A 262647-nucleotide genomic window follows, 5' to 3' on the forward strand; every position below is an offset into this window, starting at 1 on the left:
AGGAAAATGAGGGGGGTGAGGGGAGGGGAATGGGCAGGTGGGTGATTTGCACCTCTTTTCTAAAAGAGGAGAACTGTGGGCTTGACTATGTGTTGTTTTTGCGTTTCTGCCAAGCTGTATGTGAATGACTGTGTCATAAGGATGTGTGTTGAAGGAAATGGGGTGGGGTGAGCTGTGAGTTCTTCATTGTGTGTAGAGAGAAGGTTTGGATTGAAAAGGGTAGCCTCCCTTCTGGTTGAAGGAGGAAGTTAAGGAATCTGAATTCCTGAATCTGTTTGACTAGGAAAGGGATAGAGCTTCCTGGCAGTGACCCAGGGGCTGATTAGAGAAGTGGTGGGAGGATGGGGCCCAAGGAGACACGGGGTTGTAAGAAGCTCAGAGGGGAAGATCAGCATGGAAAGTCTTTCAGGACAGGACAACGCTTTGAAGACAGACTGAATGGTGGGCTCTTGGAGATGGAGCAGTACAGGGAGTCCTGGCACTCAGAGGAGGCCCTCCCTCCAACCCATTAGCAAACTCCCCTAACTCCACCCTGGGTTATCCCATCCTTGGCCCCAGCCTAATAGTGCCCTGTGTCCTAGAGTCCTATTTATCTTGGCTGGGCTGCATGTTGGGAGTATTGGTTAGGGTTCTATGGGCTTCCAGCCTCCATTTTCTTTTTCAATATTTGCTTAGCAAATTGGAGGAGGAACAGCCAAGCAGAACTTGCCAAGATAACAGGTTAGTGCATGAGGTAACCCAGCTGGGCCTGAGGGATATCTAAGCACAACTTGTCCTATGGAAAGTGAGAATGGTGGGAATTTTTTTGTGAAGGCGCACTGGACAAACTGGTGGGATCCAAGGGCTAGAATAAAAAGCATTCAGTTTGGAGTCAGAAGAGTTGAGTTCCAATCAGTTCGGCTATTTCCTTGGGTTGTTTGATCATTTTCTGTGTCTGACTCAGACACATCCTGTGTCTGACATTTCCTGACCCTAATTGGGGGTGTCTTGGCAAAGATACTGAAGTGGTTTGCCATTTCCTTCTCCGGTTCATTTTACAGATGAGGAAACTGAGGCAAACCCAGTTAAGTGACTTGCCAAGGATCACACAGCTAGTATGTGTCTGAGGCTAGATTTGAATTCAGGAGATGAGTCAGCCTGACTCAAGCCTACACTTTATCCACTGTGCCACCTACCTGCCCCTGAGCCAAATGTTTCTTAGTATCTCAAATTTAACCTGTTTCTTCTCAGATCCACCCTCTTAAAATTCTCTGTATTTGTCAAGGGCACCACAGAATGGTCCTAGTCACTCAAGACTCAAAACCTCAGAATCACCCCAAATTATTCTCCCTCAGCCCCCATATCCAGTAAGTTGCTGAGTCTTATTGATTCTACCCCAACAATCTCATTCCTCTCTCTCTCCCTCCTTCCCAGAGCCACTACCTTAGTGCAGGCCCCCATTGCCTAGATTACAGCTAGCTCCTGATCAGTGTGGAATAATGAACTTCAAAGTGGCCACATTATATGAATTTGCATTTCCATTGGGCTGGAACCAATTACCATATTTTATACCATTATAACTTCAAATAGTCTGATTTCAAATACATGGGACCACTTCACAGGATTCATTAATTATCCACACCATCCTAATTGGTCTCCCTCCCTCAAGTCTCCAATTCATCATCCACCTGTCTGCCAAAATGATATTCCTATACCTCTGGTCTGGCCACATTATTCCACTTATCAGTAAGTTCTACTGGATCAGCACAGACTCTGTTTGACATTTAGTTCAACCCCTACAATTTTACAGATAAGGAAACTGAGATCCAGAAGTAAAGTGAATTATCCATGGTTACACAAGCAAGCAAACAAACAAAAAGCCTGTCACAATATGGTTCCAGTCTACCTTTGCAGGTGATCTCCCACTGCCCCACATTCCCACCCCACCCCAGAATTCTGGAATTCATTCTTTAGTCTTATACTTCAAAAGCTCCACTCAAATGTCACCTTCTATGTGTCTCATGTGACTGGATCTTTCTTGATCCTGTCCAATCTGCTAAGGTCTCCCCGATGTCCCCCAAAACTTCATATTGAGATGCCTTTTTTTTTTTTTATCCCAAGCCCCCTGGGATAGACCTGATGGTTTCTTGACCCCTGTATGAAAAAGAAATAAAAGAACAGAAACAGGTGGTGCTAGCATCTACCAGTAATGGTGTTCCTGCTTTGATATATCAAGCATTTCACAACTGCCAGCTCTAGGTGACTGGGCTATACAGACTGCCTAGTAGCTTACTCTGGAGACTGCCTACAAATAGCAGTGGGGAAGATATTCCCCTCGGAGGTTTTGACCCACTGCCAAGTGATTATAGATTCAGAGCTGGAAGAGAGCCCCGAGGTCATCTAATTCATCCCTTCATTTTACTGGTAGGGAAACTGAGGGCTTTAGAGGTCAAATGAATTGTCCAAGGTCACATAGATCATAACATAAGTGACAACTGGGATTTGAACCTAGGGTTGTTTTCAAACCCAGTGCTCAAAGTGTTTTGCCTACACATAATGTATATGCAACAGTACATGAATGAGTGAATTAATGAACAAATCAATGAAGTATTTGGCTCCACCTCCTCATATAAGAATGAGAGATAACCAGAATTTGTTTTTCCCACCAGCTCAAGCAATTTAGACACTCCAGATTCATCTTCATCAGAGTAATCTCTATCTGAAACATGGAAGGGCTAACTGGGATTTGCAAAGCAGCCAAAAGGATCCCAAATCATAGAATACAGGGCTTTGGCTATTTCCAAAGCCAGTGGCCTCGGGGTCTGCTCCCACCATCCCCTGGGACTGGTTCCCTCTAATTTTCCCATTCAAATGGCCTGAGATTTGGTTTATGACTCACTCCCTGACTACCCCTTGACCATACCAGGGCAGAGGTTCAAAGTCTTTTCCTCCCTCTTCCTTACTCTCTGGGCTGACCAATGAGAAGCAACCGTGGAAGCCAGGTTTTGGTTTGGGGTGCTGGGTATGAGGGCATTTGTTTTTCATCTTGCTTTGCAAAGCAAACCTGCACCCCCACACACACCCTCAAGTTCCCTGGCATTAACATGCGCCATAAATCTCCAGGATGCTGCAGCTGTGACTGGATTATTTATAGCTCTGGTCTTACATTTCCAACTTGAAAACATCACACAAAGAGAAAGGTAATGAAATCTCGACCTCTCCTGCCATCTCCCTCTCTCTAATCTGCAGAGTCTTTCCAGGAGCCAGCCTGACTGAAAGGATGGAAGAAACAGACTCTCTTTCCTTCTTTCCAACCCCTCCACCCACCCACCATGCTCCTCTGTCTTTCTCTCACACATTTTACATACTTGATCACATACATGCACATTCACACATAGAGTCTCTCTCTCCTTCATACACTCTCTCACATATATAATCTCCCACACCTACATTTTCTCAACTAGCACTTTCACAAATAAATTCTCTCTCCCAGACTCATTCAAACCTTCTCTCCCAGACGCAGACTCTCACACTTACATTGTCTCTCTGGAACACACACATGTTCTTGCTTTCTCACATATGCAATTTCTGGGGCACACACCCTCTCTCAGATCCACACAGACAAAGCAACTAGTTCTTGTTCCTTCTCATTTCCACCTCCCCATATCTATTGGCTCTGCACCATTAGCACTGTTGGCACTCCTTTTCCTGATGCCTCTAATTTACACAAGCACACACAAACACACGTACTCCAACTCTTCCTGTGTCTATCATCTATCTATCTATCAATCTATCTATATATCAAACCTGCAATAAGTTTATAACTCCCTCTTTTCTGTCACTCCTAACTTACAAACACACAAATACACTCCAACTCTTCTTGTGGCAATATACATCAAACCAGCAATGGGTTTTAAACCCCTCTTTTTCTGTCACCCCTAATTTACACACATACCCCAACTCTGCTTGGGTCACCCTCACTGGGGTTACCATAGTCTCTCTTTCCTGTCACCTCTAATTTACATGAACATATATGCATAGGCATATAGGAGCAAACCAGCTCTTCTTGTGCCTGCATATGCATTAGTAGTGCAATGAGTGTAGAATATTCCCCCCCCCCCCGCCTGGTTCCTCTAATTCTCTCTCTCTCTCTCTCTCTCTCTCTCTCTCTCTCTCTCTCTCTCTCTCTCTCTCTCTCACACACACACACACACACACACACACACACACACATTCATTACAAAACCTGAGTTATCCCTCTCCTCAACACAACAAAGAGCCCCACACTGTCCCTGTTCTCCCAACACCTTCTGTCCTCATGAGTCATTCTGGCAGTGGAATACTTGGGTCCACTGGGGTTTTTTTTTGCTTTGTCAATGAAGATGGCTTAGCATTAATTATCAAACTTGTCCTCCACTGAGGCTCTTTTGGCTCCTTTTCCATGGTGGGTGTGAGTGTCAATTTACATTCATCTGGCTCCTTCCAAAACATCACATACACTGTCTACATAGGAGGACCCATTTGGTGGGTGAGCGCAAATGTGATTCTCTGCTTTGACATATGGATAGAAAGGCACATGTGACTGTGTGTGACAAGGATGGGAAGTCTCGCAGAGACTTTGTATCCCTCTAATTATGGAGGTTTTTTTAAAATAAATTTTATTTTATTTTCAGATCTTTATTCTCTCTTCTACTCCCACCCTGCCCCCCAAATGAGAATGTATCACTTTAAAATGATACATGTGTGCCTTGAAGAAGCCCATACCATGTGACTGGTGTACCTTAAATGTACATGAATGTCCAATAACAACCTCCTCCCAGGTATAATGTTAACAAAGAATATTTGACAATATTCTCTTACCCAGTATAATATAGTATAGTTATACCTTCCACATCATGCCTTTCTCCCCTCCTTGTTTCGATATATCGTGGGTAGGCGTAAAAAATTAAATGGGAATTTGGAGGGAAATTTTCGGAACTCACAGATGACGTAGAAAATGTTTAGAAACTCAGAAAGGCATATAGTATATGTATAATATTATGTAATATCAATTCAAATCTTACAATAAAGTATTGAAATAGCCCATAAAAGAAAAAACATTCAGACTTCTCTGGCATGAAGTGAGGGCCAAAAAATTTCAAGTCAATTTTCTAGATCTGGAGGTTGCCACACCCCTAACTTCTCCCCACCCCCCACATGGAAGGGAAAACTGTAGTAACAATTAGTTTTGCTATCTCGCCTTCATTTTGTACTAGTTCTGTAGATATCACCATCTTAGACCCTTCTGTTGCACCACTCTAATGTCATTGTGTCTAGGGAGCATTCCCTGTGCAAAGCACTACATTTAGACTCCAGAGTTGACACACCAGGGTCTAGGCAGAAATAGGTTCTAATTACCCATATTGGGGTAGAGGAAGGGACCAAGGAAAAACTATGCAGAAGTCTATGTCCCAAGCTAGAACTTTAAAAAACAAAAAAAAGGTTGCCTCTAGAATCAAAGAGGTCAAAATTGAAACTGGGAGTCTGTGTGATTTATGATTGTGTGTTCATCCTTCGTTGCCAAAGAAGACTATGCCATCAGAGAAATAATGACATGACTTGCACTTGACTTTTTTGGGTTTTTTTGTGAGGGAGGGCTGTGCAGGTCACCAGCCTCACTTCTCCTCCAGAGCCATCTGAATCCAGTGACCAGATATTCATCAGGATGACTGGAGATGACCCAGGATGAAGAAGTTGGGGTTAAATGACTCGCCCAAGGTCACACAGCTTGTGAGTGTCAAGTGTCTGAGGTGAGATTTGAACTCAGGTCCTCCTGACTCCTGCACTGGTGCTCTATCCACTGCACCACCTAGCTGCCCTTTCTTTATGATTAAGGACAGGTTGAAGGTCTGGGGATCAAAAGGTCAAGGCAGGGGAAAAGAGAATTCAAGATATCATTTGTCTGGGAACCCAGAGATCAAAGGAGGTCTTAGTAACCCAGGTAGAGAAGGGTCTAGAATCCAAGTGACTGGATAGAGCGAGGCAGTGACCAGGGCTTAGAATTCAGGAATAAGCCTCACTACTGCACAAGGATACTTTGTTCTCTGGTTTTTTCTACAGCTGCTACTGAATATGTGTTGTTCTTGGTCTACAGTCACTGAAGCTAAATAGTGAGCAGGTCACTTTGGATATACTTTGAATGTAAGTCAGATTGGAACAGGAGAGGCAGAGAAGGTAATAGGGTGTTCTTACAAGAGTCCTTAGAGTAAAATGCGTTCACCGCTTTGTACCATTTATCTTAATATGAAAGCTGGTGGAACTTGAAGTCAGGGAAGTTGGGTTCAAATCCCAGTTCTCCTACAGTTAGTCATTCCACATCGTGAATTTCCCCATCGAGGTTTCGCTATGTTGCAGAATTTGGGGGGAGTTTTGCACATAGGAAAGCCAACAGATAACACAGAAAAAGTTCAGAAACTCAGAAATATATAAAATCAATGTATGGTGTTATATAACATCAATATATTTTTATCTTTTAATAATGTAATAATTCAGACTTCTTTGTTACAAAGAAAAGGCCAAAACTTTTATTCAGATATTCGAGATTGCAAGGACACTGCACCCCTAACCACTGCAATGTGGAAGAAATAAACTGTATTTAATAATAATAGCATTTATAAAGTGTTTTAAAGCTTGCAAAACTCTGTAGGTATATTTTCTCATTTGATCTTCTCAACAACCCTGGAGGTAAGTGTTATTGTTATACTCATTTTACAGATAAGGAAACTAAGGCAAACAGAGGTTCAGTGACTTGCCCAGCGTCACACAGCTAATAAGTATGTGTGTCAAGATTTGAAACTTGGGTCTTTTTCATTAAAGGCCTAGTACTCTATTCACTGCACAACTCTCAGACTCTACTTACTGTCTGGGTGGCTTTGTACATTTCAGAAAACCTGTTTGAACCTCAGTTTCCTTACGCATAAAATGAGGGGATTAGACTACGTGATTTCTCAGGTCCTTCTTGTTCTAAAGTCTATAATTCTATCTATCCTATCCATAATAAACACACAAAACTCAGTCTCTGGTACTGTCTCTATTTCTTCCTTCCTTTTGTCCCTGTCCACAAAAGATGTAGAATCCAAATTAGGCAATTCTGAAAGAGTGAACAAGTAGACCTGGGTTATGTAGCCTATTGAAATGCTATTTTTTTCATTCAACAAAAGATTGATTTTGGCCTCCTAACATTCCCCACTTCTGTCATTATTGGAAAAAAAATCAAAACCCAAACCTTGTAGTGAATCTGCATAGTCAAGCAGAACAAACTCCTTCATTGGCCATGTCCAAAAAGTGTCTGCGTCATTCTGCACCTTGAGTCTATCACCTCTCTGTCAGAAGGTAGGTAGAATGCTTCATCATAGAATTGTGATTGGTCAGGTTTTCTCTCTTGACCTTGGCTCTTCCCCGGAGATTGATCTCACTTCCTGGTGTTCTGTTTATTCTAGTTGAGGGGTAGTAACAGCTAAGACACTTGAGGAAGGGGAGCTTCCCATTCTCATATACCCACCAGGAAAGTTTGGGTTGTGGGGCAAGATTTTTTTCCTCTGAGAAGGATCAAACTGAGCCTAATTAAGTTGACATCAAGAACTCCTGGTCTATGGATTTCAGAAAAACCTGGAAAGACTTATATGAATGATGCAAAGTGAAGTAAGCAGAACCGGGAGAATATTGTACATAGTAATAGCAATACTGCATGATGATCATCGACGAATGACTTAGCTATTCTCAAAAAGAACAATGAATCAAGATAATTCCAAAGGATTCATGATGAAAAATGCTATCCAACTCCAGAGAAAGAGCTAATGGAGTCTGATTGCTGCAAATTAAATACTATTTTCCACTTTCTTTATTTTTTATGTGTTTTTTTCCCTTTAGGTCTGTCTTCTTTTCCAACATGACTAATGTGGTAATATGATTTGCATGATTGAACATGTATAACATATCAAATTGCTTACTATCTCAGGGAGTAGGGGAGATGAGGGAGGGAGGGAGAAAATTTGAAACAAAAAAATTTTTAAATGAATATTAAAATTGTCTTTACATGTAACTAGGGGAGGAGGAATAAAATATTTTAAGAAAGGAAGTCCTGGTCTGGTCATGAGAGAGAGCTCTTATTCCTGAAGCAGGGGCTTAGGTTCATCCATTGAATCTCTGCAATGCTATGATACTTACCCTTGTCCTCTGTTGTTTTTGCTGTAAGGAAATTGGGTCATTCAGTACTTTTTCTTATGGTATAATCTCTGGGGCCACTGACCCTTTCGTCCCAACTTCACCTCTGAGTCCAATAAAGGTCTGCAGTTATGATTGAAATGTACCAGTCAGCAAAATAGTATCAAGAAGGTTTTTCATTGGGCTGCAGCTAACCTTTTCTCTCATATGATGACCCATGATATCCCAAGGTTTCAAAGCATCTTACCAAAACATATTGATTCTACTATGTACAGACATTTTCTTTTTACCTTCAGTTAATAAGAAAATTATATCTGGAGGTGGCATTTGACTTTCCCAGAATTACCCAGTTAAGAAAGGGTAGAACCCAGGTGTCCTTACTCCAGGGCCCTAATTACTCCCTCTGTCTCTTCCCCATAACTTCAGCAGCCATTAAGTTAAGATAACCCAATTTACCAGTTTGATTAGGACAGTTCCATTTTTTATGATCTCAACCAGGTAAATTTCTCTCTTAAAAAACTTTCTAGGCATGTGTTGTTCAAGGGCAAAGGGAATCTACGCACACAATGGAGTATATTAGTTGTCTTATTACCACAGGTAAGTCAAGTAAGTGAGACAGAAGTTTGCAAGTTATTCCTAATGTTTCAAAGTTTTTCCATAGTTTAAGGCCTATAACTTATCCCATCCTTCAAGCACAGTCTTGACCATGTCAATACCCTGCTCAATAAACTCCAGCGACTCCCCACTGCCTCTATTCAGGAGTTGGGAACCTGTGGCCTCAAGGTCACATGTGGCCCTCTAGGTCCTCAAGTGCTGCCCTTTAACTGAGTACAAACTTCACAGAACAAATCCCCTTAATAAAAGGATTTGTTTGGTAAAACTGGAACTCAATGAAAAGGCCACACCCAAGGACCTAGAAGGCCACATCCAGGTGCCCTATCCCTGTTGTAGGATCAAATAAAAACACCTTTAGAGCTCTTCCCAAATTGGCTCTATTCCCTGAGGTTGGAATGAACTATCTCTCTACTTCCACCTCTTAGAAATCCTAATTTCCCTCCAACACTGCATCCTACTTGAAGCATTTCCTTATGATCCCCTCTTCAAGCTGTTAATGCCTATCCTCCACCAATAACCTGATATTTTGTCTGAGAGGCAGCATCTCCTCATGGATATCCGACCTTCCTCAGAGACAGGAAGACTTGGGTCCGCCCCCCAGGCAACCCCCCAGACTATAACTTGTCAAGCCTCTGCAGAGCTGCATTGGAAGATGGAGTTTCCTCAAGAGGCCCCAGTTCTGCCACTGTGGTTTTAAGTATACATATTAATACATGTATAGCTTGAAAAAATCAAAGTCTTTTGAAGGCAGAAATTGGTTCATTTTTGTTTTTGTTTTTCGCTTTTGTTATCTCCAGCCATGATGAGTGCTTAATAAATGCTTATTGGTTGACTCATTGATTTCCTAGTATACTTACCTGGTGGGAAAGAAATCCCCACCAGCCCAGCCCCAAGAAGTCAAAGGGAACAGGTGAAGGGATTCCTTTGATGCCCTCCTCACCACCATCGCTAATCTGAGGATCAAATTCTTTGTTAAAGTTGTGCCCTCCTCCCTCCCCCCCGCCCCCCAATCCTCCTTCCCTCTTGATTCTGCTACTCCCAGACTGGGGACTGTTGAGAAAAGAAAGAAATTCTGCCCCTGCATCTAAATTCTATTCATCCACTTCCTATATTAGCTATGTGACCCTGGGCAAGTCACTTAACCTCTGTTTACCTCCGTTTCTTCAGCTGTAAACTGGGGATATCAATATTACATTCCAGCGTTGTTGTGAACTCAGTCTCCCTGACTGCAGGGTGCCAGTGCTCTTATATGCTGCACCAGCAGCAACCTCTACGTGGCCTAGCCTTAATCCAGGAAGTCTAGAGTTCTAAACCATCCTATGACACATACTGGCAGGATGACTCCAGCAAGTCATTTTATGTCTCCAGGAAACTCTCCAAGACTGCAAATTACAGAGCAGGTGCCGATCTCCATTGATAGAAGTAGATTCCTCAAAAGGAGGAAAATCATTTGCAGGGAAAAGTGCTGACTTGCATTCACAGAGGGGAATTTCTTCACCTGAGAATTCCCTCTACCATTCCCTATCCCAATGGGATGATAGCACTGCCCATGGACTATCATCAGGACACAGTATTTTAATGCTTAAGCCAAGTCCTTGATCTCCAGTGCTGGAATAAGGCAAAAGGGCACACATAGATGTTTCCATCTTGAACAAACTTGAGAAAACTACTTTACTTTGAGGAGTAGGACAAGTAGCCTAGGGCCAGGTCTGGACTTGCTCAAATATCCGTAAGGTTAACTTCCTTCTGTTTTCTCCCATAATTCAGAAGCATATTTTTAAACCCTAGCCTCTCAAGTAAAACTTTGCAAAATTCTGTCAACTATCCTCACAGTTTAACCTCCAATCCATTCCAGAAATACTTTCCTTTTTCATCTTTTTTCCTATTTTCTCCTTTTGTACTGGTGATGGTTCAGGCAATTGCTTGAGAGTTAGTTATACCTGTGTTTATGAATCAATATTTTCACTCTTTTCATTTGGGCTGTAAGTTATAGAAGTTTAGAGGTCAGGGAGATGTTGCAGGTGAGAACAATCTATGTCTTGGTTATCTATCTTCTAGCTCATTCCTTTACACATCGTAGGGACTTGATAAATGTTTGTTCAATCAATCAAGCAGGTATAAAACCTTTATGGAGAAGGTAGGGCTGAGCTGGGCCTGGGAGAATGGGTAGGATTTGATTAGGTAGAGTGGGAAGGATAGAGCACTCCAGATTCCTAGCTGTGTGTGTGTGTGTGTGTGTGTGTGTATGTGTCTGATTTGTGTGCTGATACATGCGTGCATGTTGGCACTGGGAAGGGTAAAACAGTATAAATGAACTCATGCCATCAGGCAAAGAATTGGAAATTGAGGAGATGTTCATCAATTGGGGAATGGCTGTATACGATAGTATGTGGTATATGATAGTAATGGAATGGTATAGGATAGTATTGGTATATGACAGTAATGGAATACTGTTAGGCTATAAGAAATGATGAGCAGGTTAATTTCAGAAAAACCAGAAAAGACTTACACAAACTGATGCCAAGTGAAATGAGCAGAACCAGGAGAACACTGTGCATAGTAACAGCACTATTGTACAATGATCAACTACGACTGACTTAGCTATTCTCAGCAATACAATGATCCAAGACAATTTCAAAAGACTCACAATGAAAAATACTATCCACCTCCAGAGAAAGAACTGATGGAATCTGAATGCAAATCAAGGCATATTACTTTTCACTTCATTGTTTTATGATTTTTTTTCTTTTGGTATGTTTCTCCTTTCAGAACATGACTAATATGGAAATGTGTTTTACATGATTGCACATAAATAATCTATATCAAACTGCTTACCCTCCTTAAGGAGAGAGGAGGTGAAGAAGGGAGGGAGAAAATTGAAAGTCAAAACAATTTTTTTTAAATGAAAGTTAAAAATTATCTTTACATGTAATTGGGAAGAAATAAAATATTATTTAAAAAAAGAAGAAATCATTCTACCTGGGAATTGGTTGAATAAACTGAAGATACTTAGCCTGGAGAAAAAAATGAAAGTCTTGGGGTGGGAGGTGTGAAGAGGAGAGAGAGTAAATAACCACTTTCAAGGTCTATCACATGGAAGAGGCATTAGACTTGTTTTGCTTGGCCTCAGCGGGCAGGGCTAGGACCAAGAGATGGAAGATGCAGAGAGGCTATTTCCAATTTTGGCTTCATCTAAGGAAAAACTTCCTAACAATTAGAACTATCCAAAGTGCCAGGTGCTGCATTGTTCACAGTGACTGTCACTAGAGGTCTTCCAGTAGAGATTATATGACCGCTTATCGAGGAAGTTTTGTAGAAAGAACTCATGCTTTGGATGGGGGATATACTGGATGGCCTCCAAGGTGTCTTCTAACTCTATAGTTCTGATTTTACAAAGCATGGGAAATAGTATAACCTGTTTGTGGGATAGTGATGAGGCAGACCTAATGAGCAGAGGGCACAGGCTAGGGAATTTGAGAAAAGAAAACTGGGCCAATGGGCAGGCTAACAAACAGCAAAAATAATGAGGCCTTCAGTGATTTCCCCCTGTTTTTGGCACACTCTGTGTTGAAATGAATTTGCATTACAGAGCATATACTTTGGATTTTCTTACTTGTAAACGGGTTATCAGTTCCTTAAAGGCATGAACTCTTTCATTATTTTATACCTCTGTTCCCCCATACCTAATACAGCACCTGGCACGAAGTGGGCTCTTTATGAAAGTTTGATGAATTAAATTTTTCCTTCCCTCTCTATGAACTTAGTTATCCCTCTTGTAAAAATGTTTATCCCTATTTTTAAAAAGGCAGGCAGCTAGGTGGCATGATAGCTACAAACACATGACTTAGCATTAGGAAAATCCAAGTTCTAATCCTGCCTGAGATCATTATTAGCTGTAGGGCTATGACCAAGACACTTAAAAAAACAAGCAAACAAATCTCTCTGTGCCGCAGTTTCTTCATCTGTAAAATGGGAGGGGGTAGTCTTAATGACCTCTAAAATTCTTCCAGCCCTAAATCTAAATCCTAGGTAGAAAGGGAAAAGTAGGAGAGGAACTGTGGTGATGTGGAAATCAAAATATTCAGGGGCATCAGAAGGCCTGAGTTCAAGTTACCAGCTCTACCGTTAATTACAATGTTCAAGTGATCACTTCTCTGGTCTCAGTTTCCTCATCTGTAAAATGAGAGTTTCGGATGAAAGATCTATAAAGTTCCTTTAAGGTCTAAAGTCTGTGATATTTGGTTTGTCTGGCCAAGAGACTTTTCATAATGGACAATACTGTCTCCCTGTTCCAGGGTTTCTTAGGAGCTCCTTCCTTCTCCCTCACCAGCCCTCCTGTCTTCCCCCTCCCTTCCCCTCTCATTTGCTGGGCCTCATGGTTTTATTTTTAACTCAAGAGTTTACAAGTAGGAGCTAGAAAAACTGCAGAAGCAGAATCCATCCCAGGAGACAGGGCTCCTCCCTTCTTCACCCCTTCTGTAGGGGCAATCCCAGGCTATGCTGGGACATGCCCGCCAGGTGCAGGGTGAAGGTTGTCAATCAGGCTGAGTGAATCATACACCTCGTGCTCCTTGTTGACTGGAAGGAGGCCAGGCCCTGCATTCTGTTGTTGACTCAGGCTTGCTGGAGGGGAGGAGAGAAGGACCACCCCCATCCCCACCTCCCATGCAAGGGCCAAGGGAAGACTTTCCAAACTCCGAGGCCATTGGACCCCCGACACCACCTCACCCTCCCCTGCCCCCCACTTCCTCTTTTCTGGGAAAGTTTCCATGCTGAAAGCTGATTGCCTCAGGACAGGCCAGCTCCCAGGTCTAACCCACTTAACCAAGAGAGTCACCAGGCAGCTTGCTAAGCATAGTAAAGATACTCATGAGGTCTCAAGGAAGTGAAGGACAATGCAAGGATAGGAAAGGAAAATGGAGACAGTTAGAACGCATTTATTAAGGGCCTACTATGTGGCAGGTACTGTACCAAGTGCTGGGAAGGTAAAAGAGAGTCAGTCCCTCTGCTGAAGTTCACAATATAAGGATAGGCACCTAGGCGGTACAGGGGATAGCGTGGCTCCTGGATCAAGGAAGACCTGAGTTCCAATCAGACCTCAGATACTTACTAGATGTATAACCCTGGGCTAGTGGCGTAAACTCTTGTTTCCCTCTGTCTCCCTAAAACTGTAAAATAACACCTACTTCCTAGGGTTATTATGAGGATCCAGTGAAATAATAGTTGTAAAACATTTAGCACAGTGTCACATAGTAAATGATATATGATATATGAATGTTAGTTTTTATTATTAATGGGGAAGACAATGTACAAACAATTACATATAGGATAAATAGGAAATAATCAAGGAAGGGAAGGAACTAGGATTAAGAGGGAATTGCGAAAGGATGAGATTTTAGCTAGGACTTGAAGAAGCCAAGGAAACCAGGGGGTAGAAATGAGGAGGGAAGAGGTTTTCAGGCACGGGGGACAGAGCGTGAAAAAGGCCCAGAGTTGGGAGCTGGAGCATCTTATTCAATGAAGAACAAGGAGACATGTTGGGATGATACTGGGATATCATAGGATATATGGGGGGGGGGGGCATTGTTAGAGTATAAGGTGTAAGAAGATTGGAAAGGTATGGGAAAAGCAGTAACACTGGGCTAGGAGCATCTGATAATACCCAGAAATCACTAGGGACTAGTCCTATTGAAAGAAGGAGAAGGAAGTTTTAAGGTTTACAAAGCACTTTACATATCATAGCTGACTTGATAGTTACAAACACCCAATAAATTAAGTACTACAGATATTATTATCCCCATTGTACAGATAAGAAAACTGAGGCTGGGGGAGACTGGTTGATTTGCTCTCCATGACACAACTAGTGTCCAATATGGGATCTGAACTAAAGCTTCTTCTGATTTCAAGTCCCATTGGGTTTTTTCCACAATACTACATTACCTCTCAGGGCAGCTTCCTCTTAAATTAACATATCTCTCCCCTACCATTAGCCTTCACAGAAAGGAGCTATGAAGCTAGTAATAGTAAAGGTGGAGGGAAACTGAGGCACAAAGAGGGGAAAATGAGTCATCTTAAGTCACATGGAAAGCCTGGGAACAGAGCCCAGAAGTCTGGGAATTCCACCCCTACATTGCCCTTTGTATTACGTTGCCTCCCTTTTAAGCTGGCAAAGTCTTTGGCAAGATGTGGGTGAAGATGTTGGCATCATGCCTGTTTGGAGGGTGGAGTTGGCAGCCTTTTGGTAGAAAATGGTATGCAGTCATCATGGAGGGAGTCAGGGTTTAGTACCTGCCCTCCCAGCAGAATAAAGGGTAGAGACTGGGTCATCCCTTTATCTTCTCATCCTGTAGAGGGGGCTTTCAGAGAGGGCTCCACAAATATTGACTGCTGACTGCTGGCCTAATTGATTTGCACCAAATGAATCTAACAATCCTTATTTCAAGGAAGTAAAGTTTAAACCAATAATTCTGTTGTTATCCAAATATGAAACCATTATCTAGGTCAGTAAGTATCTATCTGGTCAGTTCACAATATTTCAAAGGTTGATTCTCACTTTGGATCACAAATCGGTCTCCTGAGTTCTAGTTCAAAGCCCATTCCATTACACTAATGAACGTATCCAAAAGTCAATAATTAAAACTTTCTCCTTTCCCTTTGCCCTACCTTCGGGTAGCACTGATTAAGCCAACGTCAGTCTTTCATCCCTTGTGACTAGACCTGAGGCCCTGCCAAGGCACCTGATATAGACCTTGTAACCTCTTTGTCCATTAGAAATGGGTCCAGTTTGTATCAACTAAAGCAGATCGAAGTGAACAGAACAAGGACAATGTATACTGTATCAAAACATTGTAAAGTCAAGTCAAGAAAAATTTATTAAGTACTGACAATGTAACAGGCATTGTGCTAATCATTTAGGATACAAAGAAAAGCAAAAGAGGTCCCTATCCTCAGTCAAATGAGGGAGACAAGGTGTAAACACCTATTTACAAATAATATATTGAAAGTAGTTTCAGAGGGAAGGCTCTAAAATTAAAAAGGTTTGGGAAAGGCTTCTTGAAAAAGGTTTAGCTAACACCTGAAGGAAGCCAGAGAAGCCAAGAGGCAAAGACAAGGAGAGAAAGTGTTCCTGGGAGAAGGGACAGCCAATGAAAACACTTGGAGTCAGGAGATAGAGTGTCCTGTTCGAAGAACAGCGAGGTGCTGTTTGTTGTAAAAACAAACAACTGAAAAATTTAAGAACTCTGAACAATGCAAGGACCAGTCCCAACTCCAGGGATGAGGCACACTGTCAGCTTCCTGAAAGAGGCAGTGACGAGCTCAAGGTGCACAACAAGACGTACAGTTTTAGACATGGTAAATGTGAGGATTTGTTTTCCTTGACTATATCTATATTTATTACAAGGGTTTTTTCATTGGAGTGTGAGGGGAGCTGGTTTGGCTGGGAATGAGGAGTTAGCAGTAGTTTTGCCAGAAGGGGAGAGAGAGGGAGAGAGAGAGAGAGAGAGAGAGAGAGAGGGAGGGAGGGAGGGAGGGAGGGAAGGAAGGAAGGAAGGAAGGAAGGAAGGAAGGAAGGAAGGAAGGAAGGAAGGAAGGAAGGAAGGAAGGAAGGAAGGAAGGAAGGGTCATTGAAGAATTTGTTAAATTCAGAGAGGAAAACAAAACAAAGTTCAGAAGGCTACATGGACAAGCAAGCCAGCCCTGAAAGTAACATTGAATTTAGTACATATACATAATATAAATATATAGAAACATAGTATATATAAACACATACATATATGCACATACAGTACATAGAAACATTTAGTACATTTATAAACATTTTTTTCAAAGCAAATTGCCCATAATAAATTTGTAGGTTCAAATATAATCCTTTTTCTTTTCCAATCTAATTGTTATATAGAAATATTCTTTTGCGTACATATGTATGTATTCCTGAGGTCCAGAATTGTAAGAAAAAAATTAAAGAAAAAAAAGAAATGGTTCCAAAAAAAAGAGGTGACAGAGGGATAGCAAGAGAACCAACGCTCAGTTTTGCTTCCGTTATTCTTCTTACTTAAAAAAAAAGGTCATAATGAAGGTCTCTATAGAGCTCCTTCTAAAAAGAATCCTCCATAATCTCTAAAGGAGAAGAGGACAGGCATTTTATTAAATGCCTATCATGTGCCACTGACAGTGCTACGGACTTTATAAGGGCTGATATGTGTGTTTCTGACCTGAACCTTCAAGGAAACTGAAGAAATCCCTCATCTCTTAGGGTCACCCCAAGACTCCTCCTTTGGGATGAATTCTGGGCAGTGCTTTCTCTTCCTTCTCAAAGCTGATAACAACATAGGTTCACTGCATCCAGGCTCAATATGCTGCAGTGGAAAACATGCTAAAGTGGGCTTCTGGACATCTGGGGCCTGCTGTTGGCCATCCCTCTAAGAAGTCCACATGAACCTGGGAAAGTCACCCACCCACTTCCTCATTCCACTAAGGCCTAGAAAAGGTAAAATGTCAGTTTCTTCATGGTTCATGTTTGGATAGTGGCTCCTCAATGTATTTTCATAGACTTGTAGATGTAGAGAGAGAAGGCTGTCATTGAGGGGAGTGAAGCCTGGATGAAGCCTAGGTTTAGATGAAGTAGACAACCGTTTTTTTGTTGTTTACTGTTGAGTCGCTTTAGCTTCAGTCCTGTCTGACCCTTCGTGACCCCATTTGGGGTTTTCTTGGCAATAGATACTGGAGTGATTTGCTATTTCCTTCTCCAGCTCATTTTACAGATGAGAAAACCGAGGCAAAAAGGGCAAAGTGACTTGCCCAGGGTCACCAACTAAGAAGTGTCTGCAGCCAGATTTGAACTCAGGAAAATGAGTCTTCCTGATTCCAGAACTACTGCTCTATCCACTATGCCACCTAGATGACCCAGCTTAGTGACTAAGGCAACCACAAATCAGGACAGGGGATAGGACCTTGGCCCTGGCCCAGGCCCAGAAAAGCTATTTTATTTAGGGACAAGGGAAACAGAGTTGTCTAGTCACCAGCAGAGGTAGGCCTGAATGAATATTGGATGAATGCTGAAGATAACAATCATGATGGATGGTTTCTATGGGTTCTTTTCCCCTCTATATCTACCAGTTTACCTTCCCAAGAGATCAATACTATTTCCTAATTCAGTTTTTCCTTCCTACCTGCCTATGATATACCCCACTCCATTCCTTTATCCTCTGTTCTCATGTAGTGGGTAGGAAGAGTAGAGTCCTTCTTTAAACTTCTGCCTCCACTGCCTTCATTTCTGGGGGAAACAGAACTTTTCAAGAAGAATCCAGGCCTTTTTCCTTAGGCTTAGAATTTAGGGTAGCCTCTAACCCTAGGAGTTTGGGGGGAGGTAGAGAGGACAGATAAAGAGACAACCATTAGGCTTCCTTTGGATCCCAAGTAATAGCAATCAGACACACACATTTTTAAAAAATGCCTACTAAGTTCCAAACACCATACTAAGCAATGGAGATACAAATAAAAGCAAATAATATGGTCCCTACTCTCAAGGAACTTACATTCTAGTAATGAAAATATCATGGTAAAAATTGAACATACAGGATATCCCATTTAAAGGTTTACAAAATGATTGTTTTCCTCACAGCACTAGGAGGTAGGGAGTTAGGTATATTATTATTCCTATTTTACAAATGTAAAAACCAAAACTCAGAGAGATTAAGTGTCCTTGGTCACAAAACCAGTAAGTGATGGGGCTGGGTTTCAGACTCTCAAGTTCAACCTATTTCCATGACATTACACTGTAGACTCAAACCGTCTTAGGCTAGAGATTCCTGGACAAAAATCTAGAAGTCTAGGGAAGGGTTAAACTATCCCTGCTTTAATATCCTGCCTTAGTGCTAGAGACTCACAAACCTCTGCCTGCTAGCCATACTTAGGTCATTAAATCCAATTGATTGATGTCTTAATTGATAAGAACCTAATTGAGGCCCTACACCTCAGACTCTAAACAAGAGCACTGGATCTGATAAAGTGTGAGGCAGCAGATTATAACAACCCTGGTGAGTCTCTTCCCAGCCACCCCTCCCTGTGACCCCAGAATTCTGGTCTAGGGTTGTCTCCAAGCATCTCCAGGCACAGTGGACCTCACACTGGTTATTCCACTTAGTCACTTAACAATCATTTATTAAGTGGTCACTGTATGCCAGGCACAATGCTAAGTGTTGGGGAGGCAAAGAAAGGCAAAAGAGACCCTCCTGTCCCTAAGCTTATATTCTAACAGGAGAACTATGTGCAAACAACCATGTATGTATACAAGGTGATGCCATGGCCACCAATTCTCAACTACCCCAGCTTCCTGTTCCCTCTACCCCAACTAAAAACTTGGAGTGGGGTTTGCAGCCCCCAACTTTCCTCAAAGGAAAATAGCATATGTGGGAGGTCATCTCAGAGGGAAGGGGTGAGGGGCTATGGCAGAAGTTAGGATTTGGCCTGAGTCTTGAAGGAGGCCAGGGAAGTTGATGCAGATTGCTCTGACTCACTTGGATGGAATGGGAGACCATAACTAACCTGACCCTTTCTCTCCAGGTGGCACAGCCAGTTACTATTTAACCCAAAGTAAGGAGCATCTCCACTGGTTCCTCTCTCACTCCTTTCCCCCTTTCACCTACTTAGCAGCTGCTCCTTGCCCTCTCCTCAGAAATCATTGTGATTCCAAACTACTCCATTTCTGAGTCACTGGGGCTATTTTCGACTCTGGCTAACCAATTTTCTCCACTACCACCCCCTCCCCTTCAGCCTCTTCCTCCATGTCTCTCCCACCCCCACACCCCAGCTTCATCCACAACCACCACCACCCTCCCTGCCCTGTTCAGGGTCCTATTATACGGATCACAGGACCAGGTATTGGTCTGCTGCCACCATTCCCTGAGCCTAGCACGGAGAGGAGGGGTGAGGGCAAGGGAGGGACAAGGAGTGGAGAGGAGGATTTTTGTGGTGTGACTGGGATCTGTGCAGACAAGTTCCATGTTGTCCCCATTCTGGAGCTTTGGCCACCCAGGCAAAGGGGGCCTAAGGCAGAGGGCACCAGATCCAGGACAAGTAAGGAAGGGAGGGGCGATTCTGGAGCATCACATGACTGTCTAGGCTGGGACCCAGTCAAATAGAGTTAATTCCATCTGTGTTCACATGCCCCAGCATTCCAGAGCGGCCTCTCCCAGAGTTTTGGCTCAGCAACACAGCTCCTGCTGCTGCTGCTGCTGCTGCTACTGCTGCTGCTGCCGCCGCTACCAACACAACCACCACTATTGGCCAACCACCTCAGCTTCCCCCCACCCCCACCCAAGTCAGAAACTTGGGGTGAGGTTTGCAGCCTTTCAATTTTCCTCAAAGAAAAACACAAACAAAGCAAGAAAACACTGTCAGACAAACATTCCACCTTTATTGGCTCCCTCGGGGTCTCTTTCCCCAACCTAAATCATTTTTGATTGGGGAGAATTTTCAAGGGGTGAGGACCTGTTCAAAGTGGGAGACAGCTATGGAAGATGCACCTCTGCAGCATAAAAAATTAGACTCCCAGAGAAGGCCCATCTCATTTAACCCTGACAACATCAAGGTCTTGAGTGTCTTCCCTAACGCAACCCGTACAACCCAAATGATGCTGATGATTAGTTAACATGTATATGACACTTTTAAGATTTGCAAAAGACTTTACAAATATATCACTTCATCCTTACAACAATGCCAAGAGTTGCTTTTATTATGGCCATTGTACAGATGGGGAAACTGAGGCAGACTCTTATCCACTATACCACCTAGCTGTCAGGAGCCACCTAGGCATGAGCCTAAAACAAGTGCCTATTCCACCTCTGCTAGAAAACCTGTAGTGTATATGTTTGGTGTGGAGAGCAGAGAAGACCCATTAAGACCTCCAAAAGCAGCCTATTTCCATTTTGGGGCAGCTTTAACCTTAGAAAGTTCTTCCTGACCTCCAACCTAATCTCCCTCTTTGCAACTTCTACCCTTGTTCCTGGTTCCAAACAGAATAAATCTAATCCCTTTTCCACATAGCAGCACTTCAAATACTGGAGGGAGCTAACATGTTCCCTTGGAGTAATAATGACAGCTAAAAATCTGATAGTTCTTCAAGGTTGACAAGGAGAACTCAGTTGATCCACACCACCATGCTGTGACATAGGTGCAATTATCATCCCCTTTTCTTGATAAAGAAACTGAAGTCAAGGAAAGTAGTCAGTGTGGGAGGGTAGATTCCAACCCTGGTCTTTAGGACTTTAAGTAAAGCACACTCTCCAGTGTGTGACCTTGTGACCTCTTCTCCAGGCTAAATGTCCCTAGTTCCTTCAACCTATCTTCCTGTGACATAGTCTCAAAGTTGCTGGGCATGCTTATTGCCCCCTTATATACTCTTCAGTGTGTCAGTGTCGTCTTTCAGTTATGGGGCTCCAGAGCAGTTATAGGGGAGACAAAAAGATGGATGAGTGCAAGAGGCTATGGGAAGGTATATTCTGGGTGTGTGCATGAATTTACACACATACACACACACACACACACACACACACACACACACAGAGGCAGATGTGTGAAAGATATCTAGCTTCAGTTGCTACTCTCCCTAGGGCTACCTTGGGAAACAGAAACTGTGACTTGAGGTAGGGGCCAAGGAAGGGGAGATGGGGGAAGGAAGAGAAATACCTTTAAGGTAAATTGTCACTACCTTTCAAGGCTCTGGTCTTTCCATAAGTTGGTTAACTGGACACGCTAAACTCAGAATCTCTGACCTGCAAAGGCATCACAGATGATCCAATCCAACCTTTCACTGGCCAAGGTTACGCTGTTCTTTATTTCAAAATCCATATCAGAAAGCAGGTTATGTATATAACCTATATCACCTTGCCATCTTGGGGAGGGGGAAGGAGAAAAAATTGGAACTCAAAATCTTATGAAAAACGAAGGTTGAAAACTGTCTTCTCATGTAATTGGAAAAATAAAATACTATTAAAAATTTTAAAAAGAAGGGGGGAAAATGGCAGAAGAAAGGCAGAGACTCACCTGAGCTCTCTCCAAAATCCCTCGAAATACCTTTAAAAAATGATTCTAAAAAAGAAAGCAGGTTTCCTTACTACTAGTTCAGTGTGATTTCTACTCCACAGACCTGGTCAGATTCTAGCTGTCTTATTTTCCTGGTCTATCCTGGAAGCCTCCAACATGGTTCCCAAGCCAAGGATCAGTTGCAGTGGGCAGATACATATGACATTGGTACTACAGGTGGATAGATACACTTTTCACTCTCCCTGTGCCCCACATCCCAAGGTCTTCAGAAACAACAATCCAGGGAACAAGATGGTAGCTTTAGTGTCAGATGGAACTTTAGACCTGGTTGAGTCCAACTTCTTTTGCTCCACTGAAGCCATTGGGAGAACTATGTGTTAAAAGCTCCACCAGCCCCCTATCTAGTGCTGTCTTCGTGGACCATGGATAAGATTCTCTATTCACACACCACAAATAAGGCCTTTCATTCCATCCTAATATGATCCGTATTTGACTTGAGGAAGCTTTTCTTAGTTCATGTAAAACAAATAATTGCATTCTCCAAGCACAAGGGATCAGGGTCCCGCCTGCACTTCTGAGAGAAAGTTATTTGCTCATTTATTAATGGTAGGAAGCAGTAGAAGGAAACGGAGAGAGGAGAAATCACCTTCCAAAAAGGGCCTTTTGGGTGGCTATGGGTCTACCTACCTATGATTGCCACAACCAAGGAGGCTGAGGCTAGCGAATCTCTTTAGTTCAGAAGTACTGAACTGAAGTAGGGAAAAAGCTATTAAATATCCACACTAAGTCTGACACCAGTGTGGTGAACCCCCAGGAGTAGGGAGCTGAAGGGAACTGGCCCAAGTTGGAAATGGAGCACATCAAAGTTTCAGTGCAGATTAGTAGTGGGATCCAGCAGTGAGTACCAGTTACATTTCCAACCTGGGCAAGATAGGAAGAACCAGTCTCAAAACAAACAAAAACCAAATGTGGAAAAGTCTCTTACTGAGAATACTCAGCCTATAAATATAGTTCAATAACAAGGTCCAATATCCCCAAGAATGCTGAGCTAGTAACTTTGTTCGTGTTTCTAAGTTTTTTTCTTAAGATTTCCTGCTATCATCTCCTTCTTACCCTAGCTTTCCCAACAGTGGGGACTCCTATCTAGTGTGGGAGGGAATTTTTGGTAAAATCTCTTTTCCTTATGGTCTTTCTGGAAGGGGAGAAGAGAGACTCAAAGCAAAAAGCAGGTCTACAACTAAGGACGGGAGCCACACATTAAATGTCTGCTGCAGCTGTATGGTACAATGAAAAGGACTAGTTTAGGGTCAGGAAAACCTGAGTTCAAATCATGTCCTAGACACTTTCTAGTTTCATGACCCTGGGCAAATCACTTACATTATTTCTAGGTAAAGTGCCTTCATAGCTTCTCTTCTGGCATGAACTGAAAACTAAAGGGCTTCCCATAATTGGGTAAAGGATGAAAAAAATTATGGTATATGAATGTAACAGAGTTCTATTGGGTCATAAGAAATGAATGAAAGTAAAAGTTTCCTAGAAATCTGGGGAGATATATATGAACTGATCCTGAGTGAAACAAACAGAACCAGAACAGTTTATACAATAATATCAACATTGTAAAGACAAATAATTTTGAAAGATTATTAACTCCAATTAATGCCATGAACAAATATGACTCCACAAGACTGATATTGAAGCATGTTACCCACTTCCTGGCAGAGGTAATGGGGTGCAGAAGGAAATATGTGTGTATGTATGTGTGTGTATGTGTGTGTATGTGTGTGTATGTGTGTGTGTGTGTGTGTGTGTGTGTGTGTGTGTGTATTTCAACCTGGTCATTGTGGGAAATTGGTTTTGGGGTCAGCCAGGTAGCACAGTTGGTAGAGCACTGAGTTTAGAATTGTTCAAATATGCTCTCAGACGCTAATTAGTTGTGTGATTCTGGGCAGGTCAGTTAAACTCTGATTGCCTCAGTTTCCTCAGCAGTAAACGAGGATAATAACAGTGATAGCACCTCAGAGTTGTTGTGAGGACCAAATGAGATGATATGGAAAAGCTTGTCCTATAGTTTTGTCGTGCCTCACTCATTTTTCACTCATCTCTGATTATTCATGACCCTATTTTGGGTTTGCCTGGCAAAGATACAGGAGTGGTTTGCCATTTCCTTCTCCCGCTCATTTTACAGATGCGGAAACTAAGGAGCTGAGAGGGCGCAGTCACTTAGATAGAAGAGAAAAGAGAAAAGAGAAAAGTACCTGCTGTGTGCCAAATACTGTGTTAAGTACTTTGCAAATTATTTTCTTATTTAATCTTCACAACAACCTTGAGAGTTAGCTGGTATTCTGATTCCCATTTTCATAATTGAAGAAACTGAAGCCCATGTTAAGTGACTTCCCCAGGATTATGTAGTCATTATCTGAGGCTAAATTTGAACTCTGGTCTTTCTGATCCCAAGCCCAATGCTATATCCACTGCACCACTTAGCTGTACTGTACCCCCACTAAAAGGAGGAGAAAAATGTCAGAGAAGCTAACTGACAAACATTCTTAAAGTGCTTACTGTGTGCTAGGCATCAGAGTGACAAAGATAAAGTAAAAACAGCCCCTGTCCTAAAGGTTACCTTTCATCTCATCTAGTCTAGTGTTTCTTGTGAGTAGTAAACAAGGTTAAGTGACTAGCCCAGAGTCACAAAGCTATTAAGTGTCTGAAGACAGATTTGAATTTAGGAAGACGAGTCTTCCTGCCGCTAGGCCCACCACTCCATCTATCTACAGCACCACCTAGCTTCCCGGGTACCTCGAAGGCACTAACTAAATGCTAATCATTATTGTTCTTATTTTGGTTGACTATGCATCTTTGTTATAAGGGTTAGGCTTTTCTTCTCTCTTTTTTACAATTTGGAGGGGGAAGATGGGTGGGAGAAGAAATAGATTTTTGTTAACTCAAAAGTTTGGTTTTTTTTTTAAAGGAAGAGGGGGAAAAAGTATTCTGACCGAAGTCAACACTACTCTGATAGATCTCCTGCTTGCCATGCCCCTTTGGCTGGGAGAAATAAACTAATACCCTTCAAAGAAACTAATAGCCACACTCAGGCCTGTTACAATGGAGAGTTGGAAGAGAAACGTCTAGCACAAGACAAGAAGTAGAGTCTCAGGCAGGGCTCAGGGGACTTACTACCTGGATAAGACTTCTGAAGGAAAAAACTTGATAACACTTTCCTCCTAGCAGAAGAAAATTCAAGTAGAAGGGACTTCTAGGGGAAATCTCTCTCCTCATCTCTCCTCCTTCTGGATCTGGCAGTATCTGCCCTGTGTTTAGAAAAACTTGGCAGCATCCCTCCATTAACATGAGATGTTTGCAACCAATGAAGGGCTGGCTGGTCTGGAGGTGGGTGTGAGGGCAAAGTTCAGAGTTTAGGAAAGTCAGAGGTGTGCTGGAACCTGCTTCCCAATTTACTCAGCAGATGGTTAAATCTTTAATGTGAATCTTTACACATGAGAAATCTGCAGATGCAGACTGTACTTGATTTATGGTTTTATTGGTTATTTGGACTTAAGAAAGTGATGGAGAAAATATTAATAACGCAGATAAAACTTAAAAGTGTTTAGTGTGTATACCCCGCCTACAGCTGATTGTTAGGTCCCTGAAGTCCCATAGCTGTAGCCCAAGTTACCTTTATACTCATTCATGGAATTGAATTTAGTACCACAAGATTTAGAGCTGGGTGATATCTCCCTAACCTTAGAGATCTCACCTAGTCTAACCCTCTCATTTTACAGAAAAGGAAATTAAGACCCAGAGGAATGAAATGGTTTGACTGCTACCCTGTTGTAACAGCCCAGCGTGAGGCTGTGACTTTCCCAAGGTCACACAGGTTGATAAAGGCTCTAAATGGCAAAACCAGGATTGGAAATGAGGACCTTTGACTGCAAATTTAGTGTCCTACCAGTGTTCTTTCCACCACAGCACACTGCCTCAACAATAAATATTCCACCCAAAAGGGAACTGAGCCAAAAGGGATAAAAAAGGTACACATTGTACTGAGATTTGTCATTATTTGTTCTTTAGTCATTTCAGTCATATTCGACTTTCTGTGACCCCATTTGGGGTTTTCGAGGCAAAGCTACTGGAGTAGTTTGCCATTTCCTTCTCCAGCTCATTTTACAGATGAGGAACCTGAGGTAGAGAGGGTTAAGTGACTTGCCCAGGATTACACAGTTAGCTAAGCGTCAGGTACGAACTAAGGCAGGTGAGCCTTTCTGACAACTCTATCCACCTAACACAGAAAAGAGAAAGGCGACTATAGAAAGATCAACCTCCCAGCTTCCTTTCACTTTAAGAAGCCATATTCCTAATGTTTGTTGAATTTCATCAAACAACTCCTAGGCCCCATCTCGCCTTGCTATCCTCAGTAGCAGCAGCAGCCTTTCCCTTACAAAGCTCTGCTTAATAAAATTCACATTAGTTATGTCCACATAAACCCCTACATAACTGAATTCTGCTCTCACCTCTCCTGCTGACTCACTTCATTAGACCTCAGTTTCCTCATTGGAAACATGAAGGGTTTTGGATTAGTGAACTTTAAATCTCTTTTCAGCTTTAGAATTCTTTAATGTATAAAGGTAAACACAACTGAGAAACACTCATCCATGTGATACTCACCACCGCAGTGCCAGCAACTGGGAAACGTTACCTGAAGAATGAATGAATGAAAAACACTTATTAATCACCGACCGAGTATATTTGTCATTCAAAGCCCTTCATAACCTTGTCCCCCTCCTACTTTCCAGTCTTCTTACAGCTTATTCTCCACCCCTCCACCTCCCACAAACTCTGAGATTTATTGACACTGGACTCCTTTTCATTTCTCAAACAAAACAGTCCATCTCCCAACTGTGGACATTTTTACTGGCTGCCCCTGATGCCTGGAATTCTTTTCCTCCTCATTCCCTGGCTTCTTTCAAGTCCCAGCTAAAATCCCACCTTACACAAAAAGCCTGGAGAAGGAAACAGCAAACCACTCTAGTATCTTTGCCAAGAAAACCCCATGGACAGTCTCGGCATGCTGTGGTTCACAGGGTCAGGAAAACTAGAACATGGCTGGACGACTGAACAGTAACAGCAAACGAGAAACCTTTCCCCACTTCTCTTAAAGCCTAATTCCCTCTGTTGATTATCTCCAATTTATTCTGTCTGTATCTTGTTTGTACGTAGTTGTTTGCCCGTTGTCTCCTCCATTAATTAGACTGTGAGCTCCCTCAGATTAGGGATTATTTTTTGCCTTTCTTCCCATCCCAAGCACTAAGCACACTACCTGGCATATAATAGGTGCTTAACAAATGCTTGTTGACTGACTGACCGCCAAGCCCTATGATGTGGATGCAAAACAGTCCCTGGCTACAAGGAATTTACATTTTAATGGGAGAGACTACACATAGGGAAAGTGGTGATCAGGGAAGGAAATTATGGTCAGAGGAATCACAGAGACAGTGAGTAGAACAATTGGGCAGTCAGTTGACACATCCTTTCTAGGATTATTGATCAAGTTGATTTTATTCCATTTCTTAGAGCAAATGGACAAGAGAGTTGAATGTGAAATCAGAGGATTTGCATTGGAGCTCCAGCTTCAATCCTCATCATCTGTCTGATGTGATTACCTATCATTCAGCCTCTGTTTCTTCACCTGTAAAATTAGAACTTTGGATGGACTAGAAGGCCTCCCAGGCCCTTTTTGGATCTAAAACAATGAATATCTTTAAATAGACACAAACATATATTTATGTTTGGATACATGCAAAACGTGTGTAGAAATATGCTACTTATATGTGTACAAAGTATTTTTTGGACTGCTATATCTATCTGCTCTTCATTTAACTGGTCCAAAGTCACTTAAAAGAAACAGTCAAAAAAGATTCCTGAAAAACCATTTAACTAAATGCTCACAATTATCCCACTCTTTTTCTTTATGGAAAGAAATAATCCAATCTGGAGCAGCTGCACAATTTATTAAAATCAATTTAATATGGATTTTTTTAAAAGACCTTGATTAATGACATATTTATATATCACTTTCAGGTGCCTCTCTAAGGAATTTCGAATATTGCTAAGGAAGGATTGGCAGGGCTGCTGAGACAGTAAGAGAAAAGCATGAGGAGAGAAAACTGGGCACCGGTGCCTGCCTCTGCTTTGCGTCTGGTAAATCCTTACTAAATGTTTGTTGAATTAAATTGGATACAAAAAAGAAGTGAAGCTCAATGAGGCCAAGACTGCTCCTGTTCATTTTGCTAAACCTCTGTCACCAAGAACATTCTCCACGTGTCAGAAGAGAGAAAAATAAACTGCCTGTTTGTCAGCTGTTTAAAGGAAGGGGAGAGGAAGAAGGAGAAGAAAAAAAAACTATGTCAAAGGGATAAAAGAAAGACTGGTTAAAACGCCCAGACCGGCTGCTGAATGGATCAGAGCAAAGCGAAAGGTCACATGGTTACAAAAAAGGAAGAAAAAAAAAAACCTTCCTACAACAACTGCCCTCTAGCTATGGTTAACTTTAATTAACTGCAGTATTATAATTCACTTCCAGCTCAGGTTCCACCCTCCCTCACTCCCCTCTTTCCTAGGTCTGATTAAAGCAGCTTCCTCCTTTGGAATATTTTGTTTTCTTTTTGTTTTTAAATTATGATTTATACCATTAACAGGGGAAAAAACAATGAAGTTCTTGAGGGGCCCTTAGTGATTGTTTCCTTTTACTACAGACTGGCACTAAAGCACAGCTTTGAAGAATGCTTTGCTGACTGCAGAGCTTACACTGAAAAGGCCGATTACACTGTCAGAATTGTACATATATCCATAGATCTTTGCTTCCAAGTATGTCTACAAACACACTTGATGCATAAGCATGAAGCCTGTCTATTTCAGCTAATATGCATGGCTAAAACTGTGTATGCAATCAGTAATTCCTATTCATAGTGGGTAAACATATGGGCTTCTCTTTGTAGCAAGTCACTCGCTTTTAAATGCAAGCTTTTTAATATGGGGGGGGGTCATCCTCCAAGATTATCAGGCCAAATGGATTTCATTTTTATATTAATGAACTTTTAAGAAAAATCAATCCAGACCTTAGTAAACAAAAGGTGCAGCTGATAGTCAAGCAAATGAGTTTTCAGAATTAACTGTGTGCTATGCACTGTCACTCCAAGTTAATTATCTCAAACGATGAAAATAGGTTTTGTGACTCATAAGCGACAATAAAACACTTGGCATTAAATAAAAATGCAAGGACATAAGTCTCGGGATACACACACACACACACACATCTATTTGTATTGGTGGAAGAAATGAGAAAGGCACTTACAAAAATAGAAATCAAATCATAATACTGGAGCTACAGTGACTTGCCCTGATATAGACGGAGTCTGCATAATCATCAAGCTCTGTGTTCAAGACTGCCATCCTTTCCAGTATAAAGGCTACTGGGAACAGGAATTAAAAGTGAGCCTTAAGGCCAAACTAGACCTTTCCCTATAGCATCTGGCAAGCCCACAGACTTTTCCCCCCAGGAGATTCTCCCTCCCCTCACCCCTTATAACTCAAGGCTCTACTAATTCCAACTGGCTGCACTGAGGATACTCTGGTCTTCCCTCCCCCCCAAACCCCATCCCCAGTAATGAGGAGTGGGGAAAGGAGTGCTGAGTGACGCATTTCAGATAGCATCTCAGGGCTTTATTTTGTTTCGCTAGCTGTGGTTTTCTACCCTTCTTCCCAGGAAAAGTAGAAAGTTTCAAACTAGATTTGCTCTCTTTAGCCTGGAGCAAGAAGGGAGACGAGCCCCAGGGTAAACTCTGCCTCCGGATCTCCGTCCTAAAACGTCCCCCTCCCCCGCCCCGAACCAACACCAAGAAACTGTCACTAAAAAGTTAATTAGTTAATTTGTTAATTTGTTCACTACCAGGAGGAATGGATCTCATTGGATGCTATTAGTGACCTTCTTTCCCACTGGAAGTGCTTCCCACCCCCACCCACCACTCCCCAACTCCCACTTGCTGGTCAGTTCAGTTTTCCACCTTTAGAAATGCTTATCAAAGCAAGAGAACAAAAGTTTTATAAATAAGGTGAAAACCGTTCCTTTCCAAATAACAAACTGTATCAGCTAGAAGCTGCCAAGAGCCCCCTCTTGGGCTTAGCACAATTACACGCTTCTCAGTAGTCTGCATTCCTCCCTCTCTGCCGCCCCCCTCGCTCCTTGTCAATTCTCAGTTCTGAAATCCTTTTGTTTTTAAAAGCTGAGTATAAATTAGCTCCTCCTGATATATTGGAAGTTAGGCCCACCCTGGTTGTGCCCAGATTTGTTAGTGCTCCCCAGTCCTAGACAGATCTTGCAGAATACTACTACTAATGATGATGATGGTGGTATTAATAAGAACTACAGGTTGAGAAATCCCTACGGCTCTAGGGACAACGCCAGTTGCAACTGGAGAGCTTCAGGACGAAACAAAGTGGAGAAATCAGTAAACGGAAAATGCTTAGTCAGCAGTTGCTACCGCTGCATTAAAAGGTGAAATGTAAATAGGCATGGTGCCAAGATGTAGATAAGTTTAGATAACACCAGCACAGCTTTTTCGTAGATGCCACAATTAAGGACTTCTCCAAGGCAGACATGTTTTTGTTGCATACTTTGGAGGCTTTTAAATAACGAAGGGTGGGGGCAGCCCATGTTTTGGAGCAGTCTCCTTAGCACTGAGAAAAATAAACTGGCTACTCAGGAAGTATTAATATCAATTGAATTTATTACAAGTTACTAAGCTCCAAGGCACATTACAGTGTTCTGTTAACTACAGAAATGTATAAAGGACAAACAGAGCATGTTTTCCATGTACAGCATTTTGCTCTACTCCTCAAAAGCATCCGTGCATCAATAAAGCAAAAACAAAAACACATGAAGATTAAAAACGTTCAGATCAATAGAAACAAACTGAAACAGTTTTTTCCCCTTACAAACTTGCAACAAAAAAACACCCTCCCCCCATCCCCACCCCAGACTCCCCCCCCTCACTGTTTTGCAAACAAAACAAAACAAAACAAAATTAAGTGAAGACTAAACACTCAGGGCTCGGTAAAACAGAAGCTGATCACCATTTTTGTAGCAAGTTTTTTTAGGCATCAACACTGGCCTTGGCAAGAAGGAAAAGGTGTTTTTTTTTTTCTTTTTTTCCTTTTAGAGAAGTGCATAACATTTACAAAAATACACAGCAGCAGCAGGTAATTGCTAAAGGCTAGTAAATCTTGTACCTAGGCAAACACACTGCCACCAAATAAATGAGAAAAACAGGTATTGTGTAAGTAACCAAACAATATTATATTCTGTTTAACAAAAACCAGCTCTATCCTTCAAATGAAGAAGAGTTACATACCTTTGTTTCAAAATATAGAAACATACGACGAAAATAATGTCTATACATAAGACTAACTTTTTGCAGTTTTGTTATATTCACAATTCTACATCTTCGTGGTAGGGGGAGGAAGGGTTGTAGACTAGGAGGGGGTGGGAGGGATCTGGCTTGGAGGGGAGTGGGGGTAAGGTTGAGGCCAAAAGGGGATTTTGCTGGGTTCTAAGGGTCTCTCTCTTTTTTCACTTTAACGTCCCCAGCTAAGATAGTCGCGATTTCCCCCTGCATGAAAGCCCAAGGTACGTTAGAACCGACTAGGGGGCATTTCTCGCCGCTGGGACAGTATACCTCACCGGTAGCCCCCTGGGCCTTGATGCTCTCCCTAGAACAGGGGAAACAGAACTTGTGGCTGGGCACGGAGGGGCACTGAACAAAGTGTGTGTCCTCCAAACGTTCGTGGCAAATGGTACAGCAAAGGGGGCCGCTGTTGGCCATGGGGGAATCAGGAATGTTTTGGGGGTGCACTTGGTCCATGCCTGGGTGGGCACTGGGTGGTGGGGGTGCCACTTGTAAGTTTATATCCCCATTGCGAGATGCCAAGCGGCGTTGGGCTGGCACCGAGGCCGGCGACACGGGGCTGCTGCTGTTCCTCCGAGTGGCTGTAGTGGAATGCACCGAGCTGCCGTCCTTGGGCGAGTGGGCATTACCCAGCGTGTCCGCCACGGACATGAGGGCCGCCATGGGGGACTGGCCGTTCTGGGGGGCCGATTCGGGTGGGGTGGTCCGATTGGAGAGGGGCCCCAAGGGAGGGGGCGGAGGCGGGGGAGGACCCCCAGCTCCGTGCACTGCCCCGAACCCCCCGGCCGACATGGTGAGCTTCAAGGCCTCGCTTTGGCTGGCCATCCACTGCTGGCGCTGCTGCTCCTCGCTCAGCTTCAGCGCCCCCTCGGCCGAGTCCGGCGGCTCCGGGGACGCTTTCCTCTTACGCAATCCAGCCGTTCCCCCGCGGCTGGAGGCGCTGGCAGGAGGGAGCACCCCAACGACTCCCCCAGTTCCCCCGGTGCCTCGAGGATGGGTGACCAGGGCGGTGGGCAGCATTGGACAGCTAGCGTCCAGATAAGGTTGGGGCAGCATGTCTGCCCCGGGGACCCCCTCTTTGAAGAAGCGCACTGACTCGGGCAGCAGGTCCCCCAGTAGGCGCCAGTCTCCCGAGCCATGTTTCTTTTCGTATTCCAGGTACTTGAAACCTGAAGACAGGCCGCGGCCGAAGTCCTTCATGCAGTCCTGATACATCTGCTTGGCCACCCCGGAGGCGCTGGAGAACACGTTGCCCGAGCCTGTGGGGTATTCAATAAAGAGCTTGAGTTCGTAGTCCAGACCCGGCTTGGAGACCGCGTCGAAGGCAAAGACACGGCCCAGCAACGAGTGGTCCTTCTTGAAACGGACTTCGTAAGGGGTGCAGCCGGCCAAAGTCAGCAGGGTCTCCCGTACCATCTTGGGCTTGCTGGCCCAGTCTTCCGCCCGGTTGCGGAGGCTTTCGCTCAGTTCTGCCAGGGCCTCCGCGTTGCGCTGCTTCTCTTTTAACTCCCGTTCCTGGTCGGTACTGGACACCGAGCCGGGCCGCTTGCTCCCACCGCAGGCCTCGGAGGACGAAGAGGAGGTCGAGGACGACGAAGAGGAGGAAGAGGACGAAGAGCCAGCGGCCACGGTGGTCCCCCCGAGGCAGGAGGGACCCCCGCCTCCGCCCACGCCGGAGCCCTGCGGGGGTGGGCGGCTGCCGAGCCCGTGGGGAGGGGGCAGCACGGCTGCTCCCGGCCCATTGAGCAGCGTCTGAGGAAGCAGGTTGGGCGGCACGTTCAGGGGACCCCCGCCACCACCACCACTCCCACTCCCGGGGGGCAACCCCGTCACCAGCCCCCCGTGTGCCCCGCGGCGGGAGGATGCGGAGTTGGGGCTTTGGCGGTTCAACTCCGGGGGCCCATCCTCAGGGGACGGTTTGGGGAAGCCATTGGGGCCGCCCAACCCGTTGGGGAGCCTGGCGGCGTGGCCGCTGCCCCCGCTGCCCCCTAGGCTTCCCGGGGGCGGAGGGTACTCGAAACGGTTTCGCTGTTCCACCGCGGCTGCCGCGGCGGCAGCTGCCGCGGCGGCTGCGCTCAGACCGTAGCGCTCTAGGCCGGACGGCGCGGCCAGGACGGCGGCTTTTGTAGAACCGTCAACGTGGTTGAGCTGCTGCTGCTGCTGCTGCTGTTGCTGCTGCTGCTGTTGCTGCTGCTGCTGCGCCGCCTCCTTAGCGGAAAGGGCCACGGTTTTGACCCCGACCGGTGGTGGCGGCCCGGGGGATCTGCCGTCTTGGAAGCAGCCGTGGGCTCGCTTCAGCTGCCGGGCTGTCTCGATCACGAACTCGATGCGGTCTGCACCCTCATAGTTGACACAGCCTCGGCACACTGGCTCCGTGAAGTCCCAAATCATGGCCCAGGGCATGCGGGGCAGGTCGCACAGGTAACACGACTGTCTCCGAGAGGAAGCCACCTGCGCCGAGGACATGATGCCGGCCCGGGGGAGGGAGGGGGAGGGGAGGGGGGAAGGGCAGATTGGTCCCTACCCGCCCAGGCTGCTGTTGCTTTTTCTCCTCCCGGGAGGGCCGGCGGGCGGGGGAAGGAGCAGAAGAGGAAAGGGGAGAAGATTCTGCCTCCTGCCACTCGCTGCCGCTGCGCCTCTCGGCGGTTGCTCCACCACCTGGGTGGCAGAGTAGCTGCCTCCTTGCCCCCGCCTCCTATTGCAGCTTTCTGGCAGGGGAGGGGAGATCTGTCGACTTCTTCCTGGTGTTGTTACCCCTGGGACAGGGGTGCTGGGAACGGGGTGGGGGGTGGGGTGGGGTAAGAACGTAGTGCCCCGCTGTTACTGTCACTGCTGTCTTTCCTCCCTACGGTTTCTGTCCTCCTCCCTGGGCAAGGGGGCAGGGAGGCTTGGAAGGGCTACCGTACTCTACCCTCGGCTGGTCTCCGTTCTCGCCTGCTGCCGCTGCTTCTCCGGAGGAAAGAGGAACGGGAAGAGAAAGGGAAGGGAAAGAGGGTTCAAGGGGAGCCACCGGCAGCCGTCCTGGGCCTCCCGCAGCGCTGGATGTTCCGCCTGGTGGCTGTAAGATTTTGCACACGCTGAGCCGCCGCCGCCGCCGCCGCTTCCCGGACGCACACACCAGATGAAAGGAGCAGCCTGGGGTTCAGCAGCGCCCGGCCCGGTCCCGGGCTGCCGCGGCTGCCGTAGCTCACGTAGGGTGCATGGCTCTCTGTCGGTTTCTGCCTCTTGTCACATCCCGTTCGGAATTGGAATGTGGGGATTGTGATTGTTACTCTACGTTCCAGAGGCGCGTCTCGCGCTCCCGCTCGGGCTGCAGCTCGCGCTGTCCCCGGCTCAGCCGCGCGGGATGCCGCCCGGGCGGAGCGGTGACGTCACCGCCATGCTCTGCACCAGTCCCCCCCTCCCCTTTACACTTCCTCTGTAGAGCCCACTTGTTGCATAGAGAATGCGCATGCTCGGCATGCAGCCCAGATTCCTCTCAGCCTTTCCCCTCCTCCCCCTTCTCCCCGCCCTCCCCGGACTCTGTGTGTGTACAACAGCTGAAGCAATGCAAGTTAATGCTGGAAATCAAGTGAAGAAATACCCAGGGCTATGTTTGGAAATTAAACAGAAGATGATCTTTCTCTCCCCTCCCTTCCCCAGCCGATGCCCAGCTTTCCAATGGGAAAATGCATTCAGGAAACATGCATCATTTTTCCCCCTTGTGAGTTCAAACGTCTCATTTCGGAATTTTAGCTGTAAATTTCATAAGAGGCATTACCCATCACATTTAGAGTTTTCTAACAGGGATCAAGCCATTTTCCGTGCGGTTATTTTACATAGTTTTCCACTGTTAATGCCAAAATGCACAGCACCAACAAAATTAGCTATTTAGCAATCTCATTCTGTGTTTCCTATTTAATGGTTTCCATTCTTGATCAAGGACCTTGGGAACTGGAGTTTCAATGAATGATGGTGGTGGAGACAGACTGAGCTATCCCATTTTTCATTTCTGGCACAGAATGGCCCAGCAGATGCAGAGTTGTGAAACCAGGGGGCTGTGTAACCTGGGCTATTTGTATAGCTGAAGGGTGTTGGAGAGGCCAAACAGGTGAGTAATTTATGTTTTTGCTGATAGAGAGGGAAACAGGATTCCCTCCATTTAATAACAATAATACATTGGATTTTTAGAACTGAAGCTCATTTGATAGTGCTGGGAGAAAGGCAAAACTTGACCATTCTGCCTTGTTTCTGAGAATGTCCTTTGCCCAGAACATTTACCTTATAGCAAAACCAACACTCTGCTCAGATCAGCCCATGTTAATGTACTTAAGAGGTTCCTGCCAAATTATGGATGGGGGGGGGGGGGGGGGGAGGATTTCTCTTGAAAAATGCACTATTGAAACCAACAAGAAAATACTCTTTTGGGAGGAATTCTTTATAACATATGGCAATCTCATCCTGCCCTCCTCCCATATGCCACTCTCAGGAATACCTTCTCAGAACCTCAGCCTTACTGCACCACCCTGGGGCTTCAGTTCCCAGGGAAAAGATTTTTATAATCATAGGAGCAGTAGGGGCAAAGATGGCTCAGGGGACTCCTGCCTTTTATTCCCTCTGCAGTCGGTTTCTGTTTTTGCAAAACAATGAAATTGCTGTCCATTCCCCAACAATAATAAACTTTCACTGCCAGGCCTGCTTGGATCATGGCAATTATTTTTCTACAAAAGGCTGCAAGCAGAGAGAGTATTGCATCACTCACACATACTTCAGCCATTGCAATGTAACCGGTTACCCCAGGGTGAGTCAAAATATATGAGGGTGTGTGAAGGGGGAGGATTGTGTGACATTCCCATGAACCTGGAGAACATTAGTTACTTGTTTAACCCACTTCTGTATCTTAGTATGTATTCAGCCCATACTTATATTTAACCAAAATGTTGGAAAATGACAATTTACCTTCTCTTTGTCAAGATTTACGTGAGGTCATTTCATCTCATGATGATGTTTGCTACGTGCATACACGACTATATATAATAACTTTGGGGACATAATGTACCATATATGTACTCACATATGCAGACAGACATATGCACACATGTAGGAGGTCGAAATGAATTCTATTTCTATTGTATTATTATAATCTTTTAATTTAAAAAAGTGTTATTTCTCCAGATGAAGCCCTCCCCCCCCCAGGAATTGCCACTATTTATCATTCCTGCATCTTAATTGACTGAGGCATCCTCAGCATGGGGGGCTGGGGGCCTTGGTGTGATAGCATGAGGAGGTTAGGGACACATAATTCGTACAGGAACAGGAGTATGGACAACCTACAGCGTATTTCGGTGTCGGGTTTCTGGACAAAAGGGGATACTCTGAGAATCTTGCTGCAGAGGCGGGTGGAGGAAAGGGGTGAGAGAGAGTGGGTTTCAGGCTTAAAACAGCAGTAGTGCACCTTACTGACGAAGTGAGATAGCTTGGTCTCCGAGGATACCAAGTGAGTGCCACTCTAGTCTTGAAGCATAAATCCTACAGCGGCCCTAGGTGAGGTGGACTCCCATCAGAATAGTCATTTCAAACACTTCTGAACCTAGTCTCGACTCTTTTCCTCATCCTAGTTACTTATGGAGTGGGTTGTTTCGGCTAGGGAGAAAGTTGAGGGTGCACGCAATGACATCTCTGCGGGAGGGGCCTCCATGGGGCACTCGGGAGAGCTCACTCTATTAAACCACTGTGCTTTGGGCCCAGAATCCGGGTAAAAGGTTGCCCTAGAGCTCTGGAGGCTGGTTGGTTGATCTTTAGAGGAGGGAGCGGGCTAACGTTTGGGGTAGAGATGTAAACATTCTAAAAGCCCCTTCTGAGTCCGGCTGCCCACGAGTCCAGCTAGCTCCCTGGCCCCATTTCCGACTTCAGGCACACACTGGATCCTGTCATCTCTTCTTGCCCTCCACTCTACTGCAGGAATGGTGCTCTCCTGCTGACTTCTCCACGCGGCGCCACTGCTTTATCCGGCTGGCATTAATAAAAATATTTTTTTAAAAAAACGCACTCGCTCTCTCTCTCCTCCTGAACCTCCCGTCACCCTTGGGCTATTCACTCGGCTGAGAGCTCCTTCGAGAAAGGCCTTTTTTGGAAACACTCACCCCTCTGTAAACGAAGCCGACTAAATTCACAAGGGCCGCCTTTATAGTGAGTGTAAATAATAAGCGCCTTAGATAGGATCAGGCCTCGCCGATCCCTCCCGGGCTGTGTCAGCTCCTAGTGGCCCGGCAAATGAATGCAGGAGCCTGTACATCCGTGGACATATAGGTTGGGGGAGGGGAGGGAGGGGTTGGGGATTAGCAAACGTGAGAAATCAACAACTGGGACGAGACCGAACCGTGATTTACTTTTACTAACAGGACGTGTTGTGGGGCGGAAGTGTATTTGCTTTTCCGTAATGATTAATCTCGGATTTTTTTTTTAACTTCGGCCAGGGCCGAGGTTACGCAAGAGCCACTCGAGCGTGAAATCTCAGCAATAACACGGGCTCGCAGCAGGAGCTGCGATCTCAAAACCAGCAAGAGAGGAGCCTGTGCCTCCGAAATGTGCCAAGCCAGTCTGCGAGCTAGCGGAGCGGGGGCTCCCGGGGGGTAAAGTCGCCTGGAAGGAGAAAATGAAATCTTGATGGTGGCGCTGGCCGTGCAGCTGCAAGAGAAGATCAAATCTCTGACTACATTCTTCCGGGGGGGCTGGGCGGAATGAGGGAGGGGGAAAGAAAGGGGGCGTCGCGTCTGGTTCCTGCCTCTCGGTCCTCCCTTCTCAGCTTCCTCCTCTTGCCACTTTGCCAGGGCATCGAGGGAGTCCAGAGCTGTCCTCAGCAAAAGCTAGTGTGTTTATTTAGATCTGAAAATAAAGAAATCCTGGAATGAGCCTTACGGGATGGGGGGGGGAGGTGCGGTGAGGGAGGAGCAGGGAGAAAAGGGAAGCACTAGACAATGACACTATTCAGACGCTTGGTTGAGTTAAAACAAATACACAAGGAGAGGGACCAGTGAGGAGGGGGGAGGGGTAGTAAGATGGGAAGGGGGAAAGACAACACTGCAGTCGGTTTTTGAAGATAAAAGAGGTGGAAGGGTATAGGCAGGGTGACAGTCGATCCACGTGCCTTCTGGGTCTGAACCCCGATTCACTACCGAGAGCTTGGGGAGGAAAGAGGCGGAGAAGATGCAAGGACTCCCCAAACAGCCCTGGAGCTAAATAAGCTCGGGTCACAACTTCACTGTGACGGGGGATTTCCGGGGTCACTGTGTCAGAGGCCTTTCTCCTCAGAGTCTTTCAATCTCGGGCGGAGAGAGTGGCCTCAAACTGGGAAACCCAGGCCCCCTCCCCCCCCCCACTCCCTGAGTGCTCTCCATCCCCTTTTTGCTTAAAAATCTCCAAGCAGCAGCTAACTAGTAGGGCGATCTAGGTAGGTGCATTAAACATTCATATAGCCCCAACTAATCGGGTGACTTGGAAACGGCGAATCTGTCCCTAGATAACTTGCGCGGTATCCCCTCATGAAAGCCCCAGGGGCAGCAAAAAAGGCACCAGTTCTTTTGGCCAGACTAGGGCTACCATAAGGTGATGTTAGGGACTTAAGGGAATGGGGCGGGGGGAAGAGGAGATGGAGCTGAGATTTAGGATCTCCATTATTTTAAATTAACACCATGCAAATTAGATCCAAAGAGGGGGTCTAATCACCTACTATTTTTGAGTCGTTAACCACACTCGGATGGCTGGCTCTAGGCAAAACAGTGAAGCAATAATTTCACATTTATATAGCGCATTAACGCTTGCAAAGAGCATCCTTTTCGAACCTAGCACCATCCCGCATACTCTTCCCTCGGGCGGAGTGTTCTGAAGAATTTGTTCACACTGAAGTGTTAGGGACTTTTTGTGTTACACTCCTCCATCCCATTTTTGCATTTTAAAAGGGGACCCCTGGGTGAGGGAGATACTTAGCAAAGGAATGAATCCTAATGATGGCATTTCAGGGAGGGGAGGGGGAAAAGGAGGACGTTTATTTCAGGGAGGAGCACCGGTCTCAAGCTGCAAGTCTCCGGTCACCTCTGCCCAACCCTTTCTTTAACTTGAACTTAGCCGCTGCTTTTGAATGACAAAAGGAAATAAATCTCGGGTTGAGCTAGTGAGAAATAATGATTAATGAGAATGGGAAAGAAAATTGGCTTTCTGCTTCCATTCCAGCCCAGAGAGTCACCACCATCCCACCATCCATTCTTCTCTGCAGATTCCCCACCTTAAATTTAAGATCAACGAGAAACAGACTCCATTCAAGGCTTAAGTGACTTTTGCGCAACTGGACTATTTGCCCAAGAGTTGAAGATCTTGAACCCGTCCAGCAACTTCTGCAGTTCCTACTGTGGTCTTGGGTTTAATCGCCAGACCTTCACATCCTGCCACCCCTTTAGCAATGAGGTTACCTTCAGAAGTTCTTTCCAGTTCTAAATCCTGGGAGCCGAGGTTCTTTATTTGGTGATCTTTAGATGGCCCGGTTTGATCTGGAGATTTGAGATTGAGTAATCTGTCTCTAGATGTACTTCCCTTCCCTACTAAATCCCCTACCAAAAAGAGCAACAGACTACTTCTGGGATCTGTTTTGTGTTTGTTTCTTGATAATGGTTGGAGAAATCCCTTAATGGCCTTTATGGTCCTCAGTTTCCCGATAAGGTGAATGGAGATAATATTACCTGTTCTAGCCACCTCCAAGATCAAAAGAGATAATAAATGTCGGCGAAAGCACTTTGCAAAGGTTAAAGAATTATATAAATGCAAGGTGTTAATTATCTTCTCAGCTCCAGAGACTGCTAGGTAAAATTGTTGCGTAGAAGTTCTCTGTAGGCACTAGCCGGGGCACAGTATTTTTCAAAAACACATTCTTAGTGTTAGGTACCTGCAGAAAGAGCATTTTCCTCCTAGGGAGACTGACGGCTACAGGTTTGTGGAGGGGATATCAGGGAGACTAGTATTTGGAGGCTAGCCTAACCTCTTTTGTGGGCTTGCTGTGTTGAGGGCAAGTAAGAAAACCTGTCCCCTCCAGGACTATGTCCCATAACCTCGGGGCTTTAAAGAAAATGCCGAAATTACAAGACCTGAGATTTGTCTTTTTCTCTCCCATCTCATCCCATCTTCTCTCCCATCTGTCCCCAGATTGAGTGAGGCTTTTTCTTTTCCACAACTCCCCTGGAAATGAATCTAGGGATTGATAAATTTGCTTGGGGTTGTTTCTTTTTGCTTTGGTCAATTTAAAGATGAATAGTCAGCGACCTCTTCTATAAAAACAGAACTGACAGGAAGTGTCAAAACAGTGAGTGGCAGAGAATAAGGATGTAATTATGTGTTTTATCTTTATCATTCTCGATTTAATTAAATTCAGCAGAGAGTACTTCAGCATTTCTTGGGCCCAGGGCAGTAAAGAGGTCCTTGGGGTCAGAGGGTGAGTGGGTGGATAGAGAAATGAGGGAGGGTAGTGGTTGGATTTGGGAAGTGAAGTTCGGAAGTTCAAGTTTCCCTCCCTTTGCCCCATCCCTTCTCTGCTATTGGGAAGGTTTCTCTCCTGTATTTCATTTTGTTTTTAATTCCTTTTGTATATGGTAGTCAATTAGTTATCCTTTTATTCTGTGGCATTGCAGTCTCCTCAGTGACATTTTCTAGCCTGTCACTGCACATTTTTTTTATTACCAATTCTCTCCCCCCTCCCCTTTTTCATATTACTGGTTTTCTGCCTCGTTGCCCACACAATAACCTTCAATAATGCAAAATCCTACTTCCTTGCCTAACAAGTTCTGTTACCGGCAGCCTACATCTACCAACACAGAACAGTTCCCATCCTTTTATTTTTTTCCCCTTTACTTTCTACAAAGCTCTGGTTTTTCCCCTTATGCCCTACAGAACTTCTACCTCCATCCCACTCTGATATTTTCAAGGCTGCCTGGGTCCTCTTTCTGCTAAGCAGACTCCCTGTGGATCTGGACTCATTTCATAGACTTTATAGAAAAATAACTTTAGATTTCAGGGCCTTCAAAATGAGCCATGCGCCCCCATTCTTGGGCATTCAGTCTGTTGATCCCCACTGCTTGTGAGCTGGAAACTTCAGGTGGTTCCCCACCTCCATATCCTTTCCCAAATTGATAGTGTTCATTAAAAGTCCTGAATGAAGTGAACATGACATTCTAGATTCCACTATTAAGAACGGAAAACTTTAATGCATTTGGAATGAAAAATTAAGTTTAAAATGACCAATAATTTTGGTTATTTGACATGTATAATTTTTACTATAATAGAATGAGTTTCTTTTTCCCAGGTTTCCCTTTTGGTGAGACTGAGAAAAGAATTGAATGTCTCATTAACACTCATCTTTTCTTCCCCCTCCCCCATCTTTCTCTACCAAGTCACCCATCTGATGACTTAATAGTATTGACTGGCTTTTAATTCTGATTAACACTCTCTGCTGTCAGAAGGGAGATGCCAGCAGGACACATACCCACAGACTGTACTATCCAACAGATACATGGACATTTGGGGAATTTTCTTTCGCTCCCTTTTCCCCACCCCTTTAAAATGGCATTATGTTGGGCAAAGACTAGGAGAAGAAAGGTAGAATAAAGACAGAAGGGAGGAGGGGGTGGAGGAAAGGAATAACAACAACCAAAAAAGCAATTTACTTTCTTTTCTAAGGCAACTAGTAAAATTCCTAAGGGAGATAAAATGCCAAAATTGACTGTCTTGGTATATTTTTGGACCAGATTGCTTGGGTGAATCATGTCAGGGTTTCAAACTGTACCCTAGAGAGACTGGGAGTCATGAAAAAGGGCACAAAACATCTTTGAGGTTGGGAGGTGGACCCTCCAGAAAGGCAGGGGAATGTGTGTACTTGCTCCCGCATTATCCCATCCAATCCCCCTCAGGATCATTTCTCCCCTAATTCATTGCAAGACATGCTGGGGGGTGGAAAGAAAGGAATAGAGAATACTTAAACTGGCGAAGGCAAAAAAAAAAAAAAGCAACAGGAAAGTAGCTATAAAACATGGTCCCCAAAGGAAAGGTGCAAAATCCATTTGAGCCAGAGATAGAGATATCTCCACCCTGTTTTTTTTTCCTCATTTGCTTTACAACTCTGCAGACATCAGGTTAGCAAAAGGTAATAAATAGTCTTTGCACAGTGGGATCCAGACTAGTGAAAACAGTTTACTGAAATTAATGGGCCTGGCTTGAACCAAAACCTCCACTTTGGAATTAATGCCAGACATAGTTTTCCTGAACTCTTTCCAATTGCCTGAGCGACAGACAATTTTCATTCTATTTGTACTAAAGGCTTATGACTAGTGCTGGAAAATAAAGCCTGGGCCCTTGATCTCCCTGTACATTAAAAACATTTTTAATTATATATTTTAAAAATTAAGAACAGTGAGAGTATTGTGCCAATTCATGGATTCTGCCAGCAGAAGTCCTGGTGTTCTGGGCAATATGTGGTTGTCAGAAATTCTCATGAAAACTCCATTTAAAAGCCAGTCTTCGTTCTCCTCCACCCCCACCCCCACCCCCCCACTTCCTTTTCTACTGCATTCACTCAGGGATTGGTCTCAGAGATTCTCTCCATCTCAGCACAACACTCAGGAGGGAGGGGAGAAAGATTAGCCACCACTAAGACACTGCCCACTTGTCTCAGGAAAGTACTTGGTGATACTTTGTAATGAATGATGCCTCCATGATACTGTAAACAGAACCAAAGCTGGTCTTTTCTCTTTATCATCTTTCCCCCTACCCATTTTCCCTCCCTAATGTCCTTGCTGGAGGGCTACATGCAGTTCTAGGCACATCTCACTGGCCTCTCCCCCCCACCCCCCACACAGAGCCACGGCAGCAGCAGCAACGTTTTACAGGTACAGGGCATCCACTGTGCTGCCTTCAGCTAGCCAGTTAACCTGAAACTGCTTTTCCTTTTCCTTTTTTCCCCCTTCTCCCTGGATTATTAATAAAAACAGAATCCCAGGCAGCCGGCTGGGTTTTTGCTTTCACTGTACAATCTGCACTTGTGACACAGGACATGTGGAAAATTTTGAGTGCACTGCAGTGAATGGTATGGGGAGGGAGAAAGAGAAGGAGCGTGAGGAGAGGGAGGAGTGGGGGGGGGAGTGTGGAGGGAAAAGGAGGAGGGAGGGAGTTACTTTTTAGCTTCCGCTAAGTCCTTGGCAGCTTGCCAGCCCTGAAGGATTGTGGGAACTGAACGCCTCCCAAGTACAAACTGCCAGTTTTAAGCAGCCCTGACAGTCCTGCTCCTTCCAAACTTGGCAGCAGTTCAAAGTGCTCTTTCATTTGAAATTCTGGAAGCCTGCCATGTGCAATGCAGATTTGCGGTGCCTGCTCTCATAAGGAACTGATAAATGCCGTACAGTTGCCATGGGGACAGGAGGCTATCAGAATGGCCCTGTGATCTACAGCCTCTCAGCTCTGCAGGGTTTCTCTCTCTCTCTCTCTCTCTCTCTCTCTCTCTCTCTCTCTCTCTCTCTCTCTCTCTCTCTCTCTCTCTCTCTCTCTTTCTTCCCTCCCCCCGTTTCTCTCTCCCTTCTTCTGTATCTCTCTATTTCTGTCTCTCCCTGTCTTTCTGTTTCTATCTCTCTCGCTGCTTCTGTTTCTGTCTCTCTCTCTCTCTCTGTCTCTCTCTCTCTCTCTCTCTGTCTCTCTCTCCCTCCCTCCCTCCCTCCCTCCCTCTCTCTCTCTCTCTCTCTCTCTCTCTCTCTCTCTCTCTCTCTCTCTCTCTCTCTCTCTCTCTCTCACACACACACACACACACACACACACACACACACACACACACACTCACTTTCCCCCTCCCCTCTTTCTGTGAGATGGTGAAATAAATGTTCTGGAAAAGCTTAACCCTTCCCAGCTATAGTTCTGATGAATCAGCCAGACAAAGCTGGAATGGGATGGAAAGAAGGTGGTTTTGAAGTTTGAACAGAGCTTTAACTCTGCCTGTCAGTCACCCCTTTGGCCTTTTTCCGAGCCTGGGAGGGGAGCCTCTTCTCCATTCTCTCATCTCCCTCCCTCCTCTCCCTCCCCTTAGTCCTTCCTTAGCCCTGGCTTATACAATGCTGTGTTTTTCATAGAGCATTTCAGCAAAAGAGAAAAACCCCAAGAGCCGGCTTGGAGTCATTAAAACCCGGATGTAAACATAACAGCCCCACATTCTGCACAGTTTGAGTGTATTTTATCTTTTTTAAACAATATTTAGCTGGCAACCTCCCTCAGCATGTATGCCAGATATTTTAGCCAGCAGCTGACGTCATTCAGCATCCATCTTACTGTGTTGTTGCCTTTCCCACATTTCCCCTGCTCTGGGGCTGTGATTCTGCCCAAAATTGGGGTTCTTTCTGAATCTATCTCTCTACAGAAGTATACATCGAATCCCTTCAGAACCAGGGCCATGGTGAAACAGGATATTCCCAGGGCAGTAGTGTCAGTTACCTCCTGGTCCATAGCACTGATTCAGGACCTCACCCTGGGAAAAGCAGAAGCTGAAATAAGACTGCATTTACACTATTTCAGCCTGATCAGTCAGTGTGAGTGTGTGTGTGTGTGTGTGTGTGTGTGTGTGTGTGTATGTGTGTATGTGTAAAAACCTAAATCATAGGCAACACATTTTGCACATGTCTAGTCCGGTCCAGTATACAAACACAGAATAACATCAGCCATTGGGTATATAGTAAGATCTATACTGCTAACTTGATGGGTGGCCTTTTATAATGGGGCATGGAGAGGACAGAAGGAGAATTTCTACTGGTTGGAAACCAGAAAGGGCTGGTGATTTATTTGTTTTGAGGCAAGAATAGGGAGAAAAATATCCCCTCTACTGAGCTTACAGTTTCCTGGACTTAAAGGTCCTTTAACATACCAGTGAAGGAATGTATTTTCCATTCATATTTTCCTGTGGTTTTCAATATTATCTGCTAAATATATTGCTCCACATTGCTTACTTTGGGGCTTCAGCCTGCAGACCTTGGTCTACTCTCAACACCTAAGGCTTTTCCACAAAAAGATTAGGTGTGTGTATGTGTGTACTTAAAGAGTTTAGACTTGTTTGAGAACATGAAAGTACTGGGAATTTGTATTTGGGACTGTCCCCAGGATAATGAGGGCTCCAGAATCCATTTGTCCAGATTTCTGGAGCACTTTCCACATGGTAAGCCATCAGGACAATACTTTCACAAGCCCTCATGCGCTGCATCACATTGGAGCCAAAGTATATATTTCTTCAAAGGGGAAAAAAAAGAGCTCAGAGTGTGTGAGGCTTCACTATCATTTTTAACTAGATTTTCTTTACCTGCCTTTCTCTGGGTTCCTGCCTCCAGTTGTCATGGCAATTTGGGGTTGCTCTACGAATTCTGTTTGTCTCCTTGGAATTTCCTGATTCTTCAGTAACCCCTTCCAAATAAATAAATAAATACCATCTGCTTTCCATCTTTCCAGCAGGCTGAAGAACTAGATCCATCAGTACTTAAACTCTGCTACTGGGTACATAAGACTTACCTGGAAAAAGGGGGAGAAATGGGGAGATGCTTTTGGAGTAGAAGGGCTAATAATTTAAATTTCTCTTGCTAGTTGAAATAGAAGAGGAGGGGGCTATTGGGCAAATATTAGAAAATAGCAAATATTTTATACTGTAATTCAGAAAGACCTATTCCACCCAAACCTGAAAACTTTCAGGCTAAACTAGGCCTTTGTGGGGGAGGGGGGGTTGGAGAAAAGGGAAGGCTCTTCACTGCTGCTAAGCTTTTGATAGCAGAAAGTATATTTAGAATTGGTTGTTTCTTTTCCCAAGATGACAGGCGAGTATCTTTATTGAGCGCCAGGGAGACAGAGCTTTAAACACTACCTGACTGTATGCTCTGAGTAGGAGGCTATATTTTTATCAAGGGTTTCTGGTGACAATTTTCAACTGGAAGAACAAAGCAGACCATGACATGCTCATATCACCAGAAACCAGAGATAAAGAGCCCTGCACAGCAGCATAGTGGACAGCCTGGATGTATTTTTATATTTTAATACTTGGGGTAACCATGAGCAGTCAATGCCTCCCTTGCTTCCTCTAACCACCCCACCCCCCCACCCCCCAGCCCTGCCACTCCCCATCTGCAGCCAACTTTCACATTTCAATCCCTAACCTTCCCCTTCGTTGAATGTCCTTGGCTGTATTTGTTTCTAGGTCAACCTGGCAAAAAAAAAAAAAAATCCTTCCTTTGCCTCCCTCTCCTGGGCCAGGCAGAGAAATCTGGAGATTCACAAGTAGCCATTTCAGTGTGATTGAATGACCATCAAATCTGTGGCAGGCATAGTAATTCCAAACAACCTTGACATTCTCTTTTTTTATATTATTGCAAAAGACCCGATAACATCAGAAGAGTCCATGGCATGACCCGTTTGTGCCGAAGGCCTGAAAAGCCTGTTACTCTTCCAGGTTTCCCAGAAATCTATGATTAGGAAGGTCTGTTGTTAGGCAGGAGAGATGGGGGTGGGGTGGACAACAAAAAAATTTTGTTTGTTTCATAGCATGTGACCCAGAATGTTGTTCTTTTTTTTTTTTTTAAAGCTAATTTTAACCCCACTAAAGTGCTTCTGGGAAAGAAAAAAAAAGCCAACAACTTGCATCTGGAGAGAGAGAGTAACTGTGGGCTGGATAAAAAGCTTTTTCAGCCTCGTGCTCCTTCCTGTTTCAGTTTCCAAACTTGCATTATCAGTAACCTGAAAAAATGATGAGTTTCACCAAATTCCTGGATGTTATGCAGAACAACAATGAGTCTATTTTAGGTATTATGTGTCTTGCTCACTCCCTGGAGGTCATTGTTTTGGGTAATGTGAATGCTTTGGATTTCTAGTGCTGGCTTTCTGGGATCTAAGACACCCTAACAAGACTAGCCTTATCATAGCCCTGGGAGGGAGCCTGAGGGTGTCAGTGGAGATCCAAAAACCACCTACCCTTACCTTACCACCAAATAATGAAAGTGCTCTGGGTCTGATGGCAAGACAAGATACCAAAGTACAGATACCAAAGCAGTGATGTTTGTAATATTTTATTATTTGCTGGAGTGGAGGAAGAAAGAGGGGCACAGTGATATGATAATTGTAGCCTGTGAACTTTTGAAGAGCTAGAATATTCTTGGTACAGTGAGCAAAGCATGGGATTTGGCTCATTGGACATGGGTTCAAATTCTAGCCTTGCCATTTAACTTTCCCTGAGTGACTTTGGACAACCAATCAATCAATAATGATTTATTAACAAGTTATTGTGTCACTGAAGCTATTTTAGGGGTTGGGGATATAAAGGCAAAAGTGAAATTGTCCCTGGTTACAAGGAGAAAGCAGGCATATACATAAGTTTATACAGAGTCATTATATGGTAGTGGAGAAGGGGAAGGGAAATATTAACAACTTAGGGAGATCAGCAAAGACCTCATGAAAAGTACTAATTGAGACTAGCTTTAAAGGAAAGTATTCTAAGAGGTGGAAATAATGAGGACAAAACCATGGAGAAGGAGATGAAGAAGAAAAAGAAAATCAGGCTGGCTGGACCTTAGCATGGAAGGATAATCTTGTAAAAACACGTTGGAGCAATCTTGTGCAGGGAAAGCAATTTAACTTCTTTGAGACTCGGTTTCCTTCTTTATAAAATGAGGGTGTGTTGGATTAGATGATTCTAAGGTCTCATTTCTCCAATTCTGTGATCCCATAACCAGTGGTGGACCTTTTTTATTCATACCCACATGTTTTTATGTATATCCTTCTGGTAAGGCCTAAGAATCAGGATAGCATATTGGGTACCATTTTTGGTGATGGTTGGACCCAGGTTTGAATGGTGCTCGTGACACATTAATGATTTGACCTGGAGGTTACCTCTCCCAAGCCCCAGTTTAATCATCCATAAAATGAGAGAGAGGGTATAATTATGCCTCCTTCACAGAGTTGTAGAAAATGTAGAAAAAATCACCATAGAAACTTTAATGTTATCAAAGGCCTGGGACCCCTTTAATCATTTTCATGCCCTGGACTCAGAATTTTTAAAGATATGACCTACTCTTTCTGCCTTCTTCTCAATCCTATTCCCTAGCTCCCTCAATAAAATACATCCTCCATAATTACTGTATATATATTCTTAGGTTTTTAAAGCTAGAAGGGACCTAGTTGTAATATAATCCAATTCCTTTGTTTTGAAGCTAAGAAAACTGAGGTCCTCAAAGGGTATGAGACAGCCAAAACCACACAGTCAATTGAACTGGGACCATACCCTCTGACTCCCAGAACAATCTTTTCTTTATCCTATCATGGCGCTAATAGTCACTGCTGGGTCTGCCAGCTAGTGATTACCAGCCCAGGGTTCTATAGTCTAAATGTAGCTGGTCCAAATCAAGAAGGTTTATTCAGCTGTATGGTCAGGGACATGGTCCATTGGGTTAAGTGGATCACTGTTAAGCCAGGTAACTCAAGAGGAGTGAATGGACCTGGTCTGAGGGTCCTGGGTCTGGGAAGATTAAAAAAGGGAACATCAGGGACTCTAGCCTGAGGGTGAATACAGCAGAACTCCAGGACATTGGCTTAGTCACTGGGAGAGGCCTGGGGAAGTTGTTTTGACAGCTCCGTGTGGGTTTCCACTGCCTTTTAAATTCCCTGCACAGCCCTGCCTTACCTGGTTAATTCCTCTGAGGTTTTCAAAGATATTCACTAGTCTCTCACCAGGTACCTTTACTCTTTTTTTATTTTCAGCAGAGCACCATCTCCTGACAGACAGGAAGGCTTAGAAGGAAATTGGAATTCCCTAAATGACTTCGGACCTAGAGCTTCAGTCTCCTCTGAAGACAGGACACAGTCCCAGGTCACAGGTATTCTGACTTTAAGAATTGCAGCAAGATAACAGCAAAAACTTGAATTATATTCTGTTTGGGGCAGCTGGGTGGCACAGTGAGTTTGGGAGACCTGACTTCAAAATCTGGCCTCTGATACTAGCTGTGTGATCCTGGGCAAGTCTGCCTCAGTTTCTTCATCTGTGAAATGGGGATGATAATACCTCCCAGCATTATTGTGAGGATCAAATGACTTAGTAATTGTAAAGCACTTAGCAAGGTGCCCAGAACAAAGCAGGTGCTAAGAAATGTGAGCTATTATCATTATTATTATTTACATATATATCACAAGAATTAATCATTTTCTTGTTTTTATAAAATTTTCTGTTTTCATTATAGTGATCTGTTACCTATAAGTAAGTGAAAGCATTTTAAGATGTCATTGGCCTTGTATTTACAGCAAGAGAACTCCTTTCTATCAATATTTTTGCCTCTAATCAACCCATAAAAAATATGTCATGAGTTGAAAAGTGGTTACCTTTTATAAAGAAATATAAAGATGGGCACGCATCATTCATTGTTTGTCCTTATTTTTACACACAGTGATTCGGAGCAAGGGTTCCCCATTTGGGGTAAATGTAGCCTAACGGGACCAAGAAACTGGTCAAAGGAAGCATTTGGTAAATAATCATAATATCCTATTGAATTTGATTAAATTTCCTGCATAAATATGATAAACTATAGAATTTTATTATCTTTCATAGGAGGCACTGGGAAGACTGCTGAAAGGCAAGGAGTGTGGGAACTGAAAATGGTTTGGAAGTGCAGCAGTCAAAGCATCCTGGAGGAGGGCTGGGATTGGAGAAAGGAGGATTCCAACTCTAGTTCCCTAAGCTGTGTGACCCTGGGCATGGTGGGAAGGAGTTTACTGCCAGCTGAAATCAGAGTTCTTTCACTTGAATACCATAGAACTTAGCCTTTCTTTCACTTTTTAAGCTAAAGATCCCACAACAACAACTACAACAAAATTTTATGTGGCACTTTTTAGGTTTTGCAAGGTACTTGCTGCACCAAGTTTCCTTACTAGAATACAGCTGCTTCTGGGATGGAACTGACTAGTAAAAACTTCACTCTTTACCAGCATGGTGGGAGTGATGGAAGTTAGGGGAAAGTTTTTTGTTGTTTTAAAATCTGTGCTCCGTGGGCTTTGGAATAGGCAGGATCTTTGGTATGAAAGAGATCCAGATTGGGGGAAGGGGGAAGGAGGGAAGGAAGCCTGACTATCTTGCCCTCTGGGTGAGTTTCAATAAACAGCTCTGAGGAGACTGAATATAATTTAGCTGCTTTTTTTTTTTTAAAGGACAAATGTTTAAATTGACCTGGAAAACCCTCACTTTTTCCCCTTCCCTACAATCCATGCCTGTGCTCCTGAACATAAATCAACAAGAGCTTTTACCCAAGTTCTCTCTTTTATTATTATTATCTTTGGTTCAGGAAACTTTTGGAAAGTTTCCCAGACTGTGTCTATAGAATGTTTCCAGGGAAAATGCATAAGGAGAGTCTGTGTTTTGAGTTACACTGAAGGGGCCTGAGCATGTTTTTCAGCACACTGGGGCTGGGCCAGAGCCAGGAACTGTGCAAGAGGCCAGGAAGGAGGGGGGCAGGGGAACAGTGCCTAGGACTAGAGCTTTTACCATCCAAAAGCTATTTGAAACAAAGGTGTGGTTTAGCAGGCCTGCATGCTCTTGACCTCTTCAAGTTTCTTATTATTGCAGCTGGTATGATGTAAGGCTGAGTACGGAGGAGCTGAGATATCCAAGACTCCAGAAGAAATGCTGAGAACAGCTGTTTGACTGTAAACAGTAACAAGGATTTGAACTCCATTTGCAAGCTAGGAACGTTCATGATTTTTACATAAATAATTCTTCAGGAATTTGATCTGAAAGTGTGAGGAAACACCGACCCGAGCAGAAGCATCACTTTGGAGGGACAAATACTCTTGGGTAGCCCAGGCAAAGGACTAGAGTTTTAGCTTGGGTAGCCTTCCCCCATGCCTAGTCCCAGCTCACAGCCAGGCACTGAAATCTACGGAAGATCAAGCCAGCATATAGAGATAAGGATAGAGACAGATGTAGGGGGATAGATATAAAATGCAAAGCACACACACAAAGACATCCACATAAAGAAATGCACAAACGTACATGCACTGCAAAACCACAGAGAGATTCATGGGAGTGCCCACTTCTATATCCAACTCTCTAACATAAAGGCAGAGCGCTTTTCTAGCCTCACAAAGGCACGACTCCCCACCCTCACCCTAACAATACAGAGAAATCCAGGCAGGCTCTCATAAAAAGGGTCACAGAACTACTGCATCAGTCGGTGGTGCAGCGGCAGACTCTGCAATTTTGCCAAGTTGCTGAGCTGGGGTACCCACCCTAGTCTCTAACAGAGAGAAGGCTTTCCCCTGGAATCTTCTGCTGATGCTGCAGTTGTAGCTTCTGTGATTCAGGGATTGTTGTGGAGAGCAGGAAACAAGAAGGAATCCAAGGAGTGAGAAGGGACCTCATGCAATGGTGGAAATGGGGGAAACTAGTCCCCAGCCTTTTGGCCTCACCAGTATGCATGTGAGTTACTGTTAGCAGCTGTCAAAGTTCTACAGAGAATTAATTCGACTTCATTTCTACTGTTAAAGCTTTCTGTGATTCTTTCCCAGAACCTGCATAGCTATGTTAGACTAGAAGATCAAGGAATTTCTGAGGTCCCTATTCTATCCAGGGTTGACCATGGGGGTGACCAGTGTTGGTGCCAAAGGAAGAGTGTTGATCTGTGCCTTCTTCCTCTTGGCAAAGAGGTGGCAAGTTATGACTGCTAAGGTTTCATATACAGACAGACAGCATGACTCTAGGAGTTGGTTTGGTTGGGCTTTGTCCTAAATGAAGAGTCCATGAGGTTGGGGAATGTTAGGAAATGATTGTGGCACAAAAACAAACAACATCAATAAAACATTTTCAAAAATCACATTTGGGGGACCTTGGGAGAAGGGATAATATTAGAAATGAGGATTAGCAATTGGTCCCTTTTGGAATGTGTGCATCTTCCTTTCCCTAGATCAGCTTTGGCATCTGTACCTCCTTTTCAGAACTTACTGTCACCACCATGCCAATTCAATAAATATTTATTAAGGACATGTTATGTGCAAAGAACTGTGCCAAGGATTGGAAGTATGAAAATGAAAAAAATTGGTATATCAATGAGTTTACCATATGATGAGGTAGGGAGGGGGGATATTCTCTCTCTCCATCTCTCTCCATATATATATAATATGTATATATGTGTATCATATATCTATGTATATATGATATGAGGTAGAACGTGTGAAGGCAACAGACAAAAAATGGAAGAAAATATAAAGAAGGGGAGATCGCATCATTTAGGGAGATAAGAGAAGCCTGCTAGAAGAGGCGACACTTGATGTGGAACCCACTTGGAAGGAGTGTGTTATAGATACTTGTAGGGTGGTAAAACAATCCAGGTTGATATCAGCGAATGGGTTCAGTTTTTCTGGAAGTTAGAATACTTGAAGGGAATAGCATGAAATAAGATTGGAAAGGAAAGTTGGAGGAAGATTGTAGAGAACTTTATCCTTGAGATTCTGAGCAGGGATATGACATGGATAAGTGCATTACAAAGATTATTTTTACAGATGTGTGGAGGGTGGATTGGAGAAGGGAGGAGTCTGGAGGCAGGGAGATCAACTTAATTTTGATTCATAGTACCACTGGGGTAATTCCCCATTCACATTCAGAGCTCTGAGCCCCCACTGACATATCTCCGTATATCAAACTAACGCAACATGTAGATGTAAAACACACACACGTATGTCTTTTGAAGCATTCACCCTAGTTACTTTTTAACTTTTCAATATCTTTAACAGAGTAACAGAAGGACGCATTAGCTCACTTACAAAATGACGCTAGGAAAAGTCACTGCTGCAGCAGACCTTGAAATACTGGCTTCTTGCCAGAGCAACCAGAGAGTTTTTGTAGAGATCACTTTTGACCTCTCTTGATGCAACAGTTACAGGAGAGACTGGGTTGATCACTCTCTGTGCTGCAACCTGGAGAGTTCTGACTTATGGATCCTATACAGGTAGACCTCAGAGATGTTGTAGATTTGGTTCCAGACCACTGGAATAAAGCAAAAAGCAAGTCACGCAATTTTTTTTGTTTGCCATGCATATAAAAGTTAATTTACGTTCTACTATTGTCTGCTACAGTGTTCAGCAGTGTTAGATCTGAAAAAAAAACCAATGTACATACCTTAATTAAGAAATACTTTATTGCTAAAAAGCTAACCATCATCTGAGCCTTCAGGGAGTCATAATCTTTTTGCTGGTAGAGAGTCTTACCTAGACATTGATTGGTTGCTGACTTAGGGTGGTGGTGATTGCAGCTTGGGGTGACTGTGGCAATTTCTTAAAATAAGACAATAATGAAGTTTGCTGCATATATTGGCTCTTCCTTTCACTTGAATGCTTAGAGACCATTGTAGGATTACTAATCAGTCTAATATCAATATCACTTAAACTCTATGCTCTGGAAGCATGCCTGTTCAATTCATAGTTCATACTAAGTAACATACCATCCTGTGGCAGTCGTGGACAGACTTCTGAGAAGTATGGAGGAGTATGGTATAGGAAATTTCTCCATGAGCAAGGTTCTCTCTAAGTCTTAAGCATTTTGGGTGTCCATTCATGATATGCCTTCCTATGTGCAAAATGACTGGATGATCTTTGAGGTACCTGACGACTCAAAACATCCCCGGTTTCTAAAATCCATCATATTGAAGCAACTAGGTAATTCAGTAGATAGAATGCTAAGCCTGGAGTCTTAGAAGACCTGGGTTCAAATTTACCTTTAGATATTTACCAGCTTTGAGATCCTGGGCAAGTCACTTAACCTTTATCTGCCTCAGTTACAAAAAGGGGATGATTATGGTACTTACCTCTCAAGGTTGTTCTAAGGAAAAAAATGAGATATTTGTAAAGAGCTTAGTGCAGTACCTAGAAAATTATAGGTACTTAATAAATGCTTATTTACTTCCCCTTTCCTTCTTTTGGCTATAACCCTTTCCAACTTCTTCACGTACCTTCTTAAACATAGTAGCCTATTAAATTCCTGCCAAAGGGCTGAGTGCAGTAGGCCTTTGGAATGTCATGTGTTGTATTTTCAATTGATGATTTCCAGCGCCCCCAAATCATTCTTCTTGTTTTCACATTTCCTTTCTTTGATTTCTTTTTAAATTATAGGTCTCTATTTTTGTATTTCTGATTCATGCTTATGTTTGCCCAGGCTAGCAGCTTTTAAAAATGTATTGAATGTACAGAACCATTCCATGAAAGAAAGGAAGTTTTTTGCAACTCCCATCAAGTGGGAAAGTTAAAATGATATGTGTAGAGTATGTCCCACTGACATACATGTGACAAATGGTAATAAGACAAAGTTTATTCCTGCTTATAGTCAACAATCTATGTTAAAAGAGGGTCCAAAATAATAATACCTCAAGAATACTTTAAGAACTAGGAGGTGACTGGAGAAGAGAACTTGTAAAGGAAAAAAATGATAAAACTTCAAGGATCTATAATTCTTTCTGCATGGTTACTCCTTGTGCCAATGGCAGCTCACAGATTATCTATGACTTGCTAGACAGTCTTTGAGAGTTGTAGTGGCCAATAGATTCATCACTATGCAGGTATTTTGGTGATGAGTCTCTTTAGATAACTATCCAGGTCATCCCAGGTCCATATTCAAAGCCTTTCCAGTTTGGCAGGAGCTGCTAGATCTTGTGCATTACTAGCCCAGTTCTTAAGATCTCAGGGTGAAGAGCCTTTAGGTGAATGAGCCATTAGGAAAGGACTTAAGGTAATCCAAAATAATAATGATAAAGCAAACAAGCAAGGAAGGAGACAAATATTGATCAAGTGTTTACTATGTGCCAGGCACTGTGTAAATCACTTTGCACGTTTCTTCAATTGTTTCTCACAACAACCCTGGGAAGTAGGTGCTATTATTATCATCCCTATTTTACAGATGAGAAAACTAAGGCAGACTGAGGTTTAGTGACTAACTCATGATCACCCATCTAGTAAGTGTTTAGGACCAGATTTGAACTCAGGTTCCTGGATTTCAGGACCAATACTCTATCCACTGTTCCACCTAGCTGCTTCTATTGCATAAATATACATATCCAATACCTCATCATGGCATGGAGATGACTGTTTTCTCAGGAGCCCAAACCCTGGCAGGTTGACTACACTTGAAGGAGTTCAAGTATAACAGATCAAATCCATTTCCCAAAGACTAGCCTAGAAAAAATATGATAAAGATCATCCCCTCTAGATGGACCCAATTAAGTATGAATTCTTTGGCCATGACAAGACATAAAACATAGAAAAGTATAAAATCTCTCTCAGTCTTGTTTGGCCCCATCTGCAGGGAGGGCTGCAGAGTGGTAGAAAAAGGGGTAGAGGGTATGAAGAATCACATAGCTTTTAGATAGTCTATAAACTTTAACTTGGCTATTGGTACTGTAAATGTACCATCCTTGTCCAAAACCAGTGAGCAAGCTATTGGAGGAATCGAATCTTATCAATTTAGATATTATTGCTCTTTATGAAACCGGAAGAAATGAGAGAATGGCAGCTAAATGAAGGGATGGCTCACAGGTTGTCCTTGGAGAAGCAAATAAAGGAATTGGTGAAGCTGATTTTACCAATCGTCTGAAGACAACCAACAACATCATTTCCTGGGACAATCACAGTCTCAAATGTGCTTGTAGAGGAGGTAGAAATGGAACTAAAATGGGAAGAGCAGTTGGATTGTATCAAATGACTTGAGGATGGCATGACTTTAGGACATGAAGGGTATTCACAATGTATCTGATAGAGGAGGAGATAACAGAACGGAAAAGGCTCTTTTTCAACATACTTTCATTGTTGTTTAGTACTTTCAGTCGTGTCTGATTCTTTGTGACCCCATTTGGGATTTTCTTGGCAAAGATACTAGAATGGTTTGCCATTTCCTTGTCCAGTTCATTTTACAGATGAGAAGCTGAGGCAAATAGGGTTAAGTGACTTGCCCAGGTCACACAACTAATAAGTGTCTCTGGCTAGATTTGAACTTGTGAAGATGAGTCTTCCTGATTCCAAGCCCAATACTCTATCTATTGTGCTTTCTAGCTGCCCATATATACTCATACATACACAGATATGTATATAGATCTGTGTATGCATGTGTATATGTACATATATGTGCATGTATGTGTACATATGCATGCGTATATGTGTGCATGTATATGTACATGAGCGTGCAAATTTGAATACAAAATTAATCAAGAAGAGGAAAGTGGAAAAATTTACCTTTGGGAAAATTGAAAAACCCCTCTAGTCTAGCCCCTTCATTTTATAGATAAGGAAACTGAGTTACAGCTCTTTTTACCCAGGGTTACACAGCAAGTAAGAGTCTGAGGTGGGATCCAAACCTAGGCCTTCTTGATTCCAAAACCAGTGTTCTATCCGTTATACTTCACTCCCTATCAAGTCTTACATGTGGGTTCAAAAAAATAAATAAATTTTACAAATACAAATCAGGTGAGGGTTGGCTAGACAACATTCTAAGTGAAAAGAATTTGAAACTCCTGGAGGATATATAGCATAATATGAAGCAATACTATGAGATGGTAGCTGCCCCTGCCCCCCCCCCAAAATAAAAATTGTGATATGATCTTAGGTTGCATGGAGAGGTATAGAATCCAGTACTGGGAAGGCAGTAGTCCTTCTGTCCTCAGTCCCAGCTACAATATGTCAGAATTGATATTGTGTCCAGTTCTGGACACTACATTTTAGGAAGAAGGCTGCTAAGCTAGCAAGTGGTCCTAGGAAGGCAGACAGGATGGTGAAAGGCATTAAAAGCATGGCATGTAAGAGCTGATGCTGATATCAACTCTTAAGGTGTGTGTAAACCATTTTGCACACATCATCTCATTGGATTCTCAGTACAGCCCTGGGAGTTAAGTACTAAAGCATTAGCCCCATCTGTAAGACAAGAAAACTGAAGCTCAGAGATGTTCCTTGGCTCATGGTCACATAGCCAGTAAAATGTTGGAAGCAGGATTCAAATCCAAGTTTATCCTGACTCCAAATTCTGTATTCTTTATGCTATAACATGCTTCTTAACATAAAAAAAATTTTAATTGAATTTTATCATTATTTTTAATAATTGTTCAGTCATTTCAGTCATGTCTGACTCATTGTGACCCCACTTGGGGTATTCTTGGCAAGGATACTGGAGTGATTTGTGATTTCCTTTAACTCATTTTACAGATGAGGGAACTGAGGCAAACAAACTGAAATGACTTGCCCAGGGTCACACAGCTAGGAAGCATCTGAGGTCAGATCTGAATTTAAGAAGATAAATCTTCCTGACTCTAGGCCCAGCACTCTATCCACGTTGCCTTCTAGCTGCCTAACTTTATTTTGTTTTTTAGTTTTTTTAGTTAACAATCATTTATTTTCCTTCCCTCCTAATGGAACCACAACTCCCAAAAAGAAAAGAAAAAGATAACTTTCATAACACATATGAATAGTCAAGCAAAGCAAATTCCCTCATTGGCCTTGCCCAAAAATGGATGTATGTGTCATTCTGCCTTTTAAGCCTATCATCTCTCTGACAGGAGAAACGGAGCAGGCTTGTCATTGGAAGGATCAGAGTTCTAAAGTCTTTCAAAGCTCTGTTTCTTTATGAGATTGCTGGCATTATGGAAGCTGTTCTCTTGATTCTGTTTACGTGGTTTTGCATAAGTTAATAGAGGCCTTCCCGGTTTCCTCTGAAACTATCCATTTCACATTTCTTGTTGACATAATCATTTTCTATTACATTCCTATACCACACTTTGCATAGCCATTCTCCAACACATAGGCACCCCCTTAGTTAACTGTTTGGGGCTGATATAAAAGGAACTCTTAAATCTATATGATGAGGAGTTAAGGGAACTGAAGATCTCTAATCTGTAGGAAAAAAAGCTTTAGAGGGAGAGGGGACAGTCAAATATGCCTTCAAATGGGTTATTGTCAAGTGGAAGAGAGCAGACTCATTCTGCTTGGGCTCCGCTCCTACCCCGGAGCAGAACTAGGAACATTAGGCAGGAAACTAAAAGAGGCAAATGTGAGTTTGCCAAGAAAAAAGTTTCTCATAATCTTATAATTAGTATATATGATTTTAGTTTGTATATATAACACATAAATTTAATCTTTTTTATTGTTAAATTTCATTTTTAATTTATGGAATAAAACAAGCATTTCTATAACATAGTAAAATAAAAAAGATAATTGCACATGAAACTGTAAGCCTACTATGCACAACTTGATATCCCATTCAAATATACAACAAAATTAACATGTAAATTTTTTCCTCCCTCCCACCCTAGAGATGGCTACCATTAGACACAAATACGTACATACACACATACACATGCACACACACATGTATATGTAAAATTATTCTATGCATACTTCTATTGATCAGTTCTTTAATTTATATATAAATATAATCCTATAATTAAAATTTATTATGAAAATTTCTCATGTAGTGTTATCTGAAAGTTATTTGTTTTCTTCTCATTAGAGATCTTCTGTTGCAGGCTCGATGACTACTTTCCAAAAATGCTACAAAGCGAGTCTCATCCAATTACAAATGGGTGAAGTGGCCTCTGTGGCCCCTTCTAACTTTGAGATTCTGTGATCTTATTTGCATAGTGAGTGTCTCAGTGTAGATATGTGTTGTATGCATGCACATATGTGTATGCATATGTATGTATCTTGGACATAGAATGAAGAGGGATCATGATTGAGGCTCAGAACTGAATAGTAAGAACTCAGGCTTACCACATTTAGGAAGTTATGAAGCACCATTAATTATCTCAAGCTTCTTTCTATCATCAAAGTCCGTTTTTAATATTCTCCCAGTTGTATGGTTCAGAACACAGAATACTGCAATTTTGTAAAAATACAAACTGTAGGGATACCAAGGGCAATGGAAAAGGTACATGTAGGATTTACTATTTTACCAGCAAAGGCTTGTACTAAAGGCGTGGCATATAAAAGAAACTTCTAAGGACATGCATGGTCAGAAAATAGGAAGGCATCTTATTTAGTGAGATTGAGAGATGACAGATGGACTGCCCATATGCTGCACTGTTCCCTCCCCCCCCAAAAAATATGAAAAATAAAAACAACAGAAAGACCTTCAGCTCATTGACTGACTTCCTTTACAGAAGATTTACAAAAGACAAAAACTTGTATTACTCAGTATAAAAAGCTGTGGAAAGACTATTCTCTATTGAAGAGTAGTTACATTAATAAGCCCACTCATTCAATGAAATAATGAAATTTAGATGGGATTAGAACTTTTGAAAAAGTTTTGGAAGGGGTTCTCCAAGCAACATAGTCCAATCATCTCATTTTACAAGTAAGGAAATTGAGAGCCTAAGGACTTGTTCAAAGTTCTACAGCTAACAAGTGGACTAAAATTCTGGACTCCTGATTCTAGTCCAGTGTTCTTTCCCTGTACACCACAGTGACATCCCCAATAGCCTGGAAATTCTATTATTTTTATTATCCCTAAGTATAGAGCTTGCCCTCCCTGCCCCCTCCATGCCACCCAATTAAGGAACTCTTGCAGCAGATGTTCCAAAAGTAGGGCAGCTCTAATTTTCACTAGGAAAACATAGCCACAGGAGACCTGTGAAAAACCTGAGAGAAGGCAGCCTTTCTTTTCCTAACCTCTAGGCATGTCCCTTCAAAGGAGTCCAGGGATTCAGGAGAGTTTCTATAGGGAATGACAAATACATACTTCATTGTAGGGCCATAAAGAAAATTTTCTCATTGATGGTTTCCCCAGGTACAAAAATACCTGGAGGTGTGAACCATGTTTGCCAAGGAGGATGAATTGAAGGAAGTGAAAATCTATAGTTTAGAAAAGAGACTTAGAGGGAATATGATAGCTAGCTTCAAGTATCTGTCACTTGAAAGACAGGAAGTCCATAGGTGACCCTAGAGGAGTGACTTTGCAAAGATGTAGGTTTTTATCTCTCTCTAAGGAGATCCCTATCACGATTACAACTGTCCAGATTACTATTGATTAGAGAAATGCAAATTAAAATAACTCTGAGGTACCACATCACACCTATCAGATTGGTTAATGTGACAAAACAGGAAAATGATAAATGTTGGAGAAGATATGGGAAAATTGGAACACTAATGCATTGTTGGTGGAGTTGTGAGCTGATCCAACCATTCTGGAGAGCAATTTGGCACTCTGGTCAAAGGGCTATAAAACTGTACATACCCTTTGAGTCTTTTCCCAGCAATCTAAGACAATTCCAAAAGGCTCATGATGGAAAAAGCCATCCACATCCAGAGAAAAAACTATGGAGTCTGAATGCAGATCAAAGCATGTTGTTTTCTCACTCTCTTTTCTTTTTGTTTCTTCTTTCTTGTGGTTTTTTCTCTTTGGTTCTAATTCTTCTTTACAACATGAATAATGTGGAAATATGCTTTTAAAAAAAAAAAGAACTGTCCAGAAGTGGAAATGATTCCTTCAGAAAATGGTTCTTAGTGGATGCCCTAACACTAAAGCTCTTTAGGTAGTGGATAGATGATCACTTTTCAGATATTGTAGAGGAGATTGGTTTGTTTAGGTATGGGTTGGGCAGATGAGTTCTGAGGTCCTTTTCAAAAACTGAATTCTGTGATCTTAGCATCTAAGAAATTTCCTCTCCTAAAGAGACCATCTCACAAACCTAACCTATGAGGAGAAAGGTTCCTGTTTCTAAAACAGAATGTTAGCCTGAGAAGGAGCTCACAGACCATCATCATCCTCAGCCACAGTTCATATTTCTGTGGTGCTTTACAAATACTCTACTGCATTATCTTATTTGATCTGTACAATGACCCCATAGGTAATACAAATAGGATAATACCAACAATTATTATTATCTCATTCTCATTTTTTTTATGTGAGTTCAGATGGAAATGATGCAAAGACAAGTTGCTATCCTGCTATTATTCTTATGTGGTTAATGTTCTGCAGACAGTCACAAAGTGGATAAAATGACTGCTTTTTGGAATTAAATGAGAATATCAGGATGTAAGTTCATTGTAGATTCACTGCAACATCTTTGAGACAACTGAAGTTGTAGATAGGGGTGCAATTCTATTTAGGGGTGCTGATAACCAGTTAGTAGAAACATAGCAGAGTTAAACTGTTGCCATGTATATTGCCATATTTTGTATTAATTGTTCTTGGCATTATTGTATTGGTAACCTGTTTTAAATCATTGTCAGTTTTCCGCGTAGTCATCAAATATTTAGTGTACTTTACTTGGTTTGGGTCTATTTATTTATTTGCTATACATGACTTTTCTACTGCTACTATTATTTCTTCCTCTTTCTCCTTCTGCTTTCTTTTCTTCTTCCTATCTTTCTCCTCCCCCTTGTCCTCCTCCTCCCCCTTTTCTTCATCCTCCACCAGCATTCTGTGGGAGCAGATTATGGGCAAATCTACTGTGGCAGAAGGATAAAGAGAAGAATAAAGGATTTGAGTTGACATGAAGATAGAAATTGTGAAGGTGACTTAGAGGGGTTTGGACTTGTGAAGGAGACCAGTTATTAAATTGGGGAGAGAAGTTTTGGAGAACTTGAAGATAAACTGAAGGAGGACAACTTGAATTTAAGGAGGAAAAAACTCATTCTGAAAGAGGATTCAATCTGAAGAAAGAAAAGGATGATGGAATAAGGATATGAAGAGAAAGACTCAAGGAGAAGGAAAAGGAGAAAGTATTTGGCAAGGTAAGTAGTAAAAAGGCAAGTAAAACAAATTGGAAATAAAATTGCTGAGTTAAAAAAGTTGTTGAGACATATGGAAGAAACAGGAATTACTGCCAAGTTGTTAAAAGGTGACAAAAGGTTGTTAGGGTCTTAAGGAGATACATAGAAAGTGAGTTTTAAAATAGATTAAAGAAAAAACTGAGAATACTAATAGTATAAAAAGCATGGGAGCTTTTGCATCTACTTACATTGAGTGTATTGGAGATGTTGGTTTTTGCATCATCAACTTCCAAATGTAGCCCAGTCTCCTTTAGAGAAAAGGAGAAAGCACTTGAGGAATGAATGGCTCTCCACACTGAGGTTATCAGGGGCAATTAAGTTTCCCTACCTGCAAAAAACCCACAAACCTAGAAGTGGGGCTTCTAGGGGGGAAAAGATAATCTGAAGTACCAGAGAGAAAACTTAATCGTTATCAGGGGCCAAGTAGAAGAATGCTATGAAGAAAAGGAAGAGAATAGTAGAATACTTGGCACTAAAAAAAAATGGATCTGGAGCTTTTATCTGGAGGTATTAGTGTACTATAAAAACTGACATTGGAGGGAAAAAGACCTGTGTTCAAATCCTTCGTCTGATACATATTGGCTAGGTGACCTTGGCAACTCATTAAACCTCCCAGTGATGTAGATAATTCTCTAAGATTGTAAGTTGTAGAGAAAGTACCAATCAGTCTTGATAGAGGGAATTTCCTCTCCCAGGATCTCCCTATACCAATGACCACAGGTCCAGTCAATATCATTGTCCTATCTCTCTCTTGACAAGGAGAGTACCGGACCCTTTGAGGAGGAATCAGGTACTTGTCTTTGAAGGAATGATAAAGTAGAACTACAGAAACCAGCAGGTAAGAGAACACCTAGTAAAAGTCAGCGGAAGAAAATGAGTGAGGGTGGTCCATGATGGCTTACTCAGCGATATTTGTATAAGTAGGTATTTATTGACTTGAGAACAAGAGTACAGAGGCTGTTGTTCCTAGTTTCTGTAACCAAGACATAGCTAACGACCAAGAGAGATGTCAAAAAGGATGACTGCTACCCACTTTTGGTGATTCACATGGGTATAAATGATGCTTTTCTAAGTGACCTAATAACTATTATTAAAATCTTGGGAGATGATAATAAGATCATAAAATCACAAGTTATATTTTCCTCACAGCTGACCAGTGAATATAAGGGAGATAGAAGACAACAAGGGGTAAAGCAACATCTGGCTAAGAAACTAGTGTCTGAGAGTGAGTTTAGAACTTTGGAACTTTTTAGAAAACAGGAATGACAGATTCCTGAGGATTGCTATTCAGTCATTGTAGTCATGTCCGATTCTTCATGACCCCATCTGGGATTTTCTTAGCAAAAATACTTGAGTGGTTTTCTATTCCCTTCTCCAACCCATTTTTACAAATGAGGAAATAGAGGAAATAAGGATTAGGTGATTTGCCCAGGATCACACAGCCAGGAAGTGTCTGAGATCAGATTTGAACTCAGGGAGATGAGTGTACCTGAATTTAGACCCAGTGCCACTTACCTGACCAGAAATGGAGCTTAGCAAATAAAGGCTGATAATAATATATCTGTTTGTCATGTATGAAAATATTTACAGCAACTCTTTCTGTAGTGGCAAAGAATTGTAAACTAAGAGGGTCCTAATCAATCAGGAAATAGCTGAACAAATTGTGGCATAGGAATACAATGCAATATTATTGTGTCATAAGAAATAATGAAAGGAACAATTTCAGAGTATCCTGGGAAAACTTGTATGAACTGATGCAGAAAGAGATGAGAAGAATCAGAATAATTTATAAAATAATATAAAGACAAACAATTTAGAAAGACTTAAGAACTCTGATCACTTCAGTCCAATCATCATTCCAAGAAATCAATTATGACTGATGTTGCCTTCCTTTGAACATGGAGGCAATGGATTCAAGAGGTAAAATGAATCATATTTTTGAACATAGTCAAAGTGGACATTTTTGTTTTTCTTGACTATATATATTATGTATATAATACATATTATATATTATGTATATATAATGTGTGTTACATACATTATATATATATATACACATAAGTTACAAGGGTTTGGTTTTTCGCTTTCTTCAGTGGGAGAATGTGGGAGAGAGAGAAAAAAATGCTTCTTAATTGAAAAAAAATATATTTAAGAAGAATACAGATATTCCTTCCTCATCCTGGGGGTTATGGGCATGGTGCCCCCACAAGCTGAAAAACTGGCATAAAATTTTTTGCCCCTCCCTTCATACCAGAGAAGAAGTCTGAATTATTACAGTATTAAAAGATAAAATGTTGATATATTTTATGCATTTCTGAGTTTCTAAACTTTTTTGATGTCATTTGCTGGCTTTTGTGTGTTTCTACAGCTTCCACAAAATTTCCACAAAATTCCCTTTTAATTTCTTATGCCAACCCATGATATATCAAAATCTTGATGGGGAAAGTTGTGATGTGGAATGGATAACTGTATTTTGCTTAATATCTCAAAAATCTAATCAAGATAACTTTTAAAAGAAGGATAAAAAAGAAAGAATACTGCCTATTTATGTATACATATATACATATACTTCTATATATAAAATATATATGAAAAACTAGACTGCTACATAAAACTAGATGATTATACAGTATATAAATAAATATATATTATAAATTATATATTATATAAGTAAATATAAGTAAAAAACAATAATGAACTAGATAACATCGAAAGGAGCTACAATGAAGGAAAGACAGCAGGTAAGAAATTTTATAGGAGATAATATTTAAGAAAGAAGCCAAAAGTAAAACTTATAGTCTCAATTGTCTATGCAAAATGCCCCTCATTTAAGCAACAAACAAGAAGAACTATGGGATACGTAAAAACGAATCTGACCTCATAGGTATCACTGAGGCTTAGTGAGATGAAACCTATTACTGGCATATATTGATGGGTATCCATACCATACCTTATTAAAAAAAAAAAAACAGGAGGCATAAAACCAGATTAAGGTAGCATTATCCAACAAGGAAGTATCTTGTGTAAGGAAATCTGGGGACCACAGCAGAGAAACAAGGTAGAGAGTATTTGGGTGAATATCAAAGGAAGGGGAAGCAAGAACAATTTTGTCATTAGAATAGACATACTGCAAACCACCCAGACAGAAAGAGGAAATGAATCAAGAGTTCAGAAAGCAGGTTGAAAACCTGGCGCAGAAGTATGATATTGTAACAATGGGATAATTCAATTATCTAGACATCTGCTGGAGTTCTTAGCCAAAAGCAGAGCAACTAAGAGCTTTTTGACTTGTCCTAATCAGCACTTCATCCTTCAAAGATGGAGGGAATAGTAAGGAGAAAGTTTGTTCTGGATCTGAGAATGAGTACAAGGAAGGACAAGTTGCTGGGGTGAAAATAATGGGAATTTTGTGGGAGAAGTAACCATTTTCTACCTACTAGAATTTGTAATAGAGAAGAAAAGGAAAGCTGAGCCTAGTCTGACAAGCACCCTAGTTTGGAGGAAAGTAGATTTCAAAGGCACCAAGGTACTTCTGAATAGGAATAAGTAGACTAGTTAGGATCCCAGGTATTAAAACTTCATAGGGAAAGTCAGCCTGAGTTAACTGTCAAGAATGAAATTCTAAAAATTTCTATCTATCAAAGGGAAACAATTCCAGTGAAAGAAAAAATGAGAGTCGTTTGAAGAGTCCAATATGAATACACAGGGTTGATGAATACACATCAACCAACTTAGATTTTTAAAAGAAATGTATAGAAGATGATAGCAAGGACAGTAAGACAGATAACATTGAATAAATAAAAGACCATTGTACAATCCTGTAAAAAGAATGTCAAGTTTACTAATCTTCAGAATAAGATGAAGCTGTTAAAGAAATCAAAGGACAACTAAAAGGTTGGATTTTTTTGGGTTTTTTTTTTGAGTGGGAGGGTTCTCTCTAGGAAGAAGGGTAGCTAGATTGATTCCTGTCTGGAATCAGGAAAACCTGAGTTCAAAGATGGTCTCAGGCATTTACTAGTCGTGTGACCCTAGGTAAATCACTTCACCTCTGCTTTAATCCACTAGAAAAGGAAATGGCAAATATCTTTGCCACCCCAGTATCTTTGCCAAGAAAACCCCATGGACAGTATGGTCCATGGCAACAACCCTAACCCTAACCCTAAATCTAGGGAGAAAGAGAAGGATCAAAGAAGTGTGGGGCTGCAGCTTGAAACAGAAAGGACATCAATAAGAGATGATGGAGAGAAGGCAGACCTGTTCAGTCTTGATTTTTCATGTCTTCTCTGACAGGGAAAATTATTTTTGCTTGGGAAATGATGGAATAAAAATGGTTAATATGGAGAAGATGAGTAAGGATGTGGCAAAAAACACTTAGTTTACCTTGACAAATGTAAATTACCTAGACCAGAAGAAGGTACATCCTTGGGCATTGAAAGAACTGGCAGCTGAACCACTGTCCATGATTTTTTTAAAGGTTCCCACCTCTCCTGGAGAACTATCAAAGAGCTTGCATCCTAATTTTCAAAAAAAAGGGAAGCAAATGGAGTCTGATCACCACAGGCCAGTGAGCTTGACTTCCATCCCTGCCCAAGGCCTGGATGGATCATTAAAGTCATGGAACATCTAGAAAAAGATGCAATAATTACAAAGAACCAACATGACTTCATCAAGAACACATCATGCCAAACTAATTTCACTTGCTGTTTTTGATACAGTTACTACACTGGTAGAATGCTACTCTGAGAAGAAGGCTACACAATTTACCTCGATTTTAACAAAGTGTTTGAGAAGCTATCTTATACTATTCTTACATAAAAGATGGAAGAGAAGGGAACTAGATGAAACTAGAAACAACTGAGTGGCCAGACTCAACAAGTAGTCAATGACAGTTCAATGGCAACTTCGCAAAAGTCTAGAGGTGAGGGTCCCAGGAATCCATACTTGGCCCTGCACTGTTTACCATTTTTATTGATGATTTGGATAAAGACATGTTTATCAAATTTTCAGATGACCCAGAGCTAGAAAGGATAGCTAATATACCAGATGAAAGAGTTAGAATTCCAAAAGATCTTGAAAAGCTAAGACATTAGGCTGAACCTACTTAGGTGAAATTCGGTATGGATAGATGTAAAGTCTTAACACTTGGGTTTAAAAAGTCAACTTATAAGTACAAGATGGGGATTGAGGAAAGGGAATAGTCAGACGGCTGTTTGAAATAAATCTAGGAGATTTAGTGAACTGTTAACTCAATGTGAATCAGCAATGTGATATGAGAGCCAAAAAAAAAAGTTATTTTGATCCTGAGTTATATTGAGAGGCATAGCTTCCAAGAACAAGGATGTTACAGTCGCTCTGTACTCTGTGCTGGTCAGACCCCTATATGAAGTATTGTGTCTAGTTCTAGATACCTGGAGGATATCCACAGGAAGCCAAGCAAGGATGGTGATGTCTTAAATCCATGTCGTTCATCTGTCGTTCTCGCCAATGACATCAGAAGGGGGAGATCTGGAATGGTTGGTGAATTGAATTTAAATAATAGTTTGAAGGAAGTGGGGAAACACGATAGCTGTCATAATGTATTTGAAAGGCTCTCATGTGAAGGAGGGACTAAACTAGTTCTGTTTGGCGCAGCGGGAAACACCAGCAGAAGTGGATGGAAATAGCAAAGAAACAACATAAGACTTGATGTCAGGACAAACTTCCTAACCATTAGAGCTACTTAAAAAAATGGAAAGATTGAGAGGCAGTAGGTTTTCCTGCATTAGAGGTTTCCAATCAGAGTTTGGATGAGTGACATTTGGGTATACTATAGTGAGGATTACTTGTTTTTGGCATGAGCTAGACTAAATGGTTGCTTGGGTCTTCCAGCTCTAAAATTAGGTGATTTTGTGATCTCTGCTTTACACAGGAGAAAATTAAGTATTGGAGAAGTTTAATGATACATTCAAGGTCACACATTTAATTATGAAAACAGACTTTCTGAATTTGAATCCAGGGATCTTTCCATCCAGCCATACCCTATCCCCTCAATTTACAGGTGAGGACATTGAGGCACCCAAAAAGAGACTGTACTGGGTCTTCTACTCCGTTAATGGTGGCATCATAACTAGAAGTGAACTCTCCTGACTCCCTATTCCGTATCTTCTTTGCTGCGTCATAGAGGACAGTCTACTGGAGAAGAATTCCTTTTAAGTGAGAGCTTCCCTAGCTGACAGAACCCAACAAAAACATGCTTGGTTCCTTGAATGGAATGAAAGCTCTGAAAAGCCCTCCTGAGTTCAAAGCAAATTCAATTAGAAAACAATGTGTGACCTCCCCCTGCTGGCCAGCAGCAGAGGCTTCTAAAGAAGTGCACTTTCTACTACATGCTATTGAAAATTGTAATGACCAACTTGACCCTGAAGAAGAGAGAAGAAAATAAACCACCTTCCCTTCTCTGTTGAGGTGGGGAACTATGGGTGTTGAACACTGCATATACCGTCAGAACCTATTGATGCAGAAATGAGTTTATTTTTTATTACAAGGGATGTTTCAATGGGTAGGGGATAATGGAGGGATATATTTTTTAAAATGAAGGTAAAAGGAAAATCAAAGATAGCAAAAACATTTTTTTCCAATTAAAAAACTGTCCATTCCTGAGTTGGACCTTAACAGGTGAGAGACTAGGGGTCCCTATATTAACTGTTATTGGGTAAAGCAATTAGACTAGATTTATGGGAATTTTGGACCTTTGCTTTGTGGCCTGTAAGAGAAAACTAGACTTTACTCAAGAAGAAGGGGTAGAACACGAGTCCTGGTTACAAAGATTTCATTCCAATCATCTTCCGTGCATTCCCTCCTCTTCTCCTCCCACCAGCAAAATTACACATAGGACCACAAAATTGGGGTCAGAGGGATCTTTGAGGACATCTAATTTAATGTCCTGGGCGAAGCTAGGTGGTGCAGTAGATAGAAGGCTTGCCATGGAGTCAAGTCTTCCTGAGTTTAAATCTGGACTCAGACACTTACTAGCTGTGTGAACCTGGACAAGTCATTTAACCCTGTTTGCCTCGGTTTCCTCATCTATAAAAAGAGCTGGAGAGCCACTCGAGTATATGCCAAGAAAACTCAGAGCAGGTCATGAAGAGTTAGACATGACTGAAATGACTTCCATTGTGCTGATCAGTTATGAAGCCTTTCAAAGTTGCTGATCTTTACAATGTTGCTGTTAATGTGGAAATTGTTCTCACTCTTCTTTGTACTAGTTCATAGAAGTCCCCCCAGGTTTTTCTGAGACCACCACTTTCATCATTTCTTATTGCATAATAATAATATTCCATCATATTCATATATGGCAACTTATTCAGCTATTCACCAATCTCAGTAGATGCAATTCAATTTTGTAAATATCCATCTTGAGCTGTTTAGATGTGGTGTTGCCTGTAGGTCAGGAGAGAGTTGAAGAAATCTTTTAGTGCTCATATGGCATATGAATTTCCACATAAATACATGCTTTTCTTTCCTGAGGTCCCTTTCAACCCTAGGATTTCAAATTTTCTCTTATTCACAGAAGGATCATACCTATGACAGCAGTGATAAGGCAAGAATAAAGACTACTTGGAAATCCTGTGGCTTAAAGCCATGTCCTCTGATGCACAAAAGAACCTGAAAGGACAATTAACTCAGAGGATGCTTAGGGGCCAGTTTTCTCTGACACTAGTATTATTCCTATTAGTCAAATTCCATTTAGATCATTTATATTTTTAAGAAATTAAATAAAAATTTCTTTAATGAACAAAAATCTATTTCCTATCCTCCATTTCCCTCTCATTAAAAATGGAAATAAAAATAAAATTCTTATGACAAACCTGCAAAGTCAAGCAAAACGTTCCTGTGTTGTGCATGTCCCCCAAATTGTCTCATTAGGTCCTTTGAATTCATCACTTCTGTCAGGATCTGGGGAGCATGCTTCATCATCATTCTTCTGGGGTCACGTTGATCATTGCAACAATGAGAATTTTAAAGTCTTTCAAAGTTGTTTTGCTTTATAATATTGTGGAGTACAAACTGTTCTGGTTTTGCTACCTTCATTTTTATATTAGCTCGTAGAGGTCCTCCTAGATTTCTACTTCAGAGAATTTATCAAGTCACTGCTCTGTGCAGGGGATTGTGCTAAAAACTAGTAATACAAACCTATATCAAGTAGCTTGTTTTCTCAATGAGAAAGGAGGGAGAGAATTTGGAATTTTAAAAAACAAATGTTAAAAATTGTTTTTATGTGTAATTGGGGAAAAAGTAAATGTAAAATAAATAAATAAAGGGATAATAACATAATAATATTAATAAATATTATTTATTTAATAATAAATAAATAAAAAGAACACTAGTAATACAAAGCCCCCCCAATAAAACAAAACACTTAACAATCCCTGCTGTCTACTTCTCTTATAATTCATATTTATTTACATACTGAATTATACTTACAAAGATTCATGCATTCTTAATCTAATTTGATCCTTGCCACAAACTTTACTTTTATTCATTTTATTTGAAAAAAATTATTATTTTAAATATTGCTTTCTCTTTAAATTTTGAGTTCCAGATTCTCCTCCCCCAAGAAGGTAAACAATATGATATCAATTATACATGTGAAATCATGCAAATCATATTTCCATAATTGTCATATAGTTTTTTAAAAGGAGAAAAAAATTAAAAGAAGGAAATTTACTTCAGTTTACACTTAGAGTTCATCAGTTCTGTCTGTGGTGGTGGACAGCATTTTTTCATCGAGTCCTTTAGTGTTGTCTTGGATCACTGCATTGATCAAAGTAGCCAAGTCTTTCACAGTTGATCATCATTACAATGTTGCTGTTACTTTGTACAATGATCTGGTTCTTCTCACTTCACTTTGCATCAGGTCAATAGGTCTTACCATGTTTCTTCTAAAACCACCCTCCTCATCATTTCTTATATAGCACAATAGTGCTCCATCACAACAATATGTCACACCTTGTTAAACCATTCCCCAATTAATGTGTATCTCCTCAATGTCCAATTCTTTGCCACCACAAGAAAAAGCTGCTATAAATATTTTTGTACGTATAGCTTATATTCTTTTTCCTTTGATCTCTTTAGGGTAAAGATGTAGTAATGGTATTTCTGAGTTAAAGGCTATGCACCATTTTATAACCCTTTGGGCACAGTTGCAGATTGTCCTCCAGAATGATTGGACCAGTTTACTACTCCACCAACAATTCATTAATGTACCTATTTTCCCTTATCCCCTCCAGCATTTGGTATTTCTGATAGGTGTGAGGTAGTACCTCAAAGTCGTTTTAATTTGCCTTTAATCAATAGTTATTTAGATAATTTTTTTTCATTTAACTATAGATAACTTTAATTTTTTCCTCTGAAAACTGCCTGTTCATTTCCTTTGGCCATTTATCAATTGGGGAATGGCGGCTATATTTATAAGTTTGACTCACTGCCCTATATATCGGAGAAATGAGATCTTTATCAGAGGAACATGTTCTAAATTTTTTTATGTTGCTTCATTATCTATGCTACCTTTTAGCAAAATTTAGACTTCCTTTCTTTCAATTAAGTCCAATTTTGCTTTTGCTTTGTCTGAGATCTTGATTGCCACCCCTGCCCTCTTCACTTCAGCTGAAGCTTAATAGTCTCTGCTCCACTCCTTCCTTTCAACTCTGAGTGTTTCTTTCTGTCCCAAGTGTGTCTCTTGTATACAACATATTGTTGGATTCTGGTTTCCAATCTATTCCACTATTTGCTTCTGTTCATTGGGTTAGCTCATCCCATTCACATTTATAGTTATGATCATTAAATGTACATTTCACTCCATCCCATTTTCCTCTTTTTTATCCTTCTCTCTCTTTTTATTCTGCCCCTTCTCAAGTCTGTCTTGCTTCTAATCACTGTCTCATCCAATCTGCCCTCCCCGTTATCATTTCCCTTTATATCTCTTATCTCCTGCCCCTATTATCTTCCTATTGGGTGAGATATATTTCTATATCCAACTGAGTGTGTGTGTGTGTGTGTGTGTGTGTGTGTATCTGTGTGTTCTTCCCTTATTGAATCAGTTGCAATGAGAGTAAAGATCAAGCTTTGCCAGCCATCTTCACCCCCCCCCCCCGCATTTTTCCTTCCCCTATAAAAGCTCTTTCTTGCATGCCTTTCTATATGAGAAAATTTGTTCCATTCTACCTCTCCCTTCCCCCTTCTCCCAGTGCATCCCTCTTTCTCACCCCTAAATTCTTTTTTGGGAGATCATCTCAACATAATAAATTCATACCCATTCACTCTTTCTCTTTTGACTCCTTCTAACTGCGCTAATAATGATTAAGTTCTTAGGAGTTACATGTATCACTTTCCCATATAGGAATGTAAACAATTTAATTCCATTGATTCCCTCATGATTACTCTTTCAGTGTTTATTTTCATATACTTCTCTTGAGTCTTCTATTTGTCATATTTTCTATTCAGCTCTGGTCTTTTCATCACAATGCTTGCAAGTCCTCTATTTCACTAAATGTCTGGGGTTTTTTTTTTTCTCAGAAGGATTATACCCAGTTTTGGCTGGTATGTCATTCTAGCTTCTTTGCCTTCTGGAATGTCATATTCCAAACCCTCTGCTCCTTTCATGTGGAGGCTATTAAATCTTGTGTTATCCTAACTGTGGTTCCATGATATTTGCATTATTTCTTTCTGGCTCCTTGAAATATTTTCTCCTCTGAATTTTGGCTATAATGTTCCTGGAAATTTTCATTTGAGATTTCTTTCATGAGGTGATTGATGGATTCCTTCTATTTCAAATTTATCTTCTGGATCTAAGGTATCAGGGAAGTTTTCCTTTGCAATTTCTTGAAATAGGATGTTTAGGATTTTTTTTATTATGACTTTCAGGTACTCCAATAATTCTTAAATTATATCTGTTCAGTCTGTTTTTCAGGTCAGTTGCTTTTCCAAGAAGATATTTCACATTTTTCTACTTTTTTTTCATTCTTTTGGATTTATTTTATTGTTTCTTAAAGTCTCATGGAGTCATTAGCTTCCACTTGTCCAATCCTAATTTTTAAGGCATTAATTTCTTCAGTGATCTTTTGCACCTCTTTTTTGATTTGGTCTATTCTGATTTTAAAGGAGTTCTTTTCTTTAGAGAATTTTTGTTCTTCTTTTACCATTAGGCTAAGTCTGTTTTTTAAGATGATATTTTCTTCAGTACTTTCTTGTATCACTCACATTTTCCCCCTAGTTTTTACTCTACCACTCATCTCTTTTTTTTAACTCTTCCAGGAATTTTTCCTAGCCTTGGATACAATTAGCATTTTTCTTTGAGGTTTTAGTTGTAGGTATTTTCACATTGTTGTTTTCTTCTAAGTTTATGTCTTGGTCCTTCTTTTCACCATAAAGGTTTTCTTTTATAGTCAAGTTCTTTTTTTTGTTGTTTGTTCATTGCTCTAATGTATATCTTGACTTTGAATTTTATGTTAAAGTTGAACTTTGCTGACCTGGAGGTGGAGAGGCACTGTATCAAGCTACAGCTTTTTTTTTTGTGCTACTATTTGAAGAGGTAGTTCTGGTGCCCTACAAGTTTTGGGGACTTTCAAGGTGGTGTTGATGGGGTGCTTGGGCCCCAATTCTAAAATCACATTTCTCTTTAAAAATCACATTTCTCCTTAGGCTCAAAACACTGTCCCAGGCAGTTTTTTCCCAGTCCAAGGACACAACCTGCCCCTGCAACAACCATTATCTCCCTTCCTGATACAGCAGCCAGCTGCACCTATAGAATTTATTAGTGTGAACTAGCTGTGTACTGGCCGAACTGGCTATGTACTGGATCATAATGACATTTACTACTCACTGACCAATCATATGTATCCTAGACTTTGACATACCTATACTTCCTTACATTTATCTTGTCTAACAAGACATTGATGAGGACAGCCTGGTGATTCCTTAGTCAGCCCTGACCATTAGTTGACTTGGTGACATGTCAGGCCTAAAATCACAACTCCATGTAGCCTGCCTCCCCTTTCAGCTATTTCCCAATGAATTTTGGGTAAAATACCTGTGCAGTGGATACCAAAAGTGTATGTTCCTTTAAGAACTAACCACTCTTTAATTCCACCCTGAATCACTAATTAGCATGTTTGTCACATATTTCACTATAGAATATTCTATATAAACTTTACCTGTACCCCTCTAAGGTTGTAGGTTTATTAAGAACTCTTGCCCACTGAAAAATGTAATAAATCTTTACCTTGACCTCAACAATGCTTGAGTCTATGAATTCTTCTCTAGATGGCCCATGCAGGGAACTGCTCTCCTGGCCTGTGCTCTGATTTTTACCCAAGATGGGTTCCTGTTCCCCTGCAACTGCAAGTGCCTATACTTCCCTTGGCATTATAACTGTGACCAGGGTCCCTACTGCCTTGTGACCAATCATAAGTGCTCTTCTTTGTCTTGGAATGTGACCTAGAACTTTTTATAGGCAATAGAGTTGCCAGTCAGCACCAGCTATACACAGTGCCAGCAAAGGGTTCCCTGTCATGTCTTTCTAACCAATTGCCTGACTCCCATACCATCTCTGGGTTGAGTTCCTGAAGTTATTGCTATTGCTGGTGCTGCGCTAGTTGCCTCTAAGGTCTGCCACTGATACGCCAGCCACACTTTAGGTTTGTGCCCACAGTAGTGTTATGGACCTCTCTTGTGGACCTCCTTAGTTGTCTTAGCCAGGAAAAATTACTCCGATGACCTTTTGTTGGCTCTGCCACTCCAAAATTTTATTTGAGGCATTATTTTTAAATTGTTTATAGGGGAATGTTGGGAGAGTTCTCCTGGGTCCTCATCTGTACTCTCATGTTTCTTACCACAAACTTTAAAGGTAAATAGTATGGATATCAAGACAGCATAGAGTGCCAGGCCTGAGTGCAAATCTGGTTGCAGGCACTTACTTACTGTGTAACCTTGGTCAAGTCATTAAACTCTGCTTTAGTTCCTCATCTAGAAAATGAGCTGGAGAAGGAAATGGCAAACCATTCCAGCATCTCTACCAAGAAAACCTCAAATGGGGTCATGGGATGTTGGACACAACTGAAAAACAACTGAACAACAACAGTAGTCTGAATATTATCTATATTTTCAGAACAGGAAACTAAAGCTCATTGATATGAAATGCTTGACCCATGGTCATATAGCTATAGAATGGAAAAGCTGGAACTTGAAATCAGGATTCTTGACTTCAAGTCTAGGTCTCTTTAAAGAGGTGCCCTGGGATTATGATTGTTGTGTTCATCCTTTGTTGCTGAAAAAGACCATGCCATCAGAGAAATGATGACATGACTTGCACTTGACTTTGTTTTGAGTGAGGGAGGGCTGTGCAGGTCACCAGCCTTACTTCTCCTCTGGAGCCATCTGAATCCAGTGACTAGATATTCATCAGGATGACTGGAGATGGCCCAGCCCTGGGATTATGAAGGGGAAAGCACTAGGCAGAAGGACATAGGGTAAGGATTTCCAAGATTCACAGAAAAAGTTCTAGAAACAATAACTCAATTAGACACAAGGTTTACATCTGAGTTGATATCCCAGATTACACTGAGATGAAAAAAGGAAAACCAGCTGAATGGGAAGCTGTCCTCCTTTCAGTCCAGAGGAGAGGGAGGCCACAGGCAAAGAAGGCAAGCTAATGATGTTCTCATGCTCTTGGGCAGGGCAGAACAAGCCTATAAGTAAACAAGCCCTACCCAGTATCTGACCAGGGATTTCTTGTTAGTGAATCTTGAGTTTGGGAGATTCCAATCATGATTTGGGGAAAATGTAAACAAGGCTCAGAAAGGTAAGGCACATTCATGCTGAGATTTGACCTTAAAAGAAAGAACTGGGGGTAGCAGCCATAGCAACAGAGAATGAATTGTGGGAAGTTTTTGTCAGTAGGGATTCAAAAGGATATGGAGTTTTCTTGTGAGTGTAGAGTCTCTTTATGGATGAGGATGAAGTACAACTCTAACTAGTAAGACCTTTAGACCACTCCCACCAAGAGAGAGCTAGGTAGAGCAGCTTCCTATTTTTTCACATTTATTTATTTTATTTTTAGGTTATGAAATAAAATAAGCATTTATATAACATAGTATAATAAAAATTTGCACCTGAAACTGCAAATCTATTATGTATAACTTGGTGTTCCTTTTAAATATGTAATAAAGTTATCATATAAATTTCTGTTTTTCTTTTTTTCTTCTCTCTCCCTGTCCCCTACCCTAGAGATGGCTACCATTAGACACAAACAGGTATACACACACACACATATATATATGTATATATATAATACATATATATACAAATTATTCTATATATACTTCTATTTATCAGTTCTTCTATGAGTGCAGATATATCATATGTCCTTTATAGTTAATTTGTATGTTTATCATAGTCAAAATGACTTATTCACTCAAAGCAGCTTCCTTTTTTAACTAATTACTCTTGGCACAGTTTCTATGTTGTTCAAATAGTGCACTGCTTTCAGTCATCACTAAATTTTGGCTCCCTGGGGTATTGGCTTGATCACCCTATCCAAGTTATGTTCTTGAAATGGTGTGTACACAAATAAGGAGGAATATCGAAAGGGATGCGGTTGTTGTTTTTCAGTCATATCCTACTCTTTGCGAGCCCATTTGGTGTTGTCTTGGCAAAGATGCTATAGTGGTTTGACATTTACTTTCCTGGCTCATTTTTACAGAAGAGGAAACTGAGGCAAACAAAGTTAAGCTGACCAGGATCACACAGCTAATAAGTGTCTGAGGTCAGATTTAAACTCAGGAAGATGAGTCTTCCTGACTTTAGACCTAGCACCCTATCCACTGCACCACTAAGCCTGAAGGGAATAGATAGGGGAGTAGAGGGAGGCATATGTAGAAGTCTAGAGAGACTGGAGGGAAAGGTGTCAAGCTTATTTTAACCTTGCTCCAGTGTTGTTACCGCTACTGCTTCAGATGGTTAATTGAATCAAAGTGCTGGTTGGTTTTGCCTAACTTTCTTCTGTGTTACATGAAAGGGTTCCATGCAAGGATGGGTGGTGCTTCTGGGAAAGGACTGTGAAGTACAAATAGGAGGCAGAATTAAACCTTTTAAATAAGTAAATACATTTAATTCAATTCAAGAAGTTTACAGTGGGGGGGGGGGGGCAGTGTTGGATGTGTCATGCACACAATTAACTATGCTATAAGGTGAAATGTATTAGGGACAAAGTGCTGTGAGATATCAAGTAGGGAGGGAGACTTTTCACTTGACCAGTTCAGGAAAGTCTCCTTTGGAAGAAGGGATATCTGAACTGGACTTTGAAAGCGGGAAAGGAATTTCAATAGACGGGAAAAGGTGAGGTCTTTTCCAAGCATGAAGAATGCTGTTAACAAAGACCCAGAGAAACAGAACAGGGCCAGAGCAGATTAGGTGGCAGAGAGTTTTCCAATTGTGCTGTAATGCAGAATATGTGAAGGGAAAAGAGTGAAAAGTGCTTTTTTCCACTGATATTCATGTAACACTTTAAGGTTTGTTAAATGCTTTATATTCATTATCTAGTGTGAGCTTTGTACCAACCCCATCAGATAGGCAAAAATACTTATCATTAGGTCCACTTTCCAGATGAGGAAACTGAGGCTCAGAGTTGTTAGGTGACTTGCCCATGGTCAGAGCCCCATAGTCAGAAATAGAATTTGGTTCCATTTCCTCCCTATTCTAGGACCTGCCCTCTCTAGCCACTATATTGTGTTATCTTAAATAAATCTGCACTACTCTGTTGGAGCTAAATTGAGGAGGGTTTGGAATGCTTATTGCTAGTGGTGAATGGAGGAGTGAACAAACGGAGAAGAGTGATTGATACCTCTGAAAGAAGGGATGAAAAGTGAGAAGGAATTTCCAAGAAGTATAGGAAGGAGAAAATGAAGGTCAGAACAAGGCAAGGAGAGGATAGAACAAAGAAGGTGAGGCTGGGGTTTAGGGAGAAAATATTGGAGATTAGTCGAGGGATCTAATACCTGAAACAAGGGAGTTGTTGAATTTTAGAAGCAGAAGGAACCTTAGACATCCTTCAACATCCAAATAGATTCTAGAACTGAGAATGAAGCATGCATGTTACTCACTTTTTGACAGAAAAGTGATGAATTCAAGGAGCAGAAATGAAACATTTTTTTTAACCTGGCAAATGTGGGAATTTGTTTTTGCTAGACTGAGTATTTATTATGTTTTTTTTTCAATTGAGAGGGAGATAAAAAGAAGGAAAAAAGGATCTTTGAAACCTTTAAAAATATATAGAATAGAAATTACATGTTCAATTTGTTAAATACTTGAAAGGAAACATAATTTGCATTTTTAGGTTCAATCCTCTTTTTTTCATTCTAGTTTTCATGCAGAAATGTTCATTTTATTTGGTATTTGTAAAATTCAGAATAAAAAAATTGAAACCAACTCACAGGCACAGTAAAAAGTGTTTGAAGAATGAATGAGTGACAAAACATTTATTAAGTTCTGACTTTGTGCCCATCACTACGCTGAGCATTGAGGCTACACACATAAGCAAATCTTCAGAGGAAAAGGATCTAGAAGGGAAGAGTGGCACACTCCAAGATCCATTTCCAAGAAATACTGGTGAATATTTTACCTATCAGGAAAGCTATTTGTTTATTCCTTCTTGTTCTAGGTTCTTTATCAATCTGGGCAAACAATACCACATGTGTGATGTATGGACCACCGAGATCCTTATCAGATCTGACACTATCATTCAACAATTCTTTGACTTATTATTTCCCATTTATCCTGTATATAACTTGTCTTGTATATATTTGTTTTCATGTTCTCTCCCTGTTAGATTGTAAGCACTTGGAGGGCAAAGATTGTCTTTTTCCTCTTTTTTGTATCCCCAGCACATTGACCCTCTAGAACACCTTCAAGGCAAAAATACTACTTTTAGAGTCGGAAGTTCTAGGTTTGAATTCCCAATCTGAGACCTTGAACTAATGTCCCTTGCTCTCTCGGCATCAGTTTTTCTTTCCTTACTTGAGAAATGAAGGGACTAGACTAGAACAGAGATGTCAAATTTGGCGTAGACCTCCTAAATTTTCTGGAACCACATTAAAATGTTATTGGGAAATACTTAACCAAATAAATAAAAATATAATAGAACATAGATAATGCTACTTTGTGGTTTTCTAAGTCAATATGGGCATACAGCTGTGTTTCTATTTATGTCTAATACCATTGGACTAGAGGCTCACTAAAGTGAGCTTCCAGCTATCCTTAGAACTATCTTGATTTTAGTCAAGACAGCTTATGAAAGACAAGCCAAGAAGTTGTTAGAATTAATGGAACACTATTTAGTTTTTTAAATTCTACATAAGAGATGCAAGAGAACAGACCTTAAAGATGTTCTACTATTCCACTGCCTCATTTTACAGATGAGGAAATGAAGACACAGAAAGATTGTGATTGACTCAAGGTCACTTAGGTAGCAGAGCTGGGATTGAATCCAGATTCTCTGATTTTGCAATTAGAGTCCTTTCCACTGAGAGGAGAGGAAAAGGGGAGTCAGAAACAGTAAAGAATGCCTTCTGAACGATAATGTAAAAGCAAGCTAGCTCGGGACGGAGACAGGCTTGACAAGGTTATAAAGAAGGGAAGAAAATAGGACAAGCAGGCCTTGATCCTTTGCCCTGTAGGACCTGGGTCCTCACATGGGAACTATCCCAGTTTACAGCATTGTATTCTCTTGGCAGCCTGGCAGAGTTGAAACCAAGGGTCACTGAAGAAAGGAGTGATTATTGTCTCATACTTTCTGGGTTGTTCCATTAAGCCACTCCTATTATTTCTCCTTCAAAGAGGTTCAGGGTCAAAGAAATGTTGGGAGCCAAATAGAAAGAATTTTGGGATTAGGAAAAGTCTTTTTTTTGTTTTTTTAACTATATTATCAAAATAAGATCAAGAGAGGGCAACTTTGACCCACGAGGAAGAAAGAGGAAATCGTCATGCTGGAGCAGATGGACAATCTAGTCCAAATTACCAGTCTTCATTTTCTTTTTAATAAAAATTCATTATTTTTATTTTATTTTCCCCAATTACATAAAAAGACAATTTTTAGCATTAATTTTTCTAAAAAATGTCAAGTTCCAAATATTCTCCCTCCCTTTCTTACTTCCTTAGAGACAGTAAGCAATTTGATATAGATTATATATGTGCAACAATGCAAAATATATTTCCATGTTAGTTATATTGTGAAAGAGGACAAACTAAAAGAAAGAAAGGTAAAAAAATAATACGTTTTGCTTTGCATTCAGGCTCCATCATTTCTTTCTCTGGAGGTGGATAGCATTTTTCATCATGAGCCCTTTGGAATTGCCTTGGATCGTTGGTATAGCTGAGAAGTGCTAAGTTATTCACAGTTGACCATCATACAATATTGCTGTTGCTATGTACAATGTTCTCCTGGTTCTGTTCACTTCACTTTGCATCAGTTCTTGAAAGTCTTTCCAGGTTTTTCTGAAATCAACCTGGTTGTCATTTCTTATAGTAGTATTCATTTTCTAGAGGAGGAAACCAAGGCCTAAGAAATGAAGTGATTTGATAAAGACTATGTAACAAGTGTGTGTTAGAGCTGGCACTAGAACCAGGATCTCTTCATTTCCCAGGGCAAAGCTTTACTCTAGAGGAAAGAGAGCACTTCAAAGGCTAATAACAATAGATTTAGAGATGGAAGAAAATTAGGTCATCAAGTACAACTCCCTCATTCTGCAGCTAAGAAAACTTAGAAATGTTAAATAACTTGCCCAGGGTCACACAGATTATATTGTCTGAGGCAAGATTTGAACCTAAGTACTTCTTACAATTCAATATCCATTTATTATGTACCTACTATATCCAAAATACTGTGGTAGATGTCATGCACAGTCCCAAATCCAGACCATAATTAAACTCAACAAATATGTATTAAGAGTATTTAGTAAGTACAAAGTACATACTAGGCCCTGGGGTTACAAGTAACAACAACAACAAATGATTCCTGTACTCAAGGAGCTTGTCTTCTAATATGAGGATGCCACATTAACTGATAAGTATAATACAGAGTAGGAAGTCAAGGGGTCAAAGGAGAGATCACAAAAGAGGTATCATCCTATTTGAAGAGGGAGAGAGCACTAAAAGCTGGGGAGGGGGTGGCAATTAGGGAAGGGCTCATAGAAAAGGGATACTTTAGGCCTAGATCAATGCCTGACACCATATACCAGAATAAAGTCCAAATGGGTAAATGACCTAGGTATAAAGGCTGATATTATAAACAAACTAAGGGAGCAAGGAATAGTTTATTTGTCATATTCATGGAGAATGGAGGAATTTATGACCAAACAAGAGAAAGAGAACATTATGAAATGCAAAATGGATAATTTTGATTTCATCAAATTGAAAAGTTTTTGCACAAACAAACCCAGTGTAACCAAGATTAGGAGGAAAGCAGAAAACTGAGAAAGAATTTTTGCAGCTAGTGTCTGTGTTAAAGGTCTCATTTCTAAAATATATAAAGAACTGAGTCAAATTATATAAGTCAAATACAGGTCAAATGATAAATGGTCAAAAGATATGAACAGGTAGTTTTTAGAGGAAGAAATTAAAGCTATACTCATGTAAAATGCTCTAAATCACTATTTATTAGAAAGATGCAAATCAAAAAAACTCTGAGGTACCACATCACATCTATCAGATTGGCTAACATGGCAAAACAGGAAGATGATAAATGTTGGAGAGCTGGAACATTAATTCATTGTTGGTGGAGGGCTGTGAGCTTATCCAACCATTGTGCAGAGCAATTTGAAACTGTGCCCAAAGGACTATAAAAATGTGCATACCCTTTGACCCAGCAATACCGCTTCTAGGGCTGTATCCCAAAGAGATAATAAAAAATGGGAAAATGACCCACATGGACAAAAATATTTATAGCAGCTCTTTTTGTGGTGTCCAAGAAGTGGAAATCAAGGGGATGCCCATCAATTGGGGAATGGCTGAACAAGTTGTGGTATGTGAATATAATGGAATACGATTGTGCTATAAGAAATGATGAATAGGAAGACTTCAGAAGAACCTGTAAAGACTTCTATGATCTGATGCTGAGTGAAGTGAGCAGAGCCAGGAGAACATTGTACAAGTAATAGCCATATTGTGCAAGGACTGTTGTTGATAGACTTAGCCATTCACAGCAATGCAAGGACCTAAACATTTTCAAAGGACTCATGATGTAAAATGCCATTCACATCCAGAGAAAGAACTATGGAGTTAGAATGCAGAATGAAGCAGATTATTTTCTCTTTTGTTATGTTTTGTTTTGTTTTTCTCATGGTTTCTCCCATTCATTTTAGTTCTTCTATGCAACATGACTGATGTGAATATGTGTTTAATAGGAATGTATGTGTAGAACCCATACAAGACTGTATGCCATCTTAGGGAGGAAGGGGGAAGGGAAGGGGAGAAAATTTGAAACTTATGGAAATGATGGTTGAAAACAAATAAATGAACAAATTTGGGGGAAAAAAAGAAAAGGGATACTTTAGTTGAGTCTTGAAGGAATCTGCTGGGAGCACAAAGGGTAGATCACTGGGCCTGGAACCTGAGTTCAGAACTCAGGCACTATCTTTGTGACCCTGGGGCAAATCACTTAAACTCTGTTTGCATCAGTTTTATCAATTGTAAAATGAAGGTAATAATAGCACCTACCTCAGAGTAGTCATGGTGATCAAATGAGATAATTGTAAAAAGTGCTTTGCATAGTAGGTGCCGTGTAAAAAATATTTATTCCCCTCCCGCCCCTTATCTGTAAGGTAGAGATGAGGAAGGAGTACTTTCCAAGCATGAGGGGACTACTTATGAGAATTTGTGAAAGCAAGAAATGGTATGTTGAGTTGTGTTTGTTTTTCATTTTGGAAGAGGACCATGACATCAAGATGATAACATGACTTGCAGTTGACTTTGATTTGAGTGAGGGAGGACTGTGCAAGGTCACCAGCCTCACTTTCTTCTCCTGAGCCATCTGGGTCCAGTGGCCTGATATTCATCAGGATGACTGGAGATGGCCCAGGATGCAAGGTATGACCCTAGCCATTTTAGGCTGAGGTTTTATCAGATTCTAATTTTGAGTGAGATACATCCATTCAATAAATAGGCCTCTTTCAGCTATTACTTAAAGGGATGTCCCCTTTTAATAAAGAAAAAGATAATTAAAATTATTAGGGTCCCTGCCCACCTAGCACAGAGTGAATGTAAATACTAAATAGTAACTGTTTATCTTTTACCCAGGAACCCTGAGGGTCTGCCCCTCCCTGTTTGAGGTGTCCAGTAGGAGGATTGGGGTGTCTTAAACAGGGAGAAAAGTTTACAGGAGGAGAAAGGTTAGGGGAGAAGGTGATAGCCTTATTTTTGCTCCAATTGAATTTGCGATGTTGGTGGAAGGGAAGAGAATAAGCATTTCTAGAATACCTACTATGTGTCAGACCCTATGCTAAGTGATTTACAAATATTGTCTCATTTGTTCCTTTAGGTGTAGGTAATATGCTCCTTTTACAGTTGAGGGAATTGAGACAAACAGAGGTCAAGTGACTTGCCTAGGGTCACACAGCTAGCAAGTGTTTGAATATGAATTCCTGATTCCAGACCCAGTGCTTAATTCACTGCCCCACCCAGTTGAAACATTTAGAGGCTGAAGTCAGGAAGATCTATATTTAAATTCAACCTCAGATACTTGCTAGTTGTGTGACTTTGGGAAAGTCACTTAGCCTCTGTCTGCCTCAGTTCCTGGACTACAAAATGGGATCATAATAGAACATAGTTCCTAGGGTTGTTGTGAATATAAAATTAGATATTTGTAAAGCATTTTGCAAACCTTCATTATATAAATGGTACCTGTTGTTATTACAGAGGTAGTAGCAGTTGTTGTAGCAGCAGCAGCAGTAGTAGTAGTAACACGAGTTCTGGAGAGAGATTAGGGCTGAGCATATGCATCTGGGAATCATCTGCATCCAAATGATTGAACCCATGGACGTAGTTGAACTCACCTAGGGGAAGCGTATTGTGAGAAAAGAAAAGACAGTTCTTTAGCAAACCTTACTAGAAGATTTTTGACTAGTTCTTTTTCTAATTTTTTCACTTTCTTTGCATGTTTTCACAAGAAACATCCAATGGCCAGTGACTGGGTCAAACCTCCCAAAACCCATAGGACTCTTTTCCTTAGATATCTATTACTATCTCTTTGATCACCTCCTCGCTCTCAGGTTATTGATTTTCACAGATTCTGATCTACTTTCTATCTTCTAAAGTTCATACACATGACCTCAGAAGCAGGTAACATGAAAGCAGACACAGTTGTAGGAAATCTCACCCATTCATAAAGCTCCTGACCCACAGCAGCCCTTCCAGATGCAGGCACAAGTGCTAACAATCATACCCCTCTCACATAGGCATGTAGACCAGATGTCAGGTGTGTAGATCAGATATGAATGTGCATATACATTTGGCCAGTACTCTCCATGTCCATCCTTCAAACAATATTGGTAAGAAAGACAATCTCTAAACGCTGGGAGCTATACCCAAAGGGTGTCCCTTGCCTATGGATTAAGGAAGGTTACATAGCAAAACTAGGTGGGCCTGGGCCAAGTTTCCAGACCCAATGACCTCAGATTCTTCACTGTGATTACAGTCTCAGGAAGAGTAACCTCTTCTTCATTTCCTGCTGAATCATAAGACTATAATATCATAGATGTAGAATTGGAAGGGTCTTCAGAGGGCATTGGGTCCAACTACTTATTTCACAGTTGAGGAAAACTGAAGCCCAAAGAGTTACTTTGGGTCACCTAGCTAATAGGTATGGATCCAAAACCAGATCTCCTTGCCTCCAATCCACTTCTCTATTCACTTATACCATGTTGCCATATTTAAATTATTTTTTAAATTTTCAGGTCTTTTAAAAGAACTATTTCTATTTTCAGTTCCAAATTTTCTCCCTCCCTCCACTCATACCCCCATTCATAGAGAAAAACAAAAAATACAATAACCACTATACGTATGAAGTCATGAAGTATTTCTGTTTTAGCCATATTCCAGGAAAAAAAAGGAAGAAAAACAAAACAAAATGCTTCAATCTGCATGAATCCACCAGTTCTCTATCTGGAGATAGATAGCATTTTACATCCTTTGGAGTTGTGGTAGATCATGGATAAGAATGACTAAGTCTTTAACAGCTGATTATCTTTACACGATTGCTATTACTATATAGACTATTTTCTTGGTTCTGCTCCCTTCACTTTGCATCAGTTCATCTAAATCTTGCTGTTGTATTTCAATTAATCAATCAACAAATATTTATGAGATGCCTTCTATGTGCCAGGAACTATGGCAAGGACTTTGGCTGATTATAAGCACTTCTATTATGAAGTCTTTAAGACACAATATATCCTTTAATTAATTTTCTTACGTACAACCAAAACTCTTCAGCTACATGAATGAGGCTGTTATAAGGCTACCAAAGCACACAGATAAGTCATTAAACAGATTTAGTGCAGCACATTCCTTAAGCTGAACCAAAAGAGCATATGTAGACAATCTCCATCACAAATATACTCAAAGTAACATTTATATAGCAGCTTAAAGTTTTTGAAATACTGCATATACTTTATCTCCTTTGATCCTCACAACATTCCTGTGAGGTAGGTACTACAACTACCTCTGTCTCTTTCTCTCTGTCTCTCTCCCTGTCTCTATCTCTCTCTCTCTCCCATTATCTGGAATTTGTTTCAAAACAAAATACTACTTTCAAGGTATGGGCTATGACTGGTATGCCTTCTGTGTAGGCTTCTCTATGTAGGCATCTGTTGTATTGTACAGTAATAATTGATGTTTATGTATTCAGTATAAGACACTACAATATCTTGAGTCATTTTTAAAATTTTAATTTTATGTTCAGTCCCAAATTTCCTGTCTTCCTCTCTCTACTTCACCCACTAAGAAAGCAAGAAAAAACAAAACTCATTGCAAAATAAATTACTGTATTAGCTATGTCAAAAAAAGAAAGAGAGAGTGAATGAAAGGAAGGAAGGAAGAAAGGAAAGGAGGGAATGAGGGAGGGAAAGGAAGGAAGGATGGAAAGGAAGAAGGGAGGGAGAGAGGAAGGAAGGAAAAAAGGAAGGAAGGAAGGAGAGAAAATAAAATATGTTTCCATCTGCACTCTGAATCCATCAGCTCTCTATCTAGAGGTAGATTTTTCATCCCAAGTCCTTTAGAGTTGTAGTTGGTCCTTGCACTGATCAGAGTTCTTAATTCTTTCAAAGGTGTTTATCTTTACAATGCTATTGTTATTGTGGAAATTGTTCTCATTCGGCTCACTTCGCTTTTGATCAGTTTATCCTACAGATCTTTCTCTTGATATGATATTATCCCCTTACATTATCAATAAAGTGACAATAGCAGTTCTTAAAAGATGAAATGCAAACAGTCAACAACCAAAAGAGAGAAAAAATATTCCAAACCACCAATAATTAGAGAATACAAGTTAAAATAATTCTGAGGTTCCATCTTCCATCAGATGGGATAGATAACAGAAAGGATAACAGAAAAGGAGAATAGCTATTCTTGGAAGTACTATGAGAGGACAAATGGATTCAACCATTGTAAAAAGCAATTTGGAACTGTATACCAAAGGTAACTAAGCTGTTTACCCTTTATCCTAGCAATATAGATATATTACCCAAAGAAATTCAAGATAGTATTAAGGGACCTAATTATAACAATGTTCATATAAGTACTTTTTGTTGGAGGAAAGATATTGGAACAAAGTGGGTGCCCATCAATTAAAGAATGGCTCAACAAAATTATAATAATGGAATATTATTGCAATATAAGAAATAACAAAAGGGATGGACTCAGACAAACTTGAAAAGACTTATATGAATGAATAGAAAGTGAACATAGAAGAACAATTCACACTTCTAAAATATTATAAAGGAAACCAACTTTGAAAGAGCTGATGGATGATGAAACACACCTCCTCCCTCTTGGCAGATAGACTACAGGTATAGAATGAGATGTACATTTTCAGACATGACTCATGTGAGTTTGTTTTGTTTTATTATATTTATTTGTTACAAGTGATGGCTTTTATTTTAATTTATTTTTTCAGGGGAGATTTGTGGGAGGAAGGGAAGAGTAGTGATAGTGATACAAAAAAAATAGAAAAGAAAGAAAATATCAATGAAACATTAAAAATACACACAAAAGAGAGCAAGAGGAAGTTCAGATGGGCACACAGACAAACAGGACAGTGTTGGTATAGAGTGTCCAATTTAATGTATACTTTAAAAAAACCAAGCTGTACATAGTAGCCAGTCAGTAAACATTTCCTAAGCACTTGCTATGTGCCAGGCATAATGCTAAGTTCTGGGGATACACAGAATGGAAAAAGACAATTCCCGACCTTGAAGAACTCACAATCTAATGGGGAAAACCACATGCAAACAAGTATATACAATCTATATGCAGGATAAACAGGGAATGATCAACAATCAATCAATAAACATTAATTAAGCACCTACTACGTGCCAGACACTGTGCTAAGCTCTGAGGATACACAAAGAGGCAAAACACAGTCCCTGAGAGACAACATGAAAACAAATATATTCAAAGCAAGCTATATTTCAGTATAAACAAGAAATAATTAATAGAGTGAAGGTACTCTATTAGAATTAAGAGGAGTTGGGGAAGATTTCCCTGTAGAAAGTGGGATTTTAGTTGGGACTTAAAGGAAGCCAGAAAGGTCAGTAGTCAGAGTAGGAAAGGGACAGTGCTCCAGGTATGGTGGAAAGCCAGAGAAAATGTCAGTAGGTCAGAAAGTTGACATGATCAAACCTGTGCTTTAGGAAGATAATTTTGATAGCTGAGTGGAGAATAGATTAGGGTGGGGAGAGATTTTTTGTCTGGGACACCAACTAGAAGACTATTGTAAATCTAGGTGTGAGACTAGGTGCCTATACCAAGGTGGTGCCAGTATCAGAAGAGAAAGAAGGGACTACTTGAGGGATACTGCAAGGGTGAGTAGCTAGGTGGTGCAGTGGATAGAACACCAGTGCAGGAGTCAGGAGGACCTGAATTCAAATCTCACCTCAGACACTTGACACTCACTAGCTGTGTGACCTTGGGCAAGTCACTTAACCCCAATTGCCTCATCCTGGCTCATCTCCAGTCATCCTGATGAACATCTGGTCACTGGATTCAGATGGCTCTGGAGTAGAAGTGAGGCTGGTGACCTGCACAGCCAGCCCTCCCTCACTCAAAACAAAGTCAAGTGCAAGTCGTGTCATTATTTCTCTGATGGCATGGTCTTCTTCAGCAATGAAGGATGAACACGCACTGCAAGGGTAAAATCAGCAGGCTTTGGAAACAGATTCGATATGGGGGGAGGGGGGTAAGAAAATGAGGAGTTGAGGATGACACCTAGGTTTTGAACCTGAGGGACTAGACTGTGGTACACCTTAGACAATAGAAGGGAGGATTGGAAGCAGAGAGGGTTTGAGGCAAAAGAAAATTAGTTCAGTTTTGGACATGTTGAGTTTAAGATATCTGCAGGACCTTCAGTTTGAGATGTCTAATAAGCAGTTGGAGATGTGAGAACAGAGATCAGCAGAGGTTACGGCTAGATAAATAGATTTGAGAATCATCAGCCTAAAGAAAATAAATGGGACATGATGAGACCACTAAGTGAAATAGTAACAGAGGAGAAGAGGGACCAAGGTTGGAGCACTATGGACAACTGTGGTTAGTGACTGTAACTCAGGGTGAAGATTCAGCAAAGAAGACTTAGTACTCAGATAGGTAGGAAGAGAACCGAGAGAGCAGTGCCCCAAAAACCTAGAGGAGAGAGCATCCAGGAGAAGAGGGTGATAGTGTCAAAGGCTGCAAAGAGGTCAAGGAAGATGAGGACTGAGAAAGGCCATTAATAACTAAGAGATCACTAGTAACATTGGAGATTGCAGTTTTGGTTTAATGATAAGAGTAGATGCACAAAAGGCAAAAGAGATATGGTATAATAGTGGGGATGGATGGATAAAGTGAGAGTTTTCTGATAATGGGAGAACTCATGGTTTCAAGTCCAATCCTATATTTCAGTTATTCATGTTCGGAAATGTTTACGCTTGTTGATATTTATCAAGTGCATAATATGAAAAAAAGGCACAGCAATGTCCCAGAGTGGACAGAAGGCCAACCTTGGACTCAGAAAACCTTGAATTCAAGAACTGCTGATGAATACTGGCGATCTAACTACAGGCAGGCCACAATCTCCCAGAGGTCAGAGCAACTCTCTAAGATTCTAACTTACAGAGAAATTGCTGATCTATATTCATGGAGGGAGTTTTCACACCAGGAACTTTACAGATGAGGAAATTCAACTATAGGTATTATTAAGCGACTTGCCCAAGGTTGCTAAGCAAACACAAGGCAGAGACAGTGTTCAAAATCAGTCTTCTGACTCTAAGAAACCAGTATTCTTGTTATCATACCATAGCTCCATAGACCACAGTCTGATCCAGTTTCTTGAGCAGGTTAAATGGGCTACTTAGCATTAATTGTCACAAAAACAAAATCAAAACCAGAGTAGAAGATATTTGGAGATGACAAGGGACTGACCTTGACTCTCAAAACTATAAGTGGCTTCTTGTGGATTATAAAGAAAAATTATACTCAAGTATTCCTGGGTTTAAGTTTTGATTTTTACATTTTGGGTCTGAACTTGGTATCCTAGAGGTGGCAGCTGGGTGACAATAATCATACTTGTACTGGCCATCGCTCCTCACAAGGCTATTGGAAAGTATTATTTAAACCCCTAAATGCGAGTTGTTGTTCATTATTGATGCTGTTATTAATATAGTCAAGAGGCGATGTCATGGGTGGTGAACTAAAAAAAAGGTACACCCAACAGTCATTTCTTTTCCAGGCAGTCCTTGGCTCTTTGTAGCATGTTTCTTCACTTATTCAAAATGGATTCTCCCATACTTCAGGGACAGTCAAATTTCCTCAGATTCCCCCACCCATCATTTACCCAAACACAAGCCTTACTCCAGGCCCTTCTGCACTAGGGTAATGACAGAGCCCTCCCCTTTAATGAAAGGCCATCTGAATGTGGGGAGGTTTATATAAACAGGAAGAGCCCTTCTGGATAACAGTTTAGATGATAAATATGTGAAGTCTTTACATTGGACCTCCTTGTCACCATCTCGATTGTTTCTGATTTGGTCCTTTGCTCCCCACAGACAGTCAAACCAGACCAGTCTCAGGGCCTCTGTCTAGGAAGTTTCTATTTTCAGTTTTCCAGCTTCAGCATAACCCAAGGCTCTAATGGTTTGTGTTATACCCTACTGGAAATCAGGGAACAAGGACATGTTCTTAATGAATCCTTGTTAACATCTCTGTCCTAAACATCCATTTCCATTGGCTTTCAAGACATACATACACACACGGTGTTGTTGTTATTCAGTTGTTTTTCAGTCATATCTGACTCTTTGTGACCCCATGTGGGGTTTCCTTGGCAAAGATTGGAGTGGTTTGCTGCTTCCTTCTTTAGTAGCTCATTTTATGGATGAGAAAACTGACCCAAGCAGGGTTAAAGTGGAGAATAAACACAACCCAGAAGGAACAAATACACACTGACACACACTCACACACACTCACACAAACACCACTATCACTTCAATCATAAACATTTATTAAGCACCTACTATGTACTAAGCACTGTGCTAAATGCTAGCCATACAAAAAGAGGCAAAAGGCAGTCCCTGCCCTCAAGGAGTTTACAATGTAATGATCACCACCCCCATGAAGCAAAGTTTGGAGTCTTAGAGTCAACTAACAATGAACAACTCATAAAACCTGCATCAGTATCCAACATCTTGTTAAGAGGCTGGGCCTCATGCAGAGAGCCAACAATCAGAGGACTTGTGTTTGAATCTTGGCTCTGTCACTTATAAATTGTTTGACCTTGGACAAGTCTCTTATTCCTTGTTCTCCTTTTTTGTAAAAGTAGTGGTCTGGTCTAGATGCCTTCCAAATTTCTTCCACATCTTATTTTTATGTAGACAAAAGACCTAGATTTGAATTGCATGTCAGTGTCCCATTTTTAATTGCCCTAAGTCTTTCTGAGTGTATAAATAGGGATGTAGGGATGTATAAATAGTGTATGGTGTGTTCAGAGAAGACTAGCACCTCTGTCTTTAGGGCTCTATGAGCCGTTCTCAGGGCTGCTCATCCAACTTTGGTGTCCACCTTCACTCAACTCTCTCACCAGTGAATCCAAGAAACTGAAGCCTGCACAGCAGCCACACCCCAGTAAAACTATCTTAAGAACAATTTCCTGTAGCAGCCATGAAGGCAGCTGAAGTTCAGCTTAGGGCTTGGTTGGATAGGAAGAGGCCAAGGTCATCCACTGCATCCCAGGGCCATTACCAGTCTTCCTGACTGCTCTGTTGCCACTGGACTTCAATGACTCTGGAAGACAGAGTGAGGCTGATGATTTTGTGTAGCTCTCTCTCACTTAAATCCAGTTCATGTGCAAGTCAAGACGTGACTTTGTGATGTCACTGGTCCCCTTCAAAAATGAAGGACAAATGACAACAGATGGGGATAATGATACTTGTGTTACCTACTTTATAGGGCTGTTGTAAGTAACAAATGAAGTACAGGAAGTAAAAGCATTTGTAACAACAAACTTCAGCATAGAAACAGAGCGTTGTTATTTTTGTTTGTCTTTTTTATTTAAAAAAAATTATAATTTATCTTTTTTACATCACTAAAATTTTCCCCATATCTGAGGGAAGCGGAAGGAAGATGTGAGTTGTCTCATTGGATACAGAGTGTGTCTATTTGCATAAATCAACTGCCACATGTGAGCTACAGTGAGAAACATTTCCCTTACTCACTTTTATGCCTTTCTGCCTTTAAATCCTTGTCTTATTGAAGCTTCTAATATGTGCAGAGCAGGAAAATAAATACCCAGCTGAAGTCTCTTCTAAGCTGAACCAGTGCAGTTCAGTTGGACACAACCTCCAGACTGGTGCATCTCTCCTTCTCTCCTCTCCAGGCTGCACTCCTGACTCTCCTGGACCTTGTCTGCACTGCCATAGAAACCTCTTCTCCTTGCAAGCTCACTCTCCCCCTGCACTTCTTACTTTGGAAGCACCTTTTGCCCTTGGAGCCTTTCCCCCTGATTTTTGAGTTCATCCCAGAACCTGCATTTTCAGGAAGATGCCCAAGGCAGCTACATCTTCTTCAGATTGCATTCCTGACTTTTCAAACCCTTTCTCTACAATGCCCCGTGCTGAATACCTTCACCTCCCAACCCTCATTTTCAGCTACCTTTATATGTTGTCTGAATTACCCCCAATTTAAAGCCTTCAAAAGACAATCCCTATCTTCCTGTTTGTACTTGTATTCTGAGCCCTTAGCACAGTGCCTGGCACATAGGAAACCTTAATAAGTGCTTGTTGACTTGATTTGACTCATATCATCGTGAAAGCATTGTAAATTAATCAATCAATATTTTTAAAGCAACTACTATGTGCCTGGCACCGTGATAAGATATACAGGTACAAAAAAGGGGGCAGAGTCCCTGACTTTTAAGGAGTTTACTAATGGGAGAGACAACATGCAAACAAATATATACATATGTACATATGTATATTATATACACACACATATCATAAATAGGAAATAATTAAAATTTAAACACAATTTTAAAAAAGATAAATTAAAAGAGGGAAAGTATTAGAATTAAGAGGGGTTAGAAAAGGCTTTCTCTATAGAAAGTGGGATTTTAGTAGGGACTGAAAGCCAGAGGGGGTCAGTAATCAGAGTGAAGGAGGGAGAGAGTGTTCCAGGCATGGGGGACAGTCAGGGAAAATGTCTGGAATCAAGAGATTAAGTGTCTTGTTCCTGGAACAGCCAGGAGGCCAGTGTCACTGAATCGAAGAGAATGTGTTATGGAGTATAACGTAAGAAAACTGGAAAGACTGGGCTAAGTTTATGAAGGACTTTGTATACCAAAAAGAACATTTTATATTATTTGCTCCTGGAGGAAATAGGAAGCCACTGGAGTGAATAAGGTGGGACAAAGTCTTCCCCACTTCTTATGCACATGCATAAAAGAGGGATCAGTTACAAATTAATGAGCCATCAGTCAATTTCTTTAATCTCCAAAGTCTTCTGTTGTACAGATATAATACATTGTTTATTGGAACAGGAAGGTAAAGAACCATGTGAAGATTAGAATAATTCCAAATCTCTTTTCAGAACGATTTTCCGCAGCTCTGCCAACAGTGTATTAGTATGCCCCTCTTTCTGAACTCCCTCCATCACTGACTATTTCTGTCTTTAGTCATCTTGGTCAGTTTGCTGGGTATAAGATGAAATCTCAGAATTGTTTGGATCTGCATTTTTTATTATTAGTAGTTTGGAGCAATCTTTCATATGCTGTTAAAAATGTGCAATTCTTCTTCTGAGAACTATTTATTCATATTTTTTCCCTTGTCCAGACATATGAGGATCAGTTTAGAAAGCAGGTTTGAAGAAACTGGAGATGTTTAGCTTGGAGAGGAGAAGATTTAGGGAGTACATGATGGATTTCTTCAAGAATTTGAGGAGCTGTTATGGAGAAGAAAGAAGTGAAATGGTTATTTCTCTTTTATATTTAATAACTAATTATTGTATGGGGACCAAGGTTTTCTCCTTTTTCTACTCTCTCATCTAGACATCAAACAGTGCGGCAAATCTTGACAAAAACTTGCCCATACTCAGATCTAGTCAAAGACAGTAAAAGAAATACTAAGTTTAGGTGAATGGGTGGATTCCTGCTCCTTGTGTTAACTCAGACAGGTCTGGGGAAATGTGGATTCACCTTTTTGTCAGAGAGGGTGATATGGAAACTGATAAGTCTCTTTGACCAAGACTTAGGTGATCCAGTTCACAGTACCCTCAAGATCTCATTAGAATGAGCTCACATTCATTATGATATTAATTTTTTCATTAATTGTTAATCAATTATAGTTGACTGCCAACCTGAGGAACATCTACTCTTCCAAGGGCATATAAACTGTGAGCCCACTACCATAAAGGGTCTTTGACATTCAAGAGCACCACTTACCTCTTGTATTAATAACATGCTAGCATTATTAATAAAATAATTAAATTACCCAGAAACTATGGCACTTGAACTTTTTAAACATCATGGAAGGGAGGAAGGAAGGAAGGAAGGAAGGAAGGAAAGAAGGAAGGAAGGAAGGAAGATATAAATATAAGCTAAAAGATAGTTCTGTCTACAAGGAACTTATAACCTAATGGGGGATGACATCACATGTAAAAGAACTGAAAAGCTGCATGATAGAAGGTAGGGGCTGAGATGATGGTGGGGAGGAAGAGATGAAATCACCCATTGCAGGTATATGGTTATGAAATCCAGTCGGGAAAACAAGACCAGGAGAATGAAGTCTGATCTGTACCCCTCCACAAAATGGAGGCCCTAGGAGGAACTTACCAATGGGAGAAGGGGGTAGGCCTTGCAGAGAGATATTCATAGGGATAGAGATAGGTAGGTGTTACAGGGTGGGGAAGTCCCAGGTGTTAAGAGAAGTTCCAGAAAGAGGAATTAGATTGGCTCTACTTGGTCCCTAGGCACAACTAGAAGCAACGGGTAGAATTAATAGAAAGGCATATTTTTGGCTTGATGTAAAGAAAAACTGCACAGAATTATCCCAAAATGGAATGGGCTGCCTTAGGTGGTGATGGCAGTGTTGGTCATCATTATCGTCATCATCATCAGTGATATTTATATAGGGCTTAAAATTTTGTAAAGGGCTTTATATAAATTATCTCTTATGAGCTTCTCAACAACCCTTGGGGACAAAGTGCTATGGTTGTAACTTACCTAGGACCACATGACTGTAGAATACTTAATTCAACAAGCATTTAAACATATTTTTTAAAAATTTAATGATATTTCTGTTTTTATATCAACTCTGTTTTGAACAAATCCCCTGCCCACCCCCAACCAGTGAGTTATCCTTTGTAACAAAGAATAAAAAATAAATAAGGGAGAAAATCAGTTTAGCAAAACTAATGGACATATTAACTAAGTGTGACTATTTTGCAATGTTCTACACCTATAGGTCCCTACCTCTACAAAGCAGGGACAGAGGTAAACTTTCTTATATCTTTTTAGTGGTCAAGCCTGTTCATTACAATTAGTTCAGCAAGCGTGTTGAGTGACTATCATGTAGTAGCTACTGTTCTAGGTGTAATCTGAAAGTACAGAGGCCAAAATGAAAGTCTCCCTACTCTTAGGGATCATGTATTTGAGGGACACAAGGTAGAATAATCTTTGAAATCACCCAGTCCAACCTTCTCATTTTACAGATGAAGTAACTGAGTCTAGGAGAGGATGAAATGATTTCCCTAAGGTTGTCGTGTTTGTCCTTCATTTTCGAAGAAGACCATGACATCAGAGAAATGATTACATGACTTGCATTTGACTTTGTTTTGAGTGAGAGAGGGCTATGCAAGGTCACCAGCCTTACTTTCTTCTTCAAAATCATCTGGATCCAGTGACCAGATATGCATCAGGATGACTGGAGATGGCCCAAGATACAATAGGAGACCTTGGCCTTTTTAGGCTAAAGCCTAATCAGGTACTCACTTAGAGGGAGGTAATGCCCATTCAGGGAATAGGCCTTTTTAAGAAGTAGTCTGGGAATGCCCCTTTGATGAGCAAAAGAAAAAAATAACTAAATCAATCTGGGAGGGAAAGAGCAACAGTTACTATTGATAATCACTGTTAAGGCAGGAGGATCCAGAAAACAGCCCTTAAGTGGAGCTTGGGCAGGGACCTATTGTTGTCCAATCTATGGGCTTCAGAGTGCACTAGGTTTAAGGTTTTTAGAAAGACAAGAAAGACAGAAAGAAAGAGAGAAAGAAAGAAAGGAAGGAAGAAAAAGAAAGAAAGGAAGGAAGGAAGAAAAAGAAAGAAAGGAAGAAAGAAAGAAAGAAAAAGAAAGGAAGGAAGGAAGGAAGAGATTTAGCCAGTAAAGTCCAAGCTAACTGGGCATCCCCTGGCCATCCAAATTTACCTTCCTTTGGAGAGGAAAAGGAAAGGGAGGGGGAGACAGAAGGGAGAGGATGAACTGAGTTACCCAGCTAGCCAGGTCCCCATTCAGGCAGCTCAGTCTACTCACAGGTTGTGTTTGTTCTTCATTTTCAAAGAAGACCATGATATCAGAGAAATTATGACTTGCACTTGACTTTGTTTTGAGTGAGGGAGCCTCACTTTCTCCTCCTGAGCCATCTGGATCCAGTGACCAGATATCCATTCTCCTGATTCCCAGTCCAGTAAACTTTCCTTTCCATCATCTTTCCTGCTCTTTGCCTCCTCCACTGAGTTACATCAAAGTCTGCTCTGATAACTATGGTCATCAGCAGCCTTAAGAATTTCAGTCCCAGTCCTTTGGCCCATGGCTTTGATTTTCATGTGATTTCTTACTCATTCTGTTGCATTTCTTCTTTTAAGGGAATTCTGAATTAGGAAACCATAGGACTGAAAACTAAAAGTGACCCCAATTTGGTAATAAGTACCATCTCTGGAGAAAGAGAAACTGGATTAAAATCTTGTCTCTGATGCTTATTGCCTCTGTATTCTTGGGCAAATCATTTATCCTCTCTGGGCCTCAGATTCTCCATCAGTAAAATGAGTGAGTTGACATAGATGACCTCTGAGGTCCCTTCCAACCCTTATAGCTATGACCTATGATTCAGAACTTTGATCATTCAGTCAAAGACAGTATAACAGCATGAAAAAAACCATGATCCTAACGTCAGAAGACTTGAATGAGTCACTGAAAGAAATTCTATAGATCATTAGTCCCATCTTTTCATCTTATAGATAAGGAAACTGAGGCTCAGAAAAGAGAAATCAGTTGTTTGAATGGCATGGGTCAGTTGCATGGATAGTCAGTAGTAGAACCAGTTTTAGAACCAAAGTCTTATAACTCCAGTTGAGCGGTCCTTCTATTAAGACTTAATGTCTTTCAACTTTATTTAGGACAGATTCCTGTTCAGTCTTCCCAGTTTGAGTATCGTACAATTTAGACAGCTAAGTGTCACAGTGAATAGATCACTGGGCTGAAAGTCAGGAAGACCTGAGTTCAATGCTTGCTTTTGTCACCTACTAGCTGAGTGATCCTGGGCAAGTCACTTAACCTCTCTCTTAACCTCAGTTTCCACATCAGCAAAATGGGGATAATAAAAGCACTCACCTCCTTTTTGATTCATATGTAGATTGGATTTAAGTGTGGCAGTGTTGCATGAAGTGGTCAGCCTCACTCTCTCCTCCAGCATCATCACAGTCTAGTGGCAGAACAGAATCAAGATGACTGGTGATGGCTCAAGATGTAGTGGATGACCTTGGCTTCTTCAATGTCTAACCAAGTTCTAAGTGATCCATAGTGCCTGCTTCAGTCACCTTTATGGCCGTTGGAAGAGATTGTTCTCATCCGCCCATTCCAACAGGGTAAGTTTTCATGTGTTTGGGATAGACACCCCTCTAACTCACCAACTCACCTCGGTTACCCTTAACCTGTTTTAGCCTGTTTGCCAAAACAATTTAGTGGGGTGTAGTCACTGCACATGCTATAGCTTCTTGGAGCCACAGGTGAGAGTTAGATGGAACAGGTAGACACTGGAAAGTAGCCCTCACCCCAGACATACTAGTCTTCCCTGACCACCGCATCTACTTCCTGTTATGAGGATCAAATGAAGTAACCATGTGTATGTGTGTGTGTGTGTGTGTGTGTATGTGTGTAATGTGCTTTGGAAATCTTAAAGTGCTATATAAATGCTTGCTATTATTATTATAATGCTATAATAATACTTATTATTACTGTATTCTATATACTACTGTATATATGCATATGTATATGTACACACATGCATATATGTGTATGTGCACATACATGTCTGTGTACATGTGTATATGTATGTGTGCGTGCATCTGTGTATATGTGTGCATGTGTGTATATGCATGTGTATACATAGATACATACTATATATACATATATGTGTATATACTACGGAGCTACTATGCTCTGTGGGTAACTTTCCTAAAGACGCAGTGTATAAAGCAAGCTTTAAAAGGGGTTTCTTGGAGATCAAGCCAGGAGAGAGTGGGTCAGGTGGTTTGGGAGGTGGGGTGAAAGCACAGACTCTACAGGAGGTAGGTGTAGAGTACTTCCTCTGGGGGTGTTAGCTTTACTAACAGGCAGCCATCTCACCTTGGCAAGTCCAACCTAGGGCTGTCGCTGACTTGAGCTTGAATCTGCTCCTGGGGTGGATGATGTCGATTGCCTGTCCCTGGACAGAATTATTGCCTGGAATTACACGGTTGATTATCAATTACTTGTGTCTGTGTTCGTGCCTGAGTGTGTGTGCATAAGCATCTTTGCAAATAATTAAGGGTCATAATTCTGGATTATCGTTGATTAATGAGGGGGAAGGCCTGGTACCTCCAGCAGCCAGGATGGCAACTCTGCAATTATGTCCCAGCTGATCTGTAATTGGTGCATCAGAAGATGATTTCTCTCCTTGCCTCCCGGCTGCCTCTTCCTAGCTCCTCATCCTGGATCTGCAATTAGCAGCCGTCGCTCACTCTCTTCAAAGCTGGGCTGAGCTCAGGGGATAATGCTTGGCAGGTTGGCCAGCTCTGGAGGTTTGATTTCTGACAAACCATATGCAATGGGAGATGGCTGTCTTTTTCCTCCCTTTGCTCTTCATGCTTCTAATTGCTGTTAAAGCGACTACAAATCAGGTGATCTGATGAAAGATGATGGTAAGGGGACTGCTCAGAGCAGATACAAGCCGTAGGTTGTTCAAAGGTTTTTCTGCCTAAGGTTTTATTATTAGAGGTCACATTTATATAGTGTTAGGAGGTTACAAAGCCCTTATTAGTTTCATATATTTAGATCTTGAAATGACCTCAGAGATCAGCTAGTCCAACTTCTTCATTTAACAGATGAGGAAACCAAGGGCCAGAGAAGTTGTGACTTTTCCAAGGTCATTTAGTGACCTTCCAGTGAGTAATAAGTGGTGGGCTCGGATTCAGACGTATATGTGATAACTCCAACTCTAGTGATATTTTCCAATGTACATTCTGAGCTACACCATAACCCTTTAGGTAGGTAGCACAAGTATTATTGTCCCAATTTTTTCACATACTGAAAATAAAGCTCAGATAGATTCAGTGCTTTGCCTAAAACAACAAGTTAGTAAATTGTAAAGCTAAGACTCAGATCCAGATCTCTTCTTCCCAAGTCCAGTGATCTTTCTTCCCTAGCAAGACTGTGAGGCAAAGTCATTCTCAAGTCACCCCAATTTGAATGATGGGAACCTAAGGTCTACAGAAGGAAAATGATGGCTTAAAAAACAATCATCCACAGTGTTGAAACAAAGCAGCCCAAGAAAGGTTGCCCCTGCCCCAGATGGTAAAAGCTCACACCAAAGAAAAGGAATAAATTAAACCCCCTATATTCTATGCTTTTTAAAGATTCCTTTACAATCATGTTTAAGTTGTGGCCTATGTCCTGGACAAAATAAAAAGTTCCTCTTAGACGTCCAGGAACTAGAAATGGGTATACATGCATGGTAGATAAGAATGACCTTCATTATAACTGATGAATGTAGAAATACCAAATGGCTGCCGTGTTCCACCCCAAAAGATGCTGAATTTCAGCAGCAGGCTGTGTGTGGTTCCACCTGCATAGTGACAAGTCATATATCAAACGCTGATGTCTTCTTGGAAAGAAATTGTTATAAAACAGCAACCAATGGATGAATTGCTAGACTAATTAATTGCTTAATTGCTTAAGGTACCGGACTAATGCTTGATGTCCTTAGGATCATCTGATTTAGAGTTGAAAAGGACCTCAGAGACCATGTAGCCCAGGCGTCCTTAATCTTTTTTGTGCCATGGACTCCTTTGGCAGTGCAGTGAAGCCTGTGGACCCCTTCTCAGAACCATGTTTTTAAATCATTAAGACAATGCTAAGTTTCAGTTTGAAATCAGTGAAAAGAGCGATGAGATTTTTTTTTGTCTCCCATCCAGGCTCATAAACCCCCTGAAATCTATCCATAGACCCAGGGTCTGTAAACCACAGGTTAAAAAATCTTGATTCTAGGCCAACTTACTCATTTTATGGATGAAAAAAGTGAAGTCCATAGAGGTAAAATCCTTTGCCCAAGGTCATACATGCAGGGTAGACTAGAATTTAAATTAAGATGCTCTTATTCCAAATTCCCTCATAGCCTTCTCTAAGTCATTTTTGTCAATACAGTACCAATACATACACTGAACTAAGCATTACACAGATGTAGAGATGCATTAATGAACATGCACACAGAATATATGCTGTTTCCACCCTCTAGAAGGAGACAGTGAAAAACCCTCTCATTTCAATACGGAAGCAAAGTCATCATGGCTGTCTTTGTAGTGGAGGGGAGAATTTGGGATGCTCAAAAAACCCTTCACAAAAAGCATTCTCCCTGCCCCCCCCCCACCACCACCACAGTCACACTGCAGTAATGCTAGCAAGTAATTTATTTCTATGATTTGCCAAGGTCTCAGTCATTTTCATTTTCAATTACTTAAAGAATGGTGGTTAACCAGCAGGCAATGGAAAGATGGAGTTGGGATGCTAATATACTCTTGGTCTGTATTTTGAGCATTCAGAAAAACAAAACAACCTGTAATAGGTTTCTCTCTTCCTACCTCCCTTCTCCTCTCTCTCTCTCTCTCTCTCTCTCTCTCTCTCAGCCACATTAATCAAGGAAGCAGATCAAGAGCTGTTGCATAGAGACAGCTCTGTCCTCAGTACCTGCCCTGCATACTAATAGCAGTTTCCTCTCCATAGACAGGGCTGATCTACGATATCAGGCTGGTGAGTCAGCTCGACTCTAGGAAAAAGGAGAAAAGCTATTTACTTTAGGAGGCAGCAGGAAGAGCAGGAAAGCAGTTGGGGGTGTTGTGCTACCATGGTTACCTCTATCTTGATGGTGAACAGCCAAAGGATGGGGGAACCCCCAAAGGCTGAGGAAATCTACTTTACCCTCACAAGCACTGCAGTCTGGGCTACCTAGGGCCAGGTGGGGAGTGGGGATTCACCCACAAGGGTTCCAATCAACACAAAAGAATGGGTTTAGATAATATGATAGGAAGTGGAAGAAAACCTAGAAGCTATGGAGTCCAATGCCCTTGCTTTTTACAGATGAGGAAACTGATAACTAGAGAGGTGATAGGATCATAGGAAGGACATGAGGATGACATCAGGAACAACCCCCTTGTATTACAGATGAGGAAACTGGAGGGAAATTAAGTGACTTATCCAGGATCACACAGCTAGTACAGTATCCCAGGAAGGATTTGAACTCAGGTCTTCCTACTTCCAAGCCTAGCACTCTATCTGCTGTGTTACATGGCTGCCCTTATGTTAAATGATTTGCCCAAAGTCACACAAGAAAAATAAGTAACTTCCCTTTTGTCCAGCGTTCATCTTAGTCTTTATATTGGGGAGGTCTATGTGGTATAAAGAGGGTTGAAAAGCTTCCTTGGGTACAAAATAAAGTCCTCTTGATGCTTTTCAAATGGTACAGAATCATATTCATTCACATTTAAATGACATTTTTATTTTGTAATATGATTTCTTTATAAGAACGATATGAGTTGGATACTGCACATAGTATTATTCTCATTTTTTAATGGATGAGGAAACAGACTCAGCAAGGTTAAGTGACTTTCCCAAGGTCATACAGGCAACAAGTAGCACAGTCAGGTTTTGAACTAAGGAGTACTCTGACCTCAAATCCGAACCCTTTCCTTTTTACCAGACTGACTCATGGAATACCAGAGCTAGAAAGGTCTTGAACCTGGCTTAATCCCTTCATATGACAGAGATGAGGAGTTCACAGCCTTACTTAGGACAAGTCCCAACTTACAGGTTACTTAAAAGCACAGTAGAGCAATGAGGTTCTGGACTGAATGTTTGAGACTAGGATGAGAGGAGGCTTGATGCCAAATCAGAGCTTGGGAAATAGGGTGATGATGGTGATAATGATAATAATAACATCCAACATTAACATAGCATTTTAAGGTTTGTAAAGCATTTTTCATACTTATCTCATTTGGAGTTCCCAAAATACCTGTGAGAGTGGTACTATTATTATCCCCATTTTACAGAGAAGGAAACTGAGGCTGAGAGGTGCCCAAGGTTACACAGCTAACAAGTATGTGAGACAGAATTGAATTCATGTATTCCTGACCCTAATTTTAGTGTTCTATCCACTCCTACCTCATGGCCTCCCCTTCAGTGTTGATGAACTGGTGTCCCACTAGAGAGTGAGGGAAGGTCAGAGGTCCCAAGGATAAAAGAGATGATGACAGAACCAAAGTTTTGCCATCAGAGATGGGTTGAACAAACAATGTTCCGATATCCAAGGTCTGATCATTCTGGTAACAGGATGGAAGTGAAACTAGATGCCCTGGGGGAGAGGTGTCAGAAAACAATCTGAAAGCCTTGGCAACACTCCTGCATCATAAATTTATTGAGAAGGTATTTCTACAGGAGGCAGCAGGATACCATATTAGTATGGGTAGTATGGGGAGGACCTTAGGAATGGCACAATGAGCTATAGTAGCAGGTAAAACCCTTGGAGAAAGTGAGTTGAAATTCTAGACAGAGATTCCTCTCTGATCCTGAGTGAACTGGTGGTGTCTCTTTTTTTAAGACGTCAGAGGAAGCAATTGAAAGACCCGAATTCAAATCAGGTCTCAGATTTTTGCTTTTGGGGAAAGTCACTTAAACACTCTTTGCTCAGTTTCCTCAACTGTAAAATGAGAATAGTAATAATAGCACCTACCTACCAGGGTTGTTGTAAGGATCAGATGAAATAATGTTTATAAAAATCACTCAGCACACAACCCCTGGCCCTTCTATAGAAGGTGCTGAATAAATGCTCATTCCCCTCCCTTTCCATACTCTTTAATAGTCATTAGACTGTTCAAGGAATCTGCAGAGAAGGCACTGATTTAAATTAATTCTAGGGGTTCCTTATATTTCTGAGATTACCTGGACGTTGATTTAAAAAAAAAAGACTTCCAGGACAAAACAATGAGTTTTGCTGATGTGCCATGGACCCTTTTGTCAATGTGCTGAAGCCTATGGACCCCTTCTCAGAACTGGGTTTTTAAATCATTGAAGAAAATGCTAAATTTCAGTTTGAGGTTAGTTAAAAGAAAAATGTGATTTCCCCTCCCATCCAGACTCAGAAACCCTCGGAAATCTATCCACAGACCTAGGATCTGTAGACCACGGGTTAAGAAATCTTGATTCCAAGCCAACTGGCAGAATGGCGTAGTAGAAAGAACACAGGAATTGGATTCAGAAGACCCGAGTTTAAGTTCTACTTTCATTACTTCTTATCTTAAGTGTGTGACTTGGGGCAAATCAGAGAACTTTGAGACTGAAAGGAACCTTAGAGGGCATCCAGTCCAGGCCCTTTCATTTTATAGAGATCCAGAGCTGCAACCAAACCCAAATCCTTGACTACCAATCCAGAGTCATGAGACTACAACCTTCTTTTACTTATCCTCCATCATCATCATCATCATCATCATCATCATCAGCATCATCATCTTCATTATCCACAAGCATTTACTAAGTACTTTCTATGTACCAAGCACTGTGCAAAGCATTGTGAGGAAAAAGAAAGGAACCAGAAATTTAGCACAGCTGCATTGGTGGAGTCATGTTAGAAAGTCATGGATAAGACTGGAAAGATAAGATTTGTTTGAATCAGATTGTAGAGGGTCTTTGACTACAAGATTAAGGAGTCTAGATTTGTCCTAGAAGCAAGAAGAATGCTGTCACAGGTCTCTAATGGCCAGAGTCATTAGGGTCTGAATAGACTGGAATATATATGTATGTATGTATGTATGTATGTATATATGCATATATACACACATTTATATATACACATATATACGTATATGTATGTATGTATGTATATATGGCTTTCGTATTGCCAATTTAAGACCAGTCATCTAGAATTGCCGTTAGGTGGTGCAGTGGATAGAGTACTTGGCCTGGTCTCAGGAGAAGACCTGAGTTTGAATCTGGTATCAGACCCTTACTAACTGTGTGACCCCGGGCAAGCCACTTCACCCTCTTTGCCTCAGTTTCCCCATCTGTAAAATGAGGTAGAGAAGGAAATGGCAATATCTTTGTTAAGAAAACCTCCAAAGGGGGTCCCAAACTGTCAGACACAACTGAAACAACTGAACAGCAACAATCTAGAACTGCAGCAGGTGACAGATCACCAAGATTCGTAGAATCAAACCAAAACATACAAGTCCAGATCTCTTTTTCACTTTGGTGGTCCAGATATAACTAGTTTATATTCTCCATAGCCTCATCTAATCCAGAGTCTTTGGGAAAAGAAATTCTATACCAGAGGAAGATGCCAGAAGACAGGAGGCCCTGGTGAGATGTGAATTTTCTGCAGCAAGACCACAGGGAGTGGGGATCAGGATAGAGCAAATCACTTCAATCCTGTGGTGGGAAGGGCATTGAACTTGTAGCCACAAGGGCAAGGTCTGAATTCCAATTCAACTTCATATGACATTATACAAATCCTCCCTCATAAAATGAGGGAGAATAATATCAGGTCAATCTACTACGTAGGACCTGAACATTTACATAATTGTATGAAGAAAGCATTTAGGAGGAAAGTAAAACAAATCCCCTTTCATGTTTGCATGAAAGCATGTGGGAGAATTGAGACAAAAGGGAAAAAACAAATCTGAAGGAAGGAGTATTGGCAGAGAGAGGATGGGAGCTTAAAAGAAGGGATTATGCCGATCTGTTAGAAGAATGGGGATCCTAGAGCAGGAGGGGAAAAACTAGTAATCAGTGAGGAGAGGGCCAGGCTCTCCACTGGCTCTAACACAGCAGAGATACTGATCTGTCTCCATGAAAGCCGCCTCTAATAAGAAGGCATCTGGAAAATTACAAAGTAATGAAGACTCAGTGAAATCAACCATGGCAAAAGAGCTGGTTAGGGAAGGAACTCAGAGGGCCCAGAAAAAAAACACAGAATATTGATTTCTGACTTGGGTTTTTCTCTCTTGGTCCACCTTCTTGGTCTCTGTCACTCTTTTCACAGTCCTCTTAATTTTATCCAGGGAGTAATGATACAAGCAAAGCCCTGCCACTTCCTTATCCACAAGGTAGTGGATTCTGAGCTGTGTCCTGTGGGGCTTCTTCCTTCCAGCAGCACAGCGGTTCTGTTAGGTAAGCAGAAATCAGGAGCAGCCCAAGGGAGAAGAATGAAAGGATACCAGCTAAAATGGAGGCTTCCCCATAGACCTCTCAGGGAAGACCATGACACATGCAGAGAGTCTTCTGTCCCATAGCCAGGACACTAACCAAGGGTCCTTGTGCCTATGGGATACTGAGCTCCTTTTCGGAGTCTGGAATTAGGTCTTGCTAGGCAGGGCTGTGCTTTGTCCTCCTACTCGGGGGTTTGGAAGGAAAAGACAAGCAGAAACCCTCAGCAGCAGCAGCAGCTCTGAAACCAGTTAGCTAGAAGAAGGCTTAAAGATTCCCAGTTCATATGTGACTTCCCCAGAAGACAGCAGAGGTGCATAAGAAATTCTATCCTTCCTCTTTCCCTCACAACTCTCCCATTCCATGCAGAGAAAGGGCTGGAGCTGTGGCTCTACAATCTCTGAGGATTGGCAGGAGTCAACCCCAGCCCTCTGTCTAGAACTCAGATATCACATGAAGAAACCAACCTTGTCACAAACACTTGATTAATTTGCCAGCGTTACTGTTTGCTCTGCTTTTATCCCGTTCCAGGGAAAGGCTTATTCATTTCCATTCCCATGTGTAGGGAGTCCTTGCTCACAAGGATTGCCACCTGAATGGGCACAGTATAGTCAGTCAGTCAACAAGCATTTATTAAGTGGTAACTATGTGCCAGGCACAGTACTGTGTGCTGGGGAAGCAAAGAAAGGTAGAAAACAGCTCCTGATCTCAAGCAAATGGAAGAGACAACATGTAAATAACTACACGTAAATGAGATAGATAGATAGATAGGTAATGTATATGTATGCATATATGTGTGTGTACATATATATACATATGTGTATATATATACATATATATATAGGCAAATAGACACATACATACATAGAGAGATTCTAAGATTAAGTGTGAGCCTAATTCAACAATGTGGTGATAGAGATAAAGACTGGATGGAGAGCATTGGTACAAGAGCTTTGGAGATGACAGAGCTTCCTTTCTTCCTCTCTCTCTTTTTTCCCCTTCCCCTTCCCTTTCTCCTTCTTCTTCTTGTTATTGATATTATTATTATTAATTATTACTCTCTATCACCTTCTCCTTCTTCTTCTCCTCCTCCTCCTCCTTAACCTGCTCCTGGTTTCCAGCTTGCCTCCCTAGAGACTTATAGAGAATTTTCCATTGGTACAAAGCTTTCTTGGTTGATCTCATGTTGCTTCCATCTAGAACTAATTCACTCTATATATTTTCTGATATATTCAGATCTGTATAACTTTGCCAATTTCTATTAGCATTTTTTGGCTAACCAATGTTTGGTTGGAGGAAATTAAGGTCACAGGTAAGTGAACTTGGAGTAAGCTTTCCTTATCCTTTACAGCATGAATAGAATGCTGGACTTGGAATCAGGAGCATCTGAGTTCAAATCTGGCCTCTGACACTTACTAGCTATATGACCCTGGTAAGTCACTTAACTTCTGTTTGTCCTCATCTGTAAGATGGACATAATGGTAGCACTCACCTCCCAGGGTCGTTATGGTGATCAGATGCAATAATAACTATAAAGGGTTTAGTGCATAGTTAGCACTATGTAAATGTTAGCTGTGATTATTATCATAGGCTATTTATCTGCCCCCTAAATATTGCTAACCAAGGGACATAATAGAGTGAATATAAAAAATATTTTCTCTACCAATGGATGTCACGCCTAAGCAGAAGCACAAAAATTATCACTGGTTTGATTGAAAACCTACATTATAGATTCCTATGGCCAATTGTATTATGCAGTGGGAGCCTTCTTTCTTTGGGGCCCTACCTATCAGCTCATTAATGAATAAAAAAATTAATTAAGAACTGATTATGTACCCAGAAGGCAGCCAGGTGGTACAGTGGATAGAGCACTGGGCTTGGAGTCAGGAAGATTTCATCTTCCTGAGTTCAAATCTGGCCTCAGACACTTACTAACTGTGTGACCCTGGGCAAATCACTTAACCCTGTTTGCCTCAAGTCTCCTCATCTGTAAAATGAGGTGGAGAAGGAAATGGCAAACCACTCCAGTATCTTTGCCAAGAAAATCCCAAAAGGGGTCATGAAAAGTAGAACATGACGGAAAAATAATGCAACAGCAATGTACCCAGATACTGCGTTAAATGCTAGGGATGGAAATTCAAGCAAACAAGACAGTTCCAGCTCTTCAGGAGCTTATACGCTTAATAGAGAATTTGAAGGGGCAGGGGAGTAGTGCAGTGGCTTGGCTTAGCAATGGCTAGGAAGTGGCTTTGGTAGGCTCAGGCCTGGGTAATTCAGAGTCTGAAGAGTCTGTAATGTTGTGAGCGGGAGGATAAAGAAGAGGCCAGCATGCAAATAATCAACCCATAAGCGTTTGTTGAATAAATGAATGAAAAAAACCATTTATTAAGCTCTTACTATGTGCAAAGCGCAGGGATTTCAAATGCAAACCTACTATGTGCAAGGGAATGTCATTACAGAAACTGAGGTAAAAGATTTGCCTTCAATGAGTTTACAGCCTATTTGGGAAAGCGAATGTACATATATAGGTATAGCAGGTTGGTCACATTTATATTCAAAGTATATACAAAGTAGACTCATGATGATTGGGGTGGGGTAGCATTAGCAGATGGTGCTAGTCTTGAAAGAAGCTGAGTCTGGAAAGAAATATGGGATTCTAAGAGGCCTCAGCCTCCTTTACTTGGTAAAAAATAAACAGAGGGAAAGAAGCTACAATTTTTATCAGTTTCCTAGGGATTTGTTCTCATAGTATTTGAGGGGTCTCTTCCATCAAGTCTCTCAAACATATCTTCATCTGTCCAGTCTGAAAAATAATGAAGGTCTGATCCATGATGTGTTTTCCTCTCGTTCTGGGGCACAGTGAAAGAAAAGATTTGCTTTGATGGGAGTGGATACGTAGGGGATATGCAGGGGAAGGGGAAAGAGAAGGGGGCAAACATTAAGTGCCTACTATGTGCCAGGCAATGTGTTAAGTGCTTTACAAATGTTATCTCATTTAATCCTCACAGCAACCCTGGGAGGTAGGTGCTATTATAATTCCCATTATAGCTAAAGCAAACAGAGATTAAATGACTTCTCCAAGGTCACACAACTAGCAAGTGTCTGAGGCAGGATTTGAACTCCTCTTCCTGATTCCAGGCCTAGCATTCTATTTACTGCCCCACTGGACTATGGTATCGGGGCAAAAACATGGGTTTCTAGAATCAGAAGATCAGATTTTTAAATCTGGGTTCACCATTTGCTGTTAACTTAAGCCAAGTCACTTAACACATGTGCCTCAGTTTTTTAATCTGTAAATGGTAATAATAATAATACCTATGTTATCCATTGCATATTAGGGCACAATACCTTAAAGGTCTCTACAAATATAAATTTAAAGTATCATTTATAAGTGGGGTTGTGTGTGTGTGTGTGTGTGTGTGTGTGAGAGTGTGTGTGTGTTTGTCTAAATCTCTGATTTTATCCATGTGGCAATTTCTGGTGTGGAAAACTTCCTCCAGTGATGCAGATGAACAACTCATTTCTAATTTATAGTCTTAAAAGAGTTGCCTGGACCACTGAGAAGTTAAATGACTTACTTGTCCATGATCACACAGCCAGTATGTATCAGAGTGAAAATCTGAACTCGAGTCTCCCTTACTCCAAGATGTAGAAGCAGCTAAGTGGCAAAGTAGATAGAGTGCTAGGACTGAAGTCAGGAACACTTGAGTTCAAATTCAGCCTCTTATACTTGCTAACTGTGTGGCCCTGAAAAAGTCATTTAACCTCTAGTTGCCTCAGTTTCCTCAAATGTAAAATGGAGAGAATAATAGCACCCACTTCCCAGGGTTGTTGTGAGGATCAAATGAGATATCATTTGTGAAGTGCTTAGCACAGTACCTGGCCCATCATCACTATACTAATGGTATTATTACTAAGATCCTCTATGCACTATGCCATGCTGCTTTAAGTAGTTATTAATTATTTTCATGATGGTATGCAGGATTATAGTCTATCAACAGGATGTATTACATTGATATGGATCTATAATATCAATATTATTTCAATACTGGTATGTTACATCAATATTGATATTATTTCAATACCAATAATACTTTTATTATCTAATTCAGAGTTGTGTGTCAGACAGTCAACTAGCATTTATTAAGTGCCAGACATGGTGCTAAGTACTAGGGACACAAAGAAAAACAAGAGATAGACCCTGATCATAGGGCACTCCTATCTCTCTAACGGAGGAGACAACTCACAAGCCACTATATGCGTACAAGTTATTAGAAATTGGAAGTCCTTCATAATCTGGCCCCAGCCTACCTTTACAGCCTTATTGTTCATTCACTCCCCTCATGTACTTGAGGAGCCAGCCTACATGGCCTTGCTGTCCTCTACAACACTCTGTCTCTCCTCTCCACACCTTGTACAGGTTATTCCCCTATGCTTGGAAAGAAAGACTGATACATATAGTACTTTCCAAAACTCAAAATACTGCATAAATATGAGCTATCATAACTTTAGTAAGTCCCAAGTGGGAAGTGACAGGGGGTTCTCCAACTGCCTTTGTCTTAGCATTTAGTAGAGCATCCTAACTATACTGCTAAAAGAGATTTTAGAGATTGTCATTTTACCAATGAGGAAACTGAGGCCCAGAGAGATGGAGATTACATAGGCCATTGAGGACAAAAGAGAGATTTGTACCTAGATGTTCTGACGTCAAATCCAGTGCTGTTCCCACTATAATATGCTTTACTGAAAGGGTCTGGCCCTACCTAGTTCTTGGGCAGGAAAGGGGGCATTTGAGCTCTGTGTTCTAGAATCTCTCTGTAGTGCTCTAAGGAAGGGGGTAGGTGGGAGTGTTTACTTTCTCATTCCAGAAAGTAGTGTTTTACCCACCATCTCCATTTTCCGCTCAGGCCCTTGGTGGGTTTACTGGTTTTCCTTATTAACATGCAGCTCTACCTCCCACTGCAGATTCCCCAATCTTAGACCTTTCTGAAGTTTGTACCACAGCCTTTGACACTGTATGAGGCCCCCAGTTCCCTTGGCTCCCCCGTATGAGATTAGCCAATACATCATATCCTAAGGGAGAAGAAGCCTGACCTTATGGATTGGGTCAGGAAGGAGTCAGGGTGGAAACCCCAGTTTCTGAGAAAGTAGGAAGGTATTTGCAGTTCTCTGGTCCAACTGCTCTTCTTCCGAAGGGGAGTTAACAGTGAGACCGAGCAGTGAGTTCTCCTCCCAAGGAAAACATCAAACAAAAATGATTTTGAGGAGGGAGGTGGGCGGAGATGGGGGTAATTAGCATAGCAGAGAGTAGGGTGGAGAGGGAATTTTAACTTTCTCCTGCTAGTCGACTTTCCGCATCAAACACTCGCAAACACACATCTGTCATCTGGATGCTTGGCTGGGCCTTCCCCAGTTCCAGGAAATCAATTCCAAAGGCTGAAGATTGTCCCTGGCTTGGACGCTGGAGGCCATCCAGGCGGCAGATTAAATTGTTTGAGAAAACCGTAACAGGCTTGAGACTGCACGTATTGAAGCACCCCCAGTGACCTTCCTGGAGAAGTTAAAAAATATCCATCCTCACCCTAAGAACAGCCCCATTTACTCAGAGGGGCATCCTCTCTTTGTTATTCAGGAATGTAGGCCGCTGGGTGGGCCTGATGGGAAGGGGGAATTCATTGCAGTTCCAACCAACATATTTATATAATCTAGGATTTGTTAGACTTCTTTGTAGTTAGGGCTACTAAGACAGAAACAGAAAATGTCCCTGCCCTAAAGAGGCTTCCTTTCTACTGAAGAAACTGCAGAGAAGGCGGTAGAAGGCTAGTACCCTAGGGACAGAGTCTTCTGAACCATCACAATGGCACTAGTCCTACAAGGAAGATTTATGAGATTCAGTGACCAGAAAGTTCTTAAATCCATTCTTAAATGGATTAGGAAGCTGAAGTTTGGTACACTCACTTGAGTTGTTGCCCTAAAAAATCAAGTTTAATGAACCCTCTTAACTCTCCTGTCCTCCCATCCACTCTATAACTTCCATTGATCAAAGTGGAAGGGAGCTGTTGGAAAGAAGGGCTGGATTTCACCACTGCACAAATACGGCTGAGTTCACTGCTCAATTCTCCCACCTTAATTGCCTAGACCGAACACCCTACTCTCTTGCCCCAACACCACTTATATTTCAGTCTAAGTTCCTGAGTCCTTGGTCAGAAGACCCGAACTTGGAAATGTGGATGGTGTGGAGAGAGGGAGCCAGGACTTGAGGATGCTGAGTTTGCTGGTGGAATCAAAGCTGGGGCTTTTTTTTTTTCCCAGAGAGAAAAAGAGGAGGGCATCTTTTGATGGGAGAAAGTGAAAAGAGCCCCTGAGGTACAATAGGTTTCTGCTTATCCGGTCTAGAAAAAGCAGGACCCCACAAACACCTCTTTTTAACCCTTTTCTTCCCTTAGGGATACCAAGATAAGATCCTATGCCTCTCTTTCCTATGCCTGCTTCTCTACCTTTCTCCTGCAGTGCCCAACACAGAACTGTCTCCAGCCCCAGGACCCAGAGAACTGACATTACTAGCAGGTACCCCAGGAGCAGTCCTTGCTAATTTTAGCTGTGCAACTAGGTGTCTTAGGACTCTCCAGACATACTTCATTCTGTCACTCTTCACCCAGCGAGGCTATCCCCAAAGACCAGTTCCTCCCCTACGGCCACAGCTGACCTAGCTTTTTCCCAGCTGGCACTATGAGCCTTTCCTTTGGAAGGAAAGGAGGAAGAGGCAGCCAGATTTCTTAAGGTGGCTGGGGTTAGTCCTGATTTACCCATTCTAAGGATGATGATGGTATCCTACTTTCATTTCCCAGTGAATAGATTTCCGGGTGGAGGGTGGGGCAGGGCAGAGCTGTAAATAGGGCTGGATGACCAGGATTCTGTTCTAAGGTAAAGACCATCTTGGGCATCTACTTACTGCTTCCTCCCCTTTCTTTCTCTCGAGTCTTGCTTTCTCACATTACTCTGTGTCCTACATTTCTGTCCCTCTACCCCACTCCCCATACTGGGCGCTAGGGGTCATCAGCTATGCCATGAAGGCTGGGGCTAGATTCTCAAAGGAAAAGTCATTTTTTCCCCCCTGCCTACCACTCTCTTCTCAATTGAATGTACCCAGGAGTCAGAATTCCTAGTTATGGCTTTGTAGGGTGTGTTGGGTTGGGTTGTACTGGGCTAGGCTGGAATAAAGAATCAAGTTTCTTTCCAATTTTTTCCTTTTTCTCCCCTCCCATATCTTGCCACCTGCACTAGGGGCCAATAACCCTGACTCTCCTCAGTTCTAACAGCAATCGAAAGAGTCGTCCTTCCTGTCCAGGATGTGAAGTAATTGGTGGCCCATGTACTCTCTCCTACCACAGATTTCAACGATTACTAGAAGAAAAGGACATTAATTGCTGTTCCAGCCAGGGGGATAGTGAGTGCCTCATAATACAGGTCTGGGCAGCAGGGGTTTTCTTTCTTCCTCTCTACTTCAGCAGGTGAGAGAGTGAAAGCAGCTCTGTATTCCAAAGGGTTTTTACTGCCATCGTGTGGAGTTGAGGAGGGGGTGGGGGGTAGGGGATGCATGACTGATACTTCTCTCTCTCTCTCTCTCTCTCTCTCTCTCTCTCTCTCTTTCTCTCTTCCTCCCTCCCTCCTCATCAGCTACCTTTCTGTTTCTCTAGTCCTAGGTTCAGCAACTTTTTAAGCTCTGAATTTGAATGTCTAAGGCTTAGTTAGACCCATGAAAGGGAAGGAGAGAGAGGTGGGGAAAAGAGAGAAGGAGAGAGAGAAGAAGAGGGAGGGGGAGAGGGAGAGAGAGAGAGACAGAGAAACAGAGACAGAGAGACAGAGACAGAGTCAGACAGAGACAGAGAGACAGACAAGAGAGGCAAAGACAGAGTCAGACAGAGACAGAGACAGACAGAGAGACAGAGACAGACAGAGAGAGACAGAGAGGGAAAGGAGATAATAAGGAGAACAGCAGGAAAAGCAGTCTCAGACAGGATTCAGTGAGTGGCCCTAGGCTGCCGACCCCTGATCTAACATATATGTTCCCCTCGAGGCTTCTCCACATCCCTCAACCTACACACCCAAGGCCTCTTTCCTAAACCTGTTCCTGTATCTTTCTCTCCAACAGCAACATAGTCAGCATTAAAATGGCATAAATATAGTTGTTCTTCTATGCCCTGTCTTTGTATATGCTCACCCTGATGGATGAGTCAAGACCTGGGGTGACGATTAGCTGTCATTCATTAGTCCCCTTACCTTGTGCCTTTTTACAATGTCTTAGTCGGATGTCTGCTATCCACTCTGGCCCATCCCCAGCCTTGCCTCCAGGTGTGGCCTGACAGTGGCATGAGTCTGAATGCACTTAAATAATAAAAGGCATCTGATGAGGAAGGTGGGAAGAGACCTCCCCAGAACAGCTCATTGCTCTGCCAGCCTCCAGATTCTTGGAAACTGAGAAAAAAAAGGTTTGACCCTTGTCTACCCAACAGAAGTGTACCTAGCACACAATAATAATGGCTAACATTTACATAGTGCTCTAACCTTTTGCAAAGTGAATTACATCTTCCCCCTCCATTTGATCTCTAATAGATCTTCCTCCCTATAGATGAGGAAACTGAAACTGAGGGAAGTTAAGGGATTTGACCAAGGTCACTGAGCTTGAAAGTGCTTGTGGAAAGATTTGCACTCCGGTCTTCTTGATTCCCAGTATGGTTCTTTATCCACTCTGCCACCTATCAACCAGGACTTTGCCCTGGATATGCCAACATGGAGGTGAGGTGTGAGATCCTTATCCCCGTACTGACTGAGGGTTTGGAACTTCTGTTCTAACCATATAGAGCAACCACACCTCTGCTACCTCTACCCTCATAGGGTTCTGTGGCTAGGTGGCCCTCTTCTAGAGTCTACCTTCCTTGTGGACCCTTGTAGGGTCTAGGGCAAGACTCTAGGTGGTGGACTCCACCCTTTCCTGGCTCAACTACAGCCTCCATCCCAACCCCCAGCTCAACTGAACTTACCCCAAGTATAAGAACTCATAGGATTTATGTGGTTCAGGGGCCCTTCCTAGAAGCTCTTCTTCCCCCAAGTTCAATAGGAAAGCAGATGGGGGTATTTTAAAAAATCAATTCTTATCTGACTTTATTCCACCTGACCCCTGCCACCCTCAATAAATCCCATCCCCGTATGCCAGGAATATCCTGCCTACTCCAACTGGCCTATACTTTCTACCTTCTGTCATTTAAATGGCTTCAGAGAGACTGTTTCCTCCATGAGGTCTCCCCAGGCAAATTGGAAGAGAAGGGATCATTTCCCTCCTACGTCTCTCCACTGACACTACCTGGTCTAAATGTGAGACTCCAGGTCCTCTTACTTCACTCCCAGAAAATATTTTTTATCCCTTTGTTTGAAAATACTAAAAATTAAATCCATAAATCTGTGGTATTCTTATCTGACGTGTCCCATTTGTTATCTACGTGTGGCTTGAACATCTGTCCATGTCAATATTATCCCTCCATATGTCTTTGACACTGTGGGCAGCATGATGTAAGAAGAAAGCCCAATAAGCCAGGAAGCAAGAGATCTGAGTTCTAGTTCCAGATAGGCTAGTGACTAGTTATGCTGCCTTTAGAAGATGATTTCACCTCCCTGAGCCTTAGTTTTCTTGCCTGTAAAATGAAGGGTTGGAATAGATCCTTTATGAATAGTGAGAACTGTCCATGTCTGTGTTGTATTTCTTAGAGTATTTGTTGTTGGGTTCATCCTTCGTTTCTGAAGAAGGCCATGCCATCAGAAAAATGATGACATGGCTGGCCCTTGACTTTGTTTTGAGTGAGGGAGGGCTGTGCAGGTCACCAGCCTCACTTCTCCTCCAGAGCCATCTGAATCCAGTGACTAGACATTCCTCAGGATGATGACCCTGGATGCACTGGGGGATCTTGGGCCCTTTAGACCAAGGTCAATGCAGGTACTCACTTACGGAGAGGCCAGGCCCATTCAGTGAACAGACCTGTTTAAGAAGTAGCCAGGGCATGGCCCCTTTAATGACATCAAGAAAAGAAAGACATCAGGCGGGGTGGGAAACAGCAACAGTTACTGTTGATAATCACTCTGAAGCCAGGAGAAAGGGTCACCCCTCTCAAATCAAACTTCTCCCCATCCTGCTTTCTCTCAGAGTCACTGCAAAATGGCCTGGTCCCCATAGTACCCTAGCAAGGACAGGAACCCTGCCTAAATTATTTTATCCAATCACTTGCCAAGTCCTTAATAAGTGTGCTTGGTGGGGACAATGATGATTCTAGTCTCTTCTCTACATCCAGCTGAAATTTGGGCAAAAGGAACATTCTTAAAGGGGAGAGGATGTCACAAAAGCCCAAGTCCAAAAGCAAAGTGCTGCCTTAGGAAAGGTGTATAGAAGAACAGCAGGGGGCAGGCTTAGTCCCTTGGTGATAATAAATAGGGACATTACAGGCTGAATTTTAGATATACATATATGGAATATGTACATATATGAAATATATACACATGGATATATGCACACATGAAATATGTCACAATACACTATGCAAATAGAAGTGCATATATTACACATATGTGTATACGTGTATTATCTACACATGTGTATCTTTTATACACACACATACATACACACACACACACATACACACACACCTAGACCCTGAAAAAGCTAACTCAGGTTCAACACATTTTTGTGGGTCAGCATTCACTAAAAACCATAGTTCAGAAGCCCTTACCAATGTATTTCGTTCACTAGACCAACCAGCAGACATAATTCAAAGCAAAAGACATTTAATAAAATAGTACAGCAACCTAAGTGACAAGGAAGCTGCCCCCAATGCTTAGGGTAACTTCATATGTTACCATGCTGTCAATGGAGGAACAAAAACATATATACCATCAGCAGGACTGGGAAATAGACATGGGAGGGCACATATGGCTAGGAAATATTCATGAAGGGACATACCCATGGGGCATGCATGTGGCTGGAGCATACACATAGGTGAGTAACTCATAGCTCAGATGTCTTCTGGTCATGTCATTAAGCACCAATGTCTTCTCATGAAGTCACGGGGTAAGTTGCTTTCCCTACCAAGCTGAGGATTTCTACTGCTCTGTTCTCTCTGCTTTGGTGCTCCCTGCTGGGCATCCCTAGTGAGCTGCTTTCTGCTGGCTTATCCCTGCTACCATATGCTGATCTTTGACTTATGAAGCCTCTTCAGTTCTTCTGCTGCCATCTGGTGAACTGTAGTTGTTATTCAACTCCCTTCTTGCAGGTAGAGGGCTATATTCCATTTAGCCAAAGCTTTTGAAGTCACATTTGGCAAATCCTTGTGATTTTGAGGATGGGGAAACTAAGGCTCAGGAAGAGAAAAATGACTGTCCCAAAGTCAAACATATCATTTGCCTAAAGTCAAACTGCCAGAATTTGAAACCAGGTCTCAACTTAGTGATGTACCTGGTGAAGAGTCAGCATGATGTACTGAAAAGTAAGTCATAGACTCTTGCTGAACCTCAGTTTACTCATTAGTTAAATTACAAGGTTAGAGCAGCTGATGCCCAAGGTCCCTTCCAGTTCAAAATCTATGATCCTCTGATATCTAAGTTCCCTTCAAGGTCTGAATTTTATGAGTTCCTTACTAGGTGCCTTACCACTGTGACCCCACCGGGACCTCAGGTAAGTCATTTCAGCCCTCAAAGTTTCATTGTCTTTGTCTGTAAAATGAAATAAGATACCTGTAGGTATCTCATGGAAGAATAAATGTGGATGTCTGGTAAAGTGTAACTGCTCTCTAAGCATGCAGTTACTATTGATGGTTAGATGCTTTTTGTAGGACCCTTAATCCCCTGGACATGTTGGTCTGTCTATTTGTTGAGGACAACAAGGGTAGTCAGTAGGTCTTTTGGAGTAGATACTGAAACTGCGATGCAGTTTGTTGATAGTTAGGTGGTGTGACAGATCAGTGACACCTCATGGTAGACACAGGTAACTACATGAGTCTGGACTGAAGCCACAGGGCGGCATCTAGCTTTCCTACATTATGGTAGAGAGGAGTTGATTGCAGTTAATCATACTTATTGCTTTAGAGAGAGAGAGAGTTACTTGGCAACTGAAAACAAAACCCTTTCAGCCATCTTGCTACCAGCACTCAGATGTACATTTGTTTGATATGGATTTTTCCCTCTCTAGGGGAAAGAATAAAGGACATGGAGGAAGATATGGAGGATATTACTGCCCCTGGGAGTTCTTATTAAAGTCAGGATGCCCTCCTCTCTGCCAAGCCTTCCAGTTGCTATATCAACCATTTCTAGTTGTCCATATCTTCTTTATTTTCTCAACTGCAAATTTATCCATATCTGCTGTCAAAGTAGGTCCTTTATAATGGGGGATCTTCCAGGAAGAGGTCATACAGAAGGTCATTCAACTAGAGTGCCTTTGCTTCTTGGGACACTGGCTTTGGGTTACTCTGCTCTGATGGGTTACACATTGTCATGTGTGTTATTTGACAGCTGGTGCATGACCTGGGGAGGGAAGGTCTTTGCTACTTTCAGTCTGGTTCCTAGTAAGAGGGGAATTTCTAATCACTAAGCCAATCAATTTTCCCCACAGTCTAACCCTATTAAGGGTGGGATAGGATTGGACAGAACAGGGAGAAGGGGCAAACCTTCTGATCCCGAGGCTTTTAGGCTGATGTTGCTTGGCCATTGTGTTGTAGAATACAGAAACAAGATGGGGACATTTCCAGCTGTAGATTGAAGAGCCTAAGAAGAAAGAAGGGAACAAGCATGTATTAAGTACCTACTAGTGCCAAACACTGTGGTAAGTACTTTACAAATATTATCTTATTTGATCCTCACACTAACCCTGGAAGGTAGGTGCTGTTTTATTCCCATTTCACAGATGAGTAAACTGAGGCAGAGGTTAAGTTACTTGCCCAGTCTTACACAGCTAGTAAGAATTTGAATCCAGATTAGAATTCAGGTCTTCCTGACTCCCAGTCAGTGCTCTATTCACTACTGTACCACTTAGTGGACAATGATCCCATGAGACCACTTAGGTCATAGTTCTATCCCCTGTATCAACTACCCATTGAGCTTTGGGTGGATTACATCACTTCTGTCTCTTAGGGGATCTCATCTTTATAATCTTCTGTTGTGGCTGTCATTTAGTCATGCCTGACTCTTCCTGATTCCATCTGGGTTTGGTTTTGGTTTTTTTGGCAAAGATACTGGAGTGGTTGGCCATTTCTTTCTCCAGCTCCCTCTAGAGATGAGGAAACTGAGGCAAACAGGTGTGAGGGATTTGCCTAGGGTCACATAGCTAGTAAGTGTCAGAAGCTGGATTTGAACTCAAGTCCTTCTGACTCCAGGACAAGCATTCTATCCACTGCACCACCTGCAGCCCTCTAGGCTCTATGTATTATCCAGAGCTGTAATTAGGGTTTTCTCAAAGGGTGACAAATTGAAACTTCCAGTTCTTCATAGACATAGGAACAACAAAGGTTAGCATCTGTCAGTGAGACAGAAAGAATAAAATAGAAAGCTACCGGATAGCATACTTGGGGGGAGGGTGAGAATTTCTTTGCCTCACCCTATTCCTGTCTCCCACTTGGGAGGAGTACCCTCCCATCAGTGTTCTTGGGGTCTCAGTCTCCCCTGTCCACTCAGAGGTGATGTCACCAGACCCTCTGAAATGAGAGCCCACATTATAACCTTTGCTCAAGGGAAAACTCCCCATTATATAGCTACCTCAACTGCTTGGTCTTCTCTTTATGAAAGGGAAATAGTTTCTGAGTGTGTTCAAGTCTGAAACTCACTCCCAGTCTAGGGACAAACTAAAACTCACTTTCTCAAATTCTCCTTTTAGCTCTCTTCCAAAGAACTCACAGCACCTCACATTCATTCTCATATTCTTTTAACATTCCCAGGAGGCTTCTTGGAAGTAGGCATTACTGGGCATTGTTTTACACATAGGAAAAAGGACTCAAATAGTGGATCATGAAGGATTTGAAATTGTCCTAAAATGTAGCCCAAGGTTTGTTCCACAGGGTCTGGCACCTAGTAGGCACTTAATAAATCCTTATTGACTGACTACTACATATCAGCAGACAAGTATTCCTGTACTTCCTGTATGTCTCCAAATCAAGTCTGAGATCCAAAGAGTGGGGTATTTGGCATCTTGCAATTCAGCTACTCCTAAGTGACTAAGGCTGATTTTAACCACGTTTCTACTTTCAGTGACTACAGACAATATAGTGTGGTGACTCGAGCAAGAACTTCCTATAAGGAAGACTTAGGTTCTAATCCCATTTTAGACACACTACCTGGGTTATCCTAGAAAAGTCATTTTAAAATCTCTGTATCCTAGTTTCCTCCTATACAATTAGGAAATTAGACTTGGACTCTTCTTTGCAGGTCTCTTCTAGTTCCAAATATATGATCCTATGATCCTTCTTCATTTTCCTAAGGAATGAGTAAGAGGGATGTCTAGGGACTTGGTAGAACAAGTAAGAAAGATCTGTTTAGTCACTCAGCAAATACTTTTAGCACCTCTTACACACCTAGCACTATGCCAGGTGACATGCAGGAAACAAAATAACTATACGTTATAATCTTCATGGGGAGATGAGGCTTGTTAGAGGACAAGACAGTCTATAATTCAATGCTAAATTATGTGATTCAAACTATGACCTATAGGAGTTCAGAAGTGGAGAAGATTAATAAGTAGAAGAATAGTTAATGAAGACTTCATGAATGAGTTGGAACTTTAGCAGGGCATTGAGGGATGAGCAGAAATTTTGCTAATGCACAATGGAAGGAAAGGGCATTCCCAAACAAGGAGAAGAGCTGAAAAAAGGTGCTTCAGTGGAGTGCTGCAGAGACAACATTACCCAGCTCTGAATTTGTAGTCAAGGGATTGCTTTCTACCTATGTAAACTTGAGCAAGTGGCATCATCTTCTTCATCTGTGAAATGGGAGCGGAAAGTGCATTTGAATGCATGATCTTGAAGGTCCTTTCTAGCTCTCAATCTATGAATGAACACTACATTGAAAGGGAGGTGGTGCAAAAATAAGACCAGCTTGGCTGGAATGGATAAAGTTTAGGTAAACTTCAGTTTAGTGTAAAGAAAAAATTACTCAACTTGGGGTCTAAAGATCTGGTTTCAAATCCCTGCTGTCCCCTGTCTGTGTGACCTTGGACAAATGTTCTCTAAGGAACTTAGCTTCCTCATTTGTATATTTAGAAGGTAGACTTTGATGAATTTAGGAGTTCCTTTCATCCCCAGTTCTATGATTTTAAGTCATTTGTGGCTAATATTTGTATAATGTTTTAAGTTGTAGAAAGCTCTTAGTATTATCATCTCATTCGATTTTCACAACTCCATGAGGTAAGTTCTACATGTATTATTATTTCCATTTTATAGATGAAAAAACTGAGTCTGGAAGAAATTAGACTGAGAGAGATTAAGTGACTTGACCCAGTGTCACACCTTATTAAGTATCTGAGGCAGGATTCAAACTCAGTCTTGATTCTGTGTCCACACTGCCTCTCTGGGCCTTATTTTTCCTCTTTCTGCAAGAAGAGTATGGTACTACCTACTCTTATTCTGCAATCCTAAAGTACTGTGAAGATCAGGGAAATTTGAGGATATCTGGAAAATATTTTGAAGTATGATATGGTGAAAGAGGGAGAGACAGAGGATAAAGCTGGCATGAAAGATATAGAGGCCACTGACTATTATGGATACCAGACTTTATTCTAAGGCAAATCCTTTCTTCCCCACACCCCCAGGTCTCTTACTGTTTTAGAGCCAACACCAGTGACTCACTCTGCTCCTGTGCCCATCCCCAAAATTACTTACTAGTTTTTCTCCTTCTCTGTCAAAAGGACAGCAAGAAGAAAAAGGACCCTTTGTCCCCCTGCAAATACCCACATCCCATGAGTATCTTATCTTCTTTCCTAACTTCGTCCTGGCTGGAAGGTTGAAGGTGGTGGTTCTGTGAGAGAGAAGGGAGATCCTTGGGGAAAGGGACAGACAGGAGGCCAGGGTGGGGCTGTGTAGCTGAAGAAGAAGACTAGTGTAGTACTGGAAACAAAGTCTTTTGGGTTAGAATTCCTTGTCTCCTGCCCACTAGGAGAGGGGAAAAGAGGCTGGGCAAAAGACTAAAAAACATCAGAAGGAGAAGTGCCAATGAAAAAATTCCCTGGAGCTAATCTAACTGGGACCTAATCAGTCTTTTGTGTGTCTTATTTACTACAATGTCTTTCCACTGTTGTAAACCTCAGTTGCTTGGCTGCTTCTGGTTCTTCCTCTCCAATTGTCCTTCTCTGCCCCCAGGGGAATGCAACTGTCCTTTTCTGGTCAGGCAGAGGAAAGGAGGTACCTCTCTCAAAGACAGCATTAGCTTTAAATAAGAACTGGAGAAGCTCCCCACCAGCAGCAAGGGATTGCATGGAAATGAAAGTTCTCAACCTTTCTTTGAGCTGTAAGGTAAAGAACAAGGTGAGAAAAGGGAAGAATCAAATATAAGAAGTGTGACTATGCAAATCCTTTATCAGTCTTTAAAGTTAAGCATTGAGAAACTGCAGAGGAAGTTCTAGAGAAGGAATCTCTTTATGGGAGAAAAAAGCATATTTTTCTATAGCATGTCTATTCCTAAAGAGTAGGGACCTTCTTTAGTTGAATTCACAGACATTCATTAAGTGCCTTTTATGTGCTGAAAAAGGAAATGCCACATATATAATTAATATACAAAATAAAAACAGGTAAAATAATGCACCTCATGATAAGTACATTTGAGAAGTGTGAAGGGTTATGTGAAAAGGGAAACGTTCATTATGGATCGGGGTATTTGGATCAAGGAAGGCTTTCTAGAGGAGGTGGCATTTGAGTTGGGCTATAAGTGATGGGTAGAAATTGAGCAGGTGGAAAAGGAGAAGATATATACCCACACTATGAGAAGGAATGTAACATGAGATAAGCATGAGGCCTCAAATGCTAGGCAAAGGAATTTTAACATTATTTGGTACATAACGGGGATTCGTTGAATGGCTTTGAGCAGAGAAAGGACATGACCAGATCAATGCACCAGGAAGAGAAGTCTATCTACTCCCATAAAGCACTTAGTACAAAGTGCTCAGAACATTACCAAATATTTAACTAATGAGGTGAGCAGGATTATTAGCCAGTCCTAATAGGCCCCTATACTTAGATCATGTACAGTATGTTCTGCCTGTTATCAACCCAATGGAGACTTGGTGAGCCTGCTTTCAGAAATATGATGGAGGAGCAGCCCTTTACCTACCTGCTTCAAAGCATGTTCTGTTATCCTCTGTTTCCTACTGGCTTACTTCATGATAAAAAAAATCATTTAATTGGCTGCTGAGCCTGAACTAAGTGTGCACACAAAAGGCATGGACAGATGAAAACTCTCTGTTTCCAGCAGCAATTAAGTGAAGCGTAAACCTTTGAGTGGGGAGAAAGAGGTCTTCTCACCTAGATTGCCATGTGGCCACGAATGTATGGCACTGTTGTTTCTTTGTCTTTGTTGTGCTGCTTCTTTGTTAAACTTTGGTGAATTAGTATTAGAGGCAGAACAGACCAGGTAACAACTTTGTTCACACAGAAAGGTCAGAAGTACCATCACAGGTCCAGCAACTGGAATCTCTACAGTTTACCAGTAGCTGCAACAACTAAGCCAGTCTTGAGGAGTAACCAGTGTGACCCATTCCAGTAGTAAAATAGTCCAGGACCAGAGACACTGTGTAATACAAGCAAGGGGACAATTTGCCCATTGTCTGTGCTATACCTAGAAGTCAACTTGATGAGAGGAATATTTGTAGTAACCATTTTAAGACTGAATTTACTCTCCCTAGGGACTGCGTGGTGAATGAGAATGGGCTTTCGGGCTTCAGAGGTTTTTCTACCTTGGTCCTTTCTATTTCTCCTGAGTAAATATTCCTTTGGAAAAGCTAACTAGTGTTGATGATTACCAATTACATTGAATAGATAACTGATCAAAATGATTAGGGGAGGGAAGGAAGTTTGTGAATGATATTGAAAGGAACACTGTTGAATTATAGGACTCAAGAAAGACACTACTCAGCACCACCATCCCCAGGGTTTCCCCTATAAACTTGAGAAGAAACAGTAGCTAGTCTTGCTCTGGGGACCAGTCTTGCTAGTTGAGTATGAGTTGGGAGGGTGAGCCCAGAGCCTTCATGTGCAACACCTGTTAATAATAATGATTGACTTTATATAGTTTCTTAAGGCTTACAAAGTACTTTATAAATAATATACTTGTGTAGAACTTATGTAAAAGGGGGAGAAGAAATTGCTATTTCTCATAAATGGAATATGGGAGGAGAGTCTACAAATATGGAGGAAGGGCTGGAGGAAAATAAAATGAAGCTTGCTGTTATCTGAAATGGACAAAAGAGAGTCAAACACATGCATAAAGCACCACAAAGACACACAAAGAGTTTAGTATGTTAATACATCAAATTCGACTGAGGAAAATGGAAGAAAGAGAGGGAAGGTTAAGAGGGATGATCATATCTCAGAAAGAATAGCTACAAGGAAAGCAAATCTTCTGATCCAAGGGAAAAGTTAAAGGGGGTGGGGGGAGAGAAGAAAAAGCAAAGAACTAGAATCTAAGGTGTGCTTCACAGATAATTGGTTAATGATGAAACAAAAATATGAATATAATGGAATATTATTGAGTCATTAAAAATGACCAAAATAAGATAATATCAGAAAATTCTGAGTAGGATGAACTGAGACAGAATTGAGCAGAACTGCAACAATTTATATCAGGATATCAACATTGTGAAGAAAAACAACTTTGAAAGATTTAAGAATTATGATCAATGCAATCAATCAATGAAAATTTATTAAGTACCAAGCCTTTTGCTAAGTTCTGAGGATACAAAAATCAATTAATCAAAAAAAATTATGAAGCACCCACTATGTGCCATGACACTGTATTAAGGTCTGGAAATACAAAAAGAGGTCCTCAAGGGGCTTACAAATCTAACAAGAAAGACAATATGCAAATAAATATATACAAATCAAGTTATATACAGAATAAATAGCAAATAACTGAAAGAGGGAAAGCACTGTGATTTAGAGGGTTTAGGAAAGGCTCTCTACAGAAGGTGGGATTTTAGTTGGAATTAAAAGAACCCAGGGAGGTCAGTAGTCAAAGCAAAGGAAGAACATTCCAGGCATGGAGGACAGTCAGAGAAAATACCTTGAGCTAAGAGATGAAGTGTCTTGTTCATGGAACAGCCAGGAGGCCAGTGTCATTGGACTGAAGAGAACATGTTGGGGAGTAAGTAAAGTAGAGGGAGTAAGATTAGAAAGGTATGAGGGAACTAGATTATGAAGGGCTTTAAATGCCAAACAGCATTTTGTATAGCTTTAGATGATGTATGATAAAACATGTTATCCACCTCCTGACAGAGAGATACAATGGTCACAAGGTGCAAGAAGAGACACACATTTTTGGACCTGGCCGTTGTGTAAATTGTTTTGATTGGTCTATGTCTATTTGTTAAGAAAATTCTTTTTTTTACTTTCTTCCTTTCTTTCTCTCATTAATTGAGGGGAAGTATTCAGGCAAGTTGGTGACGAATTTAGCTATAGAAATATTTCCCCCCAAGGGGGGCATTTAACATTAACTATTTTTAAATGCATAATAGAATAGAATAGAAGCAAGTACAGAAAGAAGCACAAATAAGCAAGAATGTTTTGAAAGTATTGCATAGGATTTATTTTATGCTTTAAAAAAACAAGCAAAATGAAATGGATATTGATGATTTCATAGAGAATCCTGTTATGTGGATGGAAAAGCTCTTTTTTGGTGTTTAATTTTAGGATAAAAAAACCTTAAAAAGTGTTTTACATAAATCATCTCAGTTTAGCTCCATAACAGCTCTATGAGACAGATATTAATAACCCCATTTTATGGATGAAGAAGCTAAGGATCAGATAGCTTAAGTGACTTGCCTGTTGTCATACACAGTATAAGTACTGGAGGTGGGATTTGATGTACATTTTCTTCCTATAAGCATCACAAACTCAACATGTCCAAAACTGAACTCATTACCTTTCCCTCTAAATTACTCTGCCACCCCGAACTTCTCTATTTCTTTTGAAGGCATTATCTTGTTAAACAGATTTGAAACTTTGGTATCATCCTTAACTTCTCATGCTCATTCTACATATCTAGTCAGTTGCCAAAATCTTATCAATTTATACTTCCTCAACATCTTTTGCATCCATTCTACTCTCTCCTCTTTCATTATAACCAATCTACTTCAGACCCTGAAGTTGGTGACCTTGCACAGCTGTCCCTCACTCAAATCAAAGTCAACTGCAAGTCATGTCATCATCTTGATATCATGGTCCTCTTCAAGAATGAAGGACAAACACAACAATTTCTAGACTCGACTATTGAAAGACCCTCCAGCTTTTCCTTCTTCAATCATCCCTCCACCCAGAGGCCAAATAGATATTCCTAAAGCACAATTATAATCATTTCATCATTCCTCTACTGAAGAAATTCCAATGACTCCCTATTACTTTTTGGATAAAATATAAACTCCATTTAACATTTAAAATCCTTGATAATTTAATCTCATCAGTCCACTGATGACTCTTATGACAATGGAATCTCAGGATGGGAAGCAATGATAGGAAAAGGCTAGGGATAGGGACTGAACCTGTAATTTCAATGGTATAGGGAGTTCCTATTGAAGAACTTCATCTACCCATGCAGATATCTACAGTTTGGAATCTTAGAATTGCCTAGAACACCAGAGCTTAGATAATTGGCTCAGTGAATATGTGTCAGAGGGATTTGAACCCAGATCTTCCTGGCTTTGAGGTCAGCTCACTATCCACCAAGCCATTCTGCAAAAAGAATTTAAATTCATTTCCCTTTTTGAGATGATGAAAAATATTATTTCAGCAGCTTTAAAAATCTGCCATTAAATATTTTAGACACAAGGCAGTAAATAGAATCTATCTTACTCCCTCTTGACCCCCATCCCAAAAATCATCCCCACTCTGGTCAAGCCGAACTTTTAAAACATTTTATTTCTTATATAAAGAAGCAAACATAGAAGCTTGCAGTGTCTGCTCCCTGTTCAATATCAAAGGTAGCCTAATTTTGATCAAATAGATAATTTTCTAGGAACTGATAAAGGTACCCTTGGCCCCAAGGCAAGGTCTCACCTGAAAACATCATGCTTGCAACAGCTCCTGGGCTCCTCAAAGCATAATCCGTTTTGTGCATTGAGAAAAGAACCCCTTTATAAACCAACTGTGGCTTCTGATATACAGGTCCCACCTTGACATTGCTACCCCATCAGCTGCTAAGGGTATCAGCTCTAGGTTTAGGACACAGAGATCACAAATGACTTTAGAAAAATGCTTCTCCAAAGTGGGTCAAGTTTAATGGGCACTTCAGACTGAAAAAATAACCAAGTTACCTCCCTCAGCTCATTCTTAAGCCTAACAAGGTATAAGGTAGTGATGTAAGGTGAGAGTTTTTTCTGACTGGCAATGAAAAGTCTAATCCTATAATGGTCCATTAAACCAGCCTCTAGTGAGAAGGGGAGGGTGGGGAAGGGAATAAGCATTTATATAACACTTTCTATACATGACTAGGCAGAGTAGATAAGACAAGCAAAACCTCTCTAACGAGTCTCTAGAACCCGTATACAACTAAAATTGTACATTCAGATGGGTCCTTGAACTCCAAGTCTCAGTTCCCAGACAGGCCAACTCTGGATACCACACTCAATAAAAGTCAGGACTATTTAGAATTTCACTCTGATAATGAGGTCAAACCTATGCCTCATGCTTAGATGTACTTCTTGTTTCCATATGGGATGCAAATGCGCAAAAACCAAAGCCTCTTGGGGGAATCTGTGAAGATCTGTCTTCTTGGCAGAAACTAACACTGGCCCTAGGCCAATAAGATCTGCCAATTCCTCTATCAAACTGGGCTCTGACTCCACAAGATTTTGGCCCATAGGTGCTAAGAAACACTTCCCTTCCCCCACTATTTTTAAAGTTCCAGATTATATAAGAGACCAAAATGAGCTCAAGGGAATTAATTCATCCTTGAAGAGGATACATTTAAAGATAAACAAAATCCCATGACAATCCAGTCATACCAATGTGACCTTCTCTCTGATGGACATGCAACATTTACAAATGTGCCAAAACTGGACCAGGTACATCATGTCACATTACCTTAGTTATATACATGTGAGGTTTATAGAAACCATTCTATCCTCCTTTCTTTCATTAAAGCTCCTCAAGAAAAAAAACATTCATCCCATGTGGCCACTAGCTGCCAAAAGACTCCTCTGGTCAAAGCAATAGGAATGAGTTCTGACCAGATGCAGGTATACTCCTTGACTCTGCACACTAATTTTTGTACCACCATTCACTTCCTTACACATTTATGATTCTTCTCTGCCCCATGGGGTTAAGAATTCTCTTTAAATATTGTACTGATGCCTTTTGATTTAACACCACATTTCCTATTATACTCCTCAGTGCTCTTACCACCACTCCACACTGTCTCTCAGCCTGCGATAGAAAATATGCTAGCAACATTTAGAAGTTTCTTGGATGTCAATTATGAATTAAGACAAAAGGTTTATCAGTTTATCTCAGACTATGAGTTCTAGAGAAATCAAAAATCTCATATAAGAGATATTAATAATAAGTTTTACCCACATAGCTTGTGAACAATGGTTGATAATCTTCCCTCTATAGTTAAAACACACCATAAATTCAGGTAATATATCTTAAGTAGTGTGAAGTGTTCTATACTTCAACATTTAAAGAGAGATGTAACCCCTTAGAGAGGTTAATCCTTAGTGATGTTTTAGATGTAACCCTTAGCGAGAGTTTAGTTTCTTAAATATGAGAAATTTAAAATGAAATTTCAGAGGGTCTATGAACTTGGATAGAAAAAAAGTATATCTTTATTTTAACATAATTGATTTTCCTTGTAATCCTATATACTTTATTTTATGCATGTAAAAACATTATTCTGAGAAGGGCCTACATTATTCTGTAGATTTCACCAGACTGCTAAAGAGGTTGATGACAAAAAAGGTTAAGAATCCCTGATTCACAAAAAGGCCACAAAAATAATTGAAAAGCAGGCACGTAAGACTTAGGAGGGAAGGTTAAAAAGGAACTGAGATAATTACAGACAATCTCCAATTTAAATGAGTTTCCAAATGTTCATTTGTAAGTTAGGTGTTTGGAATGTGGAATATATTTTTTCCATATAAACTATCCTATAAAATGATACTTAGCAGATCAACCCACAAAAGCGTATTTAATCCATAAGATAATTGAAATAGCATCAGTGGTAGGTCTATGTCTTGTATATTAAAGTCTATCGCCAGCTCATTTTGCATTGGGAATGGGATGAAATAATGGGAATGGGGCACCCTGGGTAAAGGATCCAGTGGCCTTCGGGTAGGTCTCTTACAGGAGAGCTGCCCCCATAGTTAGAAATAGGAATGAGCGATTTAGTGTTGGCAGTTCAGGCAGCTGATGTTGAGACAGAATAGGATCTTCGGTGGTAGGTGGGAAAGGAGTACTAATGTACATTAGTACTTTCAGAGAATTGTCTCCTCAGAGCTTTTAAAAGAGAATATAAAATTCAGTATTCTCATGGACAACTCAGGAGACAAATTAATTTGGGGTTATCAATAGACCCCACATATACAGCATATCCCTAAAAAGAAAGAAATATATTGTTTTACATTTTTAAAACAGCCCTTATTGATAGGAATGTACTATCCAAGATGCTGCCATGGAGAGGGGTGCAGGCCATACTTCCTTTCCACATAGTCACCTCACTTCATCTTGAGATCTTCCAGAAGTATGAGGTACAACATATAAGGTCATAATCATGCATCATGGCACCCTTCTCCTAAGATAGCTTTCCTCCCCAAACCCTGAGGGATGAGTCCTGGAATGCTCTAGGGGCTCAACTGCTCTCTCTTAGCATGAGTGCAACTGCAGCGAGACTGTCCAACATATAGCAAATTTTAAACTCTACAAAACTTCCTTCCTTGTGAAGAAGGGGCAGATTGTGATGTTGCAAAGGCCTGCTCTTTGAACAAATTGTGGTTACACTCTGTTGGAGAAGAGATCTCAGATGGAGAGCAAACAGCAGCAATTATGTAAAAAGATGATGATGTACACATATGAGAATGTCGGGGATTTGGGGCTACATTATGACACATGGAAAATAACATTAGCAATGTCAGATTTCAAGAAAAATGTCTATATTCTTTAAGAATGTTTTTAAACTTATTTCATCTGGAAATTGTAATGGTACAGAAGCTAGCACGTGTAAAATCCTTTGAGCAGTAAAGAAAAAGATAATCCATCTATTCAAAATATCCTTATTTTATAAATACACAGCACATGTATCTGTTGGGTAAATAAAACCAGTTGTTCCTTAATTTTAAAAATTGAACAATTGATATTGATAATATGACATGGCTATTCTGATATTCATGCTCGCAAAAATCAAAATGAAAGCATGTCTTAACAGCATAAACTAAAAAAAAAAAAAGAGTATCTGTTTTTTTCTAGAACAAAAACACAAAAGACAAAATGCAGTCTCACAGGAAGGCATCTGTAACTACTCTCCATTCCAAAACAGAAGACCATGTTGATTGCACTCTGTAAGTTGCTAGGCAACCACTTGGTAATTCCCCATGTAATAAAGATGAACCTGTCATGCTGTCATCTACTGTTCCCTGCTAAATGTGACAAGAGGAGACAACAGGTAAAGGACAGCCAAGATTGCCTACACCTAGATGACACAATCACTTTTGAAGTGCAAGGCCACTGAAGAGAATTCCTATGCCCTGTCAGAAAGTGCTGGAGGGAGAATTTCATTAAACTATTAACATAAGCCATTTCTGAGAATTTATCTGGATTTACCCTGTGGGTAAGTCCTGTGGGCTTCCTGCAATCATTGCCCCTAAAGTAAAAGACCAAAAGCACCTTAGCAATGCATGGGAATGGCTGTCATCCAAATAGGGGCCTTAAATGAAGGCACCCTATTACATCAACTGTGATGATATTCGCATTAATACTGACACCATGGGGGAGCATTTATCAAAATAAGATCTCAACAAAGATAGTCAACTACTCAGACTGACTCAAATTCTAGGAATGATGTATTTATTTATTTTTACCCACAGGGGGCTTCAGTGTGAAAAATAAAAGGCCACTATTAGTAATTTCTTTCTCTGAACTTGTTTCCAAGACATTATTAGGCAAATGAGCTGCCTTGTAAAGAATTCACTCAAGCACAGTGATGACATCCTAGTCTTTGAAATAACATGCTGAAAATATTGTGCATTGAAGAATGAACTAGGAACATCTGAAAACAACATTTCACATTAAACAAAGACATGGAAATTCCTTTAAAAATGTCACTTCAAATTTTGGAGAAGTAAAAGATTCATCTTTTTCACTCAAAGATTCCAAAAGATCAAGATAACTAAGAAGATGAATAAGCTCTTCTTGATATCAAGATTAAAGTCCACTTCAGTTACTGACCATTTAGTTTCAGGATTCAGTAAATCCTGTTTGAGATTTAGCTTTTAAGATCTTACAAAATGTGACAGGCAATCAGCTTGAAAGAGCAGATTCTGAATCAATATGAAACCAACTGGGTAGCCTTGATGAATAACTGTTGCAGTTCAACCCAACATCTGGTACACACTTATTCAACTTTGTGCTATGCTGACTTAAAAGTACCCAGATGGTCAACATCATGGGATAGTGCCATCTAACTCATAGCCTGTCAAAAGTACTGATAGTGGCTATTCAGAGATGGAAAGTGAAGCCTTGAATTGTGGAATCTTACATGTTTCCACCTGTAAAGTTATGGTGTTAACATTTATCATTTTCACAGATGAAGGTTTTGAAGGATTATTACTGGAATTTCTCCAGTTAGTCACTAGACCAAACCAAATGTTGAAAATCATCATTTACAAGAACACACTCAATATAGTGCTCAGAACTGAGGAAGTCAACTTGACTAATTAAGAACATCAACAATGTGACAACTTTCAAAGACTGGGAGGAATGAGTCAGAAATTAATTGCTAAAGGGAAACAAAGTTATAGCCTTTGAGTGGTAATATACGATCAGTCTTCAATAGATGCTTTCTCATTCTCTTTCTAGCCAGACCCATTCATTCACTTCTCCCCTGGGGACTTTGGACTTCTCATATTTTGGGATTTATTCCTGCTTTAACCAGACACATATATCTCAGGACCAAGGTCATATCATGATATCTTGGTAGCTAATGTCTTGTCTGTTTGAAACTGTGATCTCTTAACCCTATTTTGTGTGCTGAGCATCTTGACTCTGACCCACAGATTCTACTTTGTGCTGACCTTTCGTAATGGTTTTTATTACTTCTCCTTGCCTCCATAAATTTCTGATGATCTTCTAGCTACATGACATTTTATTTTGCTTCCCCTCTGCCCCTTTGGTGCCAATATTCTTGGATCTTGCTTGGTTATAAAACATTATTTACCTTGACTTCTGGCATCACTGTGCCTACTATATGATTGTATCGCTATGGTAGGAGCAATATTCTAATCCTCATGAAAGGTGGGCTAGTTTTCCCCTAAAAGGTATTGAAACTATCTTCAAGACTTGGTTGACTCAGAGGACTGAGGGCTCAGACTGTGGACAACATTTCCTGGTCACTTGACTCTAAAAACATACAAAGAGCCGCAAGCACAGCACCAGCTCCAGATGTTTGGCCAGTGGGCCAGGATAGGCAGCTTAGGCAAGGGAGCTTCATTCCGCTGAATCAACTCAGAATATCTTCAGTGCCTATCCTTGTTGAATATCCTTCTGCTATATCAAAATAAATTTCCTTTGATTAACTGTTGAATGACCTGCAAGTATCTTTTTGTCCCAATATCTAACCTAAACTACCAGGGCACTGGTCTGAGTTGGCACAGCTCAGAATAACCACAGATTCTGACTTGACTCTCTGGGTCTTGGTTATCTCACCTTTCTCCATGTTCCATTGCTTTTACAATTCTAGAATGACAGGTGTTAAGATGAGAGTTGGGCACAGTTCATAAATTGTCACTAGTAGAAGGCAAGATATTGTGAGGATACTTATTTTCCTATACTCTTGTCCATATACATAGGCAGAATAAGCTACCTCACAATTCTATGCTATTGAGAGTTGTTGAATGTTCTCACTTTACTGAAGTATCCTGCCTATTATCTTGGCATAGTGCCTAAAATTTCAACTCCTTTGGCCTAAGATATTTGAAATAAGTCAAAAATGTAAATATTAATTAATAGGGGGTAGCTTATCAAGTCAATATCAGCCATTAGTAATTCAACTAATTCAATACATGCTAAATTATGAAATTAACTAGAAGAAAGTAAAACCATGAAAGAGTGAGACACTGGGAAGGTAATTTTAAATGGGAAGGGAAGAAATGTGGAGCACAGAGTGCTACCTGAAGAAAGGCAAAACCAGATGTTATGTTGCCAAATAGCAGAAGACAATATGAGATACCCTGCACCTCGTGGGTAATAATGAAGTCCTCTAAAGAAAAAGAATGGAATGCAAAAAGGGGGCCAGAGGGGCCTGGGAAACAAAAAAAGAAAAGAAAAGAAATTATTTCATAACTTTGCCTGAAGCCAGTCCTGATCTTGGAATTCATGGGTTTTTCTGCTATTGGAAAAAGTAGAGCCTCAGTAAAAATCCCTTCATTTCACATGGTTTTCTACTGCTGTTTCTTGTGTTTTCTGACCACTAGCTCACCTTTTTCCAGTGTCTATTGGTAATACTTGAATGTACAAGAAGTCAAGCAGGTCATTAGTAATGGGGAATAAGGTAGTGGCAATAAATGTAATGCACACTATAGAATCAAGTAGACAGTACAAGCCAAAAACTCATGAGCATTTCAGACAAGTGCTACTGACAAGCTTTCTTAAGTAGACTAGTTTATTTTAAGAGAGAGACAATGGTTTTGAATCACAGACCTCCCTTCATATGGGGAATGAGTAATCTTCTCCTTAATTTCCATGCGTAGGAATAGATTAGACTTACTGTTTTAACTCACATACTGGGGTTGGGAGAATTCAATCCACAGGTTGAGTTCGCAGAGCTAGACTGGTTGCCATCTCTCCATCAAGGTTTTAAGGTACTCCTGAAGGCCTGAGGGGACTTTCTCTAATGCTATTAGTTCAAGTCCCCATTCTGATATTCTCTCTGATGTTGACCACCAGTGATTATCACCCCAACTTTATTTAACCAATTAACATCAATTCACTTTTTAAAAGGGATATTTACTGAGAGGATATAGCAAGAATAGGAATTACAAAGTTACACCCCTTTCCCTGGTTGGGGAGAGGAGCATTACATTCTACCATCTAGAGTCTACTATTACCTCAGTCTCTGAGTGGGCTTACACTTAAAGTATGTGCTACAAGTATTCATCTCACTAAATTCACTTCAAATATAGTGTAACTGTTGGATGAATGAATCAATTCTCCTTCTTTGGTGCCTTAGAGCTGTACTGTGTTAGACAGGTGATTCTCCATCATCTTCAGAGGCCCTTGTGGACCTCTGGCATCTTACTATTCCAGCCCTTTAAAGTTCACAAGGTATTAACTGTTTTCAATACTCCCTCACCTAAAGACAGCAAAGAACAGACACAAAGAAGAGGGGTTCACATTTATAAGCTACATGTCAGCCCAGATGGGAAGAACCTAAGGCCTCTCCCTATCTAGAGGCTAATACAACATCTTTCTTCCAAATAGCAACATGGCAACAAAAAAACAAAAGACTCATTTTGACCAATTAATTTTTTTAATATACCTTAGTTCTAGCTCAGTAGTCAATCAAAAGACTTCTATTCCTCTTGTTAGATGACAGGAACTAATAACAGAATGTGAATTCTTTAAGTTAGGGACCAGAGCTCCTTCATTACATGTCATTTCACTTTTCCAGAAACAGGGTCCCCAATTTCATTGAGCATACTGTATATACTCTAAAGACTGAGCACCATTGGCCAAGCCTTAATTATAACAAACAAAAATTATAACCTCATACTTTCCTCCCCCTCCACTTCCCCTGTTTACATAGAAGAGGTAGAAAAAAGAAAAAGGAATATATGTGACTTGTGAATATGAGCCATTGTTATTTACCTTTCGCACGTATAATACATATTATATAAATGTTTGTTACTTCCCTTTCTCCTTCTCTCCTGCTCCTGTCCGTTACTATTCTTCTCATTCTGCTTTCTTCATCAAGCCCCAAACCTGCTCTCTGGTTCTTACATTTTAATGGCCTTTTATGATCTCACTGAAGTTGAAGTTTGTTTTGCTCATGATTATTCCTTCTCAAATATGCTCTATTCCCCCTGTCTCCTTTCTCTGTTCTACATTTTTCCCTATTTGTCTTTAGGAAAATAAAAAAAATAGTTTATTGTGTGTGTGTATGTGTGTGTGTGTGTGTGTGTGTGTGTGTGTGTGTGTGTACGTGTGCCTTCCTTTTTCTAATTCATATATGTGTAAGGTCATAAGATACTCTCTCCACCTCTTTGTTTTGGAATATCATCTTCTCATCACTCCTTTTATGTGAAATAAATACCTTCTTCCTCATTTCTTTCCTAGTGAATTTCGTTTCCTTTTCTTTTTCTTTCCTCTTAACACCAATGAAATGGAACAAAATCATACCCTGGCCCTGTATTTCCTATATTTACCTCTGTCTGAAACTCTTAAACATTAGAATTTGGTAGGAACATTTGTCTCTTCTTAGAATGTAAGCACTTCATTGTTTTGTCCCTTCCAGTTGCTCAAATATATTTACCTTTTTAGGTTGCTCTTGACTCACGTACTTATATTTCCAAGTTTCTCTGGTCCAAGAACTCTGGTCTTTTTTTATCAGGAATGCTTAAAAGTCCTCTGTTCTACTAAAAATCCATTTTGCTCCTAGAAACTTATCCTCAATTTTTTTTCAAGATATTGTTCTGGTTTGCAAGACTTTATCTTTTGTATTTAGGAACATCATATTCCAGGATTTTCTCTTCTTTGACATATAGTTGCTGCAACATCGTGTTTGATCTTGACACTGATTTCTTGGTTCTTGAATTCTTTCTGGTTGTTTATTGTATTCTTTTTCTTTGATCTTGAAGCTTTGGATTTTGCCTATGACATTCCTGGATGATTTTTGTTTGGTTTTGCTTGATTTAAAAATTTTTTATCAGTCAACAAGTACTCAACAAGTGCCTAGTATGTGACAGGCACTATGCAATGTACTGGGGATGTAAAGAAAGGCAAGAAAGAGTTCCTACCCATAGGGAACACACATATCCCAATAGGAAAGACAAGTTATCTAAAGCACATATATACATACACACACGTGTGCGTGTATTAATCTGAAAGAAAAATAAGCAAAAAATATGACAGAGAATACTTTACAATATATACAATACCCTGCCCTGATAATCCTTCAGTTCTGCTCTGTAGGAGGAGCTATGTTTCATTTTGTGTTCTCTGGGAACTTAATTGTTTCTTCATTATTCAGAAAGAGCCCAAATTTCCTTTTAATAACTTTTTTCATTTAAGTTGTAATCATCCTGTACAATGTTTTCTCAGTTCTGCTTGATGGTTCATAAAATCAAAAAGTTATGAATTTAGACCTGTAAGGGACATTATTTGGGACATTCTCATTTCATAGATGAAGAAGCTAAACTTTAGAAAGACTAAATGATTTTCCCAGAGTCATACTCCTAAGTGTCTAAAGAGAGATTCAAAATCAGGTCCTCCTGATTCTAATTCCATCCACTATAATAAGGTGCTTCTTTCACTCCATATCAGTTTACATAATTCTTTTCTTGCTGCTATTTGGATTTACTTTGTATATGTTTAGTATCTACTCATAATATTTCCTTAAACAGAATGTAAGCTCCTTGAGAGCAAGAGCTACTTTGTTTTTTGTCTTTGTATTCCTAGGTATTTTCAGTTAGAGTTTCTTTTGGGAGGTGATCAGTGTATTCTTTCTATTTTCATTTTGCTTTCTGGCTTTGATAGATCTGTGCAGTTTTTTTTTTAATGATTTCTTGCAATATGGTATCCAGGTTTTTTTGGTCATGGTTTCAGGGTGATTTTCTGGTAATTCTTAAATTATCTCTCTCCTCTGCTTTCCAATTCAGTTATTTTTGATAGTAAACATTTTATTTTTTTCTTCTGTTTTTTGATCTTTTGACTTTGACTTTGTTGTTATGTTTCTTGTCTCATGGAGTGAACTGAGCTCCATTTACTTTATTCTATTTTTCAGGGACTTTACTACTTGGATAAGTGTATTTCTGCCCCAGACTCTGTGTGTGTGAGTGTGTGAGTGTGTGTGTGTGTGTGTGTGTGTGTGTGTGTGTGTGTGTGTGTTTTCAACCCTTCCATTATCTGGTTCAAATAAATGTGAGGTCCTGAAATATTCTCTCCACCCTTTGAATATCTGAACATTTATCAGATTCCTTTTCCCTTCTCTTTCTTTCCTCTCTTAGAACCAACGAAACAAAACAAATTTTGTTTTTAGTTCTGGATTCTCTCCTTTTTCTGCATTCAGAGTCCATCAGTTCTTTATCTGGATATGGATAACATTTTCCTTTGTGATTCCTTTGTATTTATCCGGATCACTGTGTTGCTAAGAAGAGCTGAATTATTCATAGTCGATCATCACACAATGTGGCTGTTACTGTGTACAATGTTCTCCTGGTTCTGCTGGGTAGGTGATCCTTGGTTGTAGTCCTAGTTCCTTTGCCTTCTGGAATATCATGTTCCATGACCTTCAGTTCTTTAATGTTGTAGCTGCTAAGTCCTGTGTAATCCTGATTGTGGCTCCCTGATATTTGAATTGCTTCTTTCTGGCCACTTGCAGTATTTTTTCCTTGACCTGATAGTTCTGTAATTTGGCTATAATGTTCCTTGAGAGTTTTTTCTTTTGGGATCTCTTTTCTGAAGTGATTGGTGGATTCTTTCAGTACCTATTTGTCCTCTGGTTCCAGGATATCAGGGCAGTTTTCTTGATAGTTTCTTGAAAGATGCTGTCCAGGTCTTCCTTTTGATTATGACTTTCAGGTAGTCCAATGATTCTGATGTTGTCTCTCCTGGATTTATTTTCTAGGTCACCTGTTTTTCCAATGAGGTATGTTACATTTTCTTCCATTTTTTCATTCTTTTGCATTTGATTGATTCTTGATGTCTCATAGAGTCATTAATTTCTGCTTGCCCACTTTTAACTTTTAAGGAGTTGTTTTCCTCAGTCAGCTTTTGAACTTCCTTTTTCATTTGGCCAATTCTACTTTTTAGACAGTCACTTTCTTTTTCTAAGCTGTTGACTTTTTGTCATAATTCTCTTGTACCACTCTCATTTCTTTTTCCAGTTTTTCTTCTACTTTTCTTACATGATTTTTTGAGCTCCTTTTTGAGCCATTCCATGAGTTGTTTCTGGCCTTGAGACCACTTCTCATTTTTCTTTGGGGTTTTTCCCATAGATTGCTGTCCTCTTTTGAGTTTGTGTCTTGATCTTCCCTGTCACCATAACTTTTTATGGTCAGATTCTTTTTTGTTGTTGTTGTTTTGCTCATCTTTTTTGGACCTTTTTCCTTTCTTTTAAATTTGAGCTCTGCTCCCAGGGTGGAAGGGGCCCTGTCTCAGGCTTCTTGTGTCAGGAGCTATGGGCCCTGGATGTTTACCTGGTGCTGCACTGATTTTGGCCTGAGGCCCACAGGGGACCTCATGTCTGGTGCTGCACTGAGGAGGTAAAATGGGGGGTGGCTGGTGCTCCTGGAGGCCCCTGTCTGGCAGCTTACCTGGTTCTAAACAGGAGTCCTAGTGCAAGTGTCTGGAATGTGCTGGTGTCAGTGAGGTGTTTCTGTATTTCTCTAGGGTTACAAAGAAGCACAGGACTGTCTGGCCACTGGAAGCTGCCTGTTTGCCCAGGGCTATGGTGAAGCACGTGGCAGTTCTTGGGAGCATGCAAATCTGTCCATTCCCCTGGTTATGCTGAGGTATTTGGGTGATCCTTGTGTTGGCATTTGCCTGTTCCACTGCACTAGAGCTCAGGATCTCCCCTTGGTTTGCTGAGGTGGGGTTTGCTACTGGCCTGCTGGGATACTCCCTATCCTGGACTGTGTTTCCCTTTTATCCATGTGAGACAGATCTCTCTTATTGACCTTCAAAGTTTCTTGGGCTAAAAGATTGTTTCACCCCATCTTTTTGCTGGTTCTGCTTTTTTCCAGGATTTGTTGTGGGGTTTTTTAATGGTTGTTTGGAGGTAAATATGAGAATATTATAATGATTTACTACTTATTTCATCATCTTGGCTCACAAAAATCTTCCCCTTTATAATTTCTTATAGTACAATCATATTCCAACATACGCATACACCATAACTTGTTCAGCCACTTCCCAATTGATGAGCATCCCTCAAGTTTCCAATTCTTTGCCACCACAAAAAGAGTTGCTACAAATATTTTTGCACATATAGGTGTTTTTTCCTTTTATGTCTTTGGGATATAGAACTAGTAGTGGTATTGCTGGGTTTTTCAGAATGATTGGACTGGTTCACACTTCCTCCAACAGTGCATTAGTGTACCTATTTTCTCACATTCCCTCCAGCATTTGTCATTTTCCTTCTTTGTCACATTAGCCAATCTGATAAGTATGAGGGGGTACTGCAGTTGTTTTAATTTGCATTTCTCTAATTGATTTAGAACATTTTTTCATGACTATTGATAGTTATTTATTTCTTCCTCTGAAAGCTATCTGTTAATATATCTTGACCACTTATCAACTGGAAAATGGTTTTAATTCTTGTAAATTTGGCTCAGTTTCTTACATATTTTAGAAATGAGACCTTTATCAAAGAAACATGCTACAAATATTTTCCCCCAGTTTTCTGCTTTTCTTCTAATTTTAGCCATATTGGTGTTGTTTGTGCATAACATTTTTAATTTCATATAATGATAATTATTCATTTTCTCTCCCATGTACCTCCATTTCTTTGCCTCTTCATAGATCTGACAGGTAATTTCTTCCATGCTCCATTAATTTGCTTATGATATGACCTTATATGTCTAAATCATGTACCAAGTTTAAATTTATTTTGGAATAGGAGACATTAGTCTATGCACAGTTTCTTCCAGGCCACTTTCCAGTTTTCCCAGGAATTTTTGTCAAACAGTGAGTTGTGCCCTAATAGCTAGAATCTTTGGGTTTATCAAACATTAAACTACTGTACTCATTTGGTTCTATATATTACATATTTAACCTCTTCCATTGATCAACCACTCTATTTCTTACCCAGTACCCAATTATTTTAATGATTACAACTTTGCAGTACAGTTTGAGATCTAGGTCCCCTTCCTTTTCAAAATATGATTTCAAAGTTTGTTGTTTGGTCATGGATTTCAAGGAGTCCAAAGATTCTTAAACTATCTATCCTGGATTTATTTTCTAGGCCAGTTGTTTTCTGATAGCACATCACTTTTTCTTCTTTTAAAAAATTATTTTTATTTTGTTATAACATTTCTTGTTGCCTTCTAAAGTGAGTTCTGTTTGCTTCATTCTGATTTTTAGAGAGTTCACTGTCTGCAAAATTTTTCCATCTTCTTTTCTAAGCTACTTATTTTCTTTTTAATTCCTTCTTCCAGAGATGTTATTTCACTTATTTTTTTTTAATCTTTTGCTCCATTTCTTCCAGTCAGTCTTGTGGTCTTTATGGCTGAATCTTTTTTTCCCTTGGACAATCTTCCTGTACTTGTTGCAGAGTGCTTATCTTTTGGGCATCTCTTGATCCATAGTATTTGTGTGTGTGTGTGTGTGTGTGTGTGTGTGTGTGTGTGTGTGTGTGTGTGTGTATTTTCTTCTGTTTACTTTTATCTCCAGCCTCACTTCCTAGTTTGGAACTTTGTGCTAGGGCTGTATTCCATCACCTCCTGTCTCTTGGATGAGGTGTTCTGGCCCTGTTTGATTCTGTCCCCAATAACCTGGCTTCCATTTTCTTGGATGTCATTCTGTTCAGAGTGCTAGAAGGATTCATTGTTCTTGAGAAGAGGTTTGCATTCATCCAGCACCACTTACCCATTATCCTTAGCCATTTGTAGTCAAAGGTCTGCAGTTCTTTAAATCCTTCACTCCCAGGGCATCCCAAGTCAGAGAATTGCTGGTTTTTACTTCTGTTGTGGCATTCCCAATCAGGGCTCTGAAGATTTACTGACACTTTCCTGGTCAGAGTATTTTAACTCTACTCTTCGATGTCCCCAATCAGGACTCTATAGATTTCCAACTTCCCTGGGCACATTCAAGCCCTCCAGACTTATTTAGCTGACTTGGCTTCCCTGATAGGAACTTTCTTTTAGTACTTGTGGTTTCTGGCTATCTTTTTATGGAATTTAGTCCTGGATGACTGAGTTTACTATTGTTTTTCTTTTAATTTCTTGATTATTATTTGATCTGATGCCCTTTTTAAAGACTTTTGCTGAAATATATACGTATATATTATATATGAATATATATAATATATATACGGGAGAGCTGGGCTCCTCTTTGAATTTTCAAATCACTGTCGTAAGTGGAAGTCCACATTTTACTGATGATGCATTAGTAAGTAAATTTTAGCCAAAGCTCACAGGTTCATGGAATTTTAGAACTGAGACTTTAAAGTTCCAATCCCCTCATTTTACAAATGAAGAAAATGAATTCCAGAGAAATAAAGTTACTTGCTCATGTCACTGAAATGATACAGCAAGATTCAAGCATGGGCCTTTTGACTTCAGATCCAGGGTTCTTCCTAATATAATTTTACTTCTTGTATGTATTTACGTAAGTTTTTGACCATGAATGATAGAATGAACAGCTTTGTCCTTTGTTTATGAATAAATTAAGTAGGAAATATTAAGGAGGCAGAGAATGAAAGTGAGATTAAGAGTCAGAAGGCCAAGATTTTAATCCTGTCTTTTGCTTTATATCTTTGTAAATTTAGGAAAGTTGCTTCCCCTCTCAGTGCTTCAGTTTTATCATCTATGTAAAATGGTGTCCAGATAAGATGTTATCTAAAATCCATTTCAGGTCTTAATGTTGAGATTATTTCTATCTCTCCAACCTCACCATCCCACCCCCAATTACATTGTGTCTATTTATATATCAGGCCTGGCTTGAGGAAAAAACAGATTTAGTCTGGAGTGTGTTGGGGGGTGGGGGGGGAGGCGGCGTGTTCAAATGAGACTTTCCTATATCTTTCCTCTCTCTCCCTTCATTCACTTAGAGGGGATAAAGTAAGCATTGGCCTAATCGCATAAAGCCTACTGCAGAGAGCTTCTGGTAGAGGAAGATGGGTTGTCCCATCATCAATAATTTCTTCCTGCTTTAGCTCTAGGAGTTACAGTTTACCCATCTAGAGTACAAGTTCAGTCTTTTCTCTTTTCTCTGTGCTTTGAGACTCCTATATAGCAGAGATGTATTCATTACATTTTATCAGGAAAATCAGATATAGATACATCAATAGTTCAAGAATTTGTTTTTTGGCACTGGTATTGATATAGATCATTACTCCTCTAGTAATATATTGGCGTTTATGTGGTGTTTTTGCAAAGTGCTTACATATATTATTTCAACTCAGTAAATAAGGTTGGAGAATTGTGACTAAAAAAAAAAAATTCATGGCCTCATGGTCTAACTGATGAAGAAACTCTGAACTTAAATAAGTTGTTTCTTAAACAGAGGAATTTGTTCGATTGAGAGTCTGATATGAATACTTTGCAATTTATAATTACTTTTGCTTTTCATTTTATCTTTGTATCCTAAGGACCTAAGCCATAGCCTTATATATACATAGTAGGCACTTAAATACTTGCTGAATTTGCCCTCTCCTACACTGTCTTCTCACTGGTAGTAAATATATTTAATCATCAGTTTCAGCTTAATATATCACATAAAAAATTGGGAGCTAGGAAGAGAGACCTATAATTGGGAACCGAGAATATAGTATAGAATGAGACAAGACTCCCCCTACTGGCTGTTCTGCATGGTGGTGGCAAGACTTAAATGGATCTGATAAATTCTTTTGGAAAAGAGAAATGGTATTTCCTAACCTATATTGTATTACAAGCACCTTAGGATATTAGTGTGAATAAGAACATCCTCTCATGGGAATCAGGAAGGGAGACATATTTGAGAACCTGGAACATGTTATAAAAGGAGTCAAGAGTATCGAGATATCTAGTCATATAGAGAAAATGATCATAGATCATAAATTTAGAGCTAGAAGGCACTTTAGAGGACATTGAGCCCAAAATTCTCATTTTACAGATGAAGATGACTGAGGTAGGATTTGGACTGATGTAATTTTATCACTATTGATGCAATTTTATAGTTATAAAGAACTGTATCATTTTTGGCTTATCTGAATAAAAATAATACTAATTATTACATTAATTTCTTAGCATTAACACCTAAACATGATGAAATACATTAACAATTTAATTAATGTTTGATTAATTTGTGCAATTTGTATTTGATTAAAACACTAAACCATCTGAATTTGCTTGGCCTTCACAGTTTATTGTGAGTATACCATGGTCATCTATTCATTATTTTAAAAAATTAGAAGGAATTAGTTGAGAGACAATTACTTTAAAGGACAAATAAAGACACCTCTGTACCTTTGTTCATGCTATTCCTTCCACCTGGAATGACCTCCCCAACATCTCTGCTTGTTAAAATTCTATCCAACATTCAAGGCCCAGCTTAAATACCAACTCCAAAACACTCCCTGATCTTTCCCATTGAAAATGTTCTTCTTTCTCTGAATTTCTAAATCACGTTTTTTCATATCCCTGCAATGATACTTATCACATCTTGCCTTGCATGCTAGTTATTTACCTTGATTTTGCTACTTGAGTTGATTTAATACAATTTAATTCAATAAACATTTATTAAACCCTACTCTATGCATAGTATTATGCTAGACTTGGCAGAGGGCTGCCTAAGAAATTTAAACAAGGCACACTCCCTGTCGTCATGGAACTTTTAGGCTAGTAGAGGCATAGGAAACATGCATTGAAAAATACAATACAAAATAATATGTAAGCATATTGAGAGAAAAAAAGTATTATAGAAGGATAAGAGGTTTGTGAAAAAAGTGGTATTTTAGCTAAGCTTTAACAGATAGGTAGGAATTTAATAGTTAGGAACTAGCGAAGAGTATTTCAGATATACGTAATAAAGTGAGCAAGGGGATTTGTTGTTGTTGAGTTATTTTTCAGTTGTGACCAATTCTTCATGACCTCATTTGGGGTTTTCTTGGCAAGAATACTGGAATGGTTTGCATTTCCTTCTCCAGATCATTTTACAGATGAGGAACTGAGGCAAACAAAGTTAAGTGACTTGCCCAGGGTCATACAACTAGTATCTGAGGCTGTATCTGAACTCATGAAGAGGAATCTTCTTGATGCTAGGCCTAACCCCTCTTCTACTTTGGGAAATCAGTGACTGTCTTTTGCAGACAATAAGGAATCTAAGTTAACTAGAGCACAGAGCACATGCTAGAATGGTATAAGGTAAGGCTTAAAAGATAAGGTCATGTTGAAATACAAGTTCTTTTTATTTATTTATTTAACTTTTAACATCCATTTTCACAAAATTTTGGGTTCCAAATTTTCTCCCCATTTGTCCCCTTCCCCCACCCCAAAACACCGAGCATTCTAATTGCCCCATCACCAATCTGCTCTCTCTTCTATCATCCCTCTCTGCCCTTGTCTCCATCTTCTCTTTTGTCCTGTAGGGCCAGATAACTTTCTATACCCTTTTACCTGTATTTCTTATTTCCTAGTGGCAAGAACAGTACTCGACAGTTGTTCCTAAAACTTTAAGTTCCAACTTCTTTTCCTCCCTCCCTCCCCACCCATTCCCTTTGGAAGGCAAGCAATTCAATATAGGCCAAATCTGTGTAGTTTTGCAAATGACTTCCATAATAGTCGTGTTGTATCAGACTAACTATATTTCCCTCCATCCTATCCTGTCCCCCATTACTTCTATTCTCTCTTTTGATCCTGTCCCTTCCCATGAGTGTCGACCTCAAATTGCTCCCTCCTCCCCATGCCCTCCCTTCTATCATCCCCCCCACCCTGCTTATCCCCTTATCCCCCACTTTCCTGTATTGTAAGATAGGTTTTCATACCAAAATGAGTGTGCATTTTATTCCTTCCTTTAGTGGAATGTGATGAGAGTAAACTTCATGTTTTTCTCTCACCTCTCCTCTTTATCCCTCCACTAATAAGTCTTTTGCTTGCCTCTTTTATGAGAGATAATTTGCCCCATTCCATTTCTCCCTTTCTCCTCCCAATATATTTCTCTCTCACCTCTTAATTTCATTTTTTTAAGATATGATCCCATCCTCTTCAATTCACACTGTGCACTCTGTCTCTATGTGTGTGTGCATGTGCGTGTGTATGTGTGTGTGTGTAATCCCACCCAGTACCCAGATACTGAATAGTTTCAAGAGTTACAAATATTGTCTTTCCATGTAGGAATGTAAACAGTTCAACTTTAGTAAGTCCCTTATGACTTCTCTTTGCTGTTTACCTTTTCATGCTTCTCTTGATTCTTGTGTTTGAAAGTCAAATTTTCTTTTCAGCTCTGGTCTTTTCATCAAGAATGCTTGAAAGTCCTCTATTTCATTGAAAGACCAATTTTTCCCCTGAAGTATTATACTCAGTTTTGCTGGGTAGGTGATTCTTGGTTTTAGTCCTAGTTCCTTTGACTTCTGGAATATCCTATTCCATGCCCTTCGATCCCTTAATGCAGAAGCTGCTAGATCTTGTGTTATCCTGATTGTATTTCCACAATACTTGAATGGTTTCTTTCTAGCTGCTTGCAATATTTTCTCCTTGACCTGGCAACTCTGGAATTTGGCCACAATGTTCCTAGGAGTTTCTCTTTTGGGATCTCTTTCAGGCAGTGATCTGTGGATTCCTTGAATACTTATTTTGCCCTCTGGTTCTAGAATCTCAGGGCAGTTTTCCTTGATAATTTCATGAAAGATGATGTTTAGGCTCTTTTTTTGATCATGGCTTTCAGGTAGTCCCATAATTTTTAAATTGTCTCTCCTGGATCTATTTTCCAGGTCAGTTGTTTTTCCAATGAGATATTTCACATTATCTTCCATTTTTTCATTCTTTTGGTTTTGTTTTGTGATTTTTTGGTTTCTCCTAAAGTCATTAGCCTCCATCTGTTCCATTCTAATTTTGAAAGAACTATTTTCTTCAGTGAGCTTTTGAACCTCCTTTTCCATTTGTCTAATTCTGCTTTTTAAAGCATTCTTCTCCTCATTGGCTTTTTGAACCTCTTTTGCCAATTGAGTTAGCCTATTTTTCAAGGTGTTATTTTCTTCAGCATTTTTTTGGGTCTCCTTTAGCAGGGTGTGGGCCTGCCTTTCATGCTTTACCTGCATCTCTCTCATTTCTCTTCCCAGTTTTTCCTCCACCTCTCTAACTTGATTTTCAAAATCTTTTTTGAGCTCTTCCATGGCCTGAGCCCATTGAGTGGGCTGGGATACAGAAGCCTTGACTTCTGTGTCTTTCCCTGATGGTAAGCATTGTTCTTCCTCATCAGAAAGGAAGGGAGGAAATACCTGTTCACCAAGAAAGTAATCTTCTATAGTCTTATTTTTTTCCCCTTTTCTGGGCATTTTCCCAGCCAGTAACTTGACTTCTGAGTGTCCTCTCCACATCCACCTTGCCTCCAGATCCACCCAGCCAGCGCTTGGGGTCTGAGATTCAAATGTTGCTTCCCAGCCTCAGGGCTTTGGGCGGGGGCAGGGCTGCTATTCAGTGTGAGATTAAGTTCAGGTGCTTAGGTGGAGACAGGGCTGCCTCTTGGGGCTCAGTTCCCTCAGGGGGTTTACGCAGAGACCTTCAACAATGGATCCAGGCTCCTGCCTGCTTGGGGAGCCCTAGTTTGCTGCCGCCTCCGCTGCTGCCTCCCAAGGGGGCCTGAGTTATGGGGGCACCCTACTCCCCTCTCGACCCACCAAAGAGACCCTCTCACCAACCTTTGGGGCCCGTGGGTGGAGGGACCTGTGTGGCCGCTGGAGATTCCTTCCCTGAGGCCCGCTCGGATCCGCTCCTCTCGGTGCCACGCAGCCAAGGCAGGGCTGAGCTCAGCTCTGGGTCCGCAGCACAAAGGACCTTTCGCGAGAGGTTTGCACAGCTCTCTGGAACAGAAATCTCATCTGCTCCGTTGTTCTGTAGCTTCTGCTGCTCCAGAATTTGTTGGGAGTTCTTTTTTACAGATATTTTATGGGCTGTGAGTTCAGAGCTAGCATATGTGTGTCTTTCTACTCCGCCATCTTGGCTCCTCCCCCTGCATGGGATTTTTTTAGACAACTCCCCATTTTGCACTTTATTAAAAATACATTTGTTTCTATAGAGTTTAATTTTTGAGAGCTTCCCATCTTTCTTGTGCTTAGTTCCCCTGTGAAAATTGAACTCCCATGGATCCTTTCTCTGACCTTATAGAGATCTGCTCTCCAGAAACCTGGCTTTTCTCTCTTTCTGGAAGATGGAAGAACTAAATGTCCTCCAGGCACCTCAAACTTAGCATGTGCAAAATTGAACTTATCTCATCCCAGCCTACTAAACTTGTCCCTCCTCCCAACTTTCCTACTTCTTTTGATGGCAACACCACCTGCCCAGGCACAGAAACTGGAAACCTCAGAATCACCATAGACTTTTTGCTCTCCTTTATTCCTCATACCCAGTTAGTTACTAAGCACTGTCAATTTTACCTCTACAACATATTTTCCATTTATCTCTTTTTCTCTACTCACAATGCTACTAGTGTAGTTCAGGCTCTCATCATCACTTGGCAAAGCTATTGTAATAGCCCCCAACTGGTATCTCTGCCTATAGTATATCTCTTCTTGAATTCATCTTTCATTAGCCAAAGACAAAACACAAAAACTTCCTAAAGCACAGGTCTGGGCTTAAAAGCCTTCAGTGGCTCCTTATTGTACCAGGATAAAAATATAAACCTTCTAACTTGACTTTTAAGGCCCTCCACAATCTGGTTTCAATCTATTTTTCAAATTTTATTTCATATTATTGACCTTCATACAACCTGTGTTCCACTCAAACTGGACTACTAACTATTTCACAGTCTCAATATGCTTTCTCTCCTCCATGTCCAATTCACAAGCAAATAAGCCTGGAATGTCATTCTTCCTCATTTTTTCTGTTCTTTACAATCCTCTTCTTTGAAGCTTAAATCATAGCTCCTCTTTGAAATCTTTTCTGATTCCTGACATAATGGTGTTTCCTTCTTCCTCAAAATTTCCTAGAACACCCTGTCTGGACCTTTTCTTTGATCCCATCACACTCAACCATCAATGCTACCCCTCTCCCCCTCCCAATCTCACTCTTGGTAGCTGGGGCTATTAATTTTTTTTTCCTTTGAACCTAGCAGATTATACAATAATATAGTAGGCACTTAGTATATGCTGAAGTGTTGAATTAACAGTTTAAATCAGGATAGACCTGGAACAGTCTCAGGATAAAGAAATGAATTTTCTTCAAGACTGAAAGTGAACACCTTTTCCTCAAAGTCTTAGAAGTAATCAGAATTCAAGACATTATAGCAAACTTTTAACACCTTCTGACATTTTCACCCTGACACACAAAGTCTCCTTTACAAAAGGGCCGTTCCTCATTCTGGGTTTCTTTTAACTATATATCTAGAGCTGCCCTAGTTTTTAATTTGCCTAGTGTTTACTAAATGCTTAAAGAAGCTGTGGCTCTGAAAACAATGGCACAAGTGACAGAATGCAGATTGGACAGTCTATGGATAAAGCCTTAAGCAGAGGTGGGGAACCTGAGGCCATGAGACCACATGTGGCCTTCTAGATCCTTAAGTGTGACCTTTTGACTGAATTCAAATTTTATAGAACAAATCCTTTTAATAAAAGATCTTTATTGCTTAAATTTTTCCATTCAGGTGGTTCCAGGTAACCCACTTCAACTTTCTTCAATCTACTTTAATCTCATTCTTCCTACTCCTTGATTTTCCCCATATCAGGAACCTCTCCTAATCCCCATGATACAACTAGGTGGAAATCTACCAGATTTCAGATCTTCTATATTCTCTATACTTTTATATTTTTAATTAGCCTTGGTCCTATTGGGTAGTCTTTAAACCGGGAAAAAGCTTTATCTGGCATATCTTATATCTGTTCTTTTGTCTCTGTTCACATACGCAACACCTTAGTTCAGGTCTCAACAGCTCTAACATGGACTAGTGCAAAAGCCTCCTTCCAAATTCATCCTGTATTTTCTCTCAGTAATTTATGCTTTACTCAGCTACCAAATTGATAATCCTAAAGTACAGGCCTGATCATGTTACTCATCTCTTCTGAGAAACTCCAGTGGTTCTTTCTCTTGCCTTCTGTTTAAATTACACCTTCCTCTATTTGACATTTAAAGCCCTTCGAAGTTTGGCTCTGGCCTGACTCTCCAGGCTTACTACACACTCTCCTTCAACATATTCTTTTGTGCTCTGCATTCGTCATACTAGCCAAACCGGCAGCTAGGTGGTAAAAGCAGATAGAGGGTTGGACTTTAAGTCAAGAACACTTGAGCTCAAATTTGGCCTCATTTACCAAGTCACTAAATCTCTGCTAGCCTCAATTCCCTCATTTGCAAAACAGGGATCATAACGGACCTACCTCCTAGGCATGGATAGTTGTGAGTATAAAATGAGATGTCAAGCATTTTGCAAATCTCAAAGCATTATGTCTATGCTAGCTAGCTATTATTATCATTGTCACTATTATTTTCAGTTACCCACTCTGGTTCTTTGCATAGGCTCTTCCACGTATTTAGAAAGCATTACTTCCTCACTTCTGCCTTAGAATCTCTTTGTTGTTGTTCAGTTGCGTCTGACTCTTTGTGACCCTCATTTGGGATTTTCTTGGCAAAGATACTGGTTTGCTATTTCCTTCTCCATTTCACTTTACAGAGTGAAGAACTGAGGCAGACAGGGTTAAGTGACTTGCCCAGAGTGACACAGCTAGTAGGTGTCTGAGATCAAATTTGAACTCAAGAAGATGTCTTTCTGAATTCGGCACCAACGCTATGTCCCCCGGCCACCCGGCTTTCTCCAAAGCTTCACTCAATTCTCCTGGAAGCCTATTTTGATTTCTCCTAGGGGCTGATGTTCTTCAGAAAATTACTTTGTATCTATTTTACATCAGTAAGAGGCAACTTATTGTAGCCAACCTGGTTTCAGGCTGATACATTGGCTGCATGTCCCTCGGCATAACATCTAACCTCTCAGGGCTCTAAGTATACATTTCCACACACATAATATATATATATCGGTATATATGTATATACATACACACATATATGAATTTGTGTATACACGCAGGTACGCACGTATATATCCATACACATACATTATGTGCACGTATATACACACGTATACACACACACGTAAATATAAAGTTGTCAACCTGCAGCCAGGGAGAGAACTTCCTCACCAGGGAGTTACCCATATCAAGGTAATTACATGTTAGAACCCTGTTTTGCATTAAAATCTCCACCCACTCGTCCAGTCCAGGAGCCGTTTCGCTTCAGGGCACCCAGCAGGCACTTCATGCTTGTAGGAATGACCTGAGAGAAGTAGGAGCCTCCCTCCATAAACCACTTCCCCTTCCCCCCAGCCCTTCTCACAGACTCACGAAGGGTGAGCTCGGCGAAGTAAATACATTCCTTCACCTCGAGCACCCTCCGGAGCTGCCCTAGTTTCCTGCCACCAGCGTCGGTGCCGACCTAAAGGGCGGGGGGCCGTCCTGGGTCCCCTGGGCCGGCTGCACCTCGCTTCCACAGGCTGAAGGCTCTCCAAAGAGCTGGCGACATTTCAGCTTTCGGGAGCGGCTGCATTTTTAACTCGTGGCAATTTAAATAAGGTATCTCCCAAACTAGTCTCCGCCCCATTCCGCAGAATATGCGGAATGCCGGGCAACACTCCAACCTTTCAAAGACCCCTACATTTTCCCCACACGCTCCTCAGGCTCTCCTCAGCTTCTCTCACTTAAGATCCGCCTTACAAAATGGCGGTAAAGGCGCACTGCGCACGCGCAGTCCACAGGCGCGCCCCGCCCGGGCCGCGATCCTTTGACCATAGAGATGTCCGCCTAGCCGGAAACTGAATCTCCAATAGAAAGGCGCCGCCTCGCACGTGCGTAGACCTTCCCCCGCGTCCCACCACTCAGCGATCTGCTTGCAGGGGGGAGGCGGGGCCGTGTCCAGTGCGGCAGCCGTTTCCGGTGGAGGAGGCCCGGGTGGGAGGGGGAAGGAGAGACACTTACCAAGGGCCCCTTCTAGGAGACCGGATGTGTCTTAATGGCTCCTATGGTTGTCCTGCTGGGTCACGTGTCTAGTGAAGGTCCTCCCGGAGCTGGAGGGGAGGGAAAAGGGGCGGGAGGGGGAGGCAGAGGAAAAACACTCTCGCCTAAGATTACGACAGCGACGATGATGGGGGTTGTCATGGTGCCTCGGGGTCTGGCTCGCGCATGCGCCATCTGACAGCCTGTGTTTGGTCCTGGAGTAGCGACCCCTGCCCCAGGTGAGAGGGAGCGGAGAAGGCCCCCCAGGGCTGGAAGGGAAAGGGCCCAAGCCGGGGAAAGTGGGGAAAGCCACCGGACCCAGGCGTGGACAATGATAGGATCGAGAAGGGTGGGTGGGGGGCCAAGAAAGAAAGATTCAGAGACCTGGGATTTGGGATCCAATCCCGACCCGTGTGACCTTGGGCAAGTCACTTAACTTCCCGGGACCTCGGTACACCTGTAGAATGAAGGCGTCTGTGTGAAGGATCGATAAGATCCCTTTGTGCTTACAGTCCTGTAAAAAGTTAAGGAGGTAGGGGAGGGCAAGGTGTAGTAGGGGAGAGAAGGAAAGGCCAAGGAGGACTGGAGGTCGGGGTCACCATAAGCCGACATTTACGGAGCGCTTTACCTACAGGACTTGGTTTGATTGTTGCAACAACCCTGCCAGGTAGTCATTCCCTACACACGAGGAGAGACATGTGAGACTGGCATTATCATACACACGGGGAACATGAGGCTCGGGACTCAGGGACGATAGGGGACTTTTTGCTTCGCCCTAGTCCTTGATCCAAAGCCAGCGCTTTTTCTACTAGTGTAGGATGCTGAAAGAGAGGAGAGCAGGTAAAGAGCAGAAGGGGAAGGGAAGTTGGGGAGGGTGAGGTGTTGAGATAGGCAGGAGAAGAGGAGAGAATGGGGAAAGTCAGGCGAAGAGAGTCGAGATGACGGGAGAATGAAGGAATGGAAAGGTGGAGAATGAAGGAATGGAAAGGTGGAAGATGGAGGAGATTGAGATGCAGAGGAGGGGGGTGGATGGGGCAGAAATGGAATGAAGGGAAGGGGGGGTAGGTGAGGTGGAAAGTCTGGTAAGACGGTGAAAGGAGAGGAGGAGGGAACATGTGCAGGAAGCTTGGAAGATAGTGGGGAAGGAGAGATGTGTGTGTACGTGTGGGGGATACCTTGACAAATCCAGCAGAGTACAAAGCTTACCCCTGAGTAGAGGACAGGAGAATATTTAAAAGGCTTCTGGTGGATGAAGAGGTATTATTGAGAATGGAGAAAAGGGAGTGGCAGCATTGATAGGGTAGAAGTGAATGAACCGGAGAGAGATTGAAATAAGGAGACTGGGTCTTTTGGGTGAGAAGGAATCCGGCAATCCTGTTTGGTGCTTGGGGTGCAGGTTTGAGAAAGCCTACTTGTTGTTCAAGACACCCTTGCAAGTAGGTGTTGTTTGGGTGTTTGCCCTAGGTTGGTAACTTGCCAGTCACAGTACAGCACCCAAGGTTTGGCCCTGTTCTGCCCTGCTGAGCTGACAGGCTGGTAGATGCTGATTTGCACAGATGTAATGTGGGCTGATGGGAATGGGTAGGTGGTCATTGTTGCTGAAATACTTTTTGTAGCAGATGGGGAATTGAGGCAGAGTTCTGTCTTCCATCCTCTTTTCTGAAGGAGCCAGTAAAGTGAAATGATGAACTGTACCAAACCTAGAAAATTGTGTGGAGTAAAGTGTATCATCCCAAAGATGGAATAGGGATGGATCTGGCAGTGACATTGCAGGGGAATAAAAATGGATGTGAAAGGGAATATAATGTTAGAAATTTAGGCACTTTCTCCCTTCTATTAGAATACTGTAATATTGATCTATTAATTATGCCTTAGGAAATTCAAGATGGAGAATAAATTTAGAATACTTTACTGTTCTAGTTATATTCTATGCTTTTATTTGTAAAGAGTTGTATTTTATCCTGTGTATTCTGCTATGCTCATTTCTTAACCTCTGTTTCATATAGACACTTAAAAAAATAAATTCAGTTCTTAAGGAAAGACTTCAAGAAAAGTTTAGCAAACTGAAAAATATTACAGACTAATTCCACTTATACTTGGTTTTCTTTCTTTCTTTTTTAACTGCCCCAGGTTCATAGGGGATCACTTCTTTAGCTGATTAGGGCTTTGAAGGCACAGATAAGCATTTTCGTATTAGCATAATTTCTGTTCCACATCGTTTTAATTTGCCTGGTTAGTTTGCCTCACCCAGTGTGTGTATACTGTGGTGAGCTAGTGGATCTGAGTAAGAAAGACCTGACTTCAAATCCTGTTTCAGATACTAGCAAAGCAAATCACTTAACCTCTATGCCTCAGATTTCTAATCTATAAAATGACTCCATGGACTCTAAAATCCCTTTCAGCTCTCAGTTTATGATACTGTGACTAACACCCTGATTTTCACCTCACCAAGTGAATTACTTTCCGGTTCAGGGGTGGAGAACCTGTGGCCTTGAGGCCACATGTGACCTTCAGTCAAAGGGCCACACTTGAGGACCTAGAGGGCTACATGTGGCCTTGAGGCTGCAGGTTCCCTACCCCTGTTCTAGTTTCTGTCTTGGGAGAGGGCAGATTATATCTTTAGGGCCTAAAGTTGATCAAATCTGGCAATAATCTTATTTGTCCTTTATTCAGATATGTAGAACCTTTGATTATGAAACATCAAGGGCCTTTGAATTACTGACAAGTCAGCAGAAGTATTAATAAAAGCTTCAGGAGGACAATGGACTGGAAATGAATTTTTATTACTTTGTTGATAAAACAGTCATTAATAGTTATAAGACATAGTTTAGAAATTGCAATATGGGATTCTTGTTAATGGATTTGAATGGATGTGTACATTGTTAATAGAAAAAACATAATGCAAATTATTTATTGTTGGTTTTCCCTTTTGTGTGATCTTTGTACTCTGGGGACCCTCAAGAACTGTTACATTTATATCAAGAAAAGTCCTAATAAATGCCTGTTGTGGCAGCTTTTTTGGTTAAGTTCAAATTCAAATAAAGTCCTAGAAAGATAGTCCTAACACCTTTCATAGCAGGACTTTACATGTCTACAAAGTAATTATAGCCACTGTCAGCCTGTGCCAGAAATGAACAGATGACTTAGAGGCAAAGAGTTGAGCAATGAATTCTCAATCTCTAGTTTGCCAATAGCCATTTAAATTTGCACTTAATTTAGAAAGGAGAAAAGCAACGCAACTACTTTAGGTTTTGATATTTTGCCATTTTGTATAGCTCTCAGTCTGATGTCATTGATAAATGCCATCAATCTAACTGTTCTCTCTCCTGTTGAGTGCCTCATATGATTCTATTTATTAATGAAGTCTTTTGTTCAGTGGTTCATTTTTGTCATCATCACCACTCGTTGAAAGGAAAAGAAAAAAAATAGAGGTATATTGTAGCCCTTCAGTCTTGTCTCACTTGAGCCTTGTTGGGACATTAAAGATTTCTGTTCTCCAGAAAAAGAACTTTACATTAAAGGTTTACATAAAAAAATTCCTCTGTTTACCATGCTAAAATATATTTTGTATTTTTTTTATTTCTGACCACCACAGATGTCCCAGTGCAGCTAGGTGGTGCAGTGAATAGAGCACTGGGTTTGAAATCAGCAAGACCCATCTTTCTGAGTTCAAATCCAACCTGAGACACTTAGTAGCTGTTTGACCCTGAGTAAGTCACTTAACCCTGTTTGCCTTAGTTTTCTCATCTATAAAATGAGCTGGAGAAGGAAATGGCAAACCACTCTAGTATCTTTGCTAAGAAAACCCCAAACGGGGGTCACCAAATGTATCGGACATAACTGAGATTATTGAACAAAACACAATGACAAAAAAGCACATATTGTATACACATGGAGGTGTAGTGAAAAGAATGCTGGCTCTAGAGGCAGAAAACATGGGTTCACATCTCCCTTAAAGAGGCTTCTTGATATCTGCTTGGTAAGGTGGATTTAGTGCTAGACTTTGAGTCAGGGATGCTCAAGGGTCAGATTCTCACTGAGACAGTATTTACATATTTACCAGCCCAGTGACCCTGGGCAAGTCATTTAATGCTTCTTTGCTTCATTTTCCTCAGCTGCAGTTATGAGAATAGCTAGCATGCATATAGTGCTTTATGGTTTGCAAAACACTTTCTAGGTATTAACTGAGTTGGTTTCCATAACAACTCTGGGCGGTAACTGCCATTATCCTCATTTTACTTATGAGAAAACTGTGGTACTAGGAGTTAAGTGACTTGCCCAGGGTATCTGGGGCAGAATTTGAAATCATCCCTTCCTAATATCTAAGTCCTGCATTCTATCCACAGTACTCCCTAGTTGCCCTTCTGTAAAATGGGTGGCTTCTAAAGTCTGTTCCAGCTCCAGATCTAGTATCTTAGGATCTGGAAATCTATCTATGGTCCTTTTACTTCTCTCCAATTCTACAATCAGGTTTCCTCTGCCCCTTTTGTATGTGGCAGAATGAAATCTAGGTTGTGAGTCTGTACAGTAGTAACTGATTTTTTAAAACCCTTTATTAAAAGAGCTATGTTAACTTTGTTCACTCAGACAATACATTGTTAGTAAGATAAGAAACTTCATATTAATTTCTTTACAAAATAGGAGTAAGAACTGCTTTCCTAATTTCAATTCTTCATTTTCATCCTTGTATTAGTGTGAACAACCATCCCTGGGTCACATCTACTTCCATTTTGAAGAGGTCTGCAATTAATTTCCTAACAACAACAATGTTCTGTTCAAGAAAATTAAAATGTGTACTTTGTTGCATTTCACACGAAAAGCCCCTGATTTAATTAGAGATACAATTATACATTTTAGCCCACTGTTTTATCTGGGTTATCCGAACTGTCAAACTTTATATCCAGTACAGAGACATTACATTTTTCACAGTTTGATGCAAGAAATATTTCCATTTTTTCTCTTTTATGCACGTAGAAATAAATGAGTAAACTGTCTAGGGGTTCTTGGTGTTTGGAAATGAATTGTGTAAAGTCTATATCCTTAAATCAACTGAATGTTTCACTAAATAACTATACTTGTATTCTAATGTGGAATTTGTTCTCATTCAGACTGGCTGAGCTCCCCGATGTCCTCTACTCCAGTCAGTAAGGAGTTGGGCAAGTTTTTAAAACCTTTAATTTCAATTTTAATTTTAGTTTGGGTCCTTCCCTGTCTATTTATTAGTTGTTTACATTTGCCAGAAGTTCTTGGTATTGCTGCCGTAATATCTGTGCATTTGCACTGGCCATCCCCCATGCCTGGAATGCTCTGTGAGGCTTCATATCATCTGCCTCATAAAATATATTCTTTCCTTCAAGATTTGGTTCAAGCACTCCTTTCTCCATGAAGCCTTTTGCAATCCTCCAGTTGCTAGTGACTGATTCTCCCAACTGCTACACTCAGTTTTGGAGCAGACCTAATAATTTACAATATACAATCAGTTGATCATTGGTCTAGTAAAAAAAAAAACCAATTTTTATTAGTTTGAGAAGGCTTATTGTTTAAACAATAATTGTCTCCTGTGGATGTAATGTGAGTAATGTCTGGACATTTAAGAAGACAAGAAAGTGAAAGTGTTAAACCTGATGAAAGAAATATCCATAAATCTTATAAAGTCATAAATAGATTATTTATTTAAAATATCACAAGGATTTGGGGTACTCAGACTCAGTTTGTTTGTTACTTTTTTTTCCTTAAGCATTGCTCTAGCTAAGCACTTTAGGTTTTATTTTTGCTTTTTTTTATGTTTCTTAGTGCCAACCTCGTAGTACCCATTTAGTGTTTTCTTTGCTGATTCTAAAAGGGCCTTTTTGAAAGAGCTAAATCTGAAGTAGTCTCAGCTTTCAGGGGACTGTCATTTGTGTGACCCATTTCAGCATTTAACAATTTGACTTTTGTTCTAGTCTTTGCCATTGACTAGCTATGTGACCTTGGCCACATCCCTTAACTTTTCTGAGGTCCAGTTTTTTTTTTACCTGAAAAACAGAGTTTATAATCCACATCTTGCCTACTCCTTAGGATTGTCATGAAATGATTGTGTGAAAGCATTTTGTAAACCACAAAGTGCTATGCAAATAAGGATGTTACTATTAATTTCCTGTTCATCAACTTACCCTGATCACCCCAAAGCTTTTATCTTTTGTGAGAGTTCACAAAACTTTTCTTAGGACTTATTAAGCAAGCACTCTGCTCTGTACCCCACACCCTCCTCCCACCTAATACTCTCTCTTTGAGTGCCTTTCTAGAAACTTTTATGTCCCAGGCTTGTAGGGGGTCCCTGCCTTTGACACCCATCAGACACACCTGAGCAATAATCCATATGATCAACCCTTTAGTAAAACATCTTGAACAACCAGGAGTGATGGAGAGTTAGTGAAGCAACTACATATGTCAAGTCTGGAAGCAACTTTTCCACTAGGGCTAAGCCATTCCTCATTGCCTCTTCCCTCTCTTCTTTCTGCCTAAAACCCCTAAACCTTAGTCCAGCAACCAGATGCTCCTTTACCTTCCCCCTCCCATTCTAGGACTTAGGTCTTCTTTGTACAAGTTAGATCTGTTCCATAATAAAGTCCTGTTTCGTTATACCTTACTGACCTATTTGAATCTTTTGTGAAAACTACCTTTAAGCCTAAAAACTGCCAGAATTTACTGGAATGTCTTTACCTTTGGGGTAGTGTGAAAGTAGTTTGGACAAAGTACTGACAGATTGCATAACATGACAAAACAGGAAAATGATAAATGTTGGAGAAGATCTGGGAAAGTGGGAGCACTGATTCATCATTGGTGGAACTGTGAGCTGATCCAGCCATTCTGGAGAGCAATTTGGAACCATGCTCAAAGGGCTATAAAAATATACATACCCTTTGACCCAGCAATACCACTTCTAGGACTGTATCCTAAAGAGATCATAAAAATGGGAAAAGAAGCCACATGTACAAAAATATTTATAGCAGCTCTTTTTGTGGTGGCCAACAACTGGAAATTGAGGGAACGCCCATCAGTTGGGGAATGACTGAACAAGCTATGGTATATGAACGTAATGGAATATTACTGTGCAAAGTACTGAGACAGTGGTAATATTAAGGGAAAGTCTGGACACTATGGAAGTCATCTAGGCTAGACTTTGAGACCCTAATTTTTGCACTGTGAAGTAGGACCTGATTCAAAAACATCCATTTCATTTCAGAAATAAAAGTAAATGATAAATTGTTATCTCTTCTGAAAAGTCCAGTAAAATATTTCTTTGTTAAAGACATTCAGAGCTTTCAACTGAGTGTGCTTCAACTTGGAAATGAATCTAAAATCTACATATTTGAAAGTTCGGGGCGGGGGGGCATTAGTCTACCAATACATTGTTTTTGTTCACTGAGGCTTGTGAAAAGACATACCAAAAGCTGGAAGGGGTTAGTTTCTGTTGTATGAGTGATCTGCTCTTCACCATTTAAGTTGCTTTCTTCAGCTCCTAAGGATTAATGACTTCTTATTTAATTGTTATCATAGGGTTGTCCAGATGGAAAGAGTGTTGATGAGTGTGCTTCCCGCACAGTGAGAGTATGGAGAGAAAAGACCCGCCCAGAAGTAGCCCAAGGAGGCTATTGGCTAAACTTGGCAAAGTAATGGAAAGAAAACAAATGGCTCATCACTTCAGTATGGCAGCTGCTGAGTCAGATAAGGACTCTGGATTTTCAGGTTAAAAATACTTTTAGTTATATTTTACCCATTATAGGAGGAAGCTAGGTGACCCAGTGGATAGAGTGCCAGATCTGGAGTCAGGAAAACTCATCTTCCTGAGTTCAGATCTGTCCTCAGACACTTATTAGCTGTGTGACCCTGGACAAGTCACTTAACCTTGTTTGCTTCAGTTTCCTCATGTGTAAAATGAGCTGGAGAAAGAAATGGCAAACCACTCTAGTATCTGTGCTAAGAAAACCCCAAACTCAGACACAACTGAAAACAACTCAACAACTAACTACCCATTCATTATAACCATAAGAGTTTGTTTTCAAAATCTACTCTGCTCAGTAACTTGATAAATATCTAAACTCTAAAATAGTTTTTCTGATGTCACACAGTAACATTACATTCAGAGCAGCTGCTGACAATGTCAGGAGGATGGGACATCTAGTTATAGCCTGATCTCTGAGCTTTAAACCAAATGCTTCCCACTGTCACAGGGAAAAATATTTCAGTACTCTGTTGTTTCAGCTGTTTTCTCCACACGAATAGTTTTATCAGACTGCAAAAAAACACTTTGCTCATTGTTAATCGTTAACAATTAAGGAATCGGCTCAGTAGGATTACTGTGTGATGAGTTAAAATAACTTGTCTGCCAGAAATTAATTTTAGAACAATCAACGTATTGTTTGTTCTTAATCTGTTTTTCATCATCTTAATAGTTCTTGGTGTGTTCTATGGGGATTTTGATGATAGATAGACATGTAAAAATTTTTTATTGTTTTTCCCATATTTCACAGAAGAAAACAGTGTAGAAGGGGGCAGAAGCATATAGAATAGTTTTTGTTACTGCCTGGTTAAATTTTATATATACATATATATATGCACATATATGTCATATATGCTTATATATTTAAAACAGCAGAATTTCAGAGTTTCTTCTATGAGAATTTCATATGACATATTCTTCTTGTTCTTTTGCTATATTGAAAGGTTTATTTTTGTTGCCTGTTGTTAATAATAAAAAATTATTTTAAAGGTCAAAATATTGACAAAGCTTTGGATACTGCTATATAACTCCAGTTAACATGGACTGAGGATAATTTTCATTGTCTCTTCAGTTTTTTTACATTTTATATTAGGTATATAGATCATCTTATTAGGGTCCTAAATAGAACAGGCATAAAGGACATGCAAATTTTCCACATAGTTCTTAAACCTAAGCTTCAAAGGACTAATTTCATGTATAGGAAATCTCTTGTTGAGACTTTCATTGAGGTTCAGTTTGTGTTCCTTCAGATGAGAAGGATTTAAATATGAATCCCTGTCCAGAAGGATCTGGTTGGAATTCCCCAACTCATTTCAACGACTGCCACATAGCCATTAAGTAGCATTCATTTTAGTATGAACCCCTCATCAACAAAACCCAGTGACCATTGAGTAAGACACAATAAGCTAGCATTCTAAGGTAGAAGGGAAGTTGTCCAGTGGTCACAGCCTCAATTAACTACTTTTCTGACTTTCTGGGTATCAGATGGAAGTTCAGAGTGCTTAAGCTCTGCAGAGCAAATGGACTCAGAGGATATGCTGAACACCTTGGGCTGGCATGGAGAAGATGGGCACCGACAGAACTCCACAATAGCAAGTAATACTTTTCCAGCGCTGTCTTCCATGGTTGTCATGAAGAATGTGTTGGTCAAACAGGTAAGGATCACTGAAGAAAAATGTCTCTGAAAGTCTACATGTTAAAAGTCTGCACTTTCTGTCTTTAAAAGATGCTTTATTCTTCTGATTTGGCCACTTGGAGTCAGGTATATAAATGATACCTTTACTTTTTTTCCTAGGGGATTTAAAAAATGTATATATATATACATAGTCACATTCTTTGAAGGCCTTTTTTCTTCCTATCTTCTATCCTCTGGTTGAAGGAAGGTTTTAGGAACATGTCAGAAAAGAATAGACTAGTGCTGAAATTCTCTATTAGGGTGAAAATGGTAATCTTCCATTCACTGACATGGCTAAAAATGATGATTATGAGAACTTTAGCATAGAAGTCCCATGAACATATTTGGCAGTATTTTAATTACATACAAAGAAATCTCTTCTGCAATGCAGCCCTTCAAGATAAGCAATTCTTTGGCTGTTTGACATTCGTGGGTAAAAGTTTAGGAGGGAAAACTAAGAACAATCTAGAGTAGATTTGAAACTAAGGAGGAAACTCAGGGAAATAGAATATAGTAATTTGTTGTTTCAGGATGAGAAGTGTCCTCCATGTTTATTGATGTTACATCCTAAGTCTTCTTTATTTTAGAGTGTTCCATTACCAGTTACTCGGTCAATTCAGTATTTCTTAGTTTGGCAAATACGAAAAGGTAATGTATAAAGTCAGTCTGGTTACATTTAGATATCTATTTGACTGTCAAGGGATAGAAGGCAAAAAGAACGTGAAAAAGGTGAGACAGGAGAAGTGATTTAGAAGATTTGGGTTGCTCTAGAATTTCATCTTTAGAATTTGGAAATTTGTATGAACAGTTTAAAGAGTCACTCACTGCTTAGACACAAAGGGAAGGGAAGATTATGCTTATTAGGACACTCAAAAGGTGCGGGTTCAAGAGCACTCATTCACATTTATTTGACAGATGAACTCTTTTGTTTATATGTAGTCTTGACCAGATTTGACAGCAGTTGTGGTGCTAAGAAATATGTAAATTTGTCCTTTAATTATGGCATAATTATACACATCACATAATAATCAAGTAACCATGAAGGAAAAGATGACCCAAGTTTATAATTTAAGCAGAGCTGTAGAATTATGAACCTATTTGTGAATAGAAAAAGCTGAGGAACAGCAAATGCTCAAGCCCAGAAATCATTTAAGGAAAGAGCTTTTTACCCTTCCCTGACTCTACTGTCAGAAAAGTATGACTCTTACAGTGGTGATGGCCATCCTTGCTTGAGGAGCGTGTCTTAGAAGAAAAAATTACTTTGAATAACTGACTTTTTTGCACCTTAGTTTCATGGTCAAAAGAACATGGCTTCAATTTCACAAGAAAGATTGGCATTATAACTACTGCCTAGTTCTTCCCAGGAGAACATATTGATTTCTAACAGGGAAACCTAGTGGCATTCTAGTGAGTTATGAAAAGGGACATTGTTCAGGAGATTACCTGTCAGCTGCTAATGCAATCCTCAGTGAGAAAATGAAAAGCAAGATCAAAGGTAGTAAATAAAACCTAATTTAAAAGTCCTTGAATCATTAGTCCTATCCCTTTACTGGCTTTTATTTGTTTGTATTTCTTTTTCTTCCTACCTTTTCTCTGGACCCCTTGCTTCTCTTTCTTTGTGTGTGGTTATAGCTTCTCTTTGTTGCAGGCCAGGCTTGGAGCTGTAGAAAATTGATGATGATCCAGGGTTGTGTTCTGAATGTGCTTTTCCAGCAGTGCAGCATTCTTCATGAATATGATTGGCTAGAAAGGCTGCTGGAGTAGAAAATGCTCGGGAGTGGCATGAACTGAGAACTAATTTTAAGTAGCTCACATTGCTAAGTGGGTTTTTTTTTTTGAGAACCTTTCATGTGATAGGTAGTAAAGCATATTGTTTCAGTTTTATAATCATCTTATTTTGAGTGTTGTTGGATAATATGTGCTGGCTTTGCTGCAATACTTAATGTATTTTTATTTTGCTCTTTTGTTCTAGTCTGATTCATTGGTTAGCTGTTACCTTGACAAAGTCATTTCAGGGGGGCTCAGTTTCCTCATTTGTAAAAATAAGAGAGTTTGGTTACATAGTTATCTTAAGTTCTTGTCTAGCTGACAAATTATGTGATGCTAGGGCTCTGATGATTTTGCATATATAATAACTAAGCTAGATGGCCTTTAGGGCAATGGACATAGTATATTATGCTAAAGCATACCAGTGAAACATTCTTGTAAAAAAATGTTAAGTTGGGGGAGGGGCATTCTAAAGCTGTAGTACTGGAATACAGTGAAGCAATCAACTATTTACTTTATAAATCTCCCCTTTATTCTGGCTCACCCTTATAATATGGAGCTGAATTAGGAAAAGGCTGAAGTTGTACTTTCTTGTGAGCTATACTAGTCATTTCACTCCTCTGGTTCATCCCTAGTCTAAAATTTCCCTGGAGATTCAAGTCTAGTCTTTGTTTAGTTTTGAGACATCTATCCTGTGTGTCTGTCTTACAGAACAGGCTCAAATATCAGAATTAAATGTTTTTCTGTGGTTATATTTTATAGTAGGGTGACTTTGAGTTGACTTAGACCTTTATAAGATCCCTTTGAGGATCCCCTTCAAAACTGGGCTGGACCAGCCCTCAGAAGTTAGGGTATAACACTATCTGAATCAGTGCTTCAAAGATTTATATATGAGAGATAAGTCACCGAGTACTTCATGTCTCTCAAGTTTCATTGTCTTAAAACTAGAGAACAGTCATCTGCTACAAACTTCACCCAACTTGAGAATAAAATTCATAGAAGTTTGAGGAAATGGGTTCTGTTTGTAAATGAAAGTATACTTTGCAACAAACTTAAATGCAACAAATATTTAAGTTCTTACTATGCACAAAATACTGTTTTGTGATATGTTGACATGTTGACAAAGAAGCAGGATGCAAGGTAGGGAGTGAAGGAAACAAATAAGAGAACACTAATGTTTGGATGGATGAGGCTTAAAGAGGAAATGTCACCCAGTATTATGTCCATTGCTCTGATGACTCTTTGACTTAATTTTTAGGTCAACAAAGTCATGTTAGCCCTACGAGCTGATCCTTGAAGGAAGATAAAGAGTCCAAAAGACAGCTGGGGAAGGAGTATGTTCTAGGCATGGGAGAAGGTTTGTGTAAATACATGGAGGCAGGAGATGGCATCAGGTTCAAAGTCTATTGAACAGAGTCTAATTTGGCTAGAATTTGGAGTGTGTAAAGGAGAGTGACACAAATAATAGTACTAAGAAAGATAGAAAGGGAGGAAGGAAATACTTATTTGTGAAGTGCCTGCCGTGTTCCAGATGCTGTTAAGTGCTTCATGTATGTTATCTCATTTGATCCTCACAACCTACAGAGATAGGTGCAATTATGGTCCCCATTTTACGGCTGAAAAACTGAAGCAGGCAGGAGTTAGGTGGTTTGCCCAGGGTTACCCAACTAGTAAGTGTCTAAGTTCTGAGCTCAGATCTTCCTGACTCAAGGTCCAGTGCCACCTAGCTGCCTGCCAGTTAAGTTGTAACCAGGTTGTAGAGGACATTAAATGTCAGACTGGGGAGTTTATATTTTATCCCAGAGGCAGTAGAGAGCTCCTGAAGGTTTTTTAAAGCAAGGAAGTGCCATGATCATACCTAGAAGATTATGTTGGCAGCTGTATAAAAGATGGATTAGAAAGGGGGAGGGGGAGATGTCTCAGGGACACTGATTGGGTAGCTATTCTAGTAATCCACTTGAAAGATAATGAGGGTCAGAACTGTGATGGTGGCAGCCTGCAGAGATTTTGTGGAGATGGAACAGACAGAACTTGCCAGAATGACTGGCTATGACTGCCAGAGAAGGAAGACACTGAGGTTACACAACTGGGTGACTTAGGAGCTTAGTGGGTCTCTAAATAGGAAAATTGAGGAGAGAGGTATCTTCACATTCAGTTTTTAATTTGTGAGACTTGAGTTGCAGACAGTGAAGATGTCCTTCAAAGTCTGTGATATATAACTGGAATTTAAGAGAGAGATTAAAGCTGAATTCATAGATTTGGAAGTTATGTGTGTAGAGGTGACAATCGGAACCCATGGGAATGGATGGGACAAGCAAGTGAGAGAACTTGGAGAAGGGATGAAGGGCAGCAAGAGCTTTAGGGGAACATTACACTCACACTTAAGGAGCTGGAGAGAGCTGATGATCCAGGAAAGGAAAACTCCTTATCACACATGCTAAGAAAGGAGCCAGAGAATCTGACTTCAATCTTGGCCCTTGCAGAACCTTGGGCAAGCCACGTAATCTTTCTTGGACTCAGTTTCCTCAACTATAAACTGAGAGGGTTGAAGTAGATGACCTCCCAGGTCTCTTCCAGCTCATAAGAATGTGATACTATGATCCTGAGGAGAGAATATATAGGAAAAGAGAATGGGCAGCAGGGTCAGAAAGATTGGGAGTGGAGAGGGGAATACGGACTGAGACAAAGCCGTCAGACTGAGCAGTTCAGAGATCTTTGGGGACCTGTAAGAGTGAAGTTTCAGTAGGGTGGGGAAGGGGTTGAGGACTGTGTGGTGATAAGGAAGTGGAGGCAGTAAATTTAGATGGCACTTTCTAGGTGTTAACAATAGAGAGGAGGAAGTATAGGATGATACCAAGAGCCTGTATTTCATGTGCTGACATCACATGTTAATTTGATGTCAGAAATTGTATCATAATTTGTTATCACCTTAGCTATGACCCTAATTATACAATGACTGTAGCTACTGACAACTAAGTGACACCTTTGGAATAAAAATGTTTGTTCTCCTGTTAGAAAAGGTGTTAAAATGAAATAGCTTTTCATTATTTCATAGAGTTTGTAGTCAGAAACACAGAGATTTTGAAAGGGGTTTCAGATCATGACTGTGATGTGGTCTGGATTTGTTATGTATGGAATGGAAACGCTGTTTGTGGGGTTTAGGTAGACGTATGAACCCTTCTGTCAGTTCTAATTAATGCTTTGTGAATCTTATCATTGTGTAAATTGTGGCAATGGAGTTCTTTTCCTTCTTTCTTTTCAGGGTAGAAATTCTTCCCATCTTCAGTCTTGGACTGTCCAGCCCTCTTTTGAAGTGATTCCAGCTCAACCACAGCTAGTATTCCTTCATCCATCTGTGCCATCTCCTGTTAGTCCATACCCTGCTGGCGAGAAGAAAAATGACTCCAGAAACTACTTGCCCATTCTAAACTCTTACACCAAAATAGCTCCACATCCAGGCAAGAGGGGTCTTGCCCTCAATCCAGAGGAAAGAGGAGAAATTGGTCTGCAGAAACGAGTCTGTACAGAGAGACACAGGACAAGTTTGTCTTCCACTGGGCCAACCAAGACAAATATTTTGCCATCTAATCCTTCTACTCCAGTGTTGTCACCCAACACAAAACTTGCTGAAGACTCAGTTCAGCAGAGTTTGTCATCTTTGGTGGTGAGTAAAAGTCTACAGACTGTTCCTGGTAGTCCTGCAGTGTCCAGTAGCCATATGGCTAAAGCTCCACATTTGACCTTTGCTTCGCTTGATAGCCCCCTTGGCTCATCTGATAGCACTTTGCATGGGTTAGAGAGTCCTATGCCACTTTCAGCATTATCTGCTCCTTATGGCCACCCTGGAGCAGGAGATCAGCTCTGCCGCCCTCCAGAAACCTTCCCTGAGCAGCGGCAGAACAAGCACAGGCGCTTCCGGAACACCCTGGTCATCTTGCACAGGTCTGGGTTGTTGGAGATCACTTTGAAAACCAAGGAATTGATTCGTCAGAATCAGGCCACTCAGGTTGAACTGGACAGGCTGAAAGAACAAACCGAGCTCTTGATGGAGGCCACAAAAAGCAGCGCTCCTCAGGCTTGGGCCAGATTACAGGCATCTTTAGCATCTGGGTCCAGTCCAACAGGAGGTCACTTTGAGGCATTATCCACTTATACAAACATAGCATAGGAGGCGTATTTTGCCATCATTTGAGTGATTCTAGTGCTTCTTACTGATATTTGCTTCTGTCCCCGAAAGCTTCTAGAGAAGCTTCATTTTTGTTTTAAAGTTGAAGAACATGCTTAAAGGCTCACTTGTGAGAGCCCCTGCCATTAACTGGCTCTTATTGCTAACCTGTGCACTGTGCCCATGTTATTATGTCACACTTCAATGGGAACCTCAGCTTGGAGCTGTCTCTGGACCCTGCATAAATCAGGTGGTAGGAATAAAAGACACATGCAGTGGGATAGGAGAGACTGTTGTCCTGAACTCTCCTAGCAGTGACCTACTCATTGTCCCATTCATTAAGCAGGCTTACAAGATGCATAGGCATGGGAAAGAACACATACTTACACACACACACACACACACACACACACACACACACTCACACACACACTCTCACACTCACACACTCACACAAACTGGGTCTTGTGACATCTGTAAGACTGGAGAGTAGGGAACTCAAAGGGTTCTAATGGATCTTTGCTTACTTGTCTTAGTCACATCTAAAAATAAGTGGAGGTGTGTCTACATTATTGCTGCATTCCACAGATAGAATGCCACTTGGTCTAAACCTGAAATTCCTTTGGTGCAAGTTTGGCATAATGTGCAAAGCAGCCTAATCACTTAAGATTTAATTTTCTTTAACTGGAGAATTGAGGTGAAAGTGTAATAGCATTAGACTGACATTAGCTAAAGATTTTTACATACAAACCAGATTGCTTTACATCAGGGCTTTACACCTGGGCAAAATAATTTAAGATTTCTGAAGTATATACTAGATTACATAACATCTAGAATCCTCTAATAAGAACACACACAGCAGTGTTGTTTTTTGATTGGTAGCCTGAGAAAGTTACCAAGAACTTGTATTCTTTTGTTTGTATCTGTATAGTTCAGGTGGCTGTGCTTTTATTCCTCTTCAGCTGTGAGATAACTGAGTCTTAAAAATTTGAGTCTTAAAAATTCTATGTAAATTTGAGGGAATCCCCAAAGTGAAGTTTACCCTGTACTTCCTTCACTCTCCTGAAGGTCTGAGGGAAATTAAGGAGAGACCTTTTAGGGGGCATCTCTTGAATTCCACAAAATTCTTCTGAGATTGTGAGCTTCTCTTCAGGCTTATCATTTTCCCCTCAAATTCTAAAATTTGCATTGGCTTCCAGTATTAGAGAGGTACTGATGATATCCTACCATCTTCCATCATCTGTTTGAGATTGCTGAATCTGCCCTAGAGACTTAGGTCACCAATCCAAGCTTGTATGGAAAGGAAGAATATGATCAGATTTCCTAGACTTGACAGAAGCATGATGCTTTTCTGTTGGAGTAGAAAGGTAAAATAAGTTTTTAGGTGATAAAAGTCTTAGGCTCAGAAAACCTTTTAATGCTTTGATTTAAATATCTCACTATCTTGAATTCCATCTTTGTGTGTAGGAAAGAATTTCCATTATGCAGATAATAGAAAAATTCTCAGAGACTTCAAATTTCTGACAAGAAATTCTTGGAGTTTAAGCAAACTGAGGATAATCCTCTTTATCTTAAAGGAAAAAAATTATAGGAATAACTCTAACATAATAGAAAATTTCATACTTGGGTCACAGGAAAAGGAGTCAGACCTCCCCCCTTCTTTTTTGGTATTTAGAAATTAGGATTTTGAAACAGTTGATTTCAAAAGAATTGTACAACATAGACATTAAAAATTCTTATTACACTTATCTAGGCTTGCCTCTAATCAGTGCAGAATTTTTACCTGCCTTGTGTTTTCTGGAGGAAGTTAAATCAAGAGCAAGTTATGGCACTTGTCCTTTGAAGATCTTCTCCTGGCTCAACTTGCTTACTTCCTCTGAATCTGTTTGCATGGTACTAGAGCAGTGGCACACTGTGCACCCTGCTAAGAAGCTTCCTTTTGGCAAATAAATTTGGCATTGAAGCTATAGAGCCAGGTGCATTCCGGAACAGCCTGGACACCACTTATGAGCCTTACTGTTTGGCAAAACTGAAAACACTTACTGGGAACCAAATTTATTTCATCAGAAAAATCCTCTGTGGAGCTGTAAGCTTGTATATTTTCCAGACTAAGGTTTGCATTTTGCTTAGTATTACAGCAAAAGATGATGAAACCTGTCATTGATCCTTCCTACTAAATAGAAGTCAGAAACAGATATGATTCAGGACTGTCTTTATATTCTAGATGTCTCAGAGCTGGAAGCCTTGTTAAGATTTTGTACAGCATAGGTTTTTCTCTCTTTAATTAAACTGTAAGTAGCTAGATCTGAATGGAGAATCTAGGCTTGGGAAGGTGAAGGGAGATGCATTGAGGCCAATCTGCATGTGAGAAAATGATTCTTGGACTGATCAGGAAGATATCTGCTCCATTGGTTGGACAAGGCTGTAAGTAGCATTGATCTTGCAACTGCATAATTGGGTCTAATATATGAAAGAGCAAATATTTTCTGTGAGTGATGTCAGTCGTGGCATAGATCTTGTCCCAAAGGTGCCTGAGATGTATTTTCGGCCCATAGAATTTTAGCTATTACTATGAACAATATGGAAATGCCTCTAGAAAAAAAATGGTGTTGGATTAAATTGATTGTGAAAATGGAGTCAATGAAGTTTGTAATCACTAACATTTTTGTTGCTTTTTTCCCTAATTGTAGTATTGATGTATGACTCTCCTCCCCTCCCAATTTCATGCTACCTATAGCCAGGACATAACTGCTGTGCATCCATTAATATGCACGGCCAGCTGTGAATTCTGTAAGGGAGAAATGTCTTTTGGGAGAAGGATGCAATTTTGCAGAGATTGACTTGACTGTGAAATTTGAAAGAGAAATAAAAGTCACTTACTTGAAAAATGTTTGGTCTTTTTGCTCTTTAACTTTGGAGACAAAACATTTATGATTTGGGGGCAGGGCAGTGAACAGGTATTTTATATTGTATTCTCCCTAGAACACTTAGTACAATATATTACTTTGCTCCTAGAGTTTGAGAAAATGTTGACTGACATCCTTAGTAACTGAGTTAATTTCATGCCTCAAATGGCATTACTTTTTAAAATTTTAAACTGGACCTGTGATTTGATCAATTTGGGGAATTGTTTGGTGTAGAAACTTCCTCATATTGATGCAAATTGGTAATCTACCCATAAGTGATCACTGATAGTTTTCGGTTAAGTAACTTGCCCATGTCTCACAACTAATGTGAACCTATGTCGTCTAGATTGATGCCAAGACCAGACCTCTCACCATGCCGTGCTTCCTTTCACTCATGTCTATTTTTTTCTTCCCTCTTTTTTTGAAGAGAAAACTAATGTAGAGTTAGAGACTGAAGGTATGTATGCGCAAATTCGTCAGGCTTAGAAGTTTTTCACATATTATTAACTTTCACATATTATTCACAAATTATTAACAACCATTAACTAGGGAACATGGGAGGCCCAGGATTTATCAGCCACATTGCCATGGTTTTGGAAACCCAAATTTAATCTCAGTTAAAGAATGCATGAGACAATCAGTCAGACAGGCTAGTGCTACATTCGCTTCTGCCCTCTGATCTTGCCATACTTTCACAGACACATAGGAATGGACTTTCCTTTTAGCAATGTCACTCTTCTCCTGTCCTTGTGTTTAGAGGCTTGCTTATTTTTTCCCCAGCATCTCCCTCAGTTCGATGCGACCAATGATGTGAAGGCTGGAGAAAGGAAAGGTTAGGAACTTTTGTTCTATAATATAAGTATGTTTCTATTTTAAAAGTACATTTTAAACAAAATGGGTCACAAAACACAGGCAAAAATGGCTAACGAAACTACCTTTGAAATGGAATTGCCCTCTCAAAAGAAAAAAAAATCTGATATTTCCCTGAGAGATGGTTTCCAGGGAGTTGAAGGAAGAGAGATTAAACACTTACTTTGCTTTCATGTGCAATGACAATAAGTCCATGGCCATATTCTCATACTCTACAGACCTAGGGAATAGTTCAATCAGCCATTTTATTTGTTTATCTGAATGTGGCAACCATAAAGCAAAACCTATATTAGAAATTATTTTTGAGAGATACCAGTGCCTTTTCAAACAGCTTTGAGTAAGACTGCATTTAGAATTGGTTCTCTTATTGTATCTTGTATGTTTTTTTGTACATTTATTTCTTTTTTTGGAAGATCTTTTATGTGAAGAGTTTTTGTATAAGAATGACCTTGTTCATTCATCTAAGGTCACCTGTTTGCTAATGTACCTGCTGAACCATCATCCTATTGACAACCCAATAGGTAGTTTTAAAAATGGACTGTGGTCCATTTAGAAATAGGTTTGCTATGAAATTTTGGGGAATAAGACTTTGTGAGCTTATAAAGCAGTTCCTTAGTTTTATGAGAAGATTGTATGTTTTACCATAGTAAAATGAATTTTTAAACTAAAAATCGTTAGTGGCAAAATCAGAGTGAATTGCTCTTTTTTCCTTAGTGGCTTTGCATTGCTTATGATTTTGCATTATCTGGCTTCAGCTAATGTCAAGTCAGAGCACTGTAAAAAAAACAATTATTATTCTCCAAAGAAGCCTCAAACCTTGAGTTAAATCCAGTAATGTCTTTTCTTGGTAACTGTTATTGTCTAATCAATCATCCCCTTTCACAAGTGGCAAATGTCATTTTTTATATTTTGGAAAGTATGCCAATTTTCAGTAATTATGAAGTAAACATCTCCTGTTTCTGTCTGTATTTCTTTCCCCACCACCAGGGATGAAGTTCATTTCCTTTTATTATGTGGATCTTATGTCCAGTTTAATGTAGTTTCATGGTAAAATCACAAAGTAGAGACAATGCTGCTGCTATATACTTCATGATAGCTTTTATCCTGACCCCAGCCTCCTATATATTACCTCGTACTCACACCGAATGAGGGATTAAAGATGGATAAAGAACTACCAAAATGAAGCATCAGGATTAGAACCTGCTCAGGGGAATGGTAGCAGAAAGTGACAAATTTATCATCGAATGAGAGCCTTTATCTCCTAGTACCTCAGTTTCTTTTTAAGAGCAAGAGGATGATACTTGCTGTGTACTTAACTTTGAAAGGTTACTAAGCCCTGAAGTGTAAGGTTTCCAAACTGCTTTAAAGTTGTTTCAAAGAATGGTACAGGGTGTTACAGTATCAGTGTGCAGATAAATATTTTGAATTCTGGTGATAGAATTCAGCGTAAGGACCCTTAGGTGATATTCTCAATGTCTTGATTGTCACTCACTTGGAATTAAGTCATACATGCCATTGATTCCCAGCCAAACTTCTAAAGAGAAATCAGGCATTGTTATTTTCACTTGTTCACTTAAAAACATTTTTTTTACTGATACTTTTTTGGGGGTAGGGGAGGTGAGAGGTTCTAGCATCACTTGCATTTCCCAGTAACTCTCAGTAGAACCTTCCTTGTGACAAAGAAGCTCAATTAACCAAAATAAGCCAATAAATTGACCTTTTCTGTAGAATACGTGCCTCATTCCATCCCTAAAGTCCAATTCAAGTCAGGAAGCATTTATTAAGTACTTAATATGTTCTAGGCACTGTTTTGGGAATACAGATACATGCCAAAAGAAAGACAATTCCTGCCATCATGAAACTTTTATTCTAATGGAAGACACATGAAAGGGAGTTGAAACAGGAGGAGGGAGAAATAAAGGGGTCGTTGTAGAGAAAGTCCAGGAGAATCCAGAGAGCATCCAGGGATGGAATGGAGACATGCTTTCTCTAAATCAGCCTGACTGCATCACCTGTCATACTCCATCCCTAATTAAACTCAAGCGGCTCTCTATTGCAATGCAGACACACTCCTAGCTTTATATATTATTCCCCTTCACAAACTTTGGTCTATCTAGACTGACCTTTTTGTTGTTGCTCACCCCTGAGAACACCACATCCCATCTCTGGGTTTTTGCACAGGGCTGGCCTTCATGTCTAGAATGTATTTCCTTCTCATCCCTACCCAGGAGAATCCCCTTTCCCTCCATAGGCTCATAAATGTAGAACTGTAAGGGACCTTAGAGGTCTCATTTTGCAGATCAAAAAACTGAGACACATTGTCTCTCCCAGTAGAATATAAGATTCCTTGAGAGTATGGGCTATTTTATTTTGGTCTTTGTTTCTTTAATACTTAAGGTACAGTACCTGACACGGAGTACACATTTAATAAACACTTGTTGATTAATTGAACCACCAATCTTTTAAGGTTCAGCTCAAATGCCATCTTCTTCATGAAGCTGCCTGCGATCCCTCTCCTAAGATGTGATCTATCACTCCTTCCAGAACCCATAGTGCTTTCTGTGCTTTTTTCATTTCACCTTTATGTTCCACCTTGTATTATAATTATTTGTGTGCATCTTCTATATCCTCTTTACTGAGGCAGATATCAAGCTCAGTGAATAAAAGTGCTGGACTTGGAGTTAGGAAGATGAGCTCAAATCCTGCCTCAGACGCCATAAGACTCTGTTTACTAATCTGCAAAATGTAGATAATACATTATATGATATAATAATGTCAGATAATAATCTGTCTCCCAGGGTTATTTTGAGGACCAATTAAATTATATCTGTAAAGTATTTTGCAAACTTTATAGTAGTATACAAATACTAGCTGCCCTCTAACAAGACAGGGTATACCTCGTAAGTGTCTAGAAGAGGGTCTTGTAAGAGTGATACTTGGGGCAGCTAGGTGGCACTATCAGAAGGATTCAGTCTTAGGCCCTTCCTAGCTGTGTAATCCTGGACAAGCCTCAAAAAAAAAAAAAAGTAATACTCCTATGTGTTGACTCAATGAATGAGAAACCCATTTGTAATTAATGAAAAGAGAATAAACATCAGACCATCCTTTAGAAAACGTTATCAAAGAATGCGCTTTACAGTACCAGGGGTACAAGTTCTTCTGGTACCTTCACTTTTGGGGATAGTAACCATTTATTAAGTGCTTACTACACATGGGTCAGGGGATGGCCCCTTTAATGAGGCATAGAAAAAAAACATCAGACTGGGAGGGAAACAGCAACAGTTACTATTGATTCTCCTCCTCTCCCCTCCCCTCCCCTTTCCCCCCTCCCCTCCCCTCCTCTTCTCTCCCCTTCCCCCCCTCCCCTCCTCTTCTCTCCCCTTCCCCCCCTCCCCTCCCCTCTCCTTTCCTTTCTCAAAATTAGGCGAATGGGTGTTATCTCACCCTAAGTGACTTCCACAATAGATCTTGCCCTAAAGAGGCCAAGGTCTCCCATTGCATCCTGGGCCATCTCCAGTCATCCTGAGGAATATCTTCTCACTGGATTCAGATGGCTGAGGAGGAGAAGCCAGGCTGGTGACCTGCACAGCCCTCCCTCACTCAAAATGAAGTCCAGTGCAAGTCATGCCATCATTTCTCTGAAGGCATGGTCTTCTTTGGCAACAAAGGATGAACACAACAACAACATGTAGGGTAGCTAGGTGGTACAGTGGATAGAGTGCTAGGTCTGAAGTCAGGAAGCTTCATCTTCTTGAGTTCAAATCTGGCCTCCGACATTTACTAAGGTGTGATCCTGGGCAAGTCACTTAACCCTTTTTGCCTCAGTTCTTCATCAGTAAAATGAGCTGGAGAAGAAAGTGGCAAACCATTGCAACATCTTTGCTAAGAAAACCCCAAACAAAGCCATGTGTATGTATATGTATATGTATGTGCACTATGCTAAGTATGGAGGATAAAAAGACAATACTGTGGGCTCTGCCTCAAAGAGCTCACATTCTAACAGGAGAGATAACATGCAAATACTGTGTACATGCAAGATGCAGGCAGTGTAAATAGGAGGTAACCTCCCAAGAAAAGGCTTTAATAACTGGGGTGGATGAGTGGGAGTCAAGAGATCTCTTGCAGACTGAGATTTGAATTGGGTCTTGACGGAAGCAAAGGAAGCCAGGAGTATAACTATGCAGTCTTCTTGCTTTCTTAATACACCCAATTTTCCTTTTTCTTTTCCCTTCAAATTGTTGTCAAATGAGAAAAAAAAAGATTTTCTGGATGTCTATTGCTCATGCTTTCCATTACAGCAGCTGGAGAGGATGAAGCAAGAATATCCTTTGAAGTATGAAGTTAGCACAGTGAGTGGGGTGGTAGAAGAAAATGCAGTCAGGGGCTTAGAGCACTAGCCAATGTTGGGAGTACCAGAAGTTTGGAGGAGCCCTAGGAAAGAAACCTTCATCTGGACTTTAAAGCACAAGAGCAAAATTTTCCAAATCATTTTCAGAAAGGATTGCTTTATCTCTGGGATTGCAGTAAGTGTTAGAAGGGTGCTTGTTTATTTTAGTAAATGGCTTTTGAACAGAGCCACATCAGTGCCTCTGTTCTCAGGGCAAAACCCGCTGATGTCTTTGCACTCTATGAGGCAGCTGAAAGTGATTGGCCCTGAGCCTGAACTTCATGTGGGCGTATGAAATAACTACAGCTTATCTGTCTAATTGAGAAATCAGAAGCACTTAGAAACATGTAACAAAGCCTACAATGCTTGCTACAGTAACTAAAGCTATATAAAAAAGTCATAATAGTACATCCAAATCACTTTAATTTCCTTCTCTCCCCTACCTCCTTCAAAATTATCAACTGCTTCAAATTAGGAGGGAAACAGTGAGCATTAAGATTGTACATGAATATACCTACCTACAGAGTTTTGTGTTATCTTTAACATGGGAGCAAACATTGAGGCATTGGTATCTTGGTTATTGCATTTTGATTATCCACACCATAGATGGACTGTGGCAAATTTTTAGTACCAGACTGAGTTCCCCACTCTTCCCTAGCGTGAACTTCCTTATATGTGTTGTCTCTCTCAGAATGTGTTTCTTGAGGTGAGAAACTTTCTTGCTTTTGTTTTAGTATCTATAACCAGTTGTTGATTCTTTCTCAAAGAGGACATCAGAAAGGTGATGCTGTGACTTGCAAGTGAATTGAAAGTGAGGCAGGGCTGTGTGTGCAAAGTCACCAGCCTCACTTTCTCTTCCAGAGTCATCTGGATCCAGTGACAAGATATAGATCAGGATGACTGGAGATGGCCATGCATCTATATCCAGTGCTTAGCATAGGAAGTACTTTTCATTCATTCATATCCAGCACAGTTCCTGGCACATAGTAAGTACTTTATAAGTGTTAATTGTTTGATCCATTCATCCAGTATAGCTTACAGCTACTTAGTCATTGTTTAGAAAAGCAACATGGATGTTCACAGGTCACTGAGTCCAGTCTCTTAGTTTTACCCAAGAGGTGATTTGTCTAAAGCCATCCAGAGAGTAAGTAGCAGACACAGTTTTTGGTATCGGGCACTCTGACTCTAAATCTGGGATTTATTTCAGTACTGCTCTCTTCTTGCTGGTTTGTTGTTCAGTTGTTTTTCTGTCACATCTGACTCTTTATGACCCCATTTGGGATTTTCTTGGCAAATCCTGGAGGGGTTTGCCATTTTCTTCTCCAGCTCATTTTAAAGAAGAGGATGCCAGGCCTAGAGGCCTGAGGGCTACCTGAGTCTTACCTTACCTCGCAGGTCTTCGGCTGGCCAAACCGGATAAACGTATGAGAGAAGAGACTTTCCGGAGTCGAACAAGGGTTAGGCTTTATTCAGGGTCTCGGTTACATGTGCATGGGGAACTCTTCCTTAGGAGGGAGAGAGAAATCTCCCAAGGAGGCAAGATCTTACAGTGAGAGATTGGAAGCAGAAGTGGAAGTGGGGAGAGAAGGGGAAGGGAGAGCGAAGAGAGGAAAAGGGAAGAGGCGCCTTCTGTCCTGTAAGGGCCCCTCCCTCACTAAGAGCGCCTTCAGGCTTTCCTGACCCCAATTAAGCTCTCCGGCCGAGTAGTTTGCACCTGAATACCGTGCCTGTTAGATAACAATAGGTGTGCCCAGATCCGGGTCAGTCTCGAGGGTGGGGATGCTCCTCCCATCACGTTTCTCACGGGAAGAGGCGGAAATACACGAGATAGCTCGGTCTCACTCCTCGATTCCCTGCTGTTTTCTGGGGGGCCTCATGAGAACTCTAAGATTTAGAAGTTCCCACCTTTACCCGCCCGAGACTGTCCACATGGAATTGAGCTTCCATCCCCAACAAGAGGAAACGAGGCAAACAAGGTTAAGTGACTTGCCTAGGGTCACATAGCTAGTAAGTGTCTAAGGGCAGATTTGAACTCAGGAAGATTAAGTCTTCCTGATTCTAGGCCCCAAACTTTGTTCACTGTGCCACCTAGCACCACCTTCTTGCTAGAATTTCTTTATTATATTCCCAGCCCATTCAAATGAATATTAACTGAGGCAAAACACACATAAGAAGGAAGCATAAATAAGTTGCTAGGAAAACAAACAGCTCATAATACTGTAGCAGCCAAATATACAGCTAGAATAATCAGAGCGTATGCTGTCTGAGCAACTGCTCTCCTGCTGCACAAGGACAGGGAATCGAGAGTTTCCCCTTAGAATCATAAATCATTTCTCAGTCTAGCCTTGATTATCTTTGGAAGCATTGTATTTTGTGGCCTATGCTCTTGTCTCTCTTTAAAGACTTATGCAAACATTGATTTTGCAAGCTTCTCCTAGTAGTCAGAGAAGTCCTAGCACCTGAATTTTGCAGTTATAGCAAAAGTGCTGGCTTAGGGTTTCACTGTCAAGAGAATCATGTCTGGTGTTAAAACTCACATGTCAGACTGCTCCAGTTTTGTGTTTGTTCAGTTTGCCGCTTTCTAACTTTTAGTCAGCTTACTGAACAAATATATGACCACGGATCCCTTAGGCATTCGAATTTCTAAAACAAGATTGTGTGTCAAAAGCTATTCTTCAGATCCTTGTAATTTCCTCCCCTGCCCAAAGTTTGAGATGATCCCACAGTCCTTGATCTTAAAGCCTTTTTTCTTTGCTGTTGAGTAGCTTTTTGGAGATTATGTTGAGAATATTGACAGTTGAAAATCATCATACTTGTTGCTTGAATCTATAGTTGTAGTTCACCAACATGCCCAGGTTTTCCCCATCCTTAAGAAAACCTTTGTGTGACCTTCCTATAACCTTGAGCTACTGTCCAGTGTCCTCATCTCTGGATGCCTCCACATCCTCACTAGACACTCAGTCCTTAGCTCTTTGTAATCTTGCTTCCAGCCCAGTACTTCTACTGATGTTGCTCTCTCTGAGTTTATCAGTAATCTCTTAGATGCTAAATCTGATAACCTTTCCTCAGACCTCATCCTCCTTGACCTCTAACTTTGGACACTAATCATCTCAGCCTCTTAGATGATCTCTCCTCCCTTGGCTTCTGAGTCACTGTTTTCTCTTGATTCTCTTTAACTTTGACCATCATAGACTTACTTTGTCTAGGCTTAGCAAAGCATTTGTCTTAATGTATATTTGGGAAGGTTCAGAGTAATGAGGAGATGTGGAGCATGCAACAATATAGTAAGGGAAACTAGCTTTATTGCAGGAGCATTTTGTCATTCTCTTTGTGACTTTTTTTCAGACTCTCTGACCCCATTTGGGATTTTATTGGCAAAGATACTGTTGTGGTTTGCCATTTCCTTTTCCAGCTCATTTTATGGATGACGAAACTGAGGCAAAAAGAGTTAAGTGACTTGCCTAGAGTCACACAGTGACTGAGCGAGATTTTGAACTCAGGAAGATGATGCTACCTGCCCATTGAGGGTACAATATATTGGAGGCAGCTAGGTGGCTCAGTGAATAGAGTGCCTTTCCTGAAGTAAGGAAGAACTGAGTTCAAGTTTGACCTCAGACATATACTAACTGTGTGATCCTGGGCAAGTCACTTAACCTCTGGTTGCCTTGATCCACTAGACTTTGATTTGAGTGAGGGAGGGTGGTACAGGGTCACCAACCTCACATTCTTCTCCTGTGCCATCTGGATCCAATGGCCTGATATTCATCAGGAGTGCTAGAAGTGACCCAGAATGCACTATGAGACCCTGGCCCTTTCAAGCTAAGGTCTTATAGCATTCTCACTTTGAGTGAGATACACCCATTCAATGAATAGGCTTCTTTAAGTAGTTGCTCAAGGGATGGCCCCTTTAATTAAAAAAAAAAAATCAAACTGGGAGAAGACCCTCAGGGTTCCTGGGTAAAAGAGAAACAATTACTATTTACTAAACAGAGCTTTAGGGGAGAATCAGATAATTTGGTCAATGATAAAAACAAAAAATCCTTTTGTTTGGAATACTTAAGGAAAGGTTCAAAAGGGAAGGCCACATGATTTAACTGGAGAGATCCATAGAAGTGGGAGTCAGGACAACCAATGATGGGTACCAGAGCAGAACTCCTCATATTGTGCCCTGAACTGATGCCTCCAAACTCAGATAGCCCCTCATAATGGGTCTGGAACCTCACTTCTAAACTGGGGTAGTTCTCCAAATCCTTCTTCACATTTGGGCAAGGACAAACCTCCAAAGTGGGATTGGGATGGGGCAGTGGAAAATACAGTCAAGGATGTTACCAGGTGCCTTGAGCATCGTGATCTTTTTTTTAATTTAATATTTTATTTTCTCCCCAATTACATGTAAAACAATTTTTAACCTCATTAAAAAAACCATTTGAGTTGCAAATTCTCTCCTTCACAACTTCCTTTCCTCTTCTGCCCCTCCACTGAGAAGGCAAGCAATTTGATATAGGTTATACAAGGGCAGTCATGCAAAACATATTTCTATGCTAATCATGTTGTAAAAGAAAACAGATTTTTTTAAAAACCCCCAAAATAAAGAAAGTAAAGGAAAAGTATGCTTTGATCTGCATTCAGACTCCATCAGTTCTTTCTCTGGAGATGGATAGCACTTTTCATCATAAGTCCTTCAAAACTGTCTTGGATCATTGTATTGCTGAGAAGAGCTAAGTCATTCTCAGTTGATCATCATACAGTAATGCTGTTACTGTGTACAGTGTTCTCCTGGTTCTGCTCACTTCACTTTGCATCAGTTCATATAAGTCTTTCCAGGTTTTTCTGATATTTCTTATAACACAATAGTGTTCCATCACAATTAAAAACAATAACTTGTTCAACCATTCCCTAATTGATGGACATCCCCCAATTTCCAATTCTTTGTCACCACAAAAAGAGCTGCTATAAATATTTTTGTACATATTTGTCATTTTCCTTTTCATTTTTTTATCTCTTTGGGATACAGACTTAGTAGTGATATGGGCATGATGATCTTAAGGCAGGAAAAGAGAGTCTTGTTCCTAGGTTAATTTGAATGGATACTATCACTTTTACAAGTGAATAAAGAAGGCATCTAGGTGGCTCAGTGGATAGAGCACTTTACCTGATGTCAGAAAGACCTGATTTCAACAGGCCTCAGACATTTACTAGCTATGTGACTCTGGGCAAGTCACTTAATCTCTGTTTGTCTTCTTCCACTGGAGAAAGAAATGGCAAACCACTCCAGTATCTTCACCAAGAAAACTCCATGAACATTGGGTCATGAAGAGTCAGACACAACTGAACTACTAAACAGGTAGTTCAAATGAGGTTTAGAATCTATGTGGCTTCTTGTGACATGGCTAGATCTGAACCCAAGTCTTCTGACTCGAAGTCGAATGCTATTTCTACTGTACTAGCCTATCAGGTTCACTGATTCATTTTTTAAAAACCATTGTAGCTCACTCTTTTCAAAAACTTAGCCAGACACTTAGTGGGCCTTACTTGTTAGGAGTGACAAGGAGTTGAGTGACTGGATTTAGAAATCTATTATAGGTTTTCCAGCCCCATCACAATTCTGTCCTAGAAGGCCTCAGTCTAATCAATGTACTACATTTCTAGGGTTTACTTAATGTAATCACTGTCCCAATGTCTGTTGGGGTGGGAATCTCTTCTTATTGGTGCAAAATGAATGCTCAGCATAAGGGGTGGGGCAGAGAAGGTAAAATGTTATACTTATGCAAAAGAAAAATGAAACAGGGTTCTCAGGAACAGAACTGTTGGACTTTGCTTTACTATTTATTCAAGTAATCCAGTCACACAGGATTTATTCCCTGAACCATGTTGGCAAGGTAAGGTTTTGCAAAAAGCCATGCTTACGGAAATGGCTTAGAGCCTCCCCCTACTGGCAATAGTGAGCAACATCAAGTGCTTATCTGTTTAGTGTTAGGAAAGTCAGTACAGGCAGCTCCCACTTAACATAAGTGGACGGTTGCACAGACCTCTATGTAAAGTGATTTTTACATAACTTGGATGTTCCTCAAACATGGGGAAGAGAAGGAGGATGAACCAAGGGTCAGGAGAGAGAGAGAGAGAGAGAGAGAGAGAGAGAGAGAGAGAGAGAGAGAGAGAAAGTATAGTACTACACAGTAATATTAACATAGGTTTTTTTGGAATGAAGATTTCTTTTAGAATTCTTTACATAAAGTGGAATTTATGTAATATGAACTTATGTAAATCAAGAACAGTCTATATAATTATTTTATGGTTTAGAATAGGATCAGGGAATATTAAAACTAAAGGGAAACACAGAGCATAGATTTTTAGAGATGAACTGGATGATAGAACATTGAATTCTTTAAAAAATATTTTTGGATCAATGGTTTTTAGATCACTTTCATTTTTCAATCTAACCTTTCCCCCTCCACTCCCCAAAGAGTTATCCCTTGTAACAAAATTAAGAAAAATAATCCACTCAGTAAAATTAACCAAATTAACCAAAAATTAATCAGCTCTGGCAATATATACTGAATTCCACACCAGTAGTCCACCATCTCTTCAAGGAAGGGAAGCAAGAGGATTCTCATATCTTTTCCTTCAGGTCCAAGTTTGGTTGTTATAATTATACAGGATTCAGTTTCTTTTGTTGTTGTTCTTTAAGTTTACATTACTGTTATTATTATGCATATTATTTTTGTAGCTTTACTTCATTTCGTATTAGTTCATGTAAGTCTTAATATACTTCTTTGTATTCACATTCATAATTCCTTATGGTACAATAAATAGTCATTTCCCCCCAAAATTGCCATCTACTTTGTCTCCAGGTCTTTGCTACTTTAAAAAGTGCTGCAAATTTGTGTGTGTGTGTGTGTGTGTGTGTGTGTGTGTGTGTGTGTGTGTGTGTGTGTGTGTGTAAAAGCCTTCCTTATCTTTCAGAGCAGGGGCTGTTTTTAATCTCCCTTGTATTTTCAACACATAACACAGTGCCTGCCACATAGTAGACACTTAGTGTTTGTTGACTCTTTTTTACTGCCTTGGCATATATGCCTAGCAATGAGACCTCTGGTCAAAAACTGGACATTTTAGTCACTTAGTATAATTATTATTTCCACAATGGTTAGACCAATCAACAGCTCTACCAATAGTGTATTAATGTCTTTCCACAACCCCTTTGTCATTAACTACTGTCATCTTTGCAATCTTCTGGGTATGAATTAGGTGAAACCTCAGTGCTTTCATCTTATTATTAGTGATTTGGAGCCATCATGTGGTTTTTAATATTAATTGTTGTTCGTCCTTCATTTTCAAAGAGGACCAATGACATCATGGGGTGATGTCTTGGCTCGTGTGAACTGGATTTAAGTGAGGCAGAACTGCACAAAGTTGTCAACCTCACTCTCTCTTCCAAAGTCATTAAAGTCCAGTGGCAAGGCAAAGGTCAGGATGACTAGTGATTCTTTTAGGAAAGTCCAGGTACAAGTCATAGAGATTATTAAATCCATGGATCTGGTTTTGAAATTCATCCTTATTCAGCTGTCCATCCCCCAAGTGAGTCACTACATTTATACTCATTCAGGAGCAGAAATAAGATTGTGGGAAGTTAGCATTAGAGTATCAGAACTCTCAGAGGCCCAAGAAATCTGTTAAGGGGTTTTGTTTTCCTTGGAGTTTGCCATCCTGCCCTGTAATTTAATTTTCCTCCTGAAAGCTTATCTAATTAAATACTTCATCAAGCAGCCCCCCTCTTTGGTATTTTCTTCTGTATGCTAATATCTTTGCCTTTGTAAGAGAAGCACCACTATGTTTTTGCCTTAGCTGTGATGGCTAGCTCAGGTAAACTGATCATTAAACTGATCATTCTGAAAACTTGTTTTCCCATCATTTTGTTCCAGTGAACTAATTTTTCATTCCAATCATACACACCCCTCTCCCTCCCCTCTCCCTCCACCTGGATCACTTTTAGCTATGTACATTGTCAGAATCCTATCTGATTTATGTCCCTGATGCCAGAGGAAATTGTATTAGACCTAAGTTCAAATCCTGGCTCTGCCATTTACTATCTCCATGACCTTAACCTCTCTGGACCTCAGTTCTTTCAACATTAAATGAGAAAGTTGGACCAAGCAATCTGTCATCACAGATGTAACTAGAAATTCTTTCAGCTGCAAAAAAGTTGTTTGGGGGTGAGGAGTGACAGTAGAGGTAGTGTCTGTGATGGTGCAGAGAAGACAGTTTGACTGTGAATTCAGCTGTTTCAGGAGAGGATGTAGCCTGTTTCCCAGACACTCTGCCTCCTTCCCTCCCTCTCGCCCCACCACTACCCAAGGAGTTATCATGGAAAGAGCACCATGGTGTTTAGAGCCTAGGGGTAGGTCCTAGCGAAGGAAATTGTCCCATTTTGTGGATGAGGTTGCCAAAAATTTGGAAATCATGATGCACAGGGACATGTTGGCTCAGGATTGCAGAGGGAAGTTTTCACTAAGGTAGAAGTACATCCCATGAATATTGACCTCCTGGGGAAAAGCCTCATTCATTCTGCCCTCCCTGCAGTTATACCTTCTTTCTCAAAGTCTAGGGTCCTATAAACTTTTCATTGGAGAAGAAATCCTAATTACAGCTGCCTTGGCTGTCCCCTGCTGCCTGAAATGCTCTTCCTCCCCATCTCTACCTCCATGCTTCCCTGGCTTCCTTTTAGACTCAGCTAAATTCTTACCTTCTATAGGAAGCCTTTCCCAATTCCCCTTAATGCCACTGTCTTTCCTCTATCGATGATCTCCAGTTTATTCTATATATAACTTGTCTGTATGTATTTGTTTACATCTTGTCTCCTCCATTAGACAGTGAAAAACTGGAGAGCAGAAACCATCTTTTGTATTTCTTTGTATCCCCAAGGCTTAGCACAGTGTATGGCACATAGTAGTAAATGTTTATTCATTGGCTGATTAAAGATGATCTCTTAAACTCATAGAATCAGTGAGTACATTAAAGGGAATAGATTAATTTGAGAGATGTTTGCAAGGAAGATTTGACATAGCTGAATGGGTCTTAGACAGCATCTAATCCAGTCCCTTCACTGAGAAGCTCAGAGAGGGGGCCCAGGGTCACACAGTTTGTTAGCAATAAACTCAGGTTTAGAACTCAATCTATTATTCTTTCTGTTGTATGATTATTGTTTGCTTCTATGACTATTTAAATAAAAATTTGTATTTTGCTGACCTTGTTTCATGTTTATTTTCCATCTATTCAACATTTATGAAATACCTGTTCTACATAAAGCCCCATATCATCTCAATTCCCTACTACTCTACTGTGAAAGACATCATTGTTTCCCTCCTGTGTCTATCTCTCCACATTTATCTCCTACATTCTCATTTACAGCTTATAAAATAGATCCAAAGGTTATAACTGGAAAGGCTCTTAATGATCAGCTGTCTTACCTTGCATATTCTACAGATAAGGAAACTGAGGTTAAGGGAGGTGAAGTGACATGAATAGGGTACACACAGCTAATTCCCCTCCTGGATCAATATGGAGGATGGGCTAAAAGAAACTGAGTTATACTGTTCAGGATTACCTTACCTAGATAGGTTATAGCGGAGAATTCTGTAAAAGGTGATCTGTTGGAAAAAGAAATGGCAAACTATCCCATTATCTTTACCAAGAAAACCCCATGGACAATGTTAAAATGCATGACAACAGAAGATGAGCCTGTCAGGTCGAGTGCCTGTATCACCAAGGCAATATTTACAGCGCTAGTGATAACTATGAATATGCCAGAGTAGTTCTCAACCACAAAATATAAAAGACTCCCCATATAGAAAGCAGAAGAAAAACATTTATTCAAACACCACAAAGCCAAATCCCAGAACCAGAAAGCAAAATCCGTCATGGTGACCAAGAAATTAATAAATATGGTCACAGCAGAGGGTAAAGTGGTTCTCAAACCTCCCCTCCCTCAGCCTGGGCCTTCTCACTATCAACTGTTACAATGTGTCAGTCTCAAACCTCCCCTCCCTCAGCCAGGGCCTTCTCACTATCAACTGTTACAATGTGTCAGTCTCAAACCTCCCCTCCCTCAGCCAGGGCCTTCTCACCATCAACTGTTACAATGTGTCATTTGGCCTGTGTTCTTTTGGTTCGGGCCTGACCCACTCACTCACTTCCTTCCGTTCAGCTCTACCCTTCCTGTTTCGCCTCTTCAGCAAGCTCCTCCCACCACATGACCCAGGCTTCCAGGCAATTTAAGTAGATCATATGGGCCTATTAATTAATGAGAAAGATCTTTCCATTTAAATTACTATTACTGGACCTGGTGTGCTATGGTCCACAGAGTCACGAAATGTTAGACACAACTGAACAACAGCAACACACAGCTAATTAGTGGCAACGTTAAAACTTGAATTCACGTCTCCCAACTTCCAAATCAGTGCTTTTTATGCTATAACATCCATCCACTCATTTATTCAAAAACATTTAAGTGTCTACTATGTCTAATGAACTATGCTAGGTGGGAGATAGAAAAAGGAGATAGATAAATAAGATATGATCCCAGCCCTCAAGAAGCTTTGCTTTCATAAGATCAAAGGATTTCACCCCAGAATGAACCTTGATGAGCATTTGGTCTAAGCTTCTAGTTTTATGTTTTCTTCCATCTATCTGAGTCAGCTTCTCTCCTTACACTCCCCTAGTTTTAACATTATTGGCATGGTAGACCTTGGTCTTGCTGCATTTGGCTTGGTAACCCCCTACCTTGATGGGGGCTGACACCTTCGTTTTCCTGTCCTGATGTCATAAGGATGGTCAGGCCCTTGTAAAATGGTTAAGTTGACAGAGATGATGTAATGCTAATGAGAGTTAAATATCTTCCCCACCTATTAATGGGCCTACTTAATTAGGGGAGATTTTTTTTGTTGTTGGAAGGCCCATACCTTTTGTTAATTTCTAATGAGGCACTGGTTCACAAGGGTTGTGATGCATTCTGACTCTGAAAATTGTATAAATCCTCTGAGGTAAGGTTTTACTTTGGGGCTTAGATTTTGGAAGAAGGTTTATATGCCAGATGAGACTCTGGAAAGCTGCTAAGGAGCCCCTAGGCTTTGGAAACCCAGATATTGGTACTTCTCTTTCTGGTAACTATGTATGTATTGCTTGTGGTCAGACAGTTGGAAACCATGTCTGTTCATTTTTATTTCTCTGTATTTTCTCTGAAGTCTAGGGTGCTGACTTTTCCGCCTGAACTAAGTGAATGCTGTATGTGCTTGATTAAAGCAGATTGTTGATCCCTCAAAAGTTGCTTTCTTTTTAGAAAAGCAGATCTAAGAACCTGTATAGCAGACCTTCCTGTGAATGTCAGGGTTCTTGCTGTTATAGATGGTAAACCCAATTCTTGGTTCTCAGTGCTCTCATACTGCTTCCCAGATGCCTATAGGCATCTGTAGTTTTGCCCATCAACGCTTGCCCTTCCCAAATAATGCCCTATGCTAAGGACTTCACTTGCCATTATCACCAGCGCAACCTAACTTTCCTTTGTTTTATGTCATCTCTGCCTAGCTCTATAATTTAGACAGTGATCTTATGAACTAATCCTCAAGGGTATGAATAACTAATAATTATCTCAAGGAATTATTTCTCCCCAGTATATCTGCATCATAACAAGAGGCTTTTGAAGACTGAATGCTTTAACCTAAAGCAATGAATTGTTACTCATGGAATTTTAAGTGCTACAGCAGTCTGGATAAGCAGAAATATTTTTGGATGGAATTCTTTGGCTCAACCCCTTAAATCCCTTCACAGACTTCTAAGATTCATCTTGTCTGCAGTGACTAGTCTTCACCTTTGTCCTGTGGACAATCAAATTACCATTCCCACCATTCATTCATTCATTCATCACACATTTATTGTGTACAGAACATACATGCTAGGATCAAAATAGATAAGACATAGTTCTTGTCTTTAGAAAGCTTACAGTCTGTTAAGGGCATGTGACACAAACCCTAATAACTATAATATGCAATTATTTAATAAGTACATTAGAGCATTATAAAGCATAGTCCTTTATAATCAGGTTCACGGAGGATAGTTGTTACTATAGGGGAAGGAGGAAGAGGGAGGGTCAAGAAAGCCTTCATGAATGAGGTAGCATTTGCTTGGGGTTTGAAAAGATAGGAATCCAGTGGTTAGGAAGGAAAGTGGCAGTATTTTTGGTTTAAGGGATAGTAGAGCAGAGGTGCAGACAGCAGAAAGCATGAGAAATATGTGCCAGGGAGCAAGACACAGTCCAATTTCCTGGAGCATTGAATATGTGGAGGGGAGTAATACTAGATAAGGTTAGAAAGATAGGATGGAACTAATTTCACTTCATCCTGTGTTTCAGATCATTGCTCTTGGTTCTGTCATTTCTTGTGGCTTTGAGTTATGCCTGCCCTTCATGTGCATTGTCACCTGGAAGATATTTTTAGATTTGATCATATGCCTGACCCTCCACAGTCTTTCCTTTTCCCAGACGATACAAATTTTTCTTCCTCAGATGTCTTCTCCGCTGAGCCCTGGGTCATTTTTATTCTCTTTTGTCTCTCTTCTATTGGATGACTTGGAGATGGTACATAGCATTTCACTTGAGACAGTACCAGGACAATGTGGTGAGGTCTGACCACCTCCTGGATCATTCACGTCACTACTGCAGAGGGATGCAGCCCAGAATAGCACAGTCCATTTTTTTTTGTGGTCATGTATCACTCCACAAGCTCAAATAGAATGTCATCCCCCTCCAAGACTTCTCAGACTTCAAAAAAAGTTCAGTCTCAAAAAGAAATTGCTTCATCAAGTTCAATTATCAATATGTCTAGACAAGTTGGTCTTTTTTAAAGCTAACATGAACTTTTAAATAATTCTTGCCATTGATCTACTGTTTGACCTTGGACAAACTCCATTATTCATTCATTCATCAGATATTAATTGATTGCCTGCTACGTACCCTATAAAAGATTTGAAAAAATTATAAGGCCCTGCCTTAGCCCCTGTAGATCCCTGAAGGATAGTAACATGATGAAATAAGTATTTTAATAGTAATAATAATGGCTAGCATTTTTATAGTACTTAAAGATTTGCAAAGTATTTTACACATTATCTCATATTATCCTTACAACAACTTTGTGAGTTAGATCCCCATTTACAAAGGAAACTGAGACCAAAAGAGGTTAAACTACTTGCCTAGGGTCATGCAACTAGCAAAGCATGAGACAGAATTTGAACTCAGATCTTCCTGACTCCAAATCCAGCACTCTCTTTACTATTCCAGTAGTGTCAAACTCAAATATAAATGGGGACCCTAATCTGCATGCAAGTATCTTCTCAGGCTGCATACATACATAATATGTAATATTATCTGCTTTATTATATTTTTATTCATTTTGTTAAGTATTTCCCACTTACATTTTAGTCTGGTTCAGGCCACCCTGGAGAGTGTGGTGAACAACATGTTTGATACCTCTGAACTATTCCACCTAGCTGCCTGATAGCTTAATTTCATAACAGTATAGGAGAGGAATTGTAGACAGAGTCTAGAATCAGGAGAGACACCAGACTATTACAGTGATCCTGGTAATAGGAGATGTCAGGCTAGACCACTGTGGTGTCCATGTAAACACAGGCAAGATGTGTGGCACATTCAGAAGGAATATTTGGCAGAAATTGTTTTAAGGGGAGAGAAGTGTCACAAAAAAAAGCTTACAAAATTTCATAGAAAATTATGGTTTTACTGATATATAAAGGGAAATTGGGGGAGGCATTTGGTCTAGGGGAAAGTATAATGCATTCATTTTGGAATGTGTTGAGTCTGAGGTAATAACAGGGTATCCAGTTGAAAAGATAAGAAGCTGGATCTTGGGTGAGAGGTCAAGGAGAATGAGACTTGCCAAAAGATGCTTAGATTTGATAGCAAGGAATTCTTTGGAAACCTCTGAGAGGGCAACTTCAATAGTGTGGTGGAGATAGTAAGTGAAGGCCTATTTCTTCAAGAAGTTTGACAGTAAAAATAAGGGACAGTAGCTATGATTATGGTTATTAAACTCAGACAGAGGGGTCAATTGTTTTTTCCATGATAAGGAAGATGTGTACATGTCAGACAGGAAGCAGTCAATAGAGTGAAAAAGATTGACACTGTTGAAGAAGAAAGGATGCTAGAGACCTGTGGAACAGTACTGTGGAGCAGATTTGTGTGGCAGAGTGATTGAGAAATGACATTTTCTATCTATACAAATATAAGAGAAGAATATGGTCCAATTCTCAGGAAGAATTTTAGCGTTTCACTGAGCATATTTGGTATGAAATAACCCATATGCAAAGGGTATCATTCTTTCTTCAACATTCCATTCTCCCAACCACTAAGGTTCAGAAAGATTGTTCCCATTATTTTGTTTTATACCTTTGAAACCCACAGAGGCAGTGTAGTATAGTGGATTTACAAATGGCCTCAGAACCAGGAAGAAGCAGGTCGAAGCCTTGCTTCTGACACTGACTGACTGTGTGACCCAGGGCAAATCACTTAGCCTCTCAGTTCTCTCAGGTAATTCTCTAAAACTGTTGCAGAGATGCTGCTGACAATTATTGGTATTTTCCCAGTCTTTTTAAATATTTTTTTCTCAATCAAATGTAAACAAAAATTTTAACATTAGGCTTCTTTTTAAATTTTGAGTTCCAAATTCCTTTCCTCCTCAAGAAGACAAGCAAGTTGATATAAATTATACGTGTGCAGTAATGCAAAACATTTCTACATTGGCCATTGCAAAAGAAAACACAGACCAAAAAAATCAAAACAGTAAAGTTAAAAAATGTTCCAATCTTCACTTCGACTCCATCAGTTATTTCTCTTGAGGTGGATAGCATTTTTCATAATACATCCTACAAAATTGTCTTAGATCATTGTGTTGTTGAGAATAGCAAAGTCATTTACAGTTGGTCATCATACAATATTGCTTTTATTGTGTGTAATATTCTCCTGGTTCTGCTCACTTCACTTTGTATCAGTTCATATAAATCTTCCCAGGTTTTTCTGAAAGCAGGTCATTTCTTACAGCACAATAGCATTCCATCACAATCATATACCACAACTTATTCAGCCCCCAGTGGATGGGCATCCCCTTAATTTCCAATTCTTTGCCACCACTAAAGGAGCAACTGTAAATATTTTTATACATATAGGTTCTTTTCCTTTTTCTTAGATCTCTTTGTGGTACAGACTTAGTAGTACTTTTCCTGTCTTCTTAAACCATACATCTCTTCTCCACATACTCTGTGATCTAGTGACACTAGCCCCCTTGCTGTTCCTCAAACAAAAACTGAGTCTCCCAACTCTAGACATTTTTACTTTCTGTTCCGCATGTCTGGAACACTCTCCCTCCTTATCTCCACCTCTTGGCTTCCCTGGCTTCTTCAACTCCCAGCTAAAATCTATCTTCTACAGGAAGCCTTTCCCAGTTTCTCTTAACTCTAGACCATAGGGTTTTCTTGGAAAAGAAATCTTTCTCCAGTGAGCTAAGGCAAACAGGTTAAGTGACTTAATGAAGATCACACATCTAGCAAGTGGTCAGAGGTGAACTCAGGTTTCCCAGGCCTGCCACTCTATCTTCTGACCTGTCTAGCTGTTCTTGATGCTCACTAGCTGTGTGATATTAAATTATTTCATCTCTTAGTACATCAGCTTTCCCATCAATGGGGGTGGGAGCAGAGGTGGTACTAATACTTGCACAATTTACACGCTTGGTTATAATAAGAATCAAATGAGATATGGTATGTAAAAGTTTCTTTGTGTAAAGCAACCATATAAACCTATGCTAGTACTCCTTCTCTAAAGCTTTTAGCCTCACAATTAAGATTTCCTGGGAATGTCTAGTTTATGGTCATTCTCATTTGGCTTCCTGTCAATAGATTTCTTTTTATGCCTCAGTGGGAAGAGACTGTGCTACAGCAGCCCCAGTGCCCATTCCTCATGGGAAATAGCAAGGCAGTATAGGCAGGAGCCAGAAAATGTCTGTGGACCCAGGTGCAACAAAGAGAGCTACAGTCCCAGGAGAAAGGAAACTGGTTGAAACAGTGATGGGATGAATGGGACTGCTCTATGTAAAAGAATGGCTTTCCTTCTATAGAAGGAAGAGAAAAATATGTTGGTTTACTAATATTAAAAAGAGCCCATCTAAAACCCTTTTGGTCCCTGGATTTTGGAATGAAGACTTCCAAGAAGAAAGTACATTTCATTAGATGAAAAGATTGAGGCATGGCAAATTGAAATAGATAGCATATGATGGTACTGTGAGTGTATATAATAGTAGAATAGGAGGAGAAGAGATGGGAAAAGTAGAGAACTCAGAAGCTCCAGAGCAGGAAGAAAAAAGGAGGAAGAGATAGAAAATGGTGAAGTGGTGGAGAAATAGGAGTGGGAAGAAGGAGAGAAAGAGTTGGAGAAAGTGGAGATATTGAAGAAGAAGGCAGAAGATAAAGGCATGGCAAATAAGAAAAAGGAGAAAGAAATGAAGAGGAGGAGAAAGAAGAGAAAGGGGAATATCCTTGATGTGCCCATAAATCACCAGTGAACAGTTATAGCACACCCATGTGAGGGTTAAACACAGCATAATAAATCAGCTGACAGCCAAAGAGTCCAGATGGTAACTTAAAATAAATTTTAAAAAACAAACACTTTATTGTCACTCATTGTTGAAAATACAGTACTGTGTGTGAGTGTCACTTGGTTCCTCCACACACCCTATTGAGAAGAGTCAGACTTCTGTCTTCCTAACTTTTGCTTGCCCCACTTCTTTTCTTAGGTTATTCTGTACTGACATTCCCAGTAAACCTGCAGGCCCCAAGAAACTATATCACCAGTTTCATAGCTGGGAAGGAGTTGGCAAGGGCTCTTTAGAATCAGGAGAGGGTCAGGACCTTGATTTTGATTTTCCATCTCTAATCCAGTATAGGCGATTGCGGTCAGAGATCCTTAGATTTGGAGAATACTTGGTTGCCAGAAACCAGGACTCCCCACCCACTGATTCTCCCCAATCTGGTTTGTTAAAAGATTCTCCCTGTTATTGCTAACTTACTATTTATCCTCCCCTTCCAGGTTTACTACAGGTTGTGATAGAACTAAAGTGTCAAGTGACCTAATCTTTGACACTAATTCATCCAACTTCTCTTGAATACTTCCAAAGATGGAGATTCCATTGTTGGGAAAGTCTAAGAATTCAAAAGGTCTTTGTTACAGTGAGCTGAAATGAGGTATAGAATAATGAGTACTGGATTTGGAGTCAGAATATCTGGTTTTGATTTCTGACTCTGTCATGTCCTTGGATTACTTTGAGCAAATTCTGTCACTTCTTTGGACTTGTTTCTTCCTCTGTTGTTGGACTATACAACCTCTAACAACTTTTCCAGCTCTGAACTCTTATTTGCATATGATCCTTTATACATATACAGGTTTCTTTGATAAGTCTTCCTCTATAACAATACACTCTCATTCATCAAAAACTCCTTTTGTTTTAACCTCAGGCTCTTTCATCCTTGAACCCAACACACTGCAGTCCATGCTACTGACCCAACACACACAGTCACCAAACACTGTCACACATCTTTTTAACTTATCTTCACTTCTCCTTTTTATCTTTCTGACTACTGTCCTTGTCTTCCTGGCTGCCAACCAAGTAAGAAGAGCTGGAAAGGAGTCAGGTGGATGAGAAGCAATTGGCTTTCAAATCAGACTGATCACTAGACTCTGAGATGCGGAAAGCAGCAGAGACAGGGTGCGGTGGGGTAGGCAGGACAGCTGGCTGATTGGAAAGTAAAAATACGAGGCCATCTGCTGTCACCTTGATGTGTTATTATGAAATGGAGTAAGTGAATCAGTCTTGGAAGAGAGAGGGCATGGAGGGAGTGTCCCAGTCTGGAGTAGGAATCAGGAGATCTGGGTTCTAGTACCAGTTTGTCACTGACTGATGGTATGGGAAATCTCTGGAATTCTATTTCCTACAAAATGAAGGAGTTGAGTTACATAGTCTCTAAGATCCTTTCCTGAATTAACATTGTAGAGGAAATGTGGAGTAGTATAAAAGCATTGGGCTTAAAGTCAAGAAAGATCTGGGGTCAGATCCTACTATCTTTACCATTTAACCATGAAAAGTCATTTAAATTTGCTGAGCCTCAGATTCCTACCTGTGAAATTGGGATAATAATACCTGTAGTACCTACCTCATAGTGGAGCTGTGAGGTTCAAGTGAGATAAATAGATGCAAAGTGCTTTACAAATTTTAACTTACTATATTAATGTAAGTTATTATTATTCTAAAATTCTCTTACTCTCTCCTATAGTTGGCAGGATAAGGGCGAGCAACTGCTTGGCTACTTCTCATACATTTTATTTTTAAATGTTTCTCATCGCCTCCAAGGTCACTCTGAGATTTGCATCAGCCTCAGCAATCCATCATTCCCCAACCTTACCCTCATCAGGGTATTGGAGGAAGACTACATACAACTAATCCTAACTAATGGTGACATCATATATAATTTTTATGAGTAGAGACAGAGGGATTGGGAGGTTGTGGGTGAGGAGAGAAGAGGATATCTAAGAGAAAGTTCTGAGAGCAGTGGGAGTCAGTCCTAAGGGAATTCATGGTCATTTTGTCTGTTTTCCTAGTGACACAAGTATCAGAATTCTGGGCTATTGGATTTCCTCTCTACCGAGTGGCAGTTGGTTCTCTATTTAATACTACCTATTTACTTGATTGTAGGTTGGGATGCTGAGAGTTGACTTGACCTTTCCCTACTGCTGAGTATTCTAGTAGATCATGAGTAGAAATGAGAAAATATGCTTGTGTTCAGGCAGGGATAGAGATAAAGAAAAGAAAGGGTGTGAGATAGCAAGCCAGGTAAGGCAGGGCTGTTATTTGCCCTTATGCCGAGGGTATTCACTTCCCACATTGAGCATGGGAATAAGAAGACCCAGGAGCCATCTCTTTCCGAAGACCTCTTGCAGATTCTTCCTCCAGGGGCGGGCACGAACCACCATCCCCTTCCGCACCTGGTGTCGGGTCTGTCCCCTGAGCACCAACAGAAGTTGATGGCAGCAGAAGCCAGCACAAGCCAGTCCAATCCCAAACCAGAGGTATAGCATGAGGATGACGAACATTTCAGAACCAAGGACAGCTCCTGGTAGGGGGTGGGGAGCAATAAGGAGGAGCAGGGAAAAAAGGAGAGAGAACATTTTATATACCCAGACCACGTACAGAAACATTACCCATTCATGCATTTCCGCCAAGGAGATTAATGAGACCGAAGCTACATTTTGAAGCTTTTGCAGACAGAGCTGCAGCAAGGCAAGAAAAGAAATGAACTAACTGCCCTAACTTTTTTTTTTTTCTGTGCTGCTGCTGTTTATCAGGGTCACAGGAAGGGAGGGCCAGGCGGATGAAAGGGAGAGAGAATAGAAACGGTGATTTATAAAGGTAAGAGAGCCATTATGCTTTTCATTTAGGGAACATGAAAAAGAACACTTGGTATTTCTATGGAGTTGTATCATTACTTTCCTTCTTTCTATCTCTCAGCTGGGAACAAGAAAAGAGAATATTTTATATCAGGAGAGAGGAACAAAATCATGGCATTACAGGACAAAACAGGAAGTCTGTCACTAGATGGTTGTCATTTTATAAGGTACATGAGTTAACTGGGATGGAATGCTGCCTCTAGACTGTGATCTAATGGAAAAAAAAAATAGTTTCAGACCCAGAAGATCTCGTTTCAAATCCTACCTCTGCTATTTACTAGCTCAAACAAATAATTTCATCTCTTTGGCTCTCAGTTCCCTCATTTTGTCAAACAAGAGAGTTTGATCAAGGACATCTTTAAGTGCCCTTTCAGTTGTAACCTTCTGTGACAAAATTGCCAAGAGTAAGTCACAGAGTTAACTCTAAGAATACTCACCTCAGGAGTGATTAAAAGTCATTAAAGTATTGGCAGCAGGGTGAACAGAGCACTCATTTTAGACTCCTCAAAGTGAATGGTTTACAGAACTATCTAATATATATTCCTGCCTATAAGTAAGACTATACTTAAACTGACTCAGGTAGGTCATTGTCTGTCTCATTCTTCAGTTTTTCTATGAGGGAATAGTCTAAACTTGTCAGCCTCTCACAACCAGGAAGTTCTTCCTTAATTCTGACCTCAATATATTTTGCTTATCCCAATTAACTCATAAAATGGAAAGTTTCCTAAAGATACGAACTTTTAGGGACTGGTTAAGGTTTACATTTAACTCAAACTAAACAAGTTTGGATCAAGCCAACCTCAACTGGAAATGACTCACATGAACATGTTTTATCAGCTTAGCTGTTCTTTGAGCTCAAAAGGGACATCAAAGCAATTTTCAAACAGCTCCGGTTGAGAGGGAAACTAACCAGTTTTTAGCTCTAGTTCTACTTTCAATTCTCTCTAATCGTGGTCACTCATCTATTTTACAGCTGTGAAAAGCATGTCTGAAGGAAATGAAGTACAGTGGCTTAGGCTAAATTCCAAAGCCCCAAACACAAACTCTGCCTTGCTCTTCTGGTATCTGATGGGCTATTTAGGTATGCCTTTATCCTTTGAATTATTATGTATATTCTTTAAGGCCCAATTCAACTGACCTCTCCTTCAAGAAGGCAAAATGGAGCAGTGAATAGATTACTAATTTGGAGTCAGAGGACTTTCCTTCAAATCTAGTCTCTACCATTCATTGTTTGTGTGACTCTAAGTAGCATAACCTTCCTTGGCCTTCATTTTGTCCTCTGTGACATGATGCAACTTGACGATGATTTCAGAAGTCCTTATATTCCTAATAGAAAAATTTATATCCATAATGCTTTCTTATCCCTCCAATGATAATGACCTTTCCCCCTTTAGATTTTATATGCATTGTGTTTGTAGCTTTCATTTATTATCTTGTATTATAGTTATTTAGAATGTGTCATGCCCTGCTACTAAACCATACATTTCCCATTCATGACAATTGGGAACATGTCTTGAATGAATTTTGCATGTCTACCAGTACTTTAAAACAAATCTATCCACTGTCGTTATTTAATAAACGTTTCTTGAATTGAGTTGCTTCAAATCCACCCAAATAGTTTATGTGACGGCCATAAGAACAGAGCCTAGGAGCTGTCCTTTATTTCCTTTTTTCTTTCTTATGAGATAATACTATCTCCTTAAATGATTTTAAAATGACATTCATTAGGAGTTTTATAATCTATTCTTGGTTTTGAATTCCAAATTCCATCCCATAATTCCAGTTGTGTTCCCTTTCTCTCTCCTTGCTGGTTGACCTATTCCCTAGCCCCATAGACTTCAGTTCACTCATTACTTTAGGTCTTGCCTAGATCTTGCCTTTTTAAATCTAGGTGGGGCCTGTTGAGAGGGGTGTTATCTGGCCAGGCAGGGAAGAAACAGGAGTGGGTAAGGGCTTCCTCATTAGCATTTTTGTCTCAAACTCCCAGGGGCGTTGGTGATTGTCCTTTTTTGCAAAGTCAGAGATAAATAAATAAGTGCAGATGCCCAGGAGGCTGAGACTTCAGTCCAGCTGGCATTTCAAAGAACCACCTTCTGCCAGCATGCTATGGGGAGGGGAGGAAGGACCAGGATAATTTTGTTTTTTTAAGCCATCCCTCTGACCCATTTCTTCTCCTGTCAGTTCTGGTTATTACTGGTTGTCCACAGGCCAAGAAAGGAACAAGTGCCTTTAGGATTCCCCATAGCATTGCTTCAGTCAGGGCTCAAGGAATGTGGACTGGAAAGAGTTACCCTTATGGGATGAGAAAGATGAGGAGAGGAAATGTCTCAGCAATTAGTCCTACATACATAGTCTGACTTTGTCTTTTCTTGCTGCTCAGTAAGAGTTCCAGGGACAAGCCATGACAAGACAGAGCTATTTACCACAGGATTTTATCTAGGGATACAGCCTAGTGATAATTCAAGCCTGGAATAGAGAGGATGCAGTGTCTACAAGCTGGGACGTGTTTTCTTTCTAGGTGTTTGAACTGTCTAGACCCATTGCCTCTGCTCCTTCTAATGTGTAATTATAACTGATATTTTATAGAATCATAAAATCTTAAGAGTTAGATTTTGAATCCAACTACCTAGCCAAAGCAGATTTTTTCCTTTAATAAACCCTGGTGGACAATACTCATCTAGATATGACTTACACCTTTCCAGTGACAGGAAGCTCATTATCTCCCAAATAGCCCTTTCCATTTTTGGACTGCTTTAAATGTTAGAAAGTTTTTTGGCACCTTTCTTCTGAAGACCTCTAGGCACTATATCTTATTTATCATAGCTTGCCAAGAGAAAGTCAGGTTATTTCATCCCCATTCTAAAGAAATGAGAAATCTGAGGTTGAGGGAGATGAAGCAAACGTGTTCTCTAAGTCACTCAGCAGATTAATGGAAAGACCTTAAGCTCCTTAGGATCACAGATTTAGAGTTCTACTAGTTTCACCTCTTTATTTGTAAACGAGGAAATCAAAGCCCCTAGGGGGTCAGTTAAATTGCCCAAGATCATGCAGATTGAGAGTGGCAAAGTCAGGATTCAAATCCAGGCCTTCTGATTCCAAATCTAATGTTCTCTCTACTGTACCAAGCTGTGGAAATGTTGAATGAGATTTTTATTTTTGTATCTAACAAGGTGGCATGCCTACTTAGCAATGCTGCTTCTCTAGTTTTTGCAAATGGACAATAACCGGGCACCACTTGAGCCAGTTCTGGATTTTCTAGACTTTCTCAGAGGCTGGGGACAGGTGGATGGCAATGGGTGTGGCTTCAAATCTTTGGAATGAAAGCTACTGGAGGAGAAAGAAATTATTGAAGGGATAGGAAGGAGGTGACAATGGAAAACCTCAGTAGAAGTTATGTGCCTCAGTGGGTTGGACAGGGGGTGTAGGTGTGGAAGGTAGGAAGATAACTTTAGGAAGGTCTGGAAAGAGATAAAGGAATGATAACAAGAGAGGGAAGAAGGATGAGGTAGTACAGTAGTACTTGGCATCAGAAGTTGTATCTATAGGACTTTTTGGGTATTTAAACTTTTGGGTATTTAACCATTTAACCTCTTGAATAATTTCTTCATTTATAAAATAGATATTATAATTTTATTTAAAAAAATAGAGATAATAATAAAGCAGCTAAGTGGTGCAATGGATACAGCACCAGCCCTGGAGTTAAGAAGACACAAGTTCAAATCCAGCCACAGACACTTAATAGCTTTGTGATCCTGGGCAAGTCACTTAGCCCTGTTTGTCTCAGTTTCCTCATCTGTAACATGAACTGGAGAAGGAAATGGCAAAGCATCCCAGTATCTTTGCTAAGAAACCCCCAAGTAGGGCAACAAAGAGTCATACATAACTGAAACAACTGAACAGCAATAAAATTATGTATCCCCCAGTAATGTTGTGAGCAAAGTGCTTTGTTAACTATAAAGTGCCATATTGATGTTCTTAGGATAAGAGAGGGAGCAAAAACACAAAACACTTTTGTTTATTCTCCTTGGATGGAGTGGAGTGGGGATTGAGCAGACCACAGGCTCATTCCTAATTCATTTGTAGGTGGAGCTTTGTGTTGGTCACCAGGCCACTTTCTGGGTATCCACAACTATGGATAGAATTCTATCAACTTAAAATAAGGGGCTTCTTTTTATCCCCCTCCTCCTCCCAAACTGAGTAAATTTTGAATAGACTTCAGGCTGCACTCTGGAGTGGTTCCCAGACTTGTTCTTATCATTAATAGACACTTATTTCAGGATTCTTTATAATAGTCTATTTTAAATTATTAAGCTACTTTGTAAAGAAAGTTTAATAGCAGTTTCATGGCTTTCTATATTCCACCCCATCCCATCTGCCCCAGATCATATGCCTCACTGAACTCACTTCCACTCCCACCCCATCCCTGATCTACCTATTTTGTTAGCAACCACACCGTATCAGATCAATGATAGTCACTTTCCTAGAACCTCTTCTGCTTCAGAAACTGTGAGGCTCTGAGTTCTAGAAAGTCTAGCACCAGCTAAAAGGCACCAGATTTGGAGTTAAAAGACTCCTCAAATCCTAGTTCTTAAATCCTAAGTTATTAGCTTTATGAGTACAGGCAAATCATTTAAACTCCCTTAGTCTCAATTTCCTCATGTGAAAGATAGGGATGATATTTTTATAAATGATTGCACAGCACAGCAGTGAGGAAACTGTTTTGTAGATCTGAGAGTGCTACACGAGTTATTACTGTTATCCTAATAATTGTTCATCAGCTATCTCTTGGTGCAACCCTCAACGTTAAAAGTTTCTCCGGGATTCAGCTAAATGTCAGCTAACCAAGATGGGTGTTTCTCTATATAGTTACTAGCAAGGAGCAAATGGATCTTTGCCTCATTATTCTAACATGTGCAGGGGCATGCTTTCTTCTGGAGTTGATATGCTATCTCTCCACAACCGTCACCCAGCAATATGGAGTGCAATCATCCCCACTTAATACCCCAAGGTCCCTGTCTTTGTGGTTCCTTTATCTTGATGTTACCAAGACAAGAGTAACCACACAGGGACAGGGCCATACTTTCTGGGAGATGGACCACCCTCTGTAGCCCTATGATATTATTTTCTGTGCCAATACTCCTCCACTCTTGGCCATCAACTCAACTAGTGAAATTTTACTCTGGTAATTTCACTGTCTGGGAAGACCTATACTTCAGAAAGATGCATCATCCATACTCTGACCAAAATGATATCTTGTGAGGAGCAAAGTGGTTTTAAAATTTTCCCTTTATGTCCACACACCCCCTACCCCTCAATCTAGTTCCTTCCCACATGATCGTCATTCCAAGAAGCAAGTGGATCAAAAATGTCATTCTCTGTCTTCTTTTGATTTATTCTTATAGAAGGGAGGGAGAAGAATGGGATGGGAGTAGTGGTATGGAGTTGTTACCAACCTCCCTTGCAGAAACAACTCAAGAAGTATGTATGAATAGATTTCAAGTTGTACCTTATACGTGGTATTTCTAGAGATAACATTAGTTGAATACTCTGTATGGGGAAGCCTATGGACAGAAGGCTGGCTGTGTTGCTCTATACTTCTGGATTCACAGGCAGTCATCAGTATGTATGCTACAGGAGGCTACCAGATCTACGATTTAGTAGAGCTAAATTCTTTCCTGGTGACAAGGACTTTCTTTCTTCCTATTAATCTACTTTCATATCTAAAATACATACCCTTATCCCTATCACCCAGCCCAAATTGGGTGAAGGGGGGAGTGATGATGTAGGATTGGGAAGACCTTTTCTAAAGGTGGGTGTTTCCCTGAAGTTTTTAGTCTTCTCTTGCCATAAACAGGTTACAGATTTGAAAGTTTTGTATTAGAAAGGACCATCTAGTCCAGGGTGTTAACCTTTCTTGTGCTATAGACTCCTCAGGCAATCTGGTGAAGCTTATGGTCCCCTTCTCAGAATAATATTTCTAAATGTATAAAAAATGCAGGATTACATAAATGTATAAAATTAAGAAAGAATTACAAAGAAAACCAAGAACTATATGGAAAAATAAAGATAGATCACCTAATCTAGTCCATTCCTCTGAGGAAACTTGTTCAGAGAAAGAGACTTGCCCAAGGTCACCCAGCCAATAACGGACATTCTGACTTTCCAGGGATGCTCTCACTGTTTTTCAGTTTGAGTTCATAGCTTTCTTCCTTCTCTACTCTTAAAGTGGGAAGAGGTACCCACATTCAGGTTAGGTCAGAAGTCAGTGATAGAAAGAGAAAGAATTCAGGCACTCAATTCCAACATGAGGTAAAAGCTATAGTTACCACCACAAGTCAGATCCCATTTAGGTCAGTTACAGTGGTCACTTGGGCAGTATTGCACAGGATGTCCCAAAAAACCTTAGGAGAGTTCTAAACTGCTCAAGCTTAAAATTGTACTAAGACTTTTGGGACACCCTGATTCTGTTCTCTGAAACACTGTTACCATCCAATCAAGTACAGCCTAGAAGTGTACCAGATGGTGATGGGGGAGTGAAAGTGGGGAAGATTTGGGAAATAAGAATCTGTACCTGGGGTTGTTCCCACAGGAGAGTAGTGGAAAGGTAGCTAGATGTAAGGATCAGAAGACCTGGTTTCAAATTCTAGCTCTTCTACTTAATACTTAGGTAACCTTAAACCAGTTGCTTACCCTTAGTTTCTTCCTCTGAAAAACAAGGGGATTGCATTTAGTGTAACCCCAGTGAGAGCTCTGAGATCAGATACAGTTATAAATCTGAGTCTGTGATTTAACCTTTACTAGGTAATCTCCTTATCATTGATATTTTCCTGGAATCTAGGGACAAGCAGGTTCATGAATCTTCTGTTTTTATAAGTCTGTGTATAGGAATGACAAGTGGGTAGTATGGTCAAGAAGACCAGGGTTCAGATCCAGTCTCTGACATTTTACCAGTTGTGTGACCATGAGTAAGTCACTAAATATCTTGAAACTAAAACGCTAAGTCACAGACAGATCAAAATCTGTGATCTGCCTCAATGAAGAGAATTCACACCTGGGCAAAAATCACAACTCCTGACATATTAACAATTCCATACTTTAAGGATCTGAGATTACATCAATGTGGGTGTCTACTCTGCCAGCATAAATCACAATTCCTTTCTTCCCTTGGAAATAGCTTTCATGAGGTACTGTGGCCAAAAATTCATCCCCTTGTGGCCAACCTGGTCATGAGATGCTTCCAGATTAAGTAGATTGATCCTCAGACAATGGGCACATAGCCCATCATTGGGTGTGGACTCAGAGTCTTTCCAGGTTGCTAGAGCTACCAGAATTCATGCTCCAGGGACATAGCCTTCCCAGAATCACCTCCAAACAGGAAAAAGGGAACTTAATGAACAGTGTGAAGGGATCCAGTTGACTCAAATGCTTACAAAGCTCTGGGAAAAACAAAAAATCCTAGAAAGTAGTTATTCATAATTGCTAGGTAGAGCATTCATACAGCACCTGAAGTTTTGCAAAATGTGTTATCGACATCACATCAACCCTGGGAGGTAGCTTCTATTCTTGTCCCCATTTTACAGACAAGGGAACTGAAGCAGACAACAAGTTAAGTGGTGTACTCAAGGTCACACAGCTAGTTTGAGGCCACTTGGGTCTTCCCACGTCATGTCCAGTATTCTATCCACTGGGCCACCTATTAATAGCATATTTATATGGTATCTTATGCTTACAAAATACTTTCTTCACAATAGCCCTGTAAGACAGATAGTACAAGTATTATTACTCCTATTTCGCATGTGAGGGAACTGAAACACAAAGGTTCAGAGAATGTAAGTGACTTGTCCAAGGTCATATAGCCAGTGAAAAAGAGTTAGGAAGAGGCAGGAAAGAGAAATTAAAGATAATAATGCTAATCCCACTCCTGTATCACTTTGGACATGTCATTTCATTTCTCTAGGTCTCATTTTGCTCATCTCTAAACTGAGAGGGTTTGACTTCGTGGTCCCTTAATTCCCTTATAGTTCTATGGGGATGTTGATAATCATCTTGATGGTGGTAACTATGACCTTGAGATTCGTCGCTGTTATCAGGCCAACTTACCTGAAAAAAACTGGCTAATGGAGTGAGGCAGAAGTGTGAGGAAGGCCAAAGGGTGGGCAAAAGAGATGGAGAGTACTGCAGAGATATAGGCCACTCCAGCTACCATGGAGTAGAGACAAGCCAAGGATGTATAGAGGCAAAACATGATGAAGTTTCGCATGTTTCTGCTCCCAATGCAGTTTCCTGTGAAGAAACAGTGGTGGTCGTGTCTCAGGGTCACCCTAGCACAGAGCCTGCAAAAGTGGGTGCTCTGTGAGGAGGATGAGGCCTTCCTGCCTGCCTCTGGCCACTCAGAAGGGTTGCCCACTCCTTTAGCCCCTGCATTCTTTTGGGTGCTCAGATCTTCAGGTGAGTTCTGAATCACCAAGATGTAGTTGCCCAGAGCATTGGCAGAAAGGAAGAGGAAGAGAGCCCCATGTAGCAGAGCCGGAGAGAAGAGAGGGGTGATTGTGGGGTCCTTGAACATGTTGGGGAGGAAGAGGAAGAGCTGCAGGACGAAGGTCACCAGGGAGATGCACAAGAAGTAGACTGGGGCTACCACATTAAGCAATCTGAGAATGAGCATCCTAGATTACATTCCTGCAGAGTAGAGGGAGAGGAGAGGAGAGAGATGTCACTGCCTTAAAGAGAGACAGGGAGACAGAAGGAGAGAGACCTTCCACCCTCCCTCCCTCATCCTCCCCCACTTACCCCACTCCACATACTTTGGCTTTGCATCTTTACATCTCCTTTCCCCACTCCCAACCTGGCCAATAAGCCTCCAAACACCGTACCCAGGAGCTTCCCTCCCACACCACACGGGTCTTTGCCACTGCCCTCCCTCCTCAGTAAGTGACCTGGACTCCTTGATCTTCGAAATTTTCCTCAGCTCTTCTCCTGGCTGAGAGACAGAAGCAGTCTGGGAACCAAGTTCCTGCTCTCTCCTGTGGCCAGCTGCCTCTCTACCTTCCTGGATACCAGTGCCCCCCCCCCTTCCCACATATACTGATGCCCATGTCATACACAGACAGCTGGATGTCTACACGTGGGGGCTGGGAGGCGGGGCGGAGAGAGAGAGGAGAATGAGGGGTAGGTTTAGCTAGAAACACAGAGCTTGCTTTCTTATCCTCTTCAACAGAAATCCAGACCAAGTCTCCCGTTTTTATCTGTTCAAGTCATGGATCTGAAGCTGACCTCCACTACTGCCCCAGGAGCAGTAACCTCAGGAGGAGCGGGTGGCGGCAGGCAGGCAGAGCAGGGATTGTAAAGGGGGGAGGGAAAGGAACAGAAGAAAACGTACCAATTCCCCGCCTGAAAGTCCTGCTTCAACGCTCCCCTACAGGCAGTGTGCTGGGACTTCCCGGGCAGTCACAGAGCTCTTAGGAGGGTGTGTGTGTGTGTGTGTGTGTGTGTGTGTGTGTGTGTGTGTGTGTGTGTGTGTGTGTGTGTGTGTGTGTGTGTGTTGCGGTGTGTGTGTGTGTGTGTGTGTGTGTGTGTGTGTACACCCATCTGCAGTCACTTGAGGAAAAAAATCAATTAAAATTAATTTACATACACAAATAAACACACAAGCACACTTACCAAAAGAGAAGGAAGCCCTCTCCAGAATATCTCTAGCGACAGGTCTCAGTCAGATCCATCACCCCACGCTGTTGTATACAGCTCTTTCTTTGCAAAAATGCATTTCTGTGTCAGCCGAGGAAATTAAAATGCCCCTTTGGCTCCCGCCTGCTTCCCCCTCACCCCGCTTCAAGAACTCAAACAATCAACACCAAGCAACTAACCCTTTCGCTGCCGGTAGGTTTGGTGCTGCGCGCTGCTGGCGGATTCTCTTCCGGACAATTAGCCACACAGAGATCCTCTCCCTCCCTTCGACTATTCCGCTGAACTTCAGAAAAAGGGGATAAAAGACCCTAGATGTCTGTGGAAACTTTTCATGGGGTTAAAAGAGGCCGGGCCTTCCTAGCACACCAAGGAAAAGTTCGGGGTCCGAGCTCCAGGGGTTAGCTTCTCTCCCTGGGAAGGGATAATGGGTGCAATCACCTTGAAGTCCCCTTGTTCCACAGGCGCCTTTGAGGTGGCTATTGTTGACTGTGGCCGTTGCCTGTTACCTGGACTGAGTGCTTTTCACAGCTAGCTGGGATCGTGTCTCGGAAGCTCGTGGACCTCTCCCTGGAGCTCCACCGAAGCCTAAAACCACTGAGGCTCCCTGAGCCCGGGGTTGGGAGGAATCTAAGGGGGTTTGGGCATGAGCAGACGAGGAGGGAAGCCGCTGTCTTCTCAATATAACCTAGAAGAGGAGGTAGAGGTACGTGTGTGTGGAGTGGAGGGGAGCCCCCTCCAGGGCATAGGCAAAGCTCCCCACCCCAGAGGGGCCCTCTGGCTCAAGCTCGGGGGAAGAAAACTGTCTTTCCCGCGCCAGTCGCAAGGGGGGCTCGGGAGCCACCTCTAGACTAGCAGACGAACTCGGTGGGGGGCTAAGCAGCAGTGGTTGGGCGAGACAGAGGGGAAGTGAAAGAAGCTTTTCCCGACCCTCAGCCAGAGGCTGGCACCCTGTGGGACATCCGTACAGCCCCGCCCTATAGTTTGGGGGGAGTGTCTCAGCTTACTGGAGCTGTCCTTTCAGCACCCTCTGTTCTAAGGAAGCCTCTGCCCCTCCCTGCACCCGTCAGCTCGAGAGGGCAGCAACAGAGCTTTAGGCAAGAGGGAAGCAGCGGGAGGGCGCAGCGAGAGCACTTGGCTAGAGAACCTTGGGCTGCTACGTGCAGGCTGGGCCGCCCGCCGTATGCACTTTCACCACCTCCTGGGGTGCTAAGAGACTGCTACTCCCGCCTCCATTGCCGCAGGAGGCTGAGAAAATGGACTCACTGAACCTTTGCGGGAGATAAGAGGAGTGAAGCGACTCCAAATAAAAGAGGAGCCCTTTTGACTCGGGCACTCCAGGAAAGGCTCCAAACTTGTGGCCTTTTTCTTTTTCTCTCTCTCTCTCCCCCTCCTCCTTTGCTCTCAGCCTCCTCGAGGTTCGGGGATTGGGCAGGTAGTGGCGGGGGGATGTTGGAGAAGACAGAACTGGCGGCGGCTGTCCTCCCACTCGGGAGACGGAGAGTGGGTGCTAGGAGTTGACTGTAATGGTAGCTAGGGACCTTGGCTATCTCCGCTCCCACAGTACCTTCAAAGGAGGCGTGCTCCCGCCACCCTATTCGCCACTGTGGAGTTACAGACCCTTTTTTCAGGTCCATAGAATGGCCTTGGGGAGGCGCCTCTAGGGAGCTATGTAGCCTTTAGTCGTCCAGTTCAGCTCTGCCTGAGGTTTGAATTTAACCTTGATGAGGTTGCTCTCTAAACAACTTCATTATGCCTTTTCACCACCCCAAGAGTAATCTACCCTTTCTCATAGTTGCCCAGAGAAATGACCCAGAACTCAATATGCAACCTTCCTCTCTCCCAGCATTGCCAAGGGGCCCTAAGGCGACATCCTGACTTGGGAGGAGGGTTTGGGAGTTCTGGGCTTAACCCCTCATTGGTATTTTCCCTTCTTACCTACCCCCTCTTCCCCTTTCTGTGATTCAGCCAGTCTGAATGGGGGTAATTGACAGAAATAAGAGGGAACTGGTGTCAGGTCTGTGTGGGATAGAGGTAAATTTGGATCCAAAAATGAGGGAGGTGTCTTGATGGCAGCATGTAGGACTGTCTGTACACCATTTGCCTCCAGTTGGCTGGACTTTCTCAAGCTCAATTACTCTCCTTTAAGTGAAGACCAAAAATAAAAGAAAACAAAGCAAAAACAGCAACAACAAAAAACTAGCTTACTGTTTTCTTGGGTTGACTAATTAAAAGGAGAGCAATCCCTTAAAGCTAATGCCATATGCTTATCAGTTCAGCCTCTATTTTTAAATCATCAAACAGTGTTTTCTCCATATTTTAGCAGCTTACATCAAATTAATGAAAGGGAATGGGAGACTAAGAAACTTTTTCATGTCCTGAAAAGGTCTTCGATAGATACAAATGAATAATATGAAAGGGATTATTAGCTCTGAATCAGAGAGCACGATAGACTAATGTGACAATGAAGGTTACAGCAGGAGAATGAGTGGCTTTTCCCATTAAAAAAGGTAGTTTGGTGGCAAGATAATGGCAATTTGGGCCTTTTGCAAGTGCTCTTTCTGGCTCTTATGTTCTTAATGTTGCTGCTGGCTGCATCTGTAGCCATAGCTGCTTTACACGTGCAGTTTTAGTGGAAAGTCTCCAGTCTTTAAATACCTTAAGAGTTAGCCAGCTTTTCTAATTTTATTTTGTGTATGGGTGTATAGTGGGAAGGTGTGTGTATGTGGGGTGGTAGACAAAGAGAAGTCTGTATCTATGTGGGAAGGTATGTTTGAGTATGCAGTAGGGTGTATACGGTATGAAAGATGTGTGAGGACAGAGAGAAGAGGAGGTCTGACCCCTCCTTTGAAAACCGAAATAACAAAAACAAGTCATTTGCTTCTTTAAATCATTAAATAGCAGAAAACCAGTGAAGTTCTTGATCTAGAATCAGAGATTTTCTTTGCTACCTCTCTCTGCTGCTTCTTCTTTGTCTTCCTCTCCCCACCCCATTTTAAAATACATCTTATGGAGGGCAACATGACCAAATGTGGTTTCCTCCAGACTGGTGTTTATCCCTTGGCAAAATCAATGCAGAGTTTAGTCTTCAAAGCTCACTTAGATTCTCCTCTCCAGATGGAGAGAATTGTGGAATTTTATTGCATGTGTTCATCTCCGTTTAGTACAAAGTAAACTGATGTTCTGCTCCCTGACACTATTCTATTTAAAGGCCCCACAAAAATACCCATCAGAAAGCACATTAAAGGTAGCATGTTTTACTAATGATCCAAATAACTTCACATCAGTGAGCTCAGTGTATGCTCATGGAAACTGTCTGAGGTCATTTAGATTCTTAGGTCAATTAAACAAATGTGAAACAGTCACAAAGAGATTACAGTGGCCAAAGAATTCACGACTGGCAGAAAGTCCACCAAAAGGCAGTTAGAAAGGTGTGCCAGGAAAATGGAGCAGGCACCAAATGTGGCATGAGAAGTGATAGATATTACTATCTATTACTATATACTATTACTATTACTATTACTATTACTATTACTTATGTATAGGATTTGCCCAAATCTTAGCTAACCTGTAGCAATTCTGTCTGTGCACAAATGTTAGGCCTCTTTTGCTCCTGTTAAACTTTACTCCCTTCAGTCCGATAGACATGTATGTGCATGATCTGTCTTTGGCCCCTGTTGTTTTTTTCTTGGTATTTTAAATGGTTGTTTTTTCACCTAACACTGATGTTACTCTTACTTGGGAGACAATGTGGTATTGTGAAGAGTGAGCTAAATTTTAGAACCTAAGTTCCCATTTCATCCCTGCCATTTATTACCTGTGTGTCCTTGGGTAAGATTCTGGACCTCTTTGGGCTTCATTTCCTTCATCCTTGAAATGAGAGTTGAATTAGGTGACTACTGAGGTTCCTAAAAACTCTAAATCTATTCCATAACTGGGCTCTATATTTCCAAAGGGCAGAGGCTATTTTGTTCAAATTGTGTCCTTTCTCACTCCCAATGCTTAGCACTGTGTTACACACAATGTAGATATTAAATGATCACTTGATTATGGAATAAGTTCTGGAACTGGAAAAAAAACCTAAGAAGCTATATCATCCAGTCCCATCATTTTGCAGATGAGAACACTGGGTCTCAGAAAGGTTAAGTGTCCTACTCAAAGTCATACAGGCAGTCAGTGGCAGTTAAATGAAAAATTGATTGGCTCCAGTCTTGATGTATGAGTACAGAAGTTTTATTTTATGCTCTTTAAGCTAATCAACCCCTAAATCTTGTCTCCAGTGATTTTTCCCATCCACTCACTTCGGCCTCATTGTGGAAAGTCTAAAGAGGGTTTATCTCTCTATAACCCTACATGGTAGGCCCTCAAGCTTCAGTGTAAGAAGATGGGTTTAAGAGGATAATTACAAAACCACAATGCCATTTCACAATTTTGCGATCAAGATACATCTCTACCTCATGGTTGTCCCAAGGGGCAAAAACGCTGATAGCAGCTTATTGTCTATGTAGCACATTACCTAAGGTATGGGGAATAATTCCTGCTATTTGCCTGTCTTGTGAACAAAATAATTTCCTCTCAAAGTAGAAATCATCCCATTTTCCTCAAATTCCTATACTAAAAAAGAGGAAAAACTTGCTATAGAGAGTGACTTCTCCCTCATGTTTGAAACCCACACACATATGTTTGTCTGGTCTTGGTTTTCAAAAAGTTATTTGGATGTTTAAAATCCTCAGATACAAGCAGCATAATTCTAGCCTCTTGTAGTACCATTTTTTATTCTGAGTTCACCATTTCTTGATTAAATATAGTGAAGACATGCTGAGAGGTAAGTTTCTCTCTGCACAGGAACTATGTGCCTTCCCATAAGTAATTGTAATTTCAATATAATTCTTCTCCTCACCAAGATCAGATTTTGAACACTGATAGAGAGCTCCAAACTCCTCAGAATTAACTGAAAGATACAATAATGTTCTTTCCAAACCCATTAGGGTCTGGCTAGGATGGGATCTGCCCTAGACAGGGGCTAGAATGCCTACAAGTTGCTAGCTCAGACATCTTGTCTGAGAAGTCTTCTCCCCACCACTACCACACACACACACACACACACACACACACACACACACACACACACACAGAAGTTATGTTGGTTAGTTGGGAGTCTGGAGCTCTCTGTGGGTGTCTGGTTGGTTACATAGAACCAGAGATTCATTGCTGGAGAATGAGATGCTGCTCAAGGGGCCAGAGGCAAGAAGTAGATTTTTAGAATTGAAGTATGAGAGTTTGAAGGACAACAGAAATATCATTGTAAACCTTAAAGCATTATGGACATGTACCGCTATTGTTATTAGTTCCAGTTATTTCATTGGTGAAGGGAATTCCCACTGTGGAAAAACTTCCTCTACCAATACAGATTGGTAACTGCCCTGCAACTTAGAAAAGAATTGCGTGGGGCATTGAGAGTTTAAGTGACTTGCCAGGGTCATACAGTCACTAGGTGTCAGAGGTGAAACTTGAATATAGATCTAACTCCCAGAGCTTGAGGGACAAGCAAAGAGATGGGGTTAGAGAGATCCAAGCAGAACAGGGAGGATATAGAGTCAATCTAGAATCCAAAATAATTTGCCCCATTCAGCTTTTTGTGAGTAAGAGCATACATTTATTCTGAGGCTCCTGAGCCCTCTGCCATCCAGCAACTCCTAAATGAGCTGCAGTGGGATGACTGTCTCAGATAGCGTTATCCTCAGAGACAACATGCTGTTTCTAAGACCCAAAAGGGTAGCATTTCTCTTTCTCTCTGTTCTCCAAGAATTCAGTCTAAAAGCTACAGATCTACTTCCCTTTAAGCCAATTTGATGGAGAGAAAACATAAGAAATCATTATTCATTTTACTTAAACAAAATGTTTTTATTTTTTAAAAGCATTCACTGCCCAATGTTTTTTATTATCTAAAATAATTTAGGGCTTATGAAATGTGATTTAATTAACAAAAAAGTCCAATTTATGCTCAACTTTTCAGGAACATATTTATTACAAAAAAGCAAGGTAGAAGTGAAACTTTTATCTGTAGTGCAGGTATGCATTTTTTTTCCTGATACTTTGGAAGTTACAAATGTCTGCAGTACTGAGTTATAGGGACAGGGAAAAGAGATGGTGTAAGTCATCATCTTGGCAAGTAAATCAAGCCAACAGTTTATGGAGAGCTGTTAAGGTAGAAGCAGTGCTTCTGAATTCCAAGAACCTCTCTCTAGACAGGTTATTCAATCTTTGTCATCAAGAGCTGTGATTGATGAGTCAGGACGTAAATCTTTACTCTTCTCACAAATGCCCCCCTTGGAGTGCTTAGGAATAAGGAAGAAAGAATAAGATCTTTCACCAATTAGCAGTGGCTTCTAGGGAGTTCTTAGCAAGTGGATCTTAAGGATGTCTGTGGACTAGCATGAAATTGTGTTCTGAGATTAATTGGCACTTTCATTGTCAAAGTGTACATGACAGAGAGAGCAAGAGAAAAAAGATTAAGTGCATAGTCTATGGCCTGAGTCTAACTGTCCTAAGTCTGTCCAATATGCTCTAATTTACCTTAGTTTGGGACTTCATCTCGACAGGAATCCAGTGGGTCACATTGGAGGTCAGTTATTGTTAGGACACACTCCAGGATCCTACCCAAAATAACAGCTTCCCTTGGTTTCCATAACCCAACTTACCCCAAAATGGAAATATGCCTCAAAGATTTTGACCCTCTTATGCCTTTTAACAATGACATAGACTTAGGAGGCTAAAATTTGGTCACACTCTGATCTGTAATGTTGCATTCCCAAACTTCCTCCACTGTCTCGTTCTTCTCATCTAGGAACTCCTCTATTTGTCTTCCCCCTTCTACATATTCAAATCCAAGTGTGTTTTATAGAAGTCTATTTACAGAGACCAGGAAAATCTTCATCTTTAAATAATACAGAGGTACTAGGAATTTTAGGGCAGTTAGGTGGCAAGATGGATAAAGTGTGAGGCTTGGAGTCAGGAAGACTCATCTTCTTGAGTTCACATCTAGCCTCAGACACTAGCTGTGTGATCTAGGCAAGTCACTTAACCCTGTTTGCCTCAGTTTCCTCATCTGTAAAGTGAACTGGAGAAGGAAATGGCAAACTATTCCAGTATTTTTGCCAAGAAAACCTCAAATGTGGTTATGAAGAGTTGGACATGACTAACAACAACAGCAACCAGGAATTTTTAAGTGCTAAACGAAAATAATCCATCCAATACAATAACTGAAGTTTTCATAAACTTATTTAATTACCCTAACTAAAGCTGGTGAGAATTACTATGACATAATGGAGGATTGGGGTTGAAATCAGAAAAATCTTGGCTTGAATCATAACTCAGAAACTTGTTAACCATATGAAAATGGGCAAATCACTTAATTTCCATAAATCTCAGTTTGCATCATGTGTAAGATAAGGATGAAAAGAATAGAATCTTTCTCACATGGTCATGAGGATCAACTTATATAATGGTATAAAGCTCTTTACAGATCTTAAAGTGCTATAAAAATACCAGGTTATTCCCATTATTGATGGTGGTGGTGGTGGTAGTGGTTATGGTAGTAGTAATAATAGTAGTAGTATAGTGTGTCCTAAGACCTGGGTTTGAATTCTGGCTCTGTCACTAGTTTATGATCTTAGATAAGTCACATTACTTTCTCTGGGCCTCATTCTCCCATTTGTAAACTGGAAACATTGGATTAGATGACCTTTAATGTTTTTTCCAGATCTAAATCTGGATTTCTATAATCTTTTCCTCACATGTTTTTCACCATTTTTCTTTTACAAAAGGCCTAGAACTCCAGAGAAAAAGTTTATTTCCCATGATTCTCTACTCTACTCCCTCCCTTTTCCTAAGGGTGATTATCTTCCCTAAAACCTTAGCTTTATCTAGCTTCCAGCAACCTGGGAACCTCTTTAAAAACCTCTTTAAAACCTCTTTGACCACTTAGGAATGGCTGCTAATACCTGACTTGTTCTTGGAACTATACTCACACATTTCCATGTGATTGCTAGATACAACCTCTTACCTAGGTGACCTACATTTTGAATGTCCCTATAAGATTTGGAGCAAAAGGCAGCTAGACGGCACAATCGATAGAGTGCCAGGCCTGGAGTCAGAAAGACTCATCTTCTTGAGTTCAAATCTGGCCTCCGACACTTACTAGCTGTGTGACCTTGGGCAAGTCACTTAACTGTGCCTCAGTTTTCTCATATGTAAAATGAGCTGGAGAAAGAAATGGCAAACCACTCCAGTATCTCTGCCAAGAAAACCCCAAAAATAGGGTCACGAAGAATTGGACACAAACTGAACAAATGGAGCAAAGGGGATAAGGGTTGTCACTGTTGTGTAGTCCTTCCCTCCCCTCACACCAACTCTGATTTCTCTAAACTCTAAGGGGGTATAGGACTTGACCTAGGGACAGATTACTCAGACTGCTAGTAATTCTGACCAGTCATAAGAAGTGCCAAAAATTTACAGCCCTGGGGTAATGAGAGTCTGCAAGACTGATCCCATGACCCCTTTCACATGCTACAAGGCCATTTGTTAGCCAGGTGTGCATGTTTATTTGTTCCTTTTCTGTTACTTTGATTTATGTTTCATTCACCTACTATGAAACCATGGTGGTCAGAAGAAATGTTAGGCCATGTGTATTTTATTTAATGCTTAAGATGAGAGAGAGAGAGAGAGAGAGAGAGAAACAATAACAGGGAGGGTCCCTAATTTTGAGAGATGAAATATTTTTGTTCCAGATACATGAGTAGCTGAAGCTGAGAGTAGAATCATCAGGGAAAATTGGGGTGGGATGGGGCAGGTAGTGGTATTGGACTGTTACAAGCCTGTCAAATAATCCACATATCCCCATATAGCATGCTTGGATAACTCACTTTCCCCATTCGTTTACCTTGGATGTAGCTTTTTTTCAACTTCCATCTCCATTGGGACCTGGCTTTCACTTTATAATCAATTTGCTCCCCTTCCCTTTGAAGGGCCTTGGTCAACGTCATTCTCTTTGTTCCATGTCCAAGCCTTCAATCATAGTCCCTAGCCCTAGAACTAACTGACCTATCATTAGCATTCTAAGTCATTGGCCCCTCTTAGAACCAGTCCAAAAGACTTTGTCTTCACTGGGTGAGTGGGGTTCACCCTCTTTATTTTCTGAACTACCTTCATCACTGAAAGCTAACGTAAAGTTCTCTGGATCTCCCTGGGTTTTGCAAAGTTGGATCTTTGGATATCTAGATTTACTTTACCGGAGCCCTAATTATCTGTTTTCTTCTTTCCCCTGTCTCCTGTTGCCCTGATCTTAGCACCTACTTAGGATTAAAGATGTAAAAGGAGAATGGCTGTTTGTTAGATGCTACCCTTGCCCTCTTCACTTTACAGGTAGGAAACTTGGAACCAGAAAAGTCAAGAGCCCTGCCCAAGTCTTCACTGGTAAATGACAAATAAGGTCTTCAAGCCTAGTTCCTCTGACTCCAAATCCAACATACTTTTCTGCAGCCACAGATTCCAAGCTACAAGCATACACTTTCTGGATTTTATTTACAAGAGGAAAAAAGAGAAGAATATGCAAATTCAGAAATAAGACCCTAGGGGAAGGCATTTAGAATTGCCTAGTTTTTTTTTTAATAGCTTAGTCTCATATGAGATGACATAAGTTTTCTAATCTGATCATTGACTAAAATTCACCAAGGTCTATTATGGCACATACTGATTCTTTCTAGGCCCACTGTCCCACACACAGCAATGCCATTTCCACTCCCAGAATACCTTCCACTTTCAATTTTGTTATTTATCTTCCTGGAATACTCTAGATAGAACTCATATGCCTGTTCTACAGTTCCAGGAAAAAAAATAAACAAATGCACAAAGGTTTCTTTGTCGTCTTAAAAATTGGAATAATGCAACCCAACAGATATTTTCTCTAGTGGTATGCTGGCAATTGTTTAACAGCCAGCTCTCTGCAACAATAACATAAACAAAAAAAAAATCAATAAATAAATATTTATTAAGTGCTTACTCTGTGCTAGGCAGGCACTGTGCTAAGTGTAGGGGATACAGAAAGAGACAATAGTGCCCATCAATAGCTAAATAATAGCTAAACAAGCTGTGGTATATGATTGTGATGGAATATTATTATGCCAAAAAGGAAAGACAAGCAGGATGATTTCAGAAAAACCTGGAAAGACTTACATGAACTGATGCATAGTGGAGTAGAACCAGGAGGACATTGTACGCAGTAACAGCAACCTTGTGCAATGAAGAACTGTGAATAACTTGACTATTCTCAGCAACAATGATCCCAGACAATCCCAAAGGATTAATGATGAAGCATGCTATCTTCCTCCAGAGAAAGAACTGATATTGTCTGACTACAGACTGGAGAGTGCTATTTTTTACCTTTCTTCTTCCATTCTTTTTTTATTTGAGACTTCTTGTACAAAGTGACTAATATGGAAATGTTTTACATGACTGCACATTGGGATTGCTTACCATAAGGGGTGAACGAGGGGCAAGAGAGGGAGGGAGAGATAGAATTTGGAATTCAAAACTTTTTTTAAATGCTAAAAATTGTTTTAGCGTATAATTTGGGGGAAAACAAAATATTATATAAAAACATTTTTTAAAAAAGAGACAAAAGACAGTCCCTGTCCTCAAGGAGCTTACAATCTAATGGGGGAGACAATATGCAAACAAATACATACAAAGCAAGCTATATAAGTAATAAATATGAAATAATTAAAAGAAGGAAAGTACTGGAATTTAATGGGGTTGGGGAATTCTTCTTGTAGAAGATGGAATTATGGTGAGACTTAAACAAAGTCAGGGAGGTCAATAGTCACAGTGGAGGAGGAAGAACATTTCAGGTGTGAGGGACAGAGAAAATGCTGGGAGCTGAGAGATAGAATGTCTTGTTTGGGAAAACAGACAGGAGGCCAGTGTGACTGGAGGGAAAAGTGAATGTTGAGGAGAAAAGTGTAAGAAGAATGGAAAGATAGAAAAGAGCTAGGTTATGAAGGGCTTTGAATACCAAACAGAGCGTTTTCTTATTTCATCCTAGAGGCAATTGGGAACCACTGGAGTTTATTGAATGGAGGTGGGGATGAAGGGTGACATGATTAGACCTACATTTTAGGAAAAATCACTTTAATGGTTGAATGGAGGTTGGATTGCAGTGGGGAGAGACTTGAGACAGGCAGACTCACAGCAGGCTATTGCAGTAATCAAGGAGGGAGGTGATGAGGGTCTGTATCAGAGTGGTGGCATTGTCAGAGGACAGAAAGGGATATAGTCAAGAGATATTACAAAGGTGAAATCGATAGGCATTGGAAACAGCTTGGATATGGGGGAGTGAAAGATAATGAGGAATTCAGGGTGTTTCCTAGGCTTTGAACCTGAGGGGTTGAGAGGATGGTGTTGCAGTAATAGGGATTGTAATCGATGGGGAGAGTTTAAGGGGAAAGATTGTGAGTTTTGTTTTGAACAAATGTTTAAAATGTTTACTGAACGTCCAATTCAAGATGTCTGAAAGGCCGTTGGAGATGCAACTTTGGAGATCATCAGAGAAACTGGAGCAGGAAAGGTATATTTGAGAATCATCAGTATAGAGATGTGATTAAATCCATACAAGCTGCTGAGATCACCAAGTAAAGTAATACAGTGACAGAAGAGGGCTCAGGACAGAACCCTGAGGGTCACCTCAGGGTTATAGGGTATGATCTGGAGGAGGATTCAGCAAAGGAAACATAAAAGGAGAAGTTAGGTAGGAGGAAAACCAATAGAGAGGGTTATCCTCAAAACCTATGGAGATGAGAGTATCAAGGAGGAAAGAGTGATCGACAGTGTCAAAGGCTGCAGAGAGGTCAAGAAGAATGAGGGTTAGGAAAAAGTCATTGGATTTGGCAACTAAGAGATCAATAGTAACTTTGGAGAGGGAAGTTTTCATAAAATGATGAGATCAGAAGCTAGATTGTAAGGAGTTAAGGAGAGTGAGAAGAGAGACAAGTGGTAGCATCCATTATAGAGGCAGCCTTTTGTGGAATTTAGCTACAAAGGGCAGATGAGATGTGAGACGAAAACAATCAAGTGAGGGTTTTTTTCAGGATAAGGGACACATGGGCATTTTTGCAGGAATTATGAAATAAGCCAATAGAGAGGGAAAGATTGAAAATAAGCTAAAGAGTGGGGATGAAAGAGGGGGCAATCTGTAGGAGAAGACAGGATGGAATGGGATCTCTTGAACAAGTGGTAAGGAGTGAAAACCTTTTCATCATGTGAAACAGGGGTGAAGGAGGAAAAAGAGGCAAAAGTCACCTGAATGATAGGAAAAAAGGAAGAGGGGAGAAGAGGGAGTTCACATGAATGGTCTCATTTTTCCTCTGAAGTGTGAGGCAATAGAGAGCAAAGGAAGGGGAAGCCATAAGAGGTTTGAGGAGGGATGAAAAGATATGGAAGAGCTGCTGTGGAGAGTGGGATAGTGAAAGAGAGTCATAATAGGATTGCTTTGAGGGTCCAGTTGAGGTTTTAATAACATAGCATAAATGACATGATATTAAATGGACACAAGACACATTCTTAATTAAATCTTCATTGTTAACATTTTCTCTACTGCTTTTTTAAATCTAGATAATCAACAAAACAATAAATCAAGTTCTGGTTTGTAGCATTTGCCAATTTCCGATGTGCAAAGTCTCACTGCTCCTGAGCAGCTACAAGTTGGCTCCAGCTGATCCTTGACTACTCTAAAAGTTCAAAATAAACAACTTCTATTTATAGAGTTCATTATAGAGCATGTATATCATATGCTGTTAGTTTTGTTCTCTTGTTTTATTGCTATTCCTAACATTTGGAGGATGATAAATGATTACAGGTAGAGAGGCCTATTTTAAGTGGTTCTACTGTTTCTCTACTTCAAGTAATACTAGTTTCTGGTTTTTAGATAGATAGTGGAATTTTTTTTTAAATCAAATTAAAGAAAGGCTTTTCCATAAGTCTATGTGTTTTAGGGTTTTTGCAACTACTGAAATAACTGAGATTTTACTTTTTTATAATTTATATGAAGGATTAGATCTTCAATGTGTTAATACAGAAAATTTTCTATTGCCAAAAAAGACTGCCCACAAAGTCACAAAGCTATCCTCTTTTACTCTGGAATTTCAAGTATTAAAGAGAAAGGAAACTCTGTGTCTCAATTTGTTTGTTGAAGGATGCTCTGGCTAAGAGTCATGAGGCAACTTTTAGGTTTCTAGATTCTCTAGGGACTTTTTTCTCACAACCACAGATCAGTGAGAATATCATTTGTCAACCCTAACTTTAGGGCTGACCATGCATGTGCTCAGTAAAGCTTTTCTACAGGTGATATGTAAAGGTTTCCAAGAAACTTTCTTCCTGAACAAAAATCTGAACCTTGGTGTTGTCTTTTAAAAATATACCCCTTCCTTGGACAGGTAATACAATAAATTATCAGTTATCCACACTTTGAAATGACTTCATTTACAAGTCAATTTTTTTCCCTCAGTGGTAGTTACATTAGAGCAAAGCTCAAAAGGAATGGAAATTTTGACAGGCCTAGGAAAAGGCGATAGAAATCCTAAAGAGAACAGAACTTTTGAGAAGGGTGCTGCAAGTGAGCAACTTAGAGACACAGGGTGCTTAAGTGTACAGAGCAGAAAGAAGGGAAGATAGGAAATGCTTGTCTTTTACTTTGTTCAGAACAAGGTCTACTAAAAGTGACTTCACCCATAGCACATAGAGCCATTGGATATACAAAGGTTATATGCAGTACTAGAAAGCACAATTTCCTAAGGGACTTTCATTTGAGGTCTAAGTATTTTGACCATTTTCTTCTTTATCCCTTAAATTACCAGCTCCTCGGCTCATCATCTTATCCTTGTAGAGGGTCCTAGGCAACCCTGGAGGAGCTTAATGCAAACAAACAAACACAAATTCTTAAAAATTACAAAAAAGACAAAAAGAATGTAACAACCTGCTGGAGGAATGACTGAATAGGTAAGCTAATGAAAACCAGCTATCCTTGGTTTGTCCTTCTCCCGAAGGATCAAGTCGTAGATCTTAACAATCTAGTCTATTAGGAGGGAAAGGGGGATGTTAAATTTTTGCAGTTCACGATAGGTCTCCTGATGTTAAGTAACAATGAATAGGAGTAGCACCAGAAACCTCAGAATGGATGATTATGCTTCTGGTGACATCATCAACTCTCATCATGGGTCAGGGTCATCTGTATTAAGGTAGCAAATAAGTCGTTATCTTCTTACATGCAACCTGTCTCAATAGGTCACATAATTTCTGGATAATTTAATCATTTTATGAATAATGCCAGCATTTTAATAAAAGAATGGTCATTTGGCCATCTCTCTTAGACCAAAGACCCCTCATGGGAGTGGACTTACAGTTGCCCTTGGGAGAGTAAGTGTTCCTCAGGGAGTCAACCAACACTGATTGGTTAATAATTAATGAGAAAATATATATTACAATGAGGGTCTTGGGCTATGTGACTTGGGTCATCCAAATCTTGTCAAAGAGACTTATTAATTTACATATCACTTGTCTGACAAAAGGGAGGAGCCATATTTTCCCAGACCTGTCTGAGCAAACACAATGAGCAGGAATGCACCCTTAGCCCAAATTTAGAACTTCTTTTACTGTCTGATTAGATCTCTGCCAGGGTAAATCTGTAAGAGAGATTGTCCATACAGGTTGACTTCTGAATGAGGAAGCAGAAAAGAGGAAAAACTTTGGTCTTATTACAATAGTTAATAAATACAAGACAAAAATAATCATTTCTCAAAAGTATTAGGGTTGGTACTTAGATTAGCTTTGTACAACCCCACCCTTCAGAACATCACTTTTCCAGGCACCCCATAGAAAGAAATTCTAAATCTCTGCCCCTTTAGACATCTCTGATGAGGGGCTGTACTTTCTTCTCCAGGGTCTCATTTTCATCTGCTAACTCAGAATTGTCACCAAGTCAATCATAAGATTATACTTTCATGTAAATACATAGTCATTGTAGTTAAGCAGAGATACTTTCATCTCTCCATGTCATGAGAAAGCAAAGCACCACCTAACAGCGCCACTCCAAGCCACTGTGGGGAAGAGGTTTTCTGAACCATCCCAGGGGAAAGCAGATCTGCCATTTGAGAGGATCCCAAACCATTTCCCTAGGTTATATGGAGTCTTTAGATGGGGCAGGGACTTTGAGGTCTGGGCAACTCTTTGCTAAGGACAGAATATAGAAGGGTCAGAGAAAGTTAACTGGAAACACTGCCCAAAAACAGATTATCCTTCTCTGCTAAATTTTCCTGGATTCCAGTGGATTCCAGAAACCACTGGATTGGAGAGCCTTTCTCTTTTTGGTGGCACTGAAGAGGAAAAAGGCAAGAGGCAGCAAGAGGCAGCTCTCCAGACCTCCCATCTAATTTATGCCATCACATCCTAACTCACTATGGGTACATCTGCACTATGGGTTCCACCCCACACAAAGGGCTGTTCTGTGATACTAAAGAGGTACCAATGTTTTATAGGAAGAAATGGATATCTCATCCAGGCATGTCTGATTGACTTTTCACTTTGATGTCACAGACAAGAAGGCATCAGTCAGTTAACAAATTTGCATGAGACATGGAAATTTCCAGTTTATGGGTGGGAGAATGTCTGGAAAAGGAAAAAAGTGCATGTCCTATGCAAGAGGAAGAAGTTTATCTAAAACACTGAGAGAAAATGACAAAAAAGGTTTTTTGTAATTTAAAAAATTTCATTTTTATCAATTACATGGAAAGAATTTTTAACATTATTTAAAAAAATTTTTGAACACAAAATTCCCTCCTTCCCTTCTGTCCCTTCTCAATGAGAATGCAAACAATTTGATATTGGTTATACAAGTACAGTCAAGCAAAGCATTTCCACATTAGACATGTTGTGAAAGAAAAGAGACAAAAAAGCAAAAAAAAAGTTTAAAAAGTATATGTTCCAATCTGCATTGAGACCCCATCAGTTCTTTCTCTGGAGGTGGATAGCATTTTTTTTTATCATGAGTCCTTCAGAATTGTCTTAGTTCATTGAATTGCTGAAAATAGCAAAGTCTTTCACAGTTGATAATTGTACAATGTAGTACCTGAATGTAATTGAATACTATTGTACTGTAAGAAACAATGACTAGGAAGACTTCAGGAGGCCTGGAAGGACTTATATGGACTGATGCTGAGTGAAAGGAGCAGAACCAGGAGACCATCGTACATAGTAACAACCACAGTGTGCAAGGAATTTTTCTGGTAGACTTAGCCCTTCACAGCAATGCAAGGACCTAAAACTTTCCCAAAGGACTCTTGAGGCAAAATGCCATCCAAATCCAGAGAAAGAACTACGGAATTGGAATGCAGAATGAAGCAGAATATTTCCTCTTATGTTAGGTTCTATTTTATTTGGGTTTTTCTCATGGTTTCTTCCATGCATTTTAATTCTTCTGTGCAACATGACTAATGTAAAAATGTGTTTAATAAGAATGTATGTGTAAAACCCATATAAGATTGCATGCTGTCTCGGGGAGGCAGGAAAGGAACAGGGAGAAAATCTAAGATTTATGGAAGTGATTGTAGAAAATTGAAAACAAATTAGTAATAATTTTTTAAAAAGTAAAAAAAATATGGTTGTTACCGTGTACAATGTTTTCCTGGTTCTGTTCATTTAATTTTGTGTCAGTTCATGTATGTCTTTCCAGGTTTTTCTGAAAGCATCCTGTTTAGGATTTATTTTTGGTTTTGGTTTGTTTTTTATTGTTGCAAGAAAGATTTGAACTGGAAAACCAGCTTTTAGGTTAGCACAAAGACAAACAAATAGATTCCTATAACATATATGTATGCATGTATATAGATAGATGTATATACATACACATATATACACACATATATGTGTGTGTGATTATGTATATATATGCATATAAAAAATAAGTCCATTTAGAAATGTGCAAACAAAAGCCCACATAAGGTTCAAGGAGGAAAAGGTGTTAGAGTCAACTGGTAGGATAAAGGAAGGTGTCATTGAGGAGGTAACATCTGGTTTGTATTTAAAGAATGAGTAGGAATTCAACAGAGAGGTGAGGAAAGACATTCTAGACACGAAGGGTAGTATAAGAAAAAGAATGAGAGCATTCTTTTGTTGACCCATAAAAAGAGTTATATATATTTGGGTGACAGAGAGTAGCCTAGTTTGACCAAAGCATAGAGTATTCAGTAAGAATTGAAGGAAATAATTCTGAAAAGGGAATGATAAAGAGTTTTGAATGCCAGACAAAATAGTTTGAACTTTATTTGATAGGTGACAGGGAGACACTATAGATTTTAAGAAGAGGCATGAAATAACCAGATTTGTGTATAAAAAAGGCTTTAGAGGTGATATAAAAGATGGTTTGGAGTGGGAAGAGAGTAGAGGAGAGAAGAGCTATAAAGAGGCTATTGTTATAGTTCAGGTAGATGATTATGAAGACTTCTACTAGCCTGGAAGCAATGGGAGTAGAGAGGAAGTATGGACAGAAGTAGGCTCCTTAGGATTTGGTGATTGGTTGGGTAAAAGAGAAAATTCAAAGAAAACATCGAGGTTTTAAACAAGAGATTGAGTGAAAAGAGTTATCATTGACAGTAATTGTGAAGTTTGAATAAGGGGAAGGATAAATTCTCCTTTGGTCAAGTTGCATTTCAGGCAACAGTGAGATACCTAGTTAGCGATGCTTCAAAAGAAGTTGGGAATGGAGGTCTAGAGCTCAGAAGAGAGATCTGGGCTATAATTAAATATTTGAGAATTATCTTCTTAGAGGTAGTAGTTGAAGCTAATAGGAATAAATTAGTTTGTCAAGAGAAACTATGGAGAAAAAAGAGGCAAATATTGGAAAAGACATTCAGGTATGAATTCTTAACTTGTCCATGAACTTTAAAAAGAAATAATTTGATAACTATTTCAACATAATTGGTTTGCTTTTGTAATCCCGTACATTTAAAACATTGAGAAAGGATCCATAGGTTTTACCAGACTGCCAAAGAAGTCTCTGACACAAAAAGGCTTTTAAAAAAAATAAACAAACCCTGGTTTAATAGGTCAGGAAGAGGATGAAGAGCCTGCAAAGACAAAAACAAAAGAGGGGTAGAGAAATAAGAGAACACTTATGGTGTTTCTGGAGCCAAGGGAGGAGACAGTGTTTAGGAATGGAGAAGAATATGGAGCGATGTGTGAGGGTCAAGGAGGATTGGAACAGAAAAAAAAAAAAGACAACTGGATTTTAATACTGGGGAGTTATTTAGAAGAGTAGTTTTAATAAAAGCGTGGGGAAAGAAGTCAGATTGCAAGGGCTAGAGGAGAGTGGATAGTTAGTGATAGGAAATCAACAATGTTTTCAAGCATTTTAGCAGTGGCAAGCTGGATAGAATAATAGCGAGACTGATCCAGGAGAAGGTTTTGGTTTGTTTTTTTTTTTTAGGTTTGCACACATGAGCAAGTTGATAGGCAGTGGAAAACAGTTTGAGTATACATGAGAAAGAGAATGGATAATGAGAAGAGAAGGATAATGTTGCCGCAATGTCCTGAAGAAATAGGAGAGGAGGGGGTTGAGGGCAAAACTAGAAGAATTAGGTTTGGTGAGGAGCAAGGATAACTCTTCTCCTCTGCCTGAAGGGAAGAGAATGGGTGAGGAAAAATGTTGAGGAAAAAATCAGGGAGCCAAGGCAACTCCTGTCAGATGACCTCAATTAGAGGGAGTGAGTTGGCACAGTAGTTTGAGCATGGGGCCTAGAATCAGGAAGACCTGAATTCAAATTGTGACCCTGGGAAAATAAAAATATTTCTGCTTTAGTTTCTTCAACTGTAAAATTGGAATTGGTGCCACCAAAAAGGGTTCTTGTGAGGATCAAATTTGTTAATACTTGTAAAGTACTTAACACAGTGCCAGGCACATTGTAGGCACTGTATGATTGCTATCTATTATCATTGTTATAGTTGTAGTAGCTAATGGTATTGTTATTAGTACTTAATAATAAACCAACATAATTAGTAATAATAATCTCAAGGAAATAAGAGACCCAGTCATCTGTTGTAACTGTATGGATTAGGTGATTTTAAGAACCATCCTAAATAAAATACAAAGGCTTTATCTGGGCATTCAAGGCACCCAACAATTTAGATCTAACCCCTCTTTCTAACTGCATTTCTCACTCTTCTCTATTAATACACTCTGCTACAACCAAGGTAGATTGTTCCCAACTCCCAATCTTATCCTGCTCTCTGCTCATTTGCTCAAATCATCCTCCATGCCTGGAATGGAATCCTCTAACATGTGCAAGTACTGAAATTCTTCTCTTCCTTCCAAATACAGCTCAGATGCTAACTCCTCTATGAATGCTTCCCTAATCCCCTCAACGAGAAGTGATCGCTCCTTTTCTTGTTTCTATTTGACTTTTCCTATGCACGTATTTATATTCTAACATATTAAAGTTGATCATGTTCTCTGTCTCCCCCGTGCCCCAATTAGTTCATAGGGTAATCTCCCAGACAGCAGGGACTTCTTATTTTTCACCTTTATGTTTTCAGCATTTAGCACAATGCCTTATACACAGACATCACTAAATAAATGTTTGCTAAATTAAATTAATCTCAAAAGACTACTTAGCTTGAGACATGAAATGTGTACCTTGCCCTAAGCTCTTGGGGACGTCACCCACCTAGACCAAACTATATTCTCTTAAAAATATTCAGTTTAGTGTTGACATAATACATTTTCAAAGGCAGCCTTCTTCAGAGAGCTCCAGGTCTTTCCAGAAAAGACTTTAGTAATCCTCAATCAGGTCTATGAAGGTCTATTAAACAAAGAAATGACCATATCTACATGGTTGATGAGCAACTTGATGCTGACTTGTTGCAAGGTCACTTGGTAGAAATAGAAGAAAAAGCAGAAATAGAATCCAGGGTTTTCTTGTTTCTGGTATTATCTGTGAGATTACATAGTTTCTCGTTTTGAGAGTTTTTATTTCTACCAAGGAAAGCAGTCAGCTCCTTTGTTCCCTGATCCTCTTAAAGGATGGGTGCTATGTTCTTGGAGTCTTATTCATATTCTAATTCGCAGACTAAAGTCTTTTTCCTCAGGGATCATTCCTATTGGGGTTGGTGGGAGGCTCATATAGCGAAAGGAACTCTGGGGACAAGCCAGAAATGAACATTTGGCTTAACAAATCTCACCAGCCAGCTGGTCTGATTCCTTTGAAGTTGGCTTTTCTTTGGAAAGAAGTTTTAAAATTTGCCAAGTCTATCTTAGAGTGTGCCCTGCTCTGAACGTTCTTCTCTGCTTTCTTCATTTTGTATCCCCAGTAGAAATATAGGTATCCTCTTCAGTAACTATGGATTAACGAAAACTGGAGAAAGTTTTCCCTACCAAAGTCCTTGGCACTGTCAAATGGTCCAGTATTTCGTCAAGTGAAATGACACTAAACAGGATGTGTTTCTATATAAGCCTTCTTTTTCTTCTACATTCTATCCGCACTGGATAACTTGCTATCTGGATCACCAGGTCCCAAGGACCAAGACCTTTCTATAGACCCTGCAGCTGAACTGGAGTTGCTCACCTGGATGATGATGGAAGGGGCTGGTGACCTGGGACTTGTGGGCAGAGAGAAAAATCCAGAATTTCAGGATTAGGAAAAATTAAAAACCGGGACTTGAGGGTTGAGGATGCCAAATTACTGAGAGTTTTGGAGTCTAAAGTAAGGAATTTTTATTTTATTTTGTCCAAAATCAACCACCAAACCTAACAAGACTATAAATTCATCTGGGCCATGAAATATATTCTATACTTCTTTGTGCCTCCCCAACACACACACACACAGTACCTTGTCTAATGTTGGGTACCCAGTAGGTTCCCAATAAAGATTAATCATTGGATGTATAACATTCTCCTTCCCATATCTCCCTGGAAGGCAATTTCTTAACTGCACTATCTAGCTATTGCCTCTTGGGTGTGCTGTTCCCTAGTCCTTTCTGATAATTTGTGAGATCCTCTGGGCCCAGTCAGTGTATTAACCCTGTGTCAGGGAAAGCTGGGAGAAAAAGGTCCTTTAATTTTTTTGATTTCAGGACCCTTTTACCCTCTTAAAAACTACTGAGAAGCCTTCAAAGAGCTCTTGTTTATATATGTCATATCTACTGATATTTAGCTGATTAAAAATTAAAACTGATAAAATATTTAGTAATTCATTTAAAATATTATACATCCATTACATATTAATATAAATAAAATATTTTTGTGAAAAATGTATTTTCCAAAGCAAAAAATTTAGTCAAAAGATTGGCATTCTTTTACTCCTCCTCCCCCAATCTCTTCAATATCTGGCTTAATAGAAGACAGCTAAATGGATTCTTATATCTGTTTTTGTATTTAATCTGATGTGATATATTGTTTTGATAGAACTACTGTATATGAAAAGAATCTGGTCTCACAAATATGCAGTTGGTAGAGGGAGGAGTATTTTAGCAAGAAAATAATGTTAGTAATATTATGAAGATAGTTTTGACCTTATGGACTCACTGAAAGGGTCTCAGGAACCCCCAGGGGTCGTCCAACTACCCTTTGAGAAGCAAGTATCTGGTCCAGGTCAAGAAGGATTAAGCCGTATGGATAGGACCATGGGTCATCAGTTTGAGTTGCTTATTGTGAAACCTAGTAGCCCAGAAAGAGTGGATGGGCATAGTCTGAAGTCTAGTCTTAGGTCCAGGAAGTCTTCAGATGTCTGAGGATCACACTCTGAGAACTTCTGACCCAAGGAATGAGAAAGTAGGATGGAGAAGGGATGAGTGTCTCACATATGACATCAGAATATTGAATTCTAGAGCAAACCAAGCAATCTAGGGAACCAAACTCTCTAATTAGACTGTCATAATACAGGACCATGTGTAACAGTTTTTAAAAACCCCACATCTTTCCTGTAGTGTTTGGACACATGAGACAAGACAGGTATGAATGATGAAACTGTACTATACTAATTCCAAGCAGGAAGACACTACAGTGTCCTGACAAGTCATATTCTCTGCATTTCTCAGTGTTAAGAATACTTCACAGCTTATGCAGCTATTTGAACTAGTCCATACAAGATCAAGTATGATGGCGACACTGACAGGACCTTATGCTATGCTTGTGCATTATGACAATGTTGATGATCATACCATGTATACAAACCTTCACATTTTACAAAGTTGGGTTGAGGGGAAAAGACAGTGACGATTCCAGTTATTCAACTAGCTCTCCTCTGCCATCTCCCTTCATGTCTTGAAATTAACATTAACCAGACTGTAGTTAAACTAGGGACTGCTAGCTGGCTCAGTGGATAGAGTATTGGACTCAGGAGTCAGGAAGACTTGAGTTCAAATCCAGCCATATATATTTAGTAGCTATGTGACTGTGGGCAAATAACTTAACCTTTCTCAGTCTCAGTTTCCCTGTCTGTAAAATGAGGATAATGATACGTACTTCATAGGATGGTTGTGAGGATCAAATGGAATAATACAAATTAAAGCATTTTGCAAACCTTAAAGTGCAATATAAACTGTTGTTTTTACTGTCCTGAGGACCCTGGTGGGCCAGCAGGTCTTAAGCATAGGCAGGGAAGAAGAAAAAAGGGTGGAGAAAGGGAAAAAAAAGAAAGGAAGGAGTGTAAAAGCAAGAGAATATTACCAGCTAGATCTAGCATTTATTAAGTGTTTACTATGTGCCAGGTATTGTTCTAAGTGATGGGAATTCAAATACAAGCAAAAAGCTGTCCTCAAGGAGCTTACATTCTAATAGGGGAAGAAAACACCCCCTCCAAAAAGAATGGAGTTAAAAAGTAGAAGTGAGGGTAAGGGAACAAGCTACCTGCTCTGGCCAAGATAGAGAAGTAGTCCAGGGACTCATAAGCTGAGCTGAGTTTGAAGTAAATATGGATGATATGTGACCTTCCTTACACAGAGGTTTCAGGGAAGAGCTCAGCAATGGAAGGAGAAGGTGTTTTCAGCAAGAGAAGGCTGCTAGGATGGAGGTGGCATCCAGGGAGTCATAGGATTAGGGTTTGAAGAATTTGTTCTTAGACTACTAAGAGAAGGAGGAAGGGAGAGTGAAAAAGAGAGAGACGGACAGACAGACAAAGAGACAGAGAGAAAGAGCAACTCCCAGTGGGCTCAGGGGAGTGTTGTTGTTATCGTTGTTTCAGTGGTGGCCAGCTCTTCATGACCTGGTGTGGTTTGCCATTTCCCTTTCCAGCAGGGGCACTCAATCCAGACGCTTTCCAGGAGGTAGGAAGCCAATATGACCTGCTGGTACTTTGCCATGTTCTGTCCCAGGGGAGAATGCTAGGTATTGCCCATGTTGCACACAGCTGATACCAGGGAATCTCCTGGTGAGCTCAGATGATCATCCTGGCAAGTCTTTTCTCTTCAGGCTCAGCTCCAGTGCCTACATCTAAGTGGAATTGACAGGGAACCCCCATAGCTCAGGGCTGGCCTTCCTATGCCTACAGTTTCCAGGAAGCTGATCTTTCTGATTCACTTACCCAAGCTATAGTGGCATGGCACAGTCCTTTTTTTAAAGCTCAAAGCCTCTGAGGGGCTGAAACTGCCAAAGCAGTTCAATGGAGTGGTGAAAGCTCTGGCCCACCCACTAACTGGGACCACCATTTTTTTTTTTAAATTTTTTTATTTTTTTAATGTTTAACAATCACTGCCATACAATTGCGATTTTATCCCTCCCCACCCACCCCCCACTACCTCCCTCCCTCCCCACGACTGCATACAATTCTGTATAGATTCTACATATACTTTCCTATTGAGTATATTTTCACTATAGTCATGCTATGTAGTCAGACTAAGATAAATGAAAGAATCCGTATAACAAATCAGAACATGATACACAAACAGATACACATACACAAACATGATCTTCTACATTATGTGAGTGACTTCCATATTTCTCTCTCTGAGTGTGGAAGGCATTTTGCCTTGAGTGGGACCACCATTTTTAAATCAACAGATTCATAGACCCCAGTTTAAGAATCCTTGCACAAGATCAATCCATCAATAAGTATTTTTTGAGTGCCTAGCCTTGTCCTAGCTCTGGGTATACAAGTACAAAGAATGAAATCTTCCCTACTAGCAATGAATTTACTTTCTAATGGGGGAGATAACAAGTATATATAAAGACATGCAGCATAAATATAAAATGAATAAGTAGAAATAGATACCAAATAGTTAAATGTAAAGTAGTTTGAGAGGGAAATTGTGGGATGGAGTGGTGATCAAAAAGGGCTTCATGCAAAAAGCTGCATCTTAAAGGAAGAGAAGGATGCAATGAGGGAAGGATGATGTTGGTTTGTCCTTCGTTTTCAAAGAGGACCAATGACATCATGGGTTGTGTCTAGAATTGCACATTAATTGGATTAAGTGAGACAGAGCTTCACAAAGTTGTCAGCCTCACTCTCTCTTCTAGAGTCATCGAAGTCCAATGGCAGAACGAAAGTCAAGATGACTGACAATGGCCCAGGATCCATTGGATGACTTTGGTGTCTTCAGTGCCTGACCAAGTTCTAACAACTCTGTAGCAGCTGCTTCAGTCATTTCATGGCCGTTGGAACAAATTGTTCTCATCTGCCTGGGGGAAATCTTCACATACTTGGGGTAGATATCCCCCTGCCTCAACTCACCTATGGGTTTTAGCCCATCTGCTGATTCAGTTATGCAGGGATGTGGCAACTGCACATATTTCAGCTTCTTGGAGCCACAAGTGAGAGTTGAGTGAAGGTACACACCAAAGGTGGATGAGTAACCTTGTAAAGGGCTCAACAAGCCCTCACACCAAAGGTGCCATAGTCCTCCTTGAAAGCCCCGCTATGAGGGGCAACCAATCCAAAAGTATGGAGGTGGTAGATGGGACATCACATGTGAAGAATAGACAGAAGGTGAGTTCGGTTAGATCACAGAATATGGGAGGAAGAGAAATATCCAGTGAGGCTGGAAAAACAAATTAGAGCTTGGTTGTGAAAGACTTTAAAAGCTAAAGAGAAAAAAAAAACTAAAGAGAAGAGTATAAATTTTACCCTAATGGCAATAGGAAGCCTCTAGAGTTGATCTAAGTATCTTAAACTACTAACATTTTGTGATGTTAAAATTGTGAAATGGATACTACCTGTCTAACTTAAGGTCTACGACCTTCCCATTCCTGAGTCTTTGCTGCCTCTTCATCTAACCCCTATTTGGTATCTCTCTCAAGCTGCCAGGATCTCACTTCTCAAACCCTATTCCTTTCCTCTCTCCCTACACACACAAACTTAAATCTGGTTAAAATGAATATTTTTGTTGTTGTGTTTGTATTATTTGTTGTTGTGTTTTTCCTTCATTCTCAAAGAGGACCATGACATCAAGATGATGACATGCCTTGCAGTTGACTTTGATTTGAGTGAGAGAGGGCTGTGCAAGGTTACCAACCTCACTTTCTTCTCCTGAGCCATCTGGGTCAAGTGGCCTGATATTCATCAGGATGACTGGAGATGGTCCAGGATGCAATGTGAGACCCTGGCCCTTTCAGGCTAAGGTCTTAACATACTCTCACTTTGAGTGAGATACAACCATTCAATGAATAGGCTTCTTTAAGTAGTTACTCAAGAGATGGCCCCTTTAATAAAAAAAAAAAATCAAACTGGGAGGGGAAGACCCTCAGGATTCCTGGGTAAAAGAAACAATTACTATTTAGTAATTATATTCGCTTCATGCTAGGTAGGTGAGGACTTGTCCAATCTATGAGCTCTAGAGTGAATTGGGTTTAAGGCTTGATCTTTGAGCAAGAAATGTAGCCTGTAAACCCAAAGGCAAAAAGGCAGTTTTGGGGCATGGAGTGTAACTTCTCCTGGGTAGAACATCAGAGGATAAGAGAGGAGGAGCAAGAGAAAGGGGAGGAGGAGGAGAAGAAGAAGGAGAAGAGGAACTCACTCACAAGTTGTTTGTCCTTTGTTGTCAAAGAGGACCATGACATCAAGATGATGACATGCCTTACAGCTGACTTTGGTTTGAAAGGGAGGGAGGGCTGTGCAAGGTCACCAACCTCACTTTCTTCTCCCTAAAATGAATATGGAAGTTCCTTAGTGATGGGAAAGAAATTTTATTTTTTTGTTCAGATTTTATTGTTCCATTGTTTTTCAGTTATGTCTGATTTTTTTATGATCCCATTTGGGGTTTTCTTTTCAGAGATATTAGAGTAGTTTGCCATTTCCTTCTCCATTTACAGATGCCATTTCCTTCCTCATTTTACAGATGAGGAAACTGGGGCAAACAGGATTAAGTGACTTGCCCAGGGTCATACATCTAATAAGTGTCTGAGGCAAGATTTGAAATCATCTTCATGACTCCAAGCTGCCACTCTATCCTCTGAGCCACCTAGTTGTGCATTTCTGCAGCACTTTAAAGTTTGCAAAGCACTTTGCAAATATCACCTTATTTTATCCTTACAAGAATCCTGGGAAGTAGGCATCTTTATCCCCATTTTATAGACAAGGAAACAAGCAGACAAAGGTTAAGTAATTTGCCCAGAATAACACAGCTAGTAAGTATTTGATGTCATATTTGAACTCAGGTCTTCTTGACTCCAGATACAAGGCTCTATCCACTGTGCCATCTGCTAGTTGATGGAATAAAGTCTGGGGCAGTCTATTACTCTGATCTCCATCATAGTGATGCCCATCAGGGACCTCAACCTTGTTCTGCCCAAATTAGAAAGTGTCCCAGAATGCCAAATTAACAATTCTCTCCCCCTACCCTGAAAATTCCCATTGTTTATGGGCCATGCTCACAGAAGTTATTAGCAAAGAAAGATGGAGAAGGGTGTCCTAAGAAATTAATTCACACTAAGGTATGGATGAATTGTAACTGCATAATCTATTACTCTCATAGGAAACCAGGCATAGAGCTTGAGGGTAGCTTAGAGATCAATTAGCCTAATCTCTTCACTTTTTAGATGAGAAAATTGAGGCACAGAAAGGTTGTGACTAACCCAAGTTATTAGCAGAGTCTGGGTTTGAACTCACAGACTCTGATTCAAAGTTCAATGCTCTTTCTACGTCAACATACAACTGCCAATCTTAGAGCTATTTTTCAATCATTCCATATCTTGAGGTTGTTTTTTTTTTCTTTCACATTTTGAGAGACAATCATTGACTTTATCAGATGGTTATGAGTCCATGGTACAAAAAGAGTTCAAAAGCCCTAACCTAAAAACTATCTACTTGAATAATAGAAAGACAGGAAATAAAGAAGGCAAGTAAGGTAAGGGAGCTATTTTCATGCAGAAGGCCTCAGAAGGGCCCTTCAAATCATATTATGTAGACAGTGGCTTACTATGACTCTGTGACTGCCAACTCCAGCCAGAAGGCCTAAAAGGATATTACTAGAAGTGGTGAAAGAAAAAAAGAGAAGCAGGCAGACAGGGACCTGGTACTAACAATCATGTATGCTCTGGGATTGATGTTTTAACCTATGACAGAAACAGATGTGGGCACCATCTGTCTCTTCACACCTGCTCACTCTTATGCCAACCATCCTCCCCGCCACTCTTCCCCACTTATGCTCTATTTTTTTTCTATCTCACTACTCTACAAACTCTTCAGATAGAGTGCCGAGTCCTACAAATCCTTCCTTATGCCTCACTGATTTTTTTTTACTTATCTTATTCTGAATTAAAAAGAACCAAGTAAAATGAGCATTTTCATATATCAATTAGAGGAAAAGAAAATCATACATATAAAACACATAAAACTACAGATCTCTATTACATGTGACTTGATTTTCCTTTTAGGCATATAATAAATTCAACATATATCATTCTTTTAAAAAAACAAATTTATTTACTTATTTTTAACATTCATTGAAAAAAATTACTTCCAAATTCTCTTCTTCCAATTCCTCCCCACCCATTGAGAAGGCAAATAACATAATATCAATTATATATGTGAATAACATATACTTTTTAAAGTTGTCCTACTCATCTGTGTTTTCTTCTGATCTTCCTTTTAATGTCTTCTATTTATTTTTTAAAATTTCTCAATTACTTGATATTTTTTCTTTTCTTTTTTGGGGGGGAGGAGTGTGGAGAGTATAATTCTGTTATTGCTAACACCCCTCTCCCACCTCTCACTGGAAGGGGAAGAAAAAGAAAAACCAAGTCAATGTTACACACACACACACACACACACACACACACACTCAAACAAAACAAATTCCTATGTTAGCCATGTTTTAAACTATGTCTCATTTTGAACTTTTTGCCCATCACTTGGCTCTCAAGGGATGAGCAGTGTGCTTCATTGTTGGCCCTCTGGGATTGTGGCTGGTCAATAGATTGAGCAGAATTCTCAGTTGTTTTAAAATTATTTTTCTTTATAATGTTGTGTAATTGTATAAATTATTCTCCTGAATCTTCTAATTTCACTTTGCATCAGTTCATATAAGTCTTCCTAAGTTACTCTGAAACCATTTCTTTTGTCATTTCTTACAGCACAAAAATATTCCATTATATTCATATACCATAATTTGTTCAGCCACTTCCAGTTTGATGAGCATCCCCTTGTAAGCTTCCAGTTTTTTGTCATTCCAAATAGAGCTGCTATAAGTATTTTTGTGCATGTGGGTCTTATACCTCTTTCTTCCATCTCTTTAGGGTATAGGCCTAATAGTGGTGTCGCTAGACCAAGAGCATGCACAATTTAGTAACTTTGGGAACATAATTATTTTTCAAAAAAATTTTATTTCATTAAATATTTCCCAATTACATTAAAAATTAACATTCTTTTTTAAATTTTGAGTTCCAAATTCTTTCCCTACCCACACCCCTTGAGAATGTAAGAAATGTGATATCAATTATTCAAGTGAAGCATGCAAAACACATTTCCATATTAGCCATGTGAGAAAAGAAAACACACACACACAAACACACAAGAAAAATAAAGTAGACAAAAATGCACTCAGAGTTCATCAATTCTCTCCCTGGAGCTAGATAGCATTTTTCATCATGAATCCTTTGGAATTATCTCAGATCATTATAGTTATCAGAATAGATAAATATTTCACAGCTGATCATCCTTACAATACTGCTGTTACTGTGAACAATGTTCACCTGGTTCTCCTCACTGCACATTGCATCGGTTTGTATAAGACTTCCCAGGTTTTTCTGAAACCATCCTGCTCATCATTTCTTATAGCACAATAATATTCCCTCACAACTTGCTCAGTTGATGGGTATCCCTTCAATTTCCAATTCTTTGCCATCAATAAAAGAGGGGCTAAAAATATTTTTGTACAAATAAGTCTGCCCCGAGAGGGGCATTTAAAAATATCTTTGAGATACAGACCTAACAGGGGTATTATTGGATCAAAGGATATGCACAGTTTTATATCCCTTTGGGCATAGTTATAAATTGCTCTCCAGAGTAGTTGGATCAGTTCACAGACTCCATCAATAATATATTAGTGTGACCCAAGCTTCCCACATCCCCTCCAACATTTATCATTTTCATTTTTGCCATATTAGCCGATCTCAGAGTTGTTTTAATTCACATTTCTCTAGTGATTAGAGCATTTTTGTGACTATTGATAGGTTTGATTTCTTCTTCTGAAAAAATTCCTGTTCATATCCTTCGATCATTTATCAATTGGGGAATGGTTCTTATTTTTACAAATTTCACTCAGTTTCCTATATATTTCAGAGATGAAACTTTTGTCAAAGAAACTTGCTGCAAATTACCCGTCCCCCATCCAACTTTCCTTCTAATTTTAGCTTAGTTTCGATTGTGCAAAAGCTTTTTAATTTCATGTAACCAAAATCATCCATTTTACTTCCCATGATACTCTCTGTCTTTTATTTCTTCATAAACTCTTCCCTTATTCAGAGATCTGACAGGTAATTTTTATGCTTTCCTAATTTGCTGATATCACCCTGTATGTCTAAATCATTTATCTATTTTGACCATATTTTGGCGTAGAGTATGAGCTGTTGGTCTGTGCCTGGTTTGTGCTAAATTGCTTTCCAGTCTTCCCAACAATTTTTGTCAAATGATGAATTCTTGCTCCAAGAGTTTGAATCTTTGTTTTTATCAGTCACTAAATATTGTGATCATGTATTGTACATAATAGTATGTATTATGTACCTAATCAATTCCACTGATCCACTCATTCTATTTCTTAGCCAGTGTCAGATTGTTTTCATGATTACCACTTTGTTATATAGCTTAATTCTATATTGGTACTGTTAGACTACCTTCTTTCACATTTTTTTTATTGAATCCATTGATATTCTTGACCATTTGTTCTTCCAGATGAATTGTTGTTATTTTTTCTAGTTCTATAAAATAATTCTTTGGTAGTTTGATTGGCATGGTACTAAATAAGTAAGTTAACTTAGGTAGAACTATCTTTTTATTATATTAGCTCACTGACCCATGTGCAATTAATATTTTCCCAATTGTTTAGTGCTATATTTGTGTGAAAAGTGCTTTGTAATGGTGTTCATATAGTCACTTGGGTTTATCTTGGCAGGTAGACTCCCAAGTATTTTATGTTGTCTGCAATTATTTTAAATGGATTTTTTTTCTATCTCTTCCTGCTGGGTTTTGTTGGTGCTATGTAGAAAATGCTAATGATGTATGTGGTTTTATTTTATATCCTGCAACTTTGCTAAAACTGTTCGTTTTTTCACTTTTTTAATTTGATTCTCCAGGGCTCTCTAAGTATACCATTATATCATCTGAAAAGAGTTATAGTTTGTTTCCTTGTTATCTATTTTCATTCCTTCAGTTTCTTTTTTTTGTCTTATTGCTAAAACAATATTGAATAATAGTGGTGATAAATAAATATCCTTGCTTTACCCTTGATCTTATTGGGAAGGTTTCTAATTTATTCCCATTATGGATAATGCATGTTGTTCATTTTAGACAGATACTAGTCACTGTTTTAAGAAAGGATCCATTTATTCTTATGCTTTTGAGTGTTTTTTTTTTAAAAATAAGAATGGGTCTTGTATTTTGTCAAAAGCTTTTTCTAATCTATTAATAAAATCATGGTTTTATTATTAATATGATCAATTTTGTTTATAGTTTTCCTAATATTGAACCAGCCTTACATTCCTGTTGTGAATACTACCTGGTCATATCTTTGTAATATATTGTTATAGTCTCCTAGTAAGTATTTTATTGAAAATTTCTGCCTCTACATTCATTATAGAAATGCATCAGGGAAGTTTTCTTTCTCTGCTTTTTATCTCCCTGGTTTATGTATCAAAACCATATTTGTGTCAAAAAAGAATTTGACAAGATTACTTCTTTATCTATTTTTTCAAATAGTTTATATAATATTGGGATTAATTGTTCTTCCAATGTTTGGTAGAATTCCTTGGTAAATCTATTTGGTCCTGGGGATTTATTTCTTAGGGAGTTCATTTTTTGACTTGTTCAATTCCTTTTTCTAAGATAGGGTTATTTAAGTATTCTATTTCCTCTTCTGTTAATTTGGGCAATTTAAAATGTTTAAACATTTTACTTAGGTTGTCAGATTTATTGGCACATAATTGGGGAAAATAGTAATTGCTAATAATTGCTTTAATTTCATCTTCATTGGTGGCAAATTCAGCCTTTTCATTTTTGATACTGGTCATTCGGTTTTCTTTTGTCTTTTTTCATAGGAAGTTAACGAATGGTTTATTCCTGGCCCCCCCCCCTCCCCATCCCCAATAAAACCAGCTCTTAGTTTTATTTACTAATTCAATTTTTTTTTTTTACTTTCAGTTTTATTCATCTCGCCTCTGATTCTCAATATTTCCAATTTGATGTTTAACTGGAAATTTTTAATTTATTTTTTTCTAATTTTTTAGTTGCCTGCTTAATTCATTTATCTACTCTTCCTCTCTTTCATTGATGTATGTGTTTAGAGACATAAGTTTTCTCCTACATATTGTTTTGGCTGCATCCCACAAATTTTGATAAATTGTCTCGTTATTGTCATTGTGTTTAATGAGATTATTGATAGTGTCCATAATTTGTTCTTTTACACACTTATTTTTTAGGATTAGATTATTTGGTTTCCAATTAATTTTTAATTTCTGCTTCTATAGTCCAATTCAATAAACTGAATGTGATTTTTACTGCATCACAGTCTGAAAAGGGTGCATTTAATATTTCTGCTTTTCTTTTGAGGTTTTTATGCCCTAATACATAGCCAGTATTTGTGAATGTGACATGTCCAGGTGAGAAAAAAGTGTACTCCTTTCTATTCCCATTCAATTTTCCCCAGAGGTCTATCACATTTAACTTTCTTAAAATTCTATTCATCTCCTTTCTTAGTACTTATAACCATTAGTTATAGTTATATTTATCTAGCTCTGAGAGAAGAAACTTGAGGTCCCCCACAGCATAATTCTGTTGTCTGTTTTCTCCTGTAATTTATTTAACTTTACCATTAAGAATTTGGATTCTATGCTATTTGGTGCATCTATGTTTAGTACTAGTATTACTTCATTGTCTATGTTACCTTTTAGCAAGATATGGATTCTCCATTTATCTCTTTTAATTAGGTATATTTTTGCTTTTACTTTGTGTGAGATCATGATTCTACCCCTACCTTTTAAAAAAATTTGGAGTGCTTCATGAATTTGTATATCATCCTTATACAGAGGTCATGCTAATATTCTCTGTATCATTCCAATTTTAGTACATATAATTCCAAAGTGAGCATGGGAAACATAATTCTAAATAGCATTTCAGAATAGCTGGACCAAATCATAACTCCACCAAAGTTCATTAGTGTTCCTGCTTTCCCTTAATTCCTCCAATGATTTTCATTTGCCTTTTTAAGTCATATTTTCCAATCTGATGAATGTAAGGTTGTTTTCATTTGTGTTTTTCTTGTTAATTATTTGAAGCTTTTCTTTATATGATCAGTCATAGCTTGCATTTCATCCTTTGAGAACTGCCGATTCATATTTTTCGACCATTTGTCAATGGATCCTGTTCTTATATATTTGAATCAGTTCCCGGATATGAAACCTAGTCAGAGAAATTTTCCATAAAAATTTTCCCACTTACCTCTTTATCTTCTCTTTTAACCGAGTTAGTTTTCTTTGTGTGAATTTTTTTTTAATCTTATGTAATCCAAATTGTCTATTTTATCTTCAGTGAATTGCTCTGTTATGAACTGTACCCCAATCCACAGTTGGGAAAGACATTTCCATATTTTCCCCTATAGCTTGTCTCTGAAGTCACCTTTTATTTCTGTCTCATACCTATTTAGATCTTATTTTGGTGTCTGGTGTAAGATGTTGGTATAAGCCAAATATCTACCAAAGTGTTTTCTAATTTTCTCCAGCAGTTTTTGTCAAGTAATGATTTCTTACCTCAGCATTTGATGTTTTGGGGTCTATCAAACACTGTGTTTGTTTACTTCTGTATATTATTTCCAGTCCCTCATTAAGATACTTTTATACTCATGTTTTCTGTATCCTGTTTCCTAGAGACAGCTAGATAGTAGAGTAGATATAGCAGTTATTCTGGAGTCAGGAAGGCCTGAGTTCTGGCCTCTAATACTTCTTAGCTCTGTGACCCTTAGACATGTCACTTAACCTCTGATTTCCTCAGTTTCCTCAATTCTAAAAAGGGTATCATAATAGCACATATTTCCCAGGGTTGTTATGAGGACCAAATGAGATATTTGTAAAATGCTTAGCAAAATATTTGGCACTTAGTAGGCACTTAATATTTTTTTCCTTCTTCTATTACTGTTCCTTAACCCTACATGATCCACTGCCCTCTCACTTCCATCATTACCCCATACTGGTTTCAGCTCCCAATTAAGTGCTAAGCTGCCTAGAACTTTCCTGAAAGAAATCCTCGACTAAATCTTTGCCCAAGGAGAAGTTTTCTTTACTCAGGTAGGATGGGGCAGAAGTTTCCTAGAAGAAAAACGTAGGCAACCTGAGGTTAAGCAGGCAGTGTGGTAGAGTGGAAAGAGCAGTGAGTTTAGAGTGTAAAGACTAGTAGTTGTGGGACCTTAACAACTGCAAAATTAGTAATGACCGCAAAGCATTGCTGTCAGGAGAGTGACTTTTAAGTTAAAAGATTATTATTATTGTAGAAAGTATATTATGGGAGAATATTCTATTGCCTTTTGATCCTTTTCATCCTGGATAATAACACTTAATAAAGGACACATAGAAATAGGGATAGAGGGTAGAGATGGAAAGAAGATGGGGATCTGTTTCCCTGAAGTTAGTAAAGATAATAACAATAATTATTGCTGTTGTCCAGTCATTTCAGTCATGTCCAACCTTTGTGATTCCATTCAGGGTTTTCTTGGCAGAGATACTGGAGTGGTTTACCATTTCCTTCTCCAGCTCATTTCATAGATGAGGAAACTGAGGCAAACAGGGTTAAGTGACTTATCTAGGGTCACATAGCTAGTACATATCTGAGGGCAGATTTGAACTCAGGAAGATGAAGCTTTCTAACTCCAGGCCTGGCACTCTAGCCATTGTGCCACCTAGCTGCCAACAATAATATAAATAATAACACAGCTAGCCAACATTTAGATAAGTGGCGAAGACGTGCTTTACACATGTTAACTCACTTGATCTTCATAACAATCCTGGGAGGTGGGTGCTGTTTTTATCCCCTTTGGACAGATGAGGAAACTGAGCTTGTCACTTGTCCAGGATCACAAAGCTGATAAGTGTCTGAAGCTGGACTTGAACTCAGGTCTTCCTGCCTCCAGACCCAGTATTCTATCACTGCACCACAAGATAGATACTTATTTCCTATCTCTTGGATAGGTAATAATAATAATTAATAATTACAATAGCTCGCATTTATATAGCACTTTGAGATTTTCAAAATGTTTTATAAATATTATCTTATTTGATCGTCACAACAAACCTGGGAGGTAGGTGCTACCATTATCCCCATTTTACAGTTGAGGAACCTGAGGCAGACAGAGATTAACTGACTTCCCCAAGATCACCCAGAGAAAAAATGTCTCAGGTCAGATTGGACCTCAAGCCTTCCTGACTCCAAGCCCAGTGCTCTATCCACTGCCTCACTTAGCTATAGGTTGCCAATTTTGGTCATTAGGATAAAGGCTGTGAAATAATTGTGGCAAATACATATACAACCATAAAAATAAATACAGGGCTGGTATAGTTGAAAATGATTTCATCCTCCCCATCTCCAATTCACTTGGGAATAAGTAGCTCAGAAGGCAGGAAGGCAGTCAAAAAACATTTATTATGTGCCTACTATGTCCCCAGCACTATATGCCATGCACAGAAAGATAAAGAAAAAGGCAAAAGACTCCCTGACCCAGGGGCTAGCATGCAGTGAGTCAGGAGTATGAAGGACCTATATCTCAATTTTAGAACCAAAGGATGTTTAAGGTATGTTAGAAACCATATGGTCCAAGCCCCTCATTTTACAGATGAGCAAACCGAGACCCCACAATGGGAATTATCTTACTCAAGATCAGACAACTAATCAGTAACTTCTAAAGGAAGTGGGAGAATATCTTTCTCAGTAGCCCCTTGAGAAGTTAAATGGCTTTGTCCAAGGTCACACAGCCAATAATAACAGGTAAAAGCAGGATTTGAACTCAGGTCTCCCCTGACACCAGAATCAAAATGCCTCCCTATAAAAGATCTGGAATAGAGAGCACCCACAGATAAATAAACAGGGAATAACTATAGTGAATTCCCCAACCCTTATTTTTGCCTCCACACCCACTGTCAAGGATGCAGTCCAATAAGATTCATGGACTGAGGCCAGAGGAACCCCTGAGAAGGAGGGCAGAAAATGTAAAGAAGTTGGTCTAAAAATAGCCTCTCCCTGAGGAGAGGTGGTGAGGAGAAGGGAGAAGCTTGGTGGAAACCAGTGATTGCAACAGCTGCTTGACTTTCTTGCTTAAGACTCCAGAAAATGACTCAAACACTCATTACTTTTTAATTATTTTTATTATTGCTTTAAAAGATTTATTGAGGCATTTTATTTTTACATCCTAGAATTTTCCAAATATGCCGCCCCAGCCTCTCACCATATCTTTCTCAGATAACAAAGAAAGACAGTTTAAGTAAACCCAATTGATATAGAACGCATGTTTGAGGGTATATGCAACATCTTGCATGCATAGTGTACCACCTCACCAAGGAAAGGAGGGAGGATAAACACTCATTTTGTATATGGTCTCCTGGTGAGGAGTATCATCAGCCTAATGCTTTCCCCTCATCCCAGTAAGCTGAGTCTTCCATCACCAAATGAAGGAAACAATAGAAAGGAAAATAATCCCCAGTCTCATCTTCAACCTCTATCCCTATCCTAGCCTCTGTTCTCTTTGCTATCCTTGTCTTCAACTCCATTCCCAAATTCCTTTCTCTTTTCTCTTCCCCCTATTCTTATCTCAATCCCATTCCTTTCTTATCATCCTTATCTCTCCTATCCCTACCCTATCCTTATCAGTATTCTTCTCCCCACTCCCTGCACCCATAAGGATTCCCAACCCCATCTTCCTTTCTCTTTAAATCTATGGCCAGCCTTCCTGGCACCCAGCCAGGGGAGATTAAAGCTCCCCTCCCCTCCAGAGATCATCCATCTGGCAATGGAAGGGTTGGACACACAGAATGCTTTCTTGGGAGAGAAAGGAAAAACCCACAGAAGCTTAATAGACCCCAATTATACCATCAATAGGGGAGAACAAGGATAATACCCCGTTAATTAGACTTAAATTGAAAGAAATGTGCTGAGTTCATTGCTGTGTGCATGGGGGACATGGTTTGGTTATAACAAAAAAGATTTATGTGGAATTTTTTGGTATTTGAGTACAGGGACCATCAAAGGGCTGTCAAAGCTATCTCTGTCTTCATTCTTCCTCTGAATGTCTCTACTTTAGAAGACCAGCCTGAAGAATTACACTTTCAACCTAGCTAGGGCCAATATATGTTGGGAACATAACAATTTATAAAGTACTTTCATGTCTATGAACTATTCCACTGGTCGACTCTCCTAATTTTTAGGGAAGATAGAGTATGGACTGGTGATAACAGAAGCAGCTAGTTATGTCTCTGGATAGTACACTGTATCTTGAATCAAAAATACCTGAGTTCTAGATGTGTGGCCCCAAGTGAGTCAGTTGACCTCTATCTGTCTCAGTTTCCTCATCTGTAAAAAATAGAAATAATAGTATCACCTATCTCATCAGGTGTTGTGAGGTTCAAATGAGATAACATTTGTAAAGCCCTTGGCAAACAAACCTTAAAGCACTCTATGGATGCTAGCTATTACTGTTTCAATGGCAGAGGGAGCTCCCTGTTAAAGAAACTCTCCCCACCAGTTGTGAATTGACCCAGTCATTCTGGAAAGCAATTTGAAACTATCCCCAAAGAGCTATAAAACTGTACATACTCTTTGATCCAGCAATAATACCACTAGATCTGTACCCCCAAAGAGATAAAATAAAAAGGGGAAAGGATCTATATGCACAAAAATATTTATAGCAGCTTTGTTTGTAGTGGAGAAGAATTGGAAAAAAAATGAGAGAATGCCAATCAATTGGGGAACAGCTCAACAAGTTGTGATATATGACTGTGATGGAATACTATTGTGCAATAAGAAATGATGAGCAGGATGGTTTTGGAAAAACTGGGAAAGACTTAGAAGAACTGATGTAAAGTGAAATGAGCAGGTCCAGGAGAACATTGTACTTGGTAACAGCAATATTGTATGATAATAAACTGTGAACAACTTAGCTATTCTCAGCAATACAATGATCCAAGATAATTCCAAAGGACTCATGATGAAAAATGCTATCTACCTCCAAAGAAAGAACTGATGGAGTTTGAATGCAAATCAAAGCACACCTTTTAAAACTGTCTTTATTTTGTGTACTGGGGTAGGGGCTGGGGGTTGATCTGTGTTTTCTTTCACAACATGGCTAATATGAAATATACTTTGTATGACTGCACATGTAGAATATATCAAATTGCTTGCCATCTGAAAGAAAAGGAAGGGCAGCAAGGGAGGGAGAAAATTTGGAATTTAACATTTAAAAAATTAATTTAAAAAATTATTTTTCATGTAATTGGAAAAAAATTTTTTAAAAAGAAACTCTCCCTACCAATGAAAGGCAGTACCTTACAATCTTAAGAGAGGTGTTTTTCGCACTGAGAGGTTAAGTCACTTGTCCAGAGTCACCCTGCCAGTATGTGTCCAAGGAGATACTTGAACCCAGATCTTCCTGGCTCTAAGGCTGGCTCCTTATCCATTACACCACCCTGACTTTGCTGATTTTTAACCAGTATCAAATAGTTTTGATGATTATAGCCTTATAATATGGTTTGAGTTCTCCTGTTAGAGAACAGCTAAACAAATCATGGTACATAAATATAATGGAATATTATTGTGCCATAAGAAATGATGAAATGGACAATTTCGGAGGAAACTGGGAAGACCTTTATGAATTGTTGCAAGAGTGAAGTGAGCAGAATTTAGGAGAACAATTTATGACAACATTAGAGCAAGCTGTTTCAGAGAAAACAAACTTGGGGGGAGGGGGCGGAGCCAAGATGGCAGAGTAGAAAGACACACATACAGAGGCTGCCCCCACATAGCTCATGAAACATCTGTAGAGAGGGACTCTCAACAAATTTTGGAGCAGCAGAAGGGGAAAACAACAGAGTGGAGGAGATTTCCAGTCCAGGGTGATCTGAAAGGTCCACAGGAAAGGTCAGTTGCACGGGACACAGAGCCCAGCCCAGCCTTGGCCACATGGAGTGGCATGACTCTGGGAGAAGGACACCTCGGGGGCGGAATCTCCAGTTGCAGCAGCGGGTCCTCAGAACCCTCAACCCACAGGTGCCAAAGGTCAGTGACAGGGTGTTATCAGCTGGGCAGGAAGGGAAAAGAGCCTTCCCATAGCTCTGGCAGCAGGCAGCAGCCACAGAGGCTGCACAGCAGCCCGTACAAACCTCTCCGTTGTTGGAGCATAAAAACCCCTGGGGGCACTGAAGAGCTGAGTCTTATCTCAGCCCTGTATGGAGGCCCTGAGGGAGTGGGTCTTTGTCTGGCACTGAATGGTGGCCCTGCCCCCATAGTTTGACTGAATTCCAGTCCCCCAGTGCCGGGTTGGCGGAATGGAGGCCAGGTGGCTGTGGAGAGGTAACTGCTAAGATTCTGGGCACAAAAATCTCTTCCTGCTTCCAGACTAGTGTACACGCTTGATTGTGCCACCTTGGAGGAATCTTACAGATTCCCAGAGTATACCCTACTCTTGACGAAGGACCCAAAAGTCAAGTAACTGGTCGGGAAAATGCCCAAAAAAAGGGAAAAAAAATAAGACTGTAGAAGGTTACTTTCTTGGTGAACAGATATCTTCTCCCATCCTTTCAGATGAGGAAGAACAATGCTTACCATCAGGGAAAGACACAGAAGTCAAGGCTTCTGTATCCCAAACATCCAAAATAAATATTCAATGGGCTCAGGCCATGGAAGAGCTCAAAAAGGATTTTGAAAATCAACTTAGAGAGGTGGAGGAAAAACTGGGAAGAGAAATGAGAGAGATGCAAGAAAAGCATGAAAAGCAGGTCAACACCTTGCTAAAGGAGACCCCAAAAAATGCTGAAGAAAATCACACCCTGAAAAATAGGCTAACTCAATTGGCAAAAGAGGTTCAAAAAGCCAATGAGGAGAAGAATGCTTTAAAAAGCAGAATTAGACAAATGGAAAAGGAGGTTCAAAAGCTCACTGAAGAAAATAGTTCTTTCAAAATTAGAATGGAACAGATGGAGGCTAATGACTTTATGAGAAACCAAGAAATCACAAAACAAAACCAAAAGAATGAAAAAATGGAAGAGAATGTGAAATATTTCATTGGAAAAACAACTGACCTGGAAAATAGATCCAGGAGAGACAATTTAAAAATTATGGGACTACATGAAAGCCATGATCAAAAAAGAGCCTAGACATCATCTTTCATGAAATTATCAAGGAAAACTGCCTTGAGATTCTAGAATCAGAGGGCAAAATAAGTATTCAAGGAATCCACCGATCACCACCTGAAAGAGATCCCAAAAGAGAAACTCCTAGGAACATTGTGGTCAAATTCCAGAGTTCCCTGGTCAAGGAGATAATATTGCAAGCAGATAGAAAGAAACAATTCAAGTATTGTGGGAATACAATCAGGATAACACAAGATCCAGCAGCTTCTACATTAAGGGATTGAAGGGCATGGAATAGGATATTCCAGAAGTCAAAGGAGCTAGGACTAAAACCAAGAATCACCTACCCAGCAAAACTGAGTATAATACTTCGGGAGAAAAAATGGTCTTTCAATGAAATCAAGGACTTTCAAGCATTCTTGATGAAAAGACGAGACCTGAAAAGAAAATTTGACTTTCAAACACAAGAATCAAGAGAAGTATGAAAAGGTAAACAGCAAAGAGAACTTACTAAAGTTGAACTGTTTACATTCCTACATGGAAAGACAATATTTGTAACTCTTGAAAACTTTTTTCAGTATCTGAGTAATTGGTGGGATTACACATACACACACACACACACACACACACACACACACACACAGACAGAGAGCACAGGGTGAATTGAATAGGATGGGATCATATCTTAAAAAAATGAAATTTAGGGGTGAGAGAGAAATATATTGGGAGGAGAAAGGGAGAAATGCAATGGGGCAAATTATCTCTCATAAAAGAGGCAAGTAAATGACTTTTCAGTGGAGGGAAAAGTAGAGAGGTGAGAGAAAAAACATGGATCTTACTCTCATCACATTCAACTAAAAGAAGGAATAAAATGCACACTCATTTTGGTATGAAAACCTATCTTACAACACAGGAGAGGAGGGGAGAAAGGGATAAGCAGGGTGGGGGGGATGTTGGAAAGAAGGGCAATGGGAGAAGAGAGCAATTAGAAGTCAACACTCTTGGGGAGGGACAGGGTCAAAAGAGAGAGCAGAAGAAATGGGGGGCAGGATAGGATGGAGGGAAATATAGTTAGTCTTACACAACACGACTATATGGAAGTCATTTGCAAAACTACACAGATATGGCCTATATTGAATTGCATGTCTTCCCAAAGGGAATGGGTGGGGAGGGAAGGAGGAAGAGAAGGTGAAACTCAAAGTTTTAGGAACAACTGTTGAGTATTGTTCTTGCAACTAGGAAATAAGAAACACGGGTAATGGGGTATAGAAAGTTATCTTGCCCTACAGGACAAAAGAGAAGATGGGGATAAGGGAAGGGAGGGATGTTAGAAGGGAGGGGTGATTGGTGATAAGGTTAATTAGAATGCTCGGTGTTTTGGGGTGGGAAGAGGGGAGAAATGGAGAGGAAATTTGGAACCCAAAATTTTATGGAAACGAATGTTGAAAACTTAAATGAATGAATGAATGAATGAAATGAATGAATGAATAAATAAAGAAATAAAGAAAAGAAAAGAAAACAAACTTTGAAAGCCTCTGGAACTTAGCAACCAATGATACACTACAAGTCCAAAAGAATGAAGATGAAACATACCACTAGCCTCCTAACAGTGAGATAATATGATGGCAATCAAACTAGGATCTTTTGCTTGTTTTTCTTTTAGTATAATCAAGTGCCTGTGATTGAATCTTGTCTTTATTAACCAAGAGTCTTTACAAGGGGTAAAGTACAGAAACAAGAGTTTCTTTAACTAGAAAGTGTATTTGTATTGTTAATTATTTTAATGTGATTAAAGATCTTTCCCAACCATTGATGGGCCTGCCCATTGTTGGAAGCTTGATTAGAGGAGTTGTTTTGTAGGAGGATCCCAAGTACCTTTTGTTTCTTCTATTGAGGCACTGGGCCAAAGAGTTGTGATGCCCTCTGGCTCTAAAAAATATATAAATATTCTGAGGGTGAGGTTTTACTTTGGAACTTACTTTTTGTAATAAAGTTTGAGTGTCAGATGAGGACTTTGGGAAGCTACTAAAGAGGCCACCTGGCTTTAAGAAACCAGATGTCGTGCTTCCTCCTCTGGTAACGATGGTCAGACAGTTGGGGTCCAATTGTCTGTCTGCTGAATTCAGGCAGAGGAAGTCATGTCTGTTGATCTTTTGATTTCTCTGTATTTTCTTTGAAATTCAGGGAGCTAACTTCCTGAACTAACTGAATGATATATGTACTTGGTTAAAGGAATGATACATGTGCTTGATTACAGTGATTGTTAATCCCTTGAAAGTGTTTTCCTTTTATGAATGCAGATCCAAGAACCTGTGATAACAGGCCCCCCCCATGTATATTGGGGTGCTTACTGATACAGATAACAAACTTAAAATACAGAAAAAGACCAATGTCTTTAGACATGGCTAATGTGGGAATTTTCTTTGCTGTACTTTGTGTGTGTACATAAACAATGATAATGTTTAATATAAAATTTTGGAATAATCTCTTTGTTCTCTCTGAAGTAAACTGAGAGAGTGCCTCTTCCTATGTCAGCAAAAGCCAGCCAAGGCTGACTCTACATTCCTTAAGGACACCTTTAACCTAAGACACTATATCTTGAATAATGGGAATTTTCCTTTGTATCTTATTATCTATAGACATATACTATGTTATGGCATATTAATGGTAAAGAAAATATAGACATCTTAGGTTGTAATTTCTATTGAACATAGTTTACCCTTTCCTATGTCAATTATCTGTTTAGAGGAGGAAGCCTGCCACTTACTGGTGGTGGGATTTCTTTCCTTATCACCGAGACATATGCTTACCCAGCCTGGAATCTCAAGGCCTGACTAACATTGCTTTGTTAATTGTCCTGTCTTACTGAATTTATGATTTGCTTAATTAGGAGAGTTTCTTTCTCATGGCAAAATGTACTTAAGACAGATGATTTCTGTACTAGATAGTCAGAGTCACCTCTGACTCCATAGCACTATGTAACTGTTTTCTTTATAGGGAATTGATTAATTAATTAAATCATAAAATGTATGCATTTAGCCTGTTGCCTTTTCTTTAACCAAGTTTTCAGGTCAACAACACATACATACATATATACATTTATATTATGTGTATATATACACACTTGTGCACACAGATTTTTCTCGTCTACTTTTAAGAAGTTGATAAATGGGGATAGGATAGTGGGAGGGACATTAATGATAATAAGAACTTGCTACTTATATACAATAAATAATATGGCTTAGTATCCAGAAGGGCTAAGCCCCCTTCATTCTTACTTTTACCATTATTTTCCTTGAGATTCTTATACATTTTTGTTGTCTGGGTGAATTTTGTTCTGTTTTTGTCTAGTTCTCCAAATTAAGCCCTTGGCAGTTTGGTTGGTATAGTGCTAAATCCATAAATCAATTTTAATAGCAGTAGTATTTGGTATTAAATTAGCATCCCAGTGATGGTTTTGAGTAAGGTAATGCCAAAGTCAGACTTGTGCCTTAGCAAGAGTACTTTGACAGCTGTGTGGGGAAAATTTGAAAATGGGGAAAGGAGGACTTGAGACAGACAGACCAATTATGAGTCTATTGTAATAGTACAAGAGAAAAATGATGAGAGCCTGGACCAGGGTTGTAGTATTATGAGGAGAGAGAAGGGGATAGATGTTAGAGATGCTGTGTAAGTTGAATTAATGGGATTTGACAACAAATTGGAAGAGGGAAAAGAAGAGTCAAATATGATTGCAAGGTCATGAATACAGGTGTCTGGGAGAAGTGTTCTTAAGGGGAGAAGTGTTCTTAAGAGAAGAAGGGAAATTTAGAGGAGGAAGTAGTTTAGAAGGAAGGAAGGCTAAAGATGATAAAGGCTAAATCTTTCCATTCAACTGACAAGTGTTGGAAACAGGATTTGAACCCTGATGTCTCCTTATTCCATGGCAAATGTTCTTTTAGCTTTGGACATATTGAGTTTGAGGTGCTAATGGAACATCTAGGTAGAGATGTCGACCCATAGGAGGTTGACGGTAGTTCATGAAAACGAATCAGGATGGATATGTAGATTTGGGAGTCATCGTTTTAAAGCTGTTCATCTCACCCATGGGAGCAAAAGTGGATTGAAATCAGCAAAGGAGAGAATGGAGATAGAGAAGAGAGGGAAGAGCCAGAGCAAAATATTAAAAGATACCCATAATAAAGAAGCAGGAGATCAAAATCAATTCCACAAAGAAGACAGAGGAGTAATAATGGGACAAAGCAATATCACAGAAGCAAAGGGAGAAGAGTATACAGGAGGAGAATGTGGTAAAGCCTCTGAGAAATCAACTAAGGACTCTACAAAGACCATTGGACTTAGTAATTAGGAAATTGTTAGTATCAGAGAGAACAGAGAGACGCAGCAAGGTACACAGTGCTGGGACTGGAGTCAGGAAGACTCATCTTCCTGAGTTCAAATCTGACCTCAGACCCTAAACAAGGTACTTAACCCTCTGTTTCTGAACTGGCAAAGGAAATGGCAAATTGCTCCAGTACCTTTGCCAAAAAAAAAAAACAACAACAAACCCAAATATGGTCACAAAAAGTCAGAAATGACTGAACAACAACAGGGAGAGAAGTGAGGGCAAAGCAGGAAAGGTAGTAATGTAAAATGAAATCAGAAAGGTAGGCTGTGAAGAGCATTAAAAGGGAACCAAGTGAAGTGTTTAGTACTAATGGCAATAGAGGGAGATTGGAGATAATTAAGGAAGGAGTTGCATGGTCAAACCTGAACTTTCAGAGAAATCATTTTGACATGTATGTAGAGGGTGAGACATGAGACAGGGAAACCAATTAGATTTTTCTGGAAGCGGCAGTATTGAGTATCTTCCTCTTAGTTCCTGGGAGAAAAATTTTCATATAATAGAGAGAATGAGCACAGATAAAATATCTTCTACGGAATACAGAGTTTTCATGATTAAAAGAAGTTAGAAAAAATGTGGAAAGAGAGGTCTAGTGTGCAGGGGACTTTGAATAAGGATTGCATTTTCATTCATTCATTCATTCTTTAAATCTAGAAGAAAGTCAATATACCCTTTCAAGAAGACGATCTGATCATCAACCAGATCCTCCTCACATCTTCCCCCAGCTCAAGAAATCATTAAAAAGAACCTTGGTGACAATGACAGGCAAGTTCCAAAGAGGTTTAGTTTCAAGTCTCTTGGACCAGACAGCTTCATACAGGCATCTAGACTCCCCTTCAGAGAACCAGGCATAAGAAAAGGCAGTGCTGGGAGAATCCAGTCACACTGCTCCTTCTCAATTCAGCCTGATGACCTTGATAGTATCAGTGATAACACTAAGGTGAAAAAAACTAAGTCAGCATTCTCCTATTTCCTCTTCTCAAGCAACCATCCTTCCCTATCCTCCACTAAAAATAAGTGGAAAGAGGTGTGACAGGATAAGGTCTTATCTATTGAAATTTCTCTTGCCAATTTCACCCTGACATCACTTGCCCTTGAACTATTCACCTCTCCTATATCTTGAGGTTTCCCCTGTTCTTTAAAATCTGGTACAGGAACAGGGAGTGGTCCATTCAATGGTTGGCAGAGTAGAATAGCATGATCCCCAGGAAGACTGTCTCCCTGCCAATATCCTCTCAATCACTTGTTCCCCACCAGTTCCCAAGAAGTTTCCCAGAAGCCATTTTGTAAAAGTTAGAAGTGGAACTGCCATCCTGGAAAAGTAGGAAATTAATGGAGACAGAATGAATTAGGTCTTGATGACAAAATAACTTTAGCAAACCAATGTCAAGCGGACTCAAGTGATCTTGACATTTCTTCCCCTTTACTCATCACTCTCACATCTAACTAAGGGCACTTAGTGTTTTTTATTTTACTTTTTTCAACTAACAAGCATTTTTTTTTCTCTATCTCATCTCCAACCCAATCCTTTGGGGAAAAAAAGAGAGAAACAGAACCCTCCTAACTAATATGCATAGTCAAAGAAAGCAAACAAACATTTATTAAGAGCTAGGTATTGCGCTAACTGCTGATGATGCAAAAAGAGGCAAAAGATAGTTCCTGCCTTCAAGGAGTTTACAATCAAATGGGGGAGATAATATGCCAACAATTATATACAAAGCCAGCTACATTGAGGAAAAATAGGAAATAGTCAACAGAAGGATGGCACTAGAATTAAAAGGGACTGGAAAAGGCTTCCTGTAAAAATGAGATTTTTAGTTGGGGTTCAAAGGAAGCCAGGGAAGTCAGGAGGTGGAGTTGAGAAAAGAGAGCATTCCAGACATGGAGGACAACCAGAGAAAATGTCTGGAACTGAGAGATGAAGTGTTTTGTTTGTGGAACAGCCAGGAGACCAGTGTGACTGGATTGAAGAGTGTGTTGGGGTGGTAAGGAGTAAAAAGACTGCAAAGATAGGAGTGGGGCAGATTATGAAGGACTTGCAGTGCCAGAGTATTTTGCATTTCATCTTGAAGGCAACAGGCAGCTGCCAGAGTTTATTGGGGTGGGGAAATGGGAGGTGAGACGAAGTGACACGATTGATAATTTTGGTAGCTGAATGGAAGATTCATGGTAATGGGGAGAGATTTGTGGCAGGAGACCCATTAGCAATCTGTTTCAATAGTCAAATTTCCACATTGGCCATTTCCAAAAAAATTCATTTGGAGTTCTGCACTCATCTTACTTCTCTGCCAGGAAGTGGATAGTATGGCTTCCTCACTGGAATCATGGTTGGTCATTTCATCAGTCAGAGTTCTTCAGTCTTTTAAAGTAGTATGTCTTTCAGTTCTAAAAGGTTCATTATGAAAAATTCTATCCACCTCCAGAGAGAGAACTGATGAGCTCTGAGTACAGATTGAAGCATACTTTTTAACTTTTTTCTTGCTTTTTTTTTGCACATGGGTAATATGGAAATATGTTTTGCATGATTTTACATGCATAATTGATATCCTATTGCTCCTCTTCTCAACAGGTGAAGAAGGGGCCAGAGGGAGAGAGACAGACATTTTGAAATTTTAAAAAAATTCATGAATTTCAAAATAATTTTTTTAGAAGTTTTTCTTTGCATCATTGGTATCATTATATAAATTGTCCTCTTGGTTCTGCTTACTTCACTCTGCATCAGTTCATGCAACTCACTCCAGGTTTGTCTGAATTGCATCCTTCTTGTCATTTCTTGTGGCACAAAAGCACATCCATAGACCATAATTTATTCAGTTACTCTTCAACTGATGGGCATCTCTTGAGTTTCCACTTAGTTTCTTATAGAAACTATAGAAAAGGTAGCTATAAATATTTTTGCATATATAGATTTTTACCTTCTTTCTTTTTTATCTAAGAGCTTTCTATTCTCCTCTGCTTTCTCACTGTTCTAATGTGTTCTCACTGAGGCCTGAAAAAGCCTGTCTATGAGACCACAATTAAAGTCATCAGACATTTATCAAGCACCTATTGTGGGGCATGGTGGTGTGGTGGATAGAGAGCTGGCCAAGACTTGGGTTCAAGTGTGGCCTCTGACTCATGCTAGCTTTATGGCCCTAAGCAACTGCCCTCTCACTGCCAAAAGCAACTCTCTGAGCTTAAAAACTGCAGAGAATATGCCAGTCTTCACTGGTAGAAGGAATTTCTCACTTGCACCTCCCTATACTGATGAAATCACAAGTCCTAACCAAATGGACCATGGGGTAGGCTCTGCTGGTACAGAGGCAAAACAAAACACAATCCCTACCCTCAAGAGATTACATTTTACTGGATATGGACAACTTGTAAACAGATAAATAAGTACATACAGGATAATTGGAGGAGAGAAAGAGCACAAACAGCTAGAAAAGGTGTGGAATTTGATGTCTGAGGACCCATGCTCCAGTTTAATTATGCACTTACTCCCTGTGTGACCCTGAGTAAGTCAGCTAACCCCCACTGACCTCAAATGACAGATGGAGAAGGTAAAGAGAATAAGCATTTATATCGTCCTACTGTGTGCCAGATACTGTGCTGAGCAATTTTTACAAATGTTACGTCACTTGTTCTTCACAACAATTCTGGGAAGTTGTTGCTACTGCTACTGTTGTCATTTGCCTTTCCTTTTTCAAGGAGGAACAATGGCCTCATGGAGTGATGTCTCAACTTTCAAGTGAGTTGGGTTTAAGTGAGGCAGAGCCGCACAAAGTTGTCAGCCTCACTGTCTCTTCCAAAGTCATTGAAGTCCAGTGACAGGACAAGTCAGGATGATTGCTGATGGTCTGGGCTGCAGTGGATGATGGTTATTTCAATGTCTTAGTAAGCACCACAGCACCTGCTTAGAGCTGCCTGCTTCAGCCACCTTCATGACCTTTGGAACAAATTGTTCTCATCCATTCATCCTGCCGAAGAAAGTCTTCCCATGCTTGGGGTAGACATTCCTCTAACTCACCAATAGTTTGAAGCCTGTCAGTTACCCTCGACCTGGTTTAGCCCATCTATTGAGATGGTTTTACTGGGTGTAGCTGTTGTATATGGTGAAGCATCTTGGAGTCACAGGTGAGAGCTGGATGAAAGTTGGGCACAAATGTGAATGAGCAGCCCTAAAAAGGATTTGGCAGTCTTCACACCAGAGGTGCTAGTTCTTCCTGAGCACCCCAAATACCCATGGGAAGTAGGTGCTATTATCATCCCTAATTGGAGAAGCTGAGGTTGGTAGAGGACAACATCTGAGGTCAGATTTGAACTCAGGTCTTCCTGAGTTCAAGCCCAGCACTCTACCCACTACACTACTAGATGACCTCTAAGGTCCCTTCCAACTCTAAACCTATGACCCTATGAAGTACAGGAAGTATAGAAGATGATACATTAGCTAAAATTCAAAGTCAGAAATTCTACAAATCAGAGTTGAAGGAGTGCATTCTGTGCATTACGACCAATCTGTACAAAGGCAAGAAGGCAGGAGATGTCCACTTTGACTAAGACATTTAGACATATTTGTCTGGTCACAGAGTGGAGTGAAGAATGACTTTTCTATCCCATGAACTCCAAGTGGGTTGGGGGAAAAGACTTTGGAGTCCCCAGGATCAGTGCTTGAATAACACAGGTTCATCATCCATGATCAGTTGTCCCAAATGTTCTTTCTCAGTTGGTATACTAATGTGTTTCCCATAAGGTATGTAGAAAGACTTGAAGAAAGATAGGAAAGAGAAGTGTTTTTGTGTTTTTTCACAAAACCATCTGAGAAAGAGAAGTCATAAGATCACAGACTTAGAACTAGAAAGGACTTGAGGGTCATCTATTTCAATTGATCCCCTCATCTTACAGAAGTGGAAACTGAGGCTCATAGAGGTTAAATGACCTACCCAAGGTCACACAGAGAAGTTAAAGCCTGGGGCCACCTCACTTCAAATCTAGAGTCATTTCCATGCCAGCACACAGCCTCCCATTCACAGAATTTGAGTTGTAGGGGGTCTCAATAGTCACCTAGTTTAATCTATACCCAAAGGGACACCCTACAACCCACCTGACAAGTGGTCATTCAGCCTCTGTTTAGATTCTGTCTAAGAATGGAGAACTCACTACCTCTAGAAGCAACCTATTCCACTTTTAGTTACCTCTAATTCTTAAGATTTTCAGGGTGAGCATTTGCACCTTGGAAATTGGCAACTGTTACAAATCGGGGCTTGATTTATTATTTTGTTGATTGTCTACAAACTTAAATCAAGCCTAGACTTGCCTTTTTGTGACTTCTACCCATTGCTCTGGTCCTGCCCTTCAAGGCTAAGGAGAACAAACCTAATCTTCTTTCAGTGTGACAGTCTTTCAAATACTTGAACATTGCTATCAATTTCCCCCTGAATATTTTCTTCTGCAGTCTAACCATCCTCAGATCCTCCAAATGATCTTCATAAGATATGTAGTTTAGGCACTTAGCCATGAGTGTGCCGGTAAATATTTAACAACCAACTCTCCAAAAAGTGTCCACAAGACACACTTTTAAATTTAACCTGCATTATCAACAATTTCTTCATTGCTTTCTTAAGTCTAGACAATCAACAAGACAATAAATCAAGCCCTGATTTGTAACAGTTTGTGTTCATCCTTCATTTTCGAAGAAGACTATGCTATCAGAGAAATGATGACATCACTTGCACTTGACTTTGTTTTGAGTGAGGGAGGGCTGTGCAGGTCACCAGCCTCACTTTCCCTCCTGGGCCACCTGGATCCAGTGACCAGATAGTCATCAGGATGACTGGAGAAGGCCCAGGTTGCACTGGGAGACCTTGACCTATTTAGGTACTCATTAAGAGTGAGGTAATGCCCATTCAGTGAATAGGCCTCTTTAAGAAGTAAACTTTCAGAAGTAAAAGAAGTAAAGGGAATGGCTCCTTTAAGGAGCAAAAGAAAGGAAAAAAATAAGTAAATGGAACTGGGAGGGAAAGAGCAACAGTTATTATTGATAATCATTCTGAAACCAGAAGTGTCCTGAAAAGAGACCTTAAGTGGGCTCAAGAGTTGCCAATTTCTAAAATGTTAATTCTCACTGAAAATTTAACAACTGGCTCTTGGCAGCCGGTTCAAGCTGGCTCCAGCATGCCCCTAATCTCAACCATTCTTATTACCTTCCTCTGAATATTCTTCTAGTTATAAATATCCTTATTAAACTTCAACTTCCATAAATGAACATAATATACCAGATGAGGTCTGATGAGGGCAGAATATAGAGTGACTATAGGGGAGGGGAAAGAAGGTGAAACTAAAATAGGGATTGGTGAGGCAGCTAGGTGGTTCAATGGATAGAGTACTAGACTTGGAATCACTTGGCCTCTTAATCTTGGTTTCTTCATCTTTAAATACCAAATAGGGGATATTAGCTATAATAAAAACACCTATTTCCCAAGGTTCTTGTAAGAACTGAAAGAGACAATATATGTAATTTGTAAACCTTCAAATGCTCTATTTATTATTCAAATAATGAGCATCCAAATGCTCATTATTATCATTTTATCATCTTTAATTTGGAGCCTGTCAACTTTTGAAAGTATTTTGATAACAATTTCAATATGTTTGGTTTCCTTTATAGTCCTATATATTTCATTTTATTCATTTAAAAACATTATTCTGGGATGTGATCCATAGCTTTACCAGATTGTCAAAGATACCTTTGACAAGTTAAGAACTGCTGGACCAGAAATATGACTTCCAGAATAAAGGGAAGTTCCTTTATCCTCTTCACTCCCATGCTAACTTGTGGTTTAAAAAAAACAAAATAAAATCCCAGCATTTCCAAAAACCACTGAGGATCCTTTGATAGGCAGAACCTAATTAAGGAGTTGGAAGTATGCTCATGTTGTAAGCAAAAAGGGAAATTCTAGAGCAGGATGTCTGAATTAAATGAGGATCTTTAAATGCCCCAAAAAGGCAGGTAGGTGGCACAATGGGTAGAATGCTGGGACTGGAGTCAGGAGGACTTATCTTCCTGAGGTCAAATCTGGCCTCAAACACTTACTAGCTCTGTGACCCCAAGCAAGTCATTTAACCCTGTTTGCCTCAGTTTCTTCATCTATAAAATGATCTACAGAAGGAAATAGCAAATCACTCCAGTATCTTTGCCAAGAAAATCTCAAATGGGGTCATGAAGAGTCGGAAACAACTGAAATGACTGAAAACCAAAAAGGATCCCAACACTTTAGAGGCATGATACTGAGAGAAAAAGAAGTTGTGAAAAAGCAGGGGACTTCAGCTGAGGTTCAGAGACAAAGTGAGAAGAGAGAGCTAGAGGAAAATAAGGAAGTGCTAGGTCAGACTGAGGGCTGAGTTCATCGGAACCCAGCAGAATGCCATCCTCCCAGAAAAGAAATAAAATTTCTCAGGGCATTCTATAAACAGAGGTTGGGGCATTGGTTATGTTGAAGTTTCAGGGGCTTCAAGGAGACCAGTTTCCAACCCGACATGAGGGGATCATCTTACAGCCCACTTACTTACTGAGTGAAATCAGGTTAAATGAAGACCCCCTCAGGCATGAATCCCCCCAAACCCCCACCCTTCCTGCCAAAGCTAAAATAACTGACTATCCCCCTTAGGCAAATAAAATGCTCCAGGATGGAGGAGAACTACCGAAGTTTTGATCACGCCGACCTGGTGTACCTACCCCTTGACTTCCCCTTCACCACCCCCTTATTGCCACATCAGCACTCTTCCCTTAAGTTCCATATTTGGTAACAAAAACCCTCATTGGTGAGCAATGATCCTTTCCATATTCTTTGTCTCTGGGGTAGATTCCCCACGCTTAGACTGTATGCCTGGATTCCTAGGCAATGGGAAGAGACGCTAGCGGACTTCCACGTTAGGGACTATATAATGTTGTACTTCGCCCCACTCAGGTGCACTCACTCGCTGACACCACCCAAGGTCTTATGGGAAATGCCTCTTCTCGTGAGATTGTAATAAATTCCTTTTTGTCTTCTACTTTGAGAAGCCTCTGAGTTTAATTTGAGTAAGGGTCGCTATACCCCACACACTTACTAAACTAGTCTTATAATCTTCCCCAGGAACAGAGAAGGGTCAATGGGGCCGCAAATAAGGATAAACTACCTAGAAAGGGCAAGGACTCCAAGAATTTGGATATTTATAACAGTCAAAAATGACTTATTTGCTCAAAGTCGTTCTTAAAACAGTACAGCTATTATTGTATACAATGGGTTTTTTTGGTTCTGGCTAGGGAAAGGGTACGCTGACTGTAAGGGTAACCAAACAGGGACTCAGGAAGAGACTAATTAATGTTTTAAACTTTTCCCATGCTAATTGAGGAATATGAGACTATGTACCTGTAAATTACCTAATATAGTCTATACCCATGCTTCCTTCAAATTGGAATTTAAAACAGTTGGCACACTTGGGTTGACCATGCATTAGCTGTGCTGCAAAGGAGATGGTGGAGGAAGGGAGGGAGCCACCACAGAAGAGAGAGGGGGAAAAGGGTGAATACCAGGGACATAAGTCTATGGAGGAGAATCTTCTGATGCTAACATGTCATGGCAACTGAAGACCTCCTAGCCAAAGTCACAATAGGAATGTGCCTGAAAAACTCTATTTGTGGGGCATCCATGAGGGAACTCTTAGAGTGAGAACTGGAAAGCTATCTAGTCCAAGTCCCACACTTTACAGATAAAGAAACTGAGGCCCAGGAAAGTGAGGCAATCTGCTCAGGGTCACATGGGCAATGAGTGAGAAGAGGTGGATTTGAACCCTGGTTCTCTAATTCCTTGACTGACTTCAATACTTCAGAGAACTATAATTTTGGTGATGTGTCTTGTCTATCCACTGATACAAATGGAAATACTTCTAGAATTTGTTGGATGGTTTTCCAGAGTTTCCTGGGATCAAAGCATTAATGATCCTGCAGCCAACCTGGGTCTGATCTCCTGCACATACTTGAAAATACCACTAAAAATAACTAGTATTTATATAGCACCTACTATGTGCTAAGCACTTTACAATAATTGCTTCATTTGATCCTCTCAATAACTTTTGGAGGCAAGTGCTATTATGATCCTCTTTTTACATTAGGGAAACTGAGGCAGTCAGTGGTTTAGTGACTTGCCTAGGGTCACACAGCTAGTAAGTATTGAGGCCAGATTTAAACTCAGGTCTTCCTGACCCCAGGTCCAGTACTCTACCAAGTTCTAGATTTGAGATACTGTGAGATCCCATCCCACATTTAGTGCTGTTCACGGTCAATGACTTTCACTAACAGAAATGATTATTTTTCTTTCATATTAATAACAAATTATTGAATAAGAACCAAGGTTTCCCCCCTTTTTACTTCTTCATCCAGAAATCAACCAGTATGGGAAATCTTTCTCAAAGATAGTAAAAGAAATTCTAAATTTAGGCTAATGGATAGATTCCTGTTCATTGTGTTTACTCAGACAGATCTGGGAAAATGTGAATTCTCCCTTTTGTCAAACAATTATGCAAATTGGTAAGTCTATTTGACCCAGACTTGGGTGATCCAAGTCATGTACCCCCAAAACCCTCATTAGGATGAGCCCACATCTCATTATAATATCCATTCTTTCATGAGTTGTTAACCAATCAGAGTTGGTTGCCACTCTCAGGAGCATATATAAAATGTTCCAAGAGCATATATATAAACTGGGCCCAGCACTATAAGGGTCTTTGACTTTCAAGACTGCCACTGACTTCTTTTTATAAATAAACATGCTAGGATTATTAATAAAATGATGAGATTACCCAGAAATTATGTCTCTCTAACTTTTTAAATGCCACACCACAAAGAATCTTAGCACAGAGTAGATCATTGATTTAGAGCTCATTATAGTTCAACCTTCTCTCTACCCCATTTTCCAGAAGAGGAAATCAAGACTGAGAGGTTAAACACTTCGAAGAATTCTTAAATTCTGGTCCTTTTAGTTAAGTGACTTGCCTAAGGTCATAAGGTAAGTAATTACTGACAGAATTTGGTTCAAACACTCTTTTTATTGTACCAGAGCTTTGTAAGCAAAGTTTCCCAAGATCAAGAAGCCCAGCTCTTCTACTCCAGAGTCCAAGCAGTCCTCTGGGGTGACTCAGCCTGGGCCTTAAAGAGGAGAAAGGGGACTATTGAGCTGTTTATTATTTTTCCTTAAAACTGGCTCCTTTTTCTGGACTTGCCCAATTTTTTCAATGGCACTGACATTCTTCCAGCCATTTGTGGCTCATAACTTAACCTCTGTCACCACTTTTGCTTCTATAATACTGCTTAAATCTGTCCCTTCCTTACCATTCCCATTCTCATTACTCTACTTCTTATTCTTGTCACTCACCTAGATTATTTCTATGGCCTCCTAACCCTTTCTCTCTGTTTTCAGTCTCTTCTCATTCCAAATCTGCCTATTACTCCAGATCTACCTACAGGGGATAGAATTGGGAGAGTGAAGTTCAAAATCTGCCTCAGATATTTCATTACCTATACGACCTTGAGCAAGTCATAAAACCTCAGTTTCCTCAACTGTAAAATTAGAATAATACTAGCTCTCTGACAGGGTTGTTGGGAAGATCAAATGAGAAAAAGTTGTAAGGATCAAATAAGATAATATGTGTAAGACGCTTATAGCATTGTGCCTGGCACATAGTAGGTATTATGTAGATTATTATATAATATATAATTATTATAATATAATATATTGTAATAATATATTGCAATATAACATATAATAATATATTGTATTAGTGTAATATATTGCAACATAATATATTATGACATGAAAATATAATATATAATTATGTAATATATTATATATATTATTATTATTGCTATCAACTGTGGTCCAGTTTATCTTACTAAAGCTCTGTTCTGGTCACATCAACCCACTGATCACAACACTTTAATGACTTCAGATTGTTTGATGAATAGCTTCTAGATTCCTTGATTCAATACCCTATTGGGAAGGAAGAGGGGAAGAGGTAGGCAGGTGAAGTGGAATTAATCAATCAACAAATAAACATTTATTAAGCTCATACTCCATGCTAGGCACGGTGCCAAGTACTGGGGATACAAAAAGAGGAAAAAGATAGTTCCTGTCCTCAAGGAGATGACAATCTAATTGGGGGGAGGAAGACACCACAAGCAAATTGTATACAGAGCAAGCTATACACAGGATAAATAGGAAATGATTAAAAGAGTGAAAGCACTAGAATTAAGAGATGTTGGGAATGGATGCCAGTAAAAGGTGGGACTTAAATTAGGATTTAAAGGAAGCCAAGGTCGGTCAGTAGTTGGAATGAAGGAGGAAAGCTTTCCATGCATGGGTGATAGTAAGAGAAAATACCTAGAACTGAGATTCATGGAACATCCAGAAGGCCCGTGTCACTGGATCAAAGAGTACATGGTAAGGAGTGAGGTGTTAGAAGACTAGAAAGGTAGGAGTGGGCTAGATTATGAAGGGCTTGGAATGTTAAGGAGAATATTTTGTATTTGAACCTGGAGGCAATAGGAAGCCACCAGAGTCTATTAAGTAGAGGCGTGACATGGTTGCACCTGTGCTTCAGGAAAATCACCTTGGTAGATGAATGGAGGACAGATTGGAGTGGGGAGATACTTGAGACAGGCAGACGCACCAGCAGGTTATTGAAATAGTTCAGGCATGAGGTGATGAGGACCTGCAGCAGAATGGAGGAGAGAAGGGAGCATATTCAAGCAAAGGTGAAATAATAAACAGGCCTTGGCAACAAATTGGATATGGTAGGAGATGGGCGGGGAGGATGAGAGATGTTAAGAAGTTTGGGAAAACTCCTAGGTTTTGAGTCTGAGGAACTGGGAGGATAGTATGTCCCTCTACAATAATAGGGAAGGGGAGAAAGGTTTTTAGAGGGAAGATGAGTTTGGTTTGGGGCATATTGAGTTTAAGATGACCACTGAATGTCCACTTTGAGATATCTCAAAGGCAGTTAGAGATGTGCAATTGGAGGTCATTGGAGAGGTCTGGGAAGTATAAGCAGATATGAGAATCATAGCATAGAGATGTTAATTAAATCCATGGAAGCTGATGAGATCACCACATGAAGTTGTTCATCCTTCATTTTTGAAGAAAACTAGTGTCATCACAGAGTGATGTCTTGGTTTGTACATGAGTTGGATTTAAATGAGACAGAGTTGCACAAAGTTATCAGCCTCACTCTCTCTTCCAGAGTCATCAAAGTCCAGTGACAAGACAAAGTCAAGACAACTGGAGATGACCCAGGATGTAGTGGATGACTTTGGTGTCTTCAATGTCTTACTGAGGTCTAAGAACTCCATAGCACCTGCTTCAGCCACCTACGTGGCTATTGGGACAAATTGTTCTCATTTAACCATTCTACCAGGGAAGTCTTCACACACTTGGGGTAGATATCCTCCTCACCAATGGATCTGAGGCCAATCAGTTACCCTCAACCTGGTTTTTTCTGTCTGCCTAGATGGTTTTACCAGGGTGTGGCCACAGCACATACTACAGCTTCTTGGAGCCACAGGTGAGAATTGGGTGAGAGATAGACACCAAAGATAGATGGGTAGCCCTGAAAAGGACTTAGCAAGCCCTCACACAAGAGATGCTGATCCTCCTGAAGACCCCATACACCCCACCAAATGAAGTAGTATAGAGAAAAAAAAGAAAACACAGGACGGAATCCTGAGCAACACCTATAGTGAGGAGGCATGATCTGGATGAGGATCCAGCAAACGAGACAAAGAATGAACAGATTGTTAGGAGAACCAGGAGAGAGTGGAGTCGTGAAAACCTAGAGATAAGAGATGATCAAGGAGAAGAGAGTGATCAACAGTGTCAAAAACTGCAGAATAGTCAAGGAGAATGACGAATGAGAAAAGACCATGGGATTGGACACTGGATCAGATCTGTGATTTCACTAGTAAAGAGAATTTAGCACTTGTTCTACAACTTAGAATCAAAGACAGTGGCCTGGGTCTCTAAAAGATCAACATGCCCAGTGTCTTACGGCAAATTTGTTTCAGAAGTTTCAACGCAGGTTCTCCCTGATGCTAAGGAGGCTTCTCTATGCACTACACCATATTGCCTCTCTAAGAATCCCAGAATTTAAGAAGGATATTGACAAATTCTCTATTCACTACCCAGTATTGCTGCTCATCTTCAAATCGACCTCCAAAACAGCAGTGTATGTAAAAAGGGCCTAAGGTCCAGTGAACTGCAAACGCAACAGAAATCAACAATTTGATGTAGCAGTCAAAATGTTAATGTAAGCTTAGGCTGCCTTAAAATAACTCTAGTGTCTACAATAAGATAGGCAATAGTTTCACTGTGCACTGCCCTGCTCAGACTATAACTGGGGTATGTCCAGTTCTAGGTCATACACATTTTAGAAGGGATATGGCTTAGCTAGAGCTTATTCACAGGACTGTAACCTGTTGGTGAAAGGGACTCAAAATCATGTCCTATAAGGATCAGTTGAAGGAAGCGGAAGCATTTGTCCTGCAAAGAGATGGACCTAGGTGGGGGTATACTCAGAGATGTGTTGGTAAATGCTTAACTGACTCTTCAGGGGGGAAAATGTTCCTACAGTTCAGAACAGCTGGACGGGTCTCAAAAAAGATCTGTGTGAATTGATACAGGAGAACCAGAAGAATAACTGATGCAGTGATAAGAATGTTATAAAGAAGACAATACTGAAAGACTTCAGGACTTCAAAATAATCTAATCTCCAGGGGTGATTTGAGAGGGCAGACAGTGAAGTATCCATCATCTTTAGCCTCTCTGGACAAGTGATGGAATGTGCAGAATGAGTGATTCATTTCCAGATATGATCAATATGTTGCTTTATTTTATTTTAACTTAAAATTGTTACAGGAGAAGTTCCTACTTGGGGTTTGCGAATGAGAGAAAATATTTATTGAGAAGTGATAGCAATCCTTTAAAAAAAGAGAGAGAATCAAACTATTTTTAAAAGAAAAAAAGCAACTAAAGACCTAGGGAGGAAGAGAGTGCAATGAAAGCACGTCAGTTAATTGAAAATAGATGCTCAAATCACACCTTAGTATGGATACTTAATATGATTAAATGGAGTTTGATTTCAACAGACTAGACTTTATAGAAGCCCAATCTTGGGAAAGGGATGAAGTAAACCCTGTTGCTCACGAGAAATGCTACAAGTCAAACTTAAAAGAGTTTGGAAAGGGAAGTTAAATGTTACCCCTTTTATAGTAACAAAAATTTCATTTGAACTATGGAAACTTACAGCCTGGGTACTCTATTTCT

The 262647-nt window shown here is 40.4% G+C and overlaps 3 protein-coding genes, 2 long non-coding RNA genes and 1 other non-coding gene across 6 annotated transcripts; 2 read left to right on the plus strand and 4 right to left on the minus strand.

The window, feature by feature from the left end:
* Positions 1 to 30600: 30600 nt before the first annotated feature.
* Positions 30601 to 35016, minus strand: IRF2BPL (interferon regulatory factor 2 binding protein like). The gene has a single exon (XM_072624231.1). The coding sequence runs from the start codon at positions 33762 to 33764 to the stop codon at positions 31443 to 31445; it is 2322 nt and encodes a 773-aa protein (XP_072480332.1). The 5' UTR covers positions 33765 to 35016; the 3' UTR covers positions 30601 to 31442.
* A 13913-nt stretch (positions 35017 to 48929) lies between these two features.
* Positions 48930 to 50578, plus strand: LOC140513440 (uncharacterized). Its single transcript, XR_011970169.1, has 3 exons — positions 48930 to 49192; positions 49757 to 49833; positions 49918 to 50578. It is a non-coding gene; the product is annotated as an uncharacterized lncRNA (long non-coding RNA).
* Positions 50579 to 52759: 2181 nt separating this feature from the next.
* Positions 52760 to 151180, minus strand: LOC140514244 (uncharacterized). The gene is made up of 4 exons (XR_011970483.1): positions 151094 to 151180; positions 118279 to 118375; positions 84027 to 84178; positions 52760 to 53343 (listed from the first exon to the last, which is right to left on the minus strand). It is a non-coding gene; the product is annotated as an uncharacterized lncRNA (long non-coding RNA).
* Positions 151033 to 169368, plus strand: CIPC (CLOCK interacting pacemaker). Its single transcript, XM_072624389.1, has 4 exons — positions 151033 to 151350; positions 158651 to 158839; positions 160359 to 160528; positions 165578 to 169368. Exons 2-4 carry the CDS (start codon positions 158704 to 158706, stop codon positions 166481 to 166483), a joined length of 1212 nt encoding a protein of 403 aa, XP_072480490.1. The 5' UTR covers positions 151033 to 151350; positions 158651 to 158703; the 3' UTR covers positions 166484 to 169368.
* A 24161-nt stretch (positions 169369 to 193529) lies between these two features.
* Positions 193530 to 202857, minus strand: ZDHHC22 (zDHHC palmitoyltransferase 22). Its single transcript, XM_072624388.1, has 2 exons — positions 202293 to 202857; positions 193530 to 193858 (listed from the first exon to the last, which is right to left on the minus strand). The coding sequence occupies exons 1-2, from the start codon at positions 202855 to 202857 to the stop codon at positions 193593 to 193595; spliced, it is 831 nt and encodes a 276-aa protein (XP_072480489.1). The 3' UTR covers positions 193530 to 193592.
* A 33735-nt stretch (positions 202858 to 236592) lies between these two features.
* LOC140515071 (U6 spliceosomal RNA) lies at positions 236593 to 236699 on the minus strand. The gene has a single exon (XR_011970833.1). It is a non-coding gene; the product is annotated as a U6 spliceosomal RNA (small nuclear RNA).
* Positions 236700 to 262647: the final 25948 nt, after the last annotated feature.

Source organism: Notamacropus eugenii, chromosome 7 (assembly GCF_028372415.1).
Source record: "Notamacropus eugenii isolate mMacEug1 chromosome 7, mMacEug1.pri_v2, whole genome shotgun sequence".
Classification (NCBI taxonomy): domain Eukaryota; kingdom Metazoa; phylum Chordata; class Mammalia; order Diprotodontia; family Macropodidae; genus Notamacropus; species Notamacropus eugenii.

Bases quoted from the DNA above. Each gene is read 5' to 3' on its own strand.
- IRF2BPL (XM_072624231.1), bottom strand. From the start codon at position 33,764: ATGTCCTCGGCGCAGGTGGCTTCCTCTCGGAGACAGTCGTGTTACCTG.
- CIPC (XM_072624389.1), top strand. From the start codon at position 158,704: ATGGAGAGAAAAGACCCGCCCAGAAGTAGCCCAAGGAGGCTATTGGCT. The intron at 158,840-160,358 runs GTTAAAAATACT...TCTGGGTATCAG, and splicing joins TAAGGACTCTGGATTTTCAG to ATGGAAGTTCAGAGTGCTTA. The intron at 160,529-165,577 runs GTAAGGATCACT...CTTTCTTTTCAG, and splicing joins AGAATGTGTTGGTCAAACAG to GGTAGAAATTCTTCCCATCT.
- ZDHHC22 (XM_072624388.1), bottom strand. From the start codon at position 202,857: ATGCTCATTCTCAGATTGCTTAATGTGGTAGCCCCAGTCTACTTCTTG. The intron at 193,859-202,292 runs GTAAGTTGGCCT...ACCCCCTACCAG, and splicing joins CATTAGCCAGTTTTTTTCAG to GAGCTGTCCTTGGTTCTGAA.